The sequence below is a fragment of the Mustela lutreola genome, chromosome 1 (genome assembly GCF_030435805.1).
Source record: "Mustela lutreola isolate mMusLut2 chromosome 1, mMusLut2.pri, whole genome shotgun sequence".
NCBI classification, from domain to species: Eukaryota; Metazoa; Chordata; class Mammalia; order Carnivora; family Mustelidae; genus Mustela; species Mustela lutreola.
In genome coordinates this window covers 149599016-149887373 of record NC_081290.1, presented here as the reverse complement: position 1 = coordinate 149887373, position 288358 = coordinate 149599016, and the positions used below count along the sequence as shown (strand labels likewise).

Genomic DNA, 288358 nt, shown 5'->3' with positions numbered 1-288358 from the left:
GTTGTCGCAAATGGCAAGATTTCGTTTCTTTTGATGGCTGCATAGTATTCCATTGTGTATATATATACCACATCTTCTTGATCCATTCATCTGTTGATAGACATCTAGGTTCTTTCCATAGTTTGGCTATTGTGGACATTGCTGCTATAAACATTCAGGTGCATGTGCCCCTTTGGATCACTACGTTTGTATCTTTAGGGTAAATACCCAATAGTGCAATTGCTGGGTCATAGGGCAGTTTTATTTTCAATATTTTGAGGAACCTCCATGCTGTTTTCCAGAGTGGCTGCACCAGCTTGCATTCCCACCAACAGTGTAGGAGGGTTCCCCTTTCTCCGCATCCTCGCCAGCATCTGTCATTTCCTGACTTGTTGATTTTAGCCATTCTGACTGGTGTGAGGTGATATCTCATTGTGGTTTTGATTTGTATTTCCCTGATGCCGAGTGATATGGAGCACTTTTTCATGTGTCTGTTGGCCATCTGGATGTCTTCTTTGCAGAAATGTCTGTTCATGTCCTCTGCCCATTTCTTGATTGGATTATTTGTTCTTTGGGTGTTGAGTTTGCTAAGTTCTTTATAGATTCTGGACACTAGTCCTTTATCTGATATGTCGTTTGCAAATATCTTCTCCCATTCTGTCAGTTGTCTTTTGATTTTGTTAACTGTTTCCTTTGCTGTGCAAAAGCTTTTGATCTTGATGAAATCCCAATAGTTCATTTTTGCCCTTGCTTCCCTTGCCTTTGGCATTGTTCCTAGGAAGGTGTTGCTGCCGCTGAGGTCGAAGAGGTTGCTGCCTGTGTTCTCCTCAAGGATTTTGATGGATTCCTTTCGCACATTGAGGTCCTTCATCCATTATGAGTCTATTTTTGTGTGTGGTGTAAGGAAATGGTCCAATTTCATTTTTCTGCATGTGGCTGTCCAATTTTCCCAACACCATTTATTGAAGAGGCTGTCTTTTTTCCATTGGACATTCTTTCCTGCTTTGTCGAAGATTAGTTGACCATAGAGTTGAGGGTCTATTTCTGGGCTCTCTATTCTGTTCCATTGATCTATGTGTCTGTTTTTGTGCCAGTACCATACTGTCTTGATGATGACAGCTTTGTAATAGAGCTTGAAGTCCGGAATTGTGATGCCACCAACGATGGCTTTCTTTTTTAATATCCCTTTGCCTTTCGAGGTCTTTTCTGGTTCTAAAACAAATTTTAGATTTGTTCCATTTCTTTGAAAAAGATGGATGGTACTTTGATAGGAATTGCATTAAATGTGTAGATTGCTTTAGGTAGCATAGACATTTTCACAATATTTATTCTTCCAATCCAGGAGCATGGAACATTTTTCCATTTCTTTGTGTCTTCCTCAATTTCTTTCATGAGTACTTTATAGTTTTCTGAGTATAGATTCTGTACCTCTCTGGTTAGGTTTATTCCTAGGTATCTTATGGTTTTGGGTGCAATTGTAAATGGGATTGACTCCTTAATTTCTCTTTCTTCTGTCTTGCTGTTGGTGTAGAGAAATGCAACTGATTTCTGTGCATTGATTTTATATCCTGACACTTTACTGAATTCCTGTATAAGTTCTAGCAGTTTTGGAGTGGAGTCTTTTGGGTTTTCCACATATAGTATCATATCATCTGCGAAGAGTGATAATTTGACTTCTTCTTTGCCGATTTGGATGCCTTTAATTTCCTTTTGTTGTCTGATTGCTGAGGCTAGGACCTCTAGTACTATGTTGAATAGCAGTGGTGATAATGGACATCCCTGCCATGTTCCTGACCTTAGCGGAAAAGCTTTCAGTTTTTCTCCATTGAGAATGATATTTGCAGTGGGTTTTTCATAGATGGCTTTGATGATATTGAGGTATGTGCCCTCTATCCCTACACTTTGAAGAGTTTTGATCAGGAAGGGATGCTGTACTTTGTCAAATGCTTTTTCAGCATCTATTGAGAGTATCATATGGTTCTTGTTCTTTCTTTTATTGATGTGTTGTATCACATTGACTGATTTGCGGATGTTGAACCAACCTTGCAGCCCTGGAATAAATCCCACTTGGTTGTGGTGAATAATCCTTTAATGTACTGTTGAATCCTATTGGCTAGTATTTTGTTGAGTATTTTCGCATCTGTGTTCATCAAGGATATTGGTCTATAGCTCTCTTTTTTGATGGGATCCTTGTCTGGTTTTGGGATCAAGGTGATGCTGGCCTCATAAAATGAGTTTGGAAGTTTTCCTTCCATTTCAATTTTTTGGAACAGTTTCAGGAGAATAGGATTAGTTCTTCTTTAAATGTTTGGTAGAATTCCCCCGGGAAGCCGTCTGGCCCTGGGCTTTTGTTTGTTTGGAGATTTTTAATGACTGTTTCAATCTCCTTACTGGTTATGGGTCTGTTCAGGCTTTCTATTGCTTTCTGGTTCAGTTGTGGTAGTTTATATGTTTTTATATGTTTTAGGATGCATATAGTTTATATGCATCCATTTCTTCCAGATTGTCAAATTTATTGGCGTAGAGTTGCTCATAGTATGTTCTTATAATAGTTTGTATTTCTTTGGTGTTAGTTGTGATCTCTCCTCTTTCATTCATGATTTTATTTATTTGGGCCCTTTCTCTTTTCTTTTTGATAAGTCTGGCCAGGGGTTTATCAATTTTATTAATTCTTTCAAAGAACCAGCTCCTAGTTTTGTTGATTTGTTCTATTGTTTTCTTGGTTTCTATTTCATTGATTTCTGCTCTGATCTTTATGATTTCTCTTCTCCTGCCGGGCTTAGGGTTTCTTTCTTGTTCTTTCTCCAGCTCCTTTAGGTGTAGGGTTAGGTTGTGTACCTGAGACCTTTCTTGTTTCTTGAGAAAGGCTTGTACCGCTATATATTTTCCTCTCAGGACTGCCTTTGTTGTGTCCCACAGATTTTGAACTGTTGTATTTTCATTATCATCTGTTTCCATGATTTTTTTCAATTCTTCTTTAATTTCCCGGTTGACCCACTCATTCTTTAGAAAGATGCTGTTTAGTCTCCATGTATTTGGGTTCTTTTCAAACTTCCTTTTGTGGTTGAGTTCTAGCTTTAGAGCATTGTGGTCTGAAAATATGCAGGGAATGATCCCAATCTTTTGATACCAGTTGAGTCCTGATTTAGGACCAAGGATGTGATCTATTCTGGAGAATGTTCCATGTGCACTAGAGAAGAATGTGTATTCTTTTGCTTTGGGATGAAATGTTCTGAATATATCTGTGATGTCCATCTGGTCCAGTGTATCGTTTAAGGCCTTTATTTCCTTGCTGATCTTTTGCTTGGATGATCTGTCCATTTCAGTGAGGGGAATGTTAAAGTCCCCTACTATTATTGTATTATTGTTGATGTGTTTCTTTGATTTTGTTATTAATTGGTTTATATAGTTGGCTGCTCCCACGTTGGGGGCATAGATATTTAAAATTGTTAGATCTTCTTGTTGGACAGACCCTTTGAGTATGATATAGTGTCCTTCCTCATCTCTTATTATAGTCTTTGGCTTAAAATATAATTGATCTGATATAAGGATTGCCACTCCTGCTTTCTTCTGATGTCCATTAGCATGATAAATTCTTTTCCACCCCCTCACTTTAAATCTGGAGGTGTCTTCGGGCTTAAAATGAGTTTCTTGGAGGCAACATATAGATGGGTTTTGTTTTTTTATCCATTCTGATACCCTGTGTCTTTTGACAGGGGCATTAACATTCAGGGTAACTATTGAGAGATATGAATTTAGTGCCATTGTATTGCCTGTAAGGTGACTGTTACTGTATATGGTCTCTGTTCCTTTCTGATCTACCACTTGTAGGCTCTCTCTTTGCTTAGAGGACCCCTTTCAATATTTCCTGTAGAGCTGGTTTGGTGTTTGCAAATTCTTTCAGTTGTTGTTTGTCCTGGAAGCTTTTAATCTCTCCTTCTATTTTCAATGATAGCCTAGCTGGATATAGTATTCTGGGCTGCATGTTTTTCTCATTTAGTGCTCTGAAAATATCATGCCAGCTCTTTCTGGCCTGCCAGGTCTCTGTGGATAAGTCAGCTGCCAATCTAATATTTTTACCATTGTATGTTACAGACTTCTTTTCCCGGGCTGCTTTCAGGATTTTCTCTTTGTCACTGAGACTTGTAAATTTTACTATTAGGTGACAGGGTGTGGGCCTATTCTTATTGATTTTGAGGGGTGTTCTCTGAACCTCCTGAATTTTGATGCTCGTTCCCTTTGCCATATTGGGGAAATTCTCCCCAATAATTCTCTCCAGTATACCTTCTGCTCCCCTCTCTCTTTCTTCTTCTTCTGGAATCCCAATTATTCTAATGTTGTTTCGTCTTATGCTGTCACTTATCTCTCGAATTCTCCCCTCGTGGTCCAGTAGCTGTTTGTCCCTCTTTTGCTCAGCTTCTTTATTCTCTGTCATTTGGTCTTCTATATCACTAATTCTTTCTTCTGCCTCATTTATCCTAGCAGTGAGAGCCTCCATTTTTTATTGCACCTCATTAATAGCTTTTTTGATGTCAACTTGGTTAGATTTTAGTTCTTTTATTTCTCCAGAAAGGGCTTTTATATCTCTCAAGAGGGTTTCTCTAATATCTTCCATGCCTTTTTCGAGCCCGGCTAGAACCTTGAGAATTGTCATTCTGAACTCTAGATCTGACATATTACCAATGTCTGTATTGATTAGGCCCCTAGCCTTCGGTACTGCCTCTTGTTCTTTTTTGTGTGTTGAATTTTTCCGTCTTGTCATTTTGTCCAGATAAGAGTATATGAAGGAGCAAGTAAAATACTAAAAGGGTGGCAACAACCCCAGGAAAATATGCTTTAACCAAATTAGAAGAGATCCCAAATCGTGAGGGGGGAGAAAGAGGATAAAAAGAGGTTCAAAAAGGAAGAAAGAAAAAAAAAAGAAAAAAAGAAAAGAAAAGAATTTAAAAAACGAAAACAAATAAGAAAAATATAAAAAAGAAAAAATATATATATTGGATAAACTAGTTAAAAAACGTTAAAAACGGAAAAGGTAAAAGTTAAAAAAAAATTTACCAGAAGGCGAGAAAAAAAAACAAAAAATGAAAAAGAAAAAAATTAAATTAACTGCAAGACTAAAAAAAATCACAGGGAAAAAGCCATGAGTTCTGTGCTTTGCTTTCTCCTCCTCTGGAATTCTGCTGCTCTCCTTGGTATTGAAACCACACTCCTTGGTAGGTGAACTTGGTCTTGGCTGGATTTCTTGTTGATCTTCTGGGGGAGGGGCCTGTTGTAGTGATTCTCAAGTGTCTTTGCCCCAGGCGGAATTACACCGCCCTTACCCGGGGCCGGGGTGAGTAATCCGCTCGGGTTTGCTTTCAGGAGCTTTTGTTCCCTGAGCGCTTTCCGTAGAGTTCCAGAGGACGGGAATACAAATGGCGGCCTCCTGGTCTCCAGCCCGGAGGAGCCGAGAGCCCAGGGCCCCACTCCTCAGTGCGCCCTCAGAGAAGAGCGCCCAGTTACTCCCGTCTGCCTGACCTCCGGCCGCGCTCTGAGCTCACCGAGCCTGCGACCGGTTCAAGGTAACACCGAGCTGTGAGCTTACTGTCGGCTGTCTCTGTAGCCGGCTTTCCCGTTCCAATACCAGCAAGCTCTGCAACACTCAGACACCCCCGATCCTTCTGTGACCCTGCGGGACCTGAGGCCACGCTGACCCCGTGTGGGCTTCGCCCCGGTTTAGCCTCTGGAGCGATGTCCCTCAGCGGAACAGACTTTTAAAAGTCCTGATTTTGTGCTCCGTTGCTCCGCCGCTTGCCGGGAGCCAGCCCCTCCCCCCGGGGTCTATCTTCCCGTCGCTTTGGATTCACTTCTCCGCCGGTCCTACCTTTCAGAAAGTGGTTGTTTTTCTGTTTCCAGAATTGCTGTTCTTCTTCTCTTCGATCTGCCGATGGATTTTCAGGTGTTTGCAATCTTTAGATAAGCTATCTAGCTGATCTCCGGCTAGCTGAAATAGTCTCAGCCTGCTACTTCTCTGCCATCTTGACCCCTCCTATCTGTTTCACTTTATTTTTTAAATTTATTTGAGAAAGTGAGAGTATGAATGGAGGGACAGAGGGAGAGGGAGAAACAGACCCCCCACTGAGCAGGGAGCCTTCAGCTCAGGTCATGATCTCAGGGTCCTGAGATCGAGTCCCCTGTCAGGCTCCCTGCTTAGTGGGGAGTCTGCTTCTCCCTCTCACTCTCTGCATTCTCTCTCACTCCCTCTCAAATAAATAAAAAAATCTTTAAAAAAAACTAATAAAAAAATACTTAAAAACAGTTCTACTACCACCAAGAGCCTTCATTTTGTCTTTTTGTAAACACATCCATATGTCTCAGTGGTTACCCACCCCATCCCTAAACCCTGACAACCAGTGATCTGTTCTCTGTCTCTATAATTTTGTCATTTCAAGAATGCCATAGATATGGAACCATACAGTATGCAACATTTGAGGATTAGCTTTTATTCACTCAGCACAATTCCCTTGAGGTTCTTCCAAGCTGTTCTGTGTATCAAGAGTTTATTCCTGTAGTGCCTGGGTGGCTTAGTCTTTAGCATCTGCCTTCGGCACAGGTCATGACCCAGGGTCCTGGAATGGAGCCCAGCATCAAGATCCCTTCTCATTGGGGAGCCTGCTTCTCTCTCTCCCACTCCCCTCTGCTTGTGTTCCTCTCTCACTGTCTCTCTCTGTCAAATCAATAAATAAAATCTTTTTTAAAAAAGTATTTATTCCTTTTTATTGCTGAGTAGTATGGATGGATGTACCACAGTTTGTTTGACCACCTGGAAGAACATCTGGATTCTTTCCAGTTTGGCGCCATTATGAATACAGTTGCTATGAACATTCATGTGGTTATAAGGGGCAGCACAGAGATCTTCATGGTGATGAATTCTTCAGTATCTAGACTGGCAGTCATGGGTACAGAGCCTCCAAAGGCCCGGTACAAAATAGATACACACATGGGTGAGTACAAGTCAGACTGGGAAAATTTTAGTAATATTTATGTATTATATCAAATATTATATCAAATATTGTCAATATTCTGGTTATGATATTGTACCATAAGTTCTGCATAATGTTACCAGCAGGGGAAAGTGGGTAAAAGGATACAGGGGATGCTTTCTACATGGGAACCTGCAATTATCTCAAATTAGAAAGTCAATTACTTTTTTTACTCTTTCAAGAGCTCCACATGAACTGCACAGTTTGATTTCTGTTGTTTCAAATTTACTTCACTAAATGTCATTAAATTGTCTACTGTGTGTCAAATATATTCAACTTGGCTTTATCACAGCTTAATCTTCCTATGCTATTATGTAATTTTAAAGGACAAAATTAATTTAAGAAAAAAAAATAGTGTCACTAAAACATTTCTTTAAGTCACAAAAATTTAAAAGTCAGCAATACAATTTTTTAAATTTTGTCAAGGCAGAAAGTCATCTTTCCCCCTCAAGTTCCCTCCTCCTATCTAATCCCATCCTTAAAGAATTTCTGTTCACTGCATCTCTTTCCTGGCTCCAAAGCATATACATATACAGACACACACACACACACACACATTTTTTTTTTTTTAAGATTTTATTTATTTGACAGAGAGAGACAGAGATCACAAGTAGGCAGAGAGGTAGGCAGAGAGAGAGAGGGGAGAAAGCAGGTTCCCTGCGGAGCAGAGAGCCAGACATTTTTTTTTTTTTTAATGAAAAAGAAATCCACCTATTCAAAATTATCTATATTCTGCCTTCTCATTTAATAATATATTCCGAATGAGTAATGTATCTGGGATGAATCATGACAGCTAGATATACTTTGGCCACTTTTAATGGTATACACCATAACTAAGTAAATCTGCCACAATCATTTTTTTTTTTTTTTTTTTAAGGTCAGAGGGAGAAACAGACTCCCTGCCAAGCAGGGAGCCTTATGTGAAACTCGATCCCAGCACTCCAGGACAACGACCTGAGCCAAAGGCAGTAACTCAACCAACTGAGCCACCCAGGTGCCCTTATATGTATAAGAATGATTGTGGGCACACGTAAGTGATATCATTTCTAAAGAACAGATTCCTTGAAATGATCTTTCTGTGTCCAAACATAGATACATCTTTAACTGTCTACTATTAAAAATGTAATATCAGGGGGCACCTGGGTGGCTCTGTAGGTTGAGCGTCTGACTCTTGGTTTGAGCTCAGGTCATGATCCCAGTGCTATGAAATCAAGCCCTGCCACAGGCCCCATGCCTGTCGAGTCTGTTTGAGATTCTCTCTCTCCCTCTCTCTCTGGCCCTCCCCTCAACCCCTACTCGCAAGTGCCCATGGGTGCTCGCTCTCTCTCTTAAAATAAATAAATAAATCTCTTAAAATGCATTATCAGGGGGTATTACAGATATTTTCTTTTTACTTTATGCTTCCATATTGCTTAAATTTTTGAAATGAACATATAACTTTTATAATAAATTAAAACATTTAACCTCTTCAAAAGAAAACAAAAACAAAGACGTTCATCACTTTTGGTCATTCCTTGTAGTCTTCTTTCTCTGAAATTTTCTCTGCTCTTCAGTACTCCCCACCTGAGGCATTTGGGTGTGTATGGGAACAGGATTTGTCTAGCTTCTGGGTAGGTTGGTTGGCTGGCTAACTGTTTGATTTATTATGTGTGAGCTCTCAGGATGACTAAGAATGGCATTTAGTGGGTTGGAGCCAAGTGTGCCAACGTCTTGCAATAGATGAGACATTTCTGCACAAAATGCCAAAGGCTCCCCTGTCCTGGGAAACTCCAAATCTTGTTTGAGAATATCAGATCCACTTCTTCCCACTCTGGCTTTTGGTCTGAGGGCCTTACTGTTATCATCCATGGACATACAGGGATGCAACCCAACTGCTTCTTGACATACAAGAGTACAGATCTCAGGGGCACCTGGGTGGCTCAGTGGGTTGGAGCCTCTGCCTTCAGCTCAGGTCATGATCCCAGGGTCCTGGGATTGAGCCCCGCATCGGGCTCTTTGCTCAGCGGGAAGCCTGCTTCCTCCTCTCTCTCTGCCTGCCTCTCTGCCTACTTGTGATCTCTGTCTGTCAAATAAATAAATAAAATCTTTAAAAAAAAAAAAAAAAAAAAAGAGTACAGATCTCAGAGAGGAGGAAAAACAATGAAGACCCAGGCTGCCGAACTGAACCTGCATTTGCCCAGACCTACCACTGACAGTGGGTGGTGGCTAGGGGCCAAGCAGGTCCCCGGCACCCCTACATGTGGGATTGGCTCTGGTTAAAACAATCCAGATGATGGCGACCGTTTCGAATATTATTTCATCACCCAGCATGTGTTCATTATAATGACTGAGAAGTAAATGACCTAAAAGTCACCCAGCCTGAACTTCAGGCCAGTGGGAGACCCACACACAGGAAAGACGACCCCCCCAAAAAAAATTTTTTTTTTTTAATGTACCAACAATAATAAAATAAGAATTCTTTGACTTCAAATGTAGTGTTTCAGGACAAGAAGTCGGGACTTTTACGGAGCAAGTAAACTCCCAACCCTTATGACCTCTTAAGGAAAACCACAATTTGCTTTCAATAAAACAGTGTCTACAACTCATTCTATGTCAAGAGCCAAGTATCCCTGTTGCCAGAAGGATACCATCTACAGTCTCAGGTCTGCAGTCTGGCTATTTTTAGGTGAACCCAAAACTGTAGTATCACTGACTCCCTTGATGTATTTCACAAAACCAAAGGAGGTAGTTACATTAAATTAGGAAGCTTGATTTTCTTATTCCTGGCCTCCTAGCATTACCCAGAGAGGCACCAGAGAGGCATCTACTTCCATTAGGAAATACTCAAGTACAAATTCGCCCCTGAATGCATTTGCATATGGCGTGGGGGACTCTGATGGGCTTCAGGGGCTTCCTCAAAATTATCCTCCACTCGGGCCTGAATTTCAATGCTCTTCCTGGTGCTGCCTGAGGTGAAGATTGATAGCAAGAGGGTGAATGTGCACTGGAGGGGTGCTTCCTAGTCCAAGGGAGGCGGGCAATCCTGCCTTCACAACTAGCTCATAAAGGAGGGAGGTGGAGTCTGTCATTCCTCCAGGGGAACTCCTTCTTGAACGCCTGACACAGAAGAATGCAGTAAAAACCCGTAAGTTTTATCCTCAAAGCTATCTGAGATATCCCCCCGCGGTGAATTGGCTCAGGGTACACAGTGCCTTAATTAGAACCTCGCTGTTGTAATTGTCATAGTTCAGGGACAATCTCACAAAGAAGTGCCACAAAAAAACGACACAGCTTTATCGTTTCCTTGAAATTCCATTTTTGCCTAGGGACATCTGGTGGCAATCGTAATTTACTCATTTGGACCGAATGAATGGTGTCTTATTTCCTCCCTTATGTGCAAACCCTCAAGTATGGCCATCAGAGGAGGCAGGGCTCTCACATGTCATCCAATGCTGCTCTTTGCCAAGAAGGTCTCGTTCCCTATTTTTAAGCTCCTAGAACAATCCCATTTTAGGACATTTTTTTTTTAATCTGGACTAGCTTTTCAATAATTTGCATCACCTGTTTTCCTTTAAAAATTATTTATCTTTTTTCCATATCGGGAGGACTTTCTGGATTTCATGTTGAAATATTCTTAGTCTCTATCCGATGTCCCTGCTCATTTTCAGTTAAGAAGGAAGCAGCCTTCACACTTATTGAAGGAATAAGCTACAAAGACTGTTGGTGGTTCTCGACCTTGGCAGCACATCAGAATCACATGAAAAGCTTTTTAAAGTCCCAGTGCTCCAAAAACCACATACATATAATTCCATTTACATGAGGTTCTTAAAGGGAGGAGGGAGGGGCTATAAGGACAAAGAAAAGATCCATGGTAGCCCGGTGTCTGAGCTGAGGGGTGGAGGGGAGGGTGGTCTGACCGCAAAGAATGAGCCAGGATCATTTGGGAGGTATTAGAATTGCTCTGTACCCTGATCGTGATGGGTGTGTTACAAGAGTCTGTTATACATGTGTTAAGCTCATAGGAACATACATCCTCCCAAAAGTGAATAGTACTTATATATTTCATCTTAAATCCAAGTGTCCAGGCCATATCCAGATTAATTAATTCTGAATTTCTAGGTGGGATCCAGGCATCTCTAGTTTTTAAAACCTGCTGGAGTTTTCATTGTGCAGTGAAGGTTAAGAACCACTGGCCTACGTGAATAATGTTTCCTTGACCCAGAAAAGCTGCTGCTTTGTTGGCAGTTACTTCCCCACCTCCCAAAAGAACTGCCAGCTGGGACCCACCTGCCACAGTTTAAGGTGTAAGGTGAGTTTTTGTGCTTCAATTCTCATAGAGACACCTTTCGTTATGGTTAGTATGAATTTCTGTCTTTGAGACCCCTGCCCAAGGCCCCAAAATAGTCCTGTTTGACATGAAAGAGACTTGGAGGCTGTGTTTTTGGACTATTCCAAGTTCACTCTAGGCTCCTTCCCTCCCCAGGCCACAGAAAGTAAAAGATAGAAAAATCAGCATATGTGATCAGAGACAGACAACAACTTTATGATGGTTAATTTTATACATCAATTTGACTGGGCCATGGAGTGCCCAAACATTATTCCAGTGGTTTCTGTGAAGGGGTTTTTGGATGAGATTAACATTTACATCAGTAGACGGAGTCTATAGATATTGTAGATTATAGATATAGATACAGATATAGATATAGATTATAGATATAGAGTCTATAGATATTGTAGATTGCCTCTGAAATGTGGATGGGCCTTGTCTAATCACTTGAAGGCCCGAACAGAACACAAAGGCCAACTCTCACGAGTAAGAAAGAATTCTTCCTGCCTACTTGTCTTCAAACTGGGACAATGGCTTTTTCCTGCTTTCAGGTTGGAACTCAAATATCAACTGTTCCAGATCTAAACTTGCTGGTCTGTTGGTCTGCTGGACTAGAACTATACCATCAGCTCTCTTGGTTCTCAGGTCTTCAGACTTAGACTAGAATTACACTTCCTGGTCTCCATTCTGCTGACACACTCTGCAGATCTTGGGATGTATATCTATACATATACTTGTATGTGTATGTGTACATGTATGTATATGCATACATGTATATATGTGTGTTCGTGTATATACATGTATGCACATACATACATGTATACGTGTACACATGCACATGCATTCTATTCTATCGGTTCTACTTCTCTGGAGAACTCTGACTAATACAGATCTCATAAAATTCGCAGCCTCTGGCCAGGTAGTCCTAAAGCTACACCAGTTCAAAAGGTAACAAGAAGCCACCGACCTGTTCTAGAAACACAACAGAAGACTTACATACCCTGTCCACCATGCACTTCTGTTCCAAGACACTACTTCAGGTCCTGGTGACATATACCTCACTTCCTGCTACTGCCTCACCCATCACTACTCCAAAATTAACAGCAGCAAGGAGAGGGAGTGAGATCTTTCATTGCCTTTTCCTAGAATATGGTGAAAATGTCCTCCTTGGAACAAACTCAGAAAAGTTGTTTTAAGCAGATCTTTGATTATTGCTTCCATTTCCATTGTTTTGTTTCCTCTTTGGAAATATCTGAAATTCTGAGGTTGGCTTTCTTTGCTATCTTCAGTGGCTCTTATCCAGCCCACATCATCTTGATTAAAAGTCCTTTTACTTTTCTTCTGCATTCTAGAAGAGCTTATAACATTTGTGCTCTACCTTAGTGGGCCTGTTACTTTCTGCCCACCCTGCAGTTTACTGCCTTGCAAGTGGATAATGATGCAGCTGTTGTGTTTTTAATGACTTTGCAAAGGTTCCTTAATGTACCCAACTCCCTTCTTACTTTATTCTCTTAGATTTTCAGGGAGGCAGGCTCTCCTGTTATAAACATCTATTCCTCCATCATTTATGCTAGGTCTTCCTGTATCCTGTTATGCAAATGTTCCCTGGGATGTTCTTGTACTTCTGCAATAAGTTGTTCCAGACTTTAATCTCCAACTGAATATTCAGGAAGATGTGCCCTCTTCTTTCTTTGGCAGGAGGATTTCATAAGGTCCATGATGAAATTTTTTCTGTTGACTTATTTGGTAAAGAGAAGATATCCATCTGGACTCGATGTTTACTAAAATTCAAGGTGTGTGGACTGTCCTTGGCCCTAAGTCCTCTCTACTTGGGTGCTAACTGAATTTTATTCTCAAATATGCAGCTGGAGAGGAGTTGATACTTCAGCTTCTGGGTCAATTTTCATGTCTAGGAAGATTTATCTGATGTGAGTCTGTTAAGCTAAAATGTAATCAAATTTTATTTCCAGGACCTGATTCTGATGCTCTGAAAGGATAAAGCACATATAAAATTATAATTCCCAAAATGTACCAGTGTGAGTTCTTTTAGTCTCTGATTCCCACATCGAATGCTTACTTACAGGGGGCAAGGAGGTGGGTGTTAGACTTCCCATGAGGCAATGCACCCTGGCATCTCCTCCCCCCTTCTTTTTGCAATCTGTGAGTGGAAGTAGAACAGCGGGCAAAGATGGAATGAGTGTGCTCCTAAGAGCCGTGGCCCTTCAGGGTAACATTTTTCATTATTTCTTTTATCGAAGGGTTGGTGAATATCTACTCTGTATTTAGCGCTCTCGTATGATGAGAGCACATAGGAAAAGAGAGGCTCCCCTGGTGGAGATTACATTCCGGTGGGTACAGAGCCAACGACTGGTCAAAGTGTTGATCAGGTGGGTAAGAGTCCTGAAGAACATTAGCAGGGTAAAAGGATGGGAAGTAACAGAGGGGCTTAAGGATTTGGGAAAGGCATCTCATACATTGATTTTTACCAAATTCTTTTCTTCCAAATGAATATTATGCAGAATCCTAATACAGAAACATGAAATTCTCGGTTGAAATGAGCACTCAGACAAGGGGAGTTAGAGAAGAGAAAGGAGAAGGGAAATTGGAAGGGGAGGTGAACCATGAGAGACTATGGACTCTGAAAAACAATCTGAGGGTTTTGAAGGGGCAGGGGGTGGGAGGTTGGGGGAACCAGGTGGTGGGTATTAGAGAGGGCACAGATTACATGGAGCACTGGGTGTGGTGCAAAAACAATGCATACTGTTACGCTTAAAATAAATTTTAAAAAATTAAATTAAAAAAAAAAAAAGAAATGGGTACTCAGCTTCCTTTTCTTCCTTGGGTATGTCCACAGGGCTTCAGGACACAGCCAGAAAGTCACTGAAATGAGTCTGTGAGACACATTTTCAAAAATTTTAATGGTATTTTGGTTTTTTAAACAGCTGAGAGTCATGCAGAATGGGTGAATGACTTCAGATAAATTTATTAAATTTATTAAAAACCAGCTTAAGGAAACTGTCGGATGGTGGAGAAAATGAATGTTGTGTGTACCTATGGGCTTAACTTTGAAGGCTGCATCTGCCCCATGATACCATTTACGTACAATACTTCTTTGAGCCTACATTTTCTCATTTGTAAAATGGGAGTAAGGAGACATTCCACTATAGGAAATACACATGGCCAAGAAGCATGTGGAGATGTTCAACATCATCTTCTTCAGAGAAATGTAATTCAAGGTTACAATGAGATGCCAGTTTACGCCCATGTGGTGAGAAAAAAAAAAAAAAGTAAAATCTGGCAATACCAAGTGTTGAAGAGTATGTGAAACTGTTGAATTTCTTACAAATTACTCATAGATATAAAAACTGGTGCAACCATGTTGAAAAACAATTTGGCATGATCTTCTAAAGTTGAATATTTATAGACTCTGCCTCACCAACTCCGCTCCTAGAAACACACATAAGACAGATTGACCCACATACAGGAAAAAATCACACAAGATAGATCCCTATATTTAGGAGTCTGGTTTCTTGTCTCTTTTTTCCTTTGTTTCGTGTCTTAAATTTCACATATGAGTGAAATCATATAGTATTTGTCTTTCTCTGACTGACTTATTTCACTAGCAGTGTATCCCCTAGATCCATCCATATCATTGCAAATGGCAAGATTTCATTCTTTTTATGGCTGAGTAATATTCCATTGTTTATATATATATCACATCTTCTTTATCCATTCCTCTATTGATAGGCACTTGGGTTGACTCTTAAATACAGAGAACAAACTGGTTATCAGAGGCGAGGTGAGTGGGGAGATGTGTGAAGCAGGGGAAGGGTACTGAGAGCACACACCATGATGAGCACAGAATTAATGCATAGAATTGTTGAATCACATATTGTGTACCTGAAACTAATATAACTGTATATTACTTATAATGGAATTAAATAATAATTAATTAATTAATTAATAAAGACACATAAGAATGTTCATAGCAATATCATTCACAAAAAAAAAAATCCTGGAGACAACCCTGGTGCCTATCAGCTGGAGAGGGGACAAACTGGAATGTATTTACACTATGAAATAGAATACATCAGGTAAAGTGAACAAAAGGTAGCCATCCACACAGCGTGGATAAATCTTAACTAAATAATACTGGATATAAAAAGTAGGCTTTGTAAAATAGAAGCTACTGTATATACTTTTTTAAAAGTTAAAGTGAGTGTAAGAATACTTACAGATGTAATAAAATGATGTAAAAAGGAATACAAGATAACAACACACACAGGATCCAGGATGATGGTTAGCTTGGCTGGGAGGAATTAGTGAGATGGAAGCAGATGTAGTTATTGTCAAGATCCTAGCTTTTGTCTTGGGTAGTGAATGTGGGTGTTTTTCACATTACTAGAAAATATCCAACTTTATAAATAAAAGTCGACCATGCACAATACAATAACAAGAATATGTCATTAACCTAGGATTATGACTAACCCAATTCTATACAACAGGGATCCAATGAAAAAGTAATAAAATAAAACAGAATGGGGATGAACAAGACTTATCTAACATTGATCTATGTATGTCTTGCTAGAAATTTCCTTAAAAAGCAGTGAACTCTCATTTACCATTATGTTTGCGTGTGAGGCCAAGAAGAAGAAAATAGAATGGGACCAATAACACTTACTTCTCACAGTTATTGTGAAAATTTGCATGACTTAATGAAAAAAATATATGTAAAGCAGCTGACACTTAGAGATAGATTTTAAATATTATCTCCCTTAATACATATTCTTTACTTAACAGTCACAAAATGTAGTACTATCCCTTCACATTTTCTTCTAAAATATGAAATAGCAAAAAAGGGGGAGAGTGCACTTAGAATTAGAAGACCTAGTTCTCCCAGCTGCTAGATGGTGAATTTGGACAAGTCATTTGAACTCAAAGAACATAGTCTACTCACTTGAGGAAAAAAACAGTCAATTAAAGTGCTTGAGGGAAGCCTAGATGGCTCAGTCATGAGATCAAACCCTGCGTCAGCTCTGTGTGTGGAACTTGCTTAAAATTCTTTCTCTCCCTCCACTCCTCCTGTGCTCGTGCTCACTGGTTCTCTAAATAAGTAAATAAACAAATAAATAAATAAATTTAAAATGCCCAAGATCCCTGAATGTGATACTCATGTATGTTTATGTCCTCTGATTTTCTCATTTCATGAAATATCACATTTATATACAAATACCCTATCATTCCCAAGAACACATGACATACAGAATAGGATTATTAGCCCACCCTTTTCCTGGCATTCACTCTATGAAAGTTATAATGGCTTAATAAATAGTAAATAATGTAATAAATAAGAGGAAGCCAAAAATCCCTATTACACAAAAATTCTCTATCTGTAACCATCTTTCATTGAAGACACTGTAGCTGAAGAGTTTTAAGACACAAACAAATTACATTTAAACTACTGCAGCCCAAATGGCTTCTCAGATCTTAGTGCAGCTCAAGGCCCAGAAAGAGTAAGATATGAGCACTAAAGAAGAATAAATGCATGAAGGCAAACCCAAAGGAGAGCCAGAAAATAGGAAATTCCCAGCATTCTTGGGGGAGAGTGAAACGCCTGGTTTCATTGCAAATGATGCTGCTGAATAAGGAAAGAGGAAGCCCCTGGAACACAGAGAAGGACATGAATCAAAGGGCCCTGCAGGGACACCTGACTGGCTCCGTCGGAAGAGCCCGCCATTCTTGATCTCAGTGCTGTGAGTTCAAACATCACACTGGGTATAGAAATTACTTAAATAAATCAGCTTTAAAAATAAACGGGGGGCATTGCAGAACAAAGATGCTCAGTTATCATTCCATCGTCTGTGGGGGGGGGGAGGATAGGTGCAGTGTGTGAACCTCTGCCCCTCTCTTTCTCTCATTAACAAACATACAAAGCTCAAGTAGAATAAAATCTGAAGAAGTTCCTCTTCCCCCAAAACACAGGTAAGTGCATGATATTTCTTTTTATTTTTTAAGAAGGTTTTTTATTTGAATATAGTTTATAATGTTACATTAGTTTCTGATGTATAATATAGTGATTTTTTTAATTTATTTTCAATGTTCCAGAATTCATTGTTTATGCACCACACCCAGTGCTCCATGCAATACATGCTCTCCATAATACCCACCACCAGGCTCACCCAACCTCCCACTTACTGCCCCTTCAAAGCCCTCAGATTGTTTTTCAGAATCCACAGTCTCCCATGGTTTTTCTCCCCCTCCGATTTCCCCCAACTCCCTTCTCCTCTCCATCTCCCCATGTCCTCTGCGTTATTCCTTATGCTCCACAAGTAAGTGAAACCGTACAATAACTGACTCTCTCTGCTTGACTTATTTCACTCACCATAATCTCTTACAGTCTCATGCATGTTGTTAAAAAAGTTGAGTATTCATCCTTTCTGATGTAGGCTTAATACTCCATTGTATATATGGATCATATCTTCCTTATCCATTTGTCCATTGAAGGGCATCTTGGATCTTCCACAGTTTGGCAATTGTAGCCATTGCTGCTATGAATATTGGGGTAGGGATGGCCCTTCTTTTCACTCCATCTGTATCTTTGGCGTAAATATCCTGTATTGCAATTGCAGGGTCATAGGGAAGCTCTATTTTTAATTTCTTTCTTTTTAATTTTTTATTTCTTTTCAACATAACAGTATTCATTGTTTTTGTACCACACCCAGTGCTCCATGCAATCCGTGCTCTCTCTAATACCCACCACCTGGTTCCCCAAACCTCCAACCCCTCGCCCCTTCAAACCCCTCAGATTGTTTTTCAGAGTCCATAGTCTCTCATGGTTCACCTCCCCTTCCAATTTACCCCAACCCCCTTCTCTCTAACTCCCCATGTCCTCCATGCTATTTGTTATGCTCCACAAATAAGTGAAACCATATGATAATTGACTCTCTCTGCTTGACTTATTTCATTCAGCATAATCTCTTCCAGTCCCGTCCATGTTGCTACAAAAGTTGGGTATTCATCCTTTCTGATGGAGGCATAATACTCCGTAGTGTATATGGACCACATCTTCCTTGTCCATTCGTCTGTTGAAGGGCATCTTGGTTCTTTCCACAGTTTGGCAACCGTGGCCATTGCTGCTATAAACATTGGGGTACAAATGGCCCTTCTTTTCACTACTTCTGTATCTTTGGGGTAAATACCAAGGAGTGCAATTGCAGGGTCATAGGGAAGTTCTATTTTTAATTTCTTGAGGAATCTCCACACTGTTTTCCAAAGTGTCTGCACCAACTTGCATTCCCACCAACAGTATAAGAGGGTTCCCCTTTCTCCACATCCTCTCCAACACATGTTGTTTCCTGTCTTGCTAATTTGGGCCATACTAACTGGTGTACCGTAGTATCTCAATGTGGTTTTAATTTGATGGCTAGTAATGATGAATATTTTTTCATGTGTCTGATAGCCATTTGTATGTCTTCATTGGAGAAGTGTCTGTTCATATCGTCTGCCCATTTTTTTTTATATGATTGTCTGTTTTGTGTGTGTTGGATTTGAGGAGTTCTTTATAGATCCTGGATATCAACCTTTTGTCTGTACTGTCATTTGCAAATATCTTCTCCCATTCCGTGGGTTGCCTCTATGTTTTCTTGACTGTTTCCTTTGCTGTGCAGAAGCTTTTGATCTTGATGAAGTCCCAAAAGTTCATCTTCACTTTTGTTTCCTTTGCCTTTGGAGACATATCTTGAAAGAAGTTGCTGTGGTTGATATCGAAGGGGTTACTGCCTATGTTCTTCTATAGGATTCTGATGGATTCCTGTCTCACGTTGAGGTCTTTTATCCATTTTGAGTTTATCTTTGTGTATGGTGTAAGAGAATGATCGAGTTTCATTCTTCTACATATAGCTGTCCAGTTTTCCCAGCACAATTTATTGAAGAGACTGGTTTTTGTCCACTGTATATTTTTTCCTGTTTTGTCGAAGATTATTTGACCATAGAGTTGAGGGTCCATCTTTGGGCTCTCTACTCTGTTCCACTGGCCTATGTGTCTGTTTTTATGCCAGTACCATCCTGTCTTGGTGATCACAGCTTTGTAGTAAAGCTTGAAATCAGGTAACGTGATGCCCCCAGTTTTATTTTTGTTCTTCAACATTTCCTTAGCAGTTCAGGGTCTCTTCTGATTCCATACAAATTTTTGGATTATTTGCTCCAGCTCTTTGAAGAATACTGGTGGAATTTTGATCAGAATGGCATTAAAAGTATAGATTGCTCTAGGCAGTATAGACATTTTAACAATGTTTATTCTTCCGATCCAAGAGGATGGAATGGTCTTCCATCTTTTTGTGTCTTCTTCAATTTCTTTCATGAGTGTTCTGTAGTTCCTCGAATACAGATCCTTTACCTCTTTGGTTAGGTTTATTCCCAGGTATCTTATGGTTCTTGGTGCTATAGTAAATGGAATCGATTCTCTAATTTCCCTTTCTGTATTTTCACTGTTAGTGTATAAGAAAGCAACTGATTTCTGTACATCAATATTGTATCCTGCCACATTACTGAATTGCTGTGTGAGTTCTAGTAGTTTGGGGGTAGAGTCTTTTGGGTTTTCTATATAAAGAATCATGTCATCTGCGAAGAGAGAGACTTTGACTTCTTCATTGTCAATTTGGATACCTTTTATTTCTCTTTCTTGTCTGACTGCTGTTGCTAGGACTTTTAATACTATGTTGAACAAGAGTGGTGAGAGTGGGCATCCTTGTGTTCCTGATCTCAAAGGGAAGGCTGTCAGCTTTTTCTCATTGAGGATGATATTTGCTGTGGGTCTTCATAGATAGATTTGATGAAGTTCAGGAATGTTCCCTCTATACTTTGAAGCATTTTAATCAGGAACGGATGCTGGATTTTGTCAAATGTTTTTTCTGCATCAATTGAGAGGACCATGTGGTTCTTCTCTCTTCTCATATTAATTTGTTCTATCACATTGATTGATTTGCAAATGTTGAACCATCCTTGTAGCCCAGGGATGAATCCCACCTGGTCATGGTGGATAATCTTTTTAATGTGCTGTTGGATCCTGTTTGCTAGGATCTTGTTGAGAATCTTATCCATCTTCTTCAGTGATATTGGTCTGAAATTCTTTTTGTTAGGGTTTTTGCCTGGTTTGGGGATCAGGGTAATGCTGGCTTCATAGAAAGGGTCTGGAAGTTTTCCTTCTGCTTCAGTTTTTTGAAACCGCTTCAGGAGAATAGGTGTTACTTCTTCTTTGAAAGTTTGGTAGAATTCCCCAGGGAATCCGTCAGGTCCCGGGCTCTTGTTTTTTGGGAGGTTTTTGATCACTGCTTCAATCTCGTTACTAGATATCGGTCTATTCAGTGGATCAATTTCTTCCTGGTTCAATTTTGGGAGTTTATAGTTTTCCAGGTGTGCATCCATTTCATCTAGGTTGCTTAGCTTATTGGCATATAACTGTTGATAATAACTTCTGATGATTGTTTCTACTTCCTTGGTGTTAGTTGTGATCTCTCCCTTTTCATTCATAATTTTAATAATTTGGGCTTTGTCTCTTTTCTTTTGGATTAGTGTGACCAATGGTTTATTGATCTTATTGATTCTTTCAAAAACCAGCTTCTAGTTTCATTGATACGTTCTACTGTATCTCTAGTTTCTACCTCATTGATCTCTGCTCTAATCTTGATTATTTCCCTTCTCATGTGTGGAGTTGGTTTGATTTGTTGTTGATTCTCCAGTTCTTTAAGGTCTAGAGACAGCTAGTGTATTCTGGATTTTTCAGATTTTTTTTGAGGGAGGCTTGGATGGCTATGTATTTCCCCCTTAGGACCGCCTTTGCTGTATCCCATAGGTTTTGGACCGAAGTGTGTTCATTCTCATTGATTTCCATGAATTGTTTAAGTTCTTCTTTGATCTCCTGGTTGATCCAAGCATTCTTAAGCAGAGTGGTCTTTAGCTTCCAGGTGTTTGAGTTCCCTCCAAACATTTCCTTGTGATTGAACTCCAGTTTCAAAGCACTGTGATCTGAGAATACGCAAGGAATAATCTCAGTCTTTTGGTATCAGTTGAGTCCTGATTTGTGACCCAGTATGTGGTCTATTCTTGAGAAGGTTTCATGTGCACTTGAGAAGAATGAGTATTCTGTTGTTTTAGGGTGGAATGTTCTGTATATATCTATGAGGTCCATCTGGTCCAATGTGTCATTCAATGCTCTTGTTTCTTTATTGATTTTCGGCTTCGATGATCTAATTCTGAGAGAGGCATGTTAAGATCTCCTACTATTAATGTATTCATATCAATATGACTCTTTATCTTGATTAACAATTTTCTTATGTAATTGGCTGCTCCCATATTGGAGGCATAGATATTTACAATTGTTAGATCATCTTTGTGGATAGTCCCTTTAAGAATTATGTAGTGTCCTTCTGTATCTCTGACTACAGTCTTCAGTTTAAAATCTAATTTATCTGATATGAGAATCACTACCTTAGCCTTCTTTTGAGGCCCACTTGCATGAAAGATGCTTCTCCATCCCTTCACTTTCAGTCTGGGTGTATCTTTAGGTTCAAAATGGGTCTCTTGTAGAAAACGTATGGATGGGTCCTGTCGTTTTATCCAATCTGCAACCCTGTGTCATTTTATGGGCGCATCAAGGCCATTCACATTGAGAGTGATTATTGATAGATACATTTTTAATGACGTCGTGTTACCTTTGAAGTCTCTTTCTGTAGATTGTCTCTATATTTCTATTCAATGCTATTCTTAGGATTCTTCCTCTTTTATAGAACCCCCCTTAATATTTCCTGCAGTGTCAGCTTGGTGGTCGCATAGTCTTTTAAGCCTTGCCAGTCTTGGAAACTCTTTATCTCTCCATCCATTTTGAATGTCAGTCTTGCTGGATAAAGTATTCTTGGCTGCATGTTCTTCTCATTTAGTGCCCTGAATATATCTTGCCAGCCCTTTCTGGCTTGCCAGGTCTCTGTGGACAGGTCTGACATTATTCTGATGGGCTTTCCTCTGTAAGTAAGGAGCCTCTTTGTCCTAGTGGCTTTCAAGAGATTGTATCTACAATTATGATTTCTTAATTTGACTATCAGGTGCCTTGATTTTTTTTTGAATCTATAATCTTGAGGGGAGACCATTCGGCCTCTAGTACATGAATGCGGGTTCCATTCACGAGATTGGGAAAATTTTCATGAAAAACTTGTTCCACTATATTTTCTAGACTTCTTTCTTTCTCCTCCCCTTCAGGGATTCCAATAATTCTGACGTTGGAATGTTTCATGGAATCATTTATTTCCCTGATTCTGTTTTCGTGCCTTCTAAGCTATTTGTTCCAGGCTTCCTTCTGATCCTTTCTATCTGTTTGTCCTCCACATCACTAATTCTATCTTCTGTCTCAGTTACCCTAGCTTTTAGAGAATTTAGATTAGATTGGAACTCATTAAGAGCATTGTGAACCTCATCCCTGGTGACTTTCAGTTCTGCCCTAATCAATTCTGTTTGGTCATCCATGGCTTTCTCCAACCTAGCTATTGCCTAGATAATTGTTAGCCTGAATTCTCTTTCTGACATATTGTCTATGTTGATAGCCATTAGCTCTGTTGCAGAAGGCCCATCCTCTGTATTTTTCTTCTGTTGGGCATTCCTCCTCCTAGTCATTTTTGTGAGAGATGGCTCTGAATAGATGTAGCTGGATGTATTAACCGTGGTGCAGTCAAGGTGCACCCTGGAACACTTCTGAGCAATCAGGGCTCCCCACTGAAACAAGAGAAAAAAGAAAAGAAAAAGAAAAAAAGAGAGAGAGAGAGAGAGAGACAGGAAAGAAAGGGAAGATAAAAGAGAAGGTTCAGCCCAAATGGGCCCCAAGGTAAGATTTATGACGTATCAAACAAAAACAGACAAAAAGACTGATAAAAGTATATGACAAGAGAATATATATATATATATATATATATATATATATATGCAAATAAAGGAAGAACTTCGTCAAAAAGAACCCCAAGTTTAAGATTTATATACTATCAGGACAAATAAAACACAGAAACACTGTCGGAAGAAAAAGATGGGAGAGTGGTTATAAATTCTCAGTGTGGGCAAGGAAGGTTATTTTGATTCTTCCTGGATATATCTTGATACCTTTGTTAAAAGACTCAACTTTCCTAAGATAAAGGGGGATTAAAAATTGGTTTACCTATAGGGGTAGCATTGATTGGGGAAAGGGGATTATCTTGAAGTTTAACTCTATATGAATATTAGAAAATAAAAATAAAAAAGGAATAAACTAGACTAAACTAAAATTTAAAAAAATTTAAAAATAGAAATGCAAAAGAAAAACACAGGTGTATGTGTCAAAAAGTTCAGGTTAGAAGCTTATTATGGAATTTGATATACTGGACATCTCACTGTGATGGTAAATAGGTTAAAAAATTATCTATATTAAAAAAATGAACCAGAATAGTGGAAACAAGTTAAAAATAAAAGTTGTATCTATGAAGTAGTGGTGGTTGTTCTCTTGTAGTCTTTTTTTTTTTTTTTCTTTCCTGGTTGGTTTTCTGGGGGAGGGGCCTGCTATGTGGGTTTTCAGTCAATGATGTTCCCTGAGTTAAGTTCTCACACCCCCCTCAAGGGGGTGTGCTCTGAGGAAACCGCTTTTTTCAGGCTTTTGTTCTCTGGAGGTTTTTATGTTTATTCACTTTTTTTCTCTCACCTTGACCACTTTTTTTTTTTTTTTTTTTTTTTTTAAATTTTTTATTTTTTATAAACATATATTTTTTATAAACATATATTTTTATCCCCAGGTCTGTGAATCACCAGGTTTACACACTTCACAGCACTCACCAAATCACATACCTTGACCACTTTTGATGGTTTTCGGATGTTTAGAGGAAAGCAAACTGCACCCTGACCTCCCTCTCAGAGAGAAGCCTCAGTCTGCTTGCCTGTGGGTGCTTCAGGGTCCATATAAATTCCCCCTTGGCTGCTGGCAGAGCAGGTTCAAAGCCACAGTCCGTGGGAACATAGGATCTTCTGCTTATACCCAAAACTACAGCAGTGGCGGCTGTCTGGGCAGCTCCAGGCTGCCAGAGAGGTTCCAAGCAGCAATTGCACACTGAGATTTTCCCGCTGGCCCAGACTGAGAGTGCTTGGTCTTTCTGGGTCTAAGAGTGCCTGGCTTGAGTGCACCTCTCTCAGGGGAGGGTGTGGGTTGCGTGCATCTCAGGCTCTGATAGCAGGGCATGGTTTGAGAGCACCAGGCTGGGCCTTCGAGCACCTCTCTCAGGGGAGGGTGAGGGGTGCGTGCATCTCAGGCTCTGTTAGCACAGCTTGGCATTCTGCTGTCTGGCGAGACTCCCAGCCCCTCACAGGAGCCGGACCCCACACATTCTCAGGTGCACTGGTGGCTCAGGGACCAAGACCCGGTTTCTCTGCCACACTCTTTCTAGCTCAGCACCAGGGGAGGTTGTCCTGGGTCCTGGGACTTAAGCCCCTGTCCCTAGCTGCCCCAATTCCCACAATTTCCTTTGCTCTTTTTGAGTGCTTTCAACCAGTCTCCAAGTTAATGCTGGTCCCCAGATGCAGGGCACTCTCGTATTAGGGGTATTGCTTTCCAATTGGTCACCTCTGGTGGCTCCCTCCTCCTTTTGTTTATCTTCTAATATCAGTCCAATGTTCCCACTCCACTTTACCTGCCCACTGGCATCTTCTGCCCCTGTAGAGATCCAGACGTGTACAATTCTGATCTCAGGCTGCTTTCATGGGTGATCAGAGTTCTTTGGTAGGTAATCAGCTCACTTTAGGGTACAGGTTGAAACGGCGCCTCCTCCTACTTCCCTGTCATCTTGTCTCCCTCTACCTATTTTTAATTTCTTAAACAGGAGCCCAGGACCTGATGGATTCCCTGGGGAATTCTCCCAAACTTTCAAAGAAGAAATAATACATATTCTCCTGAAGTTGTTTCAAAAAATTGAAGCAGAAAGAAAACTTCCAGACTCTTTTTATGAAGCCAGTGTTACCCTGATCCCCAAGCCAGACAAAGACCCCATCAGAAAGGAGAATTTCAAACTAATATCCCTGATGAATATGGATGCCAAGATTCTCAACAATATCCTAGCTAATAGGATCCAACAGTACATTAAAAAATTATCCATCGTGACCAAGTGGGATTCATCCCTGGGTTGCAAGGGTGGTGCAACATTCACAAATCAATCAATGTGATAGAACATATCAATAAGAGAAGAGAGAAGAACCACATGGTCCTCTCAATTGATGCAGAAAAAACATTTGACAAAATTCAGCATCCGTTCCTGATTAAAATGTTTCAAAGTATAGGGATAGAGGAAACATTCCTCAACTTCATAAAACCTATCTATGAAAGACCCACAGCAAATATCATCCTCAATGAGAAAAAGCTGACAGCCTTCCCTTTGAGATCAGGAACACGAGAAGGATGCCCACTCTCACCACTCTTGTTCAACATAGTATTAGAAGTCCTAGCAACAGCAATCAGACCACAAAGAGAAATAAACATTTTCAAATTGGCAATGAAGAAGTCAAACTCTCTCTCTTCAGAGATGACATGATACTTTATATGGAAAACCCAAAGACTCCACCCCCAAACTACTAGAACTCATACAGCAATTCAGTAATGTGGCAGGATACAATATTGATGTACAGAAATCAGTTGCCTTCTTATACACTAACAATGAAAATACAGAAGAGAATCAATTCCATTTACTATAGCATCAAGAACCAAAAAATACCTGGGAATAAACCTAACCAAAGAGGTAAAGGATCTGTACTTAAGGAACTACAGAACTCACGAGAGAAATTGAAGAAGACACAAAAAGATGGAAGACCATTTCATGCTCTTGGATAGGAAGAATAAACATTGTTAAAATGTCTATACTGCCTATACTGCCTAGAGCAGTCTATACTTTCAATGCCATTCCAATCAAAATTCCCTAGCATTTTTCAAAGAGCTGGAACAGACAATCCTAAAATTTGTATGGAATCAGAAGAGACCCCAAATTGCTAAGAAAATGTTGAAAAAGAAAAACAAAACTGGGGGCATCACATTGCCTGATTTCAAGCTTTACTACAAAGCTGTGATCACCCAGACAATATAATACTGGCATTAAAACAGACACATAGACCAGAGGAAGAGAGTAGAGAGTCCAGATATGGACCCTCAACTCTATGGTCAAATAATCTTCTACAAAGCAGGAAAAAATACACAGTGGAAAGACAGTCTCTTCAATAAATTGTGCTGGGAAAATTGGACAGCTATGTGTAGAAAAATGAAACTCGACCATTCTCTCACACCATACACAAAGATAAACTCGAAATGGATAAAAGATCTGAATGTGAGGCAGGAATCCATTAGAATCCTAGAGGAGAACATAGGCAGTAACTTTCAACATCAGTCGCAGCAACTTCTTTCAAGATACGTCTCCAAAGGAAAGGAAACAAAAGCAAAAATAAACTTTTGGGACTTCACCAAGATCAAAAGCTTCTGCACAGTAAAGAAAACAGTCACAAAACAAAGAGGCAACCCATGGAATGGGAGAAGATATTCGCAAATGACAGTACAGACAAAGGGCTGATATTGAAGATCCATAAAGAACTCCTCAAACTCAACACACACAAAACAGATAATCATATCAAAAAATGGGCAGAACCCATGAACAGACACTTCCCCAATGAAGACACAAATGGCTAACAGACACATGAAAAAATGTTCATCATCACTAGCCATCAGAGAGATTCAAATTAAAACCACATTGAGATACTACCTTACACCAGTTAGAATGGCCAAAATTAACAAGACAGTAAACCACGTGTGTTGGAGAGGATGTGGAAAAAGGGGAACCCTCTTACACTGTTGCTGGGAATGCAAGTTGGTGCAGCCACTTTGGAGAACAGTGTGGAGATTCCTTAAGTGCATGATATTTTATTTCTTCAAGATAGCACCCTAATGAATATGAGAAATATTTCAGTCATTAATTCAGTCTCTTGATCAGTTTTGTGAAATATTTACTAAGTATTGACAATGAAAATATTTCTAGTCAACTAGACGAAGTAAGGCATATAAGGTAGGAAATTCAGTGTCTGACTCAACATAGTTGTGACAACAAACCGAAGGAGAGGAAGAAAAGGAAGGGAGATAGAAGAGGGAGAGGAAGGGGTTCTCACATACTGCTGGAAGCAAGAAATTGATTAACTCCTTTCAGAAAGTAGTTTGTTGGGGCACCTGGGTGGCTCAGCTAGTTAAGCAACTGTCTTCAGCTCAGATCATGATACCAGGGTCCTGGGATTGAGCCCTATATCAGGCTCCCTGCTCAGCAGACAGCCTGCTTTTCTTCTCCCTCTGCTGCTCCCCCTGCTTGTGCTCTCTCTTTCTCTCTATGTCAAATAAATAAATAAAATCTTTTAAAAAAGGAAAATAGTTTGTCATTATCTGATAACATTTAAGGATGTGTACACAACTTCCAACACCAAAATCCCACTTCAAAGAAGTTACTTGTGTACTCCCAGAATGTGATCATAGCAGAATTGTAGTTAGCAATTGCCCAACACTGGAAACAAAATGACTATAGACTATAGTCTATAATGACTATTGAAGAAGCATAGTTAAATTGCGATCTGTTCATCCAATGGAATACTATACAGCAATGAAATTTTTAAAACCATAGCTACACACATCAAGAATGACATAGGTGAATCTTAAAAATGTAATGTTCAACAAAACAAAGCAAACCAGGCACAATATTCAATCTGCACAATCCCATTTATAAAGTTCAAAATCTGTAAAAGCTAAATTAATTTTAGGGATGTGTACATAGGTAGTAAATCAAAGTTAAAGAAGGGAGGTTGTGACCCATGTGATGGTTAATCTCATATGTCAACCTGATTAGGCTGAGGGACCCAGATACTTACTCAAACACTAGTCTAGATGCTGCTGTGAGGACATGTCTTAGATAAGATTAGCATTCAGTACAGAAGATTACCCTTCATAACTTGGTTGAACTTCACCCAGTCAGTTGAAGACCTTAAGGAAGAAAGAAAGAGGTCCCCAGAAGAAAAAGAGATTTTACTTCCTGATTGCTTTCAGACCCAAGCTGCAATATCAGCTCTCCCCTAGGTCTCCAGCCCACTGACATGCCCTGTGAGTTTCAGACTTGCCAGTCCCCACAATTGCATGAACAAACTCCTTCAATATCTCTTTCTCTCCCTTTTCTCTTGATGTCTCACTCTCCATATATGTATGCACATGAGTCCTTTTGATTCTGTTTTCCTAGAGAACTCTAATACAATCATCTAGAATGGGCCTTTAGGTTGCTAGGAATAGTCTATTTCTTGTCTTTTATGTAAGGGATTACATGCTAATACAACACATTATAATTGAACAATGACCTCCAAATGTGTTCCTTCCTCCATTTTGCATTGAGGTATGAAACATTCTGTATGAATTCCAGAACAAAGAATCTGCAACAAACACCATTCTTTAAAATAGGTGCCATGACACTGTGGCATGTCTTAAAGGGTGGTAGTTACATAGGTGTTCACTCTCCAACAATTCGTTGAACTACATTTATGTTTTATGTACTCCTGTATATATTTTTATACTTTGTAATGAAAAAGGATTCATAAAAGCATTACTTTCTAGAAAACATGGAGAAGTTCACAAATAGCCACAAGATATTGTATGTACCATCAAATGCCATGCTTTATAGCTGGACAACTGGGAAGTCATGATAAAACATCTGAATGTCATTATACCACAATTTCTTCCAGCGCCTAATCTTTGCATTCCCCCCCATTCTCTAAAAATTTACATCTCCTTATTATGAATCCCCGCAATACCTTATCTCACTTCTTTCTGTCTTTTCACATCTCCTTGATTAGACTGAATGTTCTTTAAGGGAAAAATTTCTATCTTTCATTTTTGCACCCACTTTTGAGCACAGCATTCCTGCAGAACAATAGATGGGACAGAACACATGAACTGAGAAGTGGGACAAAGCTGGTTGAATAAATAAAGCCAGGTGGGGAGACTGGGCCTTACTCTCTAAAACAGGAGCCAGTTATTATTTTCTTATCTTTTTTACTTTACACGAAAACCCTACTTTCAGGAAGAAGAAACTTTGAGCTCATTCTCCACGTGGCAGGACTCTTCATTATTAATAGATCTAAATTCTATGTTATTGTAGTTCCAATGCTGCTGAAACACTTAGATTTCCTCTTTTTTTTTTTTTTTTTTTTTTTTTTTGCCCTTCAGAGAGGGACAAATACAGTTGTTACTAAAGCATAAACAGAGTACTTTAAAACAGAGAAATGATCATTTTAGGATAATGGTCTTGGTTTCTCTCATGGAAACACACTTGGGAAGACCCAAGTTCTTATGCTGAATTATTGGACATAAGATACAAAAGGTTAAGACCTCATAATTAGTTAGATTGAGCTCTTTCCACAGAAGTGAGTAATATTTTTCAATTATTTAGATGGTTATTTTGACATCAAGCAATCTTAACGACCAACAAATTAGACTTCTACTTTTTGTACTCTTGAATTCATGCATTTCGTGTCTAGAAAAATTAATAACCCTTATGATAATGCCAACAGAAGCATAGAGGGATTGCCAACATTTGGGGAATGTGTTGGCCCATAGTTATAGTCATCTCTGTGCCATTGTTCTCTCTGAAAACTTCTTCACTGCTATTCTTTTTCTTTAGCTATATATGGACTCCTACTGCAGGTTTCTTAGCTCTACAGCTTTTTTTTCTTTTAGTGTATTACATTCCTAAAAGATAAAGCAGCCCTCCGTAATTGAATCTATGTGAACCAAAAGAAATGAAATTAAGAAAAAGCAGAAAAACTGGGAGATGGGAAAAATGTCCGAACCAATGGTTGAAATCATGGGAAACTTTCCAGCTTGATTTATGCTCCTTTTAATCGCCAAGTCCCAGTAGCCTCTTCTGCCTGTCCTTTAATAGCAGAGGGGATGATCTATGCTTTGACCCAGAGTGAACCTGAAATGATGGATGGCGTGTGCATTCAATAATTATGCTCTTCTCGTATGTAGAAAACTTCTCCTGCCTGGGCCAAAAGCTTAGCTCAGTTGGCTTATAATTCCTGTAAAAGCCAGAGCCCACACAGTGTGCACTGGAATGCCACAGTGTCATGGCACCTATTTTAAAGAGTGGTGTTTGTTGCAGATTCTTTGTTCAGGAGTTCATACAGAATGTTTCATACCCCAATGCAAAATGGAGGAAGAAACACATTTGGAGGTCATCATTCAATTATAATGTGTTGTATTAGCATGTAATCCCTTACATAAAAGTAAAATTTCTTTGAAAAGCAATGACAAACATGAAAGAATTTTTCACCTCTTGTCCTACTATTCAGAGGTTAACACTATTAATTTGTTTGTGTGTATTATTACAACACATTATAGACGAGAGTGTTGTTAAGGACTGAATGTTTGTGTCCCCCCAAAATTAATACACTGAAGCCCTAATTCCCAATGTGATAGTATTGGGAGGTGGGGTCTTTGGAAGATAATTTAGACTAGGTCATGAGGATGGAGACCTCATAATGGGATAGGTCCTTATGAGAAGAGGAAGAAACTAGAGCTCTCTTCTTCTCTCTCTGTGCACAGAGAAGAGGCCATGAGTAGACACAGCAAGAAGGTAGCTGTCCACAAGTGAGGAAGCAGTTCTCACCAGGAATCAAATCAGCTGGCACATTGATCTTGGATTTCTGGCCTCTAGAAATATGAGAAATAAATTTACATTATTTAAGCCACACAGTCTATGGTATTTTATCATAGTAGCCAAAAATAACTAATACAAGTTTGTTTTGTTCTGTTTCAATGTGGACCAATGGTTTTCTATCCCTCTCACTCCCAGGCTTCTTTCTTATTTAGCCCATGTGAGAATTCCTCTATAGAGAGAGAAAGATTTGCCTGGTAGATGTTCTTCCCTGTAGCAGATTGTCTAAAGGCAGGAGCTCCATACTGTTTGTGTTCAAATCTACCACTTATTTACTGTGTGACATTATGCATGCTATTTCTCACTCTGTGCCTCAGTTTTCTTAATTTGCATAGGATGTGTGTAGTACCTCCTACAAAGGGCTCTTGGAGAGATTGATTTAGTAAATATATTTATAATATTTAGAACAGCATCTGTTATATGGTAATCATTCCACAAGAATTCACTACTACTGTGTCTGTTACTCTGTGGACATCTTGGGGGAAGCACCACAAGCGAGGACCTAAAACTTGAAAAAGAGGTCAGTGAGACTGAGGCAATGTGGGGTGGAAAAGAGAAGAAGAAGAGTAGCCATGTGGAGGAAAGCTATTCCAAGACAGCCACCCAATTCCATAAGGACCAAAACGCAATGTAAAAGAAAAATTGTCCTAAGCCCAGCCTAGGACAGAAAATTTTCATATGATGTAACTCAAAAATAATTTTGAAAAAAAAATCAGTATTTCTGATCATATGCTTGAGCAATTTTCTGATAAACTTTAATAAGATTAAGACTTGTTCTTGGAAAAGGGAAAAAAAAAGGCTTGTTCTTGGAAGCTGTGCACTGCACTGTCAGTCAAGAGTCTAATGGTCATGTATTCGTGGGTGCAGGGTAAAGTCCCAGGTTCATCTCAGTGTAATCATTAATAGTGTGTCCTTGTTCTCTTGAATGTGTACCAGTTGGGACAATTAATTCTTTTGACAAGTATTCCTTTCTCTTTAAGATAGTATAACTTTTTAAATGTAGATTAACAATTATCAGCTAATCATTCTATTTTCCTTTAAATGTGTCTTCCAAAAGTGAATCTCTAGAATATATTAAACCCTTTTCCTATGCAATAAGATTAAATAAAACTTTGGCACATGTTCTTAACTAAACTGCCAGGAAATATTTTTATTTGACCACAACTCATTAGTTAAGAGACAAGGTGCCTGGTCCCATCCTCCTATATGCTTGTGACCTGTTAGAAATAATTTGTTACCAGCAATGAATAACTAGGATTTAAAATTAAAAGTACAATAGCATTTTCACTAGCACCAAAAAAGTAAAATATTATGATACAAATTTTTTTTTTTTTAGTACAAGATCTGTATGAAGAAACCATAAAACTCTGATGAAAGAAATAAAAGAGGAACTCAATAAATGAAAAGACATAATATGTTCATGGATAGGAAGACTCGATATTGACAACCTGCACCACTGGGTGTGGTGCAAAAACAATAAATACTGCTACGCTGAAAAGAAATAAAAAATTTAAAAAAAAAAAGGTCAGTTTTCCCATCTTGATCAATATATTCAATGCAGTCTCAATCAAAATTCCAGCATGTTATTTTGTGGATATTGACAAGCTGATTCTCAAGCTTATATGAAAAGACAAAAGACTCAGAATAGCAAACAATATTGAAGAAGAACAAAGTCAGAAGAGTAATACTACCCAATTTCAAGATTTACTAAAAAACTACAGTAACTGAGACGATGTAGTAGGGTGAATGAAGAGACAAATAGATCAGAAGAATGGAATAGAAAGCCCAGAAATAGATTCATGCAAATTATAGTCAACTGATCTTAGACAAAAGAGCAGAGTAATTCGATGAAAATAAAATAGCTTTTGCATAAATTGTGCTGAAACAATTATACTTCCACATTGAAAAAAATCTATACACATGCTTTAAACTTTTCACAAAAATTAATTCAAAATTAATTATAGAAGTAAATGTGAAATTGAAAACTATCAAACTCCTAGAAGACAAAGACAAGAGAAATCCCAGGTGACCTTGGGTTTGGTGATGGCTTTTTATTTATTTTATTCATTTTTTAAAATTCAAGTATAATTAATATGCAGTGTCATATTAGTTTCAGGTGTACAACATAGTGATTCAACAAGTCTATAGATCACCCAGTGCTCATCGAGATAAGTGTACTCTGAATCGAATCCCCTTCACTTATTTCACCCATCTCTCCACCCATCTCCCTTCTGGTAACCATTTGTTTGTTCTCTATATTTAAGAATCTGGTTTTTGGTTTGTCTCTTTTTTTCTTTGTTTGTTTGTTTTATTTTTTAATTCCACAAATAAGTTAAATCATATGGTATTTGTCTTTCTCTGACCAACTTATTTCACTTAGCATTATGTCTTCCAGCTCCATCCATGTTTTGGCAAATGGCAAGATTTCATTCTTTTCTGTGACTAAATAACAAGAAATCACATATAATGGTGATGAGTTTTTTAAGTACCATATCAAAAGCACAATTCATGAAGAAAAAATAAATTTCATTTCATTAAAATTAAAAACTTTTGCTCTGCAAGAGACGTTGTTCAAAGGATGTGCTGAAAACATGCCCACAGAACAATATGTGCATGGATGTTTATTGTAGCTTTATTTACAATTGCCAAAACTTGGAATCAACCAAGATGTCCTTCAGTAGGTAAATGGATAAATACACTGTGATACATCCAGACAATGGAATATTATTCAGCACCAAAGAGAAATGATCACCAAACCATGAAAAGACCTGTTATAATATGTTAAATTCATATTACTAAGTGAAAGAAGTTAATTTAAAAAGGCTACACACTGTATGATTCTAACTATATGAATTCTAGAAAAGGCAAAACTATGGAAAAAGATCAGTGGTTGCTAGTTCAGAGAAAGGGAGGGAGGGATGAATAGGTGGACACAAAGAATTTAGGAGGTGGTTAAACTATTATGTATGATACTGTAATAGGATATATATCATTACACATTTGTCAAGACTCAAAGAATGTAAATGCAAAGAGTGAACCATGATACCACTTAAAGACTTTAGTTAATGTAGTAAAATTGGCTCATTAGTTGTATCATACAAACCATACTAAGGCAAAATGTTAATAATAGAGAAAAGTGAGGAGTGGAGATGAATGGGCATATAAGAACTGGGTGGCTCAGTCAGTTAAACATCTGCCTTCAGCTCAGGTCATGATCTTGGGGTCCTGGAATGGAGCCCCACATCGGGCTCCCTGCTCAGTGTGGAGTCTGCTTCTCCCTCTTCCTCTGCCCCTCCCCCTGTTTGCATGTTGTCTCTCTCTCTTTCTCTCACACATACCCACACACAAATAAATAAAATCTTAAAAAAAAAAAAAAAGATTTTGTGCTGTATATGGCACATCTCATAGGAAAGAGTCAATCTTCAGGAAGACAATAGAAACCAAGTAAGTACCCCAAAGCAGGAACGTGACTTCTATACACCAACCTTTTCATTCACCACTATGGTGCTGATGCGATGCTGATTGATTTGAAAGAATTAGATTTGCTGTGAAGAACTGTCTTGGCTTCCTTGAAATCTTAGAACCATCACCCAGATTCAGTAGACTGATAAATTTCCATTTCAATTCCTTTCAAAACTTACCATCTTGATACTGACAAGCTTATAGCCAAATCCTTAAAGCTTTAGGAAGAGAATTCCAGGAAGTTCAACCACAGATAGATGATCTCAATACATATCTGAAAGATGGAAGTAAATGGAAGTGAGTAGCAAGCGAAGCAGACCTGAGCATGCATGGCTTTGAAATCACTTATGGAAGCTTCGGGCCTGCCTTGCAGACAGGGAGGATGGGGCTTGAAACTGGGCCTTGATGGAAGGTCTGTGTGTGTTAACATTTACCACCCACCTGTCCCTAAAAGCAAGCAGAAAAGCACCAATCAAGCAGAAAAGTAGATACCTACAGTCTCCTCCCCAACACAGTACCAGCAAAGACCAAAGAAAAAAACAGAATGTAAGCTAGTCAGGATGCTGTTGAAAAAACAAAAACCAAAACAAAACAAAACTGAATGAGCTCCTTGCTATCAGTCAAGTAAGAACAAAGACACAATTTGAAAGGTACTTACATAATGACTCACGCAGTTAGCAGATCACCTCCAAATCAGCCTTTATATTGCTTCATACTTAGATACAAACAAGCAATCAAAGTTTACCATATCTTCCTCAAATAAGAAAAACCCACAACATGAAAAAGAGAGACAGACTAAGATAAACGTACTAGTCACAATTTCATGCAACTGGATTTCTTTTTTATTTCACCTGATATGAACTATGAGCACAATTGCAAATTTGCTTGCAAATTCCCGGTGGACAGCTGCTGTTGCTTCCCCAAAAATATGCAGAGGTCCAAGATGTAAGCTTCACTATGTGGTGGGTCCTGGTCATAAACAGAGTCAGCCAATTACAGGGTTCTAGTCATTGTGATGGCTACTGTGGAGGGCAGTTTAGTATGCTACACACCTCAGTGGTTCACTTCATGCAAAGGAGAGTCAGGGTGGCAACCACAAAATGTTTGCAAGAACTGGACTCACTGAGTAGCTGCTGTTAATGCTTTGAAGTTTGGGAAAAAAACTAATTTCAGATGTCAATAGCAAATAAGAGTGGTTTTAGCTGTGCTTTGGGGAGAAGACCTGGCATGTGACCAACCTTCATTTCCCTTGTCTGGAGATTCACATACTGCCACGATTTCAATCATGGGAAGTAGATGTGGAGTGAGCACTAGTAAGGATACTTTCAAGTTCCCAAGAGGACTAGGCCACCACATTCCTGTGATTAAATGTATATCCTAGGCATTAAAAATGATAGTTGGACATTTTGATCAAAGTCCTTTATTTTTAAGAAAACCCAAGAATTGACTCTTTCAATTCCTTTTTCCTTCTTTAATTCAGGGATTTATGGTGGTGCTTTATTTTACTTTCAAAAATAGAACTTGAAGCAAGTAGCTGTTGTGCTTCCTTGATATTTTCAGAGATCATTTCCAAACTCTTGTATTTGTAGTTAAATACTGGACATTCTGTCAATGCTCTGTATCAGCTGTTGTTAAATTGCTCTCAATGAAATGAGGAGTACTTCATTAAAGTTGGTGCCAACCTCACAATCAGGATACTAATTTGTTTACCGAAAATGGACTTGTAGCAATTAGAACGAGTTCTCAGAAAGACCTGAAAGACACTCTCCAGTTCTCAATTCTGGTCTTAGAAAAGGAAAAGGAGTATTTGGATGCTTTATGCATGTTACCTAAGGCCAGAACAAACACAATTCTTGAGTAAGTCCTTCTTTGAAACTACTAGGAAGAAGATAGTAGCATAATTATAGCGAGGGACATGAATGGGTGAACATAAAACTTGGTGTCTGTTCTTGTCTTCTGCCATTTTTTGATGCAATGATCTGTTTCGTGTGTGTTGAGTTTGAGGAGTTCTTTATAGATCTTCAATATCAGCCCTTTGTACTGTCAATTGCGAATATCTTCTCCCATTCCATGGGTTGCCTCTTTGTTTTGTTGGCTTTTTCCTTTGCTGTGCAGAAGCTTTTTTTTTTTTTTTTTTTTAATTTTTTATTTTTTATAAACATATATTTTTTATATACATATATTTTTATCCCCAGGTCTGTGAATCACCAGGTTTACACACTTCACAGCACGCAGAAGCTTTTGATCTTGATGAAGTCCCAAAAGTTCATTTTTGCTTTTGTTTCCTTTGCCTTTGGAGACATATCTTGAAAGAAGTTGCAGCGGCTGGTATTGAAGAGGTTACTGCCCATGTTCTCCTCTAGGATTCTGATGGATTCCTGCCTAAAGTTGAGATCTTTTATCCATTTCGAGTTTATCTTTGTGTATGGTGTAAGAGAATGATCGAGTTTCATTCTTCTACACATAGCTGTCCAATTTTCCCAGCACAATTTATTGAAGAGACTGTCTTTTTCCACTGTGTATTTTTTCCTGCTTTGTCAAATATTGTTTGACCATAACGTTGAAAGTCCATATCTGGGCTCTCTACTCTGTTCCACTGGTCTATGAGTCTGTTTTTGTGCCAGTACCATGCTATCTTGGTGATCATAGCTTTATAGTAATGTTTATAATCAGGCAACATGATGCCCCCAGTTTTGTTTTTCTTTTTCAACATTTCCTTAGCAATTCAGGGTCTCTTCTGGTTCCATACAAATCTTAGGATTGTTTGTTCCAGCTCTTTGAAAAATGCCAGTGGAATTTTTATTGAATGGCATTGAAAGTATATATTGCTCTAGGCAGTATAGGCAGCATAGACATTTTAACAATGTTTATTTTTCCGATCCATGAGTATGGAATGAACTTTCATCCTTTTGTGTCTTCTTCAGTTTCTTTCATGAGTTCTGTAATTCCTTGAGTACAGATCCTTTACCTCTTTGGTTATGCTTTTTAACCTATTTACCATCACAATGAGAGGTTCAATACAACAAATTCCAAAATAACCTTTTAACTTGAACTTTTTTGATACATATACCTGTGTTTTCTTTTTCTTTTTTGTTTTCTTTAATATTCATATAAATATAAGATTTAAGGTAATCTTCTTTCCCCAATAAATACTACCCCTCTATATAAACCAGTTTTAATCCCCTTTTATCTCTGAAAAGTTGAGTCCTTTAACAAAGATATCAGGATATACCCAGGAAGAATCAAAATAACCTTCCTCGCCCACACTGAGGATATATAACCACCCTCCCATCTTTTTCTTCTGTCAGTGTTTCTGAGTATTTGTTTTTGTTCTGATATTATAAAAATCTTATTCTTGGGGTTCATTTTGGCTGGGTTCTTTTTTTCTTGTCATTTACGTTTGTCGGTCTTTTTGTCCATTTTTGTTTGAATACCTTATAAATCTTACCTTTGGGGCCCGTTCTGGCTGGGTTTTTTTTTTTTTCTCTCTTTTTTTCTTTTTTCTTTCTTTTTGGTGGGGACTCCCGATTGCTCAGAAGTGTTCCAGGGTGCACCTTGCCTGGATCACGGTTGATACATTCAGCTACACATCCCCTCAGCCATCTCTCATCAAAATGATTAAGAGGAGGAACAACCAACAGAGGAAAAATTCAGAGACTGTGCCCTCTCCATCAGAGCTATTGGATATGGACATAAACAGTATGTCGGAAAGGGAATTCAGGGTAACAATTATCCAGGCAATGGCTAAGTTGGAGAAAAATATTAATGACAACATGGAATCAATTAGGGCAGAAGTGAAAGCTACCAGGGAAGAAGTTAAAAATGCTATCAATGAGTTCCAATCTAATCTAAATTCTCTAACAGCTAGGGTAACTGAGGCAGAAGATAGAATTAGTGATCTAGAGGACAGACAGATAGAAAAAAAGGATCAGGAGGAGGCCTGGAACAAACAGCTTAGAAGCCATGAAAACAGAATTAGGGAAATAAATGACACCATGAAATGTTCTAACGTCAGAATTATTGGAATCCTGAGGGGAAGGAGAATGAAAGAAGACTAGAGGATATAGTTGAACAAATTCTCCATGAAAATTTTCCCAGTTTGGGGAATGGAACCAGCATTCATGTCCTAGAGGCAGAAAGACTACTTCCCAAGATCATAGAATCTAGAAAGACCTCAAGGTACCTGATTGTGAAACTGATGAATCATAATTTTAGACAGGAGCTCTTGAGAGCAGCTAAAGGGAAGAGATTCTTTACATATAGAGGAATGAAGAACTTTTAATATCTAATATTTTCACTGCCTTTAGCCATAACCGTATTCACCAAGGAAAGAAACTTCCAAATATTATTTTCTTAGATCTTCCCGAAGTTGCAAGGAATTGTTCCAGGTATTTGGTTTACCAAAGTGTTGTGGCTGGTAAAAGGGAAGAATTCATTCACACATTCTACCTTGAACTCACTCCTGACTTGTGTAAGTATCCACACAAGTTTCCAAACATTGGTCTGGATTTCAAGAACTGAAATTTACATTCTACTTGTAAATTCTAAGGATCTATAAGAGCAAACAATCCAATGTTAACTGTTGGATCTTTTTAATACTAAAACAATAGTCGTTAGCCAACTAGTTCATCACACTTAAAAGTGGGCATTCAAAGAAGCTTCTAAACAATAACTCATTGTTTTTGAGGACTAGAATCAAAGTTCTGAACCTTCATCCTCCCTGAAATGTCAAGGAACCCCCACCCACAATTTCTTGTATTTTTATTTTGTCAAAAATAAGTCATAAGGTGAAGAATTTTCTAGCAAAGAAAATTTAAAATAAGCTTACTCTGGTATTAAAAATGTCTTCTCAAAACTGCTTTAAATCCAGACTAATACTGTCTATGTTTCCTGTAGATGCACCTGTACTAATTATAGGACTTATTGGCTGGCATAGAGTTAGCTTATTATACAAGTAAATTTTCCTAACTGTATCACTTTCCAACAGAGGCTTAGAAACCTTGCTTTCATTGTCCATGATATAAATTAAGCACTCAAGCTTGTATGACTTGGTTATCCCTGAATCTCAAAGAATGGAGATCAGATTCTCACCAAGTCCTGATTATTATAAAATGGGGTTTGCAATAGGAGCTTCAAGTGTTCATGTAAGAGTACTGGGCCTTAGTTCTCTTTGACATTGCAAAGAATTCTTGTATTTACCCACAGAGAATCCATTGCTAGTAGCAAACTGAATGCCATGCCATGTGCTGTGAGCTTTTGGCAAGAAAAATGAACTTCATTAGAGCATTAACAAGTGTAGACAGAAATATGTAAGTATTACTGTCATTATCTAAGAAATAAAGTCAAAATATTGGCACTTGTGGTCTTCTATTTCCCATTAAATTTCAAGGGATCTACTCCAGGTGATCTCTGCTATTTTTGCTTCCCATGAACAAAAGGGTATTCTTTGTTTTTATTTTTACTCTCATAGCAGGTGCAAGGAAGACATTAATGCCCTGGATGTCCAGCATTTAAACAGCTTCCACATGCTGGTCTGTATTGTTTGGAGCCAGCTTCATAGCTCTGGAGATCCTTCCAAGCTTTGAAAATTCACACCAGCTGTTTCATGCACATCTTCTTCAAAATAATTTTTTTTCAAATTTTTATAGCTTCTCAAATGATCATTGGCATATTTTCTTTGTGCCACAGTCTTAACTATGGTGACCCTTCAAAGAAGCCTCCAGACCTTGCTGTCACTTTCCAGGTAGGACATACAGGAGCAAGAGGTTGTTCCAGAAAATCATCGAGGAATTAACTCTAATTGCTTCCTGGAAAGCTACTTCTGGAAATTGAATTAGTAAAGGCAAACATGTTTGGGTCAGTAAAATGAAAGGAGTAGCATGCTAACTGATTAGTCATCAGACAAACAACCATCAACCAAGACACCCTAGATTGTTACCTCAAGGTATAGCTTAGGAATAGATTTAAGCTTAGTTATTTCTCTCATCCAGTGGTCTCAGGACTTCCATAAGTCCCTGCTAGCTCCCACTGTGGATAAACAGAATTACTGGTATTCAGAACAAATTTATTTTTATAAATTGGAATATGTTCCATAAGCAGGATGACGTGAGAGAGAAACATTACAGGGAGTAGCTAGGAGTCAAGAAAAGACAATACAAAACTGGAAATGCACAATATGACTTTCTCTCAACCATGAAGGCATCACATACTCCTTTCAGGGAGCAAAGGAGAGCAAGCAAGAGGATCTTCTTAGTGGCAAAATGAAGGTATTCTCCATTGGGATATTGAGCAACACTTCTGCTTTGGTTAGAAGGGATGTTGGTAGAGCTTCTGAACCTCTGTCATTGCCTAGGATTAGACTCAAGGGCTAGAGCTTGGGTCACTCCCCTCTTGCAGTTTCAAAGATTCAGGTCAAGGTGCTCAGCTTCCTGAATTTTTTCCCAAGAAGAAGTTTTGTAGACAGTGAAAAACAGGCTGTAATATACTATAGAGGCTTATGGGCTTGTATACAGAAATAGGTTGTAATGGCCTTGGTCCTGGCCCCATGTCATTCAGATAAAAACTTCCATATGTTTTGAATGGCTAGGATTTGGTTATATGCTAGATCTGCTCCTGCCCCTCCAAAGAATCCACTCACACAAAGCACTAGGAGTTAATATGAACTTTACTGAAGATCTCACCAAAGAGACAGTGGGAAGACCTGTGTTGAGTTATACAGCCCATAGCCCACTTCTTAAATCTTCATTAAGAGGCTTTTGGTGCACTTATCACAGGGAGCACTGGCTGTTATACACAAACAATGAATTATGAAACACTACATCAAAAACTAATGATGTACTGTATGGTGACTAACATAATAAAAAATTATAAAATATAAATAAAAAATTAAAAAATAAAAGACTCTTTGTGCCCCAGCTCCTGCACCCAATATTAATTTCCAAAGCTATCACTGGAGTCTGCCAGTTTATTGGACCCACCGTCTTACAGAAGTAGTTAGACACCATCTTTCATTTTGTTACATCCTCTAGGGGATCCCATTTAAAATCCTCACCCCTGTTAGTTTATTTTCCTAAACAAATTAAGTACTCTTACAAACAGGAATTATGGTGAGTGAAATTGTCTAATTGCACTGATAAAGGCGACCAAGTAATCAAAAGCAAAGGGAAATCAAGCATGGTTGTGCAAGCACCAACAATAGATAAGCCAGTTTGAGGAGTCAGAGTCATGATTATAGTCAGCTGCAGCACACAGATTCCATGAACAAGAGAGCCCCAGTCAGCAATCAAGGGTCCGCAATGAGCTGGACCAAGGCCCTGGAGAATGGAGACCCTAGACATCAGCAGGGAATCAAGGCCTAAACTATATGGAATTTGAAGTAAAACTCTTAGTTTCAGAAGGGAAATAGAGGCAGAAGTCCAGTAATAAAGCACTGGAGAAATGGGAAATGGTGTGACTTAAAGGTAATCCATATGTCCAGGAGTCACATAAGTCATACAAGGTCAGTGAGCATGAAAGCTTTCATTTCTGAGAGTCTCCCTGCTCTTACTCAAAAGTGGGAAGTTATAAATGAAGTTGGAGAACAACAGTGACTTTCCTAGAGGGCCTCACCCTTAAGAAGGGCAAAGGGGCATACTGCTGAGCTGTATGGGCCTGTTTGATGCTGACTCAGAGTACAAGCCATGAAGTTAAAAAGTTATCATTTGCATTCTTCTGGAAAACAGACACTACCCAATCTTGTCATTCTAATTGACTATTTCTGAGAATTACTTTGATGATGAACCCATGAATTACAAAAGTAAAACAGAAGAATAGAACAATTTCTTGGATTTTTTTTCTACCTCAACTTTCAAAATCTTTGGTCGAAGATATTCTATTGTTTTCTGATTTGACCCATTTCTCATGGCAGGAAACTTAAGTGTGACCTAAACTCCCCAGATGTTTGCCTACTTTCATTTAATAGAATATTTGTCCCTCATTATTTCCTCTTAATTTTAATTTTTTCTTAGCAAAACAAGACTTGGGGTATATAATGAAATAATTATATATTCAATTTCAGAATATTTTTTAAAATATTTTTTGCAAACAAACTAAACTCTCAATATTAGGAGAATTGGAAATTGGAAGTTGGAAAATTACATTACAATACAAAGGAACAGAACACAGCCATTAAAAACAATTAAGCAGGGTCCCTGGGTGGCTCAGTGGGTTAAGCCTCTGCCTTCACTCGGGTCATGATCTCAGGGTCCTGTGATTGAGCCCCGCGTCGGGCTCTCTGCTCAGCGGGGAGCCTGCTTCACCCTTCTCTCTATGCCTGTCTCTCTGCCTATCTATGATCTCTGTATGTCAAATAAATAAATAAAATGTTTAAAAAAAAACAATTAAGCAGATAATGAGGGGAAATCTGATGATCAACTGTTAAGTGAAAAAAAATAAAATAAAAAGTTAAACTCTTCTTCAGGACACTCCAAAGGATCAAATACAAAAGCTGACTTTGGAAGAAATAGCTTGTGCCCCAAATGAAGTCCAAGACTGTACTCGTTGAGACCAGCAGGGAACTTGTAACACATATGGAAGCCGGTTGTAAGGAGGCTACACCAAGAGGATAGAGCACAGCATAGGACTGGGCCAATGGTATTGATAGGGGTGAAATATCTGAGATGCAGAGTTTATGTGCCAGCTCCTACAACTGAAAATTGTTCTCACAGTCTGCTTGGCTGGGCAAATGAACACTGAACTCAGCAATAGCCTATATGCATTGCATTTGGGATTCTAGAACTTTTCTGGCATAATATAGAGGAAGGAATCCAAAGGGTTATATAGATAGGAACATTAGAAGAGATTTGTCAAACACAACCTGCACACCTAGTCACATCCCTTTAAGGTTCCCCAAGAGGACTCAATGAACACCTCCCTTCTAAAATATCAAGAACTACAGTCATGAGCAAAGTGCCCATATGTTCACAAACCTCACTAGCAGCTGTCTTTTGGATGCCAGAGTGACATTTCCTGAGATGGGCTCCTTGGTTTCAGGGGAATGATGAGCTCTCAGAGTAGCAGAGGCCTATGGCAGCACCTAGATGTCAAGGTGACACAATTAGTGAGGGCAGCAGGGGTGCCATGGTAATTCAGAACCTTTTGATTGTTCTTTGATCTAATGTGGTTCTTTGATCACAATGTTTCTAGGAGAGAGTGGATGGAGAGAGTAATAGTATACTAACATGTGTCTTGGTCTATATAAAAAGAAAACTCCAGATCTGGTGGTCAGAAATATGACTAGAGTCACAACAATGGAAAAAAGTTTACTTCCTACATTCTATTTCACAAACCCTTGGTTGAAGGAAAAACTGGGTCACCTTAAGAAAAGACCCCTCAGGGAGAAGATATTTGCAAATGACACATCAGATACAGGGCTAATATCCAAAATCTATAAAAAACTTATCAAACTCAACACCCAAAGAATAAATTATCCAATCAAGAAATGGGCAGAGGATATGAACAGACATTTCTGCAAAGAAGACATCCAGATGGCCAACAGACACATGAAAAAGGGCTCCACATCACTCGGCATCAGGGAAATACAAATCAAAAAACCACAATGAGATACCACCTCACACCAGGGAGAATGACCATTATTAGTAAGTCAGGAAATGACAGGTTTTGACGAGGATGTGGAGAAAGGAGAACCCTCCTACACTGTTGGTGAGAATGCAAGCTGGTGCAACCACTCTGGAAAACAGCATGGAGGTTCCTCAAAAATTTGAAAATAGAGCTACCCTATGACCCAGCAATTGCACTACTGGGTATTTACCCTAAAGATACAAATATAGTGATCTAAAAAGGCACGTGCACCCGAATGTTTATAGCAGCAATGTCCACAATAGCCAAACTATGGAAAGAACCTAGATGTCCATCAACAGATGAATGGATAAAGAAGGTGTAGTATATATATATGACTGCATAGTATTCCATTATATGTATAATGGAATACTAGGAAGCCATCAAAAGAAGTAAAATCTTGCCATTTGTGACAACGTGGATGGAACTAGAGGGTACTACGCTTAGTGAAATAAGTCAATCAGAGAAAGACAATTATCATATGTTCTCCCTGATATGAGGAAGTTGAGAGGCAACAAGGGGGCTGTGAAGGGTAGGAAAGGTATAAACAAAACAAGATGGGATTGGAAGGGATACAAACCATAAAAGACTCTTAATCTTACAAAACAAACTGAGGGTTGCTGGGCGGGGAGAGAGGAGGGAGAGGGTGGTTGGGTTATGGACATTGGGGAAAGTATGTGTTATTGTGAGTGCTGTGAAGTATTTAAACCTGGTGATCCTGGGGCTAATAATACATTATATTTTAATTTAAAAATTAAAAATTTTAGAAAAAGAATAAAAAAACAAAACAAAAAACCTCTGTACCCTTGGGGTTAATAATACATTATATGTTTATAAAAAAAATAAAAAAAATTAAAACAAACAAACAAACAAAGAAAAGACCCTTCAACATGGTCACAATTTTATATTTATCCAAGCTCTCCCCCAAAGGACATGTGAGCCTAATAAATGGAGATTGCAAACAGGGGAAGGAGAATACCCAGACCTTGTGGGGATTATAAAACCCTAGCTCAGAATGGATGTTTATTCCTAAGAACCTAAAACATCTCTAAGATCCACTAATCAAAGTGAGGAGTTGTAATTATGAGCTGACAAGTGAAGTTTTAGCTCAAGTCTAGATCACAGTGGGCCCAGGTGGTTTGAGGACCATCCTTATTATTATTTCTCCATTTCCTACATGTATAATTAGAATAGGCACACTCAGCAACTGAAAGGATCACCACGTTGACTCTTGGACCCACAGGGTAAGAGCTACCATGTTAGGAAGGGCTACACAGAGTCCTCAAAACATCCCCTCTCTGCTAGGATAGTGAACCCAAAGCTGTACTACATCCTGCGAGGAGTGTGCAGAAATCAGTGCCACCACCACATTTGAAGGAAGAAGGAGGGATGAAACGTACCACTCTTCTCATTCTATAGATCTATTTGGCTCATCAGGAGGTGGAGAGATCTCAGAGAGCATCAGTTATTGTAAATGTAAACAGGCGCTCCCTTCTCTTGCAGCTACTGCTCCAGATGTGAAATCTTTCCTAGGGTAAACTGGAACAACTCATTTCATCTTGTATGCAGTGCTTGATGCGACAGATTTTTGGTTTCTCTACTTCAGTTTCCAAGGACCACCAGAATCAACCCACTTTCACTGGCAGAGCCAACAGTACACCTTCAAATTTTGCCAGAAGGTAGGAATATTGATGGTCTTGACAATCACACCAGTCTACTATATTGACGACATTATGCTTATTAAATGCATTGCATATGAATTAGCAGGTACCTTAGGTGCCTGAGTAAGAAAACGCATACAAATCAGGGTGGAGGGAGAGATGAGCCCTGACGTTTAAACAGAGCATGTTGGGATATCTTCTCCAAAGTGGAAACAGTTGCACCTTCCCTCTCTTACCACTGAAAAAGAAATGATAATGCTTGGCATTATTTTATTTTTTTTATTTTAAAGGGAACATGTCACATTAAATGTGCTATTCTGACTCATCACAGTTCTGGTTTTAAGTGGGGACCAGCAGCCAAGGGGGAGTCTGGATTCCGGGACAAGTCGTTCTGTCATTTGGGCTTTGTGGCATGGAATATCCGTGATGCGTGAAGTTTCTATGGAAACTAACAATGTGGTATGAAGCCTCTGACAAACCTCAGTAAAGGTGTCTTAGTGCAGAACCTTAAGGTTTAGAAGCAAAGCCTTGGTCTATTCCATGGATAATTATTTTCCTCTTGAGAAATGGCTCCTGCCTTTTTACTGGGCTTCATAGGGACTGAATACCTAGCCATGAGATATCATATGGCAAAGGGACTTGAGTATCCCATCAGGTGCTGGTGTTATCTGGTAAACTTAGTCATAACATTGGGGATGCACAAGATCAAGGTGCAAATTTCCAAGTAGAAAATGGTACAGTGAATCAGGTTCAAGCAGGTTTTGAAGGCATGGGTACCTTGCACTGAGTGTCTGTCTCAAACTTCCCTGACATCTGCTCCTGTTCAGTCCCCTTGTACAAGATCCTAGGGAATTGCTTAGGATTCACTGATGGAGGTGGAAAGAGGCTCTGCCCTAGTTTCATATGGTTTTGTACAATCCATGAAGCCAAAATGGACTGCTGCTTGCTACAACCCTATCAAGAGTGTTCCTGAAAGATGGCGGAAAGAATTCTGTTCTAAACATCTGTTGTTCTCTTTGGAGAGATAACCAGAGGCATAGTCTGTGCTGATTCATGGGGAGCTGCTAATGGTTTTGCAGGTGTCTAGGACTTAGAACGGGATTGGAAGATTGATAACTAGGGTGTCTAGTGACAAAGGGGTTTGTGGGTGGATCTCTGAGAATTAGCATTGCGTGTGGTGATACATGCATCCCGTATAAATATTAGCTACAGGGCATCATGACAGTGGAGACACTTCCTAAATAGGTGCGAGTGAGCCCGCCTGTTTCCCACACACCCAGTTCTTTGTCTCTCTGTGCATGTGGAAGAGCCTCTGGTTCAGGGGTAGGGGCTGTTTTAATCAGCTCAGGCAGCTACAGCAGAGTACCACAGAATGAGTGGGTTAAGCAACAAGTAGTTCTTCCTCACGGTTCTGGAGGCTGGAAGTCCAAGATCAAAGTGTCAGTGCAGTTGATGCCTGGTGAGGGCACTTTTCCAAGGTGCAGATGGCGACCCTCTAACTGTATCCTCACGAAGTTCTCTGGCATTTTTTATAAGGAGATTCATTCCATTGATGAGGGATCCACCCTCATGACCTAACCATTGCCCTGTAAAGTCTCAACCTCCAAATGTCATCACATTGGGGATTCAATTTTGACATATGAATCTTCAAGGGGACACAAATATTCAGCCCATAACAGGGGCTGTGCACAAACCCACCAACTTGGGCCTCTCCCCACCAAGGGTCATCTAGCCAGTGTCACTGGCTAGCCTGTCAGGCATTCATTCTCCTGTAAGGAATGCATCCACGAGTCACAGACTGAGAGTCCATGATGACTGCCAGAAAGCCTTGTTGGAATCCTCATGTCTCTGAACCAATGGCAAAAAAGGAGACTCCTGACTTAACTAGACTGACTGGTGCTGAGTCCCAGTGACTGGGTTACTTCTATACAATAGAAAGAAAGGAGATCTTTCTAGAACCCAGTGTTCCCAGTGTGTTCTCCAAAATTTTCTTAGTACTACCCTGCTTGGTGATGATAGTTAATGAAAAACTACAATAAATAAAAAAAGAAAAGACCACAGAGGATTCAGACCCTTTAGGAATAAAGATCTGGGTCATCCTAACAGGCAAAGAGCCCCAAACAGTTGAGGAAAATGGGAACATGAAATAGCCAATGAAAACTTTTATACATTTTTATATTAGAATATAAAAAGTGCAGAGAGGGCCTGAATATCTATGCCTGTTACCCAGTTTCTCCAAAGGCCATCATCTTCCATTATTGTGGTACATTTGCAAAACCAAGGAACCAACATTGGTATATTACTAGTAACTAAACCCCAGACTCAGTTTGGGTTTCAACAGTTTTTCCATCAATTTTTTTTTCTATTCTCCTCAATCCATAATATGATTCTAGATTCAGTTGTCATGTCTCCTTATTGTCCTCTGGCCTGTGACAGTTTCTCAGCTCTTCCATGGCCTTGGCAATTTTGAGGAGTACTTCTCAGGCATTTTGAAGGATGTCTGACAGTTTAAGTCAGTCTGACAGTTCTCTCATGATTAAACTGGCGTCATAGAATTGGGAAATTCCACCGAGATGAAGCACCCTTCTTGTCACATTGTGTCAGGGGGTGCATGACATTCACCGGGCATCAGAGGGGGTGTTAGCCTTCATCTCTTTGTCAAGGTTGTGTTTGCCAGGTGTCGCCCAGTCGAGCTGTTATGTATCCCTTTCCATACTGTACACATTAACAGTGAGTCACCACGTCTAGCCCAAACTCAAGGAGCAGGGTGGGGCAGAATTAACCTTCTCCTCTTGAAAGGAGGACAGCATCTGCATACATTGTATGGAACTCTTCTATAAAGAACAGTTGTCTTTTCTCTCCATTTATTTATTCAGTCATTTACTTATATTATTATGGGCTCATTTACACTTTGGGTTATAATGTAATACTACTTTATATTCTACAGCTCAAATTGGTCTATTTTGGCCATAAGAAGTCCTCTCAAGTTGCCTCCTATGTCCTTTTGGCATACCCCCATCTTTGGGGTTGTTTTTTGTTTTGTTTTGTTTTTGTTTTAGTATTTCCTTACTTTCTGGCACCACAAGATGCTCCAGGCTCATCCCGTGTTTTCCCTGCTCCAGATCAAAAATCTGTCATTTCTTCAAAGAATTCTGATTCCATTTCTTAGAGAATAGAATTTAGAAATGAAGACCTGAGCACTGGGTATCCTCATTGTTGCTGGGGTGTCATTGCTTCTAGGCCTTCTCAGTGGACAAAGCTAGGTGACATATGCATACAGACTACCCCATGTATATACATACATCTATAATTGTTTCTGGATCCATTTATCTGTATACAGACATTAAATGAACCTGAGTTCCTACTGATGTCTCCAACTTAAGCCCAGTATTACAGAGCTCATTCTAGCCTTTCCCCTTTGCTTACCCATAACTTCGGGAAAAGGAAGTTTTAAATATTAACTATGACCCTATAAACAAAGCAAGCAAGCAGTCTAGTAGCTTACACATATTTCTCCCTTCTTGTGTTGTGTGTATAGTATACATCAACTAATTCTTCCCTCTTTCTTACTTTCCTCTTTTTATTTCATATAAAAATTATTGGTAGCTGTTAATTGTCAACTTATTATTTAGGTTACAGAATATTCCAGGAGGAGTCTAACTGAATTGAGGAAGTAATAAATATCACCCAGAGGTGGATGATATGACCGACTCCTCTTGAGGCTTCCTGCTTCCAATCAGAGTGGGTGTTGGTCCCAGCATCCTCATTTACCTGAAAGGTGGTCCCAGCCCAAGCGGCTGTTTTCCAATCATCAAACCCCTTTCCCTCCCTTGCCCCATTCCTAAGTGTGAGAGTTGCTCCCTGTAATGCCTGTTTATGTGTTACCTCAGTTTCTCCTGTGTACTTAGTGAGTTCTCCAACTCCTGTTTAGCCAATTCTCTATATTAAATTTTCTCCATTAAAACAACTAGTTTACCTTCTGTGTTCTCACCTAGATCGTTACAGATATTGACCAGAGTATATAAGCATATAACTAAGAAACCACAAGCAATATGCAAGGTGAAGATGGTTGTTTCCATGTGGCGAGCCCATGGGTGCTTCTGTATCTTCCTCCAAATATTTCTAAAGTCCTGGTATAATCTGGTTTCGTAACTCTGTGCCCTTTTCAGAGGACAGCGTGTACCCTGTGTACCAGGGCAATCTCCTCCTTTGAGTAATGACAGGTAAGGAGACCAATTTATGTAACTAACTGGTAATTCCGGGATGGGAGGAGATAGAAAGGAAGTGCTAGGAGAAAAAGCAAATAGAATACTCATGGAGATGCTATCTAATGGAGAAAAAAATGTTTTCTGGTAACAGAAAATAATCCCAGAGTCAGAAAAGAGCACAGTATTTTATCACATTAAAAGTTATGCTCTCTTTTACTCTCCCTGACATTTGGAAATGAGTGAGATACGCAGTAAACTGGGGTACACCCAAGAGGAACAAGCTGTGTTTCAGGAAGCATCCTGCAAGGGAGACTGAGGATCTGGTGGGAAGCTTCCTGGGAGTAGCACTCTAAATGTTAATGTCCTCTGTTGGCCAGGACCCCGAGGGGAAAATGGACAGCACTTTGAGTGTTATTGGCTGGATTGTCTCTCTTCCAAAATTCCTCCTTTGAAGTCCTAGCCCCCAGGGTCTCAGAATGTGATTTATTTTTAGTTCTGGCTTTTAAAGAGGTAATTAAGGTTAAATGAAGATCATTAAGGTGGGCCCTCATGCATTGTGACCGATGTCCTTATAAGAAGAGTCCACACAGACAGAAGGCAATGTGAAGATGTAGGGAGAACACAGCAATCCATAGGCCAAGGAGAGAGACCACAGAAGAAACCCTGACACACGATATTGGGTATCTATTCTCCAGAACTGTGAGAAAATAAATCTGCTATTTAAGCCACCCAGCCTGTAGTGTTTGTTATGGTGGCCCTGGCAAACTAACACACTGAGTCCTTGATTGACATAATCACAGCCCCTCTTTCTTTGACCCCACTCCAGAAAAATGCATATTTTCTTACTAGGTAGAGCTATGGCCCCAAACCCCTATCAAGACTCCTACTCTGGAAAATTGGGCTGGACAAAGTAAGAACTGCAAGGAATTGGCATGGGGTTGTCTCAAGTCCAAGATAGAATGGTTTTCTATTTCAAGAGTAAGAAACATGAAGGATGCATTGGTAGCTCAGTCCATTGAGTGACTGACTCTTGGTTTCAGCTCAGGCCATTATCTCAGGGTCATGGGATTGAGCCCTGTGTTGGGTTCCACACTCAGTGGGAGTCTGCTTAGGATTGTCTCTCTCCATCCGGCCCTCCCCCCAAAAATAAATAAATAAATCTTTAAAAAAAGAAAAGAAATAGAAGAAGGAGCATGAGGCCACATGGCACAAATGGAAAGAGCACCAGTTTTGTAGTCAGGTAGATCTGGTTTCAGTCCCAGTCACAACACTCATTGCATGAGAAAGCAAATCAGTTCCTTAGAGATTCCTTCTCTGTAAAATGAGGATCCTAATGTTTACCCCATTGTTACAGACTTTACCATTATGGAATGTTTGTGTCTACCACCAAAATTTGTACATTGAAGCCATTATCTCCAATGCAGCTGTGTTTAGAAATGGGGCCACTAAAAAAGTAATTAAAGTTTAACGAGGTCATAAATGTGGGGCCCTGATCCCATAGGATCTGTCCTTAGAAGAAGAAACAGCAGAGGGGCGCCTGGGTGGCTCAGTGGGTTAAAGCCTCTGCCTTCAGCTCAGGTCACGATCCCAGCGTCCTGGGCGATCCCTGCTTAGGGCTCTCTGCTCAGCAGGGAGCCTGCCTCCTCCTCTCCCTCTGCCTGCCTCTCTGCCTACTTGTGATCTCTGTCAAATAGATAAATAAAATACTTTTTTTAAAAAAAGAGAGACAGCAGAGAGAGCTCTTCCCCACACACCAACACACACACTGAGGAAAGACCATTATGAGGACAAGGCAAAAAGACAACCATCTAGAATCTAGGAAAAGAACTTTTGCCAGAAGCCAAAACTGAACCAGCCAGGTCTTAATCTTGGACTTCCAGCCTCCAGAAATGTGAGGAAATAAATTTCTGTTTTTAACCTTCCCAGTCTGTGTTATTTTATTATGGTGGTTCTGGTAAACTAATACATCTATAGAGATACCATCAGTGGTTAAATAAAAGAATAACTAGCTCCCAATATTCGATAAATACTAGGACCAATTATTAAAAGTTGGAAGGTAGGGGATAGAAAGGGAAGGTGACTTCATTTTCTAAAGGACAGAGTTACCCAAATTGGAAGGGAATACCTTTGCAGGTTATGTCTGCCACCATGAAATTTAAAAATAGCTAGAAAACCCTTTGAAGCTGTTGCCACAGAGATGACTCAAGCATCAAAAAGGGTGGGAGAACATGTCTGTTCAGCATCCTTGGAACCCCAAGTGTTTTTCAAAGTATACACTAGGATTTTAAAGTTTTTCTAAGATGCCTTAATACCATTTTATCTAGATAAAATACACTCTATCCTATAAAGTGATGGTCAATGTCATAAAAAATTATCAGAAAAGGTGTCCTCGTCTAGCTATCCTTGTATGTGTGTGTGTGTGTGTGTGTTATGGTTAGGATATTGAAAATTCCCACTCTTGTGTTTCCCTAATATCAGACCACTTGTCCAGCAACCATAATGTCACAAACATGCACATAGACAAAGAAAAAGCCAACGAAATAGTTAATCTGTGGCTTCTTCAACCATCTCCAACACAAGAGGGCAACCCTAACAAATCTCTCCCTTTTTTGTCTTATCACAGGAAACTTCTTACCTGAAGTCTTGCACAGAATTTTAAGGGTTGATTTTATCAACTAGCAACTGAGAGGGCTTAGTGCTGGTGCTTAGCCCCAAAGATGTCCTGACATTTTCCTTCCACAAGGACACTCCTTCCTGGCTGCCCCACATGCTTCAATATCCTGGCTTGGTGTGTGTCTGCAGAATAGCCAATCTAGGCCATCCTTCTGAGATTCCCCCTCACAGGACACAAGAATGGTCACCATGAGTCAGATTTCCTCTCCTTGAGGAAAGCCACAGACAGAACATCACAGTGAACAGAATTCCTTCGGTTTGACTGCCCCTTGCTTTGAAGACCCTTCAGTTTTGTCAAAGATGGACAACTGAGTGAGTCTGGCCGCTGTCATCAGTAATAGCTGCAGGGACCCAACCTATTAGAACCATGAGAGAGGCTGAGAGCCATGAATTTGGAGATTGTGCTGGAAGCACCCTCTGGTGGACAAAGGCAATGCTGCCTTGGTCTCTGGAAAACTGAAAAATTGTATAAAACTGTATTAAATCTATTTGAAAACTTTAATAAAGTTAAGCACATTATCTTGTCTTCCAAAATTGATTGGTAAGTTTATTTAATTTTACTGAAGTGGCATAGTGGCTAAAGTGTGATTTGAAGACACACAGTCGGACTTTGACTTCCACTTTCCAGCTATATAAACTTAGACAAATTATGTTAACTCTTTATGCTTCAGTTTCCTACTCCATGAAGTATTTCACATCATGTTGTGATAATTGAATGGGTAAATTCATGCAAAGTGCTTAGAACAGTACCTAATACTAAATAAATACAATTCTTAATCTTAAAAGATGCTGAGAAGTCAAGTGTCTGATTCAAAGTTACCTTATTCAGAAATCCTTTTTTATCAGCCTGATTTTGTCAGTCCCCAAATGACCAAGACTTCTAACTCTGAAACTAATGTAATCTTGGTGTCAGCCTTTTAGTAGGTATCTCCTGCTCCCCGATGCAAGTTCAGCATGTTCTTGTTGTAAGGGACTAGTCCAACCAGGCCATGCTACTGTCCCATGATGGTGATGTGTGACTCCCTTGCTCCTATAAACCTTACCTTGTTCCTTTCACTCTAGTACCAGCCAGATGGTCCATGTAGTGTCCCCCATGTAACTTAACCTTTGTCTTCTAGGCAGCTCTTTACCTCCTTTGATACAGGATCCTCTTTGTTGATCTTATTCTTCATTCATACCTTAATCTTCTGTCTGGACCACTGCACCCAATATCCATCCTTAATCTCAGATCACTGGTGGAATGTCACAAGTTGCTGGGGGATGAAACAGATTCATTGGACATGGATGATGACAAGCATCTCCATGAAATGCCTCAAAGTACTCAGTTTATTTTTATTCTAAACTAGATGGGGAAAAAATGTGATTTCTTTCTACTGTTACTCTTACAGAATAAATAGAAAATGTTTTCTAAAAAAAATAAAATGTTTAAATCCCCCATACCCATACCCATGGATGAAGAAAGTGAGATCCAGATAAGTGGTGTCAGTTAACCAAAGATAGACAGCTAATATGGAGAAAACTGGAACTAGAACCCAGAACCCCTGAGCCGTAACCGGCCTAGAACCAGAAGGTCTTCTTTCTAGGGCACCACACAACTTCCTACTGCTTGAAAATAACTGCATGATCACATTTCAGTCCAAAATGTCCAAATACCTAAGTACTTCACAAATATGAATATTCTTAGTACATAAGTGATTCATACTTGAATTATGATGGAAAATGGGCTCATCAACCCCTTCCAGATCCAAGTGGAGATTTACAGCAGTTGACAAGAATAAATTGGAGGTGAAGGCACACTGGTAACCGACTTTAATCAAGGGACATGGAATGTGAAAGAAAAAATGCCCCACAGTTCACTGTTGCTCTGTGTTAATATTTGAATAATATACTTATATTTTGTCTGTTTCTAATATGCAGCAACAGATGGGATATAAGCACCAATTCTAGGGAAATGACTGACACAATGGGAGAAGAGACAAATGCAAAAAAACCTGGAATCAGGAAAGCAAATGGTCTGTCAAAATGGCATCATGGCATAAAGACATAAATGACTTAGCAAACTCACAAAGACTGAATTATCAAGGAAGCTATTCAACATTAACATTGCAGATTGCCCCCGAAACTTAGGAGTTGGCAGCACCAAGATACATTTATATTTATCCACATGGTTACCATTTCCTTTGTTCTCCATCTATTTTGTGTAATCTAGATTTCCATCTGCCATCATTTTCTTTCTGCCTAAAAGATTTCCTTTAACATTTCTTGCAGTGTGAGTCTACTGGTGAGAAATTCTTACAGTTGTTTTTTTTTTTTTAATTTCTAAAAAAGTTCTTATTTCATTTTCATTTTTGAAGAATATTGAGCTTGGTAAAGAATTCTAGATTGATAGTTTTTTCTGGTAGTACCTTCCTCCACTATCCTCTCAGTTGCATTGTTTCCTAGAACAAGTCCTCTGTCATTCTTAAATTGTTTCTTCATATATGTTTCTTCCTCTGACTGCTTTTTTTAATTTTTTATTGTTATTAATAGGCTTTATTTTTTTCAAGATTACTTGTTTGAAAGAGATAGTGTGTGAGGAGGGAAAGGGTTAGAGGGAGAGAAAGAATCCTCAAGTAGACTCCCAGCAGAGCACTGAGCCCAACACAGGACTCTATCCTAGGACCCTGAGATCATGACCTGAGCCAAAACCAGGAGGGAGCCTCTTAACCAACTGAGACACCCAGGCACCCCAGTAGACTTTATTTTTAAAGCAGTGTGGGTTTAAAATAAAAACTGAGGGGCGCCTGGGTGGCTCAGTGGGTTAAGCCACTGCCTTCAGCTCAGGTCATGATCTCAGGGTCCTGGGATCGAGTCCCGCATCGGGCTCTCTGCTCTGCAGGGAGCCTGCTTCCTCCTCTCTCTCTCTCTCTGCCTGCCTCTCTGCCTGCTTGTGATTTCTCTCTGTCAAATAATAAATAAATAAAAATCTTTAAAAACTGAAAGGATAATATAGAGAGTTCCTTTATACCTTCCTTCCTCTCCCCATGCAGCTTCCTCTATTACTAATATCTTACATTAGCATGGCACTTTTATTCTAATTAATGAACCAATATTGATGCATTATTAACTAAAGTCATTAGTTTATAATATGGTTTACTTTTTGCATTTCACCATTCTGTCAGTTTTCATAAGTGCAGAATATCATGTACCCACCATTATAGTACCATAAATAATTGTTTCCCCACCCTAAAAATTTCCTATATTCCATCTATACATCTCTCCCTCCCTCCCTGCCTCTGAACCTCTGGCAATGACCAATATTTTTTCCTGTTTGTATAGTTTCACCTTCTCTAAGTGCTCTGTCTTTATTGCAATAAAATTTATATAACATAAAATTTACCATTTAAAATATTTTTAATTGTACAACTCAGTGGCATTAAGTATACATTCCCAATATTGTACAATCATCTCCAATATCCACTTCCAGAATTCTTTCATCATTTTAAATAGAAACTCTGTACCTATTAAACAATAACTCTCCATTCCCACTTTCTCACACCCCCAGTAACCTCTATTATGCTTTCCGTATCTATGAATTTGCCTATTCTTAATATCTCATATAAGTGGAATCATATGATATCTGTGTTTTGTGTCTGGTTTATTTCAGTCATTGTTATTCACTGATGTCCTGAAAATTCACCCATGCTATAGCATGTATCAGAATTTCATTTCTTTTTTGGTTGAATAATATTTCATGGTATGTATATATCACATTTTCTATCCATTCATCTATTGAATAACTTAGATTGTTTTCATCTTTTAGCTTCTGTGAATAATGCTGCTATAAACAAAGGTGTATGGGTGTCAGTTTGAGTTTCTGCTTTCAACTCTTTAGAGAATATAAATACAAGTGAAATTTCTCTGGTGTTTTTAAGATTTTTGCTTTATCCTTGGCTTTAAGCAATTTAATTATGCTGTACCATGATATAGTTTTTGTTGTTGTTGTGCTTATAATTTGCTGAGCTTCTCTGCTGTCCAATTATCCTTTTCATAAAACTTGAAAATGTTTCAGCTATTATTTCTTTGTACTTTTTTCTGCCCCCCTTTCCCCCGTTATTCTTGGAGAACTCTAATTACACATATATTACGCTGTTTGAAATTGCCTCACAGCTCATTGATGTTATTTATTTTTCTCTGGGTTTCATTCTGGATAGTTTCTAATGTTATGTCTTCAAATATACTAATGTTTTCTTCTGAAATATCTAGTCTTCTGTTAATCCCATCCAATGCATTTTTCATCTCAGACATTCTAAATTTCATCTCTAGATCTTTGATTTGAGTCCTTTTTAAAAAATCTTCCATATGTCTAGTTAACACAGCCCACCTTTCCTCTACTTCCTCAAACATCTGGAGATTGGCTGTAATACTTGTTTTAATGTCTTTGTTTACTAATTCTATCACCTGTTTCATTTTTGTGTCTGTTTCTATTGACTGATTTTTCTCCTCATAATGGGTCCTATTTTCCTTCTTCTTTGCATGCCTGATAGTTTTTCTTTTTTTTCTGGATGCCAGACATTGTATTACCTTGTTTGATACTAGATATTTTGTAATGCCTGCAAATATTCTTGAGCTTTATTCTGGAATGTAGTTAAGTTACTTGGAAATTGTTTGATCCTTTCATGTCTTATATTTACGTTTTGTTAGGTAGAACCAGACAGTGTTAGTCTAGGACTGATTCTGCCCCAATACTGAGGCAAACCTAACGTTTCTGGGTATTCTGTTGGTTTCCCTAGAAATTATGAAGATTTTTTACCCTGCTTTGTGGGAATAGGAACTACTTCTGATCTTAGGTGAGCTGAGTTATTGCTCCTTCTAAACCTTTTAGGTGGTTTTCCTAGGCTTGGGGAATTTCCTCATGTGCATACACTGATCAGTACTCACCTGACATCTAAAGGCAGATCCTACGCAGATCATCACAGCTCTTTCTATGCCGTTCTCTTCAGATTCTCTACTTGGGAGCTTTAAGTGTGTTTGCCTCGCTGTATTCCCAGCTCCATTTCCTCAACTCAGCTTCAACAGACACCACAAGGTCAGAGGCAACAGGAACTGACATGGTTTCAGACCATCCTCTGGGGTTCCAGTCCATGCTCTGGCTTCTAGCCTGCCCTTGACATCCATATTCCCTTCCTGAATCCCTGCCTTGTGGACTTGAAATTCCAGCATCAGACATAGAGAAAACAGACTTAGAGAGACTGCTTAACCTGCTCCCCTAATTGTGTGGGGCCACATTCCTGTAACAATTCCTTGATTCTCTATCCCTTTTATACTTTGATCCTTTTTCCTATGGGTACTGCTTCTCTGGTTGAACCCAGGCTAACATGCCTGGAATTTTAAAGTGAATTTTTCCTGCTTCCAGGGAGGGGAATGGGGCAGACTGCATGAAGCTTGGCTTGGCAGAGTCAGAGCAGGAACACCATATGCTGCATGTCTGGGCACAAGAAGCCTGAAACAAGAGGTAACCAAGAGTTAGCATCAAAGAGGTAGAAACCAAGCTTTCAATGAGCAAAGCATGGCGCTGAGGGGTGGAGTCAGTGTCAATTACTAGGGGTCAAATTCAAACACAAAGAACCAACTAGAGTGGCTGATGGTGACAAGGGTCACACCTGTGCCATAAAAAGCCACAGTGGCTAAAATGGTCACAGTGAGTAGAACAGAGATTGGCTTGGGAAGCCAGCGACCCCTCTCCCTACACCTCCACTCTGTGCACTCTTAACAGGACCTATTTACATCAGCTAATTTGCATTTTGCCTCAGTTAATATTAAGACAGGGAAACAGAAACCACTCTGCATAGAGTAAAATGGGTTGACATGCTGCGAATCAGTTACAAATGTGTTGGCAGAACTGGAGAAGTAAAATAGAATGAGGATGGGGATTACCCAGAGGTCAGGACTCTGCTACCTGAGCTGGAGCCACACTCGAGGCCATTGTGGTTTCTAGAACTGTTGTCACTGCTGTGGTTGCAGTGATGCTGTTGGACCCCGCCATCATCGGCTACTGCTGCAGTGTCCAGGGCTAGACCCAGAGAGACGCTTCTATTTCAGGCCTCCTTTTTCCCACCACTTCTTCCTGCTGATGGGCCACACCTGGGAAACAGCCAGCAGGGGAGTCTGAGAAATACAGTTTTCAGATTTCTGGCCCACTGTAAAATAGAGGCAAACACAGAAAGGCAGCCATGGAGCTGAATGCCAACAGACAGAATCTGACATGCATGCTGTGCTCTTACTTTTCTCAGCTGGATAGAGGAATAGGGATGTTTTTGTGAATGGACATCCTGGGGAGTGGTGGGACAAAAGAGCAGGTGCCATTAAATCTTTTCCCACCTAGTCCCATGGGCTGATTCTGATTCACCCTGGAGCAAAGTCAGAAAAGTCAGTGGCTGTTTTCCTGCAACTCCTTGTGAACAGAAAGCAGTCAGGCCCAGTCAGACCACCGAAACAAATCTGTAGGGTTCAAGTTTGTTGGATTGCATGCAAGTGCTTCAATCCCTAAGAGCATGAGAAGAGTACACAACTTGCTCGCCCTAGCTGTACGGGTGTACGTAAGGGAGAAGAAAAGACAGCTTTGCAACCAGACAGAGCTTGCCTATCTCTGAAGAGCCCTGTTTCATGTTGCTCAGGCTACCATCACAAAGTACCACAGACTGTGTAAAGGAAACAAAAGACATTTGTTTTCTCACAGCCCTGGAGGCTGGACGTCTAGGATCAAGGTGTCAGCAGGTTTGGTTCCTGCTTGGACCTTCCTCCTTGGCTGGGAGGTGGCCACATTCTCACCGTGTTCTCACATGGTCTTTCTTCAGTGTGTACATCTGTGTGTGTGTCTCTCTCTCATTTTCTGAGGACACAATCATATTACATGAATGAGTAATGACCTCATTTTAACTTAATCACCTCTTTAAAGACCCTTTCTCCAAAAACAGTCATATTCTAAGGTACTAGGAGTTAGGACTTCAGTATATGAATCAGGGGAGGGGAAACATTTCAGCCTATATGTCTGGAAGTTTGCAGAGTCAGGGGAGCCAAAGAATCCTCAGGAATGCCTCTGAGCTTTGAGCAGTCATGCTTCCTAATGGGAGAGACCCAGGTAATACTTTCCACTCAACAGGGCACACATAAGCACATCAAAATTCAGAGGATGCAGTACTACTGCAACAGAACTCATCTGATCACTGTCAGCTCATTCATAATTTGGCATGTGGTTAAAGCCAGTGCTTCTCGAAGTTTCTCGTGTGTACAAATCCTGGGAGTTTGTTAACACACAGATTCTGATTTAGTGGGTCAGGGTGGGGCATGAGAGTCTGCATTCCTGTACTCTTCTAGGGACCACCCATGCTGTAGGTCTTCAAACCATACCTTAAGTAGCAGACAGTAGTTCTCACCCTTGACCATGTTAGAATCTTGGGAGCATTTAAAACCCCCAAGAGCTGGACTTTACCTTACACCAATAAGCTCTGAATGTTGATCCTGGGACCCAGGCATCCAATGAGCAGCCAAGATAGAGAATCATTTCTATTGATGAGTGCCCACTGCTCTAAGTGTGATGAAACTGGGAAAAAGATCATTCCTCCAGTCATATTTTTACCATGATCCCCACCACCACCACCACTGTGTAGCTTTGACACCAGGCAGCATGTAGATGGCAGCCAGGGATATCACCAGAAATAGGCAGGTCTCAAGTGTGACCCTGGATCTCTGCCAGAGACAGAGAGGCAGAATAATTCCTAAAGACAGGGGGAAACATGGAGACTCCCCAAAATAACTAGGGGGGAATCTGAGGAAGCGGAAATTTCACATCAGCACGTGGGAGATAGGAAGTTGGCAAGAGCTGAGTGGCATTTTTAAAGTGACTTCTTTCAGATGGGAAGTCCAGTGGGATGTGGTACATTCAGGTTAGACAGGTTCAAAGGCCGGGGTGTAGACAAGGCAAACGGTTGCAGGTAGAAAACACTAGGCTGTCTGAGAACCTGTCTGGCACTTAGGAGGTAGGGAAGTGATCACCAGTCACTGGCCTGAGTGTTATTGCATGAAGTGTTCTTCTGAGTGGAAGGTACAACTTAAGGAGGCTGGTCTAGACTCGGGAACATTGGCCTGATGGCTGTGTGTCTGGCAAAGCCTACTTCAATTAGCAGTTTTCCTTCTTAGTACATTTGGGCAAAGGTACTGGACATCCTAATGTGCGCCTATGCACGGACCTGTAGAATAAAGAAAGACTTAATTTATGGTAAAGGTGAGATTGAATACCACGGGTACAGCCCGTGGTATTCAATCTCAGGAAATCGAGTTTTCTCCACAGCTCAATCCTGTGCCCCAGCTCACAGTCTCATGAACAAGCCATACCTGAGCCCCATCAAAGATCCAGAACTGAAATACCTGCCACAGACAAAGTATGCCACTACTGCCAGCCAGGGTTAGCCAAGAGCAAACTATAGCAATTAACTTTAAAAATACTTTTTTAAATTCTTCGGGGCGCCTGGGTGGCTCAGTGGGTTGAGCCTCTGCCTTCGGGTCATGATCTTTTCCTCAAAGTTTCCTTCCCCATCCCCATCCCCACTCTGTTGATCTTGAAAACAATAGAGACATAAGGAAATGGGGAAGGAAGAAAAATGTGATTATGCTCCTTCACCACCATGGGTCCTATTTGGGACTTATCTTGTTATGAATTGTGTCCCCCCAGAATTCATATGTTGAAGTTCCAACCCCCAGCACCTCAGAACATGACTGTATTTGGAGACAGGGCCTTTAAAGAGTTCATTAAGTTAAAAAGTAAAGTGATTAGTGGGCCCTGATCCAATATGACTGGTACTGTTCTAAAGGAGATTAAGACGGACAAGTACAGACAGAAGACCATGTGAGGACCCACGGAAGGACAGCCATCTGCAAGCCAAGGAGAGTGGCCTGAGAGGAAACTTGATACCTTGATCTCAAGCCCCATAGCCTCCATAAATTTGAGAAAACAAATTTCTGTTGTTAAGCTACCCAGTGTGTGGGACTTTGCTATGGAAGCCCCAGAAAACTACTCTGGTCCCCAGCCACAGATCTGCCTGGAATTGGGATAAAGGGTAAAAAAGCAAGATGTGGTGTTTGGGGCTGGTCCTTTTCATTGTGCAACTAAGATGCAAATGTCAGATGGGACTTGTTTTTATTACTGAAAGCAATTTGATGCCACAGGTTCTGCAGGAGACACTGTCAAAGAGGAGGAAGCAAATCACAGAGCTGGTCTGAAGGCAGTGCGGAAGGAGATACAAGTCATTTCCTGTTTGGACCCCATGGACTTCAGCCTACTCAATAAACCCAATACACCCAACGTACTTTAGTCTTCTGTTGGCTTCTTTTCTCTCCTGAGCCTTTCTTCTCTACTTATATCTTTTTGAAATCCTTTTGCTCAATTTTTCTGATTCTCGGAATTCTGTAAAAGAGAAAGAATGCTTTAAAAGATCTTAAAGGGTAAGAGCTGAGTGCTTTTATGTCATTTCTGTATTTTTAGTGTTCACAAGTCATAGGGTAACTAGGACTTCACATCTGAAGAGATTTTTTTCATGAGTAATTTCTTATTGCAGCATACTCTCATGCTTATTTAAAGCCCTTGTTTATTGAGCCATGGATTCAATTTACAGAACCACTTCAGGTGTGAATCATCTCTATGAGTCTGGACTGATACTCCCAGCCACAAAGAAACAACAGTTTCCAAGATGATCAGTCTCAGTATTGGATCCTGGGCCATAGCAATCAAGGCTCTTCTGTTATAAACAGCAGATTTTTGTTGGCTCCTTAAAGGGGGTGGGAAAGAATTGTATTGGGAAACACTGAATCAATAAGAATTAAGAATTAAGAAGCCAAACCTTCGGAAAGACAAACTCTGGGAGCACACAGAGCAGGAATGCACTGAACCTTTCCTCTTGTGCCTCATTATTGTGGCATAGCTCTACAACTGTCAGACTCTGCTTCTCTGTCCAAATGCACACAACAGACTAACACTGAACCTTAAAAAGCAAGGAAATTCTATCTAACACATGCTTCAATGAACCTTGAAGACATGCAGTCACAATAGGACAAATACTATAGGATTCTGTAAGGACCTATTTAGCCAGAGCGCTTCCATCCGGCTAAACAATAATTTTGTTGTTTAAAAAAACTTAAACTGTCCCTGCCCCCCTTCCCCCAGGGGATTTACTTAAAAACAAGTCCCGGAAACCAGTCCCAGGTAACAAAGCCCAAATACAAGGGTGGGTCAGGCCAGGTGGAGACATCCGATCAGTGAGGGGTGCATACTGTCTCCCTAGTTACCAAGGAGTATGGGCCCCACCCTTTGGGCACCTTTTGGGCACCAATTCTGACCAAGGTGATTGGCTGGTTCAAATATCTAGTAGGGTAAATTGTAATTCAATTGGTCACTTATGTGTGACCTAACATGACTGTGCAGCTTTCTCTGCGTGTTACAATTTCATTGGCCACCTGTGCATGGCCAGGCCCAATCACATGGCCTTTGCCCTTAAAAGCTAGTCTGTGAAACAGAGAGAGGTCGCCCTCTCTATAAGAGGTACGGCCCTGAGCAGTTGGTTTGATTCTCGCTGCTTGGCACGAAATAAAGCTTTGCTTGACTTTTTATCAGTCTTGCTCCTTTAATCGTGGACCCATTATTGGGGGACCAAACATTGGGGACCCAACAATTCTACTTACATAAGGTGCCCACCGTACTGGGATTAATAAAGACATAAAATAGAAGGGTTCGGGAAAGGAGAGTGGGGAGTTGTTGCTTCATGGGTACAGAGTTTCAGTTTGGGAAGGTAGGGAAAATTCTGGATGTGGATGAGGGTGATGGTTGTGCAACAGTGTGAATGTACTTAATGCCACTGAGGTGTACACTTAAATATGGTAAAAATATTCAAAAGCAAAAAGAAGAGAAAATAAATAGAAATGATGATTAAGAGGTTAAGTCACAACCCTGATTCTGATGCCAGGAGCTAATCATACTCCAAAGACTACAGGCTCATGTTTTGGTTATCAAATAAACAGAGCAGACCCTGAGAAACAGGCAAGAGAAGGTGATTTGCCCATGAAGAAGAGAACTGGTGTTGGGTGATGACCGCATGCATACCCTGACATGGAGCACTGGGCGCTTACAATCAGGATTGTAGGCACCATGGCCCCGTGTTGAGCTTTCTATCTCAGGGCAGTGAGCCCTTGCTCGGGTGGGATGCTCTGTTCCCAGCACTCTCTCTCAGGTTAGCTCACTTGGGAGCAGGAGCAGGTTCTCCAGTGCTAACAGGGGTCTAACCACCACAGCTTCTTCTGCTGTTGGTCAAGATTAAGCCAGAGGCTTCTATCCTGGTCAAGGTACAGAAAGCCTCAGCTGATCCTGAGGTATCAACCTGATAAAAACAAACTCTAAGTCAGAGAACATAGAGGGAGTTGATGTTTTAATTACATTTAGTGTCAAGAGGCTCTAAGCAGACCTCTTCACCATGCCAAGCAATGAACTCTCCCCCACTCTTTACATACAATACAAACCACATTCCCTTAATTGTTCCCATTTATAATCTAGTTATGACTCCAGGCTCAGACAGTTTTATGCGCAAGTCTTTCCAAACTTCCAAACAATAGACAATTCTTGTGCTCTGTAAACTACTTTGCAGCACAGAAACAAATGAAAACAATCCAAATTAATTTAAGATCCCATAGCCTTAAAACCAAAATCTGAAAAAACTGACATATGCAGAAAAATCAGGTCATTCTTAATAATAAATATTGATCCAAATAAAGCTCTAAAAAATTGATACCATCTTTATGTTAAAAAATAATATGTATAAATTATTGTATCACTTTAGTAGATTTTTAAGTATAATTATCCCAAGAGGATTTGATAAAATTTGGTGTCTGTATTTCTACAAAAAAAATGCCAGAATAGGATTTTAAAAATATTTTCTTAACACAATAGAGAATATCTATATTAACACAACAGCCAAAGCCATATTTACTTGATATATCTCAAAATATGTCCCAAATAATTTTAGTTCTGATGGATTTTATTAGTAAGTATATAAACTATGCTTTGAACAAATAAATTTAAGAAATGATTAATTAACCAAATTAAACAGATGTTTATGTGTTTATATATATATATATATATATATATATATATATATATTAACTGTCCATATGTTTCATACCCATTTGACCCTATAGGATTTTGTTTCCACAGCGTATGTCACCAGACTACTATTTTACCGAAACTTACTTTGGAAAATGTTATATTGATAGTTTCCCCAGCAATGTGGAGGACAAAATGGAATATTGCTGATTCCACTTTAGCGTTGTTCTAAAACTTCAGAATAAATTATTCTTAGCTATACCATATTGGTATGGAGTGATATAAGGAGTAGACAGAAAATCATTATGAACATTACAAGATTTGAACAATTCTCTCATCGAATTTGACCTACTGGCACTTTTAGAATATTCCATTGACTAACAGCAGAAAGTTCATTCTTCTCAAGTGCACTTAGCATATTTTTCAAAGTTGACCACATTTAGGTCCATAAAACAATTCTCAATAAATGTAAAGTTATTTAAGTCATACAAAATATGCTCTTTAATTATGATGAAAATAAAAGAGAAATCAGTAACAGAAAGATCTCGCACAAGCTCTAAATATTTAGAAACTAAATACCATACTTCTCAAAAATTGATATATAAAAGAAAGTAAAACACAACCAAGATAAAATTGATAGCACCAAATGCCTATATTAGAAAAAAAGAAATGTTTCAGATATACTTTAGGAAACTAGAAAAAGACAAATTAAACTCAAAGTAAATAAAACAAAGGAAATTATAAAGATCAGGGTACATTTTCACTTAATTAGACAATAGTAACACAATAGAGAAAAATCAATGAAACCAAAAGCTGGTTCTTCGAGAAGATCAATAAAATTGATAGCTTCTAACCATTGTGATCAGGCAAAAAAAAGAGAAGCACAAATTACTAATATCAGGATGAGATGGTGACAACTGCAAAAGTTCTACAGATAACAAAAACATAAAGAAATAGTATTAACATAATATTTATTAACATAAATTCAACAACTCAGATGAAATGGATCAGTTCCCTAAAAGACACACATTTCCAAAGCATATGCAAAAAGAGAGAACATGAATAGCTTTCTACCTATTGAAGAAATTGAATTTGTAATCTAAAAACCTTACCACAAAGATAATTCCAAGACAAGATAGCATTGATTAAAATTTTAGCAAACAATTTAAAAAGAAAGAATATCAATTCTACACAAAGCTCTTTTAGAGATTGAGGAGAAAATACTTCAAAATTTATTACATAAAATCAACTTTACATGTATACTAAATCAAACACATTACAAATAAAGAAAACTCAGATCACTTGTCTCATGAACACAGATATAAACATTCTAAATAAAAGTTTAGCAAACTGAATCAAACAACGTAACAGAAGGATAATACATTAGGGCAGTTTGCCCTAATGCCAAGAATGCAAGGTTTGTTCAACATTTGAAAATCAACCTAGGTAACCCATCATACTAACAAATTTTAAAATAAAAAGTATAAGGTCATCTGGATAAATAAAGAAAAAGCACTTGGAATAAAATCCAACATCTATTCTTATTTTTTAAAAATTCCCAAGGGGTGCCTGGGTGTCCAACCCCTGATGTTGGCTCAGGTCATGATCTCAGGGTTATGAGATTGAGCCCCACACTGGGCATGGAGCCTGCTTAAGATTCTGTCTCTCACTTTTTCTCTGCTCTTCCCCACCTCTCTCTCCCTCTCTTAAAATAAACAAACAAATAAAATTTTAAAATAAAGGCTTTTATTAACAGTGACATAAAAATATAATTCTCAGGAAACAAGGAATAGAAAGGAACTTCCTCAACCTTATAAATAATATCTATAAGGGGGTGCCTGGGTGGTTCAGTAGTTAGGCATCTGTCTGCAGCTCAGGTCATGATCCCAGGGTCCTGGGATTGAGCCCTGCATCAGGCTCCCTGTTCAGTAGGAAGTCTGCTTGCTTCTTCCTTTCCCACTCCCCTGCCTGTGTTCCCTCTCTCACTGGGTCTCTTTCTGTCAAATGAATAAATAAAATCTTTTTTTTTAAAGAATATTTTAAAAAATCTTAGTGATGACATTATACTTTAAAAGACTAAATGTCTTCCCCATAAGATGAGGAACATGATAAAGATTTCTGTTCTCTCTGCTTCTATTTACCATTAGACTAGAGGTTTTAGCCAATGTAATAAGGCATGAAAAAGAAATAAAGGCATCAAGATTAAAAAGAAAGAAGTAAAATTGTTTTTATTTGCAGAAAACCTAATTGTCTCAATAGAAAATTCAATGGGAGTTACAAAAAGGTACTGAAACAAATAAGCAAGATTAGCAAGATTGCAAGATATATAGTTGCTCTTTGTATCCATATACAAAGATCTATATCCATATATTGTATCCATATATTGTATCCATATGCAAAGAGCAACTATATATCTAAACACTATCAACAAATCAAAATTTATAAAATAATCCCACTTCAGATAGCATCAAAACTACAAAATGGGGAAAATCTGACAAAAATTAAATATCTAGGGTGTCTGGGTGGCTCAGTCAGTTAAGCACGTGTCTGTGGCTGAGGTCATGATCCTGATTCTCCCTCTTCTGCTGCTCCTCATGCTTGTGCACTCTTGCTCTCTCTATCTCTCTGTCAAATAAATAAATAAAATCTTTTAAAGACTTTTTAAAAAATGAAACATCTATACATTAAAAATCTATATACTCTACCCCCCACTCCTTAGTGCAAGATGTGCATGGTAACCTCTTTCCAAAGAGAATAATTTGTAAGAAAAGAAAAAAAATAGTAACTTCACAGAATAAAAACCTGAAAAACTCTGTCTTAGCCAAGTGATCAAGATTCACATCAACATTGATAAATCAGGTTAATAGTACACACCTAAAATGTAATATGATGAGATACATGTAATGACAATGACATTTTACCTCTGTAGTCATCCTCCCCAAACCAATAACCCCCATCTAATTGTGAGAAAAACACCAGACAGATATCTACTGAGGGACATTCTTCAAAGTACCTAACCAATACTCTTCAAAACTATCAAGACCATCAAAAACAAGGAAAGTCTGAGAAACTGTCACAGCCAAGAGGAGCTCAAGGAGACAAGACAATTTGTCTTGCTGGAGAGGACCCCATATCATAAAAGGCACATTAGGTAAAAACTAAGAAAATTTGAATAAAATATAGATTTTAGTTATTAATAATGTACCAATATTTGTTCATTAAATGTGACAAATGTACCTTGTTCATTAAATGTGACAAATGTACATACTTACATAAGATGTTAAAGATAGGAGAAACTGGGTATGGGGGGGCATGGAAATCTCTGTACTATCTTCAAAATTTTTCTGTAACTCCAAAATTATTAGAAGTAAATATAGATTTAAAATAAAAGTTTACATGCTGAAAGTAATTTCATAAAAGCCTTAAAAATGGAAATATATACTATATTTTTGGGTTAGAAAACTCAAGGTTGTAAAATTGTCCATTCTCTCCTACTTTCATCTACTACAAAATCCCAATCAGGCTTTTTCTGTAAAAATTGACAAACTCATTCTAAAATTTATATGGAAACTTAGGGTACCTAGAATAGCCAAAACAAATTTGAAAATGAAACAAGATGGTACCAGGAAGGGAGACAAACCATTAGACTCTTAATCTCAGGAAACAAACTGAGGCTTGCTGGAGGGGAGAGTGGAGGGAGGAATAGGGTGGCTGGGTGATGGGTATTGGGGATAGTATGTGCTATGCTGAGTGCTGTGAATTATATAAGACTGATGATTCACAGACCTGTATCCCTGGGGCAAATAACACATTATATGTTAATAAAATTTTTAAAAATTTAAATAAAAAATTAAAAAAAACAAATTTTAGAAAAGAGAACAAATTTTGAGGGCTAACACTAACTGATTCTAAGACTTATTATCAAGACAGTGAAATACTAGGGTCAAGATACACAAATAGGTCAATGGCACAGAATAAGAAGTCCAGAAATGGGCCCACACATATATGAACATCTGCTTTTTAATAGACATATGAAAGCATTTCAATGGAGAATGAAAAGACAATCCCACAGACTGAAGACAAAATTTGCATGATATACATCTGATAGAAACATGAACCCAGAATATTTTAAACCCTCAAAATATTCAATGCCAAAGAAGATATACAGATGGTGAATAAGTATATGAAAAGATGCTTGACAATATACATCATAGGGGAAATATAATTTAAATATTAAATAGACTGATCATATCACATGTTGGTTAGGGGAAGCACCAACTAGACCCCTCATACCTGCTGGTGGAAATGTAAAGTGGCACAGACTCTTTGAAAAATTGTTTGGCAATTTTTTAAAAAAATGAAACATGCCATATGATCTAAAAACAATTTCTAGGTTTTTACATACAAAAGCAGCCTTTACTGTAGTAGCAAAAAAGTGGAAACGATCCAAATGACTGTCAACAAGTAAATGGATAAACAACTTCTATGCAAGGTAACACTGTCCAGCCATGGAAAGGAATGAACTACTGATAGATGCAACATGCATGAATATAAAAATAATTATACTAAAAGAAAGAAACCAGGCAAAAATGAATCATACATACTATAGGACTCCAGATATATGAAATTCTAGAAAATGCAAATTAGTTGCTAGGGACAGAAACCAGATAATCGGCTGCCTGGGGATAGGAATGGTAGGGGGTGGGGCATACATGAATTACATGGGCACAATGAAATACAGGGGCATCTGCTCGTTATCTTTATTCTGGTGATGGTGTCATACAAGTGCACAGATGTCCAAACACCAGATTGTTCACTTTAAATATGTATAGTTTAGTATATTTCACTTATAGCTCAATAAGGCTGTTAAAGAAATAGCAGACTTATAAAATATTTTTAAAAAGCAAATCATGTCAAAAAATGGGCAGAAGACATGAACAGACACTTCTCCAATGAAGACATACAAATGGCTAACAGACACATGAAAAAATGTTCATTATCACTAGCCATCAGGGAGATTCAAATCAAAACCACATTGAGATACCACTTTACACCAGGGAGAATGACCAAAATTAGCAAGACAGGAAACAACATGTGTTGGAGAGGATATAAAGAAAGGGAACCCTCTTACACTGTTGGTGGGAACGCAAGTTGGTGCAGCCTCTTTGGAGAACAGTGTGGAGATTCCTCAAGAAATTAAAATAGAGCTTCCCTATGACCCTGCAATTGCACTACTGGGTATTTACCCCAAAGATACTGATGTAGTAAAAAGAAGGGCCATCTGTATCCCAAAGTTCATAGCAGCAATGGTCACAGTTGCCAAAGAACCAAGATCCCCTTCAGTGGACAAATGGATAAGGAAGATGTGGTCCATATATACTATGGAGTATTAGGCCTCCATCAGGAAGGATGGATACCCAACTTTTGTATCAACATGGACGGGACTGGAGGAGATTATGCTGAGTGAAGTAAGTCAAGCAGAGAGAGTCAATTATCATATGGTTTCACTTACTTGTGGAGCATAAAGAATAACACAGAGGACATGGGGAGATGGAGAGGACAAGGGAGTTGGGGGAAATCGGAGGGAGAGACAAACCATAAGAGACTGTGGATTCCGAAAAACAATCTGAGGGTTTTGGAGGGGAGGGGGTTGGGGGGTTGGGTAAGCCTAGTGGTGGATATTATGGAGGGCACGTATTGTGTGGAGCACTGGGTGTGGTGCATAAACAATGAATTCTGGAACTCTGAAAAGAAATTTTAAAAATAAATAAATTTTTTTTTAAAAAAAGCAAATGATGAACAGGGTGCCTGGATGTCTCAGACAGCTAATCGGCTGACTGTTGGTTTCAACTTCCGTCATGATCTCAGGGTCCTGGGATTGAGCCTCATATCAGGCTCCTCAATCAGCAGAGTTCTCTCTCTCCCTCTGCCGCTCTCCCCCAACTCACATACACTCTCTCTTTCTCTCTCTCTCTCTCTAAAACACAAATAAATAAATCTTTTTTTTTAAAAAAAAAGCAAAGGATGATTTAGGGAAATATTTGCAAATACATTAAATACATTACAGAGAAAGGGTAAATATCTGTATACAAAGGCTATCCAGATCAATGGAAACAGTAAGCACTGTACATTTAAAATGGACAAATGACATGAATATTCAATTCATGAAGAATAAACACAAATATAAATAATAAATATAAGAAAGTGAAATAAATAAAAATAAATATAAGAAACAATAATCAAAGAGCTATAAATAGCACAAAAATAGAATTCTCTTGCTATTTTTATGGTTAGTATATTCGGTGTTAGTGAGGATGTGAGGGCACTCAGGTAAATACTTTCTGATGGTCATTTTGACAATGCATATCACAGTCTTAAAATTTTTGACTAAAGAATTGGTTCCTAGCAATTTGTACTAAGGTTAAAATATGAATGAACACAAATCTATCTGCAAGTGTATTCGTTAAAGAATGAGTTATAACAGAAAACAATGAAAACCAACAATAAGAACAGGAGATTGGTCAAATATGTTCCACTTTTTTTAGAATGTACTACTAATCGGCCATTAAAAATGACATTACTAGGGTGCCTGGGTGGCTCATTGGGTTAGGCCTGGGTAGTGATCTCAGGGTCCTAAGATTGAGTCCCACATCAGGCTTCCTGCTCAGAAGGGAGCCTGCTTCTCTCTCTCTCTCTCTCTCTCTCTCTCTCTCTGCCTGCCTCTCTGCCTACTTGTGATCTCTCTGTGTCAAACAAATAAATAAAATCTTAACAAAGAAAAATGACATTACTAGGGGTATGCCTAGGTGGCTCAGTATTAAGAGTCTGACTTCTGCTCAGGTCATGATCCCTGGGTCCTGAGTTCAAGCCTGGCATCCGGCTCTCCGCTCAGCGGGAAGCCTGTTTCCCCTTCTCCCTCTGCCCCTGTTTGTTCTTCTCTTGCTGTGTTTCTCTCTGTCAAATAAATAAATAAAATCTTTAAAAAAAAAAAAAAACTCCTAAAAAAATGGCATTACTAGGGACTCTTCCTCTGCTCTCTCCCTGCTATGCTTTCTCTCTTTCTATGACAAATAAGTAATTAAATATTTTTTAAATGACATTATTAAATAATATTTCTGTACAGTATATACAGACTGATACCAGGTTTTTTCCTGGGGGTTGGGGGGCGGAATACATGAATGTACATAGCAAAATATATTGCCTTCTTTGTGCTTTATGCTTTTTAGATACTTTTTTGACACTTAACATGTCTTACTTTTGCTTTTAAATAGTTATTTTAAAATGCTTACTTGTTCTATGTTCCATTCATTTAGAGTGTTAAGCCTTAGTTAGCATAGATAGATGAATTTGCATCAATGGTATATACGCAGCTAATATATTACCTATCCCAGTTATAACACCTTGACTCGCTTAAAATACAATGTGAAGAGAACATCTCTCCAACACATGACTTTAGAGTGGAAAAACCGTGCTTTTTAGGATTTCTTAAATGACAGTGTGTAGATCATATTCCTGTACATTAGACACAATAATGAAGCCAAATCTGGGCATGGGAGCAGGAAATGGGAACAGGAAGGAATGAAATGAAGTATGGTAACCAATTGGACCAGTCACTGGTAACTTCATCTGTATCGACAGAGACAGAAGGGAGAGAGAGAAAGAGAAACTTACTATAGGACATCAGTGTGAAACACCAAAACAGACTACAAGAGGAAATGAAGAGCCCAACTGCCAAAGAGTCTGGCAGGCTAACTGACAACACTGCTGGAAAAAAGCCACCACCAAAAGAAAGACCACCTCATCAGTGGAGGACTTGAGACTTCGGCCCCCAGGAATCAGCTTTTTTAGTGACTCTTGTTAATCCTCCACACCACTTTGTATCAACTCATAACTCTCCAAACTCAGAGTCATCCACTGGTCTCCTCATAGAACACAGCACATCTCTGTATGTAGTGGGTGGATGCTTGTTCAGGAATGGGGGGTGCCCTGGCAAGTGTTGCATTGGGTTCTTGGTTGAAGCTTGCTCTTGCAGAGCTGGTACACTGCTGCCATCTAATGGGCAAACTGTGCAACTTGCCGGAGCTGAGTTCTTAATGGGCTTCTTCTTTCCAAATCCCTCCACAAATACTTTGTCAAATGAGACCATCCTGTCTTAAGCCTGTCAGCCAGGAGGAAAAGGGCATAGCGAGGACAGAAGGGACCCTCTATCAAAGTGGAGGTAAGCATTTAAAGGCAATCAGGTGAAGGATCGGTCTTCTAAGCAAGTTCCAGAAGGACAGAATGTGATTCTGGAATGAGTGGAGGTTGAGCTGCCGGGTGGGGTGTGGAAAAGATGAAGAAGCGGGAATGAGAAGCAGGAAGGATATTAATAATTCCAGTGGAGTAATCCTTTATGAAAATTATAGCGTTTCGATAAGTGTCAGGTTTGCAAATGAGTTACTAAGAACTGACAAATATTTCTTGGGGAATACAGAAGGACCAGAGAAACAGGACATCTGGTCACCTCGGTCCTAACCCGGTTTCATAAAATGTTCAAGTTCAAGCATCAGATTAGTGTCCTTGGAGATGAACTGGGCCTGAGGGGTCCCAGCCCTGCAGGAGCAGACTTCCCCATATTTGTCTTTGTTCCATTTTCATTGTTTAAGACTCATTAATTCTTTGTGAAATCTTTCCCATTCCCTCAGTTAGTACAATCTCCCGCTTGTGCATCTTGTGGCTTATAGTTCTGTTACAACACTAATTTGAGTTGTTTGTTTACAAGTCTGCCTTCCTCTCTAGAACAAAACCTCATTTGATCCCTCTGCTCTTGTACTGGGCATGCCCCCAGGCACCTGGGCCTGCTGGAAGCCCACCTCTCCACAAACTGCACAGGAGGTGAGCATAAGACACACCACACTGCCCTCTTCTCTCTGCCCAGTGAGCCCCCAGTGCGGGGACTTTATGGGTTCAGCACTGAGGACAAGTACATCAAGAGCTGAGGCCATAACCAAGAGAGCCCTGAGATGCTGCTGGGATCCATCCATTCTGGCACAGAGAACTGCGACGCTATGGAATCACTTTCCCATTTTTCTTTAAATGAAAGCAATGAGTATCACATTGTGGAGAGGCACTTGGGTCTTGCAAATCGTTTTTAAATAATCTGAAGGTAGTAACGTCCATAGCATTTTTCACTCCTCCTCTGCTGCTATCAGCCTGCTTTTCCTTTGGGGAACCATCTCATCCCTGGTGTGGCAGCGATCAGACTCTGCGTTAAGCAAACTATGACACAGTCCCCCGGGACGCACAGGAAGTGCCTGTATTTCCCAAGCTCCTTGCAGGTAGGTGGATCATAAGATGAGTTATGGCCAATGAACTGCAAGCGAAATGCCTCGCATGTGTCCAGGCCTGACCCAAATCTCCTCCCGCTCTCTCTTCTGGCAGACCATGTGCTAAGGATGGTGATTCCAGAAAACTAAAGGATCCAAGGTCCCCATGAAGTCAGGGACCAGGGTCTCTTAGAAGAAAGACACACAGGAAAGCGTGGAACAGCCATGCTGAAATGTGCGTGAATGAGGACACAAATGAACAGTGGCTGCGTTAGCCACGGAGATTTGAAGGCTGACTGTTCTAAAAAGCCTACAATCTACTTTGAAAGGTAAGACAGGCACATTAGAAAGAAAATGACAGTAATAGCAAGTGCTTTACATAGTGCTTTTGATGAATCTGGTATTGTTCTAAGCCCTTCACATATAATAACTTCTCTAGTTTTCACTGTGAACTTCTAAGGTGGGAAATACTGATTATCCCTTAATTTTTGAATGAAGAAGCTGGGGAGCAGAGTGCTTAAGTCACTGGCTCGAGAGCACACAGCTAGTAAGCGGCAGGTCTGGGGTTTGAACCCAGATTAATCAGGCTCCAGAGTCTATGTTCCTAAGTGTGCTGGCTGCTTCACAGTACAGCTCAAGTGACCCTTATTCATTATCTGCTTGTGCAAGAAACCATGCTAAATGCTTATATGTAAAACCGAGAAGGATCTACTGAGGAGTACTGAGTTCAAGTATGGAGGAGTACTGGGGAGTACTGAGTATCAAGTACTGAGAAGTACTGAGCATGGATAACGTAAGAGGCCAAAGAAGGGAGAGCTGACAGTGCAGGGAACGTAGCAAGAACTAACACCCTTTGACCACTTAGTGGGCATAATGGAGCTTTTATACGCCAGCATATTCAAGCCTCACCACTGCCTAATGAGGTGTGTCCTATTCTTATCCCCACCTTATAAAGGAGGACAGGGGCACAGACTTCCCATGTACCAGCGGGGAGATGGCTAAGCTGGGATTCATGTCCACACGGCCTGGCTGCAGAGCCCGAGTGCTTACCCACCAGTCTGTCGGCCTCTGGGGACTCAGCAAAAGAGCCCAGGATGAGACTCACAGGTTTCAAATTTTGCCATTTCCAGGAATATGAGTCTGGGTTCATTACTGAGTTTCCCTTAACCTGAATTTCATCACCTGTCAAAAGAAGCTAATAATGTTTCCTCCACTCACTAAATTATATTTAGGGCTAGGATCATTGATGTTATTCTTATCAGTGGTATTGTCAAACAAAAGAATAGAGAAAAATGGTGTTTGGAGCAAGTGCACTGAGGTCGAACTCAGAAATATATATAACCCAGGATGCCTGAGTGGCTCAGTAAGTTAAGTGTCTGCCTTCGGCTCAGGTCATGATCCCAGGGTCCTGGGATGGAGCCCCACAACAGGCTCCTTGCTCAGTAGGAAGCCTGCCTGCCTGCAGCTCCCTCTGCTTGTTTCTCTCTCTCTCTCTCTCTCTCTCTCACATTCTCCCTCCCTCCCTACCTCTCAAACAAAAACTAAAAGAAATATGTATACCCCTGCCACAAAATGTCTTGGGAGATCTGTTAGTCATAAGAAATAACTCAGTCCTGCTGACTGAGCTAATTGTAAATATACCTGGGGGGAATGTTTCTTTATTGCTTTATCAGGAACCTTCCCATCAGTGCCAGTTTTTCTGACTTGATCCCAGGAATCTCTCCCCCACAGTTCCTCGGTAATCTTCCTTCCCTACCTTCTAACACTATGGTGTTAGATAGATAGAAAGGGAAGAGTCAAAGAAGAGATGGCCTAGGGAGAGAATGTAGGGTGAAATGAAATAAAAGAGCCACTGTGGCAGTGAAAGATTCCAAATACCAAGTCAAGTGATGAAGAAATGGCAAGCGAAGAATACCAAATAATGGCTGGAGAGATAGAAAGAAAATAAGGCAAGTGACACCAGCGAGCATCAAAGAAAGAAAGGAGAAGTCAGTTGCACCAAGTGCTCCCAAGAGGTAAGATAAGATAAAGATGGAAAATCTCCCCTGAATTTAGTAACAAGGAGGCAGGTCATTTTGCAGTCCAGTCAGGATTTGAATAGGTTAAGGAGTGAAAGGGATGTGGAAAAATGGATCCAGTGAATCTAGGTATCTCATCCAAGAAAGTTGGCTCTGGGGGCACCTGGCTGGCTCAGTGTTAGGTTAAAAGCCTCTGCCTTCAGCTGAGGTCATGATCCCAGGGTCCTGGGATTGAGCCCCGCATCGGGCTCTCTGCTCAGCAGGAAGCCTGCTTCCTCCTTTCTCTCTCTCTCTCTGCCTGCCTCTCTGCCTACTTGTGATCTCTGTCTGTCAAATAAATAAATAAAATCTTTAAAAACAAAAAAAAGAAGAAGAAAGTTGGCTCTGAAGAGGGGAGGAAGAATAGAGTGGTATCAGAATGGAAATGTAGCCTTAGGGGAGGGATTTATTAAAGATATTTGAGCATGCTTTGATGTTGATAAAATTAACCAGGAGAGAGAGAGAGAGATAAAATTTTCTGGGAGGGTGGGTGCAGCTGACACAGGTAGAGGGCCTGACAGACAAAATGTGGGACTGGAAAGGAAGACAGGGGGAATGGGGATAGCTACAATAGTTTTATTCATCCAGTGAAGTAATGTCAAAGACGTTTCTGCTTGATGGTTTACATCTTCCTTGTGAAATGGGGGGGAAAAAAACCTCCTGAGGGGGACATACAAAAAAGGAGGGCAGAGATTTAAGATCTGGAAAGTAGGCCACCAGTATATAAATTAATTAAAAAAAAAAAAAAAAGATTCGTGGGAAATGTTCACAGGTCAGTGTTCACTTGGAGTCAATGACCAGGATTTTCTCATGATAGCAATCTGCCTTGTGTAATTTTCCCTAGCAGAATTCTGTGGTGCAAGTTACAGAGGAGGATGGGTGGGTTCCTCTAGGGTGGAGGTTTGACACAGAGGATACCATGCAAAAGGGCAAAGGGTCAGGGAATTAGGATGGTGACAAGAGAAGAATGAAATGATGTACCGTGAAATCCAAGTAGAATACAGAAGGAAGACAGGAGGAAGCTGGTGGATGGAGAAGCCAGATGGAATGAGGCACAGGGAGACGTGGTGCTGACAACGAGCAGGGACGTAGGAAATACTTGAACAGCAAGCCAAAGGACCAGAGGATTGGTTAAAGAGGAAATGGGTACAGTAGCAATTTCAGCAAAGTATTTGGGGAAACGAAATGGCCCAGGGAGTAGGTAGCTAAGGTCGAGTGGAGAAGGGATCGTACAGTTGAAGATCTCGCATACTGGATGGGCCATCTCCGTGGAGTTGAAGTAACTCCTACTGATGACAGGAGTTGTGTAGAGGGAAAAGCTACACCATGGTTTGATGCCAAAGTCTTCCATAAATGAGAAGTGTCTCTGTAATCAGTAGATTACAGCAGCGAGCAGGGCGCGAGAGCACCAGAGCCAAATGGCAGAGGATGGAGGAAGTATAGAGGCTTGAGCAGGACGGCAGCCCCCTACCATCCTGGAGAATGCAGAGAGTGAGATACAAAGGAACTTCCTCTTGAGAAAACTAGGGATGAAATTTTGTCCAGAAACCAGGATTTTTTTTTTTTTAAGATTTTATTTATTTGACAGAGAGAGAGATCACAAGTAGGCAGAGAGGCAGGCAGAGGTGGGGGGTAGGGGTGGGGGGAGCAGGCTCCCTGCTGAGCAAAGAGCCTGATGTGGGGCTCGATCCCAGGACCCTGAGATCATGACCTGAGCTGAAGGCAGAGGCTTAACCCACCGAGGCACCCAGATGCTCCCCCAGGATTTCTTTTTAAAATCAGAGCTGTAGAAGGGAACGTTCAGTGAAGATGGGAGTTTATTGAATTAGATGAGTGAGTTTGTTGGTCTTCAAGCACATATGTAGAGTTTGAGAGTGGGAGGTTTGGTCAAGAGGAGGAAGCACAGAAATGACAGATGCCCAGAACAACACGTGGGGTACAAGTGAGAACAGAATGGAAGGCTAGATGTCCCCTATTGCACAGTAGTGCTTGGGCCTCTCAGAATCTAGTAGTGTCCTAGAGGGAGGCCAGGCAGCTAGACGTGGGTCATGAATTCTCATTCCTCGTGATTTGGCACATGGTATGGATGCTGGGGAGCAACTAAGCAGTTGTCAGGAGATCCTTGTCCTCTGCGGTTGATGCTCTGGGTCAAGACAGAGTGGTGCAGGGGCCGCTCTGGCAGGGTGCTGGCTGGCAGGGCTGCTGCGGTCAGGAATCCAGAGTTGGGTTCATTCAACAGGTACAGTTTCAGGACATGGGTTCAAAGAAATTGAGGGAACTATTAAGAGAGTCCTGGTGGGTCCTGGTGGATGGCTCTGGGGAGACTAACAGCCAGAGGACAACCAAGTCAACAGACTGAAGGTGTATGATGTCAAAACATGGGTATAGTCAGAGTGGGTGAGTAGAAACGCTGGTCAGAGTGGAAGATAAACCTGGAGTCCCCTCTCCCTACATCTAGGCAAGATACCCACAGTCCATCCCGGCAGACAGCTAACCCTCCTCTTCGTTCTCTTGAGAAACAAGGCAGTCCTTGATTACATTCTACGCTCTCTCACGTAACTCTTAGTAAGAAAAGATAGAAATGATTGTCTCCAGCAGAGGGAGCACACCACCACGGAGAAGCAGATTTGTCATAGGCTTATTGTGTACACAGAAGACTTCTGAACCGCTGAGGGATAAAAAATGGCGGCCGCTTGGAGTGATAGGAAAAATCAAGTGGAATAACCACCAGAAATGGAAAGCCTCAGAAGCCTAGCCTCATCTAGTCCTCTCTGAAGAGAGATCAATCCTTAAGAGCTGTGAACAGCATACAATAAGTTCCCTCCTCCTCACTTCTTCCCTGAGGCATCTACACTTGGGTCCCATCGGAGGTCCCTGGTGTCCCCAGTTGTAAGATAAAGCTGGAAACACTTGGTCCCAGTGAGGTCATCACTGGAAGTGTATGGCCCACATTTCTCTGACCTTTACCCCATGCCCAACCCACGCAGCAGGTTTCCAGAGAGGGATAAAGTTTATTAGGATGAGGAATGTTCGTGTAACTATAGCACAGACAAAGCTTAGCTGCCAAAGCTAATCACATAAATAATCTCAATGTAATACATTATTTGAACCATAATACTTTATATGCTATCATGTTTGGTCTTCAATTCTCCCTGAGTTCCTTCCATGAGTCCCTCATGTTATGTCCCTCCTTCAAGACCCCAAACCCTAAGTGGAGGCCACATTCTTCATTGCTAAGGGTGGCATCTGCTGTTCCTGTCCTAACTGGACATCCAATATTCAAAAACAGCAATGCACTTATGTATCTGGGTCCCTTTGCTCCTTTTCAAAGTATTTTCTTTTTATTTCTCTCTCTCTCTCTTTTTTTTCAAAGTCATGACCCTGAGCTCAAGACCTGAGTTGAGACCAAGAGTCGAATGATTAACCAACTGAGCCACCCAAGTGCCCCTCAAAGTATTTTCAACGGACATTACTTTTGAGACTCCTGGGTGGCTCATTCGGTGGAGTATCTGCATTCAGTTCAGCTCAGGATCCCAGAGTCCTGGGATCGAGTCCTGCATTGGGCTCCCTGCTCAGTGGGGAGCCTGCTTCTCCTTCTCCCTCTGCCACTCCCCCTGCTTCTGCATGCTCTCTCTCTTTATCTCAAATAAATAAATAAATAAAATATTTCCCCCCCAAATAGACATTCCTTTTTTTTCTTTCCAGGTCCTTATAAAAATTAATTATGTATATACATTTGTGTCTATACATGATTTGTAATTTTTCACCAAATCAATACAATTTCTCCAAATCTTCTCTATAAAACTCAACCATACTCAAGTTATTATTGTTATCCTTCTAACCCATTTTTCTCCTAGCCCTGTGTATTTTGTAGGCCTCTTAATTCTCTTATTTCTCTTAGAGCCCACAGGTCTCCAAATCTGTGTCAGCTGCATGAGACTGTCGCCACGCTCTCGCGGGTCCATGACTTCCCTCCACGGATCTCTCTGCCCGCACAGGCTTACTCTCTGCCACTTTCCACCTTCTCTCTTTCTCATGTGCTTCTAAGCAGGAACTTAGTCCTAAGAAATACTAAATAAGGGGCGCCTGGGTGGCTCAGTGGGTTAAGCCGCTGCCTTCGGCTCAGGTCATGATCTCAGAGTCCTGGGATCGAGTCCCGCATCGGGCTCTCTGCTTAGCGGAGAGCCTGCTTCCCTCTCTCTCTCTCTGCCTGCCTCTCCATCTACTTGTGATTTCTCTCTGTCAAATAAATAAATAAAATAAAATAAAATAAATACTAAATAATATTCATGGAGAACATGAGCCCTGGCCCCAGACCAAATGGGTTCAAGGCCCAGCTCTGAGCAAGCTGTTTAACTCTCTGTACTTTCGACGTGTCCCCTGTACCCAGGGGCCCTCTCCTGGGTTGCTGCAAAGCCTAAGTGCACGGACATGTGAAATGCCTTTAGAGCAGAGCCTGGCACGTGATAATGTTAGCTACCGTCCAGCGGGGGACTTCAGCCAACAGATTGTTCTGTTGGACAATCGACAGCCTCTCTGATGTGTCGCGGTAACAGGCTCAGCGCTCTACTAAAGACCTCTGCCGTCACCAGTCATCCGCTAATCTAGTTCTATTTTAGGACAGACCCTGAGGACACTGTTTCCGGCAGCTTCCCAGTGGTCTTTCACAATCCTCGGCTCTGCACGCCATCTGATGTAAGGCTTGTCCTTTCCGATTTGGTCCTAAACCCGAGTTAGGTTGACATCATCTGTCTTGCAGGAAGGGTAAATAAGACCCATGGAGGCTTTCCGAAAGATGTGTACCTCGTCAGTGGCCCCATCCAACCCTATTCCCACCTCAGTTGATGAGAAAAGAGTAAATCTCCCTTTTCTTACAAAAATACATGGGCTACAGAAACTTATTGGAGGGTATTACTGCTCAGATCGTGATCTCAGGGTGGTGAGATCGGCCCACAACAGGTTCCACACTCAGTGCGGTGTGTGCTTCTTTCTCCCTCTTTCTCTTGGCCTCTTGTGTGTTCTCTCTTTCTTTCTCTAAAATAAATAAGTAAATCTTTAAAAGAATTATAAAATAAAATAATCTATCTTGCATTAAATCCCACCGCCAGAGAGTTCTCTGCCCAGCTCCATCGTCTAGCCTTGTGGCACCCATGGGACTTTCTCTTTAGAGCACCTGCTCCTGGCTACCCTGCCAGTCTCCACTCAGATGGACCCAGGCCTCCCCTCAGCATCTACGTGGGCCTCTCCAGAGGGCAGACCTCACAGCCCGGGATGACCACCTTGGGGGTGACTCTCTGCTAGGGGCTGAGCTGTCTGTCGGCATGAGCAAGGGTACTTTTTGGTGTAGGATGAAGCCAGGGAGGGAACAAGAGCATGGGCTGTGGGCCTGGGTTTTCCCTTCTTGTCATGGGTCCTGTAATAGGGCGAGCCTTTCTGCCCGTTTTCTGGACAGATTTGATTTTCCTGAGTAACGGTGATGTCACCTCATACAGTGAAGGCAGTAACCAGACCCAGACATGCAACACTGGTTACAGGGGGCCGCCAGGACTTGCCCGTAGAGCTGAGGGCAGGAAATCTGTTTCCCTTCTGAAGGACTAATGTATATTCTGGTCACTATAAAACTTTTATGGTCTTCCGGCCGTATCTGCCTTTTTTGGATTTGCTGTTCGAGCTCCCTCCCAAGTTTACAACTTCAGGGCAGGTGTGTGGTACGAACTCCACTCAGGTCTTATCTTATTTTTCCTTGTTTTCCCTTTACTCAAACACTCTGGTTTATAAAGTTTGGTATGGTGTGTGTATTTTTGCAAACCACCTCATATCCTATTTGGACAGGGCTGGATAGAAAACAATGAGAAAGGAAAGAGAGAAGGATTTCCTCAATCGCAGGATGGGCCTGGGGAGCCCCAAGCACACACCTCCGTCATTCAGTGTCTTCAGACCCAATATACCAGCATCAGTTAACAAGGGACTGTGGGAATCTAGCGGCCAGCCGGCTGGGGTTGGCCCACCCCCTCCCCAATCTGCATTCCCTTCACCTGCTCTGGGCGTGGAGGAACACATACTCTATGTCCTGCTTTCCTGCAAGCTACTGACTGGGCCTTGGATGCAAGTCAACTCCGATCTCTTTCTTTTACACCTCCTTGTAGCTTGAAGATTTTCCGGGATGAACCAGCTCTATGGACGCAGAGAGCACAGGAGTCACCACACCAACCCTAGGCATGGTGCCCCCTAGACTCCCACTTCCAAGCTTGGGTTTGCAGCTTGATTCTGGAAAGATCTCACACCCTCACTAGGATAGTCTATGACTGATACTATGCTCTGCCGTGCAGCATTCCGTTTGGCCTTCGACCTCAGTGGCCCGGACACAAGCTCAGAGCTGCCTGCAAGTTTACAACATGCAGTGAAAACTCTTGAACTGGGACCATCAGCAAAGCCAGGCCAAAGACACCTATGAATGCTTCGGGAAGGAAGGCTACAGGCAGGCCGGACCCAGCAACCGCCTCCTTGAACATCTCAACACAGACACACCCCTGAAACAACCACATTTTGCTTTATTAGGCGTTCCATGGTAATATAACACAGAGTTCTTAAGGAATAATAAACACGAGACTTTTTTTTTTTTTTTACCATAATTATTTTGCCATTAAGACAGTGGTTACAAAAAAAAAAAAAAAAAAAGAAGGTACTCTCCTGGCTACACACATCGTCAGCTTTAGCACTGAAAGTTCCTCCACTCATGGGTCACAATCACAATTCCAAGGGTTAGAAACCATCTATGATTAAATCCTACAATGTTTTTAGAGCATCAAGTCACTGTAGTTATTCAGTTCGGAGACACTGTCCATTTATTTTAGCATTTACATATGACATTCATTTAACAGACACACAAAGCAAGCCAACAGGTAAACATGCTTACACAGCCTGCAGAAATCTTCAGGTTTTAAATTGTTTTAAAAAAAAACAATCAAAATAACCAAAACCACCATGACCTGCTACAGGAAAAAACAGGAAGACTCAGTGAATACTAAAAGAGCTGCAAGTGTTTCTTAGAATTGAAACAAAAAAAAATTTTTTTCCAACTTGTTCAAATTTCCTCTAAGTGCAGGTGAGAAAAAAAAAAAGCAAATATATTAAGTTAACCAATTATTCTTTAAAAGTGCAATTTACTTTTAAAATAACAAACAACAACAACCACCAAAAATAAACCCCAACCATAACCCCAAAGGCAAAACGTGTGGAGAGACGAGTGTGATGTAAGTGACCTACTTCTCCGTGTTATGCTTTACGAAAGCAGATTTGGTTCAGTAAAAGCCTGCAAACGCTAACATTGCTTAAGAGAATCTGTAAACGCGTTTGGAAAGAAATGCAACACGAATCGGCAAAGACAGGGCCCAACACGAAGGCAGCTAGCGGGAAGGGTCATGGATACGAGGGCGGGATGTGGACACAAGGTCACCTGCGGTCTCTATGAGGGCCACATGCTCGATTTGTAAGATCTTCTCCCCACAACAGCTCTGATGGGACCTATCACTCCTTCAACAGCTGTTCCCAGTCACAAAGTAAAATGGACTCTAAGTTGAATTTCCCAAGGATTTTCTGAGTTTAGAAGGCCTTCTTATACGATAGGTCTTATTCATCTGTGGTCTTGCTTTTCGAGGCTTCAGTTCTTGGCGGTCAACCAATGTCCAGAAGCAAGTGCTCCTCCCTCTGACGTACCGTCAGGAGGTCAGCAAGAGCTGCCGCTTGTCACAGTGTCTACGTCATTCACGTCACTTCATCCCATCACATAGCCACCTTACTAGCTGACGTCATCCCAAGAAGGGTGAGTATGGAATAAGGTATTTTGAGAAAGAGAGACCACATCCACATCACTTTTATTACTGTATATTGTTACAATTATTCTATTTTATTATTGTTGTTGTTAACCTCCTACAGTGCCTAATTTATAAATTAAAGTATATCACAAGTACATATGGGGAAAAAAACCAATACATATCAAGTTTAGTACTATTTGCGATTTCAGGTATCCACTGGGGGTCTTGGAATGTATCTCGTGTAGAAGGACTGCATGACATCTCCCAAAATACTTGAATAAGAAAATATTTTTTACCCCGAAGTGAGAAGACCCGGAATGCTCTGGAATCCCAAAAGATATTTTTAGCAAAGAGCAGGCTCCAGGGTCAGACTTGCACCAACTCAACACTGAGCTGGTGGCTGGCTCCAGGATAACTGGTTCACTTGGGCCATGGGGCTCAATTTACAGATTTGACCGCATTTTTCTTTAGTTAGTTAGCATTGCACAGAGGAAAAAACTTATGTCCTATAGCCTCAGGTTTCTGCAACATCTCAGTACTGCTCGAGTTTCTATGCTGAGCCCACAGGTGAGTGTGGGTAGCTCAGCCCTTCCGCTGCACCCGGAAGCATCCCGAACTCAAACGCATGTCCTGGTGGGGGCGGGTGGGTAGCACCAGTCGTGTGTGGACTAGGAAAGCATATTACTATGGCTGCAGTGACAAAGCTCAAACCCTTCTAGGCAGGTTCTTACGACCACGCTAAGACAGGAGATCTGGTCATCTGAGAAGACACAGGGGAACGGGGAAAAAACATGGGTCTCAGAGACAAGGGCTTTAGGCAACACAAAGAAAGGAAGAGACGTGAAAACAGTCATGAATGAAAAAGCTAGCGAGAGGGAGAGAGAGAGCAGAAAAGATGTTAAGAAAGGAGAAGAGAATCCTCGAGAAATGTAATCTGCAGCAAAATCTAGGCCAAAAGAAAACCTGCCTTCATCAACAATTGACGCAGAAGACGATGGAATGCAATGCGGACATTTTGGAGCCTCTCAGGAGGGACACGAGTCTGCCACCCACCCTGAAGCAGCTCAATGGTTACATAATTGCATCATTAGGATGTCCAGTTCAAACCCCTTGTATTAATATTGAATTAGGCGCCCCAATTTAGTATGTAAAAAGAAAAAAAAAATAAACAAAAACCTACTCCCCCCGACCCACCCACCCTCTCCCTAGACCCATGAAGAAAACTTTTCAAAATTTAAAAAGAAAAAGGCAGCTCTGGGCAATTCACTTTATCTTCCCCCACCCCGCCCCCCTCCCCCCATGAAAAGGAAGATGGTAACAAGTACAACAGAGGTTAGAGATGAAAAATACCCTCGTTGTGATTTGCTTTGTTTCGCATGTCTGAGTGTTGGATGCAGTTCCGTGTATGGGGTTGGTGGGTAGACTTGGGTGTGATATTCCTTAGATGTACAGGGAAGTGGGTGAGCAAAATCAGTGACTCCGGGTGAGGGACGGAGTGCAGGGCCCAAGAGGGAGCCCCGTGAACTGGCTGCCCCACAGTAACTATCACAGGCTCTTAAAAAAAAAAGTTAGGAAGGAAGTCTCAGAATGTCCTCAGGTGTCCCATCCCCCATCCCCAAGTAGGCTGCCGGCTGGCCTCTAGCCCAGGCTGGTGATGTTGGCACGGCCACCAGGGGGAGCCACAATGCGCTGGGTGGTGCGGCGGGGAATGTTGTCATCGATCTGAGCACCTGGAGAGGAGACAGGGATGGGGGTCAAAAAGGGTCACATGGTGGGGGGGACCAGTTACAGGAGTCCCCCCTCTAAACCAAAACAGCACAGCCCAGGAGAAAAGGGCCAGGCCCAGTCTCTGTCCCTTTCCCAAAACCTCACTGCAAGTTTAAACTGTAAAAAAGGGACCTGCCTAAGGTAGCCAAAGAAATCACCGACCCTGTAAAGCAGTCCATGCAAAAGCTGGTTAGATCCCTCACTTGAAAGAGTAAAACTGTATATGAAATAACACCATGCTTCAGCTGGAGACTCACTGAGACTGCAGCCTGCCTGTGTCCTCATTAGTCAGACTGCGTGGCTTTTCTGAAGGCTTCTACAGCCTTCTCTCCAGCATTCTATTCCCCCAACTCTGTACCTCTGCTGTGTAACCAAGAATAAGAGTGAGGATGCTTCCCTAGATTGGAATGGCCCAGTCAGATAAAAGAGCACAGCCATGATTATGCCCATTTCACTCTCTGACAAAACTAGTGCTTGTTCTTTTCAAAATTTTTTGAAAATTCATAGGTGGCTCAGTTGGTTAAGTGTCTGACTCTTGGTTTCAGCTCAAGTCATGATCATAGGGGTCCTGAGATCAAGCTCCACGGGCTCTGCACTGGATGTGGTGCCTGTTAAGATTCTCTATCTCGGGGCACCTAGGTGGCTCAGTGGGTTAGTCTCTGCCTTCGGCTCAAGTCATGATCTTGGGGTCTTGGGATCAAGCCCTACATCGGGCTCTCTGCTCAGTGGGGAGCCTGCTTCCCTTCCTGTCTCTCTGTCTGCCTCTCTACCTACTTGTGATCTCTGTCTGTCAAATAAATAAATAAAATCTTAAAAAAAAAAAGATTCTCTTTCTCCCTCTCCCTCTGTCCCTCCCCCCCTCTAAAAAAATAGAAAACCAAAATAATAAAATTTTTGAAAATTGGTAACCCACAGATGGAATTACACATGGTAACTTTCTGAAACCCAGCATATTTGACAAGGAAAAAAAACCTATCAGATTAACGGTTTCTTTAACGTCCCATAGAGAGTGGGATACTGATCTGTGGCTCAGGGAACTTGAAAAGAAGGCTTTTAGCTATAGACCAAATGGAGGAGCACAAGTTTCAAGTAAGGAAGCCTGACAATCTGGACAGCTCACCTTTGCTGACATCACACAAATAACAACTATCAAATGGCTCTGCTGTGAGCACTTTACGTGGATGGTCACTTATTTAACCCTTCTGACAGCCCTATACAAGGTAGCCACTACTCTTATACCCATTCTATAGATGAGGGGACTGAGGCATAGCTGTGTCTGGCTACAGAGTCCAACTATTCAAGCTCCAGACCCCACAAGCTGAGCTACCACGATATGCTGCATACATGGGGGCAAAGAGAGTTCTGAAATACCACAACAATACCACAACACCCTCTTTTAGGATGGACACGAGACTTTGGAGAAATGTCCTCTGCTACATCAAGTTCTATATATACAGAGTATGCACACCATGACGTTGTATGTGCTGTACACTCACGTCAAGATTCTGAAATGACCCAACTGGTCATTCCATAGGAATTACATCTCTGGGGATATTAGTACTTCTCATGAGCTTCATTCCTTCCCAAGTCCCCCCCCCTCTAACCAAAGCATGCCTTGGAGCACCTGGGTGGCTCAGTCGGTTAAGAATCTGCCTTCACCTCAGGTCATGATCCCAGGGTCCTGAGATCGAGATCCACAATGGGCTCCAAGCTCAGTGGGAAGCCTACTTCTACCTCCCCCTCTGCCATTCACTCCACTTGTGCTCTATGGCTCTCTCTCTCTGCCAAATAAATAAATAAAATCTTTAGAGGAATAAAACAAAACAAAATAAACAAACAAAAACAAGCCTTGCTGGTTCAGCAAGAAAGGTCCCATGGAACCGGGCCCAACCAAACCATAACCGTACCAGACAAACTGAATCCAGACTGGTGCAGGTTCCGGACAGGTGGGGCCTGCTGCTTGGCAGGAGATGTCTTAGCTGAGGAGGCTGGAGTGACAGTCTTGGGTGTCACAGACACCTCACACACAGGTCCGTCGTACAGGCCACGAGGAACCCCTCTCAGCTCTGCCAGCTGCAAAACACAAGAGCCCCTTGACTCAGGCCACGTTCACAGAGGACATCTCCCAGGCAACTCTCTAAAGGGGGAAGGAATGGCAGTTAGGACAGGCCTGTGAGAGTGGGGAGGGAGGGCTCTCTTTATGGACACATACAGTGGGGACAGATGTCAGCGAGGAGCCAGCCCCCACCACTCCAGGCTGAAGTTCCCCCAAGATGAACCATGGGTAGTTGGTTACTCTACAAAAACTGACTAACGTCTCTTACCATTGTCCCCCCCAGGCACTTTAACTTACACCCAAGTTCAAAATCTCTGTGAAGAGCTTTAAGCTCACATTCAAGATCACTCTCTCTGTAATTCCTTCACAGCTCTGTCTATTCTCTGCCTCACAATCCTCAAGTACCAGTGCCTTGAATATACTGTACATCTTCCCTGTTCATGACATTCTAACTTCCTTGTCTCCCTTCTTTGACTTCTCAAACTCCTGCCTAATCCTCAAAACCCAACTCGAAATGCCCTCTTCCCATGACACTTTTCCCTAGGATTCCAGGCAGTGGCTACCTCCTCTGAACCACTATACATCCCAGCACACACCAGTCTTACTTCATTCTGGCTGGCTATGGACATACCTGACTTGTCTACTGGTATTCTGAGCTCCAGAAATAAAAAGATCATGTATCCCTTATTCGTGAGCCACCTCTCCTCCATACTCCTTCATACTCCTCCACCTCCTCCTCTCAATATTCTAACTCAAAGTGCTTAGTCGGCATGTACAGAATTGAACATAACCCATAACAAAAACAGTTCGTAAGATCAAAGCTACTCACTCTGCTCCTCGCCTTGATACGCTTGTAAACAAAATCAGGGAAGGGCTTCCGGGGGATGTAACGCCCAGAGCCTTCAGTGACATGCAGGGTGCCATCCTCCAGGACGATCTTCCCCTGACTGATGACCACCAGTGGAGAGCCACGGCACTCCATGCCCTCGAAGATGTTGTACTCGAGAGACTAGGAAGAGAGAGCATGAAAACTTTAGCATACACCCTGCCCAAGATCTCACAGACAAAAGAAAGGCCCTGTCCCGAATATCCACCCCAGCAGGCACTTAATCTTTCTGTCTTCATTTTCCTGTCTAGAATTATCTTTCCCTGCCTCTCAAAACTCTTGGGGGGAAAACAGCTGAACAGAAAAACTGTGTGGGAAAGCATGAGGGTTTGTAAATGCTAACAAATACAAAGGAAGTGATTCCTTGTATGAGCGGCAGCTTTGTCCTTACTGACTTAAGCACCCATTGGGCTAAAATCCGAAGATGTTCTCTGACCAAGATCTAAATTTTGAAATGCGGCCATCCATGAGCAGGTTTTCCCACTGGCTTTCCTGGTTCTCAATCTGTTAGCAACAAGGTTCAATGGTAGTCCCTGAGTGAAAAGCCTGTGGGAACTCGAGCCAATGCCTTCAATGAATTGTTGACGTCTAGTTAACTTCCAGAACCATGAAGCTATCCTTCTAGCTTCAGGCTTTGCAGGGTGACATATCCGGGCTTCCTCTTGGAAGACAGGCAGGATCTTTGTATGCATGTGAGTCTGCTGTTGCAGAAGAAGGCAACAGAAAAGAGGAGGCCCCAGTCCCATCCCCAGCTTCGATTCACCCTGTGCTCCTTCCCCAGGTTCTACAATGCCCTGCGCTTCTTCCTGCCTGCCTTGTTCCCGGGCACCAATGACTGTGGCTGGAGAATGCACAGGGAAGCTCTCACCAGCGAAAGCAGCATGGCTTTCTGGGGAAAGTCAGACTGGTTATCAGCATTCAGGGGTCAGTCTATGAAGAGAAAGCTGTAATGGGCCAGTGCAGTTCGGGAGAACATTTCTGCCTGGCACAGTGGGCTCAGAAGGATGGGGAAGCCCTGGGCTGGCTTCACAGCTCACATTCAGTGTCGGAATGCCGTGTTATTGGTTAAAGACAGCAGGGAAAGGCTGTCGGCACTGCCCGAGACCCCAAAGAATCCTCTGGAAATTACCTAAGGAGTGAGGCAGAGATGCACCTGCAGAAAGGAAGGGGGGGGGGGCGCTCCATACACGCACTCTGGGACCAGAGTGTGTGTCCTCAAGCCTGGACTGTCTTTCATCCATTTGAAGACAATCATGCTGGAATCAGTGCATGTCTCACAGCAATGGAATGAGCTCTGCTGGCGGGCTCTAGCTTGGCTTTTCTCACCGGCCTAGGAGGTGACCATGCTGAGGCCATTTCACATCAATTGCTCAGCCTGACATTTCTGTGGACTGCTGTGGCAGCAGGAATTCACACCACCAACGTGCGGGAGGACCGGCTTGCAGCTCAGCCTCTCAGGAGACATTCTGCCTGCTCGACTCCCAATGCCAATGTTTTGAGGCACACAGAATTCTCTGCACTCCCCCTTCTCCAGGGCAGAGTCGCCTCTCAGTTGTCCTATGCAAAGCACAGGCAAGCCCTAAAGGAGTCTCATAGTAGACTCAAAGTGGTGCATCTCCTTTCGTGGTGGTATACAAACTCAGGGAATATCTTCAAATCAAGGCATCTCGGATTTGGTGAAATCCAGGAGTTGTGTGTGGAACTCTGAGTAGATCACTTGAATCCTGCCTCAGAACTACAGGTTCTCCATCTGCCTCTCCCCCAAGGCTTACGTGAATATGACAACACGAAAGCAACATACGCGGGTAGATCACACTGTCAGAGTCCTATCATCTCCGACCTCGGATTACCCTGAGGCCATCAAGCCCCATCTTTTACTCTGCACCTGCGTCTACACTCCAACAAGCTCTTCTTGCACCCTAATGGAGGACTGACAACCACCCTGGATGTGGGGCCATCCACCTGGGTTCATATCTCTGGTCTGCCATACCCCGGCTGTATGACTTTGGACAAGTCCCTCACAGCTCCTCATCTCCCTGGGATAAAGCCTGCCCCGCAGGACTGATGCCAAGATTCAAGGAAATAAAAGGAACAGAAGCATCCTGCATGGTACTTGGCACAGACCAGGCATTTAGGAAATGTCCAGTCATCCACGATCTGGTTTTTTTTCTACTGTCCTTTCAAAATAGAATTGCAAGCTCTTTAATGACAGAGCCATCACAACACGCTTAGGCTGACTTTAATTGCCTGTAAATGACAGATCACAAATGACTAAATGGGTCTTGAGCCATCGCCATTTTGTAAAAATGGGAAGAACCAGCCCCATGAATCTACGTCACTTAAAACTAACAAACGAACAAGCCCAATGGTTGGCTCACAGCTCAGGGAATACAGAACCGACCCGCCCCTCCGCCAAACCGCAAAGCAGTGAGGCTGCATTGCTCACCAGGTATAGACCATTTTAACCTACATCCAACCCTGGGGCTCCCTAAAATGACTCATCTGGCTGGATGCCTGAAAAGCCCGAGCAGATGCTTCTAGCAACAGGCTCAGTAATAGTTAGCTAAATGCTACAAATTAAAGCTAATTAGCCCAGTAGTATGAAACACCGTATTACGCTGGGAAACCCTCTCATTTGTATTTTCCCGGATGATTAATGCTGCACAAATGTGTTTAATGTGGACTCTCTGAATCAATCAGGTGAGGACAGATCAGAGGCACTTCTCTTACATGGGGCTGCCTGGAAGTAGAGGCAGGGCAGTGCTATCACTCCAGGGAAGTTTGGGAGTGATGCGTGAATGGCAGACTCTGTCTCCTCAAATCCTCTCTCCCTCACAGTCTCTCTCCTGCCACGGTAAGGGCTCCATATGCACACTCCTTAGCTAAGTCATCCACAGCTTAAATAATGAGTCCCGTTTTACCCATCCCCTCTGCAGAACGGACTGCCAGGGAGGGGAAGCATTGTCTCCGTCTAAGCCTGCCCAAGAGGCTGCATGTGTGGTCTGCTAGGGAAGCACTCTGGACAATTGGGGGGTTCTAGTTCTGGTTCTACCACAAAATAGCCATGTAACAGCAGACTGGTCACATAAGCTTTCAAAGCTTCCATTTCCTATCTTCCCACTAAGCAACTGTGGTCATGGTGCCATCTCTTTACTGAGAAGGCCCCAAGAAGAGTAAATGGGACAGTGTTGTTAATGCATATGAACAGGTATGTTCACTGGGCAGGACCCTAGGAGCGCTGCCCGCCAAGGCTGTTCTAGATCCCAAAAAGGTTGTGATCTAAGTTACACGCAGGTGTAGCTGTAACACTATGCTGGGAAGCTAAGCCAGCCAGCAGGGAGGGAGGGAAAAAGTCAACTCAAAGTTCATTCCTTTAAGACCAAAAGAACATCTTGTCATTGAGCGGTTTTGTCTAGAACACTGACATGAGAAAGCAGTGGCTTAAAGGAATAGAAGTGTCCAATGGGCATTTGAATATTTGCTGTGGGTTCACTGTAGAAGGCACTGCCATGAAAGGTGCTGCCCTCCACCATTGAAACGGGGCAGTGCCTGGGGTGCCTGGGTGGCTCAGTGGGTTAAAGCCTCTGCCTTCAGCTCGAGTCATGATCTCAGGGTCCTGGGATCAAGCCCTACATCAGGCTCTCTGCTCAGCAGGGAGCCTGCTTCCCCCTCACTTTCTCTGCCTGCCTCTTTGCCTACTTGTAATCTCTGTCAAATAAAGAAAATCTTAAAAAAAAACAAAAAAAGCAGTTCCTTGTTAAAAAATAGGGCAGTGCCTAACTTCTAGAAGCTTCTGACATTTGGCATTAATTTGGAGGCTCTGAAGGTCTATAGACAGAGAGCTCTACCTATAAAGAACTCCAAAATGCTGAGAAGAGGAATAGTCTTACTGTCCTGACCAAAGAGAAGAAGATAGCTTTTTTTTTTTCCTTCCCCTTCGGCAAATTACAAGTTATAATATACCCTGGGAAAAAGTTCATTCCTATCACAGCAAGCTCTTTCTGGGGACTCTCCCTCCCTCAGTCCCTTTCTGGGACTCTAATTCATTTGGGATTGGGTCCATGCAGTTAACAGGACTTACGCTGTTGTGGGTCTTGGCAGAGATGGTTTTGACACTGTCGGGGTCCCAGATGACCAGGTCAGCATCAGATCCCACAGCAATGCGGCCTTTCCGAGGGTAAAGGTTGAAGACTTTGGCTGCATTGGTGCTGGTCACGGCCACAAACTGGTTCTCGTCCATCTTCCCAGTGACCTGAAGAGTACGACACACACATACACCCCAAAAGCAAGTTAAAAAGCTGAGGGGTGGAACACTCCTTAGCAAAAGCAGGAACACGCATTAGATCCACACAATGGATCTAATGGATGGATGCTAAGGGCATTGTGCAGAGTGAAAGAACCAATCTCAAAAGGCCACAGACCACACGGCTTTATTTCTAGCCCACTCTCAAAATAACGAAGTTACGGAGATGGAGGACAAACAAGGGACGAGGTGGGGTTTCCTCCAGGGGCTGGGGTCGGTGCAACTAGCACAGGGCAGCAAAAGGGGGGGTCTTCGTGGCGATGGGACGAAATCTGGGTCCTGACTGTGGAGGTGGTTGCATGTCCCTACATATGGTAAAATGACACAGAACCACACGCGAACACTGCAACACTGTCACTCTGTGGGCTTGGGTATGGTGTCATAATAATGCATCAGTGAGACCGAATGAAGGGTAGACAGGACCCCTCTGTCTTCTCTTTGTTAATTTCCTCTGAATCTATAATTATTTCAAAATAAAAAGTTAAAAAAAAAATTGAGGCACGGGCTCTTCAGAAAACATTGCTTGGCTGGAAACACTGGTCTTTTCAGCAGCCCTCGGCTTCCAGTCTGGCCCAGCCAGAGGTCCTAGGCCGGTGTCTGGCTGTCCGTGGCATCCCGTAGGGGCCAGCCCTGGTCTTCTCACAGCCTGCAGCTCCTCATCTCTACCACTTGTCTTCCTCTTCCCTTCAGATAGAGACTCTGAGGAAACGACTGCCTGTTTCTGAGTTAAGGAGCCCGCTCTGAAGCTCGTAGAAAAATGAGCAAAGGAAACGAGCAGGTATCAAGAGAGAGAAAGACAAATGTCAAATTAAGGACACGAAAAAGAAATTCACTGTAATCAGTAACTAAAGAATTAAGTGTAAAACAAATTCGCCAGCCAGGTCAGTAAGACTTCTGTTTTGCTGGTGATAATACCAATTTGGGCCTAGTGGCAGAAGTCGGCATGAACAGCCTCAAAAATATACATACCCTCTGACCCACGAATAACTCTTCTAGAAATTTCACCTACAAGTATCATTAAAGATCTGTCCAAGGATGTGTATACAAGAAGTTTGTCCCAGTTAAAAAAAAAAATCAGAAAACAATATGAACATTCAAAGAATGATGAATGAATTATACTCCAGCATTAAGATGGAAACTGCTGCTACCAAAGGTCAAGTTCTTCAGGTACATTTAAGGAAGTGGTGATATTTTCATAATACCCTGTTTCATAAAACAGGCCACAGAATAGTATAGATGATGCCAGTGTTACTTACCCACTCACACACACACATATCACACACACACGAGTGCTCTTGCACTGGCAAAAACCGGAAGGACATTTGTCAAAAATGTTCATTGCAGTTATCTGAAAGATGTGTGATGAGGGATTTTTACTCCCTTCCCTGCTCTTTCTGGAATAAGGATATATTGTTTCCATATCTAAAGAAATCCTTAACAACCAGAAAAACCTGTTGTGTTACTACGTTTTAAAACACTGCAAATCAGAGCCTAAAGGACCCCCGAAAGGTTGGTGGACATTCAAAACAAGCCTGCCAGACGCCTGCAGTGGGCAGAAAGGCTAAATCCAGAGAGCCCGAAGAGACAGTTTTAAGGAAACGGAGCCCATTTCCCAGAGTGGAAGATTGCCTGAGACCGGTCACCCGGTTGCTAAAAAAGTGTTTTCCTGAGTGATCAAAAAAGTCCTTATTTTAAAGAGTCTCTGGGTTGGTCTTGTTTTTGTTTTTTTGTTTTTTTTCCAGTCTCCACTGACCCAGAGGACAACGATAATAAATACATATGTAATATTTAGGAGGAAATGACCTCTAAGGAGCTGTCTGGGATTCCCAAACTGGAAAAATACTGTCACACAAGGACCAGCTTCTAGAATTCTCTCCACTGCCATTTCAGGGCCTCTGTGAGACCTACAACCGTGAGACGAGGAGGCAGGGGCAAGCTGACATCAGTCCACGAGCAAGGCCCCTGCTCCTTACCACAGCCTTATCCCAGATGACAGACATCCGCTCCTCAGTGCCATTGGTGCCTTCAGGGATCAGGGTGAAGTTGTCCTTCCCTACAGCCTTCTGGGCAGTGTTGAATGTACAGTGGGCACTGCCAGTGACCTGCAGATCTCCGCTGGAAGGAAAACACACAGCCAGCATTTAACTAATCTTTGACATCAGTCACCCTTGGACAGATTTTTTTTTTTAATTTGCCGAACCCGGTCCTGAAGCTTCATTATAACACTGCTGTGTATCTAAATCCCTTCCGTGAGGTATCTAATCTCTGGGTGTTGCAGCACCACACTGGAAGCCTTCTGATACCGCTCCTCGCTGGTTGACTTTCAAGATGGCACAGGTTTTATCTGGATTTTCCCCGCAGAACAATGTCAGTGTGATAATGCCCCGTTCCCGCTCTGCAATCTGAATTTTGAGAACAAAGGTCTCTCTGTGTGTGAGTCTGCTTCTGCCCACCAGGCTGTACCCTGATGGGTCAGCCAGTCTGGGGAGAGGCTGGGAATGGGGAGCGTGACCGGGTCACCAAGACTCACCAGGACAGCAAGGAGTTCAGAAAGTCCGGAGTGGTCGGGTCAGGGCTCAGGGGCGGGGAGGTGACAAAAGCAGCGGCCTTGGCCCAGTTCTTGCTCCAGTAGTGGGAGCCATCAGTCCCCAAGCTAGCAGTGATGGGCTCACCATACACCACGGTTCCTGACAAACAGAAAGACAAGGCTGAGTGCTCACGTTACAGTGCAGGAAGGAAACCCCCCTGGTGGGAATCACTGCTGGCCCGGCTGCGGTCTGCCGGCTCTTGCCATCCCCTCCAAGGAGGCCCCAGTGCCCTCTTGCAGGTGAGGACGCTGATGGCCAGACAGCCCCACCAGCCGAAGTCACCACCCAAAGTGTGCTCCCCAAGACTCCTCCTTTGGGCCCCACTCTTCTACCTCTAAAACTGCTGATTCCCACGTCTACTAACAACCTCCTGCTCAACCACGCACCCAGTCCCAAATGCCATCCAGACTTTCTCATTGGGGCCATCCATGGGACCATCCCTCCACCTCAAGGTGAACCTCACAGCTCACAAAACACTTCTCGGCTCTCCCAACACTGCCCCACTGCCTCCCCTTGCACTGCCCATTCTGGCTCTGGGGCTGAGCGAGGAAGTTAGACCTGAGACCAGTGGGCTGAAACACTTGGGAACCTGTCTACAGCCCCGCGGGTGGGTCCAAGAGACAAAGTGGATCCCTGAATCACTACATGAGGGCCACTGTCCCTGAGAGCCAGCAAAGGCACAGCCGACTTGGCAAGACTGAGAAATGAGGGACCCTGCACAGTTACACTGCCGAAATGTTAGTGTTTCCAGAAGCTTGGTCTAACTTAATACATCATCAGAGGACGTCAAATCGTGTCCTCCTCTCTGTTCCAGTGCAAGCCAGAAAATCATGAGTCCCAAAGCCACGGAATGCCAGTGCTTCGACACCTTAAATACATCCTTCCCTGGTCACCAACATTCCTTCCCTTCCAGCAGGCCTTCTTCCTTGCTCCCGGCTCATTCTGACGCAGCCTCCCAATCACAGCTCATATTTGCTTTTGCTTTCTCCAAGTTCTTCCACACACACACACACACACACACCCCCCGCTCATTCCCTGTGACACTTTCAGAGCGATCTTCCCACACCATTCTCTTTCATAAACTCCTCCTAAGCAGCCCTCCTGCCTTTAAGAATTGAAACAAACTTTCCAAGGAAGCATCTAATGCCCTTCCTTATCCAGCTTCGTATCAAAGTTCACCCATTCCTCAGCACCATCCATAACCCACCCGGGTCCTCACCTCCGATAACCCAATCACCACCCAATTTTGAATTTTCTGGTTCTCCACCTGATGGGACAATTCCTAAGAAAAGGAGTTTGACTGCACACAGTAGGCACTCAATAAATGTGTTTCACACTGATGAAAGGACATAATCGAGAGCATCAGCGCCGGAATTTGACCTCAGCCAGCCTTAACCACCATCAGGAATGCACCTCTCCTCGCTTCCTCCCTTCGTACACACGGCTGACTCACCCCCACAGCAACCCCCACAGGGTTCCCGCTTCTCCAAACACAAGGTCCTCAAGGCCAAACACTTCCCAGTCAGGAATGCACCTCCTTTCCTCTCCCCAGCCTCTTCCAAGGACTTTTCTCTTGATAATACACCATAACACCCTCCCTGCTGCTCAAGCCTCAGGAATTTGAGAGGAGCAGCTCTCCAGCTGGGGGAGCGTAGCTCGCCTGAGGAAATCAGTTAACAATCCCAGGCAGGAGGGCCCACTGGGCTACAGAACCCAGAGGAAAGCCTCACACAGCAGGAAACCCCCCAGGCAGAACAGGGCCAAAGCTCAGAATCACCCGAAAGGCTCCTGAGTTCCTGATCCACTCAAAGCCTCCCAGACAGGATTTGGTCTGAGGAGCCAGCTGGGTAGCTGCATAAACGGCTCCAGCTCACCCCGGAGTGGAAGAACATTGCACAATGAGAAGGCCTTAGCTGCTGCCAGCACCGTTTTTAAACGCAAATGGCCAAGCAGACCAATGCTGGGCCCTGGGCTCTCATGGGACCTCCAGCTCCCAGCTTTTGGTTTGCACATTCAGCCGGACCTTCTGACCCAGCCGGGTCTTGGAGGTCCCACTACTGCCTGAGCACAGAGGGGAGGTCTCTGCCAGTCATTAGGGAATGAAAGGATCCCACCCTAAAGGTTTCCCGGTTCTGTGGACATGAATAGGTTCGAGAGAGAGGAACGCTCCGAGAACAAGAGTAGTCAGACCTTCTTTGAAAATCCATGGGCAAGCATAAACATTTTCCGGTAACTTGTTCTTGCTCTTCCTCTCCCTGAAACTTTCTTACAAGGGGCATCTGGTTCCTGTAACACCTCCTGGATGCCACAACTGTGAGTGCCCTCGACCACCATGACCCTTCTGTGAAGTACAAATCAGGCTGGGGAGTCGAGTCCCGTCCTCTCTGTGCACAGGAACTTGCAGTTCCCCACAAAGGGGTGAACCCAGCCAGCAGCCCCCCAGCAAGCCCAGCACGGGGTCAGAGCTCCAAGGCCATCGCACACCAGAACCTGCCTCCTGAGACTGAGGACGAGCAGGACACCTGGCCCAGGGCCGAGCTAAGATGGGGATCCTGGAGAAGGAGGGAGGCATCTTGTGGTTCATGTCTGCTCTGGCCTGTTCACATTCCAAGGGATTCAGAGGTCCTTGCTAGTTCTCGGTTGATTTCTTTTCTTCAGCCCCCAAAGGCAGGGCAGGAGTTAAACCATCCTGTAGGGGACCTCCACCTCCAGGGAGATGTGGGACCACCAGTACGGGGCTCCACCCCTCTGTCCTAATGGCTGCCCAGGGCACCTCTCCCATTTTATAAACCCTATATGGAAGGGAGCCGTGGATGAGCTTTTGGACCTGCGCCAGGCCACAGACCACACTAAAGTGCGTGCCACAGAGAACTCCCAATAATAATAAACCATGAAATAAGCTGAAATTGCCTTCACGCACTCCTCCAAACACACTGCTGACTCTTCCTTGGCAGCAGTTAGACCCTCGTGATTTTCTTCTCCAGGCAAAGTCTGAACTGAAGGATGTGACCCCAAGCCAGCCTCTGGCAGGCCCTCTAGCATGGACGGGAACTGTAAGGCCCTGGCGGTGGTGTTTGTTCACCAGGAGCCCGGGGCCTGAGTGCATCCGGGGAGAATAAATGCGAGGCTGGGGTTTAGAAGTATTTGACAGCTCCCGGCTCTGACAGTTAGGTCATTTCCCATGAACGAGAAGCAGGAGGACAAATCCAGAGTGGAAACAATGGGAAACCACATATGTGTATCTCAAAAAGCAGCCATGAAAGCAGAGTAAGAAATTAACGGGAGGGGGGGTGGGGGGGCACCTGGGTGGCTCAGTGGGTTAAAGCCTCTGCCTTTGGCTCAGGTCATGATCCCAGGGTCCTGGGATGGAGCGCCACATCCATCGGGCTCTCTGCTCAGCAGGGAGCCTGCTTCCTCCTCTCTCTCTGCCTGCTTCTCTGCCTACTTGTGATCTCTGTCAAATAAATAAATAAATATCTTAAAAAAAAAAAAATCGACAGGGACACACACACACACACACACACACACACACACACACACACAGAACCACTCTCCCTCTCCTCTCAGAGAGCCCACAGCCAGAATTCAACAGCCTAGGGGCTCTCCACGGATAACCAGTCCATGGCGTGCTGGGTCAACAGATATGCATAAAATATCACCACTGGATTCCCCTATCAAATACGTCTCAGAAGAGGCTAAGTTTGGGTTGACCGTGGATTTGATTCCGTAGAACATTTCTGTCAAACTGAGTCTAACAAGAGTGGCTGGTTCTTCCTGATGACACTGGGCAAAGTGGGGAAAGAAAAGGATGAGTCCGGCGATTCAGACTCCCGGCCCGAGCGCTACAGAAATGACACAAAAGTTTCCACATCTGCCCTGAAAGAGAGCCTTATCTCCGGTAGTCTCGGAGTTCAGATGGCTGGAAACCAACCCCAGAGTCTCATCCTGCAAGTGGCTACACGACAACACGGCACTAACTCCCAGCCTGGCAAGGGCCCTGACTGGGAAGGAAGTCTGCCTCTAGACAGCCTCGGGCTCGGGCCGCGCGACCTCGAATCTTCCGAGTCCGTGGGCCTGCCTGGGTTCAGACCTCACAGCACCCACAACCCTGAGAGCCTCTTGCTTCAGACCCGTCTGCTTCTCTCTCCTCCTCTTCCCCTACCCCTCATTCTCTCTCTCCTTCCTTCTTCTCTTCCCCTGCCCTCCCTGCCTCTCCATAGACATATATGGGCTCTGTTTCTCTGAAGAGCCCTAACCCAGATTTTGGTGAGACTTTATGACATTCACAAGCCAACCCATATGTCAAGATCATTAAGTTGTGAATTAACGTAATGCTAAGGCTTCATCCCCAAGTTGGGGTGGTCCTCACGGGCCCCACGAACACAAGTTTCTCACGACGCTGGAGTCATTCCGATTGACCCACAGGGCATAGGAAGTTTTGGTTCCAGCTTGGGTTCTCAGGGTTTAACATGCCTCAGCAGTCACCAGATGTTCTGAACATATCCGCCTCTGATCTGCCTCTGAGTTACAGGGGTGGGGTGAGGAGGATGGAGAAAGACGTCTGTCAGATGAGGTTATCAGGCACAGCTGACACACTACCATTCCTACACAGAAGGCACCAGCAGCCATGCTAGATTCCATTCGTGGACAAAGCGGAGTCTGAGGGAGCCATTTCTAGAGAAATCCCCACCCTGGACCCTCAATGAGAAAAGGTGGCCAGGCGTCTGGAACCATGGGCTGGGGCAAGATATTTACTTTCTGCATTTGAACTTCTCTTCCACGAAATGAGCCTACTGAATTGACCAATGTCTAAGTTCTTCTGAAGAGGAAAAGCTGCCCCCAATATATTTTTCCAGGCTGTGTCTTCATTTCCTTATCTGCAGAATGGGGTGGATGATACGTAGTCCTGCTGATGGGCACAGCACAGAGGAACAGCCCAAATGATGCCGTCTCTCCGGGAGATGGAAGGACAGCAGGTGGTTGCGCTGGGTCTAGTGCACATAGAATATCTTCTCACTTATGGCCATCTCCCATCCTTACTAGCCCATAGACCTCCTGTCTCAGACTTAGGACCAGCAGCCTTCTAGGTGGAGAAGCACATGGGCATTAAGAAGACATAAAATCACGGTCTTTCAACCGCTCCCACTGTAGAGAAATGTTGAGTCCCCTTATGCAGCCTGATCTCCCTGAGACAGGTGGGGTGTGTCTGTAAACAGTGGCCCCTTCCTCTGTGTGTTCTAACCATACCTGGTGTGCAACTGAGCATTTCCCATTATGACTTTCTATCCAAGTGTCCCACCCCAACGAGCGAAGGAGCTGAGGGCTGGGACCATGTCTCGCCTCCAGTGCAAAAGTCTGCGAGATCACATAATAAAAGTTTGCTGAATAAATGAAGATTTCATGTATCCATTTTACAGATGAAGACAAGGAGCAGCAGAAAACTGGCAGTGCCTTACCACCTGCCATTGGGGACCGGAAGAACGCACCTGAACTAGAATCCTTAGCAGAAAACCCCTAACCTGGATCAGCAGGCATCCTTGCTATACTTCCAACCAACCCTTTACTCTTTGACCATGAGAACAGTGGGGAGTTATTATAAACGTCTGTAGGCCTATCAACTCTGTTAGGTGCCATCTTCACCCTACAAGATAAGTCACTATCGCTAGCCCCTGCCCTCGCAGAAAATGAGATCTAGTGATGGTATGGGAGCTGCCTGGCATCACATCCTCATGCATGCGAGCTGAGATTTGATCCAGGACAGGACACACTGATCCCAGAACACAAATGTGTAATAAAACCTTATCCTACTTCCTTCTTGGTTGTTTGGGAATCTTTACTTCTGTATTACACACAACTCTACTAGGTGACAAGCTCAAGTTTCTTTTTTTTTTTTTAAGATTTTATTTATTTATTTGACAGACAGAGATCACAAGTAGGCAGAGAGGCAGGCAGAGAAAGAGAGGAGGAAGCATGCTCCCTGTGAGCAGAGAGCCCGATGTGGGGCTTGATCCCAGGACCACAGGATCATGACCTGAGCTGAAGGCAGATGCTTTAACCCACTGAGCCACCCAGGAGTCCCACAAGCTCAAGTTTCTACAGGTTTGTCAAGAAACAAAACCCCAATGGGGACACCTGGGTGCCTCAGTCAGTTAAACATCTGCCTTCAGCTCAGGTCATGATTCTGAGGTCCTGGGATAGAGACCACATCGGGCTCCCTGCTCTGCGGGGAGCCTGCTTCTCCTTCTCCCTCTGCCTGCTACACCCCCTGGTTGTATGTTCCCTCTCTCTGTGTCAAATAAATAAAATCTTCAAAAAAAATAGAAAGAAAGAAAGAAAGAAGCTAAACCCCAACACATACCAGCACTGCTCATTTAAAAATAATCTCAAGACATGAAGCTACTCATGTGGCTCTTCAGGCCTAAAGTCAGGCACCTGACAATCAAGCCCAATCCTACCACACACTAGCTCTGAGCTTCGGTTTACTCAGCTGCAAAGTAAACCAAAGCACAAAAATTCCTGCCCGGGCTGCCTCCCAAAGTTGTTATGATGAAGTTCCAACAAGACGGAAAGAGCCTTAAGAGCCCACAAGCAAGCAAGGATCTCTAATTCTTGCTCATTAGCACCCAAATGCACCGGAAATTCCCTTCTGGCAGCTCGGGCCCAAGGAAAGCAAAGGGTTCCACAGACTACAGAAGGTCGGTTGGAATGCAAAAGCCACCGCAGGAACTGTGTTGGAGGCACCACACTGAGGACTCACAGGTGGAAGGTTCTGGAACAGACCAAAGTAGTCCCTTCTTAGTGCTCACTGCCCAATGCATACACAGGGTCAAAGTCCAAAAGACGACAGAGGGACTCATCAGGCACTGAGGTGAGAGTATTAGAGCGGGGCTGGACTTTTCAGTAACATACTCCATCTCATCTTTTCAAATAAGGAAACTGAGGCACGGGAAGGAGAAGCCCCTGAGCTGCCCGCCAAGCTGGCTCACAGGCCAGCACTCTGAGCCCCAGATCAGGGCTGGCGCCAGCCGCCAAAACCAAGTTCTCAGAGACTGACTCCTCCACCCTCCTATTTGGACAAGTGAAAAGTCTGAATCAGAAAGCAGGTTCTCGGGTTTTCCATTCTGTTAAATGGAACGTTAAATTATATTAAAATTATGTTAAAATGCCCTATGCCCTATGCCCCAGGAGACTCTTAACTCCTTGCCTATTATCATCATCTGGGTACAGCATGGTTCCTAAAATAACTAAAGCTACCCACTCACTTCCTCTTTCCAGACACTGTGCCAACTGTCCCCATGCTCCGTGGAAGCAGTGGTTCTGTGATCAGTGTTGGGGGCTGAGGCTGAAGCAAACATGTGCCCAGAAAGACAAAGGGCCCAGGCGAGGGCGGGTCACTGACAGAGATCATCCACAGCATCTCCCAGAAAACAACTCCACGCTGATTCTGAGTGGATGCCTTACTCCAGTGACTGTCGCTTTACTTCGAAAAGGCAATTCCTACTAGCAGCCAGGAGAGGGCAGGTGTCCAGGAGGATAGGAACACAGCAACCCTGCGTGGCCAAGCCTCTGGGCAGAGGCCCCCGGGAGAGCTCCAAGGAGCCCGGGCAGGGAACTGCTGGGTCCGTCTGGAAGCCATCATCTCTGGGGACAAGCTGACTCAGTGGTCATTGAGCAATCTGTTCTAGGACTCGCACCAAGTCACCCACCATTGAAGGACTTCTACGGTCCTTCTGCATGCGATCACATCCCGCAGAAAACTGGAAACAGAAGCATAAAGGTCACACCGCTCCCTTCTTGGCAGAGAAAGAAAAACACAGAGATAAAGGGACAGAAAGAGAGAACGAGAGAGAGACCAGGAGAAAGCCAGACAAAGATCAGGAGAGCAATGATGAGGCCAGGACGTGCACCCTCACAAACCAGGTGCCATTGGGCTGTCCGCAAACCTGGACTACCAAGCCCAGGACACGTGGGTGGTGTGAGGACTCAAAACCATGGCAGATGACAGGAGAGGTCTGTTGCATTCATAACGTATAAGGGGTGCCACGGACCAACCTTTGGAAGCAGCAAGGGAGGCTGTACTTAGTCAACTAGCTCCCAAGAACCTTCTCAATGGGCTCCCTAGTGCCAGCCTCAGCCCCAAATAGGTCAATATAATTTACAGGGAGCGACTCAAGCACTCAGAGAACTAGACATGAGGAGGGCCTGGGGGCAAAACGCTCTCTGCCCTACGCCCTCACAACACTGTCTTACTCACCCGGGCAGAAATCACTACCAGCCACAGAGCAGGGACTCATTTTGCAATAGAATGCTCTCCAGAAGGACTCTGGGGCAGATGGACACGGACGCCATCTGTGTGCCTAGTTTATGGAGACTGCATCAAGTCAAGGCCAACTTGTCTATGGGGGCGGGGGCGGAAGGGAAATGTGCTCACCCACCCACTCTTTGTGCGCGGCTTTAAATAGACGGTGACGAGGTGGCCGCAGTGGAACAGACGGAGAAACTGGAGCTCCCCGCCTCGCTCGGTGGTAATTAGGTTAATGCTGGAACGTGATGAACACAGCCCACTTGGCACGCAGGTCTGGAAAAGGAGACGCCTGCCTCCCTCGCGAACCTGCCCTCAGTCAGACAGCCGGTAAGGCAACACTCACCCTTTTTCCGGGCCTGGGCGATGACTTCGGCCGCACTCTTGCTCATCACCTTGGTAACGTACAGGGGGCAGTTGGTCTGGTTGGCGATGGTAATCGAGCGGTTCACGGCTTCAGCCTCGACCTGCAGAGGAGCACGTGGATGTGAGAGCTGTGCCCAGTCTGCACCCTCAACCCACCAAGGGAGGCGGAGAGGAATGAGAGGCTGCCACCACGTCCTCAGGGTTTTGCCCTGAGCAGCATCACAGGAGGGGGATGGGACTTTCCCAGGGTCACTCAAAACAGGTGGGTGGAAATGATGGGGCAATTCCTTCCGAGACCCTGTGAGTGGCTGGAAGGGTGCCCAGCAGACCTACACCATCAGCATCAGCCGGGAGCTGATAAGAAATGCAGACTCTCCAGCCCTTCCCGGAACCAGCGGATCAGTAACTCTGGGGATGGGACCCAGAATGTGGGTTTTAAGAGCTCTAGGTGATTTTTAATGCTTGCTCCTCTGAGAAAACCACCGGGCACGGATAGGGATTGCCCCCAAGTCAGTGCATTCCTTCCAGCTGCAGGGTCTTGAGTCAAGCCATCCAGGGATGAGATTTTTGTGCTGGGCTTCTATCTGACACTCATAAATGGGACGCAAGGAGCAATGTGACCTTACAGGGCTCTGGGAACAGGCAGATTTGCGGCAAGCCATGGTCTTCAGTATGGGTAACATGTCTGTGGCTGCACAGGCTGGTATGAGCCTCAGTGCGGGATGGGAGAGCTGTTCCAATTCACGATTCCTTAAACCTGATGCTTCAACGAATAATAACCCAGAGACCCCAAGTGATTGCTGCTGACTACCTGGCCAAGTAAGACTACTGAGCGCAAGGTATACCCTACAGATATATGTGTTAGAACGGACAAGTGCAGAGCCCGTGCAATGGTAGAATGATGGCTCTCAAAAAGCCTTTTGTTCCCTCCCTAAATCCTGGCAGAAGCTGGGACTTCAACACCTCACACCAAGGGGCCAGTTCAACTCAGATTTTTTGTATCTTCTGTGCCCCACCCCCAAGAGTTCCCAGTGTAGTGCCTGGTACACAGCAGCGCCTCAAAATCTTTACTGAGCAAATAAATTACTGTATTGTATGTTAACAGTTAAAGCGAGCTGCTACTTTTCCTAAGAGGTAGCTGAGCTCCTAACTGAATTATCTTAGCCAACCAAGCTTCTACAGGAGCTGGACCAAGAGCTGAAGTTCTACAATGGCATTAACTGGTAATCTAATTTCATAAACGAAGACAACTTCATTCACGTTGGCCCTTTCGGGCATCAGCTATGTAAAGAGAGGGGCCTCAAAATTCAACGGCAAACCAAATGGCTCTTGCAAAAGCTCATTAAACCTCCAAATGTTTTTAATTCCTGGAATAGCTGAGCCACCCGCCCGCCTTCTCCCTGACTCCAGTTACAACAGAAGTGCCTCGGGCCAGGGGCAGCACAGAGGAGGGACGGCCGGAATCTCTGAGGTCACTTCAAGAGTCCACAGTGTGAAGCGTGCAAAGGACTTCTCTAGAAGCCTCACGGCTTCCCAGGGGCGCCAGTGACTAACCCAACTAATGGGCCCAACACCAACACTTCTGAAAGTGAACAGAGGCACTATTAATAACGGCATGGGAGCAACGGGCACGGGCTGGGACTGTCCTGGGTGAACTGGAATGTGAAATCAGACCAACGAGGAAGTAAATGGAGCGAAAAGTGCCAGTTCTATGGGGGGGCCTGCAGGATGGGCATCCCTGGGCCCTGTGTGGATTTGCTCATCCTCCGTGAGGGGAGCTCTGACCCCTCCCCCGCCACAGCACATGCCCCGGTGAGGGCACAGGCCTGACTACAAGGTTACCTCATGCAAAGAGGTCACTTAAACCCCAAGTTTCTGGGTTCCTTCCAGAACCGTCAAGGGATCCACATTTACCCTTCTGTGTGTACCTGTGCATACCCCTTACACGCAGTGAATGGATTTAAACAACACCCACTTGAAATATTGTGAAAATACTATTACAGCTCAAAAATTTTTTTTTAAAAATTGTGTTTATCTCAGTAGAGTTATCAAGGGGTTGGAGAGGTCATCCAGCCTTGCTGATTTTTTAAGGTCAGGCACCCCAAGATCCAGAGAGGACAGCCACTCACCTAGGAACACACAACAGTGTCGGTATGCACCAGACAATCAGGATACACAGCAGTGTCTGTACACCACACACCCTCGCACGCCCGTCCTCCATGTCTCATAGCCCAGCCGCACTTCCGACAGGGCCCCGCTGGAAAGCTCCCTTCTCTGGAAATGGTATTTTGTCCCTGTCACCCTCATCCCTGTGTCTCCCACTTTCCTCCCTGCTGCCAGTCTTCCAGCCCAGAGCCCATCACAGTCTTCCCTCCCTACTTACTCTCCACCTGTCTCTTCCTCCCCATCTCAGCCTCAAGCCCCTCCGCGTTTGTCTTGCTGTCCCAGCAGGCCCGGTCATTATGCACACGGGGTACCACCGGGCGGCCAGGCCATTTCTAGATTTCCACATCCCCGGTGGTGTCTCCTCTCCATCTTCCCAGCTGGGCCTGGGGAGAACCGAGCCAAGTTAACCACCACGATGTGGCGACAGGGCACGACACGGGAAGGAAGGACGTGTTCCTATGAGGTCAACGGCTGCTGGTGGCAAGCGGGCTGGATTTCCCTCACTGCCCTGCCTAGCTCAAGCTCCTGCTCTCTTCTCTTTTTTATCCACAGAGGGTCTAACACACGACAGATGCCCCGAAACAAATAGAAAAGTCATCACCAGGAGCTGTGGGAGAAGGTGGCGGCTCATGCCTGCTAGCTCAAGGGGCTGTCCTTAAGGGTGCATCTGCTCAGGGGAAGAACCAAATGCTGGGGCCGAGAGGGAGCTTCTGATCAGCTAAGAAGCAGGGGACCCTGGAAAGCATCCACTACAGCCTCTTGTGAGACAACAGGGCGCTGCCCAAAAGCCCAGAGCTCCTCAAATCGGAGCACTCCAGACCTGCCAGTCCCCAAAGGAAGCCTCATAATCCACGGCTGGGGATGTCGAAATTCTCCACGCAACAACTGCTACAAGGGAAACCTCCTGTGTCTGATCGTGGAAGAACGGGTTTGACTTTAGCGGTCAAAAGAGCAACGAGAACAACTCTCATCCAATAGCTTTTGCCCATTTCACAAACCCTGGGCTTGCATCTTGTGTTTAAGTCTGCAGGGATCTGGGGATACTAGGACAGACAGAAGGAAAAAGCAAAGCAAGCCCCCAGGAAGGCTCTTACAAGTTCAACAAGATTCTGGCTCTCAGAAGTAGCTTCGTGAACCAAGGTAAGTGGCACTGGCTCTTCTCAGAGGGCAACATCTCCTCCCCCACCTGCAACTAGGACAACTGGACAAAGGGGAGAGCACACTCTCTGAGCCAGGTGTCATCACTGGTTACAGGGGCCCACCAGCTTTATAGTGAGCTGGGGCTCCCCAGTGTGCGTTTGTGTGCACATGCACACACAGGTGCATGCGTGCAAACATGCAAGGGCAAGCATTCCCAGTATGTGTGTATACATGTGTACACATGTGTGTATATGTTACATGTACACACTAGTGTACAAAGCCAGCCTTGGATACTCTGAGCATCAGCGACGGGGATTATCGCCCTCTCTCTCCGATCAGTCCCTGTCCACCAGCCCCAGCGACAGCACGCACAGGGGCCACAAGAGTCACTTTCAACCTCCCTCACCCATGTGCCAGCCCCAGCTCAGCCCTTCAGCTTTCTAGTGTGCGTGGAAGGTTGGACGGTGTGACAGGAACCCTAAGGCCTGGAGCGGGACCGGACAGTACTGGAAATGTCACGGTTTCTGTCCTTCAGCTGACAAGAGGAGGGTGTCCTGAGGGCCACAGATGGTGCCAAAGGTGCCCTGGTGTGTGTGTATGTCTGTGGCTCTGTCTCTATGTGTGTGTCTGTCTGTTTCTGTCTGTGTGCATGCGCATGTACAGGAAGAAGGGCAGGACAAGGAAATACAAATCCTCTGTGTGTGCAGGACATTCCAAGGGCCTCCTCCCCCTTCTCTTTTTCCAGCTTCTTTCTGACTTTCTTTCTCCTTTTCCAGCCTCACTTTTTTCCCCAAAGTCAGAGGGAAAAAGCTATAGATAGCCTGCCCTCCCACCCCAACCCGGACAATCTTGATGGCACCTTTGGATCCAAACCCTTACAAATCTATCTTCTTCTTAGGGGGAGCCGGTGGCCCCTGCACCACAGGTCAGAAACTGCACCCTTCCCAGGGCCAGAGGGAACCTCCCGTTCTCAAGCTCTGTGCTTTGCAGGCACTGGTCCCATTCATACTCCTCTGATCAAGCATCTCCTTCCACCTGTTGCCATAAGGAAAAATCCTACTGCTAAAGCCAACAGCCAGCTCCTTGAGGACTGTCACTGCCTGTCACTTCTCTCTTGTACGAAGAGTCTGTTGGTTTCCATGAGACACCCAGCATTCTCTTTGCTGAGAGCTGACCAGGTCCACAAAAGCCTGACCTCCACGGAGCCTTTCATCAAGCAGCCGATTTCCGAAAAGGTCACATATTCTAAGTTTAGAAAAACAGACTCCCCAGTATGTATGATGTGAGTACCTCCCTTCTGTCTCACTAGCCTAACCATCCAAGACAGTGACTCTCACCCTGTGTGCTCCTGCTCTGTGATCCCTCAGTGTCTGGAAGATTGTCTGCCCCTCTCTGCTGATATCCCGCCCAGACCTACCATGGAAAAACTGACAATTCTCCTTATGCCCTTTAGCAATTTAGAAGAGTTTTTAGATCCCCATGACGACGTCCTGGCGATGGTGAGATTCTGGAGGCCCCACATTATGAACCACGAAACCCACATTGCAGGAGGCTAATAAGAAGCTGTTTGTGTCTACCCAAGAAAGGACGTGGTGGCTCAGAGACACAAGGGAGAGCCTCCAGCTAAACAATCCCCACGGCTCTCCTCTACAGCTCAGGCGAGGACTTCACACTGCCTACATAGACACCCACACATGTAACCTGTGACTTCTCAGAGGGCCCAAATTCAGATCCTGAGAAGCCCCAGTCTCGACGGGAAGTGGGTTCTATGTGGCTCTGGCAGCCCCCAGGGGATACTGAGCCACGCGTCCCATTCAACAGATGTTCACCTCCTCAGGCCGGCTCAGCACATGACCCTCGGGGCCTGTGATGCCCAGATCCAGGATCCTCTGCTGTTCCTGCAAGGTTGAAAGAAAGCCAGGCCATCAGTGAGAGCTGGACTGCACATGGGTCTGATGGCTAGAGATCTTTGACCCAAAAAGTTACTCAGGTAAGATGTAAAAAACGACCCTGCTAACCGCTCAGCTCTCATCCCAGGACCTCGGGAATAGAAGGGCTCACTACACTGTCCCCAGCCCTACCTGAGCTCCCAAGTGTGTTCAGCTCTTCCCCTGGGATGCTGAAACCCCATGTGTGCCCAGCCCTGGGCCACAGTGTCAAAGGTCTGTGTGGGGGTCACCCATCCCGCCCATCCTGCCCACCCCGGAGGCAGCTCCGTGCCAGCACCGGGACAAATGGCTCCTCTGTGGAAAGGGAACAGGCGGAGAGTCCCATAAAACACAGGAAGGTGCGTGTCACCAACATCCGTGCTGCCAGTGAGACTGCCAGCCCTGGGCCCTAGGACAGTGGCACTGGGTCACCCTGCTTTTTTCCTCCTTGCAGCTGGCCTACAGAGTGCCTTCCCTTTCCCGAGCCCGCCGCTCGCCCTGTAGGTCACGAAGACAGCACAAGGAGGAAAGCGCCGTACCTCTGCAATGATGTCACCGTTTTCTGCATGGACTTGGGCGATGGCACCGATATCCCGAATCACGCTCAGGACTTCATAGATCTGGGGGGGAGAACAGAGACAGGGGTTTCCATCTCCCTGTTTACAAGCACAGCCATGCCTCTGCCAGTCACAGGAGTCAGAAACAGCACCCATGGCTGCTCCTACTCAAGCCAGCTCTCTTGACAAGCCCCAAGGTCAAGGCTTCTGGCCCCCCGTGGCAGAGCAGGACCACTCAGGAATCAAGAGGAGGCATGACCTAAAGGACGGGGAGTAGGTGAGGCTCATGGAGGACACCTCTGGGCCATGTTGTCCCAAAGAGGGAGCTCCAAGGCCTACTCCAGAGCCTGGTGGAACACCAGTCCTAGGGGGTGGCCAGGACACTGGGGTCATAACCTCCCTAAAGGTAAAGTTACCCCAGGGCCCTCATCCACTAGTCATTCCCACGAAGCTAAGGGACATACACTGGAGGCAGCTTCCAAGACAACAGCATTGGACCCAATGTACTAAATGCCCGTGAGCTTGGGCAGAAAGCCTACTTTCCTTACCTGGGAATCAGTTAGCTGGAAGCGATCCTTGAAAGCCATGTACACAAGGAAGGAATTTACCCCTAGTGGATAGACAAAATAGAGGCAGAAATGTGACTTTAATGCATAAACCAAATAATCCAGAAGCAAGTAAGAAAAATATGATACAGTGCCATATGTGTATAGAGAGAGAAATAAAGAGAGGAAGGACAGGAGAGAGAGACACACAGAGACAGAGCAGAGAAACAAGGATAAAGCACATGAGGTAAAACATAAAGAGTTGGTAAAAACAAAAAACAAAAAAACTAAGACTGGGGTGCAAAAGTGCTTTTTAGTATCCTGACAGTTATTCTCTAAGTTTATTGAAACTGGAAGTTGCCTGCTTTGTATATCCAACCAGATACACAGCGCTGTTACTCACAACAGCCAAAGGGCAGAAGTGTCCACTGACAGATGAATGGATACACGAAATGTCATGCAGCCATACAACAGGACGGAAATCCTGTCACATGGATGAACCCTGAGGACATGATGCGAAGGAAAATATGCCGGTCATTAAAGGACAGACATGCAGGACTGCATTTATATGTCAAACTTACAGAGACAGAGAATTGGGCTTTACCAGGGGTTAGAGGAGGGGGCAGGGGTGAGGGGTTGGGGTTTGTGTTTAACAGGTGTGGAGTTCCTGTTTGGAAAGATTAAAAGTTCTGGGGATGGAGAGTATAATGATTGCCCACTGGACTGTACATTTAAAAGTGACTCAGATGGCAAAATTTAGGTTATGCTGTATTTTACCACAATTTAAAAAATTAAAAAATAAAAGCTGCCCTCAACTGTCAGGACTTTAAGAACACAAATGAGAAGATTCGGCGGGATGAAGATCTGTAATAAATGCCTCGTCTTTGGTAAATCAACTACTCCAAGCTGATTTTTTAGAAACCTTTTAAGTAAGAAAGGGTCCAATAAGCCCATGTCGCAATTCTCACCCTGACATTTCAGAGTCCTTGTCACCGAGGCACCAGACCGGACATCCCTCTCCCACATCCATCACAAACATATACCACTGCACTGACAACCTTCTAGTCCTGGAGCTTAATTCACGCCACCTGGGGTGCTGGACGCTGCCCCAGGTTCAATGGCTCAGGACATCCCAGCCTTTCTCTCCTGCCAGGCAACAGTTCCTATGGGAACCCTCCTGGCTGATCTGAAGTCAATTTACTTTCAGTATGGAAAGTTAAACCCTCAGGGGCCTCAGTATTCTCAAAAATAAGAAAGGTCAAGGGTGACCTACTTTCTTTTAGGTGGGATCTTCATACCAGAAAGAATCTTAGGATATCTAGTCTAATACTCTCATGTGAGAGATTTTTCTAAAATTGAGACTTAAAAAATTTAAGCTAATTCCCAAGGTCATAGGAGTCCAGACTTTCATTCTGGGTGTTTTCTGCCACGTTTATGGATACCTGTCATACCCATGCCTGGAGATTTCCCTCCTGCTATTTTACTCACAGCTCATGGTACTTCTGAGCTTAGAAGTCTTGGAACCTGAGAGCAACAGGTGCATCCCTGACAGTTAAGATCCAGTGAGGTCAACATGTCACCCCAGGAGTCTAGCCTATAGCCAAGCTCCAGAGGGCCCCAGCAGATCATGGGATTTGGCGATAACACCCGAACTCTCGAGGTTCCTTTGGACAAAACGGTTCCAGAGATACCTTGAGGTAGTTCCCTTTCCTCCAGCCTCCCCGTGAATCTTCCAGGGCCCAACCTCTGGAATCCTACTCCCTAAAATAGTCCTATGGAATAAAAAAGAACTTGGAGACCTGAGTGGCTCAGGTAGTTACATGGCTTGAGTCTTGGTTTTGGCTCAGGTCACGATCTCAGGGTCATGAGATCAAGCCCTGCATCGGGCTCTGCGCTCCAAGGGGAGGCTGCTTGACATTCTCTCTCGCCTTCTACTCCTCCTGCTGCCACTCTCACTTCCTCTAAAATACATAAATAAATCTTTGTTTAAAAAAGAAAGAAAGAAAGACTGTTCAGGTTGTCCCAGAGGCTCCTCACCCTCAAATCTTATCCTGGTTCTTATGGGTCTGTACAAAGAGCTTTCCAGAGTCCCCCACTCAGCATCCTGGGCCCCCGCCCCATGACTGCCCAAATCCTTGGCCTCAACTCTGCAACCTGGCTGGGTGCAGTTCCCTCAAGCCAGTAAGCTGTGAGCAGCTGTTCCATAAGAACCAGTCCCCATGGTGAGGCTCAAGGTCTCATGTCCACAGAAGCTTCTGCTACTGCACTGGGTATGGTCATCTCCAGTGGGCCCTAGCTGCAACCCTCTCTCCTGGCAGATGAGGAGGTAAGGCACAAAAGGGATCTGCTAGCGAGATTCACAGAGCAATCCTTCACAGAGCTGCACTGGCTCAGGCACCGAAGGTGGACTCTCCCCAGAGCCCACTGGTCAGCACAACCTACCGTGGTCCTTCACCAGAGCCTCCATCTCCTCCTGGATGCCCTTATGCCACTCAGTGATATCCACGTGCAGAGAGTAGTCACAGCACGACTTGCTGTCAGCCCATTCCCTCCACTGGTCGAAGGCTGCCAGCAGGCTTGTCCCAGGCTCAGGCACGACATGGTCAACTAGAAAAGAAGAGACACCAGTCGTCACCAACAGAAGTCTTGAGGGCCAATGTCAGCAGCTGTTTTCCCATTGCAACCTTGAACAAGGCTCCTTGGGTTCAAAATGGAGATGGTGATCTCTATAACCAGCTTATAAGAATAACCTGAAAACAGCAGACTCCCCCAGAGGAAGAAAGCAGAAACTTGGCACGGTGTGAGTGATTACCCTGGTGAAACCACGCAGGCACTGCCCAGATCTGATCACCCAGTTCAAAGGACCTGAAAACACGTACCTCGGACACATTTCACAGACAATGAGTCCTTATGGACAATGGCAGTGTCAAATGGCCGGCCAGAGCTGCCAGCCCTTTTCGTGTGAGATAGCTGCCAGTGAGACGTCCCCACCAGACGGCAAGGAACTTGAAGATGCTGGACCACAGCCATGCAGACTGGGGCTTTTAAAGGTTCCCGGCATATCCAATCTCTCTACGCCGCTCATATTTCTGCCGCATAATACCACTTTGTAATTTAAGGGAGATCTTTCGTCTTAAGAACTCAAAGCATCTTTTAAAATGGTGGTTATTGTTATATTGGTATTGAGTTAGGCGGAGATGGGAGGACAGGGGACTTCGGACTCCAGCTGACCTGAGTTGATCTCTGGCTCCAACACCTACCAGTATGTGCTCTTGGAGAAGTGGCTTAATCTCCAGCACCCTAAGTTTCTGGATTGTTTCAAATGGGGATATGAACTGCCACACACATTTCTTAGGAGGACTGGATGAAACAGCGTTATCTATTGATTTTCTGTCACTCACTTATTTAAATCCTCCAACAGCCTCCCCTTGCTCTTAAGATAGGGAATCGAGTCCCCAGCAAGGGCCGCAAGATTCTGCCCAGCTTGGCTCTTGCCTATATCTGCAACATCACTCTGGATTATCTCTACCTTGCACTCTGTTCTCCAACCACAGGGGCTACCTTTCAGTTCCTGCTCCCTTCTGCCACAAGGTCTTTGCAGAGGTACCGTATCTCTAAATCTCAGAGAGCTCATACCCGGTTACCCTGATGATAAGCGGTTTACCAGAACAACTACTCCCCATCTTCTACACAAAGACACTAAAATATAAAGCAAAAAGGCTGGTCCAAGGTCGAAGCAAATTTACACAACAAAGAATATAAAACCCAGGACTCCACACACCAAAAGCAATGAATCATTCTTCTAAATAAAATATTAGATTGTCTACACCCAGGGAAGCAGTTCTCCACTAAAAAAAAATGCCAGCCCGGCAATGCTAGTGAGCTCGAATTTCTGAAACGGATCAAATCTTGCAGATGCTGCTGAACGGTAATCCACTGAGCTTGGTTTTATAGGTCTCAAAAATGTGGGCCTCTAAGCTGAATCTTCTTTTGATGAAATGCTTTCTTAATAAGCAATAGTGTATGTAATTAAATGGGTCCACGCACCGCTGGACCCATAATTCTGTATCACATACAGAATTATCTAATGAAAGCAATGAGGACGTGCACTGGGAATGCGAGTCGGTTCCATCTGTACAATGCTAACATAGAAACCCTGACAAAACAGTTCCAATTTTCTTAAACTGTGCCCCACCCCCCCCACAATGCCAGAAGAGGAAAGGGGGAGTGGGGGGAAGAGAAGGAGGAGGAGGAGGAGGAGAAAATATGACTTTGTGGCCATCACAGAATCTCCCTAGTCATTTGCCGGCTTCATTGCCCGTCCCACCACAGCACTCTGCGTAAGCTGCCAGATGGGTCTTCTTAAGTCTTTCCCCAGATCCTGTCACTCTGCCGATGAGTCTTTCGGTAGCAGTCCACCACCTTGAGAATCCAGATTCAAATCCCCTCTACTCGTCCCGTGGACTGGGTCTCATCTCACCCTGGTACTCTCTGCCCCGAGCCCTGCTCACTACCATCAGCCCCCAGCTGTTTTCATTCCTTGACCTGCCTGACCCCTCCCACCTCTGGGCCTTTGCACCAGCAAGCAGTTCTCGCTCCGGAAACCCAGTCCCCTGGCTCTTACTAGGGCATCTTTGCCTCGTCATCACTATCCCAGGATCGCATCCCCATCAGCACTCATTTCTGCCCCTGTCCCCCCTACCGTGGTTTGCTATCTGACTCCCCCCCCCACTAGGATGTAAACTCCCTCTGTGCCGGGACTGAGTGCCTGGATAGAGGAAGTGCTCGATGAACGTCTCTGATGAATGAATGAATGCTCCCGTCCAGCGCGCACTCCTCCCGGCAAGATCAGGCCGAGCACAGAAAGAGGTGCCCTTCCAGGAACTCGGCCAGATTTTCCTGTTCAACCTCAAGTAGATGTTCGGTCGTCTGGTACTAAGCTACTCAAACTTGAGTGTGTTTAAGAATTCTCTTGAGAGCTTATGAAAACACAGGTTCCTGGACATCACCCCCAGAGTTTCAGATTCTGTAGGTCTGGGCTGAGAATTCCCATTTGTAGTCCTCTCTCTTGGAGCAGGTCTGTGTGCCTTGAGCCCGTCTGAACATCCCTGAGTGCAGATCTCTTCCCATTTCCTTCTCCTACCACCTGAATTCACTCCTGCCCATTTTACCCCGAGGGTCCCGTTAAATGACCCAGCAGTGTTTTCATTTGCAAACCACATCAGGTTCTCTGTGTCTGTGATATGATGGCTTCCCTCCGTGTCCAAAAACAGCTCCCAGAGTGACAAACTGGTGCAAACTCAGGACACAGACAAAGCTGAGGGCTCCAGGGAAATTCACATGCTTCCGCTAAGAACTGACAGCACTCAAGTAACGTGGCCGCAAAAAGCTTCCTCGTGTTTTCCCACAGATCTCTTCCCATAGGAGCTCTCTCCGGGGAAAAGCTGCTGCAGGGAACAGGGCAGAATGTCATCCTCGCTTCCGGAGGGAGCAGAGATTCCCCACTGAAGACACAAGCCTGCAGAGGATTTGTCCAGAACTCACAGGCCTTCCCTCTGGTGATTTTCCTCAGCTATCTGTCCCTGCAGGAGCCTGGCTCCTGCCTTGCTGCTGACGTTCCCCCTCACGCAAGAGGTGAGAGAAAGCTCCTCAACCCAGCCGTCCGCCATGCAGGGAAGAGAATGACCCTGGGGTCAGCAAGCTGGGTCTGGCTGCGGCTCTGCCCGGCTGCGTCTACTCTTTGGGAACTCCATTTTTTCATGCATAAAACATGGGCCTGAAACGACCGACTGGGAGGGCTACTGCAGGTTAAGGGAAGCCTGTATGAAAGCACCTGGCAAAATGTCTGGCACACACCGAGTTTTCATTCCCCTGGGATGAGCCCTCGGCAGCATGCTGCGGTTTCGGCGGTAGGCCCGTGAGTCTGGTCTAGGAGGGAGCCAAGAACGTGCCCTGGGACAGTGGCCCAAATCGACGAGTCACAACCAGGGTCCTGCCTCTAGAAGACGCCAGCTACTTCCAAAGGACTGTTATTTCTTCTCTTAAAACTGTCAAAAGACCCCCAGGTTTTGGCACCTGGGTGGCTCAGTGGGTTAAGCCGCTGCCTTCAGCTCAGGTCATGATCTCAGGGTTCTGGGATCGAGTCCCACATCGGGCTCTCTGCTCAGCAGGGAGCCTGCTTTCCTTCCTCTCTCTCTGCCTGCCTCTCTGCCTACTTGTGATCTCTGTCTGTCAAATAAATACATAAAATCTTAAAAAAAAAAAAAACACCCCAGTTTTTTAAACAGCTGAATGGAAACGTAATTCACATACTACACGATTCGCCCATGTAAACTGTACGAGTCAACGGTTTTTAGGCGAGTCAGAGAATTGTGCAACCATCGTCACAATCTAATTGCGGAACACTGCCCAAGAAAGAAACCCCATACCCATCTGCCGTCCTTCCCCATTCCCTCCTAAGCCTGCTGCTCCAGCCCCAGGCAACCACTCATTCAGCCTGTCTCTGTAGATTTGCCCCAGTTGGACATTCATGTAAACGGAATCACAGAGCATGTACTCCTCAGGGTGTGGTTTCTTTTGCTCGACAGCACGTTCTCAAGGTCCATCCACGCTGGCGCAGGCGTCAGCCCTCCATTCTTCTTTATTGCCCTGAGTGCTTGTAGTACCCTATTTTTTTTTTAAAGATTTTATTTGTTTATTTGTCAGAGAAAGAGAGAAAGAGAAAGATCACAAGTAGGCCAAGAGTCAGGCAGAGGCAGAGGGAGAAGCAGGTTCCCTGCCGAGCAAGGAGCCCGATGTGGGACTCGATCCTAGGATGCTGGGATCATGACCTGAGCCGAAGGCAGCTGCTTAACCAACTGAGCCACACAGGAGTCCCGTATCCTATTTTTATATTTAGAGGATATTGACAAGGTGCTGAATGCAAAATATATAAGCTCTTCCTTGAAAATTCAAAGAGAGAACTCCTCTGAAGTTTGCAGGATGCAGAAGACCCCATGTTTTCTTTGTTGTTGTTGTTTCTTTTTTTAAAGATTTTATTTATTTGACAAGGAGAGATCACAAGTAGGCAGAGAGAGGGGGTGGGGACGCAGGCTCCCCGCTGAGCAGGAGCCCAATGCAGGACTCGATCCCAGGACCCTGAGATCATGACCTGAGCTGAAGGCAGAGGCTTAACCCAATGAGCCACCCAGGCACCCCCTATGTCTTTAACTTTAAACTTTGAGGTAACTACCGTTTCACAGGCAGTTGTGAGAGATCCTTGGACCCTCCACCCAGTGGAGGTCCTCCACCAGGACCCCCTCCTTGACACAATCCAAGACCCCAAGTATTTAAAAGGCCAGCAGGTGGTGTCTATGACCAGCTCTCAAGGGAACCAGCATAACTGAAGACACAGAGGTGCCAAAAAAGTCATCATCGTGGTCCCTGCTCAGGAATTGAAGTGGCTGAGCAGGAACTCCATCCCAAAAGTTTCCTGGAGAGAAGCAGGTGGAGTGGGAGAAAGAGGCAGACAGAACTGCTGGGTCCCCCACTGGCCCCAGCCTCTCTGAAGCCTCACACGTGGATGCACAGAGGGCAGAAGTTCTAGAAGCTCCATTTAGTACATGTACCACCTCGCACTCCCCGTGGCACTGAATCTATCAGAACTGCCCATCTCCTGCCTCCCATTCCAGGATCCTCCCTCCCTCTCTCTCTAGTCCCTGCACTTAGCCATCTGTGCATCTGCCTCTCCCGTTCCCATCCTAGATAGAATCAGCAGCGTTGAATTAAAAGCAAATCATCAGGGAGATGACGGATCATCTGTGGGGCATCGAGCTGCCACCTACTTACTCAGCAAAATGCTGGGTGACCTATTCAGCAGAGAATAGCTTTTTTTCGTGGAGAGATAAGAGCCTTCAGGAGCCCCCCACCTGCCAGTTAGAGTAACATGATTTTGTTCTGGAAAAAAGCAGGAAGGGAAGAAAAAGCACCTGTCCTCGGGACATCGGGGGCTCCTGGAGAAGCGGTAAGGGAGGAAATGGAGCTAGCACTAGTACCTAAGCCACGGGGTTCCGGCGAGGTGGAAATGAGCTAGCCTGGGAACTCCTTAGAAGGATGCCAGCTACAGAGCCGTGCTCAAGAAACACCAGAAAGAAGGAAAAAAAAAGAAACACCAGGAGGGAGACAGTTACACTCCTTTATAAGGAAACTGCCAAACATAAACCCCTCTGTGAGGTAGTTTGGGTGCCTCCAAAGCACATGGTTATGGGCTACCTACTTGCCTTACGTAAATATACTGCTTCTTCAGCAAAGCATTATTCTGAAGATCTGGAAATACCTCAAATGTTTGTGCCTGATTTCTCCTATACAAACCAGTGACGCGCACATCTCATAGCACCTTTGTGAGTGCTCGGTAAGGCAGTATTAGTTAACAATGAAGTGCTATTCTGATAGGAGCACATCCTCTTCCCTGGGTCCCCCAGAGCATCAAGTGGGAGGGAGGACTGGCATACAGAAGGTGCTCAATAAGCAGACGAGAGACCAAAGGTCACACATGCCTCTGGCAAGAAAGGTCCCTGGCCGACTCTAGAAACGGAGCATGGAGGAACCTCTTCCTCCAAAAGGCCCAGCCATGGGGCTCTGTGATTGAACACTCCGGTCCAAGGCTCCCTAGCATTCCCTAGGAAAGCTCTCAGAGCACACAGCTTCTCCGGCCATCTGCCACACAGACTCTCTGCGGCTGGGTGTTACACCCCTGCCCTCCTGAATGCTGGCAAGGGGACCCACCGCAGTGACTACCTTTAACAGAAGTGTAATTCACACACTTCACAACGGGAGGAACAGTAACAATTATTCTTATCGAACACTTCCTACATCTGCTGCGATGTCATGCGTCTTTCGTGGATTATCTCATTTCATCCGGACTTGGGCCTGCTAAGGCTACCGCCAGTGTGGGTCCCCACTGTTCAGCTGGAGAGGAGAAGTTAAGCACAGGGGGGTTAAGTAACCCCCTCGTATGACTTAAAAGGCAGAGATGCATAGAAAAGACCTGCAACATTGATACCCCCAGTGCCACGGCCAAGCAAGGCCCTGGGGAGAACTCTGGAAAGTGGTCAGTAACGTGGCCATAGCTGTTACCACTGCTGACTGGCTGAGGTGGAATGTGAGCCCAGAAAGTCTGACTCCAGAGCTTCTACTCTTAAAAGAGGGAGGGCGGGGTGGGTCACTGAGACGTGAAATGGAGACTTATCCCTTTATATTTTATAACTACAGCATGTAGCTCAATTAATTCAATAAGTAGAAAACTGTATAATTAGCGTAGCAAGTCCAGGAATATTAACTCGGGCTCCTAACTGCTCGACCTTGGAGGCACCTGGGTAATCCCCTTATTTCTCTCTTTGCCAGACTTTGTTTAATGGAATCTTGCAGCAAAAGCTAAACAAGTTCCATCCTACCAAGCAAGCTGAGCCAGGAGAAATTGCTCCGCATCCAGTGATCACTGCTAGAATCATTAAGTCAGAATCTGGAGGGAGTAAGAGCTGAAGCGCGAAATGTATTTATAAAACAAGCAAACAACCTCCGAAGTGACCTAGTGATCAGTGAGCTTTGGAGCAAAACGAAGAGGTAGAAGATACAAAGCATACCCCTAAAATGTTGAAAATCTAGTCTGGGAACAACAACAGCAAAAAAAGACATTCAAGAGTCCAAGGAAGAAGGGATTCTGCTCGGTCCTCAGGCCCCCGCACATCCCCCACCCTGCCCTTCCCACCACACTCTGCAAAGAGCCAAGTGCTGTGGATGTCCCACTTTGTCACTCACTGTCGGCTCACTGCACCCTTGGCTCTACTGCACGGACACCCCCCCAACAAACTCTCGATTCTTTCCTCCCCTGGGGACCACCACCACGCTCTGCAGCCTTGGCACGGCTGCCTGCAGCACCCTGCGGCCCACGCCCGCCCCAGCTTCCGGACAGCACTCCGCATGTCTGCCTCTGCTTCTCGGAGTAACTGTCCCCTGGCCCCTCTTTGGTCCCCACTGTCTTCAATGCTGATCTCCCCAGGAGCTCTGTCTGACTTCATTAAATCCCACTTACATGTCTGTCATTTATTCCGAAGGTCCTGCGGCGGAGAGCTGAGCAGCAGATTCGCAGGCCCTTTCCTTTAGCTGGCCTACACGGGGCCCTTATTTCTTGCTCTTGTCTCTTTTCTGCTCTCCTTGCCCCCGGCCATGTCCTCTCTTTCCTCCCTCCTGATCGCCCTCCTCCTCCGTCCTCTGCTTCCTGCAGTCTTCTGCTGTGTGTCTTGGGCTCAGCATTCGACAGATGATGGATATGGGGACTGGGCAAATCCTGGGATCCGCAGCTGGACGCAGGGGAGCCCCACAGGCTAGATCACCTGCTGGGGCTGGCTTCTGCTGCATGAAGGGAGCCGCCCATCTAGAAGCTGGGGGTGGGGGCTTCCCCCCTGCAGTCCACGCCTCCTGCCCACCCATTTCCCTTCTAGTGGCCTGCGCCCGCCAGAATGAGAGTGCCATTCCTTCCAGGCTGCTGGAAGTTGACTGCGAGTTTGGGAGCTAGAGCTGGAGGCTGAAGGTGGGAAAAAAGAGGTGGGGAGAAGGGCAGAGAAGACCCAGCTTCCCAACCCAGCGTTATTTCTCAATCTAAAGACAATCCTAGAAAGACAACCTGAGCTTTCCACCATGTTCACAACTGAACACCGACATTAGCAGAGCTGCGCCCAATAGAGAAATATATCGACCCCTCCAGAAGCACTTCTCAACAGGAATGGGACCATGGACCCATGTTGGAACTTCATACCACTGTCTGCATTGATCTGATGGCAAGAGTATCTGCCTCACGTGGGTACCGCTTTTCAGCGATTCACAAAGGGCTAGCACAGGCCTTTAACCCACGGGAATGCTTACACTAGCGAGGCAGACACATTTCTGATGCTGGCGTCACAAAGGAACCGTGGCCGGGAGACTTGCCCGCAGTCAAGGAGACACAAACTCACAGAGCAGGAGTCCAACCCCCCCTTGCATTACAGCCTTTCCGAACCGCACCCTTCTTGCCGTTTCTAGGAATACCACTCACCTCAACTCTTCAAACCTGGGCTGTCTCCCACCGTCGAAAACAACTGCAGGTTCACTTACGTGAGCAGCTAATGACCTTCACCGAGTGGACAGAGGAGGAAATGGCCAAGGCGAGCCGGTGACAGTCAATTTGGGATGTCAGACAAAAAGCTTGTCAAAATGTCCGCACCTCGTAAGACCCTTTTCTCTGAGGCTTGGCAAAGGCTGCACATGGGCTTAGCGAGCACATGGCCCGCAAGATCAAAGGCCAGGCTAATGAAAGCTGTGTGTGGCGATGAAGGGCCATTTATAATGTGTAAATCCTTTCAGAGTGACAAACCGCACCATGGGCAGAATTTCTCTCCCTGACTGGGCAAGGGCACACGTGGGGAGACTGGGAGAATCTGGGAGCCCATCTGCAGACTGCATGGGCGCCGTCTTCCCAGGGAAGGGCCCGGCAGAAGTCGACCAGGGGGCTTGGGGAGCGAGAGAAGCAAGTCACTTCCCCAGGAAGGGTTCACTTCAACACCAGCCTCTGGGGTAGGACTTGGTAGTCTGCTCTCGATTCACTCAGAAAGGATGTGCCTGGGCTGCGCAGCGCCCATGGGAAAAGTCCCACCAAACCAAGAACGGTGAGAATAAATTGTAGGTGCACTGTTTAACCACCAAGGACGCTCAAAGGCCTTCAACTGCGGGTGCGCAGTGAGGCTCCTGAGCGCTCGGGAGTCTGTCTTACTGACCGAAGCCAGTCTGGCAGATTCTCCATGAAGAGGAATCGGTGGCAAGAATGAGGTTCAGATCCAGGATGCTTAGAAACTGTTCTGTCTTTTTACCGATGAGGAAATCGGAGTCCCAGGGAAGTTCCAAGAGTCGCTAAAGATACATGAGATAAGCAATACCAGAATTAACCCTAGGTCTGAAGCCAAACGCTATACGCTGTTACCTTTACAAATCCTTTCATATATATATATATGTATATATATACATATATACATATATATACACACATATATATGAGAAAATACTACCTATAATCTATATATATGAGAAAATACTCCTATAATCCCACCATCCTCATAGTAGCCATGAATCTTTCTCTCAATCATCTTCCAGATCTGTCTTTTGCATCTATTTTATATGGGAGTAACGACAGGGCACACTTACTTTTTCCTTAATACCATGTTACCTTATACGGTCTTCGTAATTCCATTTTTTCTAAAAGCTGTTTTGGGAGGAATGTCCTGTAACTTTCTAAACTGTCCCCATCTGCTGACCCTGTACACTGCTTCCAGTTTTCCTGTGTTACATAACATTCTCGGGACCATATTCACGCAAATACCTCTCCCCTCTTCTAGGTGCTTTTCTCTGGAGAAGGTCCTAGAGCTTGGATGAACTAGGGTTCTTAATACAGATGACCATGCTGCATTCCAAAAGCATCACCCCTTCAGGCTGCCACCAGCAAGATGTCAGGATGTCACCCCAGCCGATGCTGGTATTTTCGTTTTACTTGCTTACTATTTAAGGGGGTAAGAAACAAAGCTCTTTTCACTGGGCTATGCCGACTTCTCTGTTTGATACATGGCCACCTTCCAAGACCAAATCAGGAACGGAGTAATACACGAGAGACCAGACCAACCAGCTGTACAAAGGACTTACTGACTATTTAACAAGAACCTGATTAAATGGCCATGTCCACCATCTTAGCTCTGGTAGCCCCTCAACCCCTCTCCCAGCTTTGTCGAAGGAGCCCAAAGACGGCTCCCAAGTAAGGCTGCCTTGCCAAGCAACCAGTATGTGAGCTGGAGAGGGCCCAGGTGCCCAAGGAGGCTGAGCTTTGTCTCAGCTCCATGTATGTTCACAGGAAGACAGACTCAAGAGGAAGTGCCATCCCCAAAGCACGATGATGAAATCATGGCCTGGGGAGAAGGCGAGGAGATCCAAAGGCGAACATCCCAGCCAACTTCGTTAGAGTGCAAAGCTTCAAACTTCAGATCCATCGAGCATATCTCCAAGAGATGTTGAAATCATTGGCTAACAGCCGGAGAGGGTTCTGTTTCCTGTAATTAGACAGGCATTTGGAGTCTGAAGAAAAGCCAGGTTTATGGCATCTCCTATCCATGCACCGGTGGAAGAACCACAAAGTTAGCTTCAGGCTAGCATTTTGAGCCTGGAATTCCTCGGAGAATCATTATGTCCTGGAGAGTGACTCTTCCCTACCGGGCTTCACAGTCCCTGCAGTGTGCTGGCTCTCAAACGCCCTGCTCAGACCCCCTGGGCCTCAGCACCACCATCTGCAAAGCTGGGCTCTCACTCGTGAAGGAAATGCCAGAGAACCGGGAAATAGTGTCATGTGGAAACAGTCTCTGATGCTCTAAGTGTCCGTGCCGAACGTGCTGGAAACACGATGTGCAAAAAGCTCACAGGCAGGGGTGCCAGGGTGGCTCAGTCGGTTAAGCCTCTGCCTTAGGCTCAGGTCGGGATCACAGGGTCCTGGGATCAAGCCCCACATCGGGCTCCCTGCTCAGCGGGGAGGCTTCTCCCTCTGCCTGCTCATGGTCTCTCTCTCCAATAAATAAAATCTTTAAAAAAGAGAAAAAAAAGTAAAGGAAAAAAAAAAAAAACTCACAGGAAATGGGTTGAATCCCCAGCCCTGCCACCAACTAGGTTCTAGGACCTTAGACAAGCTACTTACAAAAAAAAAAAAGTGCCTCAGTTTCCCCATCTGCAAAGTAAGAACATCAAGAGTGGCTTCTTCCTAGGAGGGGTTAAAAGCTTGAACTCCGTAGTCAGACTGCCTGAGCTAGCACCCCAGTTCTATCATCCATCCATGACCTGCATAACCCTGGCAACCTTTTCCCTCTCTGGGCCTCAGTTTCCTTGCCTGTAAAATGGACATTTTAATGGCACCCACTCACAAGGTTGTTATGAAATGGCAATTATAAAAGGCTTAGGACACTACTTGCGCAAAAGGTCTTACATAAGCATTTGTTAACTTAAAAGCAAAATGGGATTGTCTTGAGGATAAAAGGCTGCTTGAACCAATTCCTGGCACGAAGTCAGCCTTCCCTAAGTGTTCCATTTTACTGAGAGGTATCACACAAAGGGCCCAGGGCCTAAGGCATCTTGGGGGTGGAGAATCTAGGAGGCCAGGGTATTCGCCAGTGCTGCTGGTGGACCAGGGGGCAGGGGAATGGCTCCGCTGGGTAGGCTCAGGTAGAAACCCCAGGAGGAGTAACAGGATATGGGAAGGGACAGGATAAAGGTCTTACTGAAAGGAGGACGCCTGGCTCCCAGGCCACAAGAAAGGCATGGAACTTTAAGTCTTTCGCATAAAACAGAGTAAGGACAAAACAAGCAAAACAAATCTGTCCTGTTGATGCAGCAAGTAGGCACTGGCGATAAAACCAAACACAGTAAATGCTAGCGCAGGAAGAATCAGAGACCCTCTTTTAAGCAACATTAAGTGTAGACTTTTCACCTCCCAGGGAACCTCCCTCCTCAACCCTTCCCTAAACCCTGGATACTAGGATGGAAACAATCTTCCTATCAAATGGAACGTATTAGGAATGAATAAATTCATCCCATTTTATTATGAGTCAAATGCAAGAAAAATGACCCAATCAGAACAGAAAACACAAGCCATTAACAGAGTCCCTGTAATTCCAATCACAAGCAAAGAAACCTGGGTCTACCCTGGAGACATCACTTCAGTTAAGTCTCCAGCCAGCTTTTAAAACACTGAAACGATCCATATTTTCAAATACCTCCAAGGATACGGGCACCACAGGCTGGGATCGAGGATCTAGTTTTGCTGGGTCCCCTTGGGGTAAGAGAGGACCTCGCTGGAGGTGAGCTTCCTCAGAGTTCTTAGCAAACGCTGCTTGAGGGTCTGCAGATTTCCTGAGCACACCCGCTTCCATGGGCTCTGTTTACAACACACAATATCCTGGATGCCGGCATGATGATGCAAGAGTATGTCTGTGCGCATGTGTGTGTGCGCACATCTGTGTGCGCATGGGTGTGTGTGTGCATGCCTGTGTGAGCGTCACAGGGGCTGTGGGGAAGGAGGTGAGTTCCCTCTACCTCCTGGGGCCTTTGGGTTGCTTTAAGGATACAGAGACTTCCCTGTTTCCACCACAAAGTCTGCCATAAAATAAAATCCAGACTGCAAACAAATTACAGAAAGGGTGCAGGAAGGTAAGAAGCAACAGGAACCCTCGGGGATCAGGGCACAACAACGTGCAGGGTCTGCGTCGGGGGCCTGGTCCGACTCTGCGCGGAGGAGCTCCAGCTCCAGAGAGGGGCAGCAGCTGGCAGCGCCAGGCCCAGATGAGGTGGCCGCGGAAACTTGTGAGTAATGACACTTCCTCTGTTTGTCTCAGCTTTTGGTTGCCCGGGGCTACCGGACCACAGATTCAGGGCTGGCTTGCCAAAAATAAGAGATTACAGGGCTGTGTGGAACATCACGAAAAAAATAAAAGTCCTACTGCAAGGCTTTCACGTGCAGAGTGGGTTTGTCTCCGTTTTCCTTCCGGATGGTCCCTCGTTGGAAAGGGAATCCAACTATAAATTCGAGGGCCTGTGACTTCTTAATTAGAGCCCAACAGAAATCCAAATACTCACATACATAATAATGGGTAGTACTGTGTGGAGTGCTACAGCCAAAGACCCAAGGTGAAGGTCAACAACAGGAAAAAACAGGAAGCAAATTAAAGAAACATGGCCGTGTTTACATTCCTATTTAAGTAGCTCATCAGACAAACCCTGATTGCAGCCATCTTTGTGCAGAAATAGGGTCTGAAATAAAAGATATGGCAGGGGCGTCTGGGTGGCTCAGTGGGTTAAAGCCTCTGCCTTCGGCTCAGGTCATGATCCCAGGGTCCTGGGATCGAGCCCCGCATTGGGCTGTCCACTCCACGGAGAGCCTGCTTCCTCTTCTCTCTCTCTCTCCCTGCCTGCCTCTCTGCCTACTTGTGATCTCTGTCTGTCAAATAAATAAATAAAATCTTTTAAAAAAAAAAAAAAAGAGTGAAATAAAAGATGTGGTGTTCACACCCACCATATTTCAGGACATCTTTCATGGACACACACCAAATAATACAAAAAAAAAAAAAGAGCACCTAGGTCAAATAAGAACTGACATGTACACAGGACTCTAATTAGCTAAGGAGCTGCTAATCCTCCAGCTGCTGTGACAGTCTCCTTGTATCTGGAAAAGAACAGATCAGCTCTTAGATTGAAGCTCAACCCAGAAACAAAAGCGTGAGGAGCCTGGTACCTATTCTTTTTATTCCAATGTTGCACAGCTGTCCTTCTTGCATCCCCTCCAAAGAAAGTTGGGCAGGGAAGGAAGAGCTGGTGATGTCATATGTTGACTGGGCCCTATCTAGAGCCAACATAATTGACGGGTGTTTTCCTCCAAGGAACCTGGACCAAATTCAAAAACATAGCATAACATCTCTGGAGCCTGAACCATGGTCATTGTATCATCATGTGCTCTCCATCTCAGGCTGAGGGCTAACCGTTCAATGGGTCTTTTTACCATAGTTGATTAATAAGACTCTGAATAACAGCCAATGTATCTGGACAATGAGGTTCAAGCCTGATAAGGGAACCAGTTGTTCAGGGAGTCTTTTTTTTTTTTTTTTTTTTTTTTTTTTAAGAGAAGAAGAGACAGAGAGAGAGAGAGAAAGAGAGAGCATGTATGCATGTATACACCCGACCAGGGTGGTGGGGGAGGGACAGAGGAAGAGGGAGAGAGAGAATCCCAAGCAAACTCCACAGAGTGAAGCCGGACACAGGGCTGGATCTCACAACCCTGAGATCACGACTTAAGCCCAAATCAAGAGTCAGATGCTCAAGTGACTGAGCCGCCCAGGTGCCCGCAGGGAGCCTTTCATTAAACCTCACAACTCTGTGGGTAGTTGAAAGTTCACAAACACTAGCCACTGCCACTGTACATAAAATTCAAACACTTCCTCACATTATGTTCTCTTCCTTCCCACAAACGGCAGGGGTAAGAGATAATATGCAGATGCAAAAGGAGAGTTCCAAGGAAACTTCTCTTTTTATAAAATTCCTTTAAGTGAAAAAGTATTTAAATGCTAAAAACCTGGAAAACAAGAGAATTTAGGAAAAACCCAAAATTCTCTGTTAGTCCATCATCCAAAGAAAATACATACTGATGTACTCTACCTAATCTCTTTTCCTACCCACTTACACACTCACTTATATATTCTTTACAGAAGTGGTATCTTAATTTTACAATATGTAAATTCTATTTCACTAAAGTTCTTTTTAAAAAACATTGTATGAAATTGGACATATTGGTCACGGTCTGCTTTCTTCTATCAATATACTATGAACATGTTCATATTAATATGTATTTTCCATGATGGTTTTTAATAACCACATACTACCTTTTCCTACAAATGGCCATCATTTACTTAACCAATCAGCTATTTTGCTCATTTAGCTTGTTTTTAATTTTTTCTCATCATCAATGTCACAATGAACATCCTTAGAGGGAAATGTTGCACATAGGTAATTCAGAGTCACACTGTATGAATACCTTCTTGCTTATACATTGTCAAGGCTCTTGTTAGATACTTGTCTTACTGCCCTTCTAAAGGCCATAACAATGTGAGCACCTAACAACAGTTTCAGAGTGCCCATTTCACATTAACAAGGAATTACAATTCTTTTCAGTATTTGAACATTTAGGAGATAAAAATTTAGCTCGTTGTTATTTTAATTTGTATTTATGTATAATTTGTATTACTCATTCAGTTGACTATTTTTTCATAAGTTTAATGGTAGAATTATTTCTTCTTTTGTGTATACTAAGCTCATATCCTTTAGTTTTTCTTAGTGCTCATCTTTTTATTGAAGTGGTAAGATTTCGTATTTTAAATGCATCAATCCCTTATCATATTTTGCAAATCTAATTTCCTACTTTTGGTATTCCTTTTATTTCTTTTACTCTGACAATGTCTTCCATTTCTTTATTTTTTTTTTTAAGATTTTATTTATTTATTTGGCAGAGAGAGACACAACAAGAGAGGGAACACAAGCAGGGGGAGTGGGAGAGGGAGAAGCAGGCTTCCAGCTGAGCAGGAAGCCTGATATGGGACTTGATCCCAGGACCCTGATATCATGACCTGAGCTGAAGGCACATGCCCTGTGACTGAGCCACCGAGGCACCCCGATGTCTTTCATTTCTATGTTGTCAAGTGTCTCTGTCTTTTCTGATTCTACCTCTGATCAAATATCTAAATTACAACACTTCATCTGTATTTTCTTCTCATTCTCTTTTGACTTTGTTGTTTAAATTTAACTTAACCCATCTAAAAGGTATTTGGATATAGGATATAAGGTAAGGAATTTATCTTTCTTTGTTTTTCAAATGGCTAACTATGCCAGCATAATGCACCATCATTTCACCATGAGCTTGAAATGTCCTTTATTTCAAACACTAAACACTCAGACACAGTTCCACTTACGCAATTTTCTACTTCTTCTCATCAATATAGACGTCTCTTCTGGAGCTAATGCCATATCACTTTAATTACGACATTTTTAATGGTTTTTTAAATATCCCGTTACACATGGCTTCCTACTCATTTCATTATTTTCTTTTAAAATATTTTCTTGGCTTTTTCTGTCTGATGATTCTTTCACCTGAACCTTAGAATCATTCAGTCAAGAGTCAAAAAACAAAAATAACTTTTGAGGTTTTGCTTGGAATCACACTGAATTTATAGATTAATCCCTAAAGAACTTGCTTTATAGTATTAGGTCTTTCTATTCATTAACATAGTATTTTTTTTATTAATTCCTCTCTCTTAATATAAGAATGTATTCTTAAAATTTCCAGTTATTTTCTATTTTGCATAGCTATTGTGAATAAGATTTTTAAATTATATTTTTCAATTGATTATTTCTGGCATAAGAGAAAGCTGTTAATTTTGAATACATATTTTTAAACTGGTCATCTTAATAAACTTTCATCTTAAATCCAGTATTTTCTTCCATCAGTTCTTTTGAATATTTAAGACCATCTAACAAATAACAATCATTTTAGTTTTCCTTTCTAATATTTTTCCTGCTTATTTTTCTTGTCTTATTACATTGGCTAGGACTTCCAGAAATGATGTAAGTAACAAAGATAATAATTGGCATTCTGGTCTCTTACTCAGCAGGGAGGCAGACACTGAAGTATGACTAGGTCAGCACTAGGACTCCTGCCCAAGCATCATGGCCCAGAGACCTGATGCAAAATTAAAGTTCAAAGCCAAGAGAAGAGAGCAGCTCCTACACACTTTACAAAATGAACAAATGCCTCTGAGAAACAAATAAGATACTGGATAATAAAAAAGACCAAATGAAGACAATGCTAATATTTCCTAGAAAAATATGACTTGACAGGGAGAGGATTAGAATGGAGATGGCCAGATGTCAGACTTTTCTTGGGTCCTGTAGAGAAAGAGTACCAAAGCACAGTGGCCACGGAGCCCAGGGGGCAGCCAGCAGCTGATTTCCCAGCTCTGTGCTTCCTCTGACTCTCTCCAGAGGAGGGAGATACATTCTCTCACGCATACATTAACCTCCCCTTTCCCCAGCTGGGCCCATTTCCCCTCCTGAGAGACACCTTCTGAGACTATCCAGAGGGAAGCTGTCCACTTGGCCTTCAGATGTGACTGGCTTTCACTTCCTCCCTGGCATAATTTTCAAGATGCAATGACACCTCACTATCCAAATCTGGCCACCTGACTCCTAACTCCATAAAATTGCCAAAAAAAACTTCTATTCAATCAAAACAAACTGCTCTCGGAGAAGTGTGATTACAGCATTTCCTTCAGCACCTGTCTCTTTCTACCATCATACAACAGTGAGGATCTTGGTCATTTGGTCTCCAAGTAGCAGGGAGACTTGAAACATGAGCTTAAATGCAGGAGAGTGGCACCCCTAGTCAGATACGCTAACAGCATTAAGAGGGACAGGAAGGGAGGAGGCAGGAAAATGATGAAATGGAGATAAATATTCCCAACAGTTAGAGACCATTTGTGGGAGTTGTTAAAAGCCCAATTCTCTGAGGGCAGGACAGTGCTTTAACATAGATCCTAATAAAAACCCAGAGGCATCAAATTATTATGTTCCATTCTCTTCACTTAGAAGGGACCAGGCACTACCCTGAGGAGGTATTTTTTTTTTTTTTTAATGCATGAGAACAGCAAAGAACATCAATTTTTATTTATTTATTGTTTAAGTAAACTCTATGCCCAACGTGGGGCTCGAACTCACAACCCCAAGATCAAGATTCACATGCTCTATCAACTAAGCCAGCCAGGTGTCTTTGAAGAGGTATTTTTCATCAAAAGAATTTAAAGTCCTTTTGTTTTAGAGGGTACATTTTTCAGGAGTTTGGAAGGGGTCCTTCGGAAAGGAAGGGATTAACATTTATCACGTGCCAAGTCTATGTTCAGCAGTTTGTGTAATCTATCAAATTTAAGATGCACAGTAACCTTGAAACCTCATATTACATACCAGAGAAATGTGGCTAAGAATTGCCGTATGACTCAGCACCTGCACTTCTGGGTATATATCCCCAAAGGATTAAAAGGACTGCAACAGATTATCTGCTCACAATAGCCCAAAGGTGGAAACAACCCAACGGATGCCCGTCGGCAGATGAGTAGATTGAAAAATATGGCATATCCATACAATGGAGTATCACCCCACCTTCAAATGCACCAAGATGGACAGACCTCAAAGACATTATGCTGAGTGCAATAAGCCAGTCACAAAAAATGACAAATACGATTCCACAATTCATAGTCAAATTCATAGAGACAGAAAGTAGCATAGCAGTTGTTGGGGGCTGTGGGGAAGGGGACCATGGAGTTAGTGTTTAACAGGGATATAGTTTCATGCTGGGAAGATAAAAATGTCTGGAGATGGGCGGTGGTGACAGTTGCACCACAGCGGGAACCTACGCAATGCCACTGAGCTGTATGCTGATCAAAAAAATAAACTTTCAGTTACGTATGCATGCGGGCCATTTCAAAACAAATTAATTAAAAAGGAGGAAAGGAAGAAATAGCAAATGAGGAGAACTTGCCCAACTGGTATGCAGTGAAGGCAGAACTCAAACACCATCTGCGCAAATCCAGAACCTGCCCCTCCATCACCATCACACCGCCCCAGGACCTGCCCTGCGTCTAAGGCCGTCCTTGCACAAAGGGGATTTCCTGTCAATGCCCTGGTTCTGCCCTCCAGGAACCGACTCTCTAGAACCTGGGGTGCCTTAACATTGCCTGTGACAGGCCAGGATCGAAGGGATCAGAACCTGGAGAGGGGCAGGGGAAAAAAAAAAAAAAAAACAGGTGGCGGGGCCTCTCCTTTGACCACGGAGATGAGAGGCGACAACCAACAGGATGCTCTCTACAGTGTACCCTTCCCCACCAGCCTCCGCTCCCCACTCCCCTTCCTTCTAGACTCTTCTATGCCTGTTAGGCTCAAAATGCTTCTTTCTCATTTTTTTTTTAATACCCCAAAATACTGATTGACTTGTAAATTCTAAAGCATGCCAGACTCTTATTTACCAGATCCCACATGCCTCAATCCATTTATGCAAGCCTCTCGTCTGGCTGGACGCCTACTCCTGCCGTCCACCCCACAATCTGAGGACTCTAGGGTGAAACCCTGACCCACCTTCAAGCTTTGGCAGAAGTCTCCCCTGACCCTCTCAGGCAGATTTTAAAGATTTCTTCTCAGTTGCCCCTGAACCTTAGTGTAGGGATTACTGTGTTATAGGGTAAGCTTTAGTTGGTCTCCCCAGTAGCCTGCAAATTTCGGGAGAACAGGGACCATAGCTGCAGCTCTAAAGCCTAGACGGGTACCTACCATGTGGCGTAACAAACATCAGCTGAACGGATGAATGAACAGGGTTTTCTTAGGGGAAACCACAGCGCTAATTAACTTTGTTGAAGTGACCACATCCTCGTTATCACCCTCCAGCGGCCCACATGAATGCAGCCTCAGCCGCCCAACACAACACCATCAGTTCTCGGATGCGGCAGGTGCTCATCTCCATTACACCAGAAACACCCAGAAAGCAAATGATGACGCCACCTGAAATCCAGCGCACGTCCTGAAACCACGTTCACGTGCCTGATGTCCCCTCGCCTGGTGACAGAGGCCCAGCAACATGCCACCAGATGACCAGGACCTGAGTCTGCATCTGGCCTTGTATTAGCTGGGTGGCCTTGGGCAAGTCACTTAACCTCTCTGTTCTGCGATTTCCTCCTGGGAAGCAGGAGGACGTTTTCCACCCTGTGCATCTTACAGTGTGGAAAGGAGGGTACCAGGAGAGAGCAGCTGTGTGTAAAGGCCTCTGTAACTATCAGTGCAGAAGGTAATTATCTGACCTATGGCATTGGGTGGGGGCAGGCAGGAGGTGCCCATCTGAGGCAGGAATGATGGACTGGCCCAGGAGATTTCTGGTACTCAGCCAGGAGTTCCCTGGCAGGCTAAAGAGCTTCTGCCAAGTTCCCTCCCTGGCACAGGGCAATGACCTGCCCACCCCACTGTAAAGCAGAATGAAGGATAGTCCCAAAGGGCAGCAAAAATGGGACTCACTCTGGGCCATGGGGTGAGACAAGAACCAGTCTAGAGGGGGCAGAGACAGATATGGCAGCCAACCAGGACAGTGAACCCTGGCTTCCTGGAGTAGGCCTGATTTCAGGTCTTCTGTCCCACAGAGATGAACACCCCTGTCCTTGTCACATCAGATGCCTGCATGCAGGGCTAGGAAAGCATACTCAAAACCAAGCTCTCACATCACAGATCAAGGTAAGTGTGACTAAGAGCCAGCGAACAAGCAGACTGGCCTCAAAATAAAACCTGAGAGTCAAACCACAATGACATACTCCCATCCCCCCCTCCCCACCCCCCCACTCCCCAGATGGCTGTGATCAAAACAACAGACAATAACAAGTGTTGGCAAGGGTATGGAGAAATTGGAGGCTTCCTACACTGCCAGTGGGAACGGAAAATGGTGCCACTGGCAAAGTTTGGCAGGTCCTTGGAAAGTTAAAGATAGAATTAGCATAAACCCCAGCACTCCCTCTCTTGGATAGAGACCCGAGACAAATGAAAACATATGTGCAGACACAAATTCTGTCCACCAATGAACATTATATCATTCACAGCAGCCGCAGAGTAGAAACAACCCAAATGCCATCAACCAGTCGATGGATAAGCAAAACACAGTCTATCTCTACAACACACCATTCCTCAGCCATAAAAAAGAATGATGGGGGGAAAAAAAAAAAAGAATGAAGGGCTGATTCACACTACGACAGGCACAACCTTGAAAACGTTCTGCTAAACACAAGAAGCCAGACACAAAAGGCCACATGTTATGTGATTCTGTTTATGCGAAATATCCCAATTCACAGAACCAGAGAACCAATTGTCTGGCATAAGCTGTGGGTTGGGGGGAGCTGGTAATTGGTATGGAGTTTCTTTTGGGGGTGGCGAGAATGTTCTGACATCCGATGGTAGTGTTGGTTGCACAATTCTATGAATATCCTGAAAACCACTGAATTGTACACTTGAAAAGACTAAGTTTTATGGCCCATAAACTACATACACACACACACACACACAAACACACACACATATACACACACACACATTTAGAGAGTTGATATAGTTCGTGCAAACCGACATATAAATAATGAAGGCAAGAAGGAAGGAAGCCTGAACCAATGAGACCTTGTCACTCAGCATCTCTTCTGGATGAAATTCCTCAGAACAAGCAGAACGGACAGGCATGTTTTTATGCAAACTGCCTTCAGGACAAAGAGAATGAAAAAAGGCAAGGGTCAAGTCTATCCATGAAGAGGGAACACAATCAGGAAAATGGCATTTTCTGGCACTCCCATGGATGGAAAACCTAATGGCTAGAGGCCACCTTTACCTGGCAAGGAGACAATGGAAATTGGGGCTTTATGTCATAGAAACAAACGTTGCGCAGAACACGGTCTTGGGATCATCTGACTCTCAGAACGGAGACATGAAAGTCATATGCCTGTTCACTCCAGCCAAAGGCAGCAGGAATATCGTTGAATAAAAACTTTCTGTCCTCCTAAAGAAGAGAATCTATTTCCTTTTTATCAGCTTTTCCAGTCCATCTTTCTAAGGCGAAGAGGCCTCGCCATTTAATGAAAACCCCAGTTTTACAACAAAGAGGAATGATACCTTTTCCAGTTCGTCTCTAGAAAGGAAGTTTTTCATAGAGATGAGCTTTCCACGGTGGAAAAGTTTCTCTTAGCGAGGAGAGAGAGAGGAAACTTCTGCCAGCACTCACTGCTGGTAGTAACTGAAAATGCACATAAGACAGGCTAATACAGAGAGAAATATGTCCCATGGGAGACAGGGCTCAGCATCCGTCTCCGTCCCATCCCCGAGGTCACCCATCTCCTGGTCTTTGGTCTCCCTGCGGCAAAATGAAAAAACAAGCAATAAACAATCCCTAAGTCCCACACACGGGCCTCACCTGGAGCTCCCAGTCAGGTGTTGCACCATCATCCAGCCCCCAGGAACAAAAATTTTGGTGTTCAAATTTTACCTGTCCTTGCAGCCAGCCATTATTTAAAAGTAACTTTTTCGGGCACCTGGTTGGCTCAGTCATTAAGCGTCTGCACTTGGCTCAGATCGTAATCCCAGGGTCCCGGGATCAAACCCCGCATCAGGCTCCCTACTCATGGGGGAGTCTGCTTCTCCCTCTCCCACTCCCCCTGTTTGTGTTCCCTCTCTCGCTGCCCCTCTCTCTGTCAAATAAATACATAAAATCTTTTAAAGAATAAAATAAAATGAAAGCACCTTTTTCCTAACTAAACAAATGGGCCTTTTTGTAGAATACAAGGGAGAGAATGATCAGGTATCTTAAAATTTCCCACTAAGCAGGATATAAAATTCAGCAAAGCAAATCCTCCTTTTCCAAAGAAAGGTGGAAACTATGTTTCCTGGGGCCGGGGGCGGGGGGGTTCTCCAATAACAGAGCGAAATGCTTCCAGCAAGAACAGAAATTTGGGTGATGGAGAAGCTGTGCTACCATAATGTCCAAAAAAAAAAAAAAAAATGCTGACCCCTTTGATCTAATCTCGATGAAAGAAGGCGAGGCGTATAGATGACGAAATGTGGACAGGATTGTTGAAGTCAATCGCTACAAAACAAATACTTTAGGGTCCAGGCATCATGATAAAAAATTTTCACTGTCAAAACACAAAACTAGGTTTTAGGGCCGACCCCCACCCCCCACATAACCTCAAATGCATCATCCCACTGAATGCTCCCTGCAACCCTATCAGGCAAGAAAGTCTGATCCAGGCCCTTCGGACGATGGACAAAACCAAGACAGGATTGCAGGGCAAACCTGCCTGAGCAAATGAACACACAGCAGGGTCTCTTCCAGAATCCAAGGCTCCTGATCCCCAGCTCTGTGAAGACAAGTTGTCAAGAAGTGCAGGCCTCAAATTCTTTCCACTCTACCGCATGCTTCTCCTTGGATCCTCTCCATCAAGGAAAATGCAACGTGCAGAACAGCAATCCCCAAATGGTCGGGTTTTCCTCCCTGTCCTTGCTCCTCCTCAAACGATGCCATCTGCCTGAGGTGTTTCCCAATCACACGGGTGAAGAGCTGAGCCCGGTGAACCTCGAGAGGGGTCATGCCAAAGTGAGTCAGAGAAATGAGGAAAGATGAGGCTCAGACAAGGGCAAGACGAGCTTTGAAGCAGCTTGCGTAACGGGGAACGGCACCATCAGGCCCCGCACAGAAGAGAGCTCCTGGGCCTCCCAGAAGCACGGTTAAGTTCAGCTCATGAACACATGGCATCAGTTACGCCTCTCCATCACTATTGCTTCTTCCTCTCCCTCTGCCTCTCCCCTTACTCGTGTGCTCTCTCTCTCTCAAATACATTAATTTTTTAAAGATTTTATTTATTTATTTATTTGGCAGCGGAGAGAGACAGCAAGAACTGTTAACACAAGCAGGGGGAATGGGAGAGGGAGAAGCAGACTCCCCGATGAGCAGGGAGCCCAATGCGAGGCTCCATCCCACGACCCTGGGATCATGACCTGAGCTGAAGGCAAATACTTAATGACTGAGCCACCCAGGCTCCCCTAAATTAAAAAAAAAAAAATTTTTTTAAGTAAATAAATGAAAGTTGGATCAAAGAGCAATAGTGATAGAGCTTGAACACCAACATCTTTCTGTTTCAAGGAGATGGATATTAGCCCAATGCCTGATGGCAAACCCTTGGTGGGGGCTGCATCTAGAGCATCTGTGAAGCACCTGGCCCAACGCTGGGCACAGAGCAGCATTCGTAAGCACACTTTTTATCTCTTAAAAAGCAAATAGCACCCCTTTATTCTGTGACCTGCAGGGGCTGTCCGCCGAGCCTGGATTAGAATCCCAGTCCTAACACTTGAAAGCTCCGTGTCTTTATGCAAGTCTCCTGGCTTTTCTGAGATTCCCATTCATTTCCTCATTTATGGCATGAGCAGAAGCCCACCCATCTTCAGGACTGATGTAAGAAGTAGAAATGGCAGGCACAGGGCTGGGCTGGCATCAATGTTCCCTGGTACCAATGACCTGCTCCCTCTCAGTTACCCCACATTCTTCTAACCATCTCAAGTGCAAAAGAGAAGAGCCATGCTGCTCCACCCTGAGAATTCCTGCGGGCGGGGGGGGGGGGGGGGCAGGGTCCAGAGACAGTGGCTGAGTCATTTAGTTTCTCAGCTTGTACGAGGACAAGAGAAGTCAATGCAAGCCCCTTGGAGGAACAGTGATGTTCATCCGGGTTTACCTGAGACCATCCTGGTTGATCCTGTTGTACTGGGGTGACAATCAGGAGCACCCCGTCTTGCTGCCAAACGTGCATTCATCTGGACAAACACAAGAATGCACGTCCCAGTCATAGGGCTGAAGCCCCTCCAGCGCTGTCAAATGCACTGACAACACAACACCAATACTGGACTTGAGCTGCAACGATCTGGCAGGTCTCCATGTAAAATTCTAAAGCAAAAATGACACTTCCTCCCAAATACCAATACCACAACCCCCTTCCCTTGGGCTCAGTATCCCCAAAATATCTGTCAACCCCTCAGGACGTGATTTGCTAACTAAACTGCCTTCTTCCCTTCACGATGGATTTGTTCCGTCTGCTTTTTGACCCCCATGATTTTGTAGCTAATGAATCCAGGCAAGAAATAAATAAACAATAAATAATAAAGACTCCCAGCTGGGTGCGAGCAGCAGGAAATGTGCATGTCGAAGAGAAAGCAGCTGTTTTTCTCTGCCAGAACTGGCCAATAATGGATGAGAGACCGGCACTGTCATCTCTGAGGGGTCTAACACTGTCCCTTTATTCGATGTCTAATACAGGTGACTCACCATGCCTGCCCAGAGAAGAGAGAGCTCAGCATTCTACCCGGACTCTCTCACCACGCTCTGTGCATGTTGGGCCCCCTATGACTAAAGCCCTCCTTCAGTAGAACACCCCCTGGGGAAGAATTTGTCGCCAATGCTGCCAGAGGAGTGACCCCGGGCTGGGCTCGTGCGCTCAGTGAGCTGAGGGGAAAGAGGAATTTGTGCAGGGAAAGGAACGCAAACCTCCTTGCTGAGCCTGCAGGGAATCCCCACGAGACACAGAGGGGCCCGCGCATCCAACAGCACAGCCACGACCAAGTATCAAGTTGGCCTCGTCTGAATTCCTGTTTGGCTGAAAATTCAAATCTGGCCAAGAGTTATTGACTCGATGAGCTGTTTCCTGGTGACATCGCTTTGCATCTGTGGGGCGGCGTATGTTTTCAAGAAATTTGAGACCCAATTTTTCCAGTGATTATTTGGAGGGGAGAAAGGAATTGAAAAGTAAAATTTTAAATTTCTGTATGAGAAGCCATTTTAGAGGGTTTCAGAGAGAGAGAGACAGTCATTATTCCTGCTAGGATCAGAACACAATGTCCATTACAAGGGCTTGAAGACAACACAAGCCTTGAACTCACCAAGTGGCAGCAAAGAGAGGTGAGCCATCTGGAATCAGCTCACACGTGACTGCACCCATGGAGCCGGAGAGACGAACAGCTCATCAACACACCCACTGACACATCGAGAGGTAGGCAGACCTTAGATTATGCAAATGGATTAAACAGATAATACAGATTTATCTAGATGCATTGACTAGATAGAACAGATGATGACAAATCACATACAGAGATGAGAGAGGAGATACACAAGAGACAGACAGACAGACAGAGATATTAGACAGACACGTAATAGATTAGATAGGCAGACAGACTGATCCATCGATTCACACATGTGCCAAGTGTCACACTAATCACTTACAAGTTGTGGTACAAACCACCTCACTGACTTTGCACTTAACTCCACCAACATGTCCGCACATTACGGACGTGGGAACGGACCATCTAGAACTAAGGGATCACATGATCCCACTCATGCAGCACGTCCTAGAAAGGACTAAACGGAGGTTTTTGGCCCCGTGGAGCTCTCTCGCCCCCGCCTGCTGTGTCGCCCTCTGAAGCACGGTCCAGTCAATTTCACCCAGCTGGCAGACAGAGGTGGGGACAGAAAATCTGAATGGTTGCCTTAAAAGTCTATGATTCTATGTTATTACTAGGCTCTTTTGATTTTTCCCTCAGGCTCCCCACAAGGAAGGATTCCAGTTCTGACCTATCATTAGAGGGAGATTAGGTCATAAACACCACTGATTCAACCTAAAGACAGTAGGGTTTTCTCAGGGAAACCAGCACAGCAGGTGGCCCACAGGGCTGGGGACATCAGTACACACCGCAGCTCCAGCCTGACTTCAGCACTCCCCCAGCACCACCTCCCACCCCACTTCCTCCAAGTGCTAACCAGTGCCCTACGAAGGCGTTAGCCAAGTACACCCTCCCAGGACACCAAGAACAGCAACTGAAGGAGGAGACCCCTTTTGGTGACCTTAGCTCAGTACCATCCCATTTCTTTAATTTTTTTTTTTTTTTTTTTTTTTTTTTTTTGTTGGGGGTAAGGGGAGGCACAAGAGAGTAGCAGGCCCAGGGAAAAGCAGGCTCCCCACTGAGCAAGGACCCTGATAGGGGATTCGATCCCAGGACTCTGGGATCATAACCTGAGCTGAAGACAGACGCTTGGCCAACTAAGCCACCCAGGTGCCCTTCCTGTTTGATCAGCTTCTAGAAGCCACCTGGCTATAGAATCCATACACCCCAGGCCCGTGACAGTTCAATCCTCACCCCCCTTCAGAAAGAGGACAGGAGATAGCAGGGAGCAGAGGGCAGAGGGCATCTCTATGTTTCAGAAAACCTTGACAGAGGGCACCTGGGTGGCTCAGTCTGTTAAGTTTCTACCTTCAGCTCAGGTCATGATCCCAGGGTCCTGGGATCCAAGCCCACATGGGGCTCCTTGCTCGCTGGGGAACCTGCTTCTCTTTCTGCCTCTCCCCACACTCACACTCACTTTCTCTTACAAAAATAAATAAAATAAAATAGAAAACCTTGACAGATACTCAGTTTCAGCTGAACACCAACTGATGGAACAAGATCCCTAGATCCATAGCTTTTAACCCTGGCCATTACCTGGAAGTTTTAAAAAACTAATGCTCAGGCCACCTAGAATAGTTAAGTCAGAGGTTCTGATCTCTGAAGTTTGTGAAAACTTCCCAGGGGAGTCTAGTGTGCAGTCAAGGTTTGGAACTACTGCCCTGGTTCCCCCCAAAATTCCCTTCCCTGGAGAGGCAGCCTCAGCCAGAGCCCCAGTCCGCCCCCCACACCCTCTCTATCATTAGGGGAACATTTAGTCACATTCAAAGAAAGCTGCCTCCCAAATGGGTTGACCAGAAAGAACTCTAATTTCCACTCACTGTAATTACCCTATATCATGACCATGGCAGTTAGGATGGCCTAAAATCAAGAAATTTGGGTAAATGGCTTCACCCAACAAGAGCAGGAAGTTAGAGGCAGAACTTTCAAACCCAAAGAAATAATCATTTTCCAAGAAAAAAAAAAAAAAAAAAAGCGGGGGGGCTTCTCCAAGAGGACAAAGGGGCAAGCAGCCCAAATGGAGTGATCTGAGGCCAGAAACTATGAATGGTAGGTAGGAAAACGCAAACACCTAGGCCAGCCAGTCCTTAAGACAGGAATCTGTCCCTTTAAAACACTGCGTGTCATTAATTTTGCAAATGAGAACAGAGTATTTACCTATTATGGGCTTTCAGGAAAAGCCAAGCAAAGCAGTGGAAACCTAGGCAGGGAAAAGGGCATGGGTGCTCTGTCCCAGTTCCTGTCTTGAAGAGAGGAAGAGAGGATACAAAAACCACCCCAAACTTCCAGTGCGGTTAGTTTTCTTCAATGACTAAGTGGGTATATCCCTACTTATTAAACGTCCTCTTCCTCTACAACTCCTCTGTGCAGGGAGCAGTCTCGTGGCTGGGTAGGGAAGGGAAGCGATGGGGAAGGCCATATGGAATGGGGTGGTTTCCGAACTGTGCTTCCCCAAACCCTAGGATTCCCCAGAGGCAGAAGGGCTGTCAAGACGGGGAGCACAGTGAGAAAGGGGGTGAGGACCTGGGCTCTCCCACAGCCCAGTGTTCCAGCCAGAGCAGCTCTGCCTTCAATAGCCTTAATCTGCCAGGTGGTGGGGAGCAGCGGAGGGGAGGGCTGCCCAGGTAGGATTTTACATGAGAAGAAGGGTCCCAGGACAACAATGTTAAGCTACGAAGGTAGAAGGAGCAATGCAGTCCAGATTTTGGTCCAGACTTACTGGGCCCTTGATCAGGCAGCCAGCAGAAGCAGTGTCCACACAGCCTAGGTGCCCTATATGAATGGCCAGGGCATGATCCGTGCCTTCCAGAAATTTCTGCCCGGCTTACTGAGCCAGGACCTAGAACAAGGGTGTCCTCAGACACGTATGTGTCATGCAGGCCCTAACTTAGCCACATGGAACCCTGATGCCATAGGATACTGACCACTGAGCCTATCCCTCACCATCTGGAGACTGGGAAGAACTTGCTGGCACTCAACATTTCCACTTCCCCGGCTACCACTCCTGGCTCTCGCTGTCACTGCGGGCAAGAGGATTGACAGGAAGCTCCCAAAAGTCTGAACAGCCCACTCTATGGGAAGTCAGAGAATAGGCTCCGGGAGCATCAGAAGACTGAGATACCCCAAACTCTGAGGATTGCTGCCACATGTCATGGCATAAGGCCTACAGTCCCAAAGAGAAATAGCCCTGCTTCTGGAGGGCCCTTACCCTAAACCCCGAGGGCAATGAGGCTGGCTGATCGAGCCCAACCCAACAGCCTCCTTTATGAAAACAGCACTTAGTAAAGTGGGTATGTGGACCTTCGGGAAGAGCTGAGTCATCTCTCAGGATGCTTCACCTTTTCCCTCCCCTCCTTCATCCTGCTCAACAGCTTATAGTAGATGATCAACCCAAAACACTGCAGGGAGTAGACACATTCTTCCAATCGTGCCGTTCCTGGCTGGGACTTACATGGCGCCACCTGGGTAGGCCCAGTCCCATGGGATCTGCTCACAGAGTGAGCTCGCCCACAGGGGCCAGGGGAGATGTGAGCAGAAGACAGGAGGAGCCTTCACCGACAGCACATTGGCTAACGTGGCTTTCTAATCGCCAGGCCACGGGCAGATTCTGTGGCCGTGACTTTGGTCCTGGACTTTGAAACTTTAGTCTGATGTGGCCGGCCTTTTTTGTAAACACTTTCCAACCCGAGTCAAATGAATGGTGCAAAGGGAATAATCAAAGTATCAATTACAGACAATTCATATTCTAGTGCGTGTATGTTCACACATGTGTCCTCATCAGAAGCAGGGAGCAAACCCACACGCCACATGGATGAAGAAATGACAAGCAGGAAATGTACCACAGTGACACTCCAAGCCACGTCTCCTGAGGAAAGCCTGGCCAGCGGAGCCATGGGAAGCCACCTCGCCTTTCTGTCAGGCCTCCCGCCTCCACAGCCAAGACTCTGCAGAAAGGACGGAGACGGACCTGCCCCAGGGACATCGGGGAACGGCTGCTGCCTCTCTCACAGTGGTCAGAGCTGCTCCTCCAACAGCTCAGACCCTGTGCGCCTAGAGCAAGCTCTCTCACAGGACAACCACCTGACAGTGCAACCCCGCCTCCTCCTTCAAGAATGATCCAGACAGAGGGAGGGAGGGAGCAGTCCCTGATCAAGACCTTAGTTAGGCCTGGAGCAACTGGGGCTCTCCCTGCTGGCTGACAGCAGACACGGGGGTCACTGCGGGAGACAGCTGCTTTCATCAAAACAGCCACAAAGGACATCAGACACGCTAACCCCACCCCAGGATTGTCAGTCCTCTGGCAGCATGCTCAGATGAAGTGTGAAACCAAGTCGCCTTAGAGTCTCCATTCACTTATTCATTCATTCATTCACTCATTCAACAAGAAGTGTCCATGGAGCACCTGGGGGGGCAGGGACACACTGCTGAGTGCATGGGGAGGACTGAAATGAAAGGGGCAGGAGCCTTGACCAAACTATAAACCAGGATGGATGCCCTGAGGCCATGGGATAAAAACCCAAGGTCTGCAGAGAAGCCCCTGTGGATTAGGGTGAAGGGGGCTGAGCAGGGGCTCTCAGAGTTAACACCCAGCTGGGCCTCCAGGAGTAACAAAGCTTCCTGGAGGCAAAGAAAAGAAGGTAAGGGCATCCCTGGCTGAAGTGACAATGTGAGTCCAGACCTGGGCAGCAGGTCAAGTTCACATCTTGGAGGGCTCTGCTGCCAGAGCTGAGTTCCCGGGCAGAAGGGAGCCACTGAGGGCTTCACCGGAGGGAGATGGTACTTATCCCCACCGTGCCAAAGAGCCCAGCATGCAAGGACACATGCAGGCTACAGAGACAGGATCGCAGAGGCAGTGGGGAGGCCAGAGTTGCAGGTGTGTTTTCCACGCCCACCATCCACACCAACGCAGAGGATAAGTGTCCATGAAGAACGCCCTTCCCCCCACCAGGGGCCTCATGTTTCCTATCTATAAAATGGACGTAACCATTCCCATCTGCTTCCCGGAGATGCTGGGGTCTTCCCTCTGATGATCATAAAGCTCCCGGGGAGGCCAGCAGCACTCCCCCCACGATGCAAAGCCAATCTCCGCGCCCCTGCCCCTGGGCTGGAAGGGGCTTACAGGGCACGTCTGGAAGCTCCACCCACCCATCGCTGGATGGAAAGGGCAAAGTTGCCGGCACCGAGCGCCCCTTACAAAGATCTCCTTGTGCCATTCTCAATGGGAGGCTCTGTCTGATGGCAATAATATTATTTTCTGCTGCTGACGTGTCACCTCCATTTTTAAACTTGGACGGCTCAGCTACATTTTCCACCTTGGGCAGCGCCAATGCAGACAGACCTGAGAAGCACACGGCAATGCAGAGAGATGGGAGCAAGATGCGTGTGGACCGGGGGCACCGATTTACTTCGATGGCTTATTTCTGCAAGTGTTCACTGCAGTCTTTTCAAGTGCCCTGAGCACTTCCGATTGGCCTCCAGACTCACTGAAAATTAAGCTATGATCTCATTGAAGGAGGAGGTCGAAGGTACCAAACAAAGTCACATGAAGCAGCTAGCTCTTCCTCTTGTCCAAACTGTCTCTGTAAAGTGTGCCCATGCCAGGGGACTCATTCGAAACCACTGCAAAATGTATGGCCAGCAAGCAGAAAAAACCCTGACTTCCTCACCTGTATCATTCCCACTTCCTAAGCGAAGGGCAGGCCGGTGGGCATTCAATAGAGGTCAGTAACCACCGGTGCTTATTTGCAAGGTAGTTACTATTTTTGTCAGGCTATAAAAGCAGTGGAGTTTGGGGTGTGACAACTCTGACTACATCCCCACAACCACTTTCACTCTTTGGGGTTTGCTCATTAAATTCCCTTACTCTTTGCCCTGAGTTGCATGCATCATAAGCCTTACATTAAAACATGATCACAGGGACGCCTGGGTGGCTCAGTGGGTTAAGGCCTCTGCCTTCGGCTCGGGTTATGATCCCAGGGTTCTGGGATCGAGCCCCGCATGGGGGGCCCCCCCCCTCTGCTCAGCGGGGAGCCTGCTTCCTCCTCTCTCTCTCTGCCTGCCTCTCTGCCTGCATGTGATCTCTGTCTGTCAAATAAATAAATAAAATCTTTAAAAAAAAACAAAAACAAAAACATGATCACATTCTGCCCAACTGAGGAGGGCAGACAGTCCCAGTCCAGCTCCTCACCTTCCCCTTCATGCTGACCTGCCATAAGGACATCTGCTGACGGTTCTCAGCCCCCAGGCCAGGGGCAGGATTGGTGGAGCCGTCCCTTGTTCCTGCTCAGAAGGAGCCCACCCAGAAGGAAGGGAAAAGAACCCCAGAGCTGCTGAGGAGGAAGGTCAGAGAAAAAGTCAGGGCATCGGCAAGAAGGGATGTGCCCTGGCTCGTGGTGAAGGTGGTGGAAGATGGAAAAGCAGAGAAGAGACAAGAAGCAGAAAGAGGGACAAAAATGGGTCGAGTATAAGGAGCAAAAGGCACATTCGGGGATGTAGGAGAGGAGGAAACAGAATGATGGGGTCTTTCAAGCAAGGCTGAGAGAAAACAGGGGTTTTACACATCTGCTGAGCAAAGTGTGTTTGATCAGAGGCAAACGGTCTCTGAGCTCAGTGAATCACCAAATGTGGGAGCGGAAAGGGACATCCGAGGTCCTCTGGCACAAATCCTTCATGTGCAGATGAGCAGCCCTGCCAAGGAAGGTGACTTGCCCATGGTCACACAGCAACTTAATGCTGGACGGATCCCAGAATGTCAGACTCCAGGTTGGGGGCATTTCCACCAGGAAGTGCTCCTGCCTAGCCATCCCTCCAGTGAGAGCCGTCACTGGCCACTCACTCGGGAAATATTACTTGTGGCTTCTTAACACTCTGTGACCAACGTGAGGGTTTATAGGGGCCTCAGATGAACTCCAAACGGAGGCAGATTATAACCTTGATGTGGCTCTGGAGGCTGACACCCAAGCAGTCTGTGCTTCTCAAAGTGGCTCTGCAGCCAACCCGAGAACGGGCAGCCATGCCTACTGGCACCAGGTGAGGCCTAACAGACGCCACTGACAAAATGGCAGCCTTCTGCAGGAGATCAGGATCCTGAGGTGTGTACAGGGGATCCCCTCACCTCTTGAGAATGGCGCCCGTTAGGTTAGAAGGTGATGTGTGCAGCAAAAAAAATAAGTAATAAGACTTAAATCTGCAGGCTCTGTCCTTAGAGAGCTGAACCAACAGAGAACGGTCCCTCATCCTTCAGGCACTCTGGAGACTGGCGAGGACTGAGAGAAGACCCGGAATGCACGATTTAAAATGTAGGGGAACTCAAACTACAGAGGGATAGCAGGGTAACATTCACCTAAGTGGTAAGGTAGAAAAGAGGAAGTGAGAGACTAAACCATGAAGTTACAGAGGAAACGACCATCATTCTGAAAAATAAGCAGTAAAATGGATTTCTCTAAAGCATAAAATAGCAAAGTTCTTCCTACTTTGACCCTCTTCTGAACTGAATTATAAGTTTTAAAGATAGACTATATATTTACTTTCACTCTCAGAGAAACTTGTTTTTTACCTATGTGTCTGAAGGGCCACTGTGTAGCTTGCCCACCTCCTCAAAAAAAAAAAAAGATCTGTTACAGGGACACAGGAGACACACTGGAAATTGACATGCTACAAACAAACTCTTAACATGCGTGCTATGATTCCAGGAAACAGACTTTAGATTTAGATGAAGGAAAAGCATGAATTCTTTGGAGCAATGCATGAAGGACACCCAGCTATTGGTGCTGGCAGTTTTTATATCTAAATGACAATAATATCTGTGCATCCCTTTCCAAGCAGGACTGTTCAATTCCATTTATGTCAAAGCCAGGCCATTTCCCCCGTCTGATTTTCTCAGCAGTAGAATGAAGACTGCTACTTCAACATTTCATTTACCGCACCCCATCTTCACTCCAGGAAGATAAACCCTCAGGAACTCCTTAAAAACCAAAATCAAATACTTTGGAGCAAAAGCTCAAAACAGATAGCTCCAAAGGCTATGTCTTTAAAATGACCACAATCAAATCATATTTTCAGGTTCAGGAAGACAAAAGTTCAAGCAGAAAACAAGAAGTCATTCCTTCTATCCTACCAAGATTCTCTAGAACCATAACCTCCAGTTCACCTGGACAACTCCGAGTTGGACATGAAAATGAGGACAAGGACACCAAGATAGATGGCTGGCCCCACCCCACCCCCTTCCATAGGAAATCAATCCACTGCTCAGTCCAGCAAATTTCAGAAGGAAAGAACCAAACAACAAAGACTCGTTTTCAAATGATAATGGCTCCCAAGCTCTAAGATTATTTTTCGTAAGCTCTCTTACTGATCATGGTGGTTCCCCCAGCCAGGGCTGCCTTGGTGCCTTGAAAGAAGTCATCAGCTGACGTCATTCCTTGGTCAGGCATCTGGAAGCGGGTATGGACATCAATCCCTCCAGGGATCACCATCCTAGAATGGGCTTCGATGGTCTTCACCCCTCCTGGCACAATCAGGTTTTCACCTATTTGCCTAAATAAAAAGGATGGATGTTAACAGCTATAAATGAACCATCCCCAGATCAAACGGCATCTGACAGACATTTCATGAAGCCAGCAACCATCCTCCCCTAGGTTCTGTAGACTTTTTGGATTATTGTCCATTTTTATAATATGTGCGCTTCCCAGTCCCAAAGTCCAACTAAGAGGCAAAGCAGAGCAGACTAGAAAACAAAATTTAAATAAATCACCAGAAGCCCTGATCAAAGAGGTTTAGTTGCCAGAAAACCCCTAAGATCAAAGGATAATAAGACCCCAAGATATCTACAGAAAAGGCCACAACACTTTCTCTGTAACAGACATAGTTGAACTTATTATCACACAGCAATTCTCTCCAGGCCTGGCTGCAGGTTACAAACATTTATTTTCAACCCTGAGAAAGCAGGAGTGCAAAGGCAGTAGGAGAACAAAGCAAAAGAAAAACAAAACAAAAAAAATGAACATGATGATTACAGCTATTTAAAAATCTGGAAGCATGCACTCACCAACCCAGATACTAAGGACAGAATAACTGATATTATGTTGGAGGACATGGATTCATTTTCAATTTTTAAAAAATATCTGGGCTACATCTTCCTACCAGGTTTGTTTGTTTGTTTGTTTGTTTTTCCCCCCCCGAAGGAAAAAGTAATCAAGGAGTCCATAAAGTTCTAAAACAAGTTAGTGTTGACTAAAAATAGCACTCAGGCTTGCTCACTTCTAGGCCAGTATCATGCTGCCTTCTAATTGGGGGGAAATGGAACATGAAAGTCATGGTATTTGAGAGCCTGGAACGGAGAATGTCACAAGCAAACACACATGGAGAAAACATTAAATGAGGAAACGTTAAAACCTATTTTAGGTTCATAAATCAGGGTGTGAGTTTCCAGGCAACAGACACATCCACTCCAGTTTTCCACTCCTCTGGACTTTGCTGCTAGCACTTGATGAATGCTGCTTATTTAAAAGATGTCATTTGCTACAGTGTTTGTCTTTAAACAGATGTGTTCCTTCTCCAGGGCCCTGTGAGCTGTCCCAATCCAGAGGGCAGGATACTGGTATATACTCAGCTCACTTAACCCTCTGTTGGTTCTCTTCTGCGGCACAATACACAATAAACACAAGGGCAGTCTTACTTGTGTTTGTTGCCACTTATAGAATGAAACCTACCACGCCCTCAGGATGAGGCAGTACTTTGTTACTTGGTGAATTGTTAATTTGGTGTCCATTGGCCCCCCACAACTTGGATTCTTAATTAAGAAAGCAGATGTGTTATCTTGGTAGAAGAGGCTGTTAACACTCCATTTGTGTTTTAGATTGGGTAATCTACCAAAACAACTACAGTCTAGGAAAACTTTTAATATATTCAATAGATAATAAACCAAGCATTTGAACTTGAACAAGATACTGTATCACCTCAGTTAAAATAGTAAATTACATAACACATAAGGAAATGGGTGTGCATTTAATTGTGGCTTTGAATTCCCTAAATGTGAATTTTCAAGTTCACTACTTACCACCAATCAAAATGAGCTTAAACAGACCTTAAGTTAGTCAGTCTCTGAAGTCTCCAAAGTTTGATCCTATGTACGTGAACTTAAGTAATGCTTAGGAATACGGGGAAGGTACACAAATTCGTCTTTATAATGAGTTCTACTTACTTGATCAACCCATCTTCCATGTATATGTCTGCATAGAATGACTGGTCATCATTAACAATTTTACCTCCTTTGATCAGAAGACGATCGCTCTGAAACAAAGAAAGTAGTAAGGTCACAATTCATACCTGACCTATAAGAAACACTGGTACTAACTAAGACAATGAGCTAAAGACACATTTTTCACTATTCAAAAGAGATGCTCAAAATGAGTCAATTTTGGAAAGGTTCAGTGACAAAGGGGAACCTGATGGACAACTTATTCATCACTTGATGAGTCAGAACCTACTGGCAAAAGCTCAAAGCTTATCCTGGGTTTAAAAACAAAACAAAACAAAAACTATCCCTTTCCACTTAAAGAAAAGAGAGAAAATGAAAGAAGACACAACAATCTCCTTTAAAGAGCAATGGAAACATTTCAGATAAAGAAGACAATATTTTTCAAATGGCTTTAGGCTAAACGTCACTTAAAAAAAAAAAAAAAATGCACCCACATGTAGGGAAGTCAATTCTTGGCAAGGCTGGTGTCAGGGAAAAATTAACCAAGACTGTTGTCATGGGATACACTACACAAACACACTTGGTTCAACCATTGCAAAGTTTCATTTCAATACATTCTTTATATTTGCTTTTTATCTTTGAGGTAAATCACAGAGATCGTTACAGAGGCGGGGAAACACCATTCAAACACACACCATTTTAACTACCAAGTTGTTAAGAAAAAGGTAGAGTTCTGTGATCAAGTAGATGAAATGGCAAGTTCCAAAATCTATATCGTTGATGCACTTGTGTTTTAATTATTGAAGAATATGTGTCTATGACCAGCAGCACGTGAGGGCCAGAAATGCAACAGAAATGTTACATTATGACTCATCTCTATCCCAAATGCTGTTGCTGGAGTGGGATATCATGGCCTGTGTTCAGTGGAGATGCACCTGTATTCTTCCAGACTGGGCTACAAGTTGAACCACAGATGCTCTCTTAATATACAAAACACTTTAAAGGATGGCAATCACTTGATAATGGTTAACTTAAAATTCAGTTACAAACCCAATATTCTTACTTATGTGCTTATCGCCCACCAAAACAAGAAAATTATAGCAGATCTTTAAAAACTATGAGTGGTGGCGGAAGGAATGAATGAATAAATAAATAAGTAAAAAAAATAGATATGAGCTGCCAGACACCTAGGGGAAAAAGATACTTTTACACATAAATGCACACACAGCCAGGTACAGAAAGTATTTATTTCCCTAACATAATGAAAAACAGTAAAATCATTTTAATTTTGCACTGTAGGGTCCTTCATCTGCTATAGACTTTGGAAACTCAAATGGGAATAAACAGTCAACAGTAATTTCTGCACTTGTGTTAGGTAAATATCAAGACCTTTACAAACTGCTGTCATGTATCCAAAGTCACCAAAGCCTCAAAACTCATCTGTGAGGTGGGTGGGGCCAGATTCTTATTACTATTACAGGTAATCAGATGAAGGCTGACAGGTCAAGCCACTTGCTCAAGGTCACCTGCTCCAGTGGCCTTTTCTGTCTATAATGATCTTCCTTCTTTCCCCCAGTCTCCAGCTCTAACAGGATAAATCTCGCCTAGAAGGAGAAGCCTTGCCCTTCACTACCAGCACCCTTAGTCACTGCGGTACCTGTCCCAGTCATCACTGCGAATCCCAGAGCCAACATCATGCTAAGAAAAAAGAGAGAGAGAGAGAGAAAGACATCACAGCCCGTCCACTCTAGTGCCTTCCAGAAGGCTTCTTACATAAGATGCTGGCCATGATGATGGAGGGAGGGAAACCATGCTATAGGTCCCAAGATAATGCAACCAGATTTTTAAGGGTAGAGGGGGCGCTCTTTAAAAACAAAACAAACAAACAAAAAAAAGGTCTTGTTTGCTTCTTAAAATTTTTTTCTCCCCACACTGTCAAAATGAAATTCTTTTTCATTCACGAAGACAACAAATTTGAGGCTTACAACAAATCTGCTCCCCACCCCCACTCCCTAGACTCCTTCCTCTGGAGCAGGTTAAACATGACGTGGGGTCAGTGCCCCTGAGCCCAGCCCTTTCGGATCTTGGGTCTTCCGCCTTCCATAAAAAGCTAGTTACCGCCCCCCCCCAGCCCCCCTCCCCCGCTGTAGCACAGCTTGGCTCATCCCATTAAGTCCTCCCGAGCACACGCCCCCTCCCCTGTGCATTTGTTTCCACGTCTCTCTCCTGCGGATGGGTGTGCCCTTGTGCATCCAGAGGAAGCCGGGGTGTCGGTGGCTAAGGAGCGAAAGCGCGCCCTCAAATCCAGCCCTAAACACATCTTGAGTTTACCAGGATTCTTTCGGTCTCTGCCTCAGCCCTGCGTTCTACCCAGCAATCAACTGCCCAATTCCAATTGCATATCATTATATAACAATGAATTTCGCTCGCGTTCCTCCCTCCCCGGGATTTTATTCGTGTATGTAGAGAACTAGGACTGGTGAAATTTTTTCCCAGGGGAAGATGGAAAGAGGGTGGGGGCAGGAGAGCGGTGAAAGCAAAAACGGGTGGTTCAGCACTGAAGCATCGCAAATTCATCGTTTAGATGGTTTTTTTTTCCCCCCCTCATGACTTACAAACTAACCACCCCAGGCCCCAGAACCGCGCCGACACCTCCGGCCGCTGCAATCATTGTCTGGCCGAGGCCAGGCCGGGCCATCTGCTCCGCACGTCGCGCAGCGCCATTACCTCCGCGAGCCCGGCTCTGCGCGGTCCCCAACGCCCACCCTCCCAGCCCGCTTTGTATGCGCCAACACAGGCGCCTCCTTGACTGCAGAAGGGACAGACACAAGAGAGCGAGTTCAGAGCCCTGTCTCGGTTCCAGCCCCAGCGAGGGCGAGGAAGTCGAGAGGGACACCAAAACCCAGCCCCTCATCAACAAAAAGCCCACGCCTGGCCCCCCACCCTCCCCTGCTCATCACCGCGTCCCTGTTTTTCCTTCCCGTTTCCACATCATCCCGGTACTCCGTGCCCTTTCCAGCATCCCTCCGCTGTCATTACGCCTCCGGGCTGAACCCCGCTCGTTTTTCTAAGAAGCCGGAGGAAGGCTCCAGAAAGCCTTTATGGTGGGGGCGGGAGGCACAGGGAGAATCCATTTCTCTATCTCCCCCATCCAGCTCCCGGAGTCCAGCCTCGCAGCACGCAGCCCGGAGAACAATATCCGAGCTTCAACCATGCATATGCAATCTGGCATCCATTTGCTTACACCCCGCAGGCCAGCACTGCAGCATCTCGCGCTGACAATAAAAGGATACAGCGGCTCTGGCGCGCTACCTAAGACGTCCTTTAATGCACTTACGCTCCTATTTTAATGCCTTGCAAATCACGTAGCTTACAGTTCTCTATGATTGCTTCTCCCACCACTCCGATCACCTTCTTTAGCAACAGGAAAAAAAGAAAAGAAAAAAGAAAAGTTGTGTTCCTCTTCCTCCCCCTCCTTTTAAAAAATTCCTCAGATGTTCTTTGCTACAAAAGGTTGCTGGCCGACGGCAGATTTCCCAAGTACCAAACTCACCGTGATGCGTGGAATATTTTTCTTCCCCTGATAAGACATCTCTCTCCTGAGAAAAAAATAATTTCAAGAGGATAGCTGTAAAAGCAAAAATTGCCAGGAAAGAGATGGTTTTTTTGTTTTGTTTTGTTTTGTTTTTTTGCAGGATTGAAAAAGATGCAACTGCTTAGCTGGTCTTGCTGATAGCAGATTTCAGGAACGTAAAGGATAAATGCAATCCTCTGTCTCTCTTTCTTCCTCTGCTCCAACACAGCCCCAGCTAGGGCGGAAAAAAAAGAAAGAGAGAGAGAGAACAGGAGGGAAAGGGGTGGAAATAAACTACAGCAATAAAAGCCTCGGTTCAAGTCGGCCACCGCGGCGCATGCGCCGCCAGCCACTCCCTTTCCTCTCAGGCAAAAGCCATCCGCTTCGAGAGAGACGAGCCCTGATTGGCCTCAATCGTGGGATATGCAAATGAGCGCAGGCGGGGAGGGGAGCGGCGCGAGAGCGCGAAATACTGCAGTGTGCCGCCGAGGGCGGCGGTCGATGCGTGCGCCCGAGCGGGGAGCGCGCCTTTCGCGCCCTTTCTTTAGGCCGGAGCACTGGGGACTGTGGCTGGCAGCCGCCCCAAATGCATCGTCGGCAGCTCAAGGACAATGGAGGGGTGGTCATTACGGGCCGGGGGAGCCCAGCCCGGCGACGGCAGGCTTCGCCGCAGCCCGTGCGGCACGCACCCGCTCGCGCGCGCCCCGCTGGATGCCCGCCCGCGCGCCAATCCGCGGAGGCCGCCGCTGCAGCCCCGCGTGGGGTGACTGCGCCGAGCCAATGGCTTTGCTGGCGGCGAGCGCGCGACTGCACCGCCGGCCGGCGCCGCGCCGCCCGGGAGGGGCGCCCGGGCCCTCCTCCCGCCGCCCTCGCCCTTCGCGAAGGCTCGCTCGGCCTCCGCCCAGGAGTCGATGGGGAATTCAGAGGGCAGCGAGCGGAGGGAAGAGGAGCCGGGCGGAGAGCGGCGCAGCGCCGGCCACGCCCGTCCGCCGCCCAGCTCCCGAGAGAGGGGCGGCTGGACGCGGGCCTGCGAGCCGGGCTGCGCGGGGGCGTGGGGCGCGCGGCCGGGCTGCCTGGGGCTCCCGGGGCAAGCTGCGGGAGGAGAGCTATCCTGAGGGAGGGCGCCCGGCGGCGGGCTGCAGTGGCATAAGCCCTTCGTACTGCGAGCAGGGGAGGGAGGCCGCGGGAAGGAGGTGGTCGGCTGCTGGAGCTGGGCGACAGATGGGCCCTGAAAGCCCGTTGGTGCCCGCGGGCGGCCCGTTGAGGCCCAGTGTAGGGCTCTGCTCTCTTGAGCCGTCACGCCTGCCCAGGCGGGGTGCTCAGGTGGTGCCTGCAGATCTGTCCAGGAGAAACTTGGCAGTACGGTGCCGTGGACAGGGCCTCCACATCACAGTGGGACAGAAAGAGAAGATGAACTGTGGGGAAGCAGGAGGAATGAAAGAAGGGGAAACTGAGTCATGGAGAAAACCCCTGAAATCAGAGTTAAAAACACAGGCCACTCTTCACTTCCCAGTCAGAGGCACTAGTTAACGATTCAGAACACGTTCTGGGCCTCCCTTCTTGGCGCTACCAGCCCAACGGGCCCGGAACCCCTCGGTTCTGCTGGTCCAAATTGTGTAGTGGCACTCTAACTGCCAGAATCCTTGTAAGAGAAATAAGCCCGTCCACTTGATCCCAAGCAATCTACCAGGGGTCTCTGGAGATGTTGCCCAGGCAAGTACAATGACTACAACATCTGGGTAGGCCCATGGCTTTGGGTTTCTCTGTCTGAGATCAAACGATAGATAGAACCTTCCATAATCTAGGCCATCAGGCACGCATGGGGGGGGGGGGGGGGGGAAATAGAATCTATTTAATTAGCTCATACCTGCTCAGCAGATTAGCCAGATAAATACAAAATAATCCTGGGGCCACTGTGGGCCCACGTTCCAGTGTCTTTCTGCATCTGGCCACCTGTCTGTCCAGAAGATCTAAGATGATACTCTTTCACTCTTATTCTGGTAAATCCTGAAGTCCCAGAAAAGAGCCACAGCAAGCTTCATAGCTGGCTAATTCATTCAAGTTCCCATGAGCTGTGCATCTTGAAAACAAAGTAGAACCACCACCCGCCCCAACTATGCGATGTGCTAAGAGCAATGTGACTTGATGTCAGCAGGTATTGGTGTCAAGCTGTAAGGGTTAAAGTCACAAGTCTGTGAAAGCTAAAACATGCCCTCCTACCAGTGAAAGCCAACTGTAGGTTCCAGAAGGGCCGGGGGCAAGTGTTCAATTAAATCATGAGTAAAATACCACTAGGAAAGCAAGAACATAATGAGATTCAAATTAATTTAAAACAGAATGACTTCTAATTAAATTGTTTAAGATTCTTGTTAAATTTTCCTGCTCCTGAACTGTTTGATCTTAACAGATTTAACTGTATCTTGTTAACTACTAACTTGCCAATGAATAGTTTGCTTTGTAATAAAAGCTTTAAAAAAAAAAAAAAAAAAAAAAAGGTTATTCATTTGAGCGAGGGAGAGCAGGGGGAGAAGGGGTGGGGGTATGGAGAGAAAGAATCCCAACCAGACAAGCCTGCCGAAAAGAGAGCCCCACAAAAGGGTCTGTCCCATAACTCCCAGACCATGACCTGAGCTGAAACCAAGAGCCAGAAGCTCAACTGACTGAGCCACCCAGATGCCCCTGTAATAAAAGCTTTTATGTCAGTCTTCTTTGTATCAACCTTATTTCTATAGCCATCATATGAGGTTCTTAGTCCATGACAACTGACATTTCCGCTCATACACATCCAAAGATTTAAGGTTTAAATTGATCTGTCTGTTCTGACTAGAGCTTAAGAGTATTTGGCACAAAGAGGATACCAAATAGTTTTAATTGGCCAGGGAACTGTCTGCAACCTGCATTTCCTATCATATTTACCGCTCAGTGCAATGCAGAAAAGTAAAGGGGGTGGGGAAGAATTTTCCACCCACTCTGCACTGATAGACTTGTTAATATACACTGTTTTTTCACATTGTCTTTAGACAAACACTCCATGAAAATTCCTGTATAGTTACAAATCCTTATCCCTGAACCAAATATTTTAGTCTATTCTTGGGCATAATTTTTCCAAACTTCTAAAAAATTAAATGCATATCAGGGAACCTGGGTGGCTCAGTGGGTTAAGCATTGGCCTTCAGCTCAGGTCAAGATCCCAGGGTCCTGGGATGGAGCCCCGCATCAGACTCCCTGCTCAGCAGGAGTTTGTCTCTCCCTCTAACCTTCCACCCATGCTCATGATCTCTCGATCTCTCAAATAAATAAATAAAATCTCTTAAAAATTCAAAATTAAGTGCATATCAAATATGAAAAGAGAGTATTGTACCCAGGTTCTGCATCAGTCTCTGACCACGGCCTCCTCTGCAACCTCGCCTCCCAACCCTTGACACCCGTGCCTCCATCCCCATGCTCAGGTGGTACATACAGACAGAGACCGGCACACATGCTGCGCCTTGAGGCTGTGTGCCTTTGCAAACCCGTGCCCTGGCCTGTGTGGTTCCCTTCACGTCCCTCCCTTGTCCCTCAACCCCCTGTCTCCCTGCTGCCTCCTAAAGCGTTAAGCAGAACCTCCTCTCTCCACCGCTACCGGAACATGCATCTTTCCGTGTTACAATTACTTGTCCTCTTCTTCTGTCAGAACAGGACTCCTGAAAGCCAAGAGCCTGGCATTTCTTCCTGTGGTGACCAGTACCCTCCTCCCTGACCTGTGGCAGGAGCCCTCAGTGTTTGGTATAAAACAAAATGCTTTCGTGCTATTCCCAGAGAATTGCCATGTTTCTTCCATGTCACTGCCATGGTGAGTTTTCAGGTCAGGAAAATCCCCAGCTCAGCCTTTCCCTTAGCACTGTTGTCTTGCTGGGTCTTCCTTCTCTCCTCCAAGTCCCAGAAACTTCAAGAGAGCCTTGCTATAATGCAGCTCATTATTCCTTGTGTGGCCATAGCTGCCTGAATTTTCAGCTAAGCAGCCCCTAAACAAAGCTGCCATGTACCACCACACCTGATAAAATCCAGGGAGAGGGCGTCCGGTTTAGAACTCTAGAATCCTACAAGGAGCCTCGAGTCATTCCCCCCCGCCCGGCCCTCCCCGAGCACTAGTTCTTAGACTGTTCATCTCCGCCCTTCCATTACTCTTTCTACGTGCCTGCGGGGAACCCTTTATCACATCTACAACCTACACCATGCCATCCTCACCTCTGGCATGACAAGGCGAGCAGGACTTTCCATTGAAAGCTAGCTCTCACAAAGACTAGGAACTCTTTCAAAACGGTTCCTCGTGCCTCACCCTTTACAGGGCCTGACAGTGGAGGGGGGTGAGGGGAGGGCTCCAGAGGGCTGACATCCAGTCAGGATTTTTAAGATGTCCAAGTTGTACAAGTTGTCCCAAGTTGTGCTGGGAACGGGGGTGAGGAGATGAGGGACCGGGGACGCCACAGGGTGACAGGCTGTTTTCGGTTCCTCAGCTGCTGGCGCAGTCTGCCGTCCAGCCTCAGACAGGGCCCACCACTGTTCCTGGTTTCAGCTTCCCCCTTCGGGACGCTGCAGTAGCTGGTTCTGCTTCAACGGCCCCCGCTAGGCCTCTCTCTGTGGAAGGGCAACATTCAGGATGTCCCAGAGTAGGGAAACTTCAAGACAGACATTTTGACCAAAAGAACAGAGCCTAGACGTGGCAAAGAGGAGAAGTACCCCAGACCCCCTCACCGCTGCAGAACTGCTGCTGAGGGCTGTGGCCTCAAATGCACCCTGCAGAGGAGGTTAAAATTAATGCAGTGGTAAACAGAAAGCACCAACATTCTTCCTTGCCAAAAACTAAGGGCACTGACTAGGACACTTGAGCTGGAAGTGACACCGTCTCTGCAGATGGAATCTGGCCATAACAGTCGTTTTCTCTGGGTGCAGAGCCCTGAAGGGGCAGTCCGCAGAGGGACAGGCACAGGCTGCCCGGTCCAAGCCTTTCCAGCGGGTACGTCCTTTACCCAGGGTTGCTGAGTGCTGACCCATGAGGGTGGAAGTGACTGGCCCTCTGAGCCAGATGCCGCTTGTGGGAACACTGGAAAGAGTACGGGCCCGCTCAGCAGGAGCTCTGAGAGCATCCCCACCCAGACCTTACTGGGTTAAGACAAGAGGCTCATCTGTCCCAGTCCTGCTGGACACTGGGACACAGAGGAAAGCATGCAATTCAGAATCTCGTAGCCTTTGGCTTTCTCCTTTTACCACTCCTTCATAACCTACCTTGTAGGTCATCCTCTGTATGACTACAGATTTTCCATAAGGTTTTTTCTGCGGGAGGCTGGAGACACACAGCTCCTTGCTTTGGCCGTGGTGCCTCAGGCCCGCCCTCTGGTGGCCAATGAGGAGAGTGCGTTTTGAGTCCCCTCTGTCCTCAACTCAGAACTAGGAAAGGGCCCAGGCCCAGGGTTTTCAGGGGTGATTTTGCCTCTGCATTGGAATCACCTGGGACCCGGTCAGACCTCCTGATTAGAGTCTCCAGATATGAGACCCAGGGATGTTTTTTAACCGGTTTACCTCCAGCCAGTACCCGACCACACCCTGCTTTTTAACGGAAGAGGAAGCTGGGAGAACATGGACTAGCACTCAGGTCTGAGGCCCACCCAGGACTTCACTCCCCAAAGTAGACCCATGGCCCTGCTCTGTACCCCATGGAAACATCTTATGAAAGAGTGGTAAATATTCCCACTATCTTCCCACTTGATTGTCTTTTAGTAAAACACTCATGTGGTCTGCAGGAGGCAACTAGCATTACTGAGCACCTGCTGTAGTCTAGGAAAAGCAGAGTGCTTTAAATATGCCTTATTTAACCCTCCCCCAAAACCGTACTAGGGAAGTCTTCACGTTCCTGTCGTATAGCTAGGAGAATAAAATGCAAAGAAACCTCTCGTTCCAGGCCCAGCTGCGTGTAAGAGCGAGCACGGGATTCGAATCCAGATCTGGGTGACCCCACAGCCCGAGGCACTAGTTCTTTAAGTGATAAAGTACTTCCGTAGCAGAAAGTGAAAGAGGGGAGTATGGGTGGCCTGCTATCTCTTTACCCCTTTCCCAGTCCTCCAGCTAACACCATGGGAAGCTCCAAGGACTTGCTGCATTCCTTGGCCCTGCCCCTTGTCCAAAAATTCCCTCTCTCTCTTCATCACCAGGAGGACTTCACTTTCTGTCAGTGGCCAGCTCTCCTCTCATTGGAAACATAATAGATGATCACCAACATGTAAATGAGCAATGAACCCTTACCTAGCTACCCCGGGGCTAAAAGGGCAAGCCCTCATTGAGGGCTTGCCTAAAGAAAATGCAAACTATCCAGACTGCCTTCTTTCCTGCCTCATCCTGCCCTCCCCACCTCCGCAGCACCCCGGTTTCCTGCTGCTGCAACGGTCCTCTCCTCTTCCCTTCCCTGCAGGGATGGTCCTTCTCACCCCTCCATGCCCTCTTCCGGGACATGGGCCCTGACTCCCTATCTAAAGTCACCCCACGTATTGGCTACCTTCCCTATCTCAGCAGCCCCTCAATGCGGGGACCCCAGTGGGAAGTGTTTCGTGTATTTGTTTCCATCTGTATCCTTTAGTCTCTACTTCACAACAACTGCAGCCTCCCTAAGGCACCTTGTTCTCCACCCCAACCAGCAAAGAGCTCACAGCTCAATAAACAGGAGTTCCCACAGCGGCCCAAGAGCAGAGCCTCTCTGAGGATCTGGTGCAGATAGCCTCCCACCGCCCTGCCCCAGCTTGCCAACCCTCCAGCCTAGGTAACCCAGGCCTCCCCTTCCACCTCTGCCTCCCCGACTTGCACCTGCCCCCCTCCAGTCTTCTGCCAGTTCTTACTCATTCCTTTGGTTAAAATGCCAGATGGCAAGAATTCACCTCACTGGATTGGGTCACCTAGCCTCGTGGCTCCCTGTGGCAGATTTCTCTCCCACTGGGACCTGGCCTTCAGGTGCACCGGGCCTTGGCCTTCACCAGGCATGACTCCAGCCACAGGTCTGCCCGTGGTTCCTGCAGGTGGGTTCCCTTTTCCAAGCCCAGGCTTCGGGCTCGGGCTCCAACACTCTTAGGAATTAAAGCAGATACTCATCCATCTGGGCCGTCCTTGGTTCAGAAGCTGTGTCAGTTCCCCAGAGGATGGAGAACACGTGTCAGCTGCGTGTCCAGAAAGTTTAAATAACATGTCAGGAGCTTCGGTCTCTTTGAAGAATCCAGCCGTGTTCAGATACTGAGAACTACCCACTTACTCAAAAACCTTCTGTGCCTCTAGCCCAGCTCGTTCAAACAAGAGTCCCTGGAGACCTCCTCTGGGGCGATTTATTAGCTTAGTCTGTGAATTCTTGGAAGTAGTCCATTTGGGTAGTGTAAAGAATTGCTGAATTTCCCCTTCATCAGATTGGGCTTCCTCACTCCCCTATCGCCTGCCTACCTGCCATTCTAACTTCAAGTTAGAGTTTATTACGCAGTGTACCAGCCCAAGAGGACTGAAGGGTAATCGGGAGGTGAGCTCACAAGCTCACACACAGCCCCTCCTCGGGCTGCAAGGCCTTGTGCCAGGCGAGGCCATAGGGTAAGGATACATGGTGCTTCCCCGGCCCCAGAGAAGCTCTCTGCCACGGGCCTGGGCCCCCACAATGTCACCCACAAGATCACCAAAGACTGACACCAAAGACCACCAAAGACTGAGCACCATCCCAGTTCTAAGCATGCCTGGCTCCCTCGAGAAGCAGAACAGGACCGGACGGGACATATGCAGATAGGTAGGTGACTGTAAGCTACACCAGCTGGAGTAGATTCTCCATCACATATATGGGCCTTTAAACCAGATCCCACGCGTATGGGCCACACCGACTTCAGACAGGCATGCCATCTAACCAGGGAGGAAGCTGAGTGCCTCAGGAGTTCCCCTCGCTTCCTCAGGGATTGAGAAATGATGTTACATCAGTAAAATGTCCGCTTGAAGGTGATCCTGGGGGCCTGAGAGACTAAGGGCCACTATCTCATTGGCGGTGTCCCCATCTTTCCTGTGCTGAATTAAGGGCGCTGCTGCTTCTGGATCTTATGCTATCCTGAATCAGTCCTTTCCCCAAAGTGCAAATCTGACCAGGTTACTCTTCCATTTAAAATGCTTCCGCGGGTCCATGATACCTGTGTGACAAAGTCCACCGTCCTTAGCACTGTGTCCAGACTTTTTGCATAGTGTGGCTTCCACCTACTTCTTGTGCTTTCTTGAGTGCAGTTGGCATCCCTGTTCCACATCCCATGCTCCAGCTACATCAAGCTCTTCCCCTTCCCTGGAGGTGTCAGGCTGTTTGTACTGTGTCTGTACTCATATTCCCACGTCTCCCATCACTGCGTCCCCTCCCTGACCCCTCACACCATCACCCCCTCTATGCAGCACTCCTGAGACCCCAGCTAGAGCTGACCACTCCTTCTGTTGTGCACCACTGGAGCCTATAAAGACTCCTTAGCCGAGTGCCTGAAGCAGTTTCCTGTGTTATTTCTTTATACGCTGTCTCCTCTATAGACAAGAAACACCTGGGTGGCAGCTGACGGTACTTTCTTTCTGCAGCATGCACCATAAGGCCTTGTAGACACATACATGCATTCTGAAGGAATGGATGGATGGACAGATGGGCAGATGGATGATGGATGGATGACTAGATGGACGGATGGATGGTTGGATGGATGGATGGATGGATGGGTGGATGATGGATGGATGGGTGGGTAGAGGGATGGAAGGAAGGAAGGATAAAGGATAAACATATGAATAAATGAAGAAGCTCCTTCAACAAAAGTCCCGGTTATAAAATATAGTTACACTGACACTTGAGTCTAAAATGATCTTCCAAGGCACAAAGTTCACCACCAGGCTCTGTCTTAGCCCCTATTTAGTCCAAGTTTCCAGGACCACCAGTGGACACTCGTGACCGCCATTCTCTCTTGCCAGAGAAGACTGCAGAACCTCCCCTTGGGCCCATGTACCTCTAACTTGCTGTCAGCACTACTGTGTACTTATAGATGGATTTGGCGCTCTCTGGGAGAGACCCTCCATGTTGCAGAAACTTCTAGGATCTTCAGACATATCCATAGACACTTCTCCTTGATAGGAATGGGATCGGAGACCTTAAACAAAGGGCCGTCTTTACAACACTGGCATCCTCCAGTAAGACAATCCTCCAGTAATACCTGCTTGGTATGGGGAACGTTCAGACAGGCGAAGACAGGATGACCAAGTTTAACCTGTGGAATGTTCGTTTGTTCATTCATTCTTTCTTTCAAAATTTTATTTATTTATTTATTTGTTTGTTTGTTTATTTGAGAGAGAGAGACAGCATAAGGGGAGTAAGGTCAGAGGGAGAAACAGACTCCCCATTTAGCTGGGAGCCCAATGTGACTTTGGGTTCATGACCTGAGCCGAAGGCAGTCACTTAACCAACTGAGCCACCCAGGCAGCCCTGGAATGTTCTTTCAATCCAATATTGAGACAAATGCTCCTTAGCCTTTATTCTTCCCCTCCCACTTTTTTTCCGCCCCCCCCTTTTTTTTTTAAATTTTTGGCTTTAACAAGTCATTTGGCCATTTTTGCCTAGAAAGTGCCAGAAGTAACTATCATCTGGTGGACCACCAAGGTTATCATCAGAGCTGCAGGGGTCTGAATGCTAAACTGTGACTGCTAGAGAGCCTGAGGTTTGAGACCTTCCTTTCCAGCCCTCTTTAGGGTCAAAGCCAGAGCTAAGGGACAGCCTGAGCCCCACACCGATCCTTTCCAGAGTCATCCCCTGCTGTCAGATGGTGGAGAAGAAGTGGGAAAGAATACTTCAAGGCTATTGTAATTTTGACTGCAAGGATGCAGCAAAATGTAAGCTGGTAGCATCATAATAAAAAAACACAGTATGTGGCATCAGGACACGGAACCATTCCTGGCTTAAGCCAGCCCCCCAGCCCACGGATAGCCACAGCCAGTTGGCCAAAATGCAGCTTGCTCACATCACTATTTCAGCCCACTGAGGTTAATGCTCAGCAGCAGTTCTTACTGGGACAATCTCGAAATTTCCCCCCATTTGCTTGTGAAAGTCAATTTGGTGCTCAGGGTGACAGCAATGACCATGGTCTAACCCGTCCTCCACATCATCTTTGCATCATCTTAAAAGCACCCTCTAGGCATCAGTTTTCTCTTTGTGGTTATTATTCTTTTGCCTCAAAAGTCCTACAGAAAACAAGAGGACAAAAAAGACCTTCGGTCAAATGTGGAGAGCTTCTTTTCTATTCCTTATCTCTTCATTTTTTTGTCCTTTTCCTTCCCTGTCAGGTGTATGTTTGCCTCAAAGGCATTGTAAACGTCCATACCTGCCCCTAATCCTGTGAATGTCCCATCATGTTTTTGATCACAAACAGTTTTGACCACAAAAAGTTTCCAGACAAGTTCAAATGGGATATGAGAGTTGCAAGCTGTCACAGTCAGGGTTGGATAGTAGGTATTTTTCTCTGAGAGGGGACACAGGATTTTGCAGCTCACTGGGCTCTTGTTCTACTCTCTCCAGTTACTATTGCCCTCCTTCTAGTGCAGGGACCCCTTGAAAGGGGGGCGGTCCTGGAAGTTAGAGTTGGGGCCCAGCCCTTCTTAGGTGCCATCAACCTCTATGGACTGGGTCCTGCCAGGCTCTTGCTAGTGTCCCTCTTGAGGATGGACGTCCAGCCCTGGACTCCAGCCTGGTGGTGGATTCCAGGAATAGAAATCTGATATGCATAGAGGACCTCCCAAGAAATGGTGGACCTCCCACAGAATGGCAGGTCTCCCGCAGAAAGGCTGTTGCCTACCTAGCAGCTAGTGCTTCTCAGAGTGACCTACTCTTGGACCCCATCCCGGGCCTCTACTTAACTGATGTACCACTGGCCTTTGCACCTTGGAGATTCCCCTTACCCCCCACCAACCACTGCCACTGCTACCCATTTTCAGAAAGCTGAATTGCTAGATGGACTGTATTTGCCTGACTAAAGCATCAGTCCCAATCTCTGCCCAACAGTCACCTTCCTTGCATATCCATTTCAACATAGAAGGACCTAGGACATACAGATCACGGTCCCTTCCCACTGGAGGAACCAAGTGTTCTGCCTGTAAGGTGTTAGGATGTCACACCTTCTCCTCACACAGGGTGTGTATCTCATCTTGCACATCTGGAATGCAGTGGATAGAGCCAAGCTGGAGTGGAGGATTCTCCATCCATCCCACAGAGTCAAGTCTCCATAACTCACCAACGTTATAGCCCAGGGATGGGTCTTACACTTGTGTGTGAGACAACATGAAACTCTGTGAGTCTTTCCTCTGATCCCCATCTTGGCTGTGTGACAATATCGAATTCATCAAGATAGATAAAACATAACAAAGGTCTAGGAAAGGGAACCACCTGTGACATGATACTATCTTTCATGCTTCTTCCATCCAGGGAGCTGTGTCTTACAAAAGAACTTTCTTCCATGAGGGGGATGTTCTATAGCTGCTCTGTCCAACACAGTAGCCACTCCCCCACCCCCACCCATGGCTGTGGAGCATTCAAAACACACGGTTAGTATGATGGCAGAGGGCCTCAATTTTTAATTTATTTCACTAAATTAATTTTAATGTAAATAGCTCCTTATGGTTATGACTGTTGTGTTCGGCAGTGCAGATCCAGAAGGCTTTAAGTGGTGGAGACTATGTAAGTCACAAACTGGTAGCCTGTGGGCCGTATCACCCCAGAGACGTACTTTGTTTCACCACACAGTGTTTTCAATGGATTTTTAATTTGGCCAACATTTTAGAGTGAGGAGGCCTCTCATGAAAAAGCCGCACTTTCACCTTCTTCCAGAAATCAGAAGCTCCAGGCAACCCTAGTGTCTGTTCCCAGGTGGTTGGAGGAGGATAGCAGCTGTCCCTGGAGAAGGGTCCTGGGCTCTGCTTGTGTGACTTCTACACTCCATTGGCCCCCTCACACTGAGGCTGAGTTGCAGTTACTATCCAGCATTTACCTGGACCCTCTTCATTCACGTCTAGTACATCAGGTAGCCTTGATGTAAGGGCTGCTCTAGCCAACCACAGACCTCACCCAACTTCTTGAGCAAGATTTCTCTCTGTCTGTGACATTGAAGAGCCTTAAATAAGCAGCAGAAGAAAAATGACTTATGAAACAGCTGCTATTCACTAAAAATTATGACATATATTATCCATGGAATACTGTGAAGTCAGGGGCATCCATCCTATTTTACAGATGAAAAGACTAAAGCTGGAAGAAGTTAAATAATTAAATTGAATAACTGGGCCCAAATCAGAAAGCCAGAAAGTGACATAGCCAGACCATCGCACTCCTATTACCCTGTAGAAGCCCCACCCTCCAGTGTGCTGTTATCTCTCAGTTTCCAGGCCACCTCTCCACATTTATCCGGGGTCTCAGTGATTGGATCAGCCTCTCTGTGCAACTGCAATGTGGCAGAGGCTGCTACCTGTTCACAAAATCCACGTTCTCTTCTTCTGGGACCCTCAAGCACACCACATGTCCCAGCATACTTAGCAACTAGATGTGGCAGGGTCCTAGCCAACTGAATGCCTGGGGGAGAACTATGGTTGTCTCTTCGAGAGACAGAACTCTCTCTGTGCTCCTCCAAGCTCCTTTCTCCTTCTGGCTGACTGAGATGGTGCTCCCTAGAAAACCTTGGGAGCCACATGTGGGCAGTAGAGCCATCAGCAGCCCGAGTCTCTAATTAACTGCATGGAGTAGGGACCCTGTGCCCATCTCTGCCTGCTGATCACACACACCTTGAACTGTTCTGTGATATGGACATAAACTCCTCTTGTGCTTGAGTCATTACATGTATCGATTATTTGTTATAGCAGCAGTATTCCTTCTATCAACTCCTATCCTAACGCTGTTTGGATTCAATATTTGTCTAACACATATACACACACATACACACACATACACACACCTTCCATTCCCTCATCTTCTTGACCCCAGGAACCTTGGCCTGCCCTTACCTTCAGCCATTGCTTCTAGGGCTTGGTGAAGGCTCATAACCACACACATTGTCAAGGCTGGCTGAGTCACCTTCTTCATCCCAGCTGAATTCCATGGTCCATCACATGAACAGCTCTCAGCAGGATTATTCCTCTAACCCTGCAACGTCCCAATCCTAAGGCAACCCTAAACTCACTATTCCTGCACCAGTACTGTAGAGAGATGCCAGAGAAAACTCACACAGCCTTAAAGATTAGGACAGATCATCTCAGAAAAGCCCTTGCCTTGGTCACACTCTCAGATGTGTCTCAGAATCTCAGAATTTCAGAATCATGACCTTTACTCTCTCCTGCTCTCGTGGACCTCACCGTCTGGCTGGCCAGGCAGATGTGGAACAAAGGACTACACAGGCAGTGAGTATTCCTAGCAGAGAATCATGTACGCTCATCTTCTCTCCTTGGCTACAGTCTCATTGGAAGAGGACAGCCTGTTCAAAGGTTCTTTTTTTTTTTTTTTCTTTAAGATTTTATGTATTTATTTATTTGTCAGAGAGAGAGAGAGAGAGCAAGAGCAAGCACAGCCAGAGAGGCAGGCAGAGTCAGAGGGAGAAGCAGGCTCCCTGCGGAGCAAGGAGCCCGATGTGGGACTCGATCCCAGGACGCTGGGATCATGACCTGAGCCGAAGGCAGGTTCTTTCTTAATCCATGTTTTGTCCAACCCTCTTCCTCCTAAACCTCATCTTTTCTGCTACTTGTTCCCTTCAGCTTAGAAACCCTCCCCAGGCCTTCCCATTCCCCTTGGCCCTGTGTTCTCACCACTCATTGCCCTGGCATTGCTCTCATCACAGTCAGTGTCATGGTCTCCACCTCCTCAACTTCAGCTCCCACTAGCTTCTTAGACGCTGTCAACTAGCTCTTCCCCTAACTGTACAGAAAGAGCTCTGGCAAAGAGGCCCCTCCTTGGTAAACTTGCAAAACACGTTTTGCAGTGTTCATCTTAATGGGCCTCCCTATGATACTTAACATTATCAGCTCTGTTTTTCTTCGAGGCCCCTCCCTTGTTTCTCGGTGCCTTTCTTCTGGCTCCCCTCATACCTTTGTGTTATGTTATGTTTATGTTATTTCAATGTTCATTCTCACCCCATTGTACATATTGATGATTTTTTTTAACATCATCTCCTGAGCTTCTTTCTCTGACACATGCAATGATTAAGCAGAAGGTTAAACACTTCAACATTTCTGACTTCAAAAGCTTCATTTCTGACCCCTCCCAATCTTCATTCATCATTCATCATTCAACCTTCCATTCATTCATCCAACAAGGATATATTAAGTGCCTCCTACATGCCAAGGTGATAGAGTAATGGGAAAAAAAATTAAAAAAAAAAACCCACCTGTCCTCATGGAAGTTACATACTAAAAATAGGTAAAGAACATACACAAGATAACTACAGATTGCTCTAAGCACTAGCAATGAGATAAACAGAGCATAGAAAGATGGAGGAACCTTATTTTTTAAAAATTTTTTAAAAGATTTTATTTATTTGAGAGAGAGCGATAGCGAGAGAGAGCACAAGCATGGGAGATAGGGAGAAGCAGAATGCCTGCTGAGCAGGGAGCCTGAGGTGGCGGTCCATCCCAGGACCCTGGGATCATGACCTGAGCTGAAGGCAAATGCTGAACCAACTGAGCCACCCAGGCGGCCCAAGAAGGAGTCATTTTAGATATGGTGGCCTAGGAAGGTCTTTCTGGGAAGCTGATATTTAAGTGGGGATTTAGTCCCAAGAGCAAAAATCAGGTCCTTGTCCCTGGAGGGAAATTTCTGGACTTAGGATCAGGCAGCAGAAGTTAAGACCCTGACCCCACAGGAAGAAGTCAGAACATGTTGACTAGGAACTGAGTTTAGGCCTTTATCTCTGGAAGGAGCTATCAGGGCTTTATCACTGGCAGCAAAGTTTCAAAGTCATCCTGTCCCTTGAGAGTAAATACTTAATCCAAACTCTGAGAAGGAGCCAATCATTCAATCATCCGGAAGAAGAGAGTTCACATCAGAAAGTACAAAAAAGTGTAAAAATTCTGAGTTTAGGATTAGACAGTGTGTCTCTAGAACAGAAAGGAATCTAGTGTGATGGAAAGCTGAGAACAGAAGAGAGAGACAATAATAAGTAAGACAGTATGAAAACACTGCCATAATTTTTCAATATCCTCCTACCTTCGGTGGAGTCTGAGTGCCCTCCCCTTTAATCTGAGTAGGACTGCCACTGCTTTGACTGAAAGAATATGTGAGAAGAGATGCTATTTGCCTTCCAAGTAACAGTTCATAAAAGACCATGTTCTGAATTCTGAGGCACCATGTAAGGAACCCAACTACCCTGAGGCTGCCATGATGGAAAGACACACAAATCCTGATGAAGTCGATGTAGGAATCCCAACGGACAGTTCCAGCTGAGCCCTGCTTTCCTACCATCACTGCCAAGGTGCTAGATGACTCCATCCCCAGTTGTTCAAGTCACTCCAAGTCATTCAGTTTTCCCCAGGTGGGTCCCCAAATATTGTGGAGTAGAGACAATACTCCTCTACTGTGTCCAAATTCCCAGCCCACAGGATCCATGGGCATAATAAAACTATTGTTGCCTTTTGCCACTGCATTTTGTTGCTTGTTATGTTTATAGCTTGTCGTTTGTTTATAGTTTGTTATAGTTTGTTATGCAGCAATATCTACCTTGCACGACTGAACTGAAAGCAATAGAAAGGGTCCACATGTAGACTTTCTAGGTCATGGAAATAAATTTAGACTTTCTGTATTTAAAAAGAAACCATTTGGGGGCTTTAATCAGGGAGCAACAAAATCCGATTCATACTTTCTGTATATTCTGGCTGCTGTACAGTAGGAGGATTGCTGGGACACAGTCTACAGGAAGGTGAAACTGATTAAAACCAAGAGTAGGGTGGGGGCCAGTAGCAGTGAGAGAAAGTGGATGGGCATGTCTTTTACTTTGGGGATAAAGTAGTATCAACAGTTACCACTTTTTCAGTAATTACTGTGTCAGGCATTGTTCTAAGAGCTTTATATGTATTAACTCAGGTTAATCCTCATAATCCTCACATTTAATCCTCACACAAACCCTGTGAGGTGCAGGGGGAAAACAGAGATTAAGGAGCTTTCTCCGGGACCCAAAACTCATAAGTGGCAGGGACAGGAATCAAGCTTCTGCTGTCGGATCAGAGTCTATGTCTCTTCTCGTTGCTCCGGGCAATGGGAATTATGACTGGATTGGATGTAGGGAGGTTCAAGAAAACCACCAGGTGTGAATCCTAATCTGACGGCTGACTGGAGGGGAATGGTGGAACTCCCAGTCAATGTAAGAAAGCCCACGAGAGCAGCAGGCTGATGTGGGGGTGTGTGGATATAAGGCTGGTCAACATTTCCATGGGAGTGGAAGGATTTCCATTTGAGGCATGGTGATTTGAGATGTCTTTTAGACACCGAATGGAAATAATAATCTCTGCTCATGTGAGAACTCAGGGCTTAGGTGAGTTAGTTAGGATTCATTAGCTCATGGATGGTAACTGCTATAGACTAATTGCCTGTGACCTCCCCATACTTTTATATTGACTCCTAATCCCCAATGGGGTGGTCTTAGGAGGTGAGGCTTTGGGAGATGATTACAACATGGGGCAAGAGCCCTCATGAACGGGAAGAATGTGCTTATAAAAGTGGCCCCAGAGGGCTCCCTTCCCCTTCTGCCATGTGAGGACACAGGGAGAAGAGCTATCTATGAACCAAGAAGCAGGCTCCCACTAGACACCAATCTGCCGGTGTCTTGACCTTGGATTTCCCAGCCTCCAGAACTGTGAGAAAGAAATATCTGTTGCTTATAAACCACCCAGGCTATGGGATCCTGTTATGAACAGCCTAAATGAACTAGGACAGTCATTAAAGCCAGAGGACACCATGAGACCACACGGGGACAGAGGGAGGACGGTGGACAGAAGAGGGCTCTGCTTTGATGTTTCCACTGCAATTAGGAAAAAAAAAAAAAAAAATCTGCCTGTGAAGACTCAAAAGCAGTGGCCAAAAGACAGGGGGCTGTGGTGTGATGGGCACCAAATTCCCGTAGAAAATCTCCCTGTACCCCAAAGGTATGACTACTTACTCTTTTAATGCTTCTGTTGAAGAACAGCCATGAACCTGCTTCAGGCAACATTATTGGGTGTCTCTCCAGGGACTGGGCCCCCGCCCAGAGCTTTCCCTGACCAGTTCCCATTGAGTCCACCCCACAGAGCCTGGCTGTGAGCTAGGGACATACTCACTAATGTCCATCTTCAAGATCAAGTAAATGGATGTCCACTACTTCTCAGACTTTCAGCCAGAAGTTCATCTCACCAGTGATCACTGGGAATAAAATCTAAATGTCATCTTAAGTAGTGAATAAAGCAAATCCTTTGATGGGGCACTGTCTTTAAGTGTCTCAAGATTTGTTTATTGTCATTTGTAACTAATCCAAATGTGGCCTGGCCTAGAGAATGGAAACATAGCTGGTTTTGTCAAAGTGCCCAAGGTCACTCAGGATTACCCGCCAAGACCATCAGGCACGGTGGTGGGGTCTGCTCAGGATGTGTAGTTACATTTGGTCTTTAGCTGAGCCAACTCTGTGACTACTATTGACGGAGTATCTGTTTTGGACTAACAGGAGGGGAGCTGAGATGCGAGGCAAGAAAAGGATATAGTCTTCCATGGGATGTTTCAATCCAGTACAGTGTGATTACTGAACCATCCTGGACCACAATCCCAGGCCACTCCTCCCTGTGTCTGATCTCCGACTGGAACTTGCTCGACTCACAGGAGCCAGAGTGCAAAGGAAAGGGTGGTGGATAGAGGGGAATTTGTGAAGCCTGACACCAAAGCTAAAAACCATAAAGGAAAAGATTCATAGAAATGTCTCCATATCATACGTAAAATTAAAAGGCCGGTGACAAACTACAAAATAAACATTTGGAACCCATGACAGTAAAGAACAAATATCCTTATTTAACTCTTTACAGTAGATCAGTAAGAGAAAGGTGAACATTCCAGTATATTTAAAGATGAAACTAAATTCACATTCATAAGAAACAAAAAGGAAAACAAAGGAAATACATCAAACTTTACATTATTCAAAAATAATATTAGTACATATTCTTTACTATTTTAGGTGTCAAGTATATAAACCCTGGAAAGATTGGGAACCTTCAGTGTTGACCAAAATAGGAAGAAATAAGTCCTTTCATTTCTCTCACAGGAAAATATACTAGCACAATCTTTATGGAGGGAAATACAAGTAAAAATTTTAATGTGCACACCCCTTGATACAAACTGATTCCTTTTCTAGAAATGTATCCTAAGGAAATAACTGACAGATATGTGTGTTTACAGATGTTTTTCACAATACTGTTAGAAATAGTACTATGAGAAAAAAAAAGGGGGGGGGGTACTCCTGGGTAGTTCAATCATTAAGCATCTGCCTTCGGCTCAGGTCATGATTACAGGGTCCTGGGATTGAGCCCTGCATCAGGCTCCCTGCTCGGCAGGAGGTCTGCTTCTCCCTCTCCCACCCCCCCTGCTTCTGTTCCCTGTCTCACTGTGTTTTGCTCTGTCAAATAAAAAAATAAAATCCTTAAAAAGAATAGAGATAGTAAAAAAGTAGAAACAATGGAGAGTTTTTTAAATTCATGATAACTCCGACCATGCAATTATTAATATTTTAATGTTTGCAACATATTAAGTGGAAAGGTAAGTTACAAAACAGTTTATATAATATAATCCCATTTTTAAAATTAATATTTTAAAATAAATTAAAATTTTAATAATAAAATAAAATTAATATTAATATTTTTAAAGAGCAACTTTATCTTGACAGAAAAAAATGATCAGAAAATACAGACTGCTCTCCTACAGCACATTCCCCTCCCACAAACACAATTCTCTTACTGTTAATATATTAACATCTTGCATTAGGATGATAGATTTGTTACAATTGCTGAGGCCAATATTGGTGTGTAATTATTCTCTAAAGTCCATAGCTCACAGTAGGGCTCATTCTTGGAGCTGTACATACTATAGGTTTGGACAGATGTAAGATAACATGCATCCACCACTATAGTATTACAGAATAATCCCACTGCACTAAGCATCCCACTGATAAATCGTGCTCTGTCTATTTATCATTCCCTTCTAGCTCCTGACCCCCTGGCAACCATCGTTCTCTTTACTATCTCCATATTTTCACCTTCAACAGAATGTCATTTTACTGGAATCCTATAGCATGTAGACTCTCCAGATTGGTTTCTTTCCTATGAACAATAAGCATTGATGGTTCTTCTATGTCTCTTCATGGCCTGATAGCTCATTTCTTTTTAGCACTGAAATCTATTTGTCTATTCTCTCATCATTACTACACTGTCATGACTGCTAAAGCTTTATATTAAGTCTTAAAGTCGGGTAGTATTGGTCCTTCAATTTTATTCTTCTCTCTTAATATTGTATTGGCCACACTAAATATTTTGCCTTTCCCTATAAACTTTTTTTTTTCTTTGAGAGAGAGAGAGAGAGAGAGAGAGCACATGAGTGGGGGTGAGGGGCAGAGGAAAAAGGAAAGAGAATCCTAAGCAGGCTCCATGCTCATCATGAAGCCTGATGTGGTGTTTGATCTCACAACCCTGAGATCATGACCTGAGCTGAAATCAAGAGTAGGACACTGAACCAACTGAGCCATCCAGGTGCCCCATTTCTGTATAAACTTTAAAATCAGTTTGGTAGTGGGATGCCTGGGTGGCTCAGTGGGTTAAAGCCTCTGCTTTCGGCTCAGGTCATCCTGTTCTCTGCTCAGCATGGGGCCTATTTCCTCCTCTCTCTCTCTCTGCCTGCGTCTCTGACTACTTGTGATCTCTATCAAATAAATAAATTTTTTAAAAATATTTGGAAAAAAATCAGTTTGGTAGTATTAATGAAATAACTGATTGGGATTGCACTGATAGTATAGATTAAGTTAGGAATTAATGACATCTTAACAACATTGAATCTTCTTATCCACAAACATGGGTTATCTCTCTATTTAGACCTTCTATGATTTCTTTCATCAGAGAATTATACGTTTCTTACAGGTTTTAATGAATTCATATCTATGACGTTAATAAAAATATTTTGTAATTATAAACTCCAGTTGTTCATTCCTGCTGTGGTAAAGCAATTGACTTTTTAAAATATTAACATTTCTACAACTTTGTTACATCACTTACTTGTTCCAGGAGGGTTTTCTTTGTTTGATTCTTCAGAATTTATGACTTAAACAATTATGTCCTATGCAAACGAAGATAATTTTATTTCTTCCTTTCCAATCTGTATACCTTTTATTTCCTGTTCTTATTTTTATTGCATTAGGTAGGCCTTTCAATACCACGTTGAACAGAAGTGGTGAGAAGATAGATCCTTGGCTTGCTCCTAATGTTAACGGGAAAGTGTTTGGCTTCTCATCATTAACAGTAATGTTAGTTATAATATTCCTAATTTTCTGGGAATATTTATCATGAATGGATGTTGGATTTTATCAAAGACTTTTTCTGCATATCTCAATCGATACGATCAAACTATTTTTTTTCTTTAGCCCATGAATGTGATGAGTTATACTATTTGGTTTTTTTTTTTTTTTTTTAAGATTTTATTTATTTATTTATTTGACAGACAGAGATCACAAGTAGGCAGAAAGGCAGGCAGAGAGAGGAAGGGAAGCGGGCTCCCTGCTGAGCAGAGAGCCCTACTCGGGGTTGGACACCAGGACCCTGGGATCATGACCTGAGCCAAAGGCAGAGGCTTTAACCCTCTGAGCCACCAAAAACCACTAATTGGTTTTTGAATGTTGAACCAAATATGCACATCTGGAATGAATCCCACTTGGTTGTGGTATAGAACTTTTTTTATGTTTTGTTGGATTTGTTAATATTTTGTCTTGTTAATATTTCATTGAGGATTTTTACATCTATGTTCATGAGAAGCATTGGTTTATAGATTTTTTTTTTCTTGTAATGCTTTGCCTGGTTTTAGTATTAGGGTAATGTTGGCCTCACAGAATGGGTTAAAAAGTAGTACCCCCTTCTATTTTCTGGAAGCCATTGCGAAGAACCAGTATATTTTCTTCCTTGTTTGGTAGAATTCACTGGCATTTTCTATTTTAGAAGATTATTGATTATTGATTCTAGTTCCTTAATCGATATATCTATTCAGATTTTGTATTTCTTCTTCTGTAAATTTAGGTATATGTGCCTATCAAGGGATAGGTCCATTTAATCTCTTTTACCAAATTTGTGGATATGGAATTGTTCATAATACTCTTTTATTATCCTTTTCAAATCCCTAGAATCAGTTATGATTCCTCTTTCATTTCTGATATTAGTAAATTGTTTCTTCTCTCTTTTGCCTTTAGTAAGTATCTTTAGAGATCTATCAATTTTACTTATTCTTTAAAAAACTACTTAAAAAAAGATTTTATTTATTCATTTGACAGAGAGAGAGAGACAGTGAGAGAGGAAACAAGCAGAGGGAGTGGGAGAAGAAGCAGGCTTCCCACTGCGCAGGGAGCCTGATGCGGGGCTTGATCCCAGGATCCGGGGGTCATGACCTGAGCTGAAGGCAAACACAAAAATTGAGCCACACAGGCACCCCCAAAACACCAGTTCTTGGTTTCATTGATTTTCTCTAGTCATTTCCTGTTTCAATTGTATTGATATCTGTTCCCATTTTTAGTACTTATTTCCTTCTGCTTACTTTGGATTCTTCTTCTTCTTTTTTTTTTTTTTAAAGATTTTCCTTATTTTTATTTATTTATTTATTTATTTATTTATTTATTTATTTATCTGAGAGAGAGAGCAAGAGAGGACAAGCAGAGGAATGGGCAGAGGGAGAGGGAGAAGCACTCTCCCCAGTGAGCAGGGAGCCTGATGTGGGACCTAGTCATGACCTGAGCTGAAGGCAGATGCTTAACTGAATGAGCCACCCAAGAGCCCTTACTTTGGATTGTAATTTGCTCTCCTTTCTCGGGTTTCCAAGGTGGGAGCTCAGGTTAGTGACTTGAGATCTTTCTTCTTTTCTAAAAAATGCATGCAATTCTATAGAATTCCCTCATTGTGCTGCTTTTTCTGCATCTTTATTCCTTTTTTTCCCCCCCGCCCCTCGCAACTCTTTGCTGCCTTCTCTGGTTTTAATTGAGCATTTTCTCTCCTCTCTAAGTATATCCTTTTTACTTCTTTTAAACTTCGTTTTAGTGGTGGTCATAGAGTTTGCAATACACATTTAGAACTAACCCAAGTCCGGGACGCCTGGGTGGCTCAGTTGGTTGAGCAGCTGCCTTCGGCTCAGGTCATGATCCCAGTGTCCTGGGATCGAGTCCCACATTGGGCTCCTTGCTCGGCAGGGAGCCTGCTTCTCCCTCTGCCTCTGCCTGCCATTCTGTCTGCCTGTGCTCGCTCTCTCCCCGTCTCTCTCTGATAAATAAATAAAATCTTAAAAAAAAAAAAGATTACACAAATAATGATTAAAAAAAAAAAATAAACTAATCCAAGTCCACTTTCAAATGTCACTAAACTGCTTCCCTGGCGGTGCGTGTACCTTCTAACAAAGGATTCCCAAACCTTCCCTCCCGTCTCCTCTATCATTGCTTTAATTCACTGCACTTCAAAAGCTATCAATACAAGTATGTTGTTGGTATTATTTTGAACAGTTATCCTTTAGGTCCACAAAGAACAAGAAAAATAAATAATTTCATTTTATCTTTATTCTTTCTCTGGTGCTCTTCCTTCCTTTATGTAGATCCGAGTTTCTGACCCGGATCATTTTCCCTTCTCTCTGAAGAGTTCCTCTGAAGAATTCCTTCTCGCAAGGCAAATCTATATGCAACAAATTCCCTCAATTTTGCTTGAGAAGGTATTTATTTCTCCTTGTCTTTTGAAAGCTAATGTCATTGGATACAAGATTCCAAGCTGATAGGGCTAATGCTCCTATTCTTGTTTTCTTCATCACTTTAAATATTTCACTGTATTCTCTTCTCCTTTGCATGGGTCTGAAGAGAAATCTTAGGTATTTCTTGTTCCTCTCTGCACAAGCTCTTCCCTCCCCTCTTTGGCTTCTTTCAAGATTTTGTTTCTTGGGGTGTCTGGGTGGCTCAGTGGGTTAAGCTCCTGCCTTCAGCTCAGGTCATGATCTCAGGGTCCTAGGATCGAGCCCCACATCAGGCTCTCTGCTCAGCGGGGAGTCTGCTTCCCCCTCTCCCATGCCTGCCTCTCTGCCTACTTGTGATTTCTCTCTCTCTGTCAAATAAGTAAATAAAATCTTTTTTAAAAAAAGATTTTATTTCTCTTGAATTTTGTGCATTTTTCATTGTGATATGTCTAGGGATACATTTTTGAAATGTATCCTGCTGGGTGTCCTCTGAGATTCCTAGGTTTCTATTGTGGTGTCTATCATTGATTTTGAGAAAATCTCAGTTATTATTACTTCAAGTATTTCTTCTGTTCTTTTCTTTATTTCCTCTCCTTCTGGTATTCCCACTACATATATGCTGTGCTTTTTATAACTCTCCCACAGTTCTTGCTTTGTTTAAAGGTTTATTTATTTATTTGAGAGAGAGAGAGAGAGAGAGAAAGCGAGCACAATAGGGAAGGGCAGAGGGAGAGAGAAAATCTTTTTTTTTTTAATTTTTAAATTTTTTTATTAACATATAATGTATTATTAACCAGGGGAGAGAGAAAATCTTGAGCAGGTTCCCCACTGAGCATGCAGCCCACTGTGGGGTTCCATCTCTTAACCCTGAAATAATGACCTCAGCTAAAATCAAGAGTCAGCCACTAAACTGACTAAGCCACCAGCTACCCTGACCCCACAGTTCTTGTGTATTCTGTTCTGTCATTTTCATTCTTTCTTTCCTCTCTGCATTTCAGTCTGGGAAGTGTCTATTAAAGTTTCTTCAAGCTCATTGATCCTTTTTTGTCTGTGTCTAGTCTCTCGATAAGTTCACCAAAGGCATTCTTCATTACTGTTACAGTGTTCTGTTTTCTAGGGTTTCCCTTTGATTCTTTCTTAGAGTTTCCATCTGTTCTTGCATGTTTTCTACTTTTTCCATTAGAACTTTCAGTTGTATTAATGATAGTTGTTTTAAATTCCCTGTTTGATAAATTCAAAGTCTCTGTCATATCTGAATCTTGTTATGATGTTTTCTCTGTGACTTCAAACTATGTGGTCTTTTAGTATGTTCTGTAATTTTATGTTGAAAGCCGGCCACCGTGTCTTGGATAAAGAAACCCATGCTTGCTCTTTTTTTTTTTTTTAAAGACTTTATTTATTTACTCAACAGACAGAGATCACAAGTAGGCAGAGAGGCAGGCAGAGAGAGGGTCCCTGTTGAGCAGAGAGCCCCATGCGGGGATCGATCCCAGGATCCTGAAATCATGACCTGAGCAGAAGGCAGAGGCTTTAAACCACCCCTCCATGCTTGTTCTTACGGAGGGTCTCTGCCCCAGTAAGATGATTCTCTCTATTAGTTTGTCTCTCCAATTGTGGTTATAATAGTTTGACCTGTAACCCGGGTTATCTGGTGGATCTAAAAAGAGTTGCTGATTTTTCATTTGTTCAGTTTTATTTTTATTGTGAAAACAGAAATCATGACTTCCAAACTTCAAATATGTCAGGCCAAAAACCAGAATCCCTCTCATCTGGTCCTGTTTATTCTTAATATAATATATACAGTGTATATACATGCAATAAATGTAAATAAATAAAGGTGTATAAATTCCTTTAAAAGACTCTAAAAGGATATATACCAAAATGTTAATATTATTATTTCTTGAGCAGCCACTGTGTGCCAAGTATTGTTTTATACTCTCCTTGGTAATTAATTATTATTATATTATATAATTATGATTCTATTATATCAGTACTAATAATGATGATTTAGTTAAGTAATTAATTAAATAATTGTTTACATGTTTAAATAAATAGTTCATTTATTCTTGACACCAATCCCAGTGACTGTTTGATATTATTGTCATTTCCTTTTTATAGAGGAAGGAACTGAGGCACAGAAAGATCAAATAACTCACTTAAGTATTTGAAACCAGGCAATCTGTCTGCAGCATTTGCACACTGAACAGGTGGTTATCCTTGAGGTGGAATGAGATAAGAATCACCTCTTTATTCTTTTCTATAGTGTCTGATTTTTTTTTCACAATGAGCATATACTACTTCTATAATAAGATAAATAAAGATATTGTCTTGAAAAACAAACCAAGTAGGAATGCAAGGCAGCTGGGGGAGGAAATCAGAGAAAACTTGCCAAAGTCAAATCTACACTGCTCTTATATTATCCAGTCCTAAGAACACATTACCCCTTGTCTCCATAGTGGGCTGTGGTCCATATATTCATCCAGCAGAAAATTTTAGACAAGTGTTTTGGAAACATTTGACCACAGTTCTTTAGTTAAAAAAATATATATATGTTTTATATCACGACCTAACATACATATGTGTCTGTGCAACTAAAATGAAACAAAATATTTTCTCTCTTAAAAATGGGTCGCAACTAAGTGTGATGATCCCAACCCCCTGTTAGCCCCAGCTGAAAGATTTTTAGATAACTATAATAGAGAATAATTGAGACAACATGACCATAAGTCCCTTTCCTTGACTTTTAGCTAAACATCAGGAGTTTAGAGGGTAAGTCTATGTATACATTCTGTCTTCACAACTCATCTGCCCCAGAGATTATATATCTACTGTTCAAAACTGGACAAATCCCATGGTCTTTTGAGGTTCTGGTGTACCATATAGCAGGCGATTGCTGCAAAAATCACCAGCTCCCAGGACCTGGACTTCACGAAATCCTCAGAAGACCCCCCCTCCAGGCAAACTCAGCGGTGAAGCTGGAGCCTTAGGACTCAACAGTCCTGCACGGTCAGCAGGTTCTGGTCCTACTCAGTAACTGCAGGAGAGCAAATCTAACCTTGGAGCTCAAGACAGATCACTCAGATTCCTGCAACCCCACATCCGATCAGACAGTAAACCAAACTTCCAAGAATAAAGACTTTGGGTCGGATGAGAGCCATCTGTCTACCCTGGCCTCTGCTTTTCATGAAGGACACTGCAATTACCTTCCCTCCTCCAAACTGTTCAACAAATAAGATATCAAGCATGCTTCTGGGCTCTGGGAGTGTAAAGACAGACAAGGTCCATATTATCCAGAAACTTGCAGATTAGAAAAGGAAATAGATAATTAGATAGCCACACTAATGAAGTGAGAAGCTAGGGTTACAAACTAATAAGAGGCACTGAAGAAAGGAGCAGATGTGTTTTGAAAATATCTGCTGTGTGGAGCATGGGTTCCAGAAGACTCAGACTGGACAAGAGGAGAGCAGATAGTAGAGTATCACAGGATGTCCTGGGGAGGCAGAGGGCAGCTGGAACAGTACTGCACAGTGAAGGGAGACCCAGACTCATTCCAGTCCTGCCTGTGTCAGAGATTTACTGTGTCACCGTGGGCAGCAACACCTTGCTGAGCCCCAAGCTCACAAGTGTCAATTTCACAGGTATGATGAGGATTAAAGAGGAAAAAGTCCTGACAATTATAAAATGCTACACACTGACATAAGAAGCATTTTTCTCGACAGTAGACAGACTTCTAAGGTGCCACCTAGTAGCCCCTTCCTCCTGGTACTCACCTTTATGTAATCTCATGAACTGTTGCAGATTGAAGAATATTAAAGAGATGAAAACTAAGTATAAATCCTGACTTACAGGGTGGCTGGGTGGCTCAGTCAGTCAAGCATACAACTATTGATTTTGGCTGGGCTGGGATGATGATCTCAGGCCCATGAAATTGAGCCTCTCATCAGGCTCTGCACTCAGCATGGAGTCTGCTTAAGAGATTCTCCCTCTCCCTCTGCCCCTCCCCTCTCTGCTCTCATTCTCTCTCCAAAAAAAAAAAAAAAAAAAAGTCCTGATTTAGATGTTAAACCCCAAAAAAGGACTTGATTGACAAAATTGTAAGGGCACCTGAAGATTAGATGGTAGTACTGTATCAATGTTAATTTTCTACTTTTGATGGTTATAATTGGTTATAGAGGAGAGTGTCCTTGTCTTTCAGGAAATACAAACTAAAGTATTAATGAGTGATGGGCATTATATCTATAACTTTCAAATAATTCAGAAAAAAACACATTTAGAGGTGTGTGTGTGTATGTTTAAAGAGGGAGAAAGCTTTAAAGAGAGAATAAGGCAGATGTAGTAAAATGCCAACAATTTAGAGAAACTGGTCTAAGTTATAGAGAAAGTCTATACTATTTCTGTACCATTTCTCTAAATTTTAAATTTCTTCAAAATATTAAAGTTAAAAAATAAGCTTAAAAGAAGTTGATTTTATTAGATACTGCATAAATAAAGACTGCCCCAGATGTAACAAAAACTAGCAAACGTCTGGAGTTAGGGACCCTACGCTGAATCACCCTGCAGCTGCTGCTCTTGCCTCCATTCTGCAGAGCTGGGGCAACCTGCCCAAAACCGGCTCCACTAAATCAGCAAGTGGAGAATCAAGGCCATCCCTCAGCTTCTCCCAGAACACTTGATTTTGACCTAATCATCCAAATATTCAGGCAGCTGTGAAGAAACCATTGCCCAATCATTTCTGTAAGAATGACTTTCACTCCATACGGACCGTTAATATAAATTTAGCTGTGAGCAAATCTACTTATGCCACTCATCAGAAAATCAATTTTTAAAATTCTCTATCAAATAAATATATCCTTATGACCTATCATTAACTTCCTGTGCATGCCTGTCAGCAATGAATGGACGTCAGGTTTAATAGGCATCCCCAGAGTCCCCTCAGTGGCCTAAATCAAGCTGTACTTCCCATCTTCCTCATTGTTCCTTCATCGCCTGTCAATAAATCTGCAGTCAGGGTCTTTACCATTTCTCTTATCAGATGCAAATGTTTCTCTTTCATTTCTGTTCTGCTTCGCTTAGACTTATTTCCAGATTCTTCTTTACTGTCCTTCATGAATCCACCATTCATGTCTCACACACCTAGTAGTTTACCTTTTGGAAGCATGTTACCAACAGAAAACTTACTGTTTAGGTGAAAGAAAGCTATCTGAGCTTGTAATGATAGTGTGCAAGGATAATAGCATTGTGTGTTAACATAAAGTCCCCATTCTTGTTGAAGTGGAACATGCGGACCCTTGTGTCCTGGCACATTTATTTCAAGACAATGTCAACAAGTTAACAATCTCATCTTGACCAGCTCATTGAAGTAAATAACCCATTTACATCCCAATTCATATTATTGTTCTACACGACCCTTACACTGAAAAAAAAAAATCCAAATCTCAGTATTTAATTGTGCATGAACAGGCCTAAAACACAGTATGTTTCTATTTTTGTTGTTGTTTTCTACCACAACTGCCATACCTACATTCTATGAAATAAATTCAGGCTTCAGGTTTGAGCAGGAAAAGTTCCTATAATATCGGAGGTAATAGTTTAGTTTTTACTATATGCCAACTCACGCTCTCAAAACTGTATATGTATCACACATTTAATCCCCCTAAACAACCCAAATGTTATGGACTGAATATTTATGTCCCCTCAAAATTCTTGAAATCTTAACCCCCAATGTCGTGGTATCTGGAGGTGGGGTCTTTGGGAGAGGATTAGGTCATGAAGATAGAGCCCTCATGAATGGGACTAGTGCCTTTATAAGAAAAAGCCAGAGAGCTGGCTCGCTCTCTTTTCTACCAAGAGAGGATACATGAAGAAGCTGGTTGCCTACAACCTGGAAGGTGGGGGGGGGTTCATGAGAACCCACCCAAGCTAACACCCTGATCTCAAACTTCTGGCCTCCAGAACTCTGAGAAATAAATGCTTGTTGTTTAAGTTCCTAATCTATATCTGTTATATCATCCCAAACATATTAAGTCACCTAAAGGCTTGGGGCACCTGGGTGGCTCACTTGGTTAAGCATCTGCCTTCAGTTCAGGTCGTGATCCCAGGGTCTTGGAATTGAGCCCCCGAATTGGGCTCTCTGCTCAGTGGGGAGTTGGCCTTTCTCTGCCCTTCATCCACTATTTCTTTCTCTCTCAAAAATAAATAAAATCTTAAAAAAAAAAAATACACCTGAAGACTTAAACGGTGTTCTTCCCTTCCTTTAAGCAAGGAAACAGTCACAAACTTCTAAGGTGCCCAGTTAAATTTAATTAAAATACAGGATTCCCAGTTAAATTTGTGTTCCATATAAATAATGAATAATATTTTTGATATAACTATATCCCAATATTTAATTAAAAGTACTTATATTAAACAAAGTAAAACATTATTTCATGAATAAAAAATACTTGGTGTTTATCTGAAATTCAAATTTAACTGGGTGCCCCTTATTTATTTATTTATTTATAAAGATTTTATTTATTTATATGAGAGAGAAAGAGAGAGTGAAAGAGAGAGCACAAGCCTTGAGTGTGGGAGGGTTGGGGCAGAAAGAGAAGCAGACTCCCCACCAAGCAGACAGCCTGATGTAGGGCTCAACTGCACGGCCCCAGGGCTGAAGGCAGACACTTCACTGACTGAGCCACCCAGGTACTCCTGGGTGTCCTATATTTAAATTTATGAAAACGAGCAACCCTGCATAAAAAGAGTAAGTAAACTGGTCAAGGTCACACAGTTGGTGTAGTAGCAACTGCCAGTATGAAGCCAGGCAGCTGATGCCAAAGCTCATGCTTTTCCCTCACAGATCTTTGTAAGGATTAAATAAGATAGTCCACGTAAATGGCTTCGCATGGTGTCTGACACCAGTAAGGATTCAGATCTGAGTTGTGAATCATAGAATGCTAATAACCAGCATTGTTGCTCCTGCCATTGTTGTTAGTTCTAAGATTTTCATCTCCAAAGGATGCTATCAAGAAAGTGAAAAGAAAACCCACAGAACAGGAGAAAATATTTGCAAATCATATATCTCATAAGGGGCTAGTTTCCAGAGTATATAAAGAACTCCTAGGGGTGCCTGGGGGGGTTCAGTCGGTTAAGCATCTGACTTTGGCTCAGGTTATGATCTTGCGGTCCTGGCATGGAACCCCATGACAGGCTCTGCTCTCAGCGGGAAGTCTGCTTCTCTCCCTCTCCCTCCATCCCTCCCTCTGCTTGTGTTCTCTCTCTATCTCTCATAAATAAATAAAATCTCTTAAAAAAAAAAAAAAAAACCTCTTACAACAACAACAACAAAAAACTCAATTTTTAAAATGGCGAAAGACTTAGACATTTCTTGAAATAAGATATCCAAATAGCCAGCAAGCACATGAAGAGATGCTCAACATCATTACTCATGAAGGAAATGCAAACAAATGCAATCAAAACCACAGTGAGATACCACTTCACACTCACTAAGATGGCCATTATCAAAAAGACAGTAACAAGTATTGATAAGGATGTGGAACCATCGGAACAGTTTCCATACTGTAGAAAACAATTTGGCAGTTTCTTAAATGGTTAAACACAGACTTGCCATATCAACCAGGAATTCCACTCCTAAGTACATACCTTAGAAATGTGAAAACATATGGCCACACAAAAACTTATACATAGATATTCATAGTAGCATTATTCATAATAGCCTAACAGTAGAAACAATGCAACTATCCTTTTAAAATTTTTTAAAAAGATTTTATTTACTTATTTGCCAGAGAGAGAGTGAGAGAGAGAGAGAACACAAGCAGGGGGAGTGGCAAGCAGAGGGAAAAGAAGGCTCCCTGTTGAGCAGGGAGCCTTATGTGGGACTCGAACCCAGGACCGTGGGATCATGACCTAAGTGGAAAGCAGATGCTTAACTGACTGAGCCACCCAGGCATCCCAACAATGCAAATATCTGAATGGGTAAAGAAAAAGTGGGATATCCATAAAATGAAATATCTTTCAGCCATAAAAAGGATAAAATCCTAAGACATCTTATAACATGGATGAATCTTAAAAACATTACACAAATTGTATTTGTTTGGGCTGCTACAACAGAAGGTCATAGACTTGATGGCTTAAGTAACATTATTTCTCACAATTCTGGAGATCGAAATTCCAAAATTCGGGTACCAGCATGGTCAAGTTCTGATGAAAGTCCTCTTCCTGGTTTATAGACAGCCCTCTACTCAACATATCCTCACATGGTAGACAGGGGAAGGGAGAGAGAGAGAGAGAGAACAAAAGAGAAAGAGAGAAAGATGACTAGTTCTCTTTCTTTTATTATAAGGGCACTAATCCCATCATGGGGCCTCCACCCTCATGACCTAATTACCTCTCAATGGCCTCACCTCCTACTACAATGCCAATGGGGGTTAGGGATTCAACATATAAATTTGTTGGGGGACACAAACACGCAGTTTACAAAACCAAGGAAAAGAATCAAATCACAAAAAGCTTCTTATTGTACGATTCTATTTATATGAAATGTCCTGAATAGGCAAATCAGTGGAGATGTTAAACAAATTAGTGGTTTCCAGGAGCTGGGGGTTGAGGCAATAGAGAATCACTGCTTAAGGGTTTCCTTTTGGGGTAATGAAATGCCTAGAAAGTAGATTGTATGTTGGCTGCACAACTTAAGAACAAACTAAAATCACTGAATCAGGCACTTTATTTTATTTTATTATTTCTAAGATTTTATATGTTATTTGACAGAGAGTGAAAGCACAGCAGGGTGAGCAGCAGTCAGAGGGAGAGGGAGAACCACGCTCTCCCCAAGCAGGGAGCCCAATGTGGGACTCGATCCCAGGACCCTGGGATCATGACCTGAGCTGAAGGCAGACACCTAATGACTGAGCCACCCAGGTGTGCCAAATCATGCACTTTAAAGAGGTGAAATCTTAAGGTGTATGAAGTATATCTCGTTTTAAAATGCCTTTATCAAAACTCATTCCTCTCCTGAAGTACACCCTGGCCTCACTTTCCTTTGAAGGAAAGTGAAGTACACCCTCGCTCCTCTTTTATACTAAAAATCAAGCCCACCAGACATAAACTTCCTCAAGTGCTCTCCCTTCACATTTACTCCCATCCCTGGTCACACAGTTTCTTTCCAACTGCAAGAAAAAGCCCTGATCACCCTCCAGAAACCACATCCACCCCCGCACTTGAAGCCAATCCATCTTTCCTAGTAAGGAAACCAGACCCTCACTCTCTATCAGTCCTGCCCTCTCACTGGGGCCCTCCTCTCACTACCCAAAGTGATCAGGGTTTCCCATTGTACCAAAGCAAATAAACTTACAAAAGCACAAAGGGCCTGCCCATGCCTGCCTCCCCAGCAAACTACCTGTCTTCCCTAAGGACATCTATATGAGATCCCTCCATCCGCCCCCACCACCTCCCCTCCCAATGTCCCCAACCTCACAGCACATTGGAGCTGCCACCCACCTTCCACCACCCTCCACTCCTTGTTCAAAGATCCAGAGCCTAACAACCAACCTGTGGTGTCCTTTCAGGTTTCATCCTATTTCATTTGATTCTGACTTTGCACTGTTGACCATCTTTCACCTCTGAAATTTCCTTCTCTTCCCTTCTATCTTGACTTTCATGATATTAAATAAAATACAATCACCATTTATAAAGCATCTGGTAATACCGGGCACTGTACTTCCACCAATCTTCTGGGCTAATCTGCACAATGCTATGGAATAGGAGTTGAGGCAATTAAAAAACTGTTTCTATTTTTCAGATATGATTCCAGAGCCAGTAGATTAATTATACTGAGGCCCAAAATTAAATAACTGACTCATCTCCAGCTCTGGATGACTCTTTAATCAGTGCTCTATGTACCATGATACCACACCTGCCTGCTATTGGTCTTACTCCTCTGACAGCTGCTTTTTAAGCTCTTTTGGTCATTTTGCCTCCAGACTCTCTCACATCTAATAAATTCTTCACCCTTGTGCCAGAACAATCTTTTTGCAACGGACATCTAAGCATGCCATCCCTTGAGAACCTTCCAGGAGAGTTCCATCAGACCTTCAAAAAATAGATAAACCCAATGTTATTTAAACCATTCCAGAGCAGGTGGTGCCTGGGTGGCTCAGTCAGTTAAGCACTGGACTCTTAATTTCAGCTCAGGTCATGATCTCAGGGTCAAAAGATTGAGCCCCATGTCAGGTTCTGCACTGAGTGTGGAGCCTGCTTGAGGTTATTTCTCTCCCTCTCTTTCTGCTCCTTCCCACACCACTCTCAAAGAAAGGAAGGAAGGAAGAGAAAAAAAGAAAAAGAGAAAAAAAAGAAGTGTGACTAGTCTTAATTGAGATATATTGTAAGTATAAATAAGATACATACCAGACTTCAAAAACTTGGTATGGAGAGATAGCAACGAGATGAATGAATAAGACACCCTTCACTTGTATCCCTTCAAAACCAACAATTTTGCATCTTTTTACAGACAGATGTGCTTTTGTGGTAGCTATGGGATCCCCACAATGTATGTAGGTATCCAGGAGTAGCCTCACATGCTGTGTGTTGGGTAAGAGGCACACAGACCTCAGTCTCAGCTGTGGACTCTGAAGTAGCCCATGCAACAACTCCAGTCCCTCTCAGCCATGGCCAAGAACCTCCTGGAGAACATCGTCTTAGACAATCGTTCACAGATACGAGAGCCCTTATGGAAGTCCGGGATTCCAGCAGAGAAGTTCCAGCATACCATCGGAGAAAAAAACAAACCCATGAGTTTGGATGCATTGGCATGGTAAGAGGGACAAGCTTGAATTACCTGTATCACACCTGCCCCAGGATGGCACAGCTCTTTGCCATGAGCTCTTCTTGACTGTGATTCCTCCCACAGAGAAAAGTTAGAACATGTGAATGAGCACCTAGTTTCCCCAGCTATGTGCAAGGCTGCCAAATAGGCCCTTTCTTTCTCATCCAGATTACTAAATCCTGAGCTGCATGACTGGGGGCGTATGTAGAGGCTGGGAGAGCAGCAGATAAGACAATCAAAGGGCAATAAAGTAATTCAACTGCAACAATCAGGAAGCCAGCCCAGGAGCCACTGGAAATGCCTCGTTGTGGACCCTTCCAGCTGGCTCACAGGTACCCTCAGTGCCGTAAGCACCTCCTCTGCACACACCCTACTCTGGGGCTGGCTCCCTGTGCACGCTCCGAACAGTGGCGAACGTGGCAAGAGAAAGCTTTGGCAGACAAACTGTGAACACATGTGAATAGCTAACCCAAATTTATGGGACAAGGAGAGGACCACAAACTTGAGATCTCGCTCCACCCGTGGGCAAGCAAAGGGGAGCCTCTCAGAATCTGAGTCCTGCAGGGCATGGTTGAGAGAAAGAGGACAAGCTTAAGGATTCTGCCACAAGAGGGAGCAAGAAGTGTAGAGCAGATACATCCATAGATGATCTGACAAGTCTCTGAAGTCCTAGAAGGGCTGACAAAGGGCACTTCTTTCCCAAAGTCAGAGAGTAAAGACTGGAGTTGGGGTGCCTGGATGGCTCAGTTGGTAGAGCATGCAACTCTTGATCTTGGGGTTGTACGTTCAAGCCCAACTTTGGGTATAGAGAGTACTTAAAAATAATAATATCTCGCTCTCACTCTTTCCCAAATAAATATATAAAATCCTTTTAAAAAAAGAAGAAATTAAAATGGAAATTTAAAAATATCTTTAATAATGAAAATACAACATACCAAAACTTGTGGGATACAGCAAAAGCAGTTCTAAGAGGAGAATTTATAGCAACAAACACCTACATTTAAAAAAATAATAATAAAGGTCACAAATTACCTACATTTATACCTTAAGGAACTAGAAAAAAGAAGAACAAACTAAGCTCAAAGTTAGTAGAAATAAGGAAATAACAAAAATCAGAGAGAAAAAAATTGGAGACCAGAAAAAAAAAAAGTGGAAAAAACAAAACAAAGCTAAAGATGAGTTTTTTAAAAGATAGAAAAATAGTCAAAACTTCAGCTACACTAACTTGGGAAAAGTGAGAGAGGATCCAAACAAATAAAATCATAACCAAAAGAGGAAACATGACAACTGTTACCACAGGAATATGAAAGGTAATAAGAGACTACTGTGAATAATTATATTCCAAGAAACTGGACATGCTAGAAGTGGATAAATTCCTAGAAACATAGAACCTACCAAGACTGAATTATGAAGAAATAGAAAATCTGAACAGACCAATGAGTAAAGAGATTGAACCTAATCAAAACCCTCCCAACAGAAGCACCTGGGTGGCCCCTTTGGTTGAGCATCTGACTGACTATTCATTTCGACTCAGGTCATGATCTCAGGGTTGTGAGATTGAGCCCTGCATCAGGCTCTACACGCAGTGGGGAGTCTGCTTGAGATTCTCTCCGTCCTTCTCCCTCTGCCTCTTCCCCCCTATTCTCTTACTCAGGTGCCCATAAATAAATCTTTAAAAAAAAAAAAAAAAAAGCAACAAAGAAAGGCCCAGGACCAGATGGTTTTCCTGGTGAATTCTGTCAAACATTCAAAGAAGAATTAACAGCAATCCTTCTCAAACCTGTCCAGAAAAATGAAGAGGAGAGAGTATTTCCAACCTTATTTTACAAGGTCACCAGATACCAGATACCAGGTACCAGAGCCAGTTAAGGACATTACAAGAAAAAGAAAATTCTAGGTCAATAGTCCTGATGAAAATAGATGCAAAAGTTCTCACCAAAATATATGCAAACCAAATTCAATAGCACATTAAAAGGATCTCACACCATGTTCAAGTTGGATTTATAGCAGGGATGCAGGTGTGAAGCAACATATGCAAACGAGTCAGTGTGATGCACCACTTAATACAATGAAGGATGAAAAATTATATGATTGGGGTGCCTGGGTGGCTCAGTAGGTTAAAGCCTTTGCTTTCGGCTCAGGTCAGGATCCCAGGGGCCTGGGATGGAGCCCCGCATCAGGCCCTCTGCTCAGCGGAGAGCCTGCTTCCTCCTCTCTCTCTGCCTGCCTCTCTGCCTACTTGTGATTGCTCTGTCAAATAAATAATAAATAAAATCTTTAAAAAAAATTATATGATCAGGGCGCCTGGGTGGCTCAGTGGGTTAAAGCCTCTGCCTTCGGCTCAGGTCATGATCCCAGGGTCCTGGGATTGAGCCCCACATTGGGCTCTCTGCTCGGCAGGGAGCCTGCTTCCTCCTCTCTCTCTCTCTCTCTGCCTGCCTCTCTGCCTACTTGTGATCTGCCAAATAAATAAATAAAATCTTTAAAAAAAATAAAATAAAAACATTTAAAAAATAAATAAAATTTTAAAAAATTATATGATCATCTCAATAAATGCAGAAAAATCTTTTTACAAAACAATATCCTTTCATGACAGAAACCATAATAAGAAGGGAGTTCAACATAATAAAGGTCATATATGACAAGGCCATAGCTAACATCATATTCAATACCTCCTAGTACCCAGAGAAAAAAGGTGAGAAAAAAGTTAATTAAAAAAACATCTAAATTGGAAAAGAAAAAGCAAAATTTACTCTGTTTGCAGATATATGATCTTTTGTATAGAAAATCCTAATGACTCCACAAAAAAATCTATTAGAACTAATCAAGGAATCCAGTAAAGTTGCAGGTTACAAAATGAACAGACAGAAATCAGTTGCATTTCTATACAACAGCAATGAATTATCTGAAAAAGAAATAAAGCAATCCCATTCGTAATAACCAAGGAGCCACCTTAACCATGGAGAAAAAAGATCTGTATGTCAAAATCTGTGAGACCCTGCTGAAAGAAATTGAAGGAGATACAAATAAATCCTGTGTTCATGTATCAGAAGAACGAATATTGTTAAAATGTCCATACTACCCAAAATCAACTACAAATGCATTTTCACAGAAATAGAAATAAACAGTCCTAAAATTTGTACTGAACAAAAGGACTGCAAACAGCCAAAGCAAACCTGAGAAAGAACAAAGCTGAGGCATCACACTTCCTCACTTCTCACTATATTACAAAGCTGTAATAATCGAAACAGTATGGTACTGACTTACAAAGATACATAGACCAGTGGGACAGAATCCAGAGCCCAGAAACAAACTCATATTTGGTCATAGGAAGCCGAAACATATTTGACAAGGAAACCGAGAATACTTAATGGGGTAAGAATAATTTCTACAATAAATGATGCTAGGAAAACTGGAAAATCAGATACAAAATAAATTAAACCCTTATCTTACAGTACTCACAAAAAATAACTCCAAATGGATTATAAATTTAAATATAAGACTGGAAACTATAAAATTCCTATAAGAAAAAAATGGGAAAAATCTCTTTGGAATTGGTCTTAGCAATGATATTTTTTAAATTTTTTAATTATTTTAATAAACATATAATGTATTATTAGCCCCAGGGGTACAGGTCTGTGAATCGCCAGGTTTACACACTTCACAGCACTCACCATAGCACATACCCTCCCCAATGTCCATAACCCCACTACCCTCTCCCTTCTCCCCCCCACACCACCCTCAGTTTGTTTTGTGACATTAAGAGTCTCTTATGGTTTGTCTCCTTCCGGATCCCATCTTGTTTCATTTATTCTTTTCCTATCCCCCAAACCCCCCATGTTTAGCAATGATATTTTGAATATGACACCAATAGCACAAGCAACAGGGCAAAACTAAAAAATTGGGACTACATCAAACTAAAATGTTCTCCACACAGCAAAAGAAACAATTAACAAAATGAAAAGGCAACTTATATAATGGAAGAAAATATTTGCAAGCCATCTATCTGATAAGAGGTTAATATCTTAAATATATAAGGAACTCATACAATTCAATAGTAGAAACAAAACAAAAATCTGATTAAAAAATGAGCAGAGAAACTGACTAGACATTTATACAGATGGCCAACAGGTACATGAAAAGGTGCTCAACATCACTAATCATCAGGAAAATGCAAATCAAAACCACAAAATATCACCTCACGCCTCTAAGAATGTCCGTTATCAAAAAGACCAGAGACAACGTTACTGGTAAAGATGTGGGAAAAAGGGAACACCCGTACACTGTTGGTGGGAATGTAAATTAGCACAGCCACTATGCAAAATGGTATGGAGGTTCCTGAAAAAACTAAAATTAGAACTATCATATGATGTAGCAATTCCACTTCTGTGTACATGTCCAAAGAAGATGAAGTCACTAACTAGAAGAGATATCTATACCCCTGTGTTCATTGCAGCATCATTCACAATGGCCAAGATATGAAAACAACCTAAGCACCTATCTGTGGATGAATGGATGAAGAAGATGTGATACACACACACACACACACACACACACACACACACACACACGAATATTACTCAGTCAAGAGAAGGAAGGAAGTCTGGACATCTGTGATAACACAATGTACATTGAGGGCATAATGATGTTAAGTGAAGTAAGTCAGACAGAGAAAGATAAATACTGTATGATATCACATATATATGGAATCTAAAAAAGCCAAACTCATAGAAACAGTAGAATGGTGGTTGCCAAGGGCTCTGGGGTTACAAATTTCTTATTATAAGATGAATAAGTGGGCACCTGGGTGGCTCAGTTGGTTGAGCCACTGCCTTTGGCTCGGGTCATGATCCCAGCGTCCTGGGATCGAGTCTCGCATCGGGCTTCTCCCCCTCCCCTCTCTGCCTGCCTCTCTGCCTACTTGTGATCTGTCTGTCAAATAAATAAATAAATTCTTAAAAAAAAATAAGATGATAAGGTGACATACTTAACAGTACTGTAGTATATATTTGAAAGTTGCTAAGAGAGGAAGTCTTAAATGTTCTTGCCCCCCCCATAAACAGTAATTATATGAGGTAATGGAGATGTTAACTAACCCTACCGTGATAATCATTTTGCAGTACACGCACATAACAAGTCATCACATTGTACACCTTAAAATTTCACAATGTAGGTCAATTATATTTCAACAAGGCTAAAAAAAACTTAGTATGAGCAAAAGAATATAAAAGATGTCATTAATGGGGTGCCTGGGTGGCTCAGTCAGTGAAGCTTCCAACTCTTGGTTTCAGCTCAGGCCATGATCTCAGGGTCATAAGATCGAGCCCTGCATCTGGCTCCGTAGTGGGTGTGGAGCCTGCTTGGGATTCTCTCCCTCTCCCTCTGCCCTTCCCTTCACCTTCTCAAATAAGTAAATGAATAAATAAAGCAAGCAAACCCTATTATCTTTTTAAAAAGAAGTCATTAGTCATTTGAAAACAATTGCATATTGAAATTACAATATTTGGGATATGTTTGAGTCAAGTGCATTATATTAAAATTAATTTCACATAGTTCTTTTTACTTTTTCAATGTGGCTACTAGAAAGTGGAGGTTACCTAGCCCAACATATTTCTACTGGGCAGAATTGCTTAGATAAAGGGGAGCCTTTCTGTAGGGCTTGCTGTAGGAAGATCTTGCTATAAAGGTGATATTCAAATCGAGACCTGAAGCATAAGCAAGAATTATTCATGCAAAGAACTGAGGAAAGAATGATTCAAGTAGAGGGAAGAGATGATACAAAGACTGAAAGATGAGAAAGAGATTGCCATGTTCAAGGAAAAGAATAGAATCCTGAGAAAACAGAGTATAATAAATAAAGGGATGAGTGATCTGGAGGTAAACGGAGTGGAAGACAATTGCCAAATCATGAAGAGTCTTTGGGAAACAAACACTAAAGCCAGAACGAGCTTAGGTTGAGGAATGACACAATCTACTTTGCATTTTTTTAAAAAATCACTGTAGCTGCTGTGGGAGAGTTGGATTATAGTAGCACAACAGTTAATCAACAGTAATAATTAGGAGACTGTTACTATGGTCCAGGTGAAAAAAAATGGTAGCTACAACCAAGTGGTAAGTGTAGAGATGGGTGGAGAGGAATCAGTGGATTTTAACTGTTATGAAGGTAAACACTACAAACTTCCTGATGGGATGGATATAAGGGATGAGGAAGAGGGAAACATTGGATGTGTCCTGTGATTTCTGACTTGCACACTCATGTCGATGGTGCCATGCATTGAAGATGACCAATAGATAAGCATATTTAGGAGAAGGCAAAAGTTCTATTTTGGACATGTTAATTTTGAGATGTCTATTAGATATATAGGTGAAAATGTTGAGTAGGCAAGTGGATAAGTCTATGTTAGAGATACAAATTTAAAGTCATTAGCACATGTATTTAAAGCTTTGGGTTTGGAGGACATCATCTAGGTAGACAGAGGATTTAGGCTCTAGTCTGAGTCCTAAGGCACTCACTCCAGCACTGGGTTCCTGCGGGGGGGTCTGGAAGATCAGAACTATTACTATGCAATAATAATACCAAGATGTAATCTGTATTCAATTCCATTCTCTCATGAGTATATAGTAGGATTTTCCAAAGGCTGTAGGATATGTGATAATATAGCTTCAACAGTTACCAGAATATGTTCTCATGCGTCATTATGTTTTCTAGAATTTTCTAAAGTGGTAGGTTTGAGTTACAAATATGTGTGTTTTTAGAGATTAGTTCTTTTCTTGGCACTTATACTCTGTTCTTGCCAGCTATCATCAGTTACACCTACTATATCTCTATAGTCTCATTATCATTCAACAAACAGTTATGTTGAAATCCTAGAATTTCCTTGAGCCCATGTGGAAACATAACTAGCACTAAGTATAATTTGTTTCTTTGTTTTATAATAATGATTTTAATAAATTTTAAAATTTTATCTTGGGTGTTATTAGGAAATTTCATTCTTAAATAAAATTTACTTATATTTAATTATATCTAAGGGAAGATTGTTGGCTTTAAAAAATATTAGAAGACTCAATTTCTAGACATATAGTATACTGTCTACACTTAAAGATGATGAAAACAAAATCAATATATAAGAAGTTCCTTTAGTCACTTTTCATGTAAAAGATGTTATTTATGTTAACTTGAAATGGGTTTATTACTGTTATTTTTAAATAAATGAATAAATGTATTTTAACTCCTCAGTCCTAATTTCTAAAACTGTAAATATAGAGAAATATGGCCTGCAAAAACAAAGGCTCTTCGGGGAACCTCAATTTTTCAAAATTTAAAGGCATCCTGAGTCCACAAAATTTGAGAATCGCTGGTCTAGAGGGTGGATTGAAGGTGTGAATCAGCAAACTGGACCAAGAGATCGGTGATTAGGAAGAAAACCTGACTGAAGCATCATGTAAATCAGGAGAGTTTTAAAAAGAGTGTTAAGTAAATGGGTTACAGATGGCCCCTATATATTGGACCCTACATTGCTTTTTCTTCACAGTACACTGGGACTTCAGGCTCAAAGTCCGCCAACACCAAACTCAAATTTTTACACATTTAATTGCTGTGAATGCATTTTTAAAATTATTTATTTATTTATTTGTCAGAGAGAGTGAGCACAGGCAGAGGGAGAGGGAGAAGCAGGCTCCCTGCTGAGCAAGGAGCCTGATGTGGGGCTCGATCCCAGGATGCTGGGATCATGACATGAGCCAAAGGCAGCCGCTTAACCAACTGAGCCACCCAGGCGTCCCTGTAAATGCATTTTTTAAAGCCATTTAGAGCCTGCCTGCTTTGCAGATTCCACAAAACTGTACCCAATACGGCTAACCCAACCTTACAGCTATAAAGAAAACAACCCCCAGGCTGCTGCTGCCCTTTGAAGCCTTCTGACCCAGAGACACCCCACTGGGCTGCTGAGGAACATCACCTAGGCATGGAAACCCCAACCCCGTCGCCTAGTGTGTCCCTCTCCCCCAAAAGCTCCCTTGCTCTCTTCCACTTTGGCATGGTGGCTCCCCCTCCGCCCCTGGAAGGTCTCTAGCTCTGAGCGACTTCCTCTGCCTCCTCTGCCTCCTCAGCCGGGCACCTTGTCAAAGGACCCACCCAATTAAGACTGTTGCGTGCTACTGCCATCTAGCGGTCATGTTTTTCCTTGACCAGCTCCGAGACCAGCTCCCTCCACCCCACTACAGCGGGCGTGGTCGCGACCTACTGAGATAGAGTAGGACGACAGAGATCTACTGAAGCCACTGTGTGAAGGATCCTATGACCTCAACAAGTTAGTAGAGACAGAAGCCATATGGAAGCGATCTGTATGAGCTGTGGTATCCAAAATAGGCAAACTCCTACAAACAGAAAAGAAAATGACAAATACTCCCACAGAAAAACAGGTAAAGATTATAAACAGGCAACTCATAAAAGAAACTCTGTAAATAACTAGCGACCATAGGAAAAGATGTTCCACCCACTAGCACAAGTGAAACTGGGGCGTCTGGGTGGCGCAGTTGGTTAAGCAGCTGACGCTTGTTTTCAGCTCAGGTTGTCATTTCAGGGTAGTGAGATCGAGTACCATGTTGGGCTCTGTGCTCAGTGGGGAGTTGGCTTGGGACTCTCTCTCCCTTTCCCTCTGTCCCTGCCTCTGCACCCTCTCTCTCTCTTCCAGCAAAATAAATAAATAAATCTTTTTTAAAAAGAAAAAGGTAAGTGAAACTTATGAGATACCATTTTTAACCTGTGCCATTGCAAAATTTTTAAAATTTTGGTAAAACGATAAAGAAATGGTATGCTCCTATCAGGTGGCTGAGAATATGAAATGGAGAGGCCCTCTGAAAGGGGATTTGACAATATCCATAACGGTAAATGTGCTCACCCCATGACCCAGAACTTTCCTCTCCAGCATCTACCATCGAGAAGCGCACACCCCTGCACAGGCTTGCAAGCATGTACAAGATGCTTGCTGAGGCATTGTTTATTACTAATAACAACTATAAATAACAGAAACCCAGCTCAATCAGCCATGGTATATTCATATTGTAGAACAATGGCATGATTAATAACACACAATCTGGAGCCCCCGATTTTATACCCTAACATCATCATTTACTGAGCATATAAACTTAATTAAGCAAGTTACTTTGTCTTTTTCTGCCTCAGTTTCCTCATTCGAGTGGAAACAAGAGCTCCAGCAGGGGCGCCTGGGTGGCTCAGTTGGCTAAGTGGCCGACTCTCAATTTTGGCTCAGGTCTGATCTCAGGTGGTGAGTTGGAGACCCACGAGCAGCTAGAGCTAGTGTGAAGCCTGCTTGAGATTCTCTCTCTCCCTCTCCCTCTGCCCCTCCCCCTGCTCCCCCACTCTCTCTATCTCTTTGAAAGAAATAAATAAATCTTATTTAAAAATGGAGACAAGAAATCCTACTCTCCAGTACCATTGAAAGGGCTACATAAGTAACCACATGTAAAACATGGGACATGGTCAGCACACAATAAACATTAGCAATTATTAATAGAATCAGAAGCTAAAAGAATATGAATTTATGTGAATTAAAATAATTTTTATATAGTAACACAGACTTCTGAAACAAAGAGAGAAAAGATAAATTGCTGATACGGGGTGGTATCATTTAGGTAAAACAAACACACTAACAAGACTACACGTTTGTGCAAGGACATATGCACACGTACATATGTGGAAACAGGGCTGAAAGGATACAGGGCACCATATAAATCTTGGTCAGGGGAGAGACAGGATGGGAAAAATGCTTGAAGTGGGCTTTAGCCATATCTCCGTGCTTAATAATATATTTCTGTGTGATATACAGAAAATTCATTTTCTTTTTAAGTTTTTATTTATTTATTTAGTGGGAGAGAGAGCATGCGAGCTGGGGGAGGGGCAGAGGCAGAGGGAAAAGGAGAGAGAATCTCAAGCAGGCCCCACGCTCATTGCAGAGCCTAATGCCAGCCTGGATCTCATGACCCTGAGACCATGACCTGAGCCAAATTCAAGAGTCGGAAGTTCAACAGACTGAGCAACCCAGGAACCCCTAGAAAGTTCATTTTCTAAATAGGAAGCTGAAGAAACGGAGACAGCAAATACAGGCAAGACTTCAGAAAAATCTGCTAAGAAAAGAAATAGAAAAATGGTAGCTCTGCAGGAGATTGTGGAGTCAAGAAAGGATTCTGTGAGTTTTGTTGTTGCTGTTTTTTATTTATTTTTTTTTTTTACAGATTTTATTTATTTCTTTGACAGAGAGAAATCACAAGTAGATGGAGAGGCAGGCAGAGAGAGAGAGAGAGAGAGAGAGAGGGAAGCAGGCTCCCTGCTGAGCAGAGAGCCCGATGCGGGACTCGATCCCAGGACCCTGAGATCATGACCTGAGCTGAAGGCAGCGGCTTAACCCACTGAGCCACCCAGGCGCCCCTGTTGTTGCTGTTTTTTAATGGAGGTGTTAAAGGACATTTGTAAGTGGTAGAAACGATGCAGTAGAGGTGACGGGGGTGGACAGTTTCAGGAGGTAAGAAGTGATGCATTCAGGTTGTAGGTGAGCAGATGGTTGGAGAGACAGTAGGACCTTTCTTCTGCTGTGAGCAGCAGGAGGGCAGGACAGTACCAGGGATAGAAGGTGATATAGTTAGCGGTAAGAAGATACATGGGTTCCTCTCTCAAAACTTGTTCCCCCTACAACCTCAGGGTGAATCCTGTGAAGTGAGCCACTGACAGAAGGAGGATGGAGACTGTGTAAGACCTGAGTGTAGAGAAGACGTCGAGCATTTGTCTTTGTCCTGGAAAGGCTTCCAAACCCACTTACGGTTTGTTGCTGTAAGTTAACAGAAAAGAAACCCTTCCCACCTTGGTGTCCCCACAGCAGGGCTTCTGTACCTCTGTTATGGACCTCACCAAATGGCGCTCTAATTATTCATACACGTGTCCACCTTCTCACTCAGGCCAAGCAATGCACATGCAATACCACCAGTCTTCACACGAACCTGTGAATCGCTCTTTTGATGCCTGCTTTTCAAACAAGAAAGCACGTCTAAAAGAAATGGGTGATTTGCTCGAAGTCACCATCTGGTATAAGCAAAGGCTCTCTGTACCGTGGAACAGTCACCCTAATCTTTTACACACTAAATTCTCCAGCAACATTCAAGGAAACCTTAAGAACTGAGTGTGCCCTGCACAACACGGGAGTGGTTTCCTCACAGAAGTACATCTTCTGTCCTAACTAAATGGCCACAAGGAAGGAAAAAGAACCAAATGGTGATAATGCTAAACATTAAAGAACTCTAAAAGCAGCTCTTGGTCCTGTTGGGTTAGAGAAGTTTGTAGACCATCCCCACATTGCTTCCTCTGATTTCAAACTTGGGTAATTCCACATAGGGCTTAATTCCTGAATCTTGCAGAATGATTTTAGAGTCCACACCTTCATTAGGCTACCTCAGACCAGTTAAAGGTTATTTCCAGAAGAACATTACAAAGATACCCTTTTGCTCATGTGCTGTGGTGAGGCTGAGGGAACTGGGATAACACCATGATTAGTGGGCTCATGGCTACTGGATGAACTCACGATCTGAAGGTCAAGCTGATCCTGCCCAGAAATCCTGCTTTTGCGAATTCTGTCCTTGAAGTTGGAGGAGATTTAGGGCGCAGAACTGTGGATGAGAATTTTTTGCGGTTGATTTTTTTTCTCCTGACTATCTTCACTACCAGCTTTGGCATGAGCATATGCTCTGTAAGAAATGTAGTTCATTTATATAAAGAAATAAAGTGGACCAGCAGTGGAATGAGCAGGTTTTGGTTCCATTTTTTTTAGTGATTGTAACTATAACTCTGAACACACATCAAGTTTTTAAAAGTTGAGTTATGGATTTCCAGACTTAAAAAGGCATTGGGTGAGAAACTGCAGATAAAACATTCCAAATAAGTACTAATGAAGAATGTACAATCACAAAAGTGCCCAGTAATTCTATAAACCTAAAACCAGGAGATATCTAAGTTCAGAATCTTGTAATATTCTTAAGTCTGCTATTGCCAGCTAGTACTGTATTCAATCATGTCTTTTTTATGTTCTGTATTTCTGGTGCTAGGACATCCGGGGCTTTACTGACCCTCAAAAGACTGCCCCTTGCAGGACTAGACAATTCCTACATTCCCAAACTCTCTCGGGAGTGCACCTTTCATACCCAAATGAATCAAGAGCCCATACAGTCATCTACCTCGTTTTCGAAGCTCTTAAACTCAAGACCATTGTCCAACTGCCCTATTCACCCCAGGGCCAAGTATCGGACAACTAGGAAGAGCTCTTATGCCCCAGGGTCCCTAAAATTATCCAAACTAAGTCTATTTTCCTTGCCTTGCATGTTCCTTACCAGAAACCACAATAATGGCTCTTAGCTTTGTCTTCCCTCATCCCACTGCCTCCTGACGAACCCGGGTACTTCTCTTGGAGCTCTGTGCGCATGCTCTGTCTCCCCTTCTAGGGATCCATGAGGATAGAAACCTCCTCCTTCAGCACAGCCATTTCCATTCTGTGTCTCACTACCCCGGTTGTAACAAATCCCAGGTGCATTTGAGAAGAATTGCTTATCCTAGCCGGTGAGAGGTGGTCCTTTATCCGACAGATGTAACAACTTCTGGAAAGAGACTACTCAGGAAAGGACAGACCAGGAGAAGCAAAAGAGAGACCACCTCCACCATGCTGGTTTGGTAGCTGATACCAAGCTGCCTGGGGCAAAGGATTCACGCACTAGGTCAGAGTGAGAAAAATGAGGACAAGACATGTAATTTTTCATAAAGCTCAAGTTATGCATACTTCTAATCCTGGAGTTATTTTCCCTTTCATGGCTTTGGCACTAAATTGTTCTTTGCGTTAGAGGATGATACTGTGTAGTACTGCTTTTGTTTGGTTTGGTTCTTTAGTGTCCCTATTTTGGCAACAGAAAAATTTGGCAACCCTTAGCTTGTTCCCCAAATTTGTTTTTGAAATTTCACTGGAGTGTGAAAGCCAAAGTCTGCCAACGCAGCTCCAGAAAATGGGAATGGGACAGGCAGCTGGTCCTCGAATCAAGCCTCAAACTATAAGCCTAGGAAAGATTCAACGATGCATGTAGCAGTCAGTTCACACATCCCTTGGCTAAAAGCATGGATTCTGATGGGATCTCACTTTAGTAGAAGGTAAGAACGCAAGTAAAAATATATATATAATAATAACAAGCTTACCAAAAACTATTAGAGAACAAGGGATAGGAGGTATCATGGGGGGTGAGGGGGAGGAAACATTCAAGAAATTATTTGGCATCTCCATTCGAGGGTAGGAAAGTATTGCTAAAACAGAAACAGGAAACACACTAGATGATCTATCAGATCAAATCAATTTTTTTTTTTTTTTTTCACAAAATGTATTCACCTTCCTTGGAACTGAAAAATAAATCTATGTACAAACAGGAAGAGTTCAGGCTCCCCTCACCCACTCGCAAACCCCTGCAGATTTCCTCCGGAGTCCTCTGAGATTGGGTGGGGGGGGACCTCGGGGAGGTTCCCAGAGGGTCGGAAAGAGGTCTGCTCTGTTCCGGGGCCAGTTTGGTGAGGAAGGGCGCGGGGCTCAGGATTCACAGGCCGGAGACTGCGTTTCATGTCCCAGACTCACAGGGCAGGGAAGGGAAGAAGCTAGGATTTCCAAACTCTGAAAGTTTAAGTTCGTGGGGGTCTGGGGCTTGGATTCCCAAGGGATGGAATTCTGAGTATACTGAGAAACAGAAAATACTTTCCAAGAGCTGGGCTGGGTGTTGTTCTGTTGAACATCAATTTCAGAGAGTATTATTGACATGGGAACACTCCGTGACCGTGACGGATCAAGACAAAAATGAAACCCCTCTCTAATCATGTCTGATAAAATATAAACATTGTCCAAGTCACAAAGTACCAAATCCCCCTATCCTAAATGCTCTAAGTGTCGGCTGCTTCTTTCCCAATCACAGCTCGAGCTCTGTCTCATCAATCTCTCCTTGTACAGGTAAGATATACTGAGACAACAAATCATAGAATTGTCTTCCTTTTTGCATCCCCAGCCCATGGGGAACCCCCATTTCCTTGGACCCTCCCCCAAATCACCCCACTGAAACCCAAATAATCTCTCTCAAGTACCCCCTCACAAAGATGCCCCATGGGTCTCCACAGTGTGTGTTCTCCCTCACTACAAGTAATAAACCCATCTAGTTCAACCGCAAGGGTGCTCCTAGGGATTGCTGGCTGAAGGATGTTACTAGTAGGCTCAAGTAGGAATTCAATGATTATTTAACATGTTGGAAATATCTCTCTCAAACAATAGTGAAGTATAGAGACCTTCTCATTAAAGTCAATTATCAAACAGGGAGCCCTAATACTTCCACCATTATCCAACATTGTTCTAGAAACTCTAATCAATGTAGTCAGACACAGAAAAGAAATAATAAGTAAGGGCAGTGGAAAAAAGACATAAAAGTAATATTAGGTAATAAAACTGTCCCAAGAGAATCAATTGGAAAATATTAAAGCCAAGAGTAAATCGAATAATGTACTCTGCTATTAATTAATATAAAACTCAAGCATCACACAGAATGTAAACTACACAATATAATGACAATTATATTCACAATAACAACAAAGCACTGGGAATAATACAACAAAAAAAAAGTCAGAGCAACAGAATAGAATGCCTGAAAAGATAAAAGGGAAGCCCATACTATAAGCTTAGGTAGAAAGACTTGTTATCTTAAAAATTATATATATCTTCCAGTTCACTAGATAGATTTCACATAATTCTGGTAAAAATCTTATCAGGTTTCTGTAACTGAAAATATCTTTCCTGGAAAATTCAGTTGAATGGTGGCAAAACAGAAAAAAATAAAAATATTTAAAAGCAAAAGTAACTAAAGCAGTTTTGAACCACTACATCAGTAAGGCAGATCCATGAAACGGCAAGAAGCCAAAATTGATATCCAGACATATGGAAAGGTGGAGTATATAAAAAAATAAGTCAAGAAACATAATTATTCACTAAATGCCATTAGGACAACAGGCTAGCTATTTGGAAAATTAGGTTACACCTAATTTCAAGGTATTGAAAAATTAATTGCATTTAATTTTTATATAAATATAAATTTAAATATAAATAAACACAGAATCCAAAAAGGTTTTAGAAGAAAATATAAGTAAATAATAATCTCAAAGGTAGGAACATATCAGAAAAGATAAACTGATTTAAGTTCAAAATTTAAATTTGGATGTCAAAATATAAAGGCCACAAAAAAAATCAGATGCAAACTAACAAAAAAATGTCTAATAAGTTGACACTGAAGTAGATATATTCTAATATAGAATTTTTATAAATCAGTGTTTAAAATATGAATGCTTTAGTAGGAAAACTGGCAAAGAGCAAGATACCACTTGTCACCTACAAATTTGGGAAATATCTATAAAAATTATAATACCTAGTGATATCAGAAATGTTGAAAAACAGTATTTCTTATTCATTTTTGGTGGGAGTATAAAGACTGGGAAAAATATTATACCAAAATATTATCAATGCTTATTTTTAGATAATCAAGGATTTTTAGATTATCAAGGATTTCTTTCTTTTAAAAAAAAATTCTCATCACATATACAATAAACATGGTACTGTCATGCTATCTCTAAAGAAAAAAATAGAACAAAATAAAATTCAATTTGTTTCTCAAATTTGTTTTTTCCTAAATTCAGCTTTTTAGTCATTGCCCTCCTCAAAACCATCCCTGTGGTTCCCAAATCACTGGAGAGATAGATAGGTAGATAGATAGATTGATTGATTGATTTATATTTATTACATATATAATTGAAGTTGAAAACTTGTGTGTATATATATTTATATAAAATACCAAATATGTGTGTGAATACACACAAAGGAAATAAATTTCTTTATATGAACAGGATCATGAAATAGATCAGACTTAGGTAGTACACAAAACACTCAAGAATACTGACCTATTGGAAATACTATTCTAAATGAATTTCAAAATTCCCAAAAAGCAACGGAACTTAGTTACATAACTATCATTCCAAGAAATGAGGCCCTGGAACTTCTTCGCTAGATTTCAGTAGATCCAGTAGTTTTGAGAATAACTGGGAATAATAATAACACCAAAAGCGGAAGCAACAAAAGTAAAGACAGATAAATCAGGCTTCACCAAAATTAAAAACTTCTGTGCATCAAAAGGCACATATGAAGAAGATAAAAAAAAGAAAAAACAGCCCAAAGACTGGAAGGAAAATAGGGGTACCTGGGTGGCTCAGTCAGTTGAGCACCCAGCTCTTGGTTTTTCCACTCAGGTCATGATCTCAGGATCCTGAGGTAAAGCCCCCTGTGGGGCTCTGTGGTGCACTGAATGTGGAGCCTGCAATTTGGATTCTTTGATTTTGATCTTGATTCTTGGATTCTGCAATAAGATTCTTTCTGTTCCTCTCCATCTGCCCTACCCCCTGTTTGTGCACACTCTCTCTAAAATAAATAAATAAATCTTTAAAAAAAATGGGAAACAATATTTGCAAATCACATATCTGATATTCAGAATATATAAAGAACTCGTAGGGCTGCCTGGCTGGCTAAGTCAGTTGAGCACGACCTTGGGATTGTGAATGTAAGACTCACGTTGGGTGTAGAGATTACGTAAAAATAAAATCTTAGAAAACAAACAAACGAACAAAAAAACCGACTCATACAATACAACAACAAAAGGACAAACAACTCCATTTTTTAAAAGTAGTAAAGCACTCGAATAGACATTCTTCCAAAGAAGGTATGCAAATGGACAACAAGCACATGAAAAGCTGCTCAGATTCTTGGTCATTGGGGAAATGCAAATCAAAACCACAATGAGATACCATTTCACAACCACTGGGGCAGCTATAATCCATAAAAGGGGGGAAACACTGTGTTGTGGAGGATGAGCAGAAAGAAATTGGAACCCTTGTACATTGCTGGTGGAAATGTAAAATGGAAGTAAAATTGTGAGAAACGGTCTGGCAGCTCCCCAAAAAGTTGAACACAGAATACCGTATGATCTAGAAGTTCTGTGCCTATGTGTATACCTAAAAGAACTGAAAACATATATTTAAACCAACACTTGCAGAAGAATGGTAACCATGATATTATTCATGAAAGCCAAAAAGTGGAAACAACCCAAATGTCCATAAACTGGTGAATGGATAAATGAAATGTGATATATACAAACAATGGAATAGTGTTCAGTGATGGAAAGGAACGAAGGACTGACACACGCCACTGCGAGGGTTCACCTTGAGACCGTTACAAGGAGTAAAAGAAACCAGACCTAAAAGGCCACATGTTGTAGGATGCCATGTATGCAAAATGTCCAGAACAGGCCAAATCCATGGAGACAGACATGGATTTGTGGTCGCCATAGGTTGCGGTGAGAGAGTATTGGGGAGTAGCTGCTTAATGCATACGGGGTTTCTTTTTGGAGCCATGAAATGTTCTGGAATTAAATGGTTGCACAAGACTGTGAATGTCCTAGAAGTCACTGAATTGTAGATGATAATGGTTTAAAGGAGTTTAAAGGAGAATTTGATGTTATATGAATTTTATCTCAATGTTGAAAAAAAAAAAAAAAACCAACAAAACAAAACAAAGGAAGAACAGCCGGGGACAGCATCACTTTCTTTAGAGCCTTTGGTGGAAATGAGAGGAGTCTTGGAGGTCAAGGCCCCGCCTGATGACAGCTCAGGTTAGGTGACTGTGCAGATGGCTCAGCTAGTGAACAAGAGCCAGGACTATGGGCTGGGTTTCCTGAATCCTACTTCGGAGTTCTTTCTGCTGGAGAGCTGCCTCGAAATCAGAGACCGGGCAAGCAGTCGATACACGTCTCAGAAACACACCCCAAGCCACCACCTTCAAGACCAGATGCTTCCCCTTCAAAGCACTATTTGCATGCAGCTCTTGGCCTATGCTACCAGCCTTTGCCCCAGGCTGCAGCCAACCAAATTCAAGTGTCCATCAGTCCATCTGCCAATGTTTTTATTGATGGCTCCCTCGTTATTTGCTTGTAGTTCATGATTTACATCCAGTGGAAAAATCACATTGTCATCACATTGCTCTCATCTTAGAAAAGCATGTCATTCACACTGTCAGATTGGGTCTCTGTCCCAGTGATATCTGAAGACATTTCTTGGGTTAAAAAAAAAAATGATGGACAGAATATCAGCAGGTTAGGGCACATTCATAAAGACAGATCAGCAGTCCTTTTTACAAATGGCTTTACAGAGTACACCGCAAAACAGAAAACAAACAAAGGTAGGCACTCAGAACTATTTTGTAATAGTTAATTCTTTGGAGATAAAATGACAAAAGAATAATTAATAAAGAAAGCAATTCAGTACATCATAATGATTAAAAGACTATTTAGTCACATGGACCTGGGTTCAAATTCTACTTTTGGTTATCAAGTTGCTTTGCAAGTTTCTTTTACCTTCAGACATTTCTTTTGCAAAATAAGGGTAACAGTAGCACCTACTCAATAGAATTACCTTAGGATTAATAAGATAGCACACATAAAGCATTGAGCACAGAGCCAACCCCATAGAACATACAAAGTTTGATGGGATACAGAATATTTTGCCTGCAAAACTAAATTGTACATTTAAGCTCTCTAACTATCTCTGGCAGTGGATGGAATAGTGCAAGAAGTATGGCCCTGATGGGCACCTGGGTGGCACAGTCGGTTGAGCATCCAGCTCTCGATTTTAGCTTATGTCATGATCTCAGGGTTGTGGGATCAAGCCCCATGTCAGGCTCACACTCAGCATGGACTCTGCTTGTCCTTCTCCCTTTGCCCCTCCTCCCCCACACCCTCTCTCTCCTATCTCAAATAAATAAATAAAATCTTAAAAAAAAAAAAAAAGAAGAAGAAGTATGGCACTGAGTCAAGTTCAGATCCTAGGTCATACATTAACTACAGAGCAAGACCTTGGGGGTGGTCAGTAAATATCACTAAATCTCAGTGTCATTTATAAAAAGGGAAAATGCCTATATCAGAAGGTGTTGAGGTAAGTTTCAAAATAATATATTCTACACATTCTAAAATATAGGATCTAGAATATAAACGTACATTCTAGAATTATATAATGTTACCAAAATAACAAGATTTTACTGGTACAGGACTGCAGTGGGACTGGGCAGTCAGAGGCCTCCAAACTCACCCTGAAACCATCACAATAATTCTGTGGGATGAAGCATAATTTTTCTGGGCATCACTTTCTCCACTGTTAGAATGAGGTGATTAAATAATCATTAGGTCTCTTTCAAGCTCTACTATCAAATGGCAGTGTACGTTCAACCCCATGGTCAATTCTGACTCTCCCAAGAAAGGAGAAAGGGGCACTGGCACCAAAGGACCCCACAAGAAAAGCCTCTCTGGGCTCAGACCTAGTAGGCAGCAACATGGCTCGACACACCAAGAAGGTTGGAGTCATAGGTAAATACAGAACCCATTATGGTGCTTCCCTCAGGAAAATGGCAAAGAGGAGTGAAATAAGCCAACAAGCCAAATACACTTGCTCCTTCTGTGGCAAAACCAAGACAAAAGGAGGAGCTGTGGGGATCTGGCTCTGTGGCTCCTGCATGGAAACCATTGCTGGTGGCCCCTGGACCCGCAACACCACTTCTGCCCTCACAGTAAACTCTGCCATCAGAGTACTGAAGAAGTTGAAAGACCAGTAGAAGCTCCACCATTTGAAACACTGCTAGCCTATAATAAATGGGTTAATTTATGTAACAAAAAAGAAAAGAAAAAAGAAAAAAGAGCCTATCTTGACCACGGGTAGGAAAATGCCCAGCCAACTCCTGATTCCCATGAGTTTATGAACTATGGGGCATTCAACCAGATGTTGCCATTGGACCTTCAATGACAGCAATTTTCTTCTCCACCTTTGAGCCACAAGGGAGACAGATGATAGAGGCTGTTTTAGCTGGTGAGAGTTTTCTTCTATTCAGGTCTCTGGCTGGAAGAGTCTATTTCATTCCCAGTGTAACCCTTCTTACTTCCTCCCACAATTAATTGATTGCAAAATTATTAATTGTGCCACAAATTTTCAGTCATCAATGTCTTATTAAAATTTAACAAATTATATTATTCAACCTTTGAAAAAGAAAGAAATCTTGTCACAGGCTAGAACATGGTTTATAATCTTAAGGACATTATGCTAAGTGATGTAAGCCAGTCACAGGAAGATAAATGCTGTACAATTCCACTTATAGGAGGTATCTAGAGTAGTCAAGTCCATAGAGACAGAAAGTAAAATGGTTGATACCAGGACCTGGGGGGGAGGGGATATGGGAGTTAGTGTTTAATGGGCACAGAGTTCAGTTTTAAAAAGGAAAGGTTCTGGAGTCTGATTACACAACAATAGGAGTGTACTTACACTACTGAATTGTATATTTAAAAATGATCAATATAAACTGTATGTTATGTGTTTTTCATCACAATGATTTTTTTAGTTATGGATTACCACCATTTCTTTCTCTTCCCTTTGTTCCCTGATGGGTCTTGGGCTTTTTGGAATACTGAACATACAAATGTTCATATTTATGTCTCCTCTTTTGAAACAATGTGGCCGCTACAGTATCAAATGAATGCCCTTGTTCATGGCTTCTAGCCAAAGCTCTACCACATATCTGGTAACTAAATGTTCATTTTGTTGAACAGGCTAGCCTACTATCAAACACGTATCTCTGGGGGTAACCTACATATCAGTCATTCACATAACAGACAGAAGCCTTCAATCACTGGGATGTCTTTCTAACTAAGATAAACACAAGGAACGGATTTTTGAATGGGAGGTGAGGGCAAAGGAGAAGAGTGATTTCAGAACTTGTTTTGGAGGAAGAAAGACCTAGAATGGGCATCAGCATCAGGATGGTAAGAGTGGCCTTGAATAGCAAGAAGGCAGCATGGTCACTGGGCACCAGGGGCTGTGAGTTATCAGCTTGGAGAGGGGATGAGGGGAGACACAATGGCAGGGAATATCAAAAAACATTTTACAGATCTGGGAATTTTATCAAGTTCAGTGGAACTCCTATATAGTTTACTCACTGGCACCCGCCCTGCAGAAATGGAGAATCACTCCCCAGCCACATGGGTTTGCTGTGGGAAGAAGAGCCTGCGAACTTTGGAAGAAAGGCTCATGATTCCGCATTCCTGGTTAAACTGTGTCTGAGGGAGAATAAAGGGAATTCTTAAGAGGAAGGGAGGAGGCTGAGGGACCTCTGGGCACCAGAAAGGGGTAATTGGGCCAATAGTATGGCCTTTCTGCTCTCTTCCAAGAGGCTCAGAGTCCTTCACAGATGGTAACCAACCTAACCTCACTGTAGCTCAAAGAGGAACTTGCCAAGGACACAAAGGAAAAGAGTAAAGAGGTAGCTTTCCTCAGTCATATTCACTACACTGGCTTTTCCCTTCACCAAAACCTAATATCCCAGCTGGAGCCACACCCATTTTTTCTGATGACTACCTGCTAAGCACCTGTAAATGCAAATGTAGACACCAGTCTCCCACAAGCTGCATGGTATATGGGTTGAGGAAGCCTGTTCCCTCCTTTCCCAAAGCCTTGCTAGAGAACAGCAGACCCCCCCTACAATAGGTGGACAAAGCCACTTCTGACCAACCTATATTCATTAACAATACCTATAAATACAGATTCAGGGGAGGACATAGGTGCAAATCAGGGACCCCAGGGCCCACTCACTCTAGTTCTCCTTCTGTTTCTGTCCCAAGGCTTCAGAAAGGAATGCACTGAGAGATTGGCAGTCATGTTTCTCATTAGCAGAAAATTAAGTGATGGTTACTCAAGTCAATCAAAATGGTGGGCCCAACTTTGGTGTGCCTTTGAAAATCACTATTGTTACACACACATACCCCAAATACCTTTTCTCTCTTGTATAGACGAAATATTCAACCACTGTAAGTACTGATCCCAGTAAGTGCTCTTAGTCATGAATGAAACCAATCCCCCAGGATTGGTTCCCTTATGTGATAAGGCAAGATTGAATGAAAATTCATTGAAGGCTGCAGAAAAACCAAGCAGAATCATCCTCTGTTGCTAATAATTGGGCAACTAAAGCAAATGTGATTTTGCAGAGGCTAAAAGTAGCTGGGGTTCCGATTGTGTATTTCCTCTTCAAATCTCCCTCTCCATACACTTTAGGTTTATAATTTCAAATGTCTATTAAAATCAGGGAGTGTTCATACAAGAAGCTGATGATCAAACATCTAAGCTTCCAGATGGACAGGAAAAGAGATGTATTATTCAACCTAATGAAACTCTTCCTTTGAAACCCGAGTTTTAATTCACTGCGATGGGTGGCCATTCTCAAACTCTGCCCCCTAATCTGCCATTTTAAAAATAATCCCTTCCTTATATCAAAGAATTTTTCCGTTCCCTTTAAGAAATTAGGATTACCAGCACAATTTGTTAAAGATGAGGATACTCGCACAACCATGATGCTATATGATCATGGTTTGGCCCTCATCCAATGTGTTCACGTGGGAAAGTATTTCACACTCCCTCACATTTCAATATTAGTTACATTTTTTAAAACTTTTGCTTCAATTGTCTGATCACTTGAATTCAGGTGAGTTTTCTGGATTAAGTTCTTTGGGCTGACTCATAGTGAAATACAGGTATCAGGTACCCCCTATATGGAATAAATCAGAGGACAAAGCTGGGAGAGGAGGAATCAACTAAGTAATTAATTGTCCCACCTTTTGAAAATGACAGTAAATGGTTTATCTTTCCTAGAATTTGTGCAATAAAAGTTGAAAACTGTGCCAAAACTATGCTGTGTCAGGAAACAGTAACGTGTTCTGGCCATTATAACCAACTCTTTGATTGTCTTCCATGCATTCACTGTAAGCTAACAGCCTGAATACTAAATAAATGCTGGTGGAATCAGGGAATATGTATAGACCACTCCCAACTACTCTGAAAGCCCCTTCAGAAGAAATCACCTTGAACTTTTTATAGCTAACCTTCTCCCTGCCCCACAAGGCAAGGCACACAATGGGTATTCAATAATCAATCATTGACTGATTTCTCCTCTTCACCAGTAGGCATGGTAGAGAAACAGCAAACAAGTGTTAAAACATTTCACAGTGTAATCTATCGGTGGAGAAATTAGGGATGTGGGGGAAAATGCACAAGTATGAAGGTCACCCTGATAAAGAAAAAAAAAAAAAAATGTGTGAGGAGACCACGGCACTTAAAATGCACACTGCTCACCATAGCCAGAGATAACGGATATTTTCTAAATTCAAGGTTCGCAAATTGGTCTTCTTTGTTTCTCCATTAACACGGTACAGGGGGTCTAGTCCATCTTTGGCCATCTATTCAAAATGAAAGGGATTTTCCCCTTTTCTTTTCTTTTCACCCTTTGAACATAATCCACTAAGTCTCCATTCCCAAAGCACCTCCCAAATAGCGGCGAGGGGGAGCACTCTGGGAAGCCCTTGCTGAGAGACTTAGCGGAACTTTGTTCTCCACATGGGCTATTTGGAGCGTCTCGGGTTCCTTGGGTGACTCCACAGCCTCCCTCGTTTCACGCGGCGAACAGGAGTAGGGCGAGGAGAGCCTCCCAGGCGGTCCGCGGAGGCGCTGACCATGGTCCTGGCCTCGGAGCTCCGGAAGCGAGCGCCGAGGGCGCCTGAGGGGGTATCGTGGGAGAGGGCGCAGGGCGCGGCGGGGAGCGGCTGTCCAAGCCCCCGCCCCTCCCGAACCCGCGGAGCCTTCGGGCCTGCACGCTAACCCTTCACTGCACGCTCCGAGATGCATCAAAAAAGGGTGGGGCACCCAGCCACAACTGCAATCGGAAGCCGCCCGGAAGGATTTAAGAAGAATGGAATCGGTTCAACCCTCCCCCACACCACCATACGACCCCCAACCGGGCATCGGCATCGTTCATCCTTTACTCCCACCCCCCACCTACCAGGCCCAGGGAGGAGCGGGCAGCCTTTGTGGGCGCACAGCCGCCCACCGCCGCGCCCGAGCTTCTCTGCACCCTGTACGTAGAAGGGGCAAGTAGGGCGGGGTGCATGTATAGATTTGAGGATGCAATATTCAAGTGAGTCAGGACGATGGGCACGCTGGGATCCTCGGTTCTCCACCGAGCTGGAAGGAAGCCTAGGGAGGAGAGACCCCACGTCTGGTACTGCGTCTCGAACACCCCTCCCCGCCCCCATACCAACCTGGTCGTAGATGTTCTGCAAGGCTTCCTTGCCCGAGGCCCGCCGGATCTCCACCTTCCGGCTCGATTCAACAGATGGCTCCCCGCCGGCGCGCCGGCCCTGCCGGGAGTACGGCGGTTGCGGGTCGGGGCCCAAGTGGGCGACGTCCCGCTGCTGAGCCACCACCTGCCCCGAGCCCCGGCCCACAGACAACGAGTCGAAGTCGATGGTCTTGTTCTCGGAGGACCCTTCCACCGGGCAGAACATGCCACAGAATTTCTGCCGGGGCTTGGGGCTGCCTGAGCCCAGGTTTTTAAAAAAGGCAGGGACTTCTTCGTCCTCTGCGGGCTTCCCGGATTGCTTCCTCTCAGCCATGGCGCGGGAGCTCGGGGAGGGTCCTCTCCGTCCGTCCGTCTGCCGGTCGCTAAATTGGTCTCTCTGTGAACAAACCCCCTGGCTGCCGCGAGGCTGCCGCTCTCTGCCTACCGCAAGGTGTACAGAAAGGAAGGAGGGCTGGCGAGCGAGCGACCCACCCCTCCCGGTCCCTCCCTCTGACCCCGCTTTCTCCCCTCCCTGCCCACGCCCCCCGTCGCCGCGCCAGCTCCCGCGAGCAGCAAAGTTGGGTCTGGGAGGGCTGCCGCTGCGGCAGCGGGAGCAGAGAGGCGACCAGTTCCAGGCAGCGGCAGGAGGAGGGAGGCGCGGGCGGGGCGGGGGCGGGGCCTGGCGCAGGGAAGGGGAGCGGAGCGCAGCGGAGGGAGGAGAGGGCCGGGCCTCCAAGAGTCCCGCGCTCCGGAAGTGAAGCCTCCAGACCACCAGCTAATGGATGCGGAGCCGCAGGGCCTGCTGACCGCTTTCCACGCCAGGGTAAGTATGGGGCAGGGTACGCAGGGCCGAAGACTCGAGGGCGCAGCCCCTGACCTCTGCGCCCCTCTCCCCCACCTGCCTGGCCCAGCAGTCTCTCCCCCTACCGCATTGCAGCGGTGGGCCAGGGGCAAGGGTCCACTAGAGAGAGGGCTTCCTCCACTTTACCCAGGGTGTAAGCTGATGGATGGGGAAAAGGGGACGAACCGACTGACGCCTGGACACCCGGGGAGGGAGGAAGGGGCAGCACTGACGGTGGGGAAGGGATGGCGCAGACTGTATGAAGAGGTTGGTGCCTTACGATGTACAGGATACGAAACCTGGTTACCCGCGGGCCTTGGTGGGCTCTGCAGTGATTGAAACGAATCACTCACCGCACCCACAGTGGTGGGGGGCGCCTAGCCTGGCGGGGAGAAATGCAGAAGGGCGTAGCAAACGCGGCGGGCGGTGTGTGTGTGTGTGTGTGTGTGTGTGTAAAGACAGGTCTGCGCGCCGTGGGAGTTTAGCAAAAAGTGCAGTCTGCAAATTCTGGCACCGAAGGGCAAGTTGTAGTAAGAGTGGGATGAGATCTGTTCTATTGCCCAAAGGCGTCAAGTACAGTAACTGCGCCACTGCATCAAGAAGGACCCAGGAGACTGTCTTGATTTGGTATCTTCCGCCCCTCCTTCTTTGCCAAAAAAGAGGGTAAGACGCAGATTGAAGCCCACTCCCCAAGTCCCCAGCCCTCGGCGCCCAGAGTGCCCCGCCTCGATCCCCCGCCCGCGTTGCGCACTGCGCCAGAGCCGCGGGGTTTCCCAGGTTGCCAGACGCCAAGTGCCTGGGATGTAAAGTGCGTGCGTGCGAGTCCAGTGGTGGGGTAGGAGATGGGTTGCAGTCTGTGATGGTGCCTTGAATTGTGTGAGGCCACGCGGAGGAAAGGTGTGTGGACTTGGTGTGCACGTGCAGCTAAACCAGCCACAGCTACTGGGTTGGTGGGCATACAAGGGACATTTTGATTTGTTCCAGTAACGCGGTTTCTGAGAATCCTTCATTGCTTTTTCCTGTCCCCACGTCTTTTCCATGTATCAATCCCTGTCTCTGGTCGATTACAGCCCCGCCCCTCTTTCCATAGTGGCAAAATCCTGCAGGAAAGATGCCCATCTTTTGGCTGCTGGAGAGGGAGATCTGGGCATGCTCAGTAACAGGGTGGGTTTGGGTTAGGAGAAGCTGTATACCGCAAGACCGTCGCGCAGTGTAGTGCGACCAAGGATCCATTCCCATTGTCAGCCCTTGCGCCTGGAAGGATAAGTTCAGATACCTCCCTGCCCCACCCCTCATGGTGAGGGACAGTTTGGAGAATGGAATTAAATTTGGAGAACAACCAGTGACAGTTTGAAGACTAGCCCACCATTACAGGTGGGAAGGAGGACCCGGCTGAGAACAGGAGACTGCAAGAGGGGAAAAATATTTGTGTGGAGGGGCCCAAGAGAACCAGAGGCAGACATTTGGACTTTGCACCCAATGTGCGTCGGATTTGAATAAAGTGCTTCCACAGAAATTACATCATTTCCTACCCAGAGCAAGCCCATGTGAGGAGTGCTTTTATCATCACCTATTTCCAGAGCAGGAAACAGATTCAGAGAGAGTGAGGCACTTTGACCAAGGTCACTATCTAGCTAAATGATCCAACAATCACAGGTGAATATCTGATTCCTTTTCCAATGTATCCCATCTTTATGTGAGAAAATACAAGATTTTTACTTTTTTTTTTTTTTCATGTCCAAATATTTCCATTACAGGTAGAGATCATCTTTGGAAAAAGCCGCTGGCCAAAGGTAGCTTAACCTCAACATGGCCTTTATTATGTAGACCTTGGAGATGTTTCTTCCTGGGCAGTTGATACCTTTATACAGTTCCTATTTCCTCTAAATATTATGAGGAGAGAAAGATTAACCCTCATATCTTAGAAGGGAAAGTATGGCACGGAGAAACTCAGATCCTTGGGGCTGCTGGCTGGGGGTTCAGATCCAGCATTTTGCCCTCCTGGCCCTCTGGCACATGCCATGCCTTCAGCACCTTCCAGAAGGACTCAGAAAATGTGCCTGTGGCGGGAACAGCTGCCACCATAATTGTGGGCTGACATCTGTGGCATACGGACCCCATTTGGACTGATGGGGATGTTTCAGGCCTACAGGAGGATATTCGTAGCCCCATAACACACAGCACATGGCAGTAAGTGGGAGAGGGTAGGAACTCTTCCTTCCTATATCCCCTGGTCTCCACCACTCTCCACACATGTGCTTCCTGTTTTTCTTTTTCCTCCAATGACCCGTTCACACTTACATGTAATGAAGCATTTTTAACATTTATAGCAAAAGAAACACCTAGTTGTGCATTTGCAAAGTCTGCCCACACATAACAAAAGAGAATTCATAATTCCAAGTTTAACATATTTGGTTCTGAGATTTTTTTTTTTTATTGTTAAACCTAGGGACACCTGGGTGGCTCAGTTGCTTAAGCCTCTGCCTTTGGCTCAGATTGTGATTCCAGGGTTCTGAGATGGAACCCCGCTTTGGGCTCCTTGCTCAGTGGGGGTTCTGCTTCTCCCTCTCCCTCTGCTCCTGCTTGTTCTCTCTTTCTCACTTGTTCTTTCTCTCTCTCAAATAAATAAATTAAATCTTTTAAAAAATGGTTAATCTATACTAAATCATTACGCCTGTAGTATAGTATGGTATGGTATATAAGTTAAATTATTATACCTATATTAAGTTGGTTTTAAATGTTTGAGTGATTAATTGGATTTTTTAGTCAAAGAAATGGGGCAACTCCGTATTGTTTAGTAGACTTAATTATATTGTAAAGGATTGTTATTTTTAAAATAAGTTCATTAGCAGTCATCACTGGATATCATCAAGCCATAAATATATATTGTTGTTATTTATGTGTAACAGGGCAGCTTGGCTTGGCTGGAGCTAAGAAGGACCCAGACACACCATTGTGTGGAGATGGGTGACACCTTCCTTTTCTAGAAGCTACTAAATAAGCTCGTGACTCTCATGAACAACTGGAACACATACACAGGTATCTAGCCATATCTAATTTCATTCTTCACATGGGGGAAAATCTCGAGTCCTATCTTCAACCGTGGCTCAGACATTAATTGGCATGCCTGATGAGCAAATGATGGGGAAGCCAGATTGCAGGAGGGTCCCCCAAGAGAAAAAATAGAAAGTCACTCTAAGCAAAGAAGAGGTCTGACAGAGTGGGGCAGATGATACAGAGCCCCTGGTCTACCCCCACTTGAATCCCGAACCAAAGCACAATGCTCCCCCAGGGAGGAGAGAGCTGTGTGATAAAACTGACCATTGTTTTACTAGGAGTCCAAGCCACCTTGCTGGGACACTTCTCTTCGAGATCACTGGGCACCCGAGTGGAGGCCTTTCCCAGTGGCTAGCGAGAGCAGCTCTTGCAGGTGGCTGGGGCGTTGGAGAAGGGTCAACACCACCACGTGGCTGCTAGCGTCTGGGAGAGAGCCACAGCAGCCCCTGGACAGCAGAGCCACAGGGAGTGGCGCAGGCATTACCGAGATACCCAACCAGGCATCTTGGCTCAGGTCTAGAGACAGAACTGGCAGTGAACTGGCAGTGCTGTGTTCTTACCACTACACCGTAAGAGTAAGGGTTATTGGTCCCCAAGACTTGGGGACTACTGGGGGAGTGGCCTAGGACCCATTCACGGGGGAAGTAGAAGTTCAGGAGCTCACCCAGGATATTTGGAGTCCTACTGCAGCGTGTATCTGCACCACAAAGGAGTTGGTAGCGGTAGAGTTAGAGCAAGCGAATACTGGGACCATGGCACTGGCCCTGTTGGAGGACTGGTGCAGGATCATGAGTGTGGATGAACAGAAGTCCCTGATGGTTATGGGGATACCAGTGGACTGTAATGAGACTGAGATTCAGGAGGTCCTCCAGGAGACTTTGAAGTCTCTGGGCAGGTATAGACTGCTTGGCAAAATATTCAGGAAGCAGGAGAATGCCAATGCTGTCTTACTAGAGCTTATGGAAGATACTGACGTCTCGGTGATCCCCAGTGAGGTTCAGGGAAAGGGGGGGATCTGGAAAGTAGTCTTTAAGACCCCTAACCAGGATACGGAATTTCTTGAACGACTGAACCTATTTCTGGAAAAAGAGGGGCAGACAGTCTCGGGGATGTTCCGGGCCCTCGGGCATGAGGGAGTGGCTCCGGCCACCGCGCGGTGCGTATCGCCAGAGTTATTGGCGCATTGGTTGGGACAGGCGATGGCACATGCCCCGCAGCCTCTGCTGCCCATGAGATACCGGAAACTGAGAGTGTTCTCAGGGAGTGCCGTGCCTGCTCCCGAGGAAGAGCCCTTTGAAATCTGGTTGGAACAAGCCACTGAGATCGTCAAAGAGTGGCCGGTAGCGGAGGCGGAAAAGAAAAGGTGGTTGATGGAAAGCCTGCGCGGCCCTGCCCTGGACCTCATGCATATAGTGCAGGCAGACAACGCAGCCATCAGCGTGGAAGAGTGTTTGGAGGCGTTTAAGCAAGTGTTCGGAAGCCTGGAGAGCCGCAGGACCTCCCAGGTGAAGTACCTGAAGACCTATCAGGAGGAGGGAGAGAAGGTCTCAGCCTATGTGTTGCGGCTAGAAACTCTGCTCCGGCGAGCGGTGGAGAAAAGAGCCATCCCCAGGAATATCGCAGACCAGGTACGCCTGGAGCAGGTGATGGCGGGAGCCAACCTCAGTGAGGTCCTTTGGTGCAGGCTGAGGGAGCTGAAGGATCAGGGCCCGCCTCCCAGCTTTCTTGAGCTAATGAAGGTAATCCGGGAGGAAGAAGAGGAAGAGGCCTCTTTTGAAAACGAGAATACTGAAGAGCCCGATGAAGGGGATGGCTATGGCCGCTGGGATCAGGAGGCAGACGACTAAAACTGAGCTCAGCACAGGATCCACGGCCAGCGCGCCTAGGGACATTCGCTTTATCCAGCTGAGACCGGGCTGAGTCGCTCTTTTTGTCATTGAATGTATGCAACTGAAATCGAGGCTTGGAGCCAGGTCTTAATGCTTCCCTCTCAGAAAGAAATTATCCGAGAGTTTCTTGGACCCTGCATGAATGATGAGAAGAAACACCGGATTCAATTCCCAATATGAGCTAGGAAGCCTGAAGGACTCTGAGGCACTTGTCTCCCAAACAGACCAAAGTTTACCCCAACGTAAAAAAAAAAAAAGAAACGATGTGAAGAAAAAAATATCTTTTGTAATTTATTTAAAAATAGAAGCTCTTAGACTTGTCAGGTGATTTTCCTTCTCAAATCAGCACCTTCTCTCGGAGTGCCTAGCAGTGTGAGGCGCTGGTCAAGGAGGTCAGGATCCTAAATATAAGGGAATGGGTGGTGCTTTCAGGGAGCTTACCACCTCCTTGAGGATGTGGCCTCGGTGGCGGTGTGGGAGAAGCTAAATAACCATGTGTAAATAAGTCACCATACCAGTAGACGCACCATTGCCAAATAAATACAACCACCCTCCCCTATGATGTTTCTTTTCTTTACTTGGGATGCACTCCTCCACTTCTCCGCTAGATGGCAGAGGGACAGTTCCAGGCACTGTGTTAGGTCCCGAAGGCACAGATGACTCAGCCTAATCTTTGCTTGCAAGAGATCTGCAGTGTGCCAGACACCTTTGAGAAAGAGTGGACATTATGGGAAAACATGCTAGAGAGGGAGGATTGGATTTAGTGAGCTGACCTTTCTGATAAGAGAAGATTTTTATTGGCAACAAAGGGGATGGAGGAGAGGAAAGAAGCTCATTTATTGAGGGTCTGTTATGTCCCAGGAGTTTCACATGTATCTATTGTATTTATTGTACACAGCAATCCCAGTACGCTACCGTTTTGCCTTTTTTGAAAGAGAAGACGAAGCTCAGATGAGTTAAGTGGTCTCCTCAGTATCGAAATAATAACAATTGGTTATTAAGAGCTGAGATAGAAGTCTGGAACTTTCTGTCTCTTAGTAATCCTCTGGCCACTGCCATTGTGATTTTCAAGTTGCGCTCCATAGTTCTGCAGAGATTTTTCAGGAGTTCCATCTTTAAAATGTATTTTGAAGTCTTCACATCTCTACTGAAAAACAGGTAGATTCAAGCTGTGTTGATATACAAATGTCCTCACACTGGCATTCACCCACAGGCTCCCTGATGTTTCCAGAGGGACCTCGTGCAGACCTTGGAAGTAACATTCTGTTGTGATATCTGAGCGCATATCTGGACTTCTCTCAATTGCTCAAAGATTAAAGAAGTTATGGCACCTCACAGGTGTTTAAATCATATCCATGCATGCCCTGTGATGCAATGTGTGCTTGGAGAGCACAAATAAGCACCATTCAGTTAAATACTAGTTGATAGATAGCATCATGGTAGCTTTTTAAATACAAAAATCACTTTTCTTAACAAGAAAATGGGAACATAATAGAATAGGGTTGATGTTAGGCTCCAATGATGTAATGCCTTTGAATCACTTAGCATGATGTCTGGAACATAGAAAGCCTTCAATAAGGCTTAAGACTCCTGATTTTCATGATACTTATTGTATGTTTAACGCATGCTGTCTTTATTGTTCTAACAGTGCTGCGGTAACAAGTAAATATGTAATCTGTCAGTCAAGTTGTGACCACACTGCATTGGAAACCATTTTAACTCCCCTGGTACATTTGAGTGCTTGTTGTCTATTATCTTTGTGATAAGTATGCCAGCAGCTGTTGATTCTTGTTAGTGATTTGACTTGAAACAATAAATTATTCTTTCTGATGGTGGATAATTTTAATGGAAGAATATCCTGAGATCATAAGAGAAGCATTTTTTTTAAAAGGTACCATTTGTGATAATTTCTAAGTTACAGTTTTTTAATACTGTTCTACCAAATACACCCTGATTTCAGGTTTTTTGTATTCATGAAAATGGCCTCATTGTGTTCAGTTATCGACTGTATACAAAGTCATGTTGTAAACATGAAGTTATAAAATAAATGTATGCTAATAAAATTCTGAGGTTTTTTGTTTCATGTATTGTGATTCAGTGTTAGCTGTTGCTTGAAGAAGGGGTTAGAAAATCAAACCAAAGCCAAAAGATCTTGAACTCTTCTAGATAGGAAAACCTGAGAGCCACGTGCTGGAATAAGGGTACTTGAGCTTTGTCTCCAGGGATGAAAGATGGTGCAGTATACCCATCATCAACTTCCCTTTTAAATTCCATAGAAACAACAGATGGAGGCCTGTTCCCTCAGAGACCTCAAACTCATTTTCTTGGTCAAGTTCTGTACAGATAAATTCTCCATATCTATTCTGCAAAGAGTGAAATGACCTAGAAATAAAACATTTCATCTTTTGGATGAAGTTGCTTTCTTTTTACCTTGCAGACATGTAGAAGGAACATTCCTCTTGCCATAGGCCTTCTAGAAATTTTTTTCTCTTCCACTTTTCTGCAGTGCGGTGAGGGAGGATTCATCCCTGGGCTATACACAGTGCAGAGCAGCATATTACAAGATGAGTGTCCCGAGGAATGCCCAACACCGTCTCCCAATCATTTGAGCAAAAAACCTCATAAAAAATTGGCTGCACTCTGTACTCACTATGTCTCCAGTCCTGACTCTTGGACATTGAGACCTCCAAGATTACTTAGCACACTGCCGAAGACAACTTTTCACCATGGCCATCAGCTTTTTCAGGCCTTAGGGTCATCTGACATCTCCACTGCACCAACCAGTAGTGCCAAACCTCACATCCTATTGTCATCCGCCGTCCATCCCAAATGCAAGATTCTGATCATCAGTCTCATCTTTGCTCTCCTGTCCACGCTGCACTGTGTTTCCTCGCAGTGCTGATCTTCAAGGTCATCCAGTATGCCTTCCTGATACTCATCATGTCCTAGACAAACTAGCCTATATCATCAGAGACCTTGCAAAATTCCCTGGCACCATATTCCTTCACTGAACTCTGGTCCTCCTGGTAGCCTGCTGCCCTCATGTCTCTTGAGTGGAAGCTGCTCTGTCTCCCACCTCAGGAAAGATTGGAAAGTGCTGGCGGGGCTTCTTTTAGTTCACCATCATTACCTTCCCACTTGCAAATGCATTTCCTGGCATAACTGACTCCCTCTGCCCCACCACTTGCTGTAGGTCAGTCCTGGCAGCCTAGACAGAGGATTGGCAAAGCAAACTGACGTGGGAAGAGCCTATTTAGGATGGCACCTGGCCAGATGTTATCTCTAGCAAGAAAAAGTAGGAAGAGAAAGAAAATGAATGTAAGCCATATCTAAGGGAGTCCTCCAAGTCAAGACCAGGAAAGCAAAGATGGTTAGAAGCTAGAGTTTCAAGGAGTGAAGCCTGACATGAAACATAGAAGTGAAGTAAGAGGATCTGAGACAGTCTTGTCAAGTACACTCAGAGATCATTTTTTGTTGACCATCAGCATAACCTTTGAATGGTCTAAAGACTCATGATCAGAGCAGACATCTCTCCGAACTCCTTTCTTTCAGGATGGGCCAGGAGCTCCTCAAGTTAACTCAGGGAAGACTTCTACTCATTTGAAAGTCTCTTGGGGTGCAAGATGGTGTCCAGAGATGGGCTTCCTAGAAACAGCCTCCCCATGGTAGCAGGCTCTGGATTTGTCCTTGGTCCTGACCTGCATTACACAGCCTTCTGCTGTACCCAAGTGGCCCTTGGTATCCCAGATGAACATTTTCTTAAAAACTAGAGTAACTCTAGAAGTGGATGCCAAAATCAATTCGATCATAAGAAAAAATGGTGTAGGATTTCTATCTGTCTTTCAGGACACCAGCTGGAGCTGCCCATTAATTGTGTGGGGTGCTTAAAGCAGCAGCTGAGGCTTTTTCCAATCTACCCCTCCCCCACCCACCCTTGCAGGGAAAGGTTAAGCTAAGGGAGATGATACCCACACTGTGGTGGTGCTGAGGCTAGGAGCTGAGGCGGAAAGTTCCCAGAGAAGGCAGGGAAGGCTCACCTCCAACCCATCCTGTCCCAGACCTATCCCTGCTGTGCACAGCCTAAAGGCAGTTCTGCTGAAGGCCTTCCCTGTCTTCTTGGTACAACAGCTTTCCTGATTAATTCAGCTCCTAACACAGCTTTCTTGAAATAACAAGCAATTGTCACAAAAGTAAACTTTCTTTTTTTCTTGCTTTATTTAAGGTATAATTGACAAGTAAAAATTGTGTGTATTTAAGGAGTACAATGTGATGTTTTGATGTCCTTATGAATTGTGAAATGATCCCCACAAACTAATTAACACATTCATCACCTTACATGGTTACCATGTGTGTACATGCACGCATGCGTATGGTGAGAACACTGCAAATCTACTCTCTGCAAATTTTAGGTACACAGCATAGTATTATTAATTGTAGTCACCGTGTTGTACACTAGATCTCCAGAACTTATGCATCCTGTATAAGTGAAAGTTTATACCCTTTGACCAGCATTTTTCCCGTTTCTCTCACCTTCCAGGCCCTAGTAACAGCCATTCTACTCTCTGCCTCTATGAGTTCTACTTTTTTCGATTCCTCGTGTAAATGAGATAATGCACTATTTGTCTTTCTATGTCTGGCTTATTTCATTTAGCATAATGTCCTCCTGGCTCACACATGGCAGGATTTCCTTCTACAAAAGTAAACTTTATATTGTAGGTGAACATAAGAAAGACAGAGGAAACCAGGTTGAGGAATAAGGGACCTAAGGGACATGGAGTTCTGTTAATTAACAATCACATTGCATTCTCCGGTAAAATCCCATACAAGGAATGGCAAGACTCTGATGACATTTGTTGATCTTAGGAAACCCCACTATTCCAAATAGTAGCTAGTGGACATTTTAAAGTTTCTAAATAGAAAGCTTCTACATGAGCCTAAGACAACTGTAAAAGTCTGGGGCTAGATGTGGGGCCATCTAGGGAAAAATATCTAACAACCCAGAATTGCCAATTACTGTTGTGATTGATAATATATATACATTTTGGTCCTCCAGACACAGTTTTCTTACTTACAGCTCCCCAAACCCTTGGAATTTCCTAAGTGATAAGAACAATGGGAGCATCATTTGTTCTATTTGGTCTCAGTGTCCTCTGTTCCTTAAGTGACTTCAGAGCCACAGAGGTGAAATGGGTGTCTTACGATTCACAACAAGCTCCTTTCAACCACTGAGTTTATTTTAATGATGCGATTTTGAACCAACCATGGATAGAGGGTTGGTCCTGCCCTCTGATTTCCTGTCAGGGGAGAGGGTACAGGAGGTTGACTCAATCACCAATGGCCAAGGATTAATCCTTGTGCCTAAGTGATAAAGCCTCCACAAAAAAAAGAAATGGCGAGGTGGGTGGCGGGTAAAAGACTTTCCAGGTTGATGAACTGGAATGCATCCTTATGCCAAAAACTTCAGATACAGAGTGAATTCCTTGGCTACAAATATCCAATCACAATGTGAAGCAGAATCACAAAAGGACTCTGAAAGTGAAATGTGACCCTGGCCATATATATGATTACATGGCCCCTTGTCTTAGAAAACTTGAAAGGAAAAAACCCGCCTCTGGCTTCATATAATTTTCTAGGGTGTTTAGGCCAGGTATCCTCCTGTGTATTTTATGTTAATTACCCAAGCCAACCAAATACCTAAAGTTGACTGTGCAGAAATTCTATTTCTTTTCCCTGTATTGGACAAGCCCAGACAAGATTACCATAAATTCCCCCCAAACAACCACCTTCATTATAAAAGATTAATTATGCTAAAAAATTAATTATCATAAAGCCTGTGAAAAGACAGCTTGTTATTTTTAAAATATTAATATTTTCATATATGTAAGTACTTTATAGTATAAAACTACCCTCACATATATTTTGGTTCTCCCCAATAACCTGTGAAATAGATGTTTTCTGAGACATTTAACATAATTTCCAAGGTTGTATAACTATGAAGTAACAGAAGCAGATGAGAAACTAGATATTTTAATTTCATATCCCACGGCCTGTCCAGTAGGTATTTTGTAATCTCAAGATCTATACAGCTTATAAAATGTTATATGCTTAAGCCTTCTACAGGCACCTCAAACCTGAATTTTGCTTCAGTTTGCTAAAATGTACCAGTGAAGACACCACGACCTGGAGATTGATTTAGGGAAATGTCTTAATTATTTTATTATTGTTAAGTAGGCTCCATGCCAACCTGGGACTCAAACTTAAAACCCTGAGATTAAGAGTCACATGCTATACCAACTGAACCAGCCAAGGGTTCCTAGGGAAAGGTTTTATTACAAATTCAAGCCATTCCAGTTTTCTATTTTTTATTGAGTCAGTTCTGGCAATTTCAAGAAATTCATGCATTTCATCTAAGTGATCAAATGTATTGTCAAAAAATTTTATTGTCACAATAAATGTATTGTTCATAATATACCCTTTGTATCCTTTCCAAGACTGTAGGAGCCCTAGTATTCCCTCCTCCCTCTCCCCACTTTCATTCCTGATATTAGTATTTTGCATCTACTCTTTTTCCCTTGATCACCCTAACTAGAGGTTTGTCAGTGTTATTGACTATTTTAACAACGTAACTTTTGGTTTTACTGATTGCTCTATTTGCTCATTTTCTATTTCATAGATTTCTGCTTTTACCTTAATTATTTTCTATCTCCTTACTTTGTGCTTAATATCTTTTTTCTAGCTTCTTAAGGTGGAATATAAGTATTGAAAGCTATAAATTTTCCATTATAAACTGTTTTGCCTGCATTTCACAACTTTTTATACATCTCTATTAGTAGTCATTTCAAAATATTTCCTACTTTCTCTTGTGATTTCTTCTTTGATTTATAAACTACTTAATAATATGTTGTCCAGTTTCCAATATTTGTGGGTTTTCAATCATCTTCCCATTACTGATTTCTCATTGAATTCTCTTGTGGCAATGGAATACACTCTGTGATTTTGAAGGTATTGAGACTCAGTATGATCTAACATGCAGTCTATTGTGGTGAGTGTTCAGTGTGCTCATAGAAATAATGTGGACACTAGTATTGAAGCTTATACGTTTTGTTAACCTTCAAAATAAAACTGCCAGTTATTTTACCAACAAAAATAGTTGAGAATTTCAATCCAGAACAAGCAAGCTACTGCTAAACAATGGACAAGTCCCAGAGAACAAAGGAAAGAAATGCTTTTTTACAGAGAAAAGGCAGTTGGGAGAGACTGTTATAAACTAAAAGTCCATTGGAATAAACTGGGAGTTCAAAATATCATCACTTTTCATTGGCTGAGCTGTGACTATCTCTCATTGGCTAGACTGTTACCAGGATAGGAAGAAATCTTTCTTCCTCTTGCTAGGATAATAGTACTATTGACTTGCAAGGTCTGTCTTCCTGATGCCATTCTAAATGAGTTTTCTTTTTATTAATTTTTACAGTTTTAATTAAATCAAGTTGGTTGAAAAGGTTGGCAGTTTTTTTAATTTTCTTACTCAACTGTCTACATGCTTTATGAATTACTGAGAGGAGTATTACAATATCCAATTATAATTGTAGATTTTTCTATTTCTCTCATTTAGTTCTTCCAGTTTTTGCTTCTTTTTTTATCTCTTTTGCATATGGATATCCAATTGTTCAGGCACCATTTGTTGAAAAGACTATCATTTCTACTAAATTGCCTTTAAATCATTGTCAAAAATCAGTTGGCCATATATAGAGGTGCTTGTTTCTATACTTTATTGTATCCTATTGATATGTTTGTCTATCTTGGCATCAATACCCACTGTTATGTTTACTGTAGCAATATAATGTCTTGATGTCAAGTAGTATAAGTTTTCCAATTTTGTTCTTTTTCGATGTTGTTTTAGCTATTCAAGATCCTTTGCATTTCCATGTGAATTTTAGAACCAACTTTTCAATCTCTAGCGAAAAAGCCTTCTGGAATTTCATTTGGATGGTCTTTAATCTATAGATCAATGTGGGGATAATTGCATCATGACAATAGTTAACCTTCCGATCTACCAATAGGTATATCTCATTTATTAGGTCATTTTTTTTTTATAACAAAGGTTTGTAGTTTTGAGTATTGATGTCTTATGCATATTTAGTCAAACATAATCATAAGTATTTCATTTTTAATGCTACTAAGTCATATTGTCTCTTAATCTGTGTCCTGCAACCTTGTTAAGCTCAGTTTTCAGTTTTAGTAACTTTAAAAAAAAAAAAGGTCTTATTTATTTGTTTGAGAGAGAGAGAGAGAGAGCATGAGCAGAGGGGAAGTGATGAGGGAGAGGGAGAAGCAGGCTCCCTTGGGGCTCAATCCCAAGACCCAGACCGTGACCCAAGCTGAAGGCAGATGCTTAACCAACTAAACCACCCAGGCACCCCATACTCACTTTCTAAAAGATTTCATGGGAGTTTTTAACTGTTTAACTTATTTCTGTTAAAGAAGACTGCTTAACTTCTTTCCAATCTGAGTATAATTTTATTTCTTTTTCTTGTCTTATGGCACTGGCTAGAACCTACCAGTACCATATTGAATAAAAGTGTTGAGAACATTATTGTCTTGTTCCTGATTTAAGGGAAAGCCATTATTTTTTACCATTAAGTTTGATGGTAGTGAGGTTTTTCATAAATATTTGTTGTAGGTAGAATTTCTAAAATGGCTTCCCAAAGATGTTCTTCCTAATCCTTTGAAAATCTGATTATACAACTACCAGAGCATGTATAAATGTAGAATATGACCCAAAACTTCTGCAGCAACTAGCCCCAAGTAGTCAGCACTTGGTCAATAATTGCCAGCTTCCCTAATTAGTTCCCACTTCAAACTTAAAAACAGTAAGAGAAAGACAAATATGTTCCCCTAAGAAACCACACAGGATGTCTTGCTTCTATTTAGCTCAGTCCAGGTTTCCTATACCAAAAGTCTCCAATCAGAGTGTACTCTAAGCCTTTTCCTTTTCCACTATAAAGTCTTCTGGTTCCCCAGCCTGACTTTGAGAGTCTGCTAAAAGCAAATGATGGTGTCTGCCCACACTGCAAGGGCCAAGTAAGTATATTTGTTTATTCTTATTTGGGTAGTCTTCATTTACTCCCATGACCTGGAACCTGTGAATATAATGAGATCTCAGTCCTGCAATTATGTTATGCTATATGACACAATTGACCTTAAGAGAGAGATTATCTATGGGCCTTATCTAATCATATGAACCCTGAAAATTAGAGACCTTTATGGACCAAAGACCTTAATAGACAATTACCAAAGAAGATACCCAGATGATAAGCATGTAAAAAGAAAAAAAAAATGTGCCCCAATTCTCCCAACTCCCTGTGGCTCTATCTTTTTGTTTTGTTTTGATCTTTGGTTTCCTTTTGGTTTATTTCTATTGCTGTGTCTTCTGTTCATTAATCTTTTCTTCTGCAGTAGCTAATCAGGTATTTTTAATTTCAGTTTATTTCTACTTTTCCATCTCTAGAAATTTATTTTGGCTCTTTTTTTAATATCTTGCATATCTCCACTTATTGTGCTTAAATTTTCTTCTAGCTTCTTAAACATATGGAATACAATCCTAATAATTGTTTTAATGATCTCTTCTAATTCTATCTGATGAGTCATTTGGGTCAGTTTCGATTTATTTTCTTCTCATTGTGAGTCATACACTTCTAGTTCTTTGTATGCTATGCATGGTGATTTTTGCCAGATTTTGTGAATTTTGCCTGCTGGATAATTTTTAATCTTATAAATGTTCTTGAGCTTTGTTCTGGGATATGGGCAAGTTACTTGGTAACAGTTTTATCCTTTTGATTTTTATTTTTAAACAGTTAGATAATAACAGAAGAATAGAATTTAATCGAAGTCTACTTTACCCAATACTGAGGCAAAACTTTTAGAAGTACTCTACCTAATGCCCCATAAATTAAGAAACTTTCTACTCTGGCTTGTGGGAACAAGCACTATTCCTGGACCTGATATGAGTACCAGGAGGACTGTTCTTTTCAGTCCTTTGAAGTGATTCTTTGCATTAGTTAGTTTCTTCACACACATAAGCTAATCAGTAGTTAGCTGGATCCTTAGGGGGGATTTCTTCAAATCTCTGAAATTCTTACTGTGTGAAAGCTATCTTATTTCCAATACTCTGGCTTATGAATTATATGAATTGTCTTTGTGCTCTCACCTCCATGTATTTAACTCAGGGAACCCACCAAGTTCTACCTGGTTCCTTCTCTCTGCACTACAGTTGAAATTCTCTTCAGGCAGAAAGCTGGAGCAATTATGGAGGTCACTTCGTTTGTTTCCTCATTCTCAGGGATCACTGGCCTTTGGTACCTGATAGTCAATATCCTATAAACTATTTTTTCATATTTTTTTTCTGGTTGTTTCAGACCAAAAAAAAAAAGTGTAAATCCAATTCCTGTCCATCCATCTTGGTTGGAAACAAGTCTTCTGGGTTCAATTTTCTTTTAAACAGAGTTTAAAACTAGAACAAATGTCTTTTAGATTTAATATTTTTAACACTATTCAGGTTTTTTTGTGCTCAGTTGAGTTTCCATCTAATATCATTTTCTTTCAGTCTGAGGACACAACGGTTTCTTTAGTGCTAGTTTACCAGTAGTGAATTATCTTAGCTTTTTTATATGAAAATGTCTTTATTTTGCCTATACTTTTAAGGAATATTTTTACTAGATATAGAATTCAAGGTTTGTAATTTTTTTTTTATTGTAGCATGATAAAAATCTTCCCTTTATCTTCTGGTTTACACTGCTCTTGACAAAAATACCATGGTAGATCTCATTTTGTTCTCCTGTATATAATGCATTTTCTTTTCCTCCAGTTTCTTTAAGATTTTCTCTTTCTTACTGGTTTTCATCAACTAAGATTATAATGTGCTTTGATGTGGTATTTATTCTTCTTAGTGTTCATTGAGCTTCTTGAATAGTGCCGTTCATATTTTTCATCATATTTGGAAAATTTTAACTTTTTTTTTCAAACTATTTGCTAATTCCACTCTTTTTTGGAACTCCACTTTCACATATGTTAGACCACTTTATATCGTCCTCACAGTCATTGACAATCTGTTCTTTTTGTTCAGCCTTTTTTTTCTCTTTGTGGTTTAACTTTGAGAGTTGCTATTATTATGTCTACAAGTTTATTAATATTTTTCTTTTGTGGTAAAAGTAAAAACTAATTAGTAAATTTTTCATGTTAGATATTTTATTTTCAGCTCTAGATGTCCATTTGTTTCCTTTTATGACTGCTATTTATCTCATTATCTAAAGTTTTCCCTTTAAATTCTTTTTTTTAAATAATGTTGTTTTAGTTATTTATTTATTTTTTAAAGTAATCTCTACACACAACGTAGGGCTTGAACTCATGACCCTGAGATCAAGAATCACATGATCTACCAACTGAGTCAGCCTCCTTTAAATACTTAAGTATGGGAGCGCCTGGGTGGCTCAGTGGGTTAAAGCCTCTGTCTTCGGCTCAGGTCATGATCCCAGAGTCCTGGGATCGAGTCCTGCAAGCCGTACATTAGGCTTTCTGCTCAGCGGGGAGTCTGCTTCCTCCTCTCTCTCTGCCTGCCTCTCTGCCTACCTGTGATCTCTGTCTGTCAAATAAATAAATAAATAAAATCTTTTTAAAAAGAAATAAATTAATAAATACTTAAGTATATTTGTTATAGATTTTAAAAAATCTTTTTCTATTACTTCCATAATTTCTGTCATGTATAGGTCAGTTTATATTTTTTTCCTGGTTATGGGTCCCATTTTCCTGCTTCATTGAATGTCCAGTATTTCTTAATGGATGCTGAATGAGAGGGCTTTGTAATATGTCGAGTTGGCTCGGCTGAGCTACACCCTGCAGAGTTGTGTTTCTGGTGAAAATTGTACCCAATTAGGATAGGGTACAAGGCATATTATCTCATGGAAGTTGGCGGTAGAAGGAAAGCAACAGTGGTTTTGTAGCCACACATACATTTTCCAAATTATTGAATCAAACACAAATCTAGTTGGTGTTTTGAAGGAATTTTACAGATGTAATTCAAGTCCATATTTGGTTGTCTCTAAGTTAATAAAAAGGACATTATTACAAGTGGGCCTGACTTTATCATTTGGAAGCCTTTAAAAGAGGGCTCACACCTCCCAGAGCTCATAGACTCCAAACAACAGTTGGGTCTGAAATTAGTCTTCTTTGTTCTTTCTCTCCTCCCTTCCAGTCTGCTGTGATCTCTCCTTCCCGACTGTCTGCAGTATGGACTTCAGGCTCTCTTAGCCAGTTCCTATAATTATGTAAACCCTCTTCTAATAAATCCATACACACACACACACACACACACACACACACTTTTTGTTTTTTACAGTCTTGAGAGGTTTTTGTTTGTTTGCTTGTTTATTTTTGCACTTTTCATGCTATGAATTCATGGGGAATGGGTTCCAGCAGCTTAGGCTCCTCTCTCAAGTTCTCATAAAGTGTGCTGCTCTGGGTGGAGCTGGCTGGTGCTTCAGTTGAGCCTAAATATCTTTCTCTTTGGCTTCCTTCTTTTTCTGATAATTTTCCTTCACACACTTTAGGAAGCTGTCTTGGCTCTTTGAGTACTTAGTATGCTCAATATGCATATTAATTCTCTTGACAAGAATCTTGCCCTTGTTTGTATACAACAATGCCAACAGCATGCTGGGTAACATTATAGTTTTGCCCTAGTAACATTTGTGGGGTATTCCTTTTTGAACAGTGCCCATTCCCTTAATATCTACAATATCATCTTTCTTGTAGATTCATAAGTGTGTGGCCACAGGAATGACTTCATGTTTCCTAAAAGGCTTAGAGAACTTACAGTGGGTGCCTCTCCTCTTTCTTTTTGTGTTGGTCATTTTGGCAAATTACTGGAAGATGGAGGTTCCACCTGAAAGGCACACATACATATTTCTTACACACTGACACTTGAATGATGCAGGAGTTAGGGATACCAAAGTTAGGGATAAAACTTTGACCCCCCCCAAATTTAACTACTAATAGCCAATTGTTGACTGGAAGTCTTACCAATAACATAAACAGTTGATTAACACTTATTTTATATATATGTTATACACTATATTCTTACAATAAAGTAAACTAAAGAAAAGAAAGCATTATTAAAAACATCATAAGAGGGCGCCTGGTCGGCTCAGTGGGTTAAGCCGCTGCCTTCGGCTCAGGTCATGATCTCAGGGTCCTGGGATCGAGTCCCACATTGGGCTCTCTGCTCGGCGGGGAGCCTGCTTCCTCCTCTCTCTCTGCCTGCCTCTCTGCCTACTTGTGATCTTTGTCAAATAAATAAATAAAATCTTAAAAAAAAAAAAAAAAAAAAGGAGCCAAGTAGGGCTAATTCAGCCGTCTGGATTCAGCCTTCTGGAGTCTTGTGAATGGTTTCAGTACACAGAGGCTTCACTCTTTCAATTAGCATAACTCAGACAACTCCAAGCCCTGTGTGAGCTCTGGGAATGTTTGGTTTTAGAAACTGCACTTTTCTTTGCCTGGTGATGTGGAGTGTTTTTTATAGAGGCATAATTAAGTATTTAGCCAAAGATTCAAGGGGACACCATGCTTATATATGGAGCTCTTTTCTCTACACAGCTCGCTTCTCTCTAATACTCTGCCTGACAAATTCCAATACGCTGGCTCTCCTTCAACTCAATGCGACCACTGTCTCTGCTTGAGTCCCTCTTCCTTGCACCAACATCAAGAAAGTGTCTTTTGGAAGAAAGCCAGGGCAATCCTAGGGCTCATCTCATTTTTCTCCTATCAGGAATCACAGTTCTATACTGCCTACAGTCTAATGTCTGAACACATTTTTTTTTCATAATATTTATCCTGTTTATGGATGTTTACAGCAGGAAGGCAAGTCTGGTGTCATACTAGGTGTTACATCATGGACAAAAGTGTAAGTCCACCTCCTTGTTTGAAATTTATAAAAAACATCCAGTGCATTAAATACTGGTAGGAAAGAACCACTGAAGAGGAAGCTGAAGCTGGAGAAGAGGAGTGATTGAGGGTCAGGGTCTCTGACGAGTGGGGTTCTTTGCACACAAGGCCTTGGGGAGGAAGAAAGAGAGAGTTGAAGGCTCTATGATGAGGACCTATTTGGGTTGATGCTCAGTCAAAATATTAAGGCCAGAATGTCTTAGAGATTGTCCAGTCTAAAATCCTGCCTGTATAAAAGAAGAAATTTCAGCTGCAGAGTTTGTGACTTGCCCAAGGTCATGGTTTCTCTGAGTGGCAAAGGCAACGGCAATACCTCTGTCTTTGTCTCTCCAGGCTTTCTTCCTAACTTACAGCCCTATTTTACAATGCTCTATAGGTCCCTTTTCTGCCACTCATGCCTTCCAGCCCCCCAATCCCCCTGCTTTTATTTGTGCACCAAGCCAAAAGGGGAAGCAAGGGGAGGCTTCAGTCAAGCTTGAAGATGTAGGCAACTTCAGGATGGACAAGTAACGAAAAGAAGGGTGATCTGAGTCTGGGGGAAAAAGCAGAACAAAATTACAATGGATGCATTTTTGTGGGACCAGAAAGGAAACTAAGCCACCTAGAGCAAAAGATTGTATCTGTGAAGACTGGAAATTAGGGACCAGAGCTTGGAGAACTGGGAATGCCAGGGGAAAAAATTAAGAGTTATTTCTTTCATTTATCCATTATTCAGTTTTTTAAATTTTATTGAGTGCTTACTATATGCACTGTCTTTGCTTGGAACCATGGACATTGGTAGCCATTAAGAGTCTGAGTGAAGGGAATAGAAAGATGAAACCGGTGACTTCTAGTAAGGACACAGTCAAAGCAGGTCCTCTGAGACATAACACATGCATTCATACTTGGTTGCTGTCCCTGAGACATTGTGCCTGACTGAAAATACAAGTGTGATCCTTATTCTCCTGAAGCGGGTTCATACACAGTGAGCCCTGTGTTAAGTTATGGAATGAGAGAGCAGAACTATTCCTGAGCTGAGTATCAGGAGACCTTGGTTTCCTGAGATCCAGGAGACCTTAGTGGTGCGTTCTGTCTCTCAGCCACTTCAGTTCCCTAAGCTGTTGTCTTCTCTTAAAACAAAACAACAACAAAAAACCCCAAAAACATTAGAAACAGAAGGCCACCAGTTTTCTTTTTCTGGGCCAGAATAAGATTCATTAATGCATTCAGAAATACTTACTTCATGTCTTCATGCTAAGTACAGTCCCCGGGGCCGGGATACCAAGCAAAAGAAAAGAGCATCCCGACCTCAAGGAATCCCGTTATGGGATCTCACATACATTACATATATGGTAAAGGTGGGACTGTAGAAGAAACAAGGACAGAACCCCTTGTGTGGACCAACCCTCCCTGAGCTGAATCACTCAGACCAACCTTGGCCTCCTTTTGCTGGGAACTGTGGATGGCTAGGCCTCCATCAGCAACTTCCCAGGTTGCTGTATCCAGTGAAAGACCTTCAGACACGTCAAGACACAAACATATCATGTGAGGGCAGCCAGCCTGCCGGTGCCCCCTGAGGACCCCACGCTCTCCGAACGGGGTTATACAGCAGGATGATTTGAGGTTGACGTTTCTGAGTCTGACAAGTGGAGCTTCGGCAGCCCGAGGGAAGTCATTAGTTTGCTCAGGCAGCCACCACAAAGTACCACAGACTGGGCGTCCCAAACAACAGACATGTATTTCTCCCAGCTCCGGAGGCTGGAAGGCCCACAACGAGACGCTGCAGGCTGGGTTTCTCCTGAGGCCTCGCTGACGACCGTCTTCTCATCAGGTCCTCATGAGGCCTTTGCTCTGTGCTTGCACACCGCGGGTTTCTCTTCCGTGTGTTCCAATTTCCCATTCTTATAAGGACACCACTCAGATTGGATCGGTAGCCCCCTTCCCCCAATAACCTCGTTGTAACTTCCTTGAAGGCCCCTCCCATTCTGAGGTCCTGGAAGTTGGGGCTCTGACATAAGATTGGGGGTGTGGGGCACCTCCACCGGGAACAGAAGTCAAGTCTGGGTCTCTCACTGCTTAGCACAAGGGGGGACAAGGGTGAGGACCAGGGGCCATGGGCAGCTCTCCTCTGAGGGGAAAGCACTGCCCACATGCCATGACTGACAAAGAAACAAAAAAAAAAAAGGGAAACCAGCCGCTCCCAGGGCAGGCTTGAGGCTCAGAATGTGCGAACATGGCCCTTTTCCAAAATTAGAGAGCTCTGCAGATACTCTGTTGCTCTAAATAGCGCCTGTTGATGCCACTGTCAGCTTTATTCAGACCTCATCTTTTAACCCCTTGGTCACCACCAGCATGCCACCCCCCCCCCCACCAAGAGACACGTTGAGATGTACCCCTCCCGCCCAGCCTGCTGGCTCCATGTGTCCAGACGCTCTCTCCTTGTCTCAGCAGATCTCATTTTCCATGCTGGCCATTACTCTCAAGAAGAGGAAGGCGGGGGTCTGGCACACCGAACAAGAAATTATTTCAAAGAAAGCCTGTTGCCATGGGAACCGGTTGTCAAATGCTTTTCTGCGAGGGAGGTGTCAAGAGTGGGACCCAGCAGCTTTGCCGAGGCCCTGCCTGCTTTTCTCCTTCGTTTGCAACAAGAACAATGAATGATCGGAGAGGGGGCTGGGGAAGAAAGCACTCATCTGTCAGAAATTTCCTCCTGAAAGTGAGCCCAAGGGCTTAAGGTATGGCGGGCTCTAATGGAACCTTCGAATGGCAGTGCTGAGGGGCAGGCCTGGGGAGGCGCTGGCAACAATGGGGATGGCAAAGTCGTGGGAAGCCACCTCAGATGCATCCGAAGAAAAGCTTTTCCTCTGTGCTCAGCCTGGGGCCAGGCTCTGTCAGGGATGCCAAGAGAGTGTCAAACCTAGACTGGAGCTTTGGAGAACCGGCAGTCTCCACGGGTCAGGGAACCCAAGCCTCTGAGAACACGAAGGCCCCAACCCCGCCCTCCACTGGGCCCAGGCACCCTACGTGGCCTCTCCATTCCCGACAGTAGGCTTTTCCTCCACTGTCCCCGGAAACTCTATCTGGTTATATCTCTCTGCAGCCTTGTGTTTCCCATTTTGGGCTTAGGGACGCCTCAGAATCTGGAAAACAAGTGTGTAGGTGCAGTTTCAGAGGCAGGGGAAGAAATGCCTCCATTCAGGCTTTTTCTTCCTAAATTATCCAGAAATGGTTTCTGTCATCTGTCACTAAGAGCTTTTATGATTCGGGCTTGAGGGGACACTGAATTACAGGAAGTGACTTTTTCTCACGAGGCAGCAGGAAATTTTACATCTGAAGAGACACTGGGATGAAACAAGTCCCACAGAGAAGTGCTAAAGTGAAACAGAATTTATTTTTATTTGTATTTTTTATTAAGTAAACTCAAAGTCACAACCCGGAGCTCAAGAGTCCCATATTCTACCAACTGAGCCAGCCCGGTGTCCCTAAAGTGTAACAGTATTAATCATATACAAGGCCGATATTAATTGTAAGGAGTTCTAATAACTCCAATGTTCAAAGCAAATCTCTCCGAGCTTCTTTGAAAACGGACGAGTGTGAATGGTCTGAGATACGCAGTACGATTCCCTCAGCTCCTGGCATCCCCAATTCACAGAGCCTGCATCCTCACCTAGATTTCCTTCTGACAGCTGGGCACGTGCTTGCTTCGATTAGAAGCCCCAGTGAACGAGGAAGAGTAAAGGTGGGTGTCAGGGTCGCATCGAGTACCCCCAAGACTCGTATGCTGAAGTGCTAGCTCCCAATACCTCAGGAAGTGACCTTATTTGGAAATAGGATCATTGCAGATAGAATTAGTTAGGAAGAGGTCATACCGGAGCAGGGTGGGCCCTTAATCCAGTATGCCTGGTGTCCTAATAAGAAGAGAAAGCACAGACATATGGGGAGACACAGAGGCTGAGACTGGAAAGATGCAGCCAAAAAGCATCCACTACTGTCCGAAACCACCAGAAGCGAGGGGAGAGGCATGGAACAGACTTCCTGATGACCCTCAGAAGGCACCAACCCCGCAGACACCTTGGTCTGGGATTTCCACCCTCCCCAACTGGGATACAATGAACGTCTATTGTTTCATGATGTCATTTATATGTGGAATTTAAGAAACAATACAGAGGAGCATAGGGGAGGGGAAGGAAAAATAAAATAAGATGAAAACAGAGAGAGAGGGAAACCATGAGAGAGTCTTTTTTTGTTTGTTTTTCAATTTTTTTTTTTTAAGATTTTATTTATTTATTTGACCGACAGAGATCACAAGTAGGCAGAGAGAGAGAGAGGAGGAAGCAGGCTCCCTGCTGAGCAGAGAGCCCGATGCGGGACTCGATCCCAGGACCCTGAGATCATGACCTGAGCCGAAGGCAGCGGCTTAACCCACTGAGCCACCCAGGCGCCCTGTTTTTCAATTTTTATTTATTTTTAAATTTTTAATTTTTTCAGCGTTACAGTATTCATTATTTTTGCACCCAGTGCTCCATGCAATCTGTGAATCTTAACTGTAGGAAACAAAGTGACAGTTGTTCGAGGGGAGGTGGGTGGGGGATGAGGTAACTGGGTGATGAGCATTAAGGAGGGCATATAATGGAATGAGCACTGGGTGTTGCATGCAACAGATGAATCACTATAATATGAAACACAATAAAATAAAATAAAATAATTATAAAATAAAATTTAAGAATTAAACCAAAATAAAATAATAAAATAAAAAATAAAATAATAAAATAAAAATAAAATAATAACATTAAAATAAAATAAAATAATAACATTGAGTTAAAATACAATAAAATAGACATCTGTTTTTTAAGCCACTCAATTTGCGGTACCTTATTATGGCCCTATTGACCATCCTGTGCTTAATTAAATTCCTTAAGACCAGTGACACAGCCAGGAGATCCTCCTTTTTTGTTTGTTTGTTTGTTTATTTGGTTTTTTTAAGGATTTTATTTATTTATTTGACAGAGAGAGAGAGAGAGATCATAAGCAGGCAGAGAGGCAGGCCCAGAGAGAGGAGGAAGCAGGCTTCCTGCTGAGCAGAGAGTCCGATGGGGGTCTCGATCCCAGGACCCTGGGATCATGACCTGAGCCAAAGGCAGAGGCTTTTACCCACTGGGCCTCCTTTGTTTATGCTTTGCTCAGCATCACCCCCCGCCCACCCCAGCTCACCTAGACTTTGGGATCCTGACTAACCCTTGAGTGTGTCCCCTCTGCCCTGGTTCAATGCTCCCTTGCGGACTCTCTTGTTTTTCACACTAGACTTCCTCGCCTGAGGACACTCATAAACAACTTCAGGGAGTTCAGGTCTCCTCCCCTAGCCTCTGTCCCTGGAAGCAGTGACCTTCCACAGGGAGTTCAGGCTGTAGGGTGTCTGCCCAGTTCCTCCCCAGCAAGGCCCAGGCTCCCCGCTGGCCAGCCGCCTAAGAAGGGAATGGTCACCAAAGTTTGTCTCAGCTGCCACATGTTCCCGGAGGGCCCCAGGCTGGCCCGGCTGGCCCCACCCCCCACTCCTGAAGCCAACTTAATTCTACTATCATTTGCCAGGAGAGCAGAGACATTTAATAAGCAGAACAGAGCAGTCATCTCATTGTGAAATGTCAGGCACTAGGACAGCTGGTAGGGGAGAGGTTTGGGGGCCAGAGATGTAGTCCAAATCACACCTCACGGGAGGCTCCCTGTGCTGTCTCCTCAGACGGGGCAGCCCTGATCCCAACACCCTCCCTGGGACCAGAAGTGACTTCAATGCTCCTTTTGCTTTCTCTTAAAATTAATGACTTTGTCCATGCGGAGTTGAAGGCCTTATTAATAGATGGAGAACCGACACCAAGGGAAGTAGAACAGTGGGATTATTTAGGGAATTAGAGAAACATACGTGACCAACACAATTAAATTCCCAAGGCAGGAGAATATCAGCTTACTTTTGCTGGGTGGCTCTATCTTCGCAGCAGATTTTTCCACAAGGGTTTATTTTGTCAGATTCCCCCCGCCCCACCCCCCGCCCCACCCCTCATGCCTGCGCCTCTTCTTACAACAAAGAGAGCAGAGAGGACCTGAGGCAGGATGGGGGAGGAGGGCTAAAATGCAGAGAGCAGTCCACGTGTGGGGCCCCGCCAGGGGCTCGGGGGTACCACTTTGCTCAGGGGCCCGTGGAAGGAAAGTGCTGCCTGGTCTTCATGTTGGATCTCAGATAACCACTGCTCCAGGTGGTGGGCCAAGCCAACAGTTGGCAGTACGTGGGAAGTGGAGGTTGGGGGCTGATCTTAGAACTAGAAAGGAAGGGACTGCTCCTTATTGACCTCTTCCCATGGGCCAAACACTGTGCCAGCAACTTTACAGAAACTGTTTTATTTAACCTCATGGACATCTTTATGAGAGAGTCCCATTTTATAGATGAGGACACCAAGATCCACAGGTCACCCAGCTGGTAAACAACAGGGACAAAATTTGACCCAGATCCCTGACTCTGAGCCCAGAGTCTATCCTCACAATACTAAAGCATTTGAGAAAAGAACTAAAAGGTACTGGGAACACAGGGACTTAACGGCGGATTCCAATCCTTACAAGGAGGTCTAAAAAGAGAAAGATCATTTCCTCCCCAACTACAGGACCAAAGTATTCAAGGGTCACCAGGGCAGGAAGAAAAGGGCAGACCACCTGATGGTCAGGTTATCACATGTGGGGCTGGAGTTGCTTGAATCCCTTCTGCCCTGGGTCTGGATTCAACTGCAATATCTATTTTCCTACTACTTGTCTTCCTTACTAAGTCATGAGTTCCTTACGTGTTCCTTGTTGTACAGTACTGGGTGCTGGCCGGGTGCCCCATAAGTAACGATGGAATGAATGAATGAATGAATGAATGAGTCCTTCTCTGAGGGGCAGCACCACAAAGATGTCTAGATCCTGCAGTGACTGTGCAGATATGATGTCAGTCCCCTGTAGAAAGATGCACTGTCCTAGCTCAAATTCTCTCTTAGGATTCTTTGTCCTTTTATGTGGGTTTGATAGGTATGAGTTTTAAAAACCCACACATTCTTGGTCTCTAAAAATAAACACTGGTTTGGGGGGGAGGTGGTTCCTACATGCTGAAGACTGAATTAACTTGATTTTTCATTCCCTTGTCTTTTGCATGTGTAGTGGGAGGGACTGTAAACAGTGTTAGAGAAGGATGCCCAGAACCTTCTCAGAAGCATCCAATCCATTGTTTATCCAAGGCCACAAAGAGCCCAGAATGCTAGCATCCTCCTTCTGAGTTGTTCCCATGGAAACCAGGCTTGTGCTGTGCATACAGAAGGGCAACTTCTAGTGTGATCTGCTCTGGCTCCTGAGAGAATGTAGTGCCTGAGGTAGGAAACCGCAGACAAGCCACGACAGGGAAAAGCAAAAAGACTGCTGTTCGTTCTCCAACCAGAACAGACGCTTTCCTCATCCTCCCTTCCACCCCCCACTTCCCTGATACCCCATTGGGAACTGTGCCAGCCCTCAAGGACACTGATTGCAGACCTTCCCTGGGCTGAGTGACGGGTCAAATAGGCACCTGCTTATGAAGGCTAGAGTGTTAGTTGCACCCTGTCATGTCAGAGGAGGGAAGGGATGGGGCCGAGGGGCAGAGAAGGAATTCTGCACAGGGCATTGTCTGAGGCATTGTGCAGCATGGACAGATGAGGGTCAGGTGTACTCAGGACAGGAGACAGGGAGGGAGACAATGACCACCCCGCCATCCCCACCCACTTCTGCTCAGCCCACTGGTCTTTCAGGCAATCCACTGGAGTTGCCATCTTGGTTTCTGATGCCAGCTCCACATCTGTTTCCGTACCACCTACTAGTTAGCTGTGTGACCTTGGGACATTGCATGACCTCTCTGAGGCTCTGTTTCCTTGCCTGTCACAGGAGGATGATAAGATCTGCTGCTTAAGTTTCTTGAAGTTCTTCTTTTTTTTTTTTTTTAAGATTTTATTCATTTATTTGACAGAAAGACCTAGAGAGCATAAGCAGAGGGAGGAGCAGAGGGAGAGGAAGAAGCAGGCTGGATGTGGGGCTTGATCCCAGGACCCTGGGATCAAGACCTGAGCCAAGGGGAGATGCTTAACCATCTGAGTCACCCAGGTGCCCCAGTTTCTTGAGATTCAACACAGAGTTGATACATAGGAGGTTCCCAGCACACGACTGGGCACGAATGAGCATCCAGCCAATGTCGATGTCCTCTTCCTGCTCTACCTGCATGCTAACATCCACTCTCAGGAGGACTGGAGTTCCTGCCTTTGAAATGTCTCTCAACATGCCCCTCTCCCCACCCTTCTCTGTCTCTATTTATAAAAAACAGGCATCTGCCAAGGAATTAGAATCTCTTAAAGGATGTGGGGGTATCTTGTGGAATACTGAGATGGGAAACCCAGCCTGGGACAGGAATGTGGACTGAACTGTTCCTTGTCTTATTGTGTGGCAGGGTACCTGTCTCTCTCTGCTTCTTTGCTTGCCCTGCCACTGTGTGCATGTGGAAAAACAGTCATGGTGGCCCTGACTGCTCATGGCCTTCTGACTTGTCTGTCCGATGAGAACTAGAAGAGTCTTTATGCCAGCTCCCAGTCCTGGGAAGATCATCTCATTTACCTGCACTTGGTCAGGTGTCCCTCTGCAGTCTATTCAGTTATGGCCACAGATAGTGCCTCTGGTCAGACCTTCCCCTTCTGTAGGAGGAATTCACTGACAAGGAGCACAAAAATGAGCAGGCACCCAAAGTCTTCTTTGGTTCTTCAAAGCCCATTCCCCCCACCCCCGGCTGCTCCCCACACTGGCCCTGCCTTAGTGAATTTGTTCCTAAATCTTAGGACAGATGACTCAGTGAGAAGTTCTGGTCCAGACTTTCTTCTAACACATGCCCTGTTCTGGAAGAAACAGAAGTGCCCCTCTGTACCCATCATATGTCCACATCCTCCGTATGCAAGAGGAGGCAGACAGAGCTGAACCTGGGGACTTCCCTTCTGCTGGTCGTACAGTAGAGTGCTGAAATTCAGATCTTATAAATGTGTCCAAATGTTGGCATCCGAAATCCTGAGCACTTCCCTCTAGCTCTAAGGAAATGGGGTTGATGTAAAATGCAGGCTAGGTCCCAAGTATAGCTGTGTGTTGAAAGAAAGAAACAATATCTGCTTATACTGGATCCTTCCACAGAAAGTCAAAAGCCATTCTCCATAGCAGAGTTTAATAGGATGTATCTGTGTTAATCACCCATGGTGTGGGGTGCTGCTTTATCTGCATTATTACAGCAGTCTTGGGAGAAGGCAGCCAGGAGACTCGGTCCTGCTTGTAGAATTCTTGATGGAAATTATTTATTTAGTCCTTCATTCATTTAGCAAATATTTGTTGAGTGAATGCTATGAGTATGACAGTGTATTAAACAGTGGGGACAAAACGGTGACCAAAGCAGGAAAAATCCCTAGTTTCATGGAGTTCACCAACTAATGGCGAAAGCACACTACACAGATCACACAACCTTTAAAAATTGTAGCTGTGATGGGAGTTCCACAGGAGAGGGAGCCTGAGCTGTGAGATGGAGGCTTGTCCCACTCAGGGAGTTGGCTTCCTTGCCAAGTGATGATTGTTCGAGCTGAGTTATGAATACTGAGCAGGTGTTCCCAGGTATTGAAATAAGGAAGGATTCTAACTAGCGAAAACTACACATGCAAAGGGCCTGAGGTCTGAAGAACATGTGAGTAGAGTAGGGAGTGGTCATTGTAGGGCAGGACCATGTTAGGGCTTTGATCTATTCTTGAAGCAAGAGGGTGACATGAAGAGACTTGCATGTTGAGTCTAGCTATTGTCTCACTTGCAGTAATTCTGCTGAGAAAAAATAAAGCCTCGGGTGCCTGGGTGGTTCAGTCATTTAAGCATCTGCCTTAGGCTCAGGTCATGATCCCAGCATCCTGGGATCAAGTCCCACATCAGGCTCCTTGCTCAGCAGGAAGCCTGCTTCTCTCTCTGTTTCCTTCTCCCTCTGCTTGCCACTCCCCTGCTTGGGTTCTCTTTCTCTGTGTGTCAAATAAATAAATAAAATCTTAAAAAAAAAAAAAAAAAAAGAAAAGAAAAGAAAAAGAAAAAAATACAGCCTGAACAAGGTTGTTATTGTTTTTGGTCGTGGTAGTGGCAGTGGAGATGAGTGGATTTGAGAAATCTTTTGGAGCTACAATTGGTCGTAACTTGAATACGAGGATGAGGGAGAGAAGGGGAGGGTGGCCCTGAGGGCTCTGGCTTTCCCCAGGTGGATGGTGACATGCATAGAGACAGGGGTTGCCAGAGGAGGGCCAGGACTGGACGCTGAGCATTAGAAATTCCTCCACTCCGAACAGACTTTCCTTGTCTAATCTAGTCTCGATTTCTCAAAAAGAGGGATTAGCCCTTTCACAGAACTTAGAATAAGGGGGTTAATAAATCGTATCAGACTTCAAAGGACCTGAAACCCCAGCTGTCACCCAGTTATAGATTTTACAAAGAGAGAGCGACAGACGACAAATAAACCTCTGAGCTGATACACAGCATGACATGTCACGAGATGACTGCAAATTAAAGCCACAGGGAAACACCACTGCACACCTATTAGAGCAGCTAACATCCAAAGATCTGACCATTGCAAATGTTGACAAGAGCCACAGTAACTCTCATCCATTGCTGGTGGGAACGTAAAATGGTGTGGCCACGTTGGAGGATAGCTGGTCAGTTTCTCACAAAATTAAACCTACACTTACCACACCATCCCACAATCATGCTTCTTGGTACGTATATCCAAATGAGTTTAAAACTCAGGTCCACATGAAAACCGGCACACAGATATCGATACTCATAATTACGGAAACTTGGAAACTACCAAGATGTCCTCGGGGAGGGGGAGGGAGAAGTAAACTGTGCATTCAGACAATGGAATAGTAGTCCATGCCAAAAAGAATGAGCTAGCAAACCATGAGAAACCTGGAGAAGCCTCAAGTGCGTATTATTAAGTGAAAGAAGCCAGTCTGAAATGGCTACATGCTATGTGTTTCCAACTATACATTCCAGAAAATACAAAACTATGGAGACAGTGGAAAGATCAGTGGCTGCCAGGGGTTGGGTGGTGGTGGCGAGGAGGAGAGGGAGAAGTAAGTGAAGCACAGGCAATATTTAAGGAAGTGAAATTCACCGGCATGGTATTGTAGCAGTGGACACACGTTGCTACACATTTGTCCGAACCCATAAAATTCTTTGTCCAAGCCAGAGAGTGAAGCTTGATGTAAACTACAGACTTCAGTTCATAACTGTATATTGATACTGGCTCATTAATTGTCAGGGATACACCACACTAATGTAAGATATTTAAAATAGGGGAAACTGGGGGAGATACGAATAGCATAGAGGAATTTTTCGTGCTCTCTGTTCAATTTTTCTGTAAACCTAAAACTTCTAAAACATAAAATCAATTAGTGCGAAAGGAGAGCATATAGGCAATGTTTATCTCTGTATGCTGAGGCTGTGGCATCTTCTTCTTTTCTATTTGGCTGTAATCTCAAAATTTCAACACAAGAAATTTTTATTGCTGGGACACCTGGAGGGCTCAGCCGGTTAAACCTCTGACTTGATTTCAAGGTTGCGGGATGGAGCCTCACATGCGGCTCCATGCTGGGTGGGGAACCTGCTTAGGATTCTCTTTCTCCCTCTTCCTCTGCCCCTCAACCCCCCAAAATGTTTTATTGTTATGTATCTTAAAAATTGTTAATAACCTGATTCATACACAAATAATTCCTTATTGAAAATATTTGAGGGGCGCCTGGGTGGTTCATGACCTTCTGCTTAGGTCATGATTCTGGAGTCTGGGGTTGGAGTCTCACATTGGGCTCTTTGATTGCCAAGGAGTCTGTTTCTCCCACTGACCTCTCTCCTCTCATGCGCTCTCTCTCACTCATTCTCATCTCTCTCTCTCTCTCAAATAAATAAAAATCTTAAAAAAAAGAAAAATATTTGAAACCCTATAAAACTATTTAGAAGAAAAAGTCAGCCACACTCCATTCCAGAGGGATAATCATAAACAATTTGGTGAGAATCCTTCTGGATATTCTCTGTGTATCTTTTCTGGATGTACATAAACCATTAGGAATATTTTCATCTAGAAATTTTAACCAAAACTAACTGAAACAAATAGGGATTTTTTTTGATTCACAATCCAAGAATTCCAGACACAAGTAGTCCGGGAGTTAGCTCAGTGGTGCTGTGATCTTGGGCGGCACCAGTGTCCCGATGATTCTCTGGAACTTTCGCTAATGTTTGTGACATCATCACTGCAAGATGACACTTCCCTTCCATCAGTTCACCTGCTACACATCTGTGTTAAGACGGGGAGAAGAGGCAGGTGCTGCTGTATCTGACCTTTTCATCAGAAAAACAAAAATTTCCCGGAAACCTACCAACAGAATTCCGCGTGCATTTCATTTGCCAAATGTGTCACGTGGCCAGCGCAAGCCGCAGAAGACTGAAAAGCAAGCATTTCACTCTTCCAACCACTAGGGGAGTTGGCATCAAAGAGGAAGTATGGTGATTGCTTTGGGGTCTGCCAACAGCTGTATCTGACAAAAACAGCTATTTTTAAAATTCAGTTTGTATGTGTTTTCAATTAATACGTCTCAGAGATTTCCTCTTAAGTGCATTTATATCATCCTTTTTCATTCTGTGATATTGCATAGTATAAATACATGATGATTTTTGTTTTATGTTGATAATCATGAAGATGACTCTTAAATTTCCCAACTTCAAACAATGCTGCAGCAAACTCCTTGGACAAATTTCTTTGGGAACAGGTGATAGTATCATTCTAGGATAGCCATAAGTGCAACTGTTTGTCAAAGGATAACTGACTTTAAAATGTGGATAGTTGAAAATAGACTTAGCCTATGCCCAAGCAATTGCACCTCTGGGTATTTACCCCAAAGATACAGATGTAGTAGTGATCCAAAGGGGCACCTGCACCACAATGTTTATAGCAGCAATGTCCACAATAGCCAAACTATGGAAAAAGCTGAGATGCCCATTGATAGATGAATGGATAAAGATGTGGTACACACACACACACACACACACACACACACACACACACACTATGGAATATTAAACAGCCATCAAAAATGAAATCTTGTCATTTGCAATGACACGAATGGAACTAGAGGGTATTATGCTAAGCAAGATAATTCAATCAGAGAAAGACAGTTATAATGTGATTTCACTCATATGTGGAATTTAAGAAATAAGGCAGAGGATCACAGGGGAAGAGAAGAAAAAAATGAAACAAGACAAAACCAGAGAAGGAGACAAATCACAAGAGACTGTTAATCATAGGAAACAAAGTGATAGTCGCTAGATGGAAAGGGGAGGGAGAGATGAGATAACTGGGTGATGGACATTGGGAGGATTTGTGCTGTAATGAGCTCTGGGTATTATGTAAGACTGATGAATCACAGACCTATGACCCTGAAACAAATAATACATTATATGTTAATTTAATGTAAATTTTAAAAAATTTTTTTAAAATTAAAAGTGGATAGATTCTGCTGAATTGCCCTCAAAAATGGGTTGATTCACCTCCCTACTAATCCTGTGTGTGGGTGCTGGTTTCCCATATCCCTACACACAGAGGACATTCTAAATTTTATCCAAACAAGGAGCAAAAATATCACATTGTTTTATTCTTATTTGTTGGAATAAATAAGATATACAAATATAAATATATATAATATATTACATATATACATAAATAAAAATATATAAATAAAATACTACATGTCTCAACTGATTGTCTAGGATGTTTGTAGTAGATAATTGCAGTAATGCAAATAACAGTCTTCTCTCTTCAACTTCTGAAATTTTATTTGGATTAGCCTTTCTTTTAGTTTTGAGGGGGCCTTAAGAAAAGTCTTTTTTCAGTTGAAACTTAGTTCTCTTATGTTCTATGTTTACTATTTTTTTATACGTACATTTGAGACTATACACTCCCTCAGGCTACTGCTTTGTATTCACCCACAGGTTTTGAAAAATAATGGTACTTTGCTTGTTATGTATCTTACTTCTTTGTTACTTTATATATTTGTTACTTTAGATGCTTCAGATTACTTTACATACTTTGCACACTGATGTACTCAGATTACTGATGTACTTAATAAAAAAAACTCAAGCAAATACTTCATGCATGAGAGGGTACGTAAAAATTTCCAGACCCACCTCCAACTCTTCTCCAGAAATAATCACTACCAATGGGATTTGGTTCTTTCTTAAATTAACATATGACTTTTCATTTTTTGCTTTCTTTTGCAATCATCTTCATTGTTGTGGCCCTCTTGCATTTTTGGTATTAAGATTTTCTTTCTGACCTGGTAGTTAATTTTTATTCATGTATGTTAGATGTGTAAAAATAATATAGTTACCCTTTCTTGTGTATAAAATTCTACATATAGTTATTTGTAAAGTGTTCATTTATTCAAACCCTCTGCATCCTCGCTTAAGTTTTGCTTACTTTGTCAATATCTGAAAGAGATGTATTCAATCTCCCACTATGATTATGAATTCATTCATTTCTTGTTATACTTCTGTCAGTTTATGCTTACTATGTTGGGTTTTTTTTTTAAGACTTTATTTATTTATTTGACACAGAGAAAGAGATCACAAGTAGGCAGAGAGATGGGCAGAGGGCAGGGGGGATGGTGAAGCAGGCTCCCCTGCTGAACAGAGAGCCCCATGTGGGGCTCCGTCCAAGGACCCTGAGACCATGATCTGAGCTGAAGGCAAAATCTTAACCCTTTGAGTCACCCAGGTGCCCCTTACTGTGTTTTGAAGCTACATTATTAGTTGCATAAAGATATTTATAATTATTATAATTCCTTGATGAATTATAACTTCTAAAAATAAAAAATAACTTCTCATAATTTCACTTCTCTCATAATTTTTACTTTGAATTCTATTTTGGTCTGATATGTTTTGTTAACATTTGCTTAAACCATCTTTTTCATGTTTTGTTTTCTGCTGTCCTAAGACATTTCATTTTAAGAAGTTCTCCTAAAAAGTGTGTATTCCTGGATTTGAAGTTGTTTTTCTTTTTCTAGCTCAATCTGAGAGACTTTTAATAGAATTTTCTAACCCACTTTCATTTTATGTGATTACTGATGTACTTGGATTTATTCCTGGTTATCTTTTATGTTTTTTACTTGCCATGCTTTCTTGTTCTTTATTTTATTTCTTTTCTGGTTTTTATTAGATTGTATTTTCTTCTAAGGATCTGGGGATTCTACATGTTGATTCTATTTTTTTTTTTACTGATATTCTTTAATTTAAAATTGATTTTTTCCCATCAAAATCTAGTGTTAATCAGAAAGATTAACTCTCTCTCTTCTTTAAGATTTTATTTAGTTATTTGCTAAAGAGCTAGAGAGGGTGAAAGAGAGATCAGGAGAAGGGGAAGAGCAAAGGGAGAGGGAGAAGCAGGCTCCCTGCTGAGCAGGGAGCCCATGTGGGGCTCAATCTCAGGACCCTGGGATCATGACTCAAGCTGAAGGCAGACACTTAACCAGCTGAGCCACTCAGGCGCCCCAGAAATACATCATTCTTCTAAACACTCTTGGTAGAGGTAGAGGGAAACTACTGTGTTTGAACCTGAAGGCCCTCCTTGACAAAGACCGATTTTATGTCATTTCATTGGATTTGGGACAAGGGAAGAAATAGATCCATATATCATTTTGATCCAATTTCTATTCTTTTGTTGTACAGGGAAAAGCAATTGAGAAAGCATATTTCACAACAAAAAAGAAAGTGAGAGAAAGCCGAGGATAATGCTAAGGGCAAAGGGGACCATCCGGTGATGGGAAAATTTAAAGCATCAGAGTGAGCTGATTTGGGGTGTTGGAGACTTTTTAAGGCAACTCCAATTACCCTGTGAATGTAAACTTCTCTTCCAAGCATAAGTTCAGCTCTGCTTGTTGTGTCTGTGTTGACACTGGCTAGAAAGAAAGGAAAGCAGGTTAGCAGCAGGTTTGTCTGAAGAGCCAGGTGACAAGCTTAATCCTTGATGAAAAAGTCAAGGCCAAGACCAAGGAGCCAAGTTCCATTTTGAATGTCACCAGGAATTGCCAATATTTGAGCCAAAGAGCAGCTGCAAGTCGTTGTAAATTATATCTGGGATTTTTTTTTTTTTTTTTAGATTTTATCTATTTATTTATTTGACAGAGAGAGAGAGAGAGGTCACAAGTAGGCAGAGAGGCAGGCAGAGAGAGAGGGAAGCAGGCTCCCTGCTCAGCAGAGAGCCTGGTGCGGGGCTCAATCCCAGGACCCTGAGATCATGACCTGAGCCAAAGGCAAAAGCTTAACCCACTGAGCCACCCAGGTGTCCTGTATCTGAGATTGTTTTAATCAGGTACAGTGACTGTCATGAAGGAAGTATTTCACACACACACCTAAAACTAGGGGACATGGCACGCCATGCAGGGCCACACTGGGAAGCACCAGCATCAGGGGGATACAGGGACAGGAGCCTTTACTGTGGCTTTTGCTGGGAAGGCAAAGCAAGGAAGCAGGTTTAGGATTGGCTAGTCTGAGACATTTGGGTGGGCTCTGGGGCATAGAAGGTGTTCCTAGTTGTCCAGTGCCCCGCCTTGGGGTGGTTACAGTAAGCAGATAGGGGCATGGAGTGTGGGAGCCGGATAGTGGATGTCGGGGTGTGGGCTTTGGATTGGTCAGACTGCTTAGGAAAGGCGTATTTGCAGGCAGGTCTTCACGATCTCTAGGAATTGGCTAGGTCTGGGAGGGGCAGTCCCTCCAGCATGAGCAAGGCCCCAGATGTCAAACGTCAGAAAGTAAAATGGCATGATTAATACAAAAGTGTCAGATCAAAGTGGGAACTGAGGATCAGGAACCAGCAACAAAGTCGAAGTGCCTGCAGACCAGAAGATTACAAATGTTTACGTGGAGATCTGATATTAGCCAAAGAGGATCTTGGGGACGTTTCAAAACGCTGTGCCCACACGGGCTCACTGGAGCCTCTGCCTTTTGTCTGAAGGGGGACGTCCGATGTTGTCCAGAAACAGAAAATTGTCTTCCCAGCTGGAACATCTTGTCTCTCCGTTTCCCCATAGCTCACGCAACACAAAAAGTAAGGGCAAGGGGCTTTCTGAAGGATTGGTAAAATCAGTGACTATACATTTAAAAAAAACTTTACAACGTTATAAAACGTACCTCACGTTCAACAGTTACGTTTAGCACTTGATCTCCATTCCAGGGAACGATCATCTGAACGAGTCCAGAAGAAACGCAGACTAACTCAGCGTGTTCCTCTGGATACGGGGAGATCTGGTTTCTATTAGGTGATGGACAGATCCAGCTCCCCCTGCCGATGAGTTTCCTTGGAGAAGGCGGACGCACAGGGAAGTTGCCAGGCCCGCAGACAGGCGCACAGGAGAGGCTGATGTACAAATCCTCACAGAGGACCAGCCCGCTTACCCGGGCTCTCCCGCTCGGCCAAGTCCAGCTGAGATGTTAAACAGAGCCCATCGGTGACAGGAAGCCAGGCCAGCCAAGAGCCAACAGGTCTGCTCTAATGAAAAGGCCTTTGGCTGGTGGCCCTAGAGGCAACAAGTACAAGCCTCTGACATGTCCGAGGCGCCTGCCTCCGTCCCCTGCCTCCGCGGTCTTGGCCGCTATGCTGGGTCCCGCACAAAGAAACGCTGAAGCGGCAGGGCGGCTCTGACCCAGAGTTTACAATTCAGAGAGGGCAGGAGAAAGAAGAGCTCCGTCAGTTCCTTTTCAGCTGCCTTCCCCTCAGGGTGGGAGGCAACAAAGCCGGGGGCTGTGGATTCTCACCCATTTTTATAACCACTGAGCATTTCGTGCAGCCCCTCCAGGTCCGGCGCCTGGTAAAGCACAAAGCACACAATCTGGGCTCTGCCCTTGGCAAGCTCATGGACCAGAAAGGGGTGAGGTCAGCACACAAGACCCAGACACGCAGGGAAACGGAGTCAGAAACGGTATCATGGGGAGGCAAAGCGTCTCCCCAAACCAGCAGCACCCTAGGGCTGGTTAGAGCAGACTGCGCTGGGAGCCAGAGCAAGGACCTCATCTTCACTCTCTCAGAAATTCAGTCTAATGCGGGGAGCAAAGGGAGGCGGGCAAACACCTCCAAGCCAGTGCTCTATATGCAGTGATGGAACCACAGAAATAGCGCAGTGGAGCGCTTGAGCTGGGTTTTTGAAGCATAGGGTTTCAACAGTGGGGAAGAGTAAAAATCAAGGCTCAGAGGCCAGACGTCCAGGGCATGTCCAGGTTAGGCAAGCCAGAGACCAGACGTGGGTGGGGCTTCCAAAGCCAAGGTGCAGAAGATTGATTTAGACCCTAATCCATCTGGCATTTTTAAACACTGTGGCAAAAAGCATGTAATATAAAGTTGACCATCCTAACCGTTTTTAAGTGCGTATACGGCTCAATAGTGTTAAGTGTATCCATGTTGTGAAACACATCTCCAGAAGTTTTTCCTCTTGCGAATTTGAAACTCTGTACCTAGTAGACAATAAATCCTCTCTCTTCCCTCCCTAACTGGCCCCCACCTTCACTTACTCCCCCATTCTACCTTCTGCCTCTATAAATGTGACTGCTCTAGGTAACCTCATTTAAGTGGAATCATATAGTTTGCTTTTTTTGCGACTGGCTTACTTCCCTTAACTTTAAGATTCATCCACATTGTATCACGTGACAGGATTTCCTTCACTTTTAAGGCTGAATAATATTCCATTATAGGTATAGACCACATTTTGTTTATGTATTTGTCTATTGATAAACAGTTGTGTTATTTCCCCCTCTTGGCTATCATGAATAATGCTGCCATGAACATAGGTGTGCACATATCTCTTTGAGCCCCTGCTTTTAATTCTTTGGGGGTGTATCCCCAGAAGTGGGATTGCTGCACCGCATAGTAGTTCTATCTTTAGTTTTTGGAGGAACCACCTCAATGCACTATACTCACTGTACTCAATGGCTGTGCCATTGTACTTTTCCACCCACAGGGCATGAGGCTTCCGATTTCTCCACATCCTCACCAGCAGTTGTTACTTTCTGTTTTTCATAGTAGGCATCCTTGTGTGTCTAAGCATCACTGGTCCTTTCTGAGTGGAGGCATGATGAACCAGAGCCGTTGGTTGGAGGGTCTCTCTGGGAGCAGAAAAGCCACGAGGCAGAAGATGGTCAAGGATTTGGCAGCAGTCAGACTAGAGGGAGGGACTCCTGTCAAAGTGTGGCAGCAGAGGAAACCAACAGGGCCACCAAAGAAAAAGAAGTAGCCAGACTCAGGACAGAACAGCGGACGCCAGAGAGACACCAGAGAGAGGAGCTAAATGGGACTCGAGTTGCAAGCAAAAAGACTGAGAAAATAGCACTACAGGGAGGAAAAATGGGAAGTTGTGACAGGGTGCTGCTTGTGGGGAGGTGCTGAGATGTGAGAGGTGCCCGCAGGTGACAGGTTTAGTTGTTGATGCAAACTGGTGTCCCAAAGAGAGACCAGGGCTAGACATAGTCATGGCATTCATTTGTACAGCACTTTTATTTATATGAGCCCCTTGATGTTCATGACACCTGGTAAGGTCAGTCCAAGCAGGTGTCTTTTCCATCAGCAAAGCAACAAGAAAGCAGGAAGTACAAGGGACAAGCCTCATCGCACATCAGATGGCATGAGAGCCTGGGTAAAGTCCTGAATCTGCTTCTAGTTGAGTGGCCTCTACTTTTCCTGAGATAAGACTTTTCCTAGGAGCACACACAGGGTCCGATCATTGGAAGACACATTCGTTCATTTGACAAATTTTGAATGCCAGGTGCTGGAGAGTCACTAGTTAATAAAACAGAGAGAATAGACAAGATCTTGCCATCATGGAGCCTATATTCTTGTAGATGGTGGAACAATCCAGCTGAGCTTCTGGCAGTCTCCCAAGAAGCCCAAAGAATTCCCCAGGCATATCCGTCCCTTGAAGAGAAAGGTAGTCTGATCTGTCTGTCATGCTAACTCAAGATGGACCCACTTGCAGTCTTGACAGACCACACTCAGGACAACAACAAAGGAGAGCATTGCCTTGAATAAGCTTATAAATTATTCAGGCACAAGGAGTACTTAGAGTTGACTTTTAGGGAAAACACTCTTTTCTCCCTATTTTCCTTCCCTTTTTCTTGAAACTCGTCAGCCAGAAGTCTGTCTTCTTTGCTAAATACGTGTCTACAGAGATGGTTTCCAATACACCCATTTTTATAGCAGCATTATTTACAATAGCCAAAAGGTGGAAAGAACCCAAGTGTCCATCAACAGATGACTGGATAAACAAAACGCGGTCTACAAGTACAGTGGAATATTATGCGGCTATACAAAGGAAGGAAATGCTGTCACATGCCACAACATGGATGAACCTTGAAGACATCATGCTAAGTGAAATAAGCCAGGCATAAAAGGACAAATATTGGATGATTCCACTATATATGTATGGAGGTTCCACGGACTTAGAGTCGTCAAATTCCTAGAGACAGAAAGTAGAATAGTAGTTACCAGGGTCTGGGGATAGAAGGGAGAAATGGGAGTTACTGTAATATTAGAGTATAGAGTTTCAGTTTATGAGAATGCTGAGAAATTTCTGGAGATGGGTGTTGGTGTTGGCTGCACAATTTTATGAATGTACCTACTGCCACATGACCATACACTTCAAATGTCTAGAATGGTAAATTTTATGTTATCTATTTTAGCCTGCTGCCAAAAGGAAAGTCAGTAAATCACTTTCCCATCTCATCCTTGTCATCATCTTTTATAAGAGGTGCTAACTGGATGCTTCTTGGTCTATGATCTAATGTTTCCATAGTAACCACTGGAATGCAGAGAGAAGCCTGGTGGGCATGATCTCACCAGACCAACAGAGTTCACTCTACTGGCCTCTCTCCCAACTCTGTAAGCTGCTCCACCAAGAGCAAAAGATCAGTGTTGAATCGCGTGCTTCTCTGCACCTCACACCATCTTCAGCCACTCCGAGGCTCCGTTCCTCAAGCACTCCACATGGTAGTTTGCTCTCAGCCAGTCATACATGCTCATCTTTCCACTCCAGAACATCTTTTCCTTCTGCTCCTCCCCCACGCCCCCACCTTGTTCCTTTACTAGCTCTTCCTCCTCAGAATTCTTCAAGGCTCTGATGAGGTGTCTCTTCTTCCAAGAACCCTTCCTTTTCTGAATGCCCAGATGATGTTATGTCTCCTAGTTCATGGTCCTGTGGGGAAAAACCACAGTGAGAGTGAGAAAATCAGGCAGCAGGAGAGGGGAGTCATCCTAGATGCCTTTTATTTAAATTAGACCAAAGCCTGTAAACATAATGGACTTTGGATTAAGAATCCATCCGACCAGAAACCCCAGATGTCCTGCTCACAAGCTCTGTAACCGTAAGCAAGCTACTTAACTCCTCCCAGTCCCTTTCCTCTTCTGTAAAGCCAGATGAAATGTCCTAACTTTCCTGGGTGCTGAAAAGGTGAGGTAGGGGAGCCGCATATCCCAACCCTTCTTGTCTTGGGCCACTCCCCACCCCGGTTAAATGTCCGCACCAACTCCCAGATTCACACCTGCACTCTACTCCCCCTCCAGCCCACTTCTCAGGTTGCACTCGGAGCATCTTTTTAAACTGCACATGTGGGCCGCCTAGGTGGTGCAGTCGGTTAAACTTCAGACTCCTGATTTTGGCTCAGGTCATGATCTCAGGGTCATGGGATCGAGCCCCATGTCTAGCTCTGTGCTCAGCACAGAGTCAGCTTGGGATTCTTTCTCTCACTCTCTTCCTCCCTCTCAGACTCTCCCCCTGCTGACTCTAAATAAATAAATAACATCTTTAAAAATGAAATGAAATGAAATAAACTGCATATGTGACAGGCCTCTGCTTGCCTGTAGGTGAAAATCCTCATTCATAGTTGGTCCCTGCCTTCTCTCTTGGGTTCTCCTGTCTCACTACTGACCCCATGCCCTGAGTTCCAGCCATTCCGAGTTCCGGCCTCAGGCTCTTTCAGGCCTGTGGGTCTTCCCACACATTTCCTCCTCCTTAGGAAAGACCCTCTCCTACCTCACTTTCTGCCTGACAACACTTGTATGTCCTCTGGTAGTTTCGTCTGTGAAGCCTCACCTGACCGCCACCACTTGCACACACAGCCTTGTTTGCTATGGTTTTCCTGCCCCTTTCTTATTGCATTTTTTCTGTGCATTAAATTTGTTTTAATTTCCACTTTAACAACTTTACTAACATGCAATTGGCATGTAATAAGCTATACATACGTGAGTGTATAACCTGATAAGATTTTTTTTTAAGATTTTATTTATTTATTTCACAGACAGAGATCACAAGTAGGCAGAGAGGCAGGGAGAGAGAGAGGAGGAAGCAGGCTCCCCGCCGAGCAGAGAGTCCGATGCGGGGCTCGATCCCAGGACCGTAGGATCATGACCCACTGAGCCACCCAAGTAACCCCCGGATAAGTTTTGACATATGTAAGCATTTATGAAAGGATGACCACAATTAAAAAAAGGGAGATTCTTCTATGAACCCCCCAATGTCCCTTGTGCCCCCTGGTAATCTCTTCTTCCTGCCCTCCCTGACCTCTCTCTCATTTGCAGGCAACCACTGATTGACTCTCTATTGCCATATAGTAGTTAATATTTTCTAGAATTTTATATAAATGTAATCATACAGCATGTACTTTTTTTGCCCAGCATAATTATTTTGAGAGTCGTCCTTGTAATAGCAATGGTTCATCTTCTTTCTTTTGTTGTCAAGTAGTATTCCATTGTACGCATGTAGTTTGTTTATCTATGTATCTGTTGATGGACATTTGTATTGTTTCCTGTTTGTATGAATGTATGATTTCATTTCTCCTGGGTAAATCTGCAGGAGTACAATGGCTGGGTCATGTAACAGGATAACTGTTTTCCAAAGTGGTTGTACCATTTCACATTCTCACCAGCAGTGTATGAGAGTTCCATCCTCATCAGCACGGGGTATGGTCAATGTCTTCGGTTTTAACCATTTAGGTTTGTCATGGTGTCTTATTCTGGTTTTAAGTTATATTTTCTTAATGACTAATGGTGTGGAGTCTCTTTTTTTTTCTTTTAAGATTTTTTATTCATTTATTTGACAGACAGAGATCACAGGTAGGCAGAGAGGCAGGCAGAGAGAGAGGAGGAAGCAGGCTCCCTGCTGAGCAGAGAACCCGATGATGATGATCTGGGGGCTCCATCCCAGGACTCTGGGATCATGACCTGAGCCGAAGGCAGAGGCTTTAACCCACTGAGCCACCCAGACGCCCCTGGAGCCTCTTTTCATGTGCTTATTTGTTACCAATACATCTTGGTAACCAATGTGTCTGTTCAAAAAGTTTTAAAAGAAAACAAATTGTAAAAGCTAAGCCTATTAGGTAAGTTTATTTTCATGAACTTAATTTCTATGCTTTATTTCACTTCGTAAAGGTAGCATCATTTTTTCCACACTTAAAAATATTGTGTTAAACACAACATAAAACTTACATTTTCACCATTTTTAACGGCACGGTTCAGTGGCACGAAGCACACTGCCATTGTCACCCAACCATAACCACCATCTGTCCTCAGAAATTTTGTCATCATTCCAAATTGAAACTCTGTACCCAGTAAACACTAACTCTCCACTCCTTGCCCCATCCCCCACCCCAAGCCCCTGGCAATCACCATTCTACTTTCCATCTTTCTGAATTTGGCTACTCTATATACCTCAAATGAATCATATGGTATCTGTTATTTTGTGACTGGCCTATTTCACTTAGTACAATGTCTTCAAGGTTTGTCCATGTTGTAGCCTGTGTCAGAATTTCCTGCCTTTTTTTACAGCTGAATAATATTCTTTTGTATGTATATACATTTTGTTTATCCACTATCCATCAGTGGACACTTGGGTGCTTTCTAACTTTTGGGCTATTGTGAATAAAACTGTTAGAAACATGGGTGTACAGATATCTGAGTCCCTTAGTGATTGCATTTTTGATTGTGTAATATACTTTTTAACCAATTGCATTTTTTAAAAATATTTATTTATTTATTTATTTATTAGAGAGAGAGCATGTGAGCACATGTGGGGAGAGGGGAAGAAGGAGAGAATCTTCCAGCAGACTCCATAATGAGCAGGGAGCCTGATGCGGGGCTCACTCATGACCCATGAGGTCATGACCTGAGCAAAAACCAAGAGTCGGAAGCTTAACCAACTGAGCCACTCAGATGCCCCTAATCGCTTGCATTTTAATGGTTGCATCCCATTGCCTACCACAGGGCCTGACACGTAGCAAGTGTTTAATAACTACATGTGACATTACTGGCCAAATGAAAGAACAAGTGGGTGTGAGTGACGGCTCACACCGCTACTTCATTCGTCCTGTAGGTGTCAGTCACGGTGTCCTAACGCCAGGCTGCTTTGTCTGTGAGAAAACCCATCTCAGAATCCCTTCCAAGAAGTGCCCAAAACACTACCCCTGACTTGGTTTGTCACCCTGGCCACCACTGTTGCCCCACAGGAGGCCCAGCTTCCTGAAGACTCTGTGTTAGTCATAAGCTACTAACTCAGGGGGAGGCTTAGCTGAGGCTACTCCGAGAAGGAATTCTCTCTTCCGAGACATCTGGGGAACCACTCACCGCATTCCTTCCCACGAGATCACAACAATACCAACAGCTCACATACTTGTGTGCTGACTCTCTGTCAGGTGCCCCAGAAGCACTATCTCAGTTAACTGACAAATACCCCCGAATTAGGCACTGTAAGATTCCTCACCTTATAAAACAAACAAAAAGGCACAGAGAACTTAATGGACTTACCTAAGGTCATCAAGCTGAGATCCAAATCCAGGCTCTCTTCTCCAGAATCTACCAGGCAGAAGGAAAAAATATATATATATTTAAAATAAATATTAAATTTAATATTAAATTAAATTATTAAAAAATCAAAAAAATAATAAATAAATAAATAAAACCACAACTGACCACTTAGGCTAAAGGCAGTTTTCGATTAGTTATGTTGAAATTAACCAGAGTACTTCTAAAATACTTTTTTTCCAAAGTTTAAATAATATTTATTGACTATATATTGGAAAACATATTTAAAAACTTTAAGCCACATAAGCCCACCAAAAAAGATCATCATTGTTAGCACATTAAAATGTTTCCTCCTTAAAACAGCATTTTCCCCTTCCTTATATATTTTAATTCAAATAATAATAAATAATAAATAAATTAATTAATTAAAATTTAATAATGAGTGTCTTCATTCTCTTAAAAAGGGGGCATTAATCCTCTGTTGATATATCCACCATTCGCACCCGCTCCTCCTGCCTTCTTTCTGGCATCTCTAATGTGTCCCTGCCAGAGGACACAGTAAACCATGAAAATGTTAATGTATAGTCACAGTGATGGCAGTTGACAGTAAGTGCCCTCCAGGAGCTAGGCACCGAGCTGAGGAAGCACCTCACATGCGTTACCACATGGACTGCTCATGGCAGCCATATTAGGTGGGAGCCATCATTCTGCTCATTTTACTGATGAGGAACCTCAAACTTAACATTTAACACGTGGCTCTTCCTCTTCCCTTCTCTTCCTGAAGAACTCAGTCCTAGCACCACTGGCTGAGGCCCAGAAAGGTACGTGTCCACACAGGGGGGTGGCAAGGGGTCAAAACTGGGGTACCAGCCCCCATGTCACCCCAAGCAGATGAAGAATATGTCTGTATGTCTGCATGAGGGCAGAAGAGCTTCTTGGTATGGGGGAACTCAGTGTGGGGGTATGAGGCCCCAAAGAGGGTGAAGAGAGCCAATGGTGGTATGCGAGGGTGCCCCAGTGGGGGGTGTCAGAACCTGAGCAGATGGAGGAGGGAGTCTATGCAGGAAGGGGGGGGGGCTGCATGGAGTATGATATCCTAGGCAGGGAAAGGGGACTGTAGGTGGGAGTGGGGTGCTGGAGCCCAAGCTGGGGGAGGATGGCATCGGCATGCGGGAGGGACACAGTGACAATGGGAGACTGGTTACAGGAAAGGGAGGTGATCACTAAGCAGTCATATGATATGCAATGCAAGCCAGAGGTGTCTCTGCTGGAGAGTCACAAATAAGTCAAGGGAGGAAGCTAGAAGGAATCTTGCAGTGCTAGACTGACATTGAGCTCTTGGTGTGAGGTCAATGTAGTCAACAGTATGGCAGACACAGAAATAAATATATATGTGTAGATGTAAATATATGAATGTCTCTTCACGGATCTCCCTGGCTTTGTCCACTGAGAGGGCCTGGGAGCCACAACACCCCAACTGTAACAAGCCTACCTACCGCCCCCATCTTGGTTTCAAGTTCATTCTCAGCTAAATAGAACCAGCGCTAATGGGACAAATGGCCAAGAGAGGACTAGAATATTCGTATGTTACTCATGTAAGGAAGTGCTCAAAGACTGATGGGGACATCTCAAAAGGACACAGGAGCCAGCTCAGGGAGGCTCCCACTGGTCCAAGGGAGGACAATTTGATATCGTAATTAAAAAAACAAAACTATAGTAATATACTACAGCTTAGTAAACAACACAGGAATCCGTGATTCCATACTCCTGTAAGTAACTAAGTGAACTCAAGTCTCATGAAGAACAGGTCTCAAAGGACCTCCTGCAAAATAAGTAACAATTACAATGGAAAAAGTAACTTTACAGGGGAGAGAGCTTGGCAGGCACCATATTAATCAACTGGCAAAAGCGATCATTCCAGGAACGGTTCAAGTTGAAATCAGGAGCAGCCTGAGAGGTCAAAGTGAAAATGACAGTCACTTGTGTGATGTTCCTGCCGAGGATTCACAGCTAGAATCCAAAGAAGAGGAAACACTGGACAAACCCAAACTAAGGACATTCCACAAGACAAATGATGTGTAATCTGCAGATGGTTTAAGCTTCTGCAGGCCAAGGCTGAAAAGCTGTTCCACCCTGAGCCTAATGCAGTGTGTGGCCCTGGGTTAGATACTTTGCTACAAAGAATATTACTGGAAAAAAGGATAACCGTTTTAGCCTAAAGATTAGATGGTAGAAAGGTATTAATGTCAGTTTCCTGACTTTGATGGCTGTGTCCCACACAAGCGGAAGGTCTTATTTGTGGGAAGGGCATCATGCCAAGGCACTGGGGCGTGACGCAACACAGAAACTTATTCTTATAAAGGCTCAGCAGAGAAAAAAAACGAATTTTTGTTTTATTTGCAACTTCTCTAGGTTTTTTACTTTTTTTTTTTTTTTTTTTTTTTTTTTTTTTTAAGATGAGTTAACATATCCAAGGTCACCTAAGTAGTTAGAGACAGGATTTAAAACCAGGTCTAAATATCAAGTTCCCCATCTCTAAACTGTTTGTTCACTCCTTTGTAAGACAGTTCTTTCTGGCATGGGGAGGCAGGCTGGGGGCCAGAAGCCCCATTCAGCTGGGTTCTGTGTCTTTTGAAATGTCCCTGTTGATCTTTGAGCACTTCCTTATAATAACAGAATATTGGGAGGCCTGGGTGGCTCGGTCGGTTAAGAGTCTGCTTTCAGCTCAGGGGTCCTGGCTAATTCCCGGGGTCCAGGAATCAAGCCCCAGCATCGCTTCTCCCTCTCCCTCTGGCCCTCCCCACTGCTCACACTGGTGCATGCAAGCACTCTCTCTCTCTCAAATAAATAAAGTCTTCAAAAAATAATGACAGAGTATTGTAGGCACCTTCTGTCCTGTCTTAGTCCAGCCACTTGCCCTAGGAGCAGTAGTTCCTCCTGGCAGAGTTGGGGGAAGGCACAGCTCATCACAACCCCAACAGCAACTACCAAAGTGACCCCCGGAAGTCACATACTCAATGATGCCATTGTGTATTTGTTTCTAGGCCCGGCTTCCTCATTCGCTTTCAATCCCCACGCGTCCAGCACCGGCCAAGATCCTAAATGTGAAAGCGCATAGTACTACCCATGTGTAGTATGTAATACTGCAGAAGCAAGAGCAAAAGGGCCATGTGCACCTTGCCTGTGTGGCACCCGGCGGAAGGGGAATACAGCCAGGCCCCTTCCCCCTTGGTTGGCCTCCCCCCAGGCGCTGGTCAGCACAGGGCCCTGCGCGATGCAGGTAGTCAATGCCGGCACAGGAGTTTCTAACTGGTGAACGTTCTCAGCTCAGTCGATGAGACTGAGGGCATTATTTCCTTCGCTTCCTGGGCCAGGCAGACCACACTTCTTGGCACTGAGCAGTATGTCTTTATTTGAGAGAGATCGAGCATGAGTGGGGTTGGGGGTAAAGGGAAAGGTTGCTGAGCAGGGAGCCCAACACAGGACTGGATCTCAGGACCCTGGGATCATGGCTTGAGCTGAAGGCAGATACTTAAGCTTAACCCCACCACGCAGCAGGATCACAGCTTCCTGGGCTGCTCCAGATCTTACTCCAGAGGTAGCTGAGCTGTGTCTGGGCCCCTAGAGAGATCTGGCCTCTTCCCACCTGAGGGCTAAGGCCAGAGGTGCCCAGGCCCAGAAGGCTGCAGACAGGGGGAATGACTAATGGTGGCGGGGGGGGGGGGTGTCCTGCAGTGACCATGAGGGGCCGTGCCCGCTCCGAAGGGCCCTTTCTACCACTGAGGGGCTTGGGATCACACAGCCGCCCATAAACAGCTTCACTTTCTGATGCTCAGTAAGCATCAGGATGAGAGACAATGGTTTCTTTCCTTCCTGAAAAGCCTCGAGTAACCATTTACACACATAGCTCTTCTGGATTTTCTATTTAGGATTTTCTATTAGAGGGAGCTTCTTAACATCCACACAGATATTTGTTGAACCTGTGCCTCTTGGGGGGTGGAAAGCCAGAAGGTAAGCTTGACGGTCGGAAAGAAAGTGGTCTTAGTCTGACACAGACCCAGGACGGCACCAACCAGTTGCTCACTTTTCCTCTGGATCTCGTGGGCACCATTCTGCCCCAGGTGGGCCTCTGCCCCTCTCTCGGCTCTCCTTTTCCTCCTCCCCCATGGAACCTCCCTCTCCCTACCTGGGGCCCTCCCCACACAGTCCAGCCGGAATCACAAGCCTCTGTCTCAGGCGGCACATGGAATCCACCTGGTTTCCAGGCAGTGGCACTGGAGGGGAAGCAGGTCTGGTGAGCTGAGAGGGCGGGGGTGTGGAGGGGGTGTCGTGCCCGGGGAAATGGGCCCTTCCGGGCTCCTGCACAGCGACATTTCTAAAAGACCTGCCTCTCTTGAAGAGGTAGTGTGGTTTTAAACACAGCCACAACCATCGCTCCCACTCCGCCTACCTTTTTGTGGTGTGACTCTCGCCAGTCCTCCTATTAAGAGATGGGGTCCATGTCCCCTCAGAGTCTTGGCTGGCCCTGTTTTTTAGTCAGTAGAATGCAGAAGTGACACCGAGTGACTCCTAGGCCTTGGCAAGAAAGGCCTCTCAGAAGGAAGCAGCCATGCTGTGAAGAGTCAGCCCGGCCACGGAGAGAATGAGGGAATCCATGGAGAACGGAGGAGCTGCCCCTGAGGGCACTGACTGCAGCCCTGTGAGGGAGGCCATTTGGAACGGCGCAGACGGGCTCCCAGCCCACAGCAAACACACAAGCAACCCCAGGCAAGAATGGGCCCCCAAAGCGCTGCCGGAGCCCAGCCTGGCTGGCTTCCCTTCATGAGCAAATGGTTGGGTTTAAGTCACTAAGTTTTGAGAGGAGGAGGCTGTTATACTGGAAAGATAATGAAAGTGCTGTTAAAGCGGACTGCTTTCCCTTAGCAAGGCCCTGGCGTGTTGGTATACCCCTTTCTTCCATCTTACCAAGACCCTGCCTCATCTTCCTAACTGGCCACGGCCCCGAGCCCCAGCACAGGGAGAAAGAAAGGAATACAGCCTGCCAGTTATACCCAGAAGTATTCTGTGAGAGCCCGAAACTCATTCAGCATCACTTTCAGGGCCGTGGGGTACGAAGACATATCTGGGAGCCTCTCTGCCACCAGGAAACCTACATGCCAAAGGAAAAATTAAATTCATAAACGCGGAGCAATGGCAGGTACCTCACGATCGCATCCAAGTGTGTGGAGGCACTCCGAATGCTGTTGGTTCCCAGAGCCAGGCTGGGGCTGTCGGGAAGGACCGAAGACGGAGCTTGCGCAAGCCCTTGAGGATGGGAAGGACTGACCGAGATGGAGAGAACAGTCTAGGTGTGTATAGGAGGGTGTTTAATTATAGGTGAAAAGATAAATGAGCTTGCTGAGAAGAGGGGGACCATAAGGCCGACGGGACAAAGAGGTGGGAAGACAACAGCACGCCAGAATGAAGAGGGGTCTCACAAGCCAGGGCTGTCTCTAGGGTTCCCTGGGCTGTTTCAGTGACATTTAAGAGCTGACATAAGCAAAGGCCGCTCAGCCTGGCGTTCTGTAAAGCCCTTTGGAAGAGCTCCAAGAAGGAGGCTTTCGTCAGAGCTGGGTGCACTTGGAGAAGGAAATGAGGCGGCAGCCAGGGTCAGCAGGGTTTGGCTGACTGCAGCATTCAGGTGGGAAGAAAGTGCACACCTGCATGCAATGCATGTGGGGCAGCCCTGATGACGCCATTGATCAAACCACGTCCTAAACCCGAGTCCACGTTTGATACAAAGGGAAGCTTCCCCCGTCCTGGTCAGCATCCAGGCATTCAGACAGCCATGCTCTGTCCCCAGGAAGAGGACACTGTGAACCCCAGGGTCATGATGTCCCTCTCTACCAAACCTGCCACACCTCTCTAGCCTTCTTCCTCCCCTCCCTTTAGTGGGGGTACCACCCTCCCTAACAGGCTTCTCCTGGCTCCTCCGTGTTGCTTCAGCCATGCCAGGGCACTGAACTCACTGGAAGGTGGCACCCACACCATCCCACAAAAATGACATTCCCACCCACCAGCTGTCTCAAGGTGGGAGGAGCTATTTAAGACTGCATCTACCCTAAGGGAAGCTCTACAGCCCATGTCCTTGCTCCTAATTTATAGGTGGTGATACTGAGTCATGAGAATGATTTACCAGGGCATTTTCAACACTCTAGTGACTCATCAGGGTCAAAATCTCACAAAGCCCAACCCACAAGTTGTGTGACTTTAGGCACGTTTCTCTGCTCTGTGCTCTATCGCCGACAGTGGGACTCTCTGGTGCCTGAAGTTTTGCCTAGGTCTCTGCCAGAGCAGTCCTGGGGTCCCACCTCTCAGACCCTGATAGGTCTCTACTCTTAAGCCTAGAATCCCATACCCAACCAACATTGAGTTGCAAATCAAGGAATTCTGATTGAAGATAACCTGGGCATGGGGCGCCTGGGTGGCTCAGTAGGTTAAAGCCTCTGCCTTCGGCTCAGGTCATGATCCCAGGGTCCTGGGATTGAGCCCCATGTCAAGCTCTATGCTCTGCAGGGAGCCTGCTTCCTCCTCTCTTTCTCTCTGCCTGCCTCTCTGCCTACTTGTGATCTTTCTCTGTCAAATAAATAAAATCTTAAAAAAAAAAAAAAAAAAGATAACCTGGGCAGTTGTGTGAACCTGTGAGGGAGGGAGTGTCGTCAAATGTGTGTCTTTGTCTGTGCGTGCCCATGCTGAAGCAGTCAGTTCAGTAATTTCCCTCTGTTGTACTGTGTAAGAATTCTTTAAAAGAATTTAAAGAGTTGAGCTCCTGGCCTTACTGCAGACCCAGCCTATAAGGGGATGTGCATTCCAGAAATAGACGGCCAGCTAGGCCAGGCACCTATTACCGACTCAGCAATCCTGTTGAACTCTGTTTGGCTGTGTTCCTAGTGTCCACAGAAGCCTCACAAGTTGACTTCCTTCTCCTTCCAGAAGGGAAAGGCACAATTTCATTCACATGTCTTAGAAATCCTTCCAACTGCCAGCTACAGTTCCACCTACCCATGAGGACACCAAGGACACCATGGCTCACAAAGGCTACCTTTGCCAGGTCACACTGCTGAGTGTGGGGGCCTCATCTTGCACCAGGCAGGCTCTGCAGGGCACTAGACTGACCTGGAACTTCAGGGTCCCTCCCTACCCCTCCAGTCCTTGACCCCTGCAAGCCATGTCCCTGCCTCCATCGCATCTATCCCTCTGCCTGGCGCAAGCACCTCTCCACAGGCCAGATCGCCCCCTCCCCACCAAGGCCCACGCCTCCTCCACCCCTGAGCTTGCATATCCCATGATCACACCCCTTCAAGGACCCCCTAAAGCTGCCTCTCTCTCGGGGTCCTCCTGGTTGCCAGTATTCCCGTCCCCATCCCACTCACCCACACCGCACCGGGCACGCAGTAGGTCCCGCTAGAGGTCACTGGGTGTCCCCCACCCCTCCGCCCCGCCGCAAGCACCAAGGGGCACGACCCAAACGTCCCTGCCCTCGGGCGCGGGGTCCGGCAGCCGAAGGAGGTAAGGGCGGCGGCTGGAGAAGGGCTTGGATAGCACCAAAACGCCCAGAAACGTGCTGTGACCAGAAAACTCCTGGCTGCGGCGACAGAGCGAGAGCCAAGGTTCACCCGCGCGGGTGCGCCGGTCCTGGCCCCGCCGGCCCTAGGCGGCCCTGGACCGATTCCTCTTGCGCGGGCGGACCGGTCCATTCCCCTGATGGAGCGGTAGTGATTCTCCAGGGCCACTGTCCCCGGTGGGAAGAGGGACGCGGCCATCGGGGTTGAGTGCAGGCCTCCGCCCCGAAGCGCAAAAACCACTCCCGCCCTCCTCCCCGCCCTACTCCCTCCGCAACCCTGCCGCGGGTCTCACCCTAGCCTGTCCCCCTCCCTTCCTCCTCCCCTTTCTTCTCCCCCTCCTCCGCCCCTCCCCCTCCTCACTCTCCCTCTCTGCCCCCCTGCTCCCACCCCTTCCCGGCGCGGCGCGTCACCGCTCGGCCCACCTCCTCCACAGCCAATCCCTGCTCTCCTCCGCGTCCCGCCTGTCCTCCCGGGGGGAAACCGCTGGCCCAAGACGTGGAACCCAGAGCTGCGTGTGCAGCCACCGTGCGCGGGTGAGGCTCCGGTGCAGAAGAGGCCGGAAGATGGGAGCTCGTCCATGGCCTGAGGAGCGCGACACCTGTCCTGTGGCTGTAGTGGTGGCGCTGCCACTGTCGCGAGTGTTTCATTTAGCGCCTTATGATTTACAAAATGCTATCCTATGAATGATCTCTCACTTGGGGCTCAAAACAACCCAGGGAGGCCGGTGGTTATCTCCTTTCACAGGGGAGGAAATGAAAGCTGGAAGAGGTGGAGGAATGCACCTCCAGGTCCCAGACCCGCTGGCGGAGCCCGGTAGGGGCAGACCCCACCCAGGCCGCCTCCACCGCCCTCCCGCTTGGAAACCGAGGACAAGTTAAAGCATGGGTGATCGTCTCGGTCAGCCCCGATCTAGGTCTGAGATCCATTTGCCTGGTCTGCATTTTTTAAGAACGTCTATGGTTCGGGCACGGGAAAACGGGAAAACGCTGGGGAGAAGGGCGGAGTTTACAGAAGACATTTAGATTGAGGAAGCCAAGAGAAAGGAGTAAATTCAAAGGGTTACTTAGCGGTTTGCTCAGCTACAGAACAGACGGGAGAATTTGCATCTTAAAAGGAACCCCCAAGATGTTAGAGCTTTAGAACGAATGGCAGAAATTCGAGGCAAATAAAGCTTTACTTGTGAGTGCCCCCAAGTAAGCACTGGGCAGGGGGCCTGCTGCATCGCCAGGCTTGGGGGGTGCAGCTTGGAACCAGAGCCCCAACCCACCCCAAACAGAGGGCCTGGGATAAAGACTTACTGAGCGTGAGTCGGGTGTAACCAGATGCTGCTTCACCGGCTCCCAGTGCCCCGGTGGGGGGATTGGGGTGGCCCTTAGCATTAGCTGCAGCTTCTTTCTCCAGGTATGTGTTGAGCTCACCTCTGGCACCCCAAGGACTCCTTCCCAGCGAGGCCTCCCTGACCCCTGAAGTCTGAAAGGTTGGAGTTTGGAGCCTGGAGCCAATGGCCCAGAAAGAATTCTTGAGACATCTTTGGTGCAAAAAGTTGCTTTTATTAAAGCACGGGGAACACGACCTGTGGGCAGAAAGTATTGGGGTGGGCAGAAGTGCCAGATTGTATACTTTCAGGGTGGGAGGGCCTTAGGGATAGGTCTCTAAGGAATTTTGGAAGCAAGGTTTCCAGGACCTTGACGGAGCTAGCTATTGTTGGGAAAAGGACATTTATTACTGTCTAATAAAACCTGAGTCATGAGACCCTTCTGATGTATATCAGTGGGCCATTGCCTTGGAAGATGATTGCCAACAGGAATGGGGGGGGGGCGGTTAAGAGATAAAGGGAGTTTCCAAAGGAACTTTTATATGTTAAAGAAGACTTACAGAGTAATGTTAAGCTAAGATTGCCTTTTGCCTTTAGCAAAGTATTAGCATTAAGGCAGCTGAGTCCCCAGAGAAATATCACTGTGCCTGTTTCAAGGACTTGTCAATGGACTATAGTTAGTAAGGAAATTTAATTTATCTTTTGCCCCTCCTGCCTAGTTTTCCTAAAACCCTAGCCCTCAGTAGGGGCTAAGTGGTGCTTCTCAAACTTGAATGTGCCTGTGAATCATTTGGCCATCTTTCTAGGACCCAAAGCCAAACTCAGCAGGCTCAGGACGGGTCCCCGAGTTTCCAACAGGTTCCCCCATGGTGTTGCCGCTGCCCTTCTGCCTGTGAATCTGTGGAGGACACTCTAAATAGAAAAGATCAAAGACGCTGTACTATATTTTCACATGATCTTTTTCACTTCCTTCCTCCCTGCACAAGAATGTAAAGCTCAGAAGGGTAAAGATTTGGTATATTTTGTTCCCTGCTAGTTCTCTAGCACCTCCAAGGGCACCTGACACACAGGTGGGACAGTGGTTATTTCCAAGCAGTGGTTCCCAATGAAGGAGTAAATGAAAGACAAGCCAAGAAAGGAATCAGAGGGATAAATGTGTCATACCAAATAGAATTCAAGGGGAAAGTGTAAATGGAACAAAGATTTATTTGGCATTTGTGAAAAAAAGGAAGAAATAACAACCACAAACCCTTAAGTCTTGAATAGTATTATGTCAGCTTATTTAAAGTAAAAACTGTCCAAGGAACCAAAAAAATGCAAAGATTACATTGATTTTAGAAACTTTAATTCCCTCGCTCTTGGTCACATCTCACAGACAGAAGGTTGACGTGGAAAACTTGAAGAAATAAATTAATTTTAGGGCTCTGTATATATCTTTTTATTGTGGTAAATATACATAGCATAAAATTTAGCATTTTAGCCATATTTAAAAGTAGAGTTTGGGGACATTAAGTATGTTCACATTTTTTGTAACCATCAGCATCATCTATGTCCAGAACTTTCCATCTTCCCAAACTGAAGCTCTGTCCCCATTCTCTCTCCCCCCAGCCCAAGGCAACCCCCATCCTAATTTCTGTCTCTGAATTTGACCTCTCAAGGTAACTCACATAAGTGAAATCATACAGTATTTTTTCTTTTGTAACTGGCCTATCTCCCCTGGCACGATGTTCCCCAGGCTCACCTGTTGTGGGGCCCGTGTCAGAATGTCCTTCCTTTTTAAAGCTATTTTAAATAGTATTCCATTTTACGTACATACCACATTTTACTTATCTGTCCATCAGCTGATGGACACTGGAGTTGTTTCTACCTTGTGGCTATGGCAAATAACGCTGTTAGAACCTGGGTGTACAAATATTCAAGTTCCTGCTTTCAGTTCCTCTGAGTATGCACCCAGACATGGGATGGCACAATTATCTGGACCATTCTTTGTGTAATTTTTTGAGGAACCACCATACTGTTTCCCACAGCAGCTGTACCATTTTTATAACCCCTCTGGCAAAGCACAAGGATTCCAATTTGTGTATATCCTTACCTACATTTCTTTCTTTCTTTCTTTTTTTTTAATAGCCATCTTGCTGGGTGCCAAGTGGTAGCTCATTATGGTTTTGATTTGCATTTCCTTAGGGCTTAGTGATGCTGAACATCTTTTCATCTGCTCATTGGTCATTTAGATATCTTCTGTGGGGAAGTGTCTATTCAAGTCTTTGGCCCATTTTTGAATTGGATCATTTGGTTTTTGCTGTTGAGTTGTAAGAGTTTGTTATGTATTCTGGATATGATCACTTACCAGACATATGATTTACAAATATTTTCTCCTATTTTATAGGTTGCCTTTTCATTTTGTTGGTAGTACTCTTTGAAGCACAAAAGTGTTGGGGTTTTTTGTTTGTTTGTTTGTTTGTTTGTTTTTTAAAGAGAATTTACTGGGGAGAGAAAGAGAAAGCAAGGGAGTTGGGGTGGGGGAGCAGAGAAAGAGAGAGAGAAGCACACTCCCCACCAACCCTGAGATTGTGACCTGAGCTGAAACCAAGAGTTGGATCCCTAATAGACTGAGCCACCCAGGTGTCCCAAAGGTTTTTAATTTTGATGAAGTCCAATTTATTTCTTCTTTTGTGCCCCAGGTTTTTGGTGTCATACCTAAGAAATCATTGGCAAATCCCATGTCAGGAAGCTTTTCCCCTGTTTTCTTCTCAAAAGTTTTATAGTCTTAAGAACTCTTGATTGACTTTTACAGAGAAGATCTAGGGTCGGCTTTAGCTCAAGCGGTTACTTCACGTGCAGTCTACAGAGAAGATCTATTCTTTTTTTTTTTTTTTTTAAAGATTTTATTTATTTATTTGGCAAACAGAGATCACAAGCAGGCAGAGAGGCAGGCAGAGAGAGAGGAAGGGAAACAAGCTTCCTGCTGAGCAGAGAGCCTGATGTGGGCCTCAATCCCAGGACCCCTGAGACCATGACCAGAGCCAAAGGCAGAGGCTTTAACCCACTGAGCCACCCAGGCACCCCAAAGATCCATTCTTTTTAAAAGCCCCATACAGTTCAAAGGTTGACATTGTACAGGCCACAATATCTAGCTGCAATACAGTAAAAACTAGTAATTACTAATAATGAGTATTCTAGTAATTATATATTTGAGCATTACAAAGAGAGTAGATCTTAAAAGTTCTCATCACAAGGAAAAAAATGCGAAACTATGGGATGAGTGTTAACTAAACTTACCATGGTGATCATTTTGCAAGATATACAATGGTATATCTTGTATACCATAAGCGGAGGCTTTCCCTCCTTACCCTCATGCCCTCATCTGGGTAGATGCAGAGAGAGAACATTGCCTGGCAGCACTCTGTGGAATCATCCCACACATTCCACGATAATCCTCTTCAATTGTTATGATTTGGGCAAGTTGCCTCCATCCCTCAAAAGATGGGTTTGTGACCTGTGACTCCTAATGGTGGGGGTGCCATAGACTTGGAGAAGACCTTTGTCTGAGATTACCTTCGTAAACCTGAATGTAACAGTTTGGGTGGAGGGTGATCGTAGCCTTAGTGTGGAGGGATCCTTCCTGAGAATGAAATAACACTGAGGATGGCAGATCGACTCCCATGTGCTTCAGATTTTGCCAGTAGATACATACCCTTTCTTCCCCTCAAGCCAGAGCTTGTCTGACACTTTCAACCAGAGCAGTGCTAATAGACCTATGGTGGGTTGAATTGTGTCCATCCAAAGATCATTCAAGTCCCAAACTCTGATACCTGTGGATATGACCTTATTTGAAATTAAGGTCCCTACAGATGTGATCAAGCTAAGATGAGGTCATCATGGATTAGGGCGGGTCTTATAAGACAGGAAATTTGAGCCCATAGACACACGCAGGGGAGAACACCATGTGAAGACAGAGACAGAGATTGGGTGTGTTGTGTCTACGAGCCAGTAGGTACCAGGGATTATCAGGAGCCTCCAACAGCTAGGAGAGAGGCAAGGAAACTCCCCCTCAGATTTTCTCTCTGAACCTCCAGAAGGAACCAATCCTGCTGACACCTGGATTTTGGACGTCCAGCTTCCAGATCCACGACAGCATGAATTTCTGTTGTTAAACCAGTTTGTGGTCCTTTGTTATAGCAGCTCTAGGAACCTAAAACAACACTAAGGGACAGTGTTGAGCAGAGTATCACCTCCTTCCTCTTCCTTCTCAGAAACACATAAAAGAGGTTTTTGTGAAGTAGAATCAGCAGTATGCCCTATTTTACCAAAAGATGACGTTTTGGTAGCTGTTTTTATCAGATCCCTGACCTCTTGGATATCCTGCCAACTCTTCCCCCAGCAACTATGCTAACAGAAATTTTAGTGTGGGCCCTCATCATGTCTTGACTGGATTGCTATAATGAGTCTGTCATCAGAGCACCTGGGTGGCTCAGTCAGTTAAGCATCTGACTTCAGTCAGGTTATGATCTCAGGGTCCTGGGATTGAGCCCCACATCGGGCTCTCTGCTCAGCAGAGAGTGTGCTTCTCCTTCCCTCACCCCTGCTCATGCTCTCTCTCTTGCTCTACTCTCTCTTTCAAATAAATAAAATCTTAAAAAAAAAAAAAAAAAAAAGAGTTTGTCATCTTTTTCTGTCTTAGTTCCTCTACCCATTGTCACTTTTCCCCAAACACTGATTTCATCATTGGTTACCTGGGCTCTGAAGAAAATTCCAAGCTCACCAGCATGTCATTCAAGAAGTTAAAGAATCTCATCTCAACATCTCTCTGTGTTGTTCACCATCTCCGCCTTGCCATATGCCCTATACTTTGGTGATACCAAATTATTTGATCTTAAATATTCCACACACTTTCACAGCTGCATGTTTTTGCAAATCTGGTTTTGTTTAAAATTATCAGTCTGGGGGCACCTGGGTGGCTCAGTCATTAACTGTCTGCCTTTGGTTCAGGTCATGATCCCAGGGTCCTGGGATCGAGCCCCAAAAAGTGCTCCCTGCTCAGCGGAAAGCCTGCTTATCCCTCTCCAACTCCCCCTGCTTGTGTTCCTGCTCTCATTGTGTCTCTCTCTGTCAAATAAAATCTTTAAAATAAAATAAAATAAAATAAAATAAATCTGTCTGTTAGTTGGCTCACTCAGGAGCCCATTACAACCCCCTACTCTGACCTGGCTTGCCGTATAGAAGCTGGAAAAGGCAAATCGTCTCTTTCCCAGACTCTGTTGGTGCTAACGTTAGTTATGTGACACAGCTCTGGCCAATGAGATATAAGGAGAAATCTGCCAGGAGGTTTCTGGGAGTTTTTGCTTTCCTGATAGAAGGAGAAAACATGGCTGGCCCTGTCCTCCTCCTCATCTTTATCCTTTGAATGTGACCACAATGTCTGGACTGTGGCAGCCAACCTGTGACTATGACTAAAAGGTCATGAGAATTCCAGACACTTCAGCCCTGACATTGTGGAGCTAATGAGTCATCTTGAGTGCCTAACCTATTTATTACAATAGATATATATTATATATATCATATATGTTATATATAATATTTCTTTATCTTTATTATTACTATTATTTAAAGATTGATTTATGCTAAGAAAGTAGCGTGATCAGGGGCACCTGGGTGAGAGAGAGAGAGAGAGCATGCAAACATGGTGAGGGAGAGGAGAGAGAATCTTGAGCAGACTCTGTGCTGAGTGTGGAGCCAGACACAGGACTCAGTCTCATGACCCTGACATCGTGACCTGAGCTGAAACCAAGAGTCGGATGCTTAACCGACTGAGTCACCCAGGAACCCCTATTATTATTGTTTTTTTAAACCACTGCTAGTTAAACATTCTGTTACTTGCAGCTGAAGACATTTCTAACCAACACACTGGTAAGCTCTCCGATGTTCTAGATCTTTCTAAATTGTTGCTTGCTGTGAGAAGTAGTCCCAGACATCCTCATCAGACTGTGACTTCCTCCTCTAAGCACCCAGGACTTTGGCACTTAGCTTAGTTGCCGTACACATCACATTAGAATGAATTGCTTACTTCCTGCAGTAGGACTAGGAGCTCTGATTTTAATCTTGCACCTACCTGCCTAAGGCATGCCGGCACCCAGCAGAGTGGCCTGTACAGAGGAAAGACTCCCAAAACACAGTACAGCTAGAGGATTCCATTCACAGCAGCTCACTATATTGTAGCCAGGGGCAAGGAGTCTCACCCTTTGAAATCTGCAAGACAATGGCTGACCCACCTCTCTGAGGCCTTTCCATAGTCTGTCTAGGCAGATTGTGCAATGCAAGTCAATCTCTCCACCAGATAAACACCCCCCCCCCCATAAAAAACCCCCCCACCCCTGTACTTTCCTGTGGAAGATGCTGTAGTATGCTCTGTGCAGGACAGAAAGGAAGGCACATCTTGTGTTTTAAGGAAGTTAATGTTTCTCTTGCCTATGACTTTTTTTTGAAGATTTTATTTATTTTTTTGACAGAGAGAAAGAGATCACAAGTAGGCAGAGAGGCAGGCAGTGAGAGAGTGGGAAGCAGGCTCCCCGCTGAGCAGAGAACCCGATGGTGATGATGATGATGATGATGATGATGATGATGATGTGGGGCTCGATCCCAGGACCCTGGGATCATGACCTGAGCCGAAGGCAGAAGCTCTAACCCACTGAGCCACCCAGGTGCCCCACTCTCTTGCCTATGTCTTAAATAACATTGCAACCAGAGGAGAGGAAGAAAAACATAATTGTTTGCAACCGTCGTTCTCACTCCTGGCTGCATGTTAGAATGACCTGGGAGGTTAAAAAAAAAAAAAAAAAGGCAAATGCCCAGGAGTACCTGGGTGGCTCAGTTAGTTAAACATCTAACTCTTGATTTCAGCTCAGGTCATGATCTCAGGATTGTGAGATGCAGACCCCTATCTGGCTCAGGGAAGAGTCTGATCGAGATTCTCTCTCTCCCCCACCCCTCCCCCCATCATGCTAATGCCCTCCCTCTCTCTCTCAAATAAATAAATAATATATGTATATATTTTAAAAAGGCAAATTCCCGGGCACTCTCCCTGGAGAGCCTGATGAAGTTGGTCTGCTGCTCCCTTCCCCACCCTGTCTAATATTTTAAAGTTCCCTGGGTGATTCTAATATCCAGTCAGGGGTAAGAACCACTGACTCAAAAGAGGGAGAGATGTAGACTAGGAAGGCATCTTAGAGGCCATGGTCTCTGGGCCAAACCTTGAGGTGTAAGGGAAGGTTGGACAACAGGGAGCCGGGGTATCTGAGGAGGGAGGAGTGGCAAAACCGAAACATCAGTCTAGCTGTCAGCCAATCAGCCAAACTAGTTGCAGAAGAGAGTTGTAATGAGGTCCGTACCGGGAGATGCAACTAGAAATATGAGTGGGCGTGGGGCGGAAGGGCCTTGAATGGCAGGCCAAAACCGTCGGACCATTCTGAAGGCAAGGATTGCCGTTCTGATGGCAATTTTTATACTAAGAGAGTAACATGATTAGGAGCCCCTGGGTGGCTCAGTTGGTGAAGCATCTGACTCTTGATTTCAGCTCAGGGCTCGATCTCAATGTCATGAGTTCAAGCCCCATGTTGGGCTCCACGCTGGGCATAGAGCCCACTTTAAAACAAAACAAAAACCTACCAAAAAAAATTTTTTTAAAAAGAAAGTGTGGTCAAAAAGAAATGGAAGAATATGGATTGTATGAATTAGTAAACAATGATATTGTCTGTTGAGATAATTACGCTCCAGCTAACGCAGCCATCAGTGAGGTTGCCCATGGCCCCGAGGTATTCCCAGGTTAACCTGCTTTTCTCCACAACTTCCACCGCAACACCTGCCCAGTACAGACATGCTCAGACCTAAATGATGTTTTGAAGAGAACCCCATGTTTCTTTGGAGTTCCTTGGTATCAACCCTCATGTTCCTTTCATCCTTTTCTACCTAATGCCTACAATAGCTCATCACAGTGTCTGGCACCTCTCAGGTTCTCGGGAGACACTTTCAGAAAAGAACCCCCCTGCCCCAACAACTCAGGTAGGTTCAGCTGCAAGGCATCCTGGGAGCTCAGAAACATGAGATGGTAGAGAAACGGAAGAGAAGGTCAGACCCAGTCGGAGCTGAAAGAAATAGCTCTGTCAGGCTGGCCTCAGGCACGAGTGCAAGATGGTACAACACAGAACATTCCAGGGGCCATTCCAGGGTGAGGCACCAGGAGCTAACCAAGGCCAGAGTGCAAACTTGGGAAAGTTGGGAGGACCCCAGCATGGTAGTGTCCAGGTTGCAGACCTGCTGAAGAACAGGTGGAAAGGGAACTGTAATCCCAGCTGTTCTCATGGTTCTGGCCAAGGAGGGTGGCCCGAGAGCTCGGCAGGGTATCAGGTCCAGACCAGAGTGGAAGGTCAAACAGAGCATGGGGCCACGCACCCCCAGTGGAATGACAAGGCCAGCACAGCCAGTGTCAGGGCCAAGTTGTAGTTCTGAAGGCATATGAGGGTCTGAGTTTCCCCTGAACCTGGGGCCCATGGCAGCAGGGACAGGTCTGGCCCCCACTGGGTGGTGGGATTAATACCACCAGTGCTCTACCCAGCACTGACTCTGGGGCTGCTGGGGGGCATTACACTGGCCACATCTTCAGCTGATCAAAATGGAGAGGTGCTGAAGATGCCCAGGGCCAAGGTGCCCATGAAAAACAAAAGAAGAGTTGCTGGTTTGTTTTCAAGACCTAGCATGGGGTCCAAATCAATGAAATGAAAACACACATTTCTGGCCTCTTTTATCCTCTCTGCAAGAGAGATGATGTGACCGATATCCTTTCCCTGAGCCTTGCCTCTCCAGGTCCATAGAGGCCCCACCTGTCTCTTGTCCATCCCAGCCTTGCTGAGCCTGCCCTCATGTGCTCCCCTAGGGGCCTCAGGCAGCCAAGAGTTTCTCCAGGGCAGACACCATAGTGATGAGGGAGCAGGAGGCTGGCTGAAGACAAAGCAAAAGCTGGCACCTTGCACCCCCTCTCCACCCGCTCCCCTTGCTATTGTGTGTGACATTCCTCACGCACCTCTGGCTGCCCTAAAAGAAAAACAAATAGTTAACTTGTAGAGATCACAGTCCTGCAAGACAGGAGTCTCCCTTGGTTTACCAATGTCCTAGAGATGTACAACAAAGAAGCTATCTAATAATAGCACAATTTCCAGAGGCAAATAACTCAGTTCCTCAAGCCCTAAATAAAGTTAAATTTCTTCTAAACCCAAATCTCACTAACAAGGACACTTGATAGGAGAAATGTGAAACTTTATCTCTAGATCTCCAAGATAGTGTCGAGAATCATTCCCAAGCATATGGCCCACTGATAGACATCTAAAGGGTCTCACAAGAAGATTTTTACTACTAGTAATGAATAACCTTTCTCCCAACAATAGCTAGCCCCTCAAGGTCCTGTAGACCTTGCTTCCACAATTCCTTAGAGACTAACATCACCCTCTTTGTCCTCACCTACCCAACTCCTGTGTATATAATCAGCCACTCCTCACATGCCCAGCGCAGCAGCATCTCCGTCTGCGCACGGGTCCTGTCTCTGTGCTCTAATAATCCACCTTTTTGCACCAAAGACGTCTTAAGAATTCTTTCTTAGCCGTCGTATCTGAACCTCACCCCATTGAACCTCACCTAGGTTCAAGAACTTCATCAATAGGAGGCAGACAGACAGGCAGTGGACTGTTGGGGAAAGAGCTCTGGCCTCGAGTCAGAAGATCCAAGTTCTGGCCCGATTGCATCATTAATTTATTGCATGCCCTTGAGCACAGTACACACAAGGCCTGTCATTTTGCCCACACACCGCCCAGATGTTTTCCAAGGTCCCTTCCTGCTCTCCCACTCTGAGGCTTCCCATTAGTGTGCAGAGAGCAGGCCAGGCTGACTTAGAACCAAAGCCAAATGGCCGCTCGGAGTCTATCCTGTCATGGCTGCCTCTTCTCGCATCTCTCCCAGCCCTTCCCGATGCTGCTGCTGGCTCATCCTGCTGAGTTGGTCACTGTGCTGTGCAATGCACGGCAGGAGGAAGAGAAGGGCAGTTGTTGGGAAATGATGTCAACACTGAGAATTCAGACAGCTTTTGTGGGGTAGAAGCCATGGTGCCCTGCCCAGAACTACCGCCAGGACCCTGTGCCAAGTGACTGTGGGGGGTCCCGAGGGCAACCCCCCTCGCCTCCACGGTGACCCTTCCCTGATGAAAGAAGCCGCAAACTGATGTCATTTACAAAGCTGCTTCTTTTGCCTTGGGGTGGGTCAGTTCTACAGTGCAGTTTATGTTCTAGAAGCTTCCCCCTGTGGATTAAGCCAAACCTAAATTTTACTTATTTTTTTTTTTAGTTGAAAGAGAGTCGACAATGTTATATCTGTTTCAGGTGTATGATATAATGGTTCCACAAGTCTCTATGTATCCTGGCCCACCACAGTGTAGTTACTACCACTGTCTGACACCACAATGCCACTGACCATCTTCCATGTTGTGCTTTTCATCCCCATGGCTTACTCCTTCTGTACTGGGAGCCTGAACTTCTCATGCCCACGCCTTCACCCATTTTGCCCATCACCCTACCTCCCTCTCTCTGGCAACCACCAGTTTGTTCTCTAAATTTATGGCTCTGTTTCTGCTTTTTTGTGTGTTTCATACCTAAACTTAACTTGAGACGACATCTTTGCTTGGCCGCAGCCCTCCCCCACACTCCCTCACAGGATTTTCCCACAGAGCCATTCTCTGAATAAATCACTTCCACAAGAGTATCTGTCTCAGGTCCTGCTTCCTGGGACTTGATCCAAGACAGGATGTTTTTAATAAATGAAAGTGAAATGCCGTCAACGGGTAGAACACGAATGTGGACAAAATACGTTTGAGAATATGGGAAATACATTCCCAGATTCTTTTTTTTTTTTTTTTTTTTTTTAAAGAAAAAAGGAAAGTCTGCAATAGTCTGTTTTTGGGAGGGAAGGAAGCAAAGACTAGCTTCCTGTTTGTCCTTGAAGGGCAGTTAGCTGAGAGGTTCCCTTCGCTGGTACTGAAATGCCATTTTGCCTCATGCTTCTCCTAAATATCATGGGGCAGCTGAGAGCTTCCCAAATCAAGATCAGTCGCACTTTCTTGAACGACTCCCATCTATGACCTACCTAAGTCATGCAAGTAACCAAATCCTCTTCCGATTATAAAAGGGGCAGGAGCTGCTTATAATGAAACTCTCATAGTGAATGTAGCATTTTTCTTTTAGAAACCAGGCTGACCCGTTAAGAGTCCTACTCAAAAAGGCTACATAGGTCAAAACACCCAAACTCCCTCAGGCCACGGTGGCCACTCATGTCTGAAGGAGGTGACCTAAATAAAGGCCATGCCTAATGAAAAGCTCTCCCAGGCCCCCGAACTGTTGTCAGGCACGTCTTTCTGATGTTCTCACATGGTTGTTGATGGTGCAAGCTTAGAATCAACATGCCCAAGTTTAATTCCTGGCTCTACCCCTAGCTAGCGGTGTAGCCTCACCTCAGCATCCTCATGTGTCAGACTAAGGGCTCATGTGTTATTAAATGCATCGGTCCAAGGATGAGCTGAGAACAGTGTTTGGCACAAACTGAGCTGTAACACATGTTAGCTTATTATTATGGTAAAACAATTGCTCATTCACTGGAGAGCACTTGTCTCTCCATTACTACGCGGCTCTATGTATCTAAGCAAAACATTTAAGCACTTTACGCTCTTAAACACAAGGTTCAGCAGGATGCCCTCTTCAGGCCTTTCCAGGCCTAAAATTATATGAGTCAATCAACTACTGATGTCAGCTTTGAACTCATTTTCAGGTCTTGAACTGTTTTTCTCATTTATCCATGAGATTTGCGATGTTGATAATTTTGTGTGTTGACCAGACTGGACCACGGGATGCCCAGATATTTGGTAAAAGGAGATTCTGGTCGGGTCTGCCTGGGTGTTTCTGAGTGAGGCAAACACGTGAATCAGGAGACTGAGGAATGCAGATTGCCTTCGCCAGTGTAGGTGGGCCTCGTCCTACCTACTGGAGGCCTGACTAGGACAGAAAGGTGGAAGAAGGAACAAGTTACTCTCTCTGCCTGTTTCCAAGCTGGTACATGGCCCTTCTGCACTCCGGCTGGAACTTCACCACCTGATTTACAGTAAGACCGAAATATAATAAGACATAAGTCTATTTATGTATTATCCCGGTGTCCAGGACATGGCTGTATTAATTTGCGAGGCTTGCCATAGGAAAAAAAGCACAGTTTGGGTGACTTAAAGAAGAGAAATTTATCTTCTCACAGTCTGGAGGCTGCAAGTTCAAGATCAAGGTGTCGGCTGGGTTGGTTTCTGTTTCCTCTCTCCTTGCTTGCAATGGCTGTCTTCTCCTGTGTCTTCACATCGTCTTCCCTCTGTGTGGGTCCATGTCTTAATCTCCTCTTCTTGTGAGGACACCAGTCATATTGGTGGGTTCCACCCCACTGACCTCATTTTATCTTCATTACCTCTTTAAAGGGTCTATCTCCAAATACAGTCATTTTCTGAGGTGTTAGGGATTCTGGCTTCAACCCTAACCACACTCAATTCAATGTGAATTTTTGGAGGACATAATTCATAGCAACAGCTTAACATATAGTAGGCATGCAACAAACATGTATCGGACAAATGATAAAACGAGGAGCATACCAATAGAAAAATAAGTGAAAGAAATACACTAGAAAATCACAAAAGAAAAACTCAGCTGGAGAGTAAACACACAAAAATATATTCAGTGTCATTGGAGCCTCAGAAACACAAATTAAGTCAACACTGAGATATTATCATTGGGCCTATCAAAATGGCCAAGATGAAAAAGAACAGAGAATAGCCACCCAGCAGCAGAGTAAAGATATGGGGAACCCAGGTCTTTGCTACCTTGCTAGTAAGAAGGCACTTGGAACACACCCTGACCAAGGCAGCTTAGCATCCTTTTTTTAAAGTGCCATTCCAGCAGGTGAGCGGACATCCTTGAAGAAGTGACCTGAAGGGTGGGTCTTAGTCTAGTGAAGGAGGGAGGAGCAAATAAGGCAGAGATAACAGTTTGTGTGAAGGTCCCGTGGCCAGAAAACATAGCACCTTTGAAGAGACGGAGAGTAAGGAGGGGAGGGGCCCCCTCATGCTGTCCCCTCCTAGACCAAGGTCAACATGAATGTCTTCTTCCTCCCCAAATCCACTGCATTAACGTCTACTCTCACATCTAGTGCATCACCCTGGTTTATTTGCTTGATTGCAACTTATCATCATCTAAAGGGCCTTTGTTTATACAATTTATTTAAATATCTGTTAATATAGCTGTTTCTTCCTCCACTCAACAAGGCTAAGACATGGGTCTTTTTACCAATGACAGTTGTAAGCCACTGAAGGGATTTGAGCAGAAGCTGATATGCAGGCATGGATTTTAGAAAGATCACTCTAGCTACTGTGTGCAAAATCCTCTGAAGGTTGGAGGCAGGGGGCACATTAGGAGGCTGCTCGGTAACCTGACCAAAGATTACAGTGACCAAACCAGCAGAGGAACAGCAGGGAGTGAGAAAGTAGGTGGATGCTGGAAAAATATCAGAGTCAGCATCAGTAGGCTTGCAATGTATTTGACCTTGGGAGAAGGGGTAGAGAAGAGAGTGTGGGTGCCATTGAGTTTTTGGCTGGAGGAGTTGAATGGTGGTAATGCTTTCCAAGGGAGTAAAGGAACAGGAGGAGGAGTTTGAGGGGAAGAGGTCAATTTCTATCTTAAACACATTGGGTTTGAAGTATTAGGAGATATTGCCATGGAGAAGTCCTAGGAGACAACATATAATATTATCTATATAAAGTGAAAAGTGGAACCCAAAAATCTATAGTTGGGATGAAACAGCCCACATAGGGCGCTATGGCTACCCAGGACCTGTCCACAGAACCCCAACCACTAGGGTCCTAAACAACACACATCAAAGCCCATCTCCTGGGGTTGACAGGACACGGGAGACATTACAGGCTTCATGGTGAGGCCAACACCATATGGAAGGTGAACATTGTCCTTACATAAGGCTGATTCTGAGAGAAAGATTTCACAAAGATTTTATGAAGTCCAAAAATAATAATAGAATATCTTTTATAAAGGCCCTTCCTTGGGCTCCTGGGTGGCTCAGTCGTTAAGTGTCTTCCTTTGGCTCAGGTCATGATCCCAGGGTCCTGGGATCGAGCCCCACATTGAGCTCCCTGCTCAGCAGGGGATCTGCTTCTCCCTCTCCCACTCCCCCTGCTTGTGTTTTCTCTCTCACTGTCTCTGTCAAATAAATAAAGAAAATCTTAAAAAAAAAAAAAAAGTAAAAATAAGGGCCCTTCCTTAACCCCAGCACCCTCCCTTCCCGACAGAGTAACCATGTACTTACAAATCAGAATGAGGGGAGGATGCCTTAAAGAAGAGGCAATTTTTTCTTCGTCATGTGTGTTGAAAACCTTTTCTCAGCTCATTGTTTATCTTTGGACTTGGTGGGTGGTTTGCTGTTGTTTTTGCAGTATACTTGACAGGTGCCATTTTTTAAAGAGATTTTATTTATTTATTTTAGAGAGAGGGTGAGAGCAATAGAGAGAGCAAAAGTGAGGGGAGTGAGGAGAGGGAGAAACAGACTCCCGCTGGGCAGGAAGCTTTAACCGGGGCTCCATCCCAGCACCCTGAGATCATGATCTGAACTGAAGGCAGACGTCTCACTGACTGAGCCACCCAGGCACCCCAACAGATAATATTTTATTAGGTTCAGGTATGTAACATCATGATTCAATATTTATAGATATTGCAAAATGATCACACAAATCTAGTTAACATCCATCACTACACAGCTACAGAAATTCTTTTTTCTTGTGATGAGAATGCTTAAGATCTACTCTCTTAGCAACTTTCAAATATACAGTGCAGTACCATTAACTCTAGTCAGCATGAAGTATACTATATCCCCATGATTTACTTTTTTTTTTTTTGAGGTATTATTTTTAAAGTAATCTCTACACCCAACATGGGGCTCAAACTCACAACCCTGAGATCAAGAGTCTCATGTTCTACCAACTGAGCCAGCCAGGTGTCCCTTACTTATATTTTAATTTGAAGTTTATACTTTTCGACTCCCTTTACCCATTTAGCCCAGGCTCCATCCTACAACTCTGACAACCACCGATCTGTTCCCTGTATCTGTAAGCTTATTTTTTTTTAGTTCCACATACATGTAAGATTAGATAGTATTTGTCTTTGTCTGTCTGACTAATTTCCCTTAGCATAATGCCATCCATGTTGTCACAAATGGCAAAGTTTAATTCTTCTTAATAGTTGAATAACATTACACACACACACACACACCATATTTCCTTTATCCATTCATCTGTCTGTAGACACTTGGGCACTTGGGATGCTTCCTTATCTTGGCCATAACGCAGCAGTGAACAGGGGCACCTGTCCAGCTCAGTCAGTAGAGAATACTACTCTTGACCAAAGGGTTGTGAGTTTGAGCACTATGTTGGGGGTAGAGTTTACTTTAAAAAAATAAAACTAAAAAAAAAAAAAAAAACTAGATAAGTTTGTGTTTGCAAATGTCGGTACCAATAGACCCACATATTGTAGTAAAAAAATTCTGATTAATTATATGCTAACTCAAAAAGCTGAAAAGGACTTCATTCAGTAGCACTATCAGTTTGTCTAAGATATTAAGCTCTGAAATGTTAATTTGTCCTATGCTTCTCCCCACCCCACCTTTGAATCATGAAGTGTCTTTCTCTGCCCTCTCCCAATCAGTCCTCGAATCTGATGCATATCCATCACACTGAACCCAATTTCATGAAACTCCTTACAGACACAGGGAGACAAGGAGACTCCCCCTCAGGGCTAATGGATCTCAGAAGTACACAGAAACAGTTTAGTTTGAGGCAGAGCCAGAACCAGGAGGGGGTTAGCTGGGCATTGCCGGGGCTTCAGTCCCTGGGAGTCCTGAGACATCACTGTAAGTGTAAGGAGAGAGCAAATTCCAAGTTCCTCTGGCATTCTGCTTCCATAATGGTGCTGAGATCAGTCTGCTGATACTCCTCTCCTTCTCTTTATAAGCATCAATTTATACCTTTATTGAGTTTTTCTCCCTTCATTTGGATAGAGTCTCAGGAGGGAGAGGAGATTAATATTTGTAATTATAACTCCTAAAGCTATGATCCTCTTTGATACTGTGTGTGTACACATGTGTTCATGTGTGGGTATGTGTGTATGTATGTGTGCATACAGATTTCAGGACAAGAAAAGAATTTGGCAAGCAAGCAAGTTGCTCTGGAAGCCACTGTGGAAACTTTGTTTCAAAGGTAGAGACCCAGCTTTTGGTGGGAAGAGGGAAGTGGTCCAACTTTAGGAAGAGTGGATTCCCTGAGCCTGAAGGAGGAAGGGCTAGTGGGTTTGGGGCAGAGCAGACACCCGTGCCCCACTCCTGTATAACTGAATCCAGCTTTGTATATTTATAGTCACAGCTAAATTTTATTTCAGGAAAGCACACATGAATTTGCTTTAAATCACTTAATATAATTTGCCACACTAACATATGAAGGAAAAAACAAAAACAGATACAGTAAAGGTTTTCAGTGTAAGTCAAAGCCCATTGGTGGCAAATGATTTTTTCCTGGTTTTTTTTTTTTTTTTTTTTTTTTTTTAAAGGCATGTGTATGTGACATAAATAGCATCCTGTCATAAAGCTGTTTTAGGTGCCTGAACTCCCTTCGCCTGTATCGGGTGCTCCATCTCCACACATCCCCTTAGTCATTTTTCTCTGAAGTCATGCAATGCCATTCACACTCCATGTGCTGTGCTTGGAACAATTGTCCCCCACCCCCTGCCAGCAGCCATTACCCATTGGCCTTTTTGGAGCAATAAGGGGCTTGGAGACTGAGATACCACCAAGACATCCTGAAAAGGCTTTGCCTTCTGTGTCATAAAACTTAACATGTCAAAAAGCAGAACAAAACCCTGCCCCTTGTCATCCCTCACCCTCATCTCCAACTTCTCTATTACATCTCTCCCATAAATATTTATTTTTTTTTAAGATTTTATTTATTCATTTGACAGAGATTACAAGTAGGCAGAGAGGCAGCAGAGAGAGAGAGGGGGAAGCAGGCTCCCTGCTGAGCAGAGAGCCCGACGCGGGACTCGATCCCAGGACCCTGAGATCATGACCTGAGCCGAAGGCAGAGGCCCAACCCACTGTGCTACCCAGGCGCCCCCCTTCCATAAATATTTAAGTATGTTCAAATTTGTTCCATCTTTTAAAAAGAAGATCCTCCCCCAAGTTCTATCCCATTACCACCCCATTGCTTTCTTGTCCTCTGTGGCGCATTTTCCAGAAAGGGCCATCCCCCTTTCTTCCTCTTCTCACTCAGCAAATTGTTCCAGTCTAGTTCCCATCCCCTGGAATCTTTGAGTCTGCAGTTCCCATCGATGATGAACCCAACCAACTGCTGTGCAGTCCCTCATTTAAACTCATCCTAAATCACGTGGCACGGTAGCTCTTATAAAACGCTCTTCTCCCCGGTCCCATGGCCCTGGTTTTCCTTCCAGTTTCTTTCTGTCTCTTCAACCTCCTTTTAGTTTCTCTTCTATCCAAATTTGTCAGTGCCGCAGGCCCCTGGGGCTTCTCCTCGACTTCTTCTCTTTTCCTCTCTCCCCTAGACTACATCATCCAGCTATCACCCTTTTGCTGATTAAGACCAAAATCTGCATCTGCAGCCCAGCTCCTTCTTTGGGGTTCCAGACTCATCTATCCAGTGACCTGTGTACACTTGGAGTGGATTCTCCAATGAGCCCTTGAATCCTCGGGACCTCTGGGCTGGTTGTCCTTCAGGAAACGGCACCTTCATTCGGTAGCACTCAAGAAGTAACCCTTTTTACCTTGGGGTGGACTGTTCCATCATTCACTCCATCTTGTTGATTTTACCTCCTGGATAATTCTCAAATCCATTTTTTGCCCCATCTCCACAAACATAAATTTAGTTTGAAGCCACTATATAACCTCTTCATCCTCATCAGTCATTCCACACCCATTCTTTTCCTTCTCAAGGTCATTCTTTAAGTTTAAAAGTGTTTTGTTTTAAGATTTTATTTATTTTAAAGAGAGAGAGCATGAGCTGGATGAGAGGCAGATGGAGAAAGAGAGGTAGACTCCCTAGTGAGCAGGGAGCCTGATGTGGGGCTTGATCTTAGGACCCTGGGATCATGACCTGAGCTGAAGGCAAGAAGGGGCAGACAGTTAACCGATTGAGCCCCCCAGATGCCACAAGAGCGGTCTTTTAATAATGCAAATCTATGCTTTTTGCTCCACTGCTTGAAACCCTTCAATGGCTTTCTCAAGCTCTTGGAATGACATCCATCATCATGAGCTTGGCTTCTGAGGCCTATTTTGTTTGTTGCCTGTCTCTCTGACTGCTGTCAGCTCATCACTGACCTTCTCCCAGTTTTTTGCACATGTTCTTCTTACTTTAACAGCACATGCTGCTCCCTCTGCCTGGAATGTTCTCTGCCTTTCCCCCTGGCGGTTTCAGCTCAGTGTCCAGGGTATGGTCTCAGGCGACCTCCTCTGCTCCCTCAACATTTTTTCAAGTCCCCATGTCACAGGCTCAGAGTGTTCTTCACTTCATCCTAACACTTATTGTAATTTGTGTAGTTTTGATGTTCACTTTTCCTGCTAGATGAAAGTCCCATTATCTGTTCTGTTCAGTCATAGATGACATTTGTCTTTCCTCATAGTGACTTTGCACCAGCACTTGTATGTCAGAACAATCAGCCACTTTATGAATCTTGGTGGGAAAGGGAAGGAGCCCAAAAGACCATCCCCAGCTCTGCTCACTTTCCCAGCCCCTCCTTTAGGCAGGACACAGACAATCCCCCCGCCAACACATCCTTAAAGAATTTGGGTTCAGGAACTGGTAACATAGAAGGAAAGGGGAAATTCACATTTCTCTTTCAGGTGGAAGCAGTGGTGTGATGTCTCCTGGCACAGAAGCAGCTTGGGAGGTGGCTGCAGCAGTGGCTGCCCCATGAGGTCCTGAGAACAGAATGAAAACACTGCCCTTTGTGTTCAGTGGTTGCCCTCTGGGCAGTGAGGTGGCTTTCCAGGCCTCTCAAGGATTCTGTCACTTGTAATCAACTTTTTAATAGACACTATGTCACTAGAGTGAAACTCTACCAGAATCTACTAGTCAGAATTGACTAATGTAACAGCTATAAATCTGGTGTCCCAGAGGAGTCCCTGGCACAGAGCATGTGCACAATGAACACTTGCTGGCTTAAAGAATGCATGAAACATAAGGTTCCTAGGTGCCCTTGCAGACTGGGGATCCCTTATTCTTACACAGAATAATTTTTAAAGCTCCCATCCGCCTTACATTTAAAAGGCAAAAATCACAAATATTAAACCAGTTTGGAAAATACTGCATTGGTTGATACTGAAAATTTCTTAGAAATTGCACCCACTGGATTGCCATGATTTCTCTCCCCACCAGGAAAAGCTCACATCCACCAAAGAATAGTTGGCCCCGCAACCAGGGAGCGTGTACTGGGTGAAGGACAGTTCATTTGGAGGTGTCACCTAGCTATAGACTAAAACTCAAAGGGATCCAGGAGCTGTTCTATGAGAAAGGATGCGGGGCAGCAACCTGCTTCATTTACTGAACCGATTTTCTCTTCTGTAAAACCCAAAAAACAACTACCTCAAATGGATTGTTATGACATTTAAATTGCAGAATGTTAAGCTCTCTGAAGTCCATGTCTGGCCCATGCTTAGGGCTCCCTCCATGTTTCTGTATTTTCTCCACCCCACCCCCCACCCCCACCGCCCCGCTGCCCCTCTGTCCTCACCCAAAACAGTGATCTGTTTATTAAATCATATGGCAAGTGTGGCAATGTTTTAAAAAACAGCGATACTGACAGTTTGTCATGCTATTCTCACCCTGAATTACATCCCCCCCCCCCCAACATGGATTCTTTGGCAGGAACATGGTAGCATTTCCAAAAGCACAGATGATATGAAGATTAGCTTTCAGAAATGGTTAAAATGTCTATGAATTTCCCTTTCCAGATTTATTCATGATGCTGAATCTGATGCCCAAATGGATAGCTTGAAGCTCAAAGATCTGCCTCTACCAAAAAAATCATTAGTGTTGCTAAATGTAACAAAGTGCACCATGCTGCCAACACTGCCCAGCACTTGATCCCATTCTGTTTATCTCCTACAGCTACTGGTAAAACTGTTGATAAGCATTTTCAAGAATATTAATGACTGCATAACGTTTAGTGAGAAGATGTGATTTTTCAGGATATAAATTGATATTGCAGAATTATTTTGAGAAAACTAACACACCCCAGATGCTTTTAAAAAGAGACTGGGGCCCTGGAAAGTACTTTTGCTTTGCATTGGCATCCTGTCATTTATTTATTTATTTATCTATCTATCTATTTATTTATTTATTTTTAAAGATTTTATTTATTTATTTGACAGACAGAGATCACAAGTAGGCAGAGAGGCAGGCAGAGAGAGAGAGGAGGAAGCAGGCTCCCTGCTAAGCAGAGAGCCTGATGTGGGGCTCGATCCCAGGACCCTGGGATCATGACCTGAGCCGAAGGCAGAGGCTTTAACCCACTGAGCCACCCAGGTGCCCCACATCCTGTCATTTATTAATGGTGGGATGCGGGCTAATTGTTGAACACCTCTGAGCCTTGGGTCTTTCGCAGTAAAATAACCTATAGGATTCTATTAACTGACAGCTACAACAATGCTCAGCAAAAAGAAAATCTCCAAAAGATGTAGTTTTTCTTAACAGGCAGCGGAGGTAAGTTGTAAGAAACTCACCCCACCTTTCTCTGTAGGCAGAATTTTAGTCCAGACACCTCCCACATGCAGTCATCTCACTGTAAGACATCTAATTCAATCCCACCCCATAACAAGGTTATCTGGCGAAAATGAATCAGTTCCATGTATAAGTCATGCTAGCCAACCCTGCAGTACCCCCTAATCCCATTATTGAAATAAATGGCCACACAGAGTGGCCATTTTTGCACGTGACAATCCTAATACAAAACTCACAGGGCACCCACTTGGCCAGGGTGAAGAGGAGATTCTGGGTTTCGCCAGAATCTTAAGTAATCAATTTGACTTGTCACTTCAGGGGATTTCAGGTGTCCATGGGCTCTATTCTTTTCCTGAAGTGTTTCTTAACATTTTCCTCTTCTGTCTTAAAAACAAAACTTCAAAAATCTAGTGCAATTTTATTCAACTTTTCTTAAGAGTTCAATCTTTCCTGATTTCCTGGGTTATTTCAAAATGTTCCATCTTGCTATTCCACTTATTTAATTCAGGTAAATTAAATAAAACTAGCCCCAAACTAGGTTGGTCTTTCTTTCTTTTTTTTTTTTTTTTTTGGTGTCAAAAATAAAATTCAATCATTTTCAGTATTTTTAGCATGTATCATATGACAAGCATTGTCAGTTCTGGGATAGTGGGAAATAAACAAGATTTGGCACTTCCCTGAGGACCTCACAGAGTGTTAAAGAATCGTAATTCAGGGCAAATGCGGGTAAATGCCAGATGTTCAGGGGGATTACCAGAGAGGCACCTAACCTACCTGTGTGTGTGTGTGTGTGTGTGATGTGTCAAGAAGGCTTCCCAGAGGAAGTGAACTGTGAGCTGAGCCCTGAAAAGTGGAGGATGTTGGGGGGGGGGGGAGATCCCCTGCAGAGGAAAGACACTTAAAAAGGTGACAGGCCTGCAGAGCACAAAGGTATATTCATAATTTGGGGAGGTGGTGGCAGGCAACCACAGGGAGGTAAGGCTGGAGACGAGCAGGACCTGAAGAAGAAGGGCCTGACAGCAACTTTGGGAACTTTATCCTCAGGACAATGGGAAAGCATTTAATGGTTTCAAGTGACAGTGGTATGATCAGATTTTAGTTTTATTTTACTTCCCATATAAATGGGAGGGGTAAGGAGTAGGCGACAGAATGCCAAGCAGACTCCCCAGTGAGTGCAGACCCTGGACCTGGGGGCTTGATCCCACTACCCCGAGATCATGACTTGAGCAGAAACCAAAAGTCAGATGTTCAACCCTCCGCACCACCCAGGCGCCCCTTGATTTGACTTTTGGAAAGGTTACTGGGGCCCCTTGAAAGCACAGAGCCCTAGAGACCAGCTGGGAAACTTTTGCAGTGACCCAAGTAATGCTGGGGGCGGTGGCCTGAATTAAGGCAGCGGAAGGGGGAAGGAGCTGCTGGAGCTGAGATATTCTGAAGGTGGAATTAACAGGAAAGGTGACTAGATGCATGGGTGGAGGACTGGCAAGTTTCTGGTTTGGGTAATTGAGGGGATACTTATGCTCTTCACAAACGACACGAGAAGAGGGGTCAAACGACACAAGAAGAGGGGTACATGGAAGGAAAGAGGAAGAGAGATGGGGAATACAAGTTCAGGAGGAGCTAAGTGGCCATGGCTAAGGGGTAGTGGGACGGAAGGGTCTGGAGCCCAGCACACACCTGGCTTGATTACAGCTGCAGGCACCACTCGCATTTACCTGTGGGTCAGTGACCTGGTTGTGTGTCAGCATCACTTTGGAAGCACTTAAAAACAAACAAACAAACAAAAAAACCAAAAAAACCCCGTCATTTGTTTCTTTCTTTCTTTTTTTTTTTTTTAATATTTTATTTATTTATTTGACAGACAGAGATCACAAGTAGGCCGAGAGGCAGGCAGAGAGAGAGAGAGAGGAGGAAGCAGGCTCCCCGCTGAGCAGAGAGCCCGATGCGGGACTCGATCCCGGGACCCCGAGATCATGACCTGAGCCGAAGGCAGCAGCTTAACCCACTGAGCCACCCAGGCGCCCCCGTCATTTGTTTCTTTATTAAATATACCACATTTTTTCTGTATTCATGCTAGGAGTGGGAGTGGAGGACAGGACTCTGCTGAGAGTACAGGTAAAATTCACTGAGGTTGGGGAACTAAAGCTTTGAGTTTTTGTTTTGTGAGCATTTGAAAACATGATACAAACTGCAGAGGAGGTAGGTGTAACTTCACTAAGTGGTAACCAAGTAATTTTAGTATGATTTGTACTCCTTCCCTCCCTGCAAGTTTCCAACCCCATTCCTCGTAAGCTAACTTTAAATTTGCATTTCAAAGTCTAAGAATTGATCAGCAGCTTAACCACCCATTGGTACTTACTCAAAAACCCCTTGAAACACATCCAAATGCTCTTTTCAGTTATTTATAAAACTTGCTATTGTCTAATAACTTCTGATGAGCTGTCTTCTCAGCTACAGAAATAAAACCTTTGTCAAAACTTTTCCCCTTGATTTGAACTCATAAACTGGCTAATTTTATGACCTTTATATTTGTATTTCTACCATTCCAAAGTAAGAAATAATAAGTGAAGCAGAGGACATCTTTACAAACTGATCCCCACATTCTAAATCAAGATTTCAGTGAAATTTATAATTAGTCTATGAAAATGGTCAACACTTTTAACTTCTACCCCTCATGAAGCAGAAGAGGTACAATTAATCATTCCCAGGCTAAAACACATGGAAGTTAAAATGTCACGAATGGGGCCTACTAGTTTATTGAAGATTATTAACCATTTGTGATGTGGAATGTTAGCTCACCTAAACTTAGAATTTATAGCTTTTTCCCTGAATTTTGGTTATCTTACCAAGAGGCATAAAGGAAACATTTAGAATAAACACACATTCTTGTTCCACTACCAAATATAAAAGTATTATTTCTAGGATTCTGTAACGTCTATACCTACTTCAGCCATTCTCAATCCTGCTTTTTAGACTGAACTGTTATTTACTAAGAGCAAGGACGGAATTAAAAGGCCCCAAGAGATCAGTTAGTCCAATCTAAGGTGGGAAGCGCAAAATCATCAAGTCGACTAGGCAGCAAAGTGGGGAGCCTAGTCGGTGGACTGGAAATGCTTTTGGTTTTACTGGAGAGTAATGGCAGGAGCAATTTTTAAGGCTTCACGAATCGTACACTTTAGTTCCAGTCTCCTTTAGGATC

The 288358-nt window shown here is 43.9% G+C and overlaps 3 protein-coding genes, 1 long non-coding RNA gene and 1 pseudogene across 7 annotated transcripts; 2 read left to right on the top strand and 3 right to left on the bottom strand.

Annotated features, from left to right (window-relative positions):
• Positions 1-82715: 82715 nt before the first annotated feature.
• On the bottom strand, positions 82716-211013 carry DPYSL2 (dihydropyrimidinase like 2). 2 transcript variants are annotated; one of them, XM_059176324.1, is made up of 14 exons: positions 210645-211013; positions 148980-149068; positions 147129-147313; positions 113045-113209; positions 110606-110667; positions 110040-110120; positions 109402-109470; positions 104247-104367; positions 95541-95697; positions 94984-95125; positions 92789-92959; positions 88651-88830; positions 87673-87838; positions 82716-85728 (listed from the first exon to the last, which is right to left on the bottom strand). In XM_059176324.1, the coding sequence occupies exons 1-14, from the start codon at positions 210996-210998 to the stop codon at positions 85637-85639; spliced, it is 2034 nt and encodes a 677-aa protein (XP_059032307.1). In that variant the 5' UTR covers positions 210999-211013; the 3' UTR covers positions 82716-85636. The 2 variants fall into 2 exon arrangements, with proteins under 2 accessions (XP_059032307.1, XP_059032308.1); XM_059176325.1 differs by lacking the exon at positions 210645-211013 and adding an exon at positions 152530-152885.
• Positions 205570-206518, top strand: LOC131833139 (large ribosomal subunit protein eL43-like). The gene has a single exon (XM_059176333.1). The coding sequence runs from the start codon at positions 205847-205849 to the stop codon at positions 206123-206125; it is 279 nt and encodes a 92-aa protein (XP_059032316.1). The 5' UTR covers positions 205570-205846; the 3' UTR covers positions 206126-206518.
• A 325-nt stretch (positions 211014-211338) lies between the features above and the next one.
• On the top strand, positions 211339-218534 carry PNMA2 (PNMA family member 2). 2 transcript variants are annotated; one of them, XM_059176332.1, is made up of 4 exons: positions 211339-211487; positions 213263-213298; positions 214415-214544; positions 214841-218534. In XM_059176332.1, the coding sequence occupies exon 4, from the start codon at positions 215315-215317 to the stop codon at positions 216407-216409; it is 1095 nt and encodes a 364-aa protein (XP_059032315.1). In that variant the 5' UTR covers positions 211339-211487; positions 213263-213298; positions 214415-214544; positions 214841-215314; the 3' UTR covers positions 216410-218534. The 2 variants fall into 2 exon arrangements, with proteins under 2 accessions (XP_059032315.1, XP_059032312.1); XM_059176329.1 differs by lacking the exon at positions 213263-213298.
• A 10352-nt stretch (positions 218535-228886) lies between these two features.
• Positions 228887-229356, bottom strand: LOC131819983 (large ribosomal subunit protein eL21-like; annotated as a pseudogene).
• A 20666-nt stretch (positions 229357-250022) lies between these two features.
• Positions 250023-263850, bottom strand: LOC131833106 (uncharacterized). Of its 2 annotated transcripts, none has more exons than XR_009354324.1 (3): positions 263365-263850; positions 255342-255389; positions 250023-251739 (listed from the first exon to the last, which is right to left on the bottom strand). It is a non-coding gene; the product is annotated as an uncharacterized LOC131833106 (long non-coding RNA). The 2 variants fall into 2 exon arrangements; XR_009354325.1 differs by lacking the exon at positions 263365-263850 and adding an exon at positions 259789-262778.
• Positions 263851-288358: the final 24508 nt, after the last annotated feature.

Bases quoted from the DNA above. Each gene is read 5' to 3' on its own strand.
- PNMA2 (XM_059176329.1), top strand. From the start codon at position 215,315: ATGGCACTGGCCCTGTTGGAGGACTGGTGCAGGATCATGAGTGTGGAT.
- LOC131833139 (XM_059176333.1), top strand. From the start codon at position 205,847: ATGGCTCGACACACCAAGAAGGTTGGAGTCATAGGTAAATACAGAACC.
- DPYSL2 (XM_059176324.1), bottom strand. From the start codon at position 210,998: ATGGCTGAGAGGAAGCAATCCGGGAAGCCCGCAGAGGACGAAGAAGTC. The intron at 109,471-110,039 runs GTACGGCGCTTT...TCAACCTTGCAG, and splicing joins ACGGTGACATCATTGCAGAG to GAACAGCAGAGGATCCTGGA. The intron at 87,839-88,650 runs GTGAGTAGCTTT...TGTGTTTTGCAG, and splicing joins GTATCAAGGCGAGGAGCAGA to CTGGCAGAGCTGAGAGGGGT.